This window comes from Pezoporus occidentalis, unplaced genomic scaffold (assembly GCF_034315485.1).
Source record: "Pezoporus occidentalis ecotype Australia unplaced genomic scaffold, CSIRO_AGI_Poc_V1 ctg16, whole genome shotgun sequence".
Lineage (NCBI taxonomy): Eukaryota > Metazoa > Chordata > Aves > Psittaciformes > Psittacidae > Pezoporus > Pezoporus occidentalis.
The window spans coordinates 8,108,212-8,396,569 of record NW_026913425.1 but is presented as its reverse complement, the minus strand read 5'-3'; the positions used below and the strand labels follow the sequence as shown (position 1 = coordinate 8,396,569).

The following is a 288,358-nucleotide window of genomic DNA, read 5'->3' as shown; positions in this document are numbered from 1 at the left end:
ATCGAATAATGATACTATATGTTTTCAGTTGGTGCTATAGATCCTCATTTCTCCATGATTTGGTGATTAAAGTAGGTATTATCTGGCTTCCAGGGCAGACCATTTCTACTAGAGGTCTGATTTGGAGCTTTTTGAGAAGAAGCTGTTCCTCAAATTGCTGCTGCCTCAACTGAGGCACCTCCAGGAAGCAACATGTTGTCCCGTGGACTGCCTTGTACAGACACCTTTAATGCGTTACTGTGCTGAAAGCCTGGTTCACGAATCTAAGTTCCCCCTCAGATGATTTCAAAGTGAAACTGTGGTCCTTAGTGTCAGACCCATCTCCCTTTGCTCCATCTCTGAACAAAGTACAGTAAAAAAGAAGTGGTAGTCTTAATCCTCTAGTAGCTATGCCAAGAGGACGCAATGAATGCAATGGTGCTTGTGTTCCTGTATCTTGTTTTTCCAAAGAAAAAGGATTGGATAGTTTTCTGGCAGTGTTTTTCTGCTGCTACTTTGTCCATGGTTGACTGCAGGTTCTGAGGCCAGCTGATTGTTCAGATTTATGGGACTATTTCCATGAGATGAAAGATAACCAATCATGGGTGTCCCTGCCCATGGCAGGGGGGTTGGAACTCGATGATCTTTCCAACCCTAACTATTCTATGGTTCTACGATTTTATGATTCTATGGGTGAGAACCTTTTGGATGCAGTTGGGCACTATCAAAGTGAGGCACAGCTATGACTTTCCTTGCATGTAATTTCAGGAGGCCATTCAAGAGAATGATGGCTCTTTCTGAAGCCTCACAGTCCTGTTTAGCCCATTGAGTATCTAACTGGTTTAGGGTCAGAAACTCCTTGCAGGTAAGCTGCTGATTTAGGTCTCTAAGGCAATCTCAGAAGCTTTTTGTTTGAAGAAACTGAATATAGGCAACACTGACTACATCATTAGCAGCTTGGAAAAAAAAAACAGCCCTTTGCAAATAATTCCTACAGCAATAGTCCAGTGAAACTCAACTAGGAATATTGCTGAAGTAAAAGCAGTCCCAAAATTAATGTGAACACTAAGACTTCTTTTATGATATTAAACAGATACATAGACATCAGCTGACGAGAGTGTCCGCATGATCAGTTCCATTTAGCAAAAAGGAATAAAAGAATGACTTTTTTTGTCTCCTTTCACAGTGTCACAGAAGCCTGTTCAGACTGGTGGGGACCTGGCAAATTAATACTAACACTAGGTGGTACTTCTGTGCTATTAAACAGATACACAGCCAGCAGTTGTACTTTGTCCCAGAGCACAGGCACAGCTGTGGAGCAGAGAGGAATATCACCTCCCTTAATCTGCTGTATGTTCCCCTGTTCACACAGCCCAGGATGCCGCCAGCCTTCTTTATGGACTGTGCCAGATGTCAGGGCATAGCAAAATACAGGGCTTGTAAATAATTCATGTAAAGAATTTTAACAGAAACTTGGAGGTGGAAGCTGCATCTATTAAACATCTCTCCATTTCTCCACCCTCCAACAATTCCCATTTCCTTTCACTTTAGAAAAATGAAGAGTTATTTTAAATTTTGGAACACTGCAGAAGACTGGAGAATAATACTTTCTAGAAGAATCTAAGTTTTTCAATTAACAAGATTGAAAAATGTTTTGTCAGAAATTTCAGGGCCTTGTTATAAGATTTTGCCCACCCAGTTGTGTCCCTTCCAACATGTGTTCCACAATCAAACCCTTACAGTTAGTTGACTTATTAGTGGTTCAGTAATTTTCCTGAAAGTTAAATTAAATTTTTGAAATAATTGATACTCTTATGAGACAAGAAAAAAATATTTTAGGTAAGTGAGTTACATTTAAATTTGACTTCACATGTTAAGTGTTTTAATGGTAAAAATTTCTGAAGTTCATAACTAAGGCAGCCATGGTATTTGTAATAGTTGCAAAGCTTTCAAGTGCTATGTTTTTTCCCTTTTACTGTTCTGTGTTGGTTTTTTTTTACAATATGACCTAACCCTTTCTCTCTTCTTCTACGTTTTCTCTTCCCCCTGGTAAAATAAAATGAACCAAAACACTGTGATTTGGATACATACTTTTTTGAATCTCATAAATTGCATATTTGCTCAGAGAGCCTCAGGATAGCGAAATGTGGGACTAAAGAGGATCTCAGGAAGTCATCTAGGCCATCCCACTGTTCTGAAGCACAACTGAATATATTTAGATTCTCTCCCATATCTTATCTATTTTCTAATACCTCTGTTTTCATATTCTCCCTATAGTCTGTTTCTATGCTTAACAGGTTACAGTGAAGATTTTTCCCCTATTACACAACTTTGCTTTGCTGTAAATTCTATCAATTACTAATTACCTTAACAAGGAAAGGAATTAACTTTGTCTTTTTTATCTCAATTTACTGTGGATTTGAAGGCTGTTCTCATGCTCAGTAAAACATTTGTCTTCTAAATCAGACAAACTTAATTTCTCACACTTTTTCTTTAGGCTGCTTCCTTAACCCTTCTCATTCTTATTCTGCTTAATTCTTTGCAACTTATATACCTCTTCAAGTTGAAGCCTGACAAGCACCATTATCTTCTCTATCTTACAATAACACAGGAAGACATTTACTGTTATTAATACAGGGTTGCATCTGGGATTCTTACTTGGTTTGAAGTCCACTGTAGCCTTATGTCTTCCTCTGTTTTTCATCAATCGTTCTCCATTTTATGCCTGTGTGTATTGTTTTTTAGTTCTGATATTTCTATTGTTCATGTAACTTTCCCCACTTATCAGGTTTACTTATTTTTCGGATTCCAGCTCTGCTCTGTAGAGTACCTGCCTTTAGCTCAAACATATTTTCATGTACTCTTGCTTTCACATCCAACTTGTTTACTGGAAGTACTGAACACTATTTCCCTACATTGAACATCTGTGATGATGACACCTCTTCCTATTTGATAGTTATGGCTGCAGTCTGTGTTTGGGGTTTCTACCTGCTGCATATATGTGTCATGTGTTCATTTAGACCACAGTTTCCCTAGTTTGCTTATCACAGCCCTGGGGGACTGTGTTGAAGACTTGTAGTCAGAATGCAACTCCAACATCAAAATAATATGCTAATGGTTACTGGTGTGGTTTCCTTATAAGCTAAATGATTTTCTTCCTCAGTTTCAAACATTCTGATCCAAAACTCCCATCATTTTATAAATCCTATTTATATTGAGTTCAGAGAAAATACTTCTGTATCTCCTGAAATGCTGTAAGATATCCAATACAGTCACACCACTACATCATGTTATTGATACCTTTTGGTTTGAAGTTTCAGGAGATGGAGGGTAGAATAGTGTAACATCGAGTTTTCTTGTTTAGTATTGGTCTGGGTCCCTTTTTCTTTTCTCTGTTGGAGCTGATCTAAAGTAACTAAAAACACAGCTGATAGGATAAGAGTTGCTCCTGCCATGTAGAAGCCTGCTCTATAATCTCCTGTCATGTCCACGATCAGACCTGAAAGAAACAAATAAGAGCAATATGGTTGATAGAAAGCAGGCTTATGTGAATTATCTCAGCAGTGTGAACACATCCTCTCACAAAGTGAGTATGCTGACTACATCAGCTTTCTACATCAGGAGTGCATGGAACATTACCCCATTATATCGTTTTTAAATCTGAACACAACTTACATCTCATTTACTTTGCATATGTGAACTGCTACAGAAATAAAACACTATACAGTTTGAAGCACTTTCCAACCTAAACCATGGCAGACAATAAAGGCAGAAAAAAACTAATCATGCAGCTTTGTGTCTGAGTAGCCCCATGTTCTGTGGTGTAGCTGCCACTGGTTGCTATAATTTGGAACCATAACAGTACAGCATGAGAGAGGTTAAAGAAGAAATGGAGAAGCATCTGCTGGAGACACAGTTGGAGAGGTTGCCTGAAGCGTTACGGGCTTTCCTGTTCATTATTTTACAAAGAGTCACAGATGTTAATAAAATAGTCTGGGGTTTAGGTAGTTTTAAGCCAACCAAAGTACTGAATGCAGTACTGCAGCAGTATATGTAGTAGAATTGAGTGCTCTGTGGGTATGATGGCAGGTTCATTTGTGGGCTCATGAGGGCTGCTTGCTTGGTCTTCCATTGGGAAGTTTGTCCACATTAAGTGTATTCCCTAGTCCCCATTCCCCATTTGCCTAACATCAGTCCTGTTAGGCAAAGGAGCTCTGGATCCAAATCTTTTCAATTTTACTTTTAACAAAGGGGAGGAGAGCTCAAGGAGCATTTATGATTCCATCCTCTTCCACACTTTCTTTTTAGCTTACTATATATACCCAAAGAGGTCACAAACTAGTGACCAGGCATTACATAAATGTCTTGTTACTTTTGTATTTTATTCAGATATTCCCAACGTACTTCTGGTATTGCTCTGATTCAAATTCTCTATAAATCTTCCTGGTTTTTATTTTTAAAAGTGACTTAAAATGTTCCAGCATTCAGTCTAACCCATTTTCAACCTATTAGTGGTGTCATTACCACAAAAGTTACTGTAGTGCATGAAAAGTGGTCTTTGGATTAGAACTCAGATCCTCATTTTACAAGTCACACTGGTAATTTTCCTGCCACATCATTTTGTAAAGTCTCTGCAGCTTGCAGCTTGTTTGTCTTGCTTTTTCCAAGATGATTTTGCTTCATTGCCAGCCCATAAATCCATGTGCTGTCTCATTGTCTGCTTTCTCTTCCCACTGTTTTTATGTGCTGCCTGCCCCATTCATTATATTGGTTAGCTCAAATGCTGCCTGAAAACAGCAGGCATCTTTGTAATATTTTCCTTGAGGCACACATAGCCTCATGTTTCAAGCTGTTCCACTTGACGCTCTGTAGAAACCCTCCCAACAATACCAGCATTTATGCAACATCATTAGTTTCAAATCTCAGTTTCTTCTCTGAAAATGTGGATCTGCTGCTTGTCCCAAGGTTACACTTTCATAGCAAGACAATGGGAGTCCACTAAATGGGATTCTGTGGGATTCAGAAAGCAGAAACACCACCATGTGAACTCTGCCATTTTTCCCTGCTTTATGTTGAACAGGTATCTCTAAAATCACAGATAAAAATGGGAGAAAGATATTTTGGAGAGGAGTTAAATTGACTGTTTTTATACACTTTTTGGTCCACATAGTCCTGAGGTATAAAAGGGGAAAATTCGGGTCCAGATACAGATTTTTTTCAGTTTGGGTCACCATTCCCCTTTCTTCTTGTAAACTGTATTTGGCAGAGTATCATCTTAACTTACCAACAAGAGGAGGTCCCACAAAACCTCCAGTGCTTCGAATGAGCATGAAAAGCCCTAGAGCACTGTCAAAATCTGGCATGCCTACAACATCTGCTAGCACTGTAATATGAATGGCGACTGTTGTACCAAAGAAGAATCCATAGAAGCCAGTGAATATTGCCAAGGACAGGTAACTGTTAGCCAGTGGCAACAGCATCAGGGAAGTGCTGATCAGTGTAACTGTCACTGTCAGCAAATGAACAGTTTTGGTAACGTGGAGATTGGCATACCAGCCGCAGAGCAGCCTGCCTGCAAAGTCCACTACAGCTAAAATGGATAGCAGTGATGCAGTCCATGAGTCGTCTATTCCGAGGCTGTAACTAAGTGGAACTAAAAATAAGGGAGGAACAAAAAAACTCATAGCAGCTAATATGCCAAAAATGGCGTAAAGTACAAACTCTGTTTGTCTCAGAAGCATCCAGTTGAAGGTTTTGTTTGCAGTAGGAGACTTATCTTCTTTGTCTATCCTAGATTCGCCATTGCCAGGTGGTCTCTCAGTTTCATAATGTCTAGCCTCAAGGAGGCAGCTGCTTGCCAGGGGTCGCATCAGTATTCCACAGACACAGATATTGAGTTGGATGCCACCTATGATCAAGAGGGCACCTTTCCATCCATACTGACTTATCAACCACTGGAAAAATGGCCCAAACATGAATGCAAAGACACATTCTCCAGCACTGGCAATAGCACTGGCCAAAGCTCTTTTCTTGGAGAAATAATGGCTCACAATGCTAATGGCTGGTATCCATGAAAAGGAAATCCCAAGTCCTGAAAAACACAAATACAAATAGCAGCAGTCAGACACTGTTGAGGTATTTTGTGAAGGTGGAAATTAAATCAAGCAATGCTCCTACATTTGCAAAGTTGAAAACTGGTAAAAGAAAAGCAACTTTACTCTTAGCAAGGGCATGAGCTCCATTGTACTATTTGTAAGAGTCTATTTGTGGTGTGTGTCCTATAAGAATACATTGTACATCCAAACAAAAAAGCAGGAGTATGAGGCGTACACTTCTATATTCTTATGAAAAAAACCCAAACAACATTAGTTTGACAGGTTTCCCACTGGGTGAGAAATCACATGGCTATGTCATTGAAACTAGATGGATCTCAGAGTGTCTGTGCTATCCTAATTAAGGCTGGTACTAGATCAGATCACTGGGTTAAGCTGAGCTGTATTTAGGGTAGAAAGTGAGGGAGGATGTGAAGGAAGTTGCTGTGTTACCTCTGTTTGCTCTTCATTTTCTTGCCTGACTGCTTTGACCATGCTTCAAACTTGCTCTAACTTATGGTGATTTTAATGGCTGCCTAGAAACTATTTGGCAGCCCAGGACTGCCAAAGGGCTCAAATTCCAGACATTTTCTCAGGCATCCAGCATGGAACTGGGAATGCTTTATTTTATTGCCTGCCAGCTTCACTTCCTGTTCCAGGAAAATCTGCTGGCTGTTGGAGACAACTTTCTGGCCTGTTTTTACCTATAGGAAAGAAGGGATTGGAATCAACTGAAAGCTTGGGGTGTGTACAAAACAGATTATTTGATAGAAAGCACAAAATCTGGAATCTTTATGTTTCCATGTACTTCACCACTCTTTATGTTCTTTAAAACTTCACAGAATTCTTGGCTCTAAGTGAAAAATAAAACACTTTCAATTTTCTGGTTGCATATAATATGCAGGTGAAATTTACTAACATTTGATTATTCACCTTTTTAGTCGTTGCAGGTTTATAGTGCAAATTCTTCTTTCCAGAGTGGGACATGAGAGAAATTACCTTTAAGGGGGGGATATTGGTTCTAGTCACTCATAAAATCAAAATAGAAATCAGATTTTCAAACTCCTACCATTAGTACCCTCAAATGAGATCTCTGAGCTGCTGGTGAAAGAAATTCATAAAGCCATAAAGTCATACCCTGTAGGAAGCCAGTTGTTGCATACATCCAGACCATGTTGAGTCCAAGAAATCCCAGTGTCATTCCTGAAAAAGCCAGGAGTCCTCCAGTGATCACAACTGCCCGATGTGTGTAGCGTGCACAGAGTGAGCTGGCAGCAGGGGCTGAATCAGCAGCAAAATAGGAGAAAGATAAATACGTTAGGAACATTAGGGTGACCAACAGGACTGAATAATCCAATAAAGCTTCTGGAGGAGACAGGGGACAGGGGTGGTCAATCAAGACTTTAATATTGGATTCTTGCTGGTAGCGGAATGACTGTTCCTGTGGCAGAGATTTTAAAACATATTCAAAGTATATGGGTGTTTTAAAGGGAAAGAGCATTTCAGTACCTTCATTGCAGAACAGTCCTTCTGAATTTCTGTAAGGACACAACTAACAACATGACAGCAGTTTGTGTAGTGTTTTAGCAGAAAGCAATACCCCGTCATAAGAATCTCCAAGTTAATTCATAAAACAAAATCGTTATTGATAGAGTATCAATGATATGGCTGGCATGAAATTTTCTGGAGAAAACTTTATCTTTTAGAGCTTTGAAAAATCATCTGTTCACAGAATTTCAAATGTTTTATAAAAGACAAAAATTGAGGTTTGTTTTTACTTTACTATTTCGTTTCTTAAATTTTTATTTCAGTGGTGGTTTCCCTGCACAGACTGCAGGAACACCTCAACATGAGGGCAAAGTTGCACCAGGTACAGATGTGATCTGGTACAGCAATTCCAAAGCACTGGTGCCTAGGCACTGTCTGGAAGCACCTGAAACGTTAAGGATATTTTTGCATAATTAAGGACCAGTTGTACTGCCTGGTATTTTGCATCAGTGAAACAAAACCAAGGCCATCACGGAAAGGCTCTCGGCTCTGCAGGGATAGTTTCAAACCCAAAGTATGGGATGTTTTCCATGGCCATTAGAGGGCTCTCAAGAGACACTCGACAGCACCAGTTCTCCGCAGGGTTTCGTGAGGCAGAGTCAGCTCCCTGTTGTTTGTTAATGTTATGGAAATTGGAGCTCGGGGATAAAATAAAATCCAGATAAAGAGGATCACGCTTATAAACTTAAGTAAGTGCGAAGACAATGAAGAAAAGGCCGTCAGAGTTTTTGTAGTCGTTTGTAGGGGCAAGTTGTTGTACATTCACCTGTGTTAAGATAAGCAGGAAGAGAATTTGGTAACTAGGACAAGTGAAACAAACCTGGCAGAGAGATTATTAACGTCTGCAAAATCTGCAGGATGTACATTGCCTGATAACAGCTATCTGGCAGAAGTTATACAAATCCCAAAAGTGTCTCGTCAGCATTTGCAGCTAAAATGCAGTGATTTGGTAAAGATATAAAAAGCATAGTGGAATTCAGTCATGGTCTGCAAGATTAAGTGGCAGGAATGAGCCAGGATAAAGCATGTACAGTTGGAGAAACATGCACCTATGATGAACAAAACGAAAGTAGACTCAGGAGAGATCGATGGAAGATCTAAAGACAAGGGAAAGATCTGTAGCTGGAGCAGAAATACTACCAAAAAGCAATTTTTAAAATACAGAATGAGGAGAAGAAATAGTCAGAAATTGAACATGGGATAGCAGGAGGAATAAAGAAGCTAGCCAATGAACTGGAAATTGAGAAGATAGGTAGGGTGCAGAGTCTGAATGTATTAAGGGCAATATACAGAAAACTTATAAAAAAATGGGAAGGAATGATAATCACAGTGCAAAGACAAAGGTGATGGGAGATGTACATCAACACCAAGAGAAGGCCTATGTGTGTGATGGGGAGAATCATTGCTGTGGTAAATTGATCAGCCTGTTGCAGGTGCAAACCCCAAAAGTAGAAGCATGTGCTCTCCTTCCACACAAGACACAGAACTGCTACTGAAAGGATCCAAATGGGAAAAATTAGTAATTCACTGGTCATCCTTGACTCTGAGTCAAATGACTCTGAAGGTTTCCCAGAGGACCATATTAGGAGAGACTAAGCCAGGCCAGGAAAGATGCTCAAAGAACTGGAGGTTCAGGTGATCTTCAGCAGAAAGTATTCTTATCCCTATAAATTAAGCAAAGGCAGGAGAAGATAAGGAAAATTAACTTACAACTTGCTAGGCAAATACAGTTTTGCTGGTTTATGGTTATTATTTCATATGCCTTATCCTTGATACATTCCTATGTATATGTATATGTAAACATATATTAAAACAAAACAGGACTTTGAGTTCTTTTATCCTTCTCTGTTGCCTTTTTTTTTCATGACGTTCATATGACAAAATAATATAACAGTAAGTCTGTGGTAAGTCTAATTTTTAAACCAAATTGATAGATTCCCATTTATTCATTTCTCTGTGAAAATTAATAAATCTGCAAAGTAGGTGAAAGATTAGGTTTTTCATGATTTGTGATGAATTATTTTTGTCAGGATGGATCAAGCTCTTATACTGCAAATTAAAGATACCAGTTTATGGAAATGACAATCTTTTCAAACCATGAGTTAATTTAGTTTATTACTTTGACTTTTAATTAACTGGTTTGCTCCTCTGAATACGTTTTTCAAAGAAAGATGAGTATCCCATGGTCTTTGGAAGTACTGAAATTACAAGCAATAATACTGATCGGTGTGAAATGAGTAGGATGCATGTAATTATAAAGTGTATATGCAATGAAGTGTCTTCACAAACAAAATTATTATAGCATTTATTATGTAAGGATACTTACCTATTACAAGTGTGTACCTACATGAAAGCATGTAGACCAGACTTCATGAATTCTGTACAGCTCATGCCTGCACACGTTTGGAATCCTCACCAAATGGTGAAGGACCCTGCGGTTTACAAGGGCACAAACAACTCTGTAAACAACTAAAACAAGAATCAAATGCAGTATGTTTGATATGTTTCCCTGCTTCATTTGGTGAGGGAATTCATACTGATCCCATTGCTCTTTGCCTTTGATGGGGATAGTTCACCCTCACTTCTTACTCTCTGCTTGCATGGTCTTGTCTTCCTTATGCCATGAATGAACTGATTTTTATATTTTTTTAGCTCGATGAGGTTTCTGTTAGATCAGTGACTCAGAATATTTGTAAGCAGGGGGAAAGGAGAGCCCGAACTGGTGGTTCTGGAAGGAAGCAGGATCTTGGTGAAGACAAAAAAGCGAAGAGTGGGAAAGCAGGACTGAGAGTCACCGTTTTGGTAACAAATGGCTTATCTGCTAGGCAGAGTCACAATCCTTACATCTTAAAACACTTTGAAAAAGTGACAGTTGCTGTGAGATCAGTGAACTTGCACAAACTGGTTTAAGAGCTTGATCCAACAAGCCTTGCATTTCTGAGGATTATCTCCAGTGAGTTTGATTCAATGCCTGTAGAAAATTGAGTCATGAGTCTATGTACATGAAGTTCTTTAAGGCAATCAGGTTCCTGTGTATAACCCATTTAATGTCTGAGGCATGAATACACTTTTATGAGAGGAAGCAAATGCCAATTTTCTGTAGAGGCAGAAGGAGGAAGTATTGGCCTTACATATTTTAATTTTGTGGGTTTTCTTAAGGAAGCTCTTCAAAATTTCTTGACATTAAAATAAAGTGCTAGAGGAGCATTTCTACCTACCTCCTAAATGAAAGACGGTAATAGTTACTGATGTGATCCAGGAAGTGGTACTTGCAAGTTCATCAAAGTGCTGCTGGATTTCAACAAACAACAGACCGAAAGTCTTGAGGACAGCAACAGTGAGGCCCATCACCGTGAAGGCTGATGCTACCACAACCCATCCATAGCCACCATCTGGTGGATTGCTGGTTTTGGCCTGCATCTTTACTAATTCTCAGATCTTCTCTCAGGATATTTTGCTGGGGTGAGGGTGGTGAGTGAGGATTTTTAAATCTGCAAATCAGTAGAAGAACCAGTGTAAAAGAAATCAATTACAAGATTCCAGGAATGGCTTGCACAAGTCATTACCAAGTGAAAATGCAATATGCACTTGTGTGATTTGACTGAAAATATTATGTGGGAAACATGCCCCAGGAGACAGAATGCAGATAGATAAGAAAAAAAATTAAAAAAGATGAAGGAAAAATATTCAGGTAGGGAGAGAAGAAAGAAAGAAGCATATAGACGTGGAAATAGGAGAGATGACAATGGGATAAGAGATTATGCAGACACTAAGATTTTCAAAACTAGTAACTTCAGGAACCTTATCCCACTCACTTTTCAAACCAATGTATTATTGTAAACAACTAGAAAATTAAATGCCTGATAGGATACCACACTTTGTAACATTTTCTGGACACTGCAATAAACTTTATGAACTTTAAGCCATCAAGGCAGTTGTTTGTACCCATTAGCATCTTGTCATAATTGTGTCCATTGGTAAAGAATAATTACATTCACTAAGTTGCTCCTATGCATGATATCACTAGTGTGAGAGAACAAGAGGTAGAAAAATAATATTCCTAACCTGAAAAGGGTGGGAAATCTGTCAGTTTCAGTCTTCCGAATATCCACATAAATGGAAATAAATGAAAGCTACTTCACTTATCTGGAAGTAAACCTAGTGGGCTTCCCATTCCTGAAATAGCAGCCTTTCAAAGAAAGATTTCGCTTTCCGTTTGGCAAATACCAAAATGATATTTAAAACCAGAAGAATTCAAGTTGAAGGTACTGACTAGGGGTTCCTCACAACCTTGGTACTCTAATCATTGCACAAGTTTCAGATATACTGCAAACCTGTTTTTTTCTGTTTGTGCTTGGTCTCTAAAATCCCAGGTGGCAATTCTGAATAGAGTGGGAATATATAAATGTAATACCAACTCTTGTTCCTGTAAGCCGTGCTCTATTTAGAACCAGGACAATAATTTCTTAGTAATTCCAGTGTGAATAGGATGTGTGTAATATAAAAAAAATTGTATTCTGCATGAAACTGAATGTTACCCTTGTCTCTGAGGTATGTATTAGAGAACTAGTATTAGACAGGTACTGGATATCTGAACACTAGATGTACGCTATGGAATTTTGGACCTCCCTGCCATGTAACACTATGGATACTAAAAGTTTACGTGGAAATTTTAGATAAATCTGTGATGTAAAAAACTACTGAGGATTACCAAATGGTTAAAATTGGTCCCTGGCTCAGGAAGTCTTCAAGCTGCAAGTAGTCAGAAACTGGGAAGTATCACTTTATGATTAGTCTAGTCTTAATCTTAAACATCCCCCTTTGGCCTGACCCAACATAGCCATTTTTATGAAGTAATTTGCAAGGAACGCTGCTTACAAATTTAGGGTCCTCAACATTTGAGAATTCACTTCCTTGGTTCCAACATTACAAAGCATTTTTACCGAAATGGGGCACATGCTTCCTCGTGAAGGCATCTAAATAGGCAAGCATATATTACTAAATGCAAAACTGAGAGTGTATTTCCCCTTAGAAGTTCTGTGACAAACTCAGAGTAATCATGCAGTACAGAGAAGATGTAGGATCTGGCTGAAGGAAGGAAACAATCCTACTCTTTTCTTGTTTCTTCATGGGCCTTAAATTCTGAACACACATGTTGTACAAAATGCAAAAGATAAAAAAAGACAGGAAGCAGTTTTGTTGTAAGAGGAAGAATGTGACCTGAAGATAGCTAAAGATGTACTATACTTAAAATTCCCTTTCCTGTAGGCAGGTGGGAAAAAGGGAGAATTAAGGGAATCCACAACATTAGAGATCATTCAGTACAAAGTAGCAGACACTAATCCCATGATTTGCTCCACTGGGGTACATGATCTCAGGAGGACTTAAAACACTACAGCACTGTGTGGGAAAGAAGCCATAAGAGCCCTGTAGGCATCAGAAGAAAGATAATTCTGCTGCTGTGTCTGGCTCAAACTCCAGACTAACATGTGGCACTGGACATATTTGCGCAAGAGACACAGCCAGACAGGTTTATCAGTTGCACAAGGTCTCAGACAACTTTCTGAAAATCTTGAAATTCAGCCGCAAGAGACAGACTGCCTTGTGGTTGATGTTCATATGGGGAAATCTGGTTTTTGTTCCTCCAGTTTCTGGGTGACTTTGAGAAAGTTGTTTGATCTCATTTGCCTCTGTTTTCTCAGTTGTCAAATGCAGCTAATACTTTCAAAATTCATTAATTTTGTGAGGCTGAAAACATTAATACTTGTATTAGTGCTCAGATACTATGAGAAAATACAGAAGCTAGATCAGGCATTATCCATATCATCTGATATTGCTGGGCTTAAGTGGCATGGTCATAATTTGCTTTGAAGCAATGAAGAACGTAAAAAAGAATGCAACGTTCAGGCTTAAAAAGCCTCCCTAGGCAGAGTGATACTGATACTACTACACTCTGCATGGACACGCCTGGGCAAAGGATTATGATTTCTGCCACAAGACAGATGATAGAAAAAATCCTGTTACTTACAAGGCAGCACCCAGACTAAACAGGCATGATAAAATCTGCTGTTCCCTGACACCACCCACCTCCCGTCATTAGACGAAATCTTCCCTAGTGGGAGTATAAATCAGGCCCTACCACTCACAAGACTTAAATGAGCAGTCTTTAACGACCACAAATAACATCTTTCATGTCACAGCTCAGAATTCAGCCTCTAGTCTCTTTTAATGATCACAGTACCAAAATTAAATTACTATCTTAGTTGTGTGATTAATTAATGAGGTTATCTCCCTGGAGCCCTACAGATTTGAAAGAAGTGCAGCTACGTTCTGTAGAGAAGAAAGCATAGATGTTGCAATGGGTGGATATGTTTCTCACACCATGCTCTGCCTTCTTCTGTCATTCACTTGCAAGTGAAAGTTTGCTACAAACATGTAATTAGGAAAAAAAAAAAAAACACAAAAAAAAACTAACCTGAAAAAACACCCAGGATCTCTTTTCGCTCTTGGCTAAGAATAGTAGCAAATGGTAAGGTTTTAGTATCTTTACCCTCTTGTCCCTGAAACCAACCTTTAAAAGAACGAAGGAAAAACCTGTAGGGATACTGGCCTTCCTTTTGTGCTTGACCACACACAAGATCCCTCGAAGAATGTAAAGCCATGCCTAGAGCCATTAGCATTCTGCCTAGCATCCCACTGCCTCCTACCTCTAAGCTTTCCCATGGCAGTTGGAATGAAGGTCCTTTGAGAGAGAGGTTTCAGCCAGAAAAGCCATAATGCTGTTATCTTTGCTTGGTGCGTGCATTAACAAGAGCAGACAGCTCTGCCAGCAGTATCACTCCCCTTATGGCAAAATTTGCCAGCAAGGACATGCAGGCAAAGTGCACCCTTTATCCTTGCGCTTTCTACACAAGCTGCAAAGGCACTTTCTGTGGCACTGGGGGTGTTCCTCTATCCATGCTTTCAAGTTCCCCAAGCTATTTCTGCTTTTATCCATTTCAACATTGCAAGTTTTACCAGACAATAATAAAAGTAAATTCTATGAAGCTTATCTGACAGCTTGTATTTTAGGGTGCTGTATAAACTTGTGAAGACTGGTACTTGTGTTACTTAGTTCTCTTATGTTCCATGATCCAGTTTGCTTTTTTACAGAAAAGCAAATGAGTTTTATACATTTGCTGCACACTGAAGAGCAACTTGGTGGTGGAATCAATAGAAGACTCATTACCATGAATCCGTGTCTTCTTGTTTTCATGCAACTCATACATAAGTCTTCCCAAATAACTCTCTCTTATAGGCTGAGTGGACTCCCTGTGAGCTGGTGATACTTAGCACTTTGAAGAAACAGTTTCCCCAAGAAGACAAACTCAAGCATTACGTTTTTTCATGTTAGGGGAAGAAAGGTGACTTGTTAGTGGGGGGGTGGTTTGGGTTTCCACTACAAGCATGGTACTTTACCTTGCAATTGGATTTATCGAGTCAAAAAAAAAAAAATAAAAAAAAAGAAAAATACACTTGATATGCACAAAGGCAAAAGGCTACCAAAGGCTGATAATGGAACAGGATCACCAACTAGACTACCTTGAAGTAGGAACCATGCAGCAAAATCAACTACATAAAACTAAACACAAAGCAGACCTTTAACAAATTTACAACAGATTAATTTAATTTTGGTTTAATTGTTGCATTAGAAGAAAGATGGAAAGAAACATGGAAATAAATTACAATTTATGCTGAAACTTCCTTTGCACATGTGCCTTGGTACATACCCATGGAACAGGTTTATTCCACCCAGGTATCTTCTGGTCTTCATCTAACACTCAGACTGACTCTGCTGATGCTCTCATGCTTCAGATACAAGAATTGTGCTAGTTAATGGTCTTCAGACACAAACTCAAGGAAGCTCCTAATAAAATTCTCCGTTCAAACTTCATCAACATCATTTAGTAAGAGCCAGTCTAATGAATATGATCTATAACACAATTTACTGACAAAGCATGTAAGGATGGAAATGAGGGGCTGAATGCTCAGAGCAACCAGTTTGAAGTAACAAAAATAAAGTATTGCATAAATAAATTACCTTATTCAGGTAACCCAGGCTTGTATGAGATATGAAGCTCTTCTTTCACCTTCCAGTTATATTTAATTGTGCAGCGAACCACCAGGTCATCTTACTCATTTTACCTTGTATACACAGTCTATCTGAACAAACCAATCTGTCTCAGTTAGGATGCGTAAGCTGTCAGATTTTATAAGATTCCTCTCCTTCCCTCCCCAAAAATCATTTGACTCCACCTACGTTCAGAAAAAGAAAGTTTGGTCCTGACTAGACATTAGAGAAAACAAAATCAGGGATGGGTGGGGGGAACAACAGAAGGAAGGAAAGTTTTATAATATACCTGCACTGTACTTGTACCAAATTTGGACTGCTGTTCACAGTTTTTATTGAACTCAACTGCTGGGTCAACCAGAAAGTTCAGATGTGTCAGCCAACCTTAAACTCCAGTGTTCCGGGGCAGTTACTGCCAATGTTTGTTCAAATATTAAATTCATTTGTGGCTTCTCTATGATAGTGCTGTTGGGCAGACGTTGCCACAGCTGAGCCGTCACATACACTTGCAGCAACTACAGAAATAATAGGAAGCTTGAATATGCATTCCAGGTCTCAAGCCTGGAACATGGATGGTCAGAACCTTTCACCAGACCAGAGAAGTTCCTTTGTCGTGTGATCATATTTTTAAGGGCCTCCAATCCCTTACATACCACTGGATCTTGTAAACTGGTAGTTAATTGTAACTGATTTTATGTTTCCTAACACTTTGCCTTGCACTAACATTGTGATGGCTATAGCTTGCTATTGTAACAGTAGGGGGGAAGGGTGGGTGGTTGCAGTAGTTTGTCACTTTCTTGTAATCTTTTTATTTTAATGCTTGTGATCTTACATGATGACTTGATCTGTAATCAATGCAGTTTGTGTGTGCTAAGGGGAAGTAGGAATGTATGGACTTGTAGTTGACTTGCATAACTAAGAAACAGATGTATTTCATATTTTTTGGCATTCCTGAAGGGCGAAGTCAGCAGGTTTGTGCGGTGACATTCTAATTTTCTTTCACTGGGAGGATTCTCTAGGACTGCTTTGTAGGGCTGGAGAAATAAAAGCATGGCAAAGAAAAATTATGGGGTAGTTTTTGAAGTGTATTTAAGTGTCCACTGCTGATAGAAAAGTTGCTGCCATCTTTTCCTCACCTTCCTGATACCGTGTGGGCTTTTATGCACCGAACAAGACGGGTAAACTGACCTAGCTGGGCAAACATTGTGCTGGGGGAGTTCCTCAGTTCAGAGAAATTCATTGTGTGCCTTCACAATGCAGAAGGCAAAAAACCAAAAATGTCCAGGAACAAAAGTTAGCAGATGGGGCTGCTTAATCCAGATGAGAAATACACACAACAATTGTAGCACAATTACTATATTCACACACCCTGTAGAACTGTGAGCCTAGAAACTCTGTCTTACAGGCAAGTAAACGTAGGTGACTAAGGTGGTGTCAAATGAGGAATGGTAACTGAATTGTGGACATACTTTAAGACAAAGGTTCAGAGTAACTCTTCAGCAGTGACACTGCTCATGTCTCCTTTCTTCCTTCCTCCTCATGCTGGAGGGAGTTCCGTGCTATATGCTGCACAGCTTCTGAGAAACCTGGGAGGCTGTGAATGGAAAGATGTCTCTATGCCAGATTTTCTTATACCCTGATGCACATAAACTGGATTGGTATGTCTGCTTCTTTTACAGGCTTGCTTTCCCTCCTTGCCCCGTAAGCCTTTGTTACCTTCTGCAGCCCCACTGTTAAAAAATTAAACTATGTAACAATTGTATGTGCACAGATGGAAGACACTAAGCTTTATTGTGCAAGACAGATGCATACGACAGCAACAGTGACAAATAAGACTACATTTCATACACAGAGTAGTAAACCAGATGGAGACAAACAGCAATCTAAATGGATTTTGTTGATCACAGCAGAGATGAAGCCTCTCCTGACAGCCTGCACCCGTGTTGTACCACTCTGTCATGGTTTAAGCCCAGCTGTAAATCAGAACCATGCAGTCTCTGTCTCACTCCCCCACTTCCCCACCCACCACCCCCCCACCCCACCGGCTCTCGGAGGGATGGGGAAGAGAATGGAAAGAATGCAACTCCCACAGGTTGAGATAAGAGCAGTCCAGTAACTAAGGTATAACACAAACCACTGCTGCTACCACCAGTGATAATAATGATAAGGGAAATAACAAGGGAGGAGAATACAACACCACCCACCGATACCCAGCCCGACCGAGCAGTGAGCTAGCCCTTCTGGGTAACTCTCAGTTACATCCTGGGCATGACGTGCTGTGGTATGGAATACCTCTTTGGTCAGTTTGGGTCAGGTGTCCTGTCTCTGCTTCCTCCTGGCTTCCCCTCCTCCCTGGCAGAGCATGAGGCTCACAAAGTCCTTGGTCAGACTAAACATTACTTAGCAGCAACTAAAAACATCAGTGTTAGTGCTGTTCCCAGGCTGAAAGTCAAAACCACAGCACTGCACCAGCTACTAAGAAGGAGAAAAATGACTGCTACTGTTGAACCCAGGACACACTCTTATTGTGGCTTCTTCCCCTAATATCTTATTTGAATTTTCCTTGCTGTGGCGTATGACTTTGTCCTTCTGTCATTTTCCTGTGACTCTCAATGGAAAGCAAAAGACAATTCTTCATAAGCCTTCTGCAGGCCTACAGAGGGTTCTGAAGACTGTATTCCCAGTTGCACTGAACTTCTGAAAATACTGCAGTGTAGAAAATGAGGTATAATGGTTAATGAGGGAAGAATAGTCGCTTATAACTGCCAATCCTAGGAGCTACTAAGTAAAGATATGCCATGTAATCAAAATTACAAGATTTCCATTAATAGTTCAGACCCATTTTTTTTTGTATTCATTTTAAATGCATGAGATGTGTTAGCATTTGGGAATCAGAAGTTACATCAGCAGTCAGTTGAGAAGAAGCCATCAGATGTTAACAATCTCAATGGCTTTTCTTGTGTCTGGTGAAATATATGGGACAAGAGCAGTATTCATTCTCATGAAGATCCCTGGAAAGACTTTGCTATTTTGAGTTTGTTACTCTTGAAGAATTTTTCATTCCACAAGTACTGTGTGGGACAACCAGTCAGACCATCAGATTAGGTTTTATTATTCTGAAATTATTGGAGATTATGTGCAAAGGAATAATGTTATGGCCTGTCATGACTGTGGCTTAAAAACAGAATGGTCTTATTGATAGTACATTGAATGTTCACTTTCTACAGTCCTTCCTAATACATATATTTAATCTTTAGTCATATTATTTAGTTTGGGTTATCCAGAACTACTGTAACGAGCTACCACTATAGCAGCTTTTGATTAGCTGATGAAGCTAAAATATTATTTTCACAATTTTCTGTCAAAGTACGTAATCTTTATGCTACACCTGCAGTTTTGTACAATACTTCTCCCTAATCATCTACCATTTTTCTCCACATTTTACATTTCAAAATTAATTCTAAGCCTCCCTCATTTTTCCTTAATAAGAAAACAAAAACCCAACAAACTGTAGACTACACTTTTGTGAATGTTACTTACATTATTTCCTGTTTTGTATTTAAGCATTTTAGAATACTCTTTAAGAGAGCTTTCCATTCATACATTGGAGAAAACAGTTTATTCCAGGTGGCAAGAAGAGTCACTTCTGTTCAGATTTAGTTTGTCAGCCCAGCTTTCACTAAGTGCACAGGCTAGCTTCAGCTGTAAGTGCTTGAGTAAGCACAAAATATGTTCATAAGTACACTGCTACATGAATTACTCGGTGTGAACGAAAATGAAAATCTGCCTGGAACATCTGTACTTCAGAGAATAACAGTGATTCATGATGAAGAAGAGATTATGCTTAAATTCCATCCAACCAAGTCATAAAGAATTATTTAACCATCCAGGAGCTAGATGTCTCTTGGCTTGCAGATCAAAATTGGCTATGTTTTAAACAGAGGCTGACTATACACGCTTTTTGAAATGTCTTTTTCTCAATAATCTCAAAACTGAAATTAGTGACTGTGTTCTCTGCTGCTGTAAATGGTTTCAAGTTATTTCAGCCTTTTCATCACCAGATAATTTTTCACTGATTTCTCAGTGCTTCTCAGGGCCTCTTTTGAGGAAGATACAATATAGCTACCTACTGGCTGTTTATTATTATTGTAGCATACATTAGTAGTCAAATGTTACTGTCCTTGAACAGGCAGGGGTCACCAGTATCGAGGCCATATTGCTGAAATCGCAGCTGCGCTGGGCAGGGCACGTCTCCAGGATAGAGGATCACCGCCTTCCTAAGATTGTGTTTTACGGTGAACTTGCCACCCGCTGCCGTAAGAGAAGTGCCCCAAAGAGGAGGTATAAGGACTCCCTGAAACAATACCTTAGCCTTGGCCATATTGACTACCATCAGTGATCCACCTTGTCCTCTAAACGGGAGACTTGGAGACACACCATACGTAACACTGTTGTCTCCTTTGAGAACACACACAGAATTAGTCTAGAGGAGAAAAGACAATGTAGAAAGAATCATGCCTCGTCTATACCACCAAAGGTGACCTTTCGCTGTGCTTTTTGCAACTGGATTTGCCTATCCCACAGTGGCCTTTTTAGTCATCAGTGAGCTTGTAGTAAGAGTGGGTAAAGCCCTTTCCAAACCTTCCCAAATCTTCGTTTCCAAAGTCAAACCATCATCAGTACATATAAGATGTGGGAAACAAGTTTCTGGAATTTAGTTCATAATTAAATAACTGCACAAATGTAAAAGACCAGACTGCCATAAAAAAAAAACACACAGAGCCTGGCAAAGTCCCGTAGCAGTCAGTTGTGCTCAGGCAAAAAGGTAGACAGCTTTCAAAACCGTGCCTCCTATACTCAACAGTCCCTGGTGGTGATCACGCTTGTCCCTCCACCTGGAACTACCAGCTCTTATCACATACACACTCCAAAGCTTTTTGAGAGCATTATACAAACAGATAGTAAGGCAAGATAAAATATTGCCAGATTACATTTCTCAACTAAGAGAATATTTATTAACATGACTAAATCAAAATTACTGTATCTTTGGTTTGTGGTGTTAAATGATTGCTGATGTAATATGGGTAGCCTGAATATTCATTGCTGACATGTACAGTGGGATTGAGTGCACCCTCAGCAAGTTTGCCGATGACACCAAGCTGTGTGGTTCGGTTGATACACTGGAGGGAAGGAATGCCATCCAGAGGGACGTCAACACGCTTCTGAGGTGGGCTGATGCCAACCTCATGAACTTTAACCACGCCAAGCGCAAGGTTCTATACCTGGGTCGGAGCAATCCCAGGCACAGCTACAGGTTGGGCAAAGAAGAGATTCAGAGCAGACCTGCGGAGAAGGACTTGGGGGTGTTGGTTGTTGAGAAAATGAACATGGGCCAGCAGTGTGTGCTTGCAGCCCAGAAAGCCAACCGTATCCTGGGCTGCATCAAAAGGAGCGTGACCAGCAGGTCAAAGAAGGTGATCCTGCCCCTCTACTCTGCTCTTGTGAGACCTCACCTGGAGTATTGTGTGCAGTTCTGGTGTCCTCAACATAAAAAGGACATGGAACTGTTGGAACAAGTCCAGAGAAGGGCCACGAGGATGATCAGGGGACTGGAGCACCTTCTGTATGAAGACAGGCTGATAAAGTTGGGGCTGTTCAGCCTGGAGAAGAGAAGGCTGCATGGAGACCTCATAGCAGCCTTCCAGTATCTGAAGGGGGCCTATAAGGATGCTGGGGAGGGACTCTTCATTAGAGACTGTAGTGATAGGACAAGGGGTAACGGGTTAAAACTTAAACAGGGGAAGTTTAAATTGGATATAAGGAGGAAATTCTTTCCTGTTAGGGTGGTGAGGCACTGGAATGGGTTGCCCAGGGAGGTTGTGAATGCTCCATCCCTGGCAGTGTTCAAGACCAGGTTGGACAAGGCCTTGAGTGATATGATTTAGCATGAGGTGTCCCTGCCCACGGCAGGGGGGTTGGAACTAGATGATCTTAAGGTGCTTTCCAACCCTAACTATTCTATGATTCTATGAAAGGACTGGGAGACTGTTATAGAAGACATAAACAGGCTGACATTACTGCCAAAACAGCTGACACATGATGTTAAACCAAACCAGGTATGAAATGTAGGTAAGTGTGGAGAGACTTGAGGTCTTCAAGGAGAAAAACTAGATTGATCTTGATGTGATTAAAGAAGAACCAGGGAGGTGGCTCAGTTGCATAACTTCGTTAGGCTGATGAAGGAGGTAATTGCTGTTCTTGCATTTTATGAAGATAGGATAGCTGGAGTGACAGCTGGCAGGCATCAGAAGGGCTAGAGAAGAGGTAGAAATCAAGTGACTGATTACAGTTTGGCCCAAGTTGTCAGTCTGTGCAAGGTGAGATACTTAATATATAAAGGAAGAATAAATAGCTTACATTTGTACTGGATTCCAGTTATCCTATTATCAGCTTAACAGATTAGTATAAGGTGGACTGAACCTTTCCAGGCTGGGCACAAAGGAACTAAAAACCCTCTGTCCTGAAATCACAGCAGATATCACTCCCCTCTCCTCTCTACAGAGCAACATCATGTCCTGGCCTCCCTTTAAAATCAAAGGGAATGCTGAGCCTGCACGGAAAAGAAAGTAAAGCATCCACAGGAAAGAGATGGATGCTCTTGAAGCTCCTGAAGACTGACTTGGCTGTGACAGGTGTGTACCTCTATCTGAAGAAAAGTTGTTTTGTTTTTTGACAATCGTCAATTAATTTTCTCCATGTAATTATTGGTTGTGATTACAGCTCCCATTACAAAATAACAGGGTAAGAAAGAGAAGGAGCACAGAAAATGAGTACTGCTACACAAGGAAGAGGGAAAAGCACTGCTTAAGCTTATCAGAACAAAAGGTGAATTACAGTGCTGATGCATGCAACCGTCTGTGCCTTATCAATCTAGAATCTGTGGGTGTTCTTCCACTTCTAGTTCTGAAATGAGTGATCAGAATTTAATCATTCTCCTTTAATTATCGGACAATGGTGGAAATGCCCAGTTCTTGGAGTGCTGATGTATTTTCTGTCCTTGTATCTTGAGGACTAAACAGATATATTTGGCTAAATGAGCCCTAAATGTCCTCTGGTTGATGTCTGGGAAAGATTTTTCCAAGGATTCTGCTGAGAGTACAGACATCAAGGGAGATAAGCTCATTAGATTGTCTGTGGCATTTTCTTAAACTGGACTACCACACACAATGCCATCCATGGCTAAGTGCTGTATTGTGGAGTTACATGATGATGTGAGACAGCAATGACCAAGAAGAAGAAATGCAAACTTCCTTGACAGCATGAAGAGTGCCTGTGTAGGAGCATTCTTAAAGTGAAGAGCTGCTTATACCTGAAATAAACACAGGCTATGCAAAACTGCTGTGTTTTTCTACAAGGGTAGATTCTTGCACTGAGTTCTTACAGTGTTCTTTCTGGTTTCATTTTTAAGACTATGACAGCTACAGGTAACAAAAAAGAACACTTGTTGGTTCAGGGCAATACTGAAAGCTTAACAAGTCTGCAAGGCAAACATTTTCAAGCTTGCAGTATATAGAATCAAAGGCAGGCCATAGTTAAAGGAATGGGGACTGGATTGTGAGTAGTAATGACAAAAACCAACCTTGAAGATGGGGTAAAAAATTGATTCAGTATGAGCTTCCAGTTACAACACTATAGCTATAGGAGTGAGGTAACTGGTAAGTTTATGATCCAACACTGACTTCAGTGCAGGGAAGCTAGATTTTTCCATTCCCACAGGTGTCACTAGGAAAGGTTGACACAATAGGCCCTGGAAACTCAGGATGTAAAATCTGATTTCTCCTCCTCACAGGCTTTCCTGCTCCCTGCTGAGTTTTAGTTTCCCTGAAAGTTGGTCTGGAAGATCCTGCCTCTGAGAGAAGCTATGGGACACTGAGTGGAGGGCTGGAACACACTGTAGTGACAGAAAAAGATTTACAAGACAGCTGGACAAAACTGACAGTTCACAACTGTGGCAGCGGGTTTATGTTAAAGCAAACAAACTGCTCTGCCTCCCTGCAGGGTAGTGATTATTTTACCTTTGTGTTTGGCACTGGTGTGGGCGCTGGAATACCACTTCTCCTTTTCATTCAGCAATGCAAGGAGTTACTAAAAAACTGGAAATCACCAGAGAACAGTTAGTAGGAGGATGAAAGGACTGGACAAGTAACAGTTTCTGAAGCTCAAGATTGAAAATGAATGTAAGAAAAGTCTTCATCGTGATGTATTAGTAACTTCAGTGGACCAAAAATCTTGTAACAAAGGGATTTTCAATTTATCAGTCAATGGTATAAGAGGATCCAATGGATGGAAAAGTGAAGCTAAGAAATGAGTACCACACATAAGTCACACTGAATGAGAAAGATGACCATGGGAACAGTTTACCGATCATTTGATGGATGCTTCATCATTGTTTATTTTTAATCAAAACTAAATACTTTTCTGAAGACAGTGTTCTAATCCTCTTACCCTGAATTACTGATAGTGACCTTAACCTATAAAACATTCCCACCTGTATTTATTTGTTAAGCAAGAATGTTATCCTGCTACCATTTAACTTGATTTTGCTACAAAGTTAGAAAACAAAGCAGGCCCATAGTCCCTGTAGATGGGTAATTGTTTTTTCACTTTTTCTGCATAAAAACTAGTTTACAAGTATCAGTCACGCTCAGTGAAGAAGGGATTTCCCTCCATGGTTAGATGACAGCGGATTAGACTAGCAGTGTGGATTGCAAGATACTAGGTTCAGAATCAGCCTTCTTCGCATAAAGTCAAACCATTCTATGCTGAATCATTTGTTTGGAAATTAGATCCAATTACTTTAAATCAGTCATTCCAGACTAAGAGAGCAATAAAGGGCACTGTATTTGTTGATGTATTTAACTCTGATGTTCCAGTCATGTCAAAATGTGTATATACTATACTTCCAGCAAAATCCACATCACGCAGCACCCTCCCAAATGTAGTGCACAGAACAGATGATAAAAGTGCTGTCAGTATTCCTAACATCAGAAGTCTTTCTGATCTAGAGCAGAAAATTACTTTTGAATTTTGAATTGACAGAATATTGACAATGGTTTTGACCAGTAGAGTGTGACTGTCACAAACAATCAGTGGTCAGTTTTTTCCTTAACTGAGGGGGTTTTAATGTTCACATGTTGCTCAAAGAATGAAAGGGAGAAGACCATTGAGGATTAAACTCTTTTGCAGTTGTAATAAGTTTAGTAGTATAATCCGGAGTTGTAAATTATAAACTTTAAGCAGTCATCTTGTCTGCACTGGGAGTGCAGTATAACAAATGAGAAAACTCACTAAGCCAGAATATGGAAATTTACTAAAACACCTGAGCTGCGCAGACAGCATAGTCATCACATTTTCACACACCACTCCTTCAGGCTTCTTCATGCCAAGGAGTATTGCGCTCCTGTTAGGAAGCTTTCATTTGGCAACAGAGAGGTAAGAAGAAGCAACGTCCCATGTTTATCTGTAAAACTGGGTATACTGAAACAGCCATTCCTCTGGATCGTGTCATCATGTATTTTGTTTCCAGGTTATGCTACAGAGCACAAGAAACAAGTATCTTTTAGGATATATTCAGGAGTAGCCAGGTACATTGCAAAGCAGCGTGGTAAAGATAGGAAAAATGACCATCAAATAGCTCGGTCCCATCACTCAAAGGCACCACAGGAGCGGGAAGAAGCACGTTCCAGCAGGGAGCAGCAAGTAGAGTGCCGCAGGAGCGATGGTCTGTGTCATAGCTCAGGACCCCACCCTTACGGGTTCTCTCCGTGTCAAGACTTCACTGGAGGCTGCTTTCACCGGCATGTCCAGGCAGGCGTTCCTGCACTTCACCCTCGGCTACCTCGGCTCCAGCCAGGGCAGCGCTACAGCTACCAAATGCCGAAATGCAGTGTGTGTAAAGAACAGCAACGCTCGCACACCGCTGGCGCCCTGACTTCATGTCAGCGCGGCTCCACCACCCTTCACCTATGGTGTGGTGGTTGTGGCGCTCCCTACTGCTCCCCCACTGACACCGTAGTTACTTGTGCACGCTTTCCCTTGTGCTTTAGTGTTAATAAAGAAAGCTTTAACAAAATGCCGTGAAACACGAAGGCCCCTACATCTTTGTGCGCTGCCCGCAAACTGGGGCTACCCTGGGCCAGGAGCAGGGTCAGGCCGCGGCTCGCCCCGGTGCTGTCCGCAGGAGGTCTCCACCGCTACTGGGCTGGCACCGTCCACCGACAACCGCCGCCGAGGGCCCGAAAGTCGAAAAGCGACCACCACCGACACCCCGGGCCCCGTGCACATCGCCCAATACACCCCAACCGCCGGCGGGAGGAGACGGGGACAGCGCCCCGCCCCCGTCCCGCCGTGCCCAGCCGAGGAGGAGCCCGGGCTGGTTTTGACCCTCGTCGGTGTCCGTACCTCCTGTCAGCCCGGCGGAGCTCGCGCCGGCAGCCTTGACTGAGCGTGTGGCGCATGGAGCGCGGCGCGGCGGCCAACGTGTGGCGGCTCCGCGCGACCGGCGGCCACCGCCACCGCCGCCACTCGCCACCGCGGGAGGACGGCGACCGCGACATGGTCGGGAAGAAGCGTGGAGGGCCGCGGCGGCTGGCGCTGTCCGAGGCGCGGGGGGCGTCGCTGGTGCTGCTGTACCTGCTGGCGCTGCGGGCGCTGGTGCACGTCTCGCACCGGCGGCTGCTGAGCCAGCCGCCCGCCACCGGACCCCGCGACTTCAGCGCCCCCCGCGCCAGGTATGGCGGGGGGGGGGGGGGGCGGTGCAGGTGCTCCGGGCGGGCGGCGGAGAGCCGGGCGGCTTCCCTGTGCCACGCCGACCGCGGGGCAGAGTCCGCCCAGGTTACCCCGAGGGCGGCCGGCGGTGGCTTCGGCTGCCGTTTGCTGTGCGCCGGCGGGAGGCTCTCAGCGGAAGCGGGCGCTGGCTCCGGGCGGCCGTACTGATCGGTCTGCAGCGACCCTACCGTGGTGTGGGGGCCGCGGGTGTGCGCTGTGGGGGTCCTGCGCGCCGGCCGAGCCAGTGCGGGCCTTTGCCGTCACTTGCCGGTCGTGTCCCTTGCGGAATGCTTGTGTCTTTCCCTGCTCTGACAAGAGGTTGGGCGCTTGTGTAAAGTAAGTAAAAATACTGCAAGTGTGCCAGCTGTCATATTGGCTGTCTCTTAAGGGTGCTATTTTAGGCCCGTCAAGCAATGCATCCTACATAGTTTAATTCTGGTACTGTTATAAAGTACTTGGTGTCTGGGAAAGCCTCTTTGCAGTTTTTTAGCTGGTGTAAATCTTGTTAAGAGTGTGCTTATTCAGACACCCAGGGAAGAGCAGGTATGCATACGCAGAACCTTGCTAAAGATAAAATCTTTAGCTTCTCCATTCACCCTTTTATTTCTTTTGAGGTTGATATGTACAAACCAGAAAACCAGTTTTTTGGTTTAATATCATGATAGGCAGGATGAGGTGCCCTCACTAAAGATCAGTACTATATGGCCATTGCCATAATGATCTTCAGCATCCTGACTGCCATTGCTAGTTGTTGTCTTTAGTCTCTTCCATATACAGTGAGTTTTGAAATAGAACTGTGTCCAAAAATGTTACAGTTAAGTCACATACTAAATGAATATGTTGATGCTGAATGTGTAATTTGTCTCTTCCAGGGGATATCTTGACAACATAACAGCAATTGGGCCCAGACCAGTTGGAAGTCCAGAAAATGAAGTTCTTGCAGTTAACTACCTCTTAGAACAAATTAGGGCAATAGAAAGAGAAAGCACAGGTGCTCACAAGATATCTGTAAACATACAGAGGCCCACAGGCTCCTTCAGCATTGACTTTTTAGGAGGCTTTACTAGTTACTATGCAAACATAACCAATGTTGTAGTGAAGCTGGAACCCCGAAATGGAGCTGAGCATGCAGTGTTATCCAATTGTCACTTTGATTCCGTACCAAATAGCCCAGGTAGGTCCATGTGTTCATTCTGCATTTCTCTATATTAAATGAGCCACAGAGCTTGGCTTGCTGTCTTTCTCTATCAAGTAGCCTTATAAACCACATGCTAGAATACTGCATGTGTCAGTCTGCTTGATATCAGTGAGATTCAGAATTTAGAGTGAGAGCTTGGTTCTGTTAACGTGAGGATTTCACTGTCGCTTTATGGGAGGCAGCAAATTACAGACTTGCAATCTAACTATATTTAGACTTATAGAAAGTTCGCTTATACCTACCTTTCTTATAATTCCTTGCTTATGCATGTAGTTCATGTGCTGCTTCCACCTGTTGTTCAGGTCTTTCGTATTTCCATAGTTGGGTACTGATTTAATCCTGGTTTTTCATTCATGGGATGCTTTGTGCCACAGGCTGTTCCCACCTTCACTAGTCAGACTGTATTTGCCCCTCCCTTTGCAGCTGTCATACTTTATCTCTTTATCTCAGATTTTTAGTGTGATAGCCTTAAGTTAAACCTTTTTTAATTTTTTTTTTTTTTTCAGTCAAAGTTTCTGTCTCAAAAGACTGTAGTGATCAAAGATTAAGGTTCTGTTGCCTTGGTGGTGTCTACATCTTGCCAGTACTTCCCTGTTGCAAACTCTCTTATACTTGTCCCTCTGCATTTTATAAATCTAATCATGTTATATAATGATTGCAACAAGAGTGTGATATATGGTTTTAAGAGTACCAGGAAGGTAGGGAACTGAGCACCACACGAAAATACCTGTTGTAACACTCAGCCACAGGTGTGTGCCTGTTATTGTTTAGTTCAGTCACTAACAGCACTGCTGGTACTGTAAGTTTCTTCATTTACACCTCACATGATGTCATTATTTTGACAGGTAAACCATTTGTTCTTCAGCACATGCAAGTAGTTTTTATTACTGAGAAAACAGTTATTAACTAAAGAAACAAACTCTGTGCCTTTTTTTCTGTCAACCAGTAGTATGCAGAACTCTTTCTCCTTGGTCATGTTTAGACTAGGTGAGTTTTCAAAGGAGGCTTAAGAACTGCATTGTTATTACACACACTCTAGGATTTATGAACCACAGAGATGCTAATTACTGTTATTTGTAGTCTAAATATGGCTGCCTAGAATTGGAAAGAATATTGCACAAGCATAATACAATGATTATTGAAACTGTCATTAAATTCATGCCCTATGTAAATTGTGCATCTGTTTCTGTGGGTTGTAACACAGGATTATGTCTACATCAATTAGTTTCTTTACAGTTACTCAGACAGTAAAATACTTCACCAACCTTGCACAGAGGTGCCAAAGAATATTAGTGTTTTCTGTAGGATTATACAGAAACCCATGGAGGAGCTAGAAATCAGCCTGTATGCTTGCCCCTAATCACAAATCAGACTCACCTTTCACCACAACAGTGAGGAACTGGTCTTTCATTTTCTTAGTGCACATAACATAAGCCAGAATGTTTTGTTTTCTGTTCTCCTGTATTTATGTAAGCTATTTGCCTACAGGTTTTTTTCACAAAAAAAAAAAAAAAAAAAGAGTTATTTAACCAGAATCAGCACGACTCAGTGATCAATGTATTTGAAAATCAGGTAGTAAAACATAATCTGCTGCTGATGCTTATGCATGTAAAATAGTAAAGATTTTGGGTTTGTATATTTATTCTAAAATACCTCCATACAATAAGCTAAGGCTAAGATTTGTGTTTGTATCAGGAACATGACCTTTTCGTTGAAGGGGCAGATATGTCTGAATCTTGCCAAGTTACAGTCTTTGGAAAAGCTCATTTTTTTAATGAGTAAATCAAAGAGTTAGCAGCTAATAAGTCTGCCCTAATAGCATGCTGCAGCCTGCCCACACTGTCATTGACATCTCAATGCATGTTGGCATTGTATGTGCACCTGGGCCTAAAGGAATGAAGTTAAATTTCTCTGTTTGCTCTCAGATTTTGTGGATTAGAGTGGTATAGGGAGATGGTACCTCTTGCAGCAAAACAAGGGAAATAGGGAGAACTTGGATAAAATATGGATGCTTAATTAAGATTAAAAAAATAGCAGGATATGGGAAGTGAGAGTAAGTCTAGAAAAGTGTTGCAAAAGAACTGTCGTGGTTTAAACCCTAGCCAGACAACTTGTTCACTCACTCCCAGTGAGTGGTGCCGGGTTGAGAGCAATTGAGGCCCCCCCCCCCCCGCCCAGGGCTCTTTGCTTCCCCACTCCCAGAGGAACAGGGAGGAGGATTGAAAGGGTGCAACTCCTATGGGTTGAGACAAGAACAGTCCAGCAACCAATGTACAACACAAATCACCACCGCTACTATCAACTACAACAATGATAAGAGAAAACAACAAGGGAAGAGAATACGATACCACCGGCCAAGAAACGAGTCCCACCCGGAAGCCCGTGTCCTTCTGGGTAACTCCCAGTTACCCCCCCACCCTGGCCATGACGTGCTGTGGTATGGAATACCTCCTTGGCTAGCCTGGGTCAGGCGCCCCATCTCTGCTTCCTCCTGGCTTCCCCTCCTCCCTGGCAGAGCATGAGCCTCACAAAGTCCTTGGTCAGGGTAAACATCACTTAGCAACAACTGAAAACATCGGTGTCACCAGCCCTGTTCCCAGGCTGGAAGTCAAAACAGCACTGCACCAGCTACCACGAAGGAGAAACATGACTGCTACTGCTGAACCCAGGACAATGAGGAACTTCGAACAGACCACTGAGCTCAGAGCAAAAGGTGTTTTCTGCAAAGAAAGAAGGGTGGTGGAAAGCATCTGATAGTGAAAATGCCATATTATAATGTATTACTTGCATTTTAAGAATGTTTTAAAGGTGTGAATTCAAAGCAAAGGTGTTTGCTTTATTTCACAATCTTGGCCTTACATTGCTCTGAGGTTTTGTCCACTTGGATGCTATAGTGGGATGCCTTGTGTGGGCATGTTTATTTTTTTTAAACTTGTGTATGCTGGAAGTGAAAACTGTGCCCTTGTTTATTTGTATTGTTCTTAGAAAAATAGCCAGCGATCACTTTGCTTGCTTAGTGACCTGGTTAGTCTGCTTTTCTGGAACAGTAGTACTAGATCTGCTCAACTTCTAACATCATTTTGCTCTCTGCTGTTGCTTTTAACTAGTATAAACATAGGTTACAAGCAGTAGCAGAAAATATACTAAAGCTTGACGTAACTGTATGTCAGATTAAGTCACTTAGAAAGCATAAAGCTTTTTTATACTCTTACTTTGTTGCAATTCTGTGTTTGTTGTAAGCCATATTATTCTGATTATTTTAAGGTGCCAGTGATGATGCTGTTAGCTGCGCAGTGATGCTTGAAATACTTAATACGCTTTCAAAATCATCAGAGCCCCTGCAACATGCTGTCATATTCTTATTCAATGGTGCAGAAGAAAATATTTTGCAGGTGAGAATATGCTGGAATTATAAAATATACATGAAAGCTGTGTATTAAGACTCTCACAAAGGAAAGAGTAACTGCAGGTATGGCTTGTATTTAATCTGTTGAAATATTAGTTAAACGCCAGTCTTAACATTCTGAGGAAAAGGCATTTGCTTTCAAAGGGAAAAATGTATTTAGATTAATATTGACCATCTTAGCCTAATTAGAGGACTTGGATTTTCTGCATCTGAGTTGTAAGTGACCTGTCTGCCTTCTCCAATCTTGAGTTATGACCGTACGTGATAGAAAATAGCACTTCAGCTCGTCTGAAAGATATTTGAACTGTATTTTTTAATTTTGTTTTCCCATCAAGGCTAGTCACGGCTTCATTACACAACATGAGTGGGCCAAGTCAATTAGAGCTTTTATTAACCTGGAGGCAGCAGGTGTAGGAGGAAGAGAACTTGTTTTTCAAACAGGTATGAGCTTGTGTTGTGTTCACTTTCTACACTGGGATAATTTGATAATAAATAATATAGAGTAGAGGGAGTATTAAAAGTGACTCATAAGCAAAAGATGGGAGAACCTCTGTGCCTCTTTCCCAACCCTGTGTAGCAGATAAGTTGCTCTCCATATTTAGATGTGCGTAGGCTGAAGCACTGCCACAGAAGTTGCCTAATTGGTGGGAAGCCTGTGTAGAACTGAATGACAGAAATTGTATTTCCCTTTCACATCTAGGTAACTAGGAGAAAAAGAGATTTTGATATCTTGTGTATCTTGTGTACACATGCTTTCATATGCTTTATTTAATTTCCGCAGCAGTTCTTTAAAGTTTTTGCAGGGAGGTGTTGGTATTAGAGCTCCATCTGCTGCCCAGGATGCAGCAGTACTTCTGTGTCTTGCAGGCTACATTTAAGTTCTGCTCCACCCTAATTGGACTGCAGACTTTCTTCTACTGCTGGGGCTGCTTAACTGTTTACTTGCCGGAGTGCTTTAGTGCAGAGACTTTTCTCTAAACAGTTTTGAGGTGTGATACATAGATGATAAACTGGAAACTCTGCTAAAGATTGTGACTTCTTCATACTGGGTCTTTTTTGAGAAACGGCTGATCTACTCTGCCACTGCACAGACAAGGCATCAGTGTTGGGTTGTTTGGCTTTTTTTCCCCCAGTATACCTAGTTATTTCTCCCAAGTTTGAGTAATTCAGCCAACACAAATTCACTTAGTATATCACCTGTGGGGCAACAGCATTTTGAAATTAGTGAGTTTGTTTGCATTACATACCTCTTACCATAAAGATACATATCTTAACTGAAGTTTGAAAAGTATCTGTTATGAACTTTCTGCTCATCTTTTGTTAGGACCTGAGAACCCTTGGTTGGTGCAAGCATACGTAGTTGCAGCCAAACATCCCTTTGCCTCTGTGGTAGCACAGGAAGTATTTCAGAGTGGTATTATCCCAGCAGATACAGACTTCCGTATCTACAGGGACTTTGGCAACATTCCAGGTATTTTACCAGAAGACATGTCAATGTGCATTGTGCAATCATTTATTTTAAGTTTATAACAAGGAGGCTGTTCTGCAGTTCATGTGAAGGTCCACAAACTTGATTCGTCTTTCAGTTTGGGAGCAAATTTTCCTGCTTATTTTCTAGGGCAAGAGCCTTTAGATTTATTTTGTTGTGCAGGTTGTTAAGAATCTTTTTTGGAGATTGTTGTTTTCCAGAAAGTTTCCTGAAAATCCCGGAATTAACAGTATGCCGTCAAACATTCTGTTTGTAAACATTTTGATAATGAAGCTAATAACCTGTTTGTGGGAATTAAATGTTTGTATATAATGGATAAACCAAACCCACTTTTTTTTAAAGATACTGACTTAGCAATGAGTGCATTTTCATAACTTTTATTTGGTCATAATCAAGCACAGGACAGCAGTTTTTTAGCTTTGCTAATCTGTTTTATAGTTTGCTGCCAATTCTGCAGAGAATTATCAGTGGAAGACAATATGGAGAACACAGTACAAACACAATTCAAGGGAATGTAAACTTCTGTAAATACTTGCTGTCTGGCACAGGTTGTTGATGTCTGTTGTCAGTGGTATCTCTGAAATGATTCTTAGAACAAAACTTGTTGCCATATTCTGTTCCAAAGAATATGCATGAACTGTTGGCATGAACTGTTCCAAAGTATGGTGTTAGCCTGAAAATAAAGTAACTGATTTTGTACAATGAGTTTTTGTTTGTTCAGAATCGTACCTGCATCATAAATGGTAAATGAATTCTCACTGACATCTGTTTTTTTTAAACAAATACAAATTAAGTTAGTGAGTTAAAGAGCTAGTTTATTCTTCTTTGTCTGCTGATAGTATTGAGGTCTGATTTATTAAACCTCTGCAAAGTTGTGAGGATTCAGATGGCAGACAGCAACCTTTTGCATATGCAGCTGAAGGCATATGTGTTTGGAATACACTGAATGTATAATTAATTTTGCAGAAAACCTATTTTGGTAATTTAATTTGAGAATTTTCAGACTGGCTGTTTGAAAATCTGCTTACAAATGGGAAATAAAAATAACACACGTGGTATTTTGAGAAGGTGTTTCTATAGCTCCACAGTGCTGCTTTTTATTACTTTTCAGTGTGTATCCCTATTGATGTTTTACTAGTAAATGTTTGGAATCACCTTGTTTCTCTTCCCTGAAGCTGAGATGATTAATAATGGTTTTGTTTCTCAGTAAAGATCAGTTTAATTTGCATGATATCGATAAACAGTACACTACAAAAGACATACTTTAAAATGCTTTTAAAGTGTACTTTTTTAAACACACACAGAATCCCAGTTAGTCTTCCTTCTGCAGACTATTTTGTCTATCTTTAGGGATAGCGAGTGGGCTGCAAAGTAGCACAACATTTTGTGTAAAGTATATCTGAGGCTTTCACGTTTGTTTTGAAGTTTTAGGTTACATAATTTCACATATGCTTTTTCTGTCTCTATAGGAATAGATTTGGCTTTTATTGAAAATGGCTACATTTATCATACAGAATATGACACATCAGACAGAATTTTAACAGATTCCATTCAAAGAGCAGGTTGGTATTTCAAGAATTTGGTCATTTACTAAACTTGCTGCTTTTTCATTTTGCTGTTAAGACTATCAGTGCAAGAAATTCGTAGTTTTAATTACACATTTAGCACATGCTAGACATGTTCTAGAAGAACAAAGAACTGAGTATTTGTGTCTTTAAAATACAAAGGTTATATGTTAGCTCAACTTAGGAAGATAAACTTTTTCAGCACCCAGTAATGTTGTTTTGAGAGTAACTGTGGAATCTAATTAAGGTTAAAATCTAGTTATTGATACCTGATTGTTCAGTGGTCTGCATTCCTTTTTTCTCAGTAAGTACCCTTACTGATTAATGTTCATCATGGGAAGCTTATGGTTAAGTTGGGGGCATAGGGACTTGATCTGCCAGCAGGGGGTTTTCTTTTAGAATGGATCTCAGTCAAACTTAAATGTAGCACATGGACTGTTGATAAATAGGACTTATTTTCTGCTAACAGGTCATGCTCAGAGCAGGCTATTTGACATACTGCAGTAAAGAAAATTACAGCAAGACCTCTAGTTTCTCAGGAAAACTAATGTGATTCTAAGTGCCTCTGGTATTTTGGCCATTTCCCTCTTTGAGCTTCCAAAGAAGTCAGCTTAGATCTCCAGCATGAGTAAGAGTTTTAAACACTTTCTTGAAGTGCAAGTTGCAGGACAGAAAGTAACATTTTTAAATTTCCTTTGAAAGATGATTTTACTGGTCATGGTGGTTACATATAGTATCTCTTGCTTAATGTTTCACAGCTGGGAAGAAAAAAAAAGAAACTTTTCAACTAATAAGCACTTTTCAGGTCAAATAGAAGCAAAATGAAAGTTAAGGAACACTGCTGTTTTCATTTAAATACGTGTGGTTTTGCTGTACTGTGGGGGGAAAAAAGTTGTTTGGTACCTCATTCGCTACAGCGGAAACCTCCTGGTCTCCTCTCTTACAGTCATCTAGGGAAATCAGGGCAGGTACTTGTCATTGAAACATGGGGGGGTTACTAATGGCAAGAAGAGGAGGAAGATTAGGAAATTATGAACTCCTCTGTGGGTTCACCATGAAGTCCAGTGTTTAATATCAGATCTCAAGAAAGCCAACCATATCCTGGGCTGCATCAGAAGGAGCATGACCAGCAGGTTGAAAGAGGTGATCCTGCCCCTCTACTCAGTTCATGTGAGACCCCACTTGGTGCATTGTGTACAGTTCTGGTGTCCTCAACATAAGGACATGGAGATGTTGGAGCAAGTCCAGAGGAGGGCACGAGGATCGTCAGGGGACTGGAGCACCTCTTATATGAAGATAGACTGAGAAAGTTAGGGCTGTTCAGCCTGGAAAAGAAAAGGCTGTGTAGAGACCTCATAGCAGCCTTCCAGTATCTGAAAGGAGGCTATAAGGATGCTGGGGAGAGACTCTTCATTAGGGACTATAGTGATAGGACAAGGGGTAAGGGGTTAAAACTTAAACAGGGGAAGTTTAGATTAGATATAAGGAGAAATTCTTTCCTGTTAGGGTGGTGAGGCACTGGAATGGGTTGCCCAGGGAGGTTGTGAATGCTCCATCCCTGGCAGTGTTCAAGGCCCGGTTGGACAGAGCCCTGGATGACGTAGTTTAGTAGGAAGTGTCCCTGCCCATAGCAGGGAGGTTGGAACTTGATCTTAAGGTCCTTTCCAACCGAAACTATTCTGTGATTCTATAACTTAAGGGCTGAAAGCTTCACTGCACCTTTCATTGCAACAGTGTTCAAATACATGGAGCTTCCCAAATACATTTATTTTCGTGACAGCTGTATAGGTGAATTCATGAAAATACAATGCTGTGTCTACCATTGAATACCTATTTCACAATAACCAGTTGTATACTCATGTCTTTGAGGATATTTCAGTACAGTTCTGGGTTTCTTTTTTCAAGAATGCTTGCATAAAAAAATTGTGTGTTCTGATATGTCACCCCAGATATAGTTATGTTGTGTATCTCCTTTTTTAATAGGTGACAATATTCTAGCTGTCCTGAAATACCTAGCAACATCAGATAAGTTGGCTAAATCCTTTGAGTATCGACATGGAAATGTTGTGTTCTTCGATGTACTTGGTTTATTTGTCCTGGCTTATCCTGCTCGTGTTGGCTCTATCATGAACTATATTACAGCAGTTATTGCTTCTCTTTATCTAAGCAAGAAAGTAATACAGCCCAAAACCAGAGGTAAGTGTAGTTCTTGGGGGAAAAAATATGAAAATCAATCACATTACTCTTTAATGAATAACATTTATTTGATTAAGAAGTGTTCAGGTGAACTTCAGAAATAAATTTCAGGTGTGCAGCATGCCATAGGAGTTGCTTTGTGTTTACATTTCTCAGCTGTGAATAATTATGAGTCTGTGATGTCTTATCACTTACAAATCATATCTCTTACCCTTTCATGAAGGTTAAAATAGAATCCTATGAAAGATCTGAAAATGACAAAATAAAAATTGATTACCTACAGAAATTCTGTTAGCGCAGGTATGGATGGCTTCAGAATCATGTTTCTTCAGGAGCAAATGAGAAAACAATAACTGGGGAAAAAGATAACAAAGCTTAATAAACGGTGTAAAACAACTGAAATCTTCCAGTTAGTCCTTTTGGGGTATGTGTAGAAACATACGTGCTAAAAAAAAAAAAATATCTTAACTGAAACAACCATCAGCCACCTCCCCACGAAATCCAGTAAACATTTTTGGAGTAAGAAAAAGTTACAACAAAAGCAACTCAGATTTAAATTTTTTTTTGACACTTTATAACTGTCAGAGTGGATCAGCTGGTTCCCCAGAGAAATTTTTACATTTGGGAACACGGTAATCCACATAATACACTGCTAGTCTGGGAATAAATCTTGCAGTGAGGAAAACTTAAAAAAGACCAGCACAGAAATAGGCTAAATGATTTAGACTGTTGTTGAGAAATCTTCAGCGTGAACAACTCATGCAGGTTTATTTTTGTCATTACAGCAATTATACCGTGGAGTAACTATAGTCTTGATGATAATCTTCAGTAGAATACATAACTGTTGAGACTTCTGTTTTCTTCTTCATAGCTATGCATAACCTGAAGAAATTCTTTACTGCATTTGGCTTAACACTGATAAGTTGGATCTGCACACTGGTGACAGTCCTTATAGTGGCAGTGTTTGTCTCTGTCATCGGACGGTCTCTTTCTTGGTACACCCACTTTTATGTTTCTGTGTTTCTGTACGGCACTGCAGCTGCAGCTAATCTCATCCTTGTGCATACACTAGCCAAGGAGTTCTTCTACAAGGTAGGCCTGACTTTGTTGTTAATGTTGAAAGGTAATATAGTGTGTAATCTGCGGAAGACTTAGTCTTTGAGTTGATTAAAAAAGATACAAAAGGTTTTCTGTATCGGGCAGAAATATTTAAAATGTTGCTGTAGTAACTGCTTCACCTAAGCATAGGGATTGTTCTACTGAAACACAGAGTTACGAGCTTCATGATTTAAGGCTTTCTCCTTGTTAATGATGTTTAGGAGCTGCTTCAGGAAAAAAAGGCAAAAGCCTGGTATAATCCATTATAAGGCACTGTTTCTTTCCTTACCTGCACCATCACTTCCTGCCATCATTTCAGTGATAAGAGAGCATAGCAACAGTTGGAGACCTTAGTTTTTTTGATACTTTTCAGTGTTCTAGTTTGTGACCAGCAGGTCAGGGGAGGTGATTCTGCCTGTTTACTCTGGCCTCTTAAGACCCTACTTGGAGTACTGCATCCAGCTCTGGGGCCCCAACACAAGATGGTACCCAACAGAAGAGAGTCTTCCAGAGCCGAAGTCAGATACTTGAGCATGTTAGGTTTAGGTTTTGGGCACAGTAATATTTAGTCAATTCTGCTTGCCATTACTTGTCTTCTTGACCACGTGTATAAGCTTTGGGCAAGGAAGTTGAGGAAAGCTGTCAGTCAAATACAGCTTAATGGAAGTATTTGTAGAAGTTTTAAGAAATTTACTGAAATTTGATTGTATTGTTGCTTCCAGGTGGATTGATCATGTCTTTATCTGGAAGTGGAGTTTTTTAATTGTTTGGGAAGGGGAGTGTTAACTTGTGTATGTAGGTTAACAAACATGTATGTGGTGTTGTCCTTTTGCAGAAAAGCTCAGCCATTTATGAAATAGATGGAATGGTACCATTTTCTAGTCTTTTGGAAGAGCTGATGGGAGAGTATACTTTTGCTAACTGTTCAATTGCTACAGACTCTGGATCTACTTCTTGCCTGCTAATTGTCTCATCAGCAGATCATCCAACTTGATATCATGAGTCTCTTTAATTTTCCTGGATGCTGTATCTTGCAGTACACTGCACACACGCTGCCTCTGTAATTTATATTATGCTTAAGAGTTGCGTAAAAAAATTTTGAAGCCAATCTCTTACTTGGCTATCACAAGCAATGCCTGGGTGTTTTCCGTCAGAGGCTCAAGAACTTGTGAATTAACAAGCTTTTTGTTTTGAAATAGGTTTGGCTTTAGTTATGTTCCCCACACCCCCAACCCCAAAACTGAACAACATGCTTTCCGATAGCTTGTCCATGCAAGCAGTTCTCTTTGCTGCTAGCAGAGTTCATAATAAAGAATCTGACACTGCAAACACTGAAGCATTTCCAATGAAACTTAGAAAAAAAAAAAATAATGAAAAAACCCAGAAACAACACCACAAAACCAAACCAGGTTTCTGACAGTTAAAATTCCTTCTGTTTTGAAAATGTATCTGGTATGATCTGATCCATGCACGTCTATTCTTCAAAACATGTATTTCAGAAGCAGATTTCGGAAGTGGTAGCTGTGGCATGACATATAAGGCACCACATACATATTTGTGCACTAAATAACAGTCCTTGTCTAAGAAGCGTATGAACAGCTGCAGTTAAAAATCAGGTTTAGAATCTGAGGAGATGTAGATACTTCTTTTCACAAATAAGTACTGCATAACTTTTCTATATTCTTCACAAATACTATTTTTTTTTTATAAAAAGGCCCTATTTCTTGTGTACCTGAAACATCAGCTTTCCATCTTACTGGTATTTTCAATTGTATGTTCCCTCCTGCCCCTACCTAGCCCATGCTCTTTTTCAAGGTATGCCAGAATAGATTTAAAAAAACACCCCATGCTGTCATGGATAACTCTGAGTGGTCAGAGAATGGCGAGATGGTGCTTGTCAAAATTACTTTATCCAAGGAAAACAGTTACATTGTTTTGGGGGGTTGTGTGTGGGGTTGTTCAGCCTGGAGAAGAGAAGGCTCTGGGGCAACCTTAGAGCAGCCTTCCAGTACCTAAAGGAGCCTACAAGAAATCTGGAGAGGGACATACAAGGGCCTGTAGTGACAGGGGAAGGGGAAATGGCTTTAAACTGACAGAGTGGAGATAAAAATCTTCACTATGAGGGTGGCAAGGCACTGGCACAGGTTGCCCAGAAAAGCTGTGGCTGCCCCATCCCTTGCAGTTTTCAAGGCCAGGTTGGAAAGGGCTTGGAGCAACCTGGTCTAGTGGAAGGTGGAGTTGGAACAAGATGATATTTAAGGTTCCTTCCAACCAAAACCATTCTGTGATTCTATGATATACAAGATACAAGGATTTTTGTATGTGTTTTCATGAGAGGTTATACATGGAATATGCTTAGTAATAAGTATTTGCTTTTTTTGTTACAGAATATGAATGAGCAGTACCTGGGAGATCTTTATTTTGACGCCTCTCTGATGATTTGGTCCATAGCATTGGCTGTGATTACTCAGATGGGCCTTTGTTCTGCGTTCATTTGTACATTATGGGTAGCATTTCCTTTACTTACAAAGCTGGTGATCCATAAAGAATTCAGCCAAAAAGGTATGAGTTTTGAGGGGAGGAGCTTGTATTTAAGGAATAGAAATCCTGAACTTGAATTTGAAGAGTAAAAGTAAGCATGTGATGTTTTTGGAACAAGAAGTGTTCTTGAACTAAAGACAGTTCTTTCTGAAAAATACACTGAAAAACATCCTCTCTCTCAGGCTAAAAAGAACAACTCTGTGTGGGGTTATTAATAAGTGATTGCATACTTTGAGGGACAGTAAAGATTGTTAGAAAATACTGTAATATTCAAATACTGGTTGGGACAGAACACCAGTTTATTTAGTTTGCTTTGGTTTTATATAATAATAGTTTTGTGGTGTTTCTGAAAGAGTTAACATTGGTACTGGCTATGCCAAAAGAGATCCTTTTCCCATATCCGTGTCAGGGAGGATGACCAGTGTTGTGCACTGGGCCTTGCAGCAGTGTATGTATAGGTATATTAGTAAAGCTGTGTGTTTATGTCCTTTTAAGCTTTGGTGGGTTCTTTGTCTTCTTTTTTTTTTCTTTTTCCTGTACTGTATAGGTGCCACAATGAAGTTTGTCACAATGTACATGCTCGGAATGTTTGTTCCCTATGTGTATATGATGTATCTAAGTTGGACTGTGTTTGAAATGTTTACACCTATCATGGGACGAAGTGGGTCAGAAATTCTACCAGATGTGGTGTTGGCAGGATTTATTGTGGTCATGACTATGATTCTATCATCCTATTTTGTAAGTAGAACTTGTAAATGTTGTTTGAAACTTTTACATTTTATCTAGAGTTTTTCTAAGTTAGCATTTGGAGTTAATTTGACAATATCTTAAATGTTACAGGAAACTTACAGAAAATATGTCAAACATTCCACGTTTTGTGTTAGTCAAAGAAAAGTCATTGAGGCAGGGGTTACAAAAATACATCTTCTCTATGGTAATGTAGTAAATATTGTTGTAAAACATGCAATTTAATGCATATTTAAGGCACTCATTTTATGTGAAGTTTAGTATGTGGCTGAACAATACTTTCACTACACTTAAAAAAAAATCTCAAGCTTTTTTTTTTATGCTGTGCTTGCCACAAACGTTCTATTTTTTTGGTGGCAGATGTTGTTAAAACCAGGAAACTTTTGAAAGCTCAGGGAAGTACTAAATTTACTCCTTTTGGTTGTCAATACTAAGGTTACAAAGAAGTGTCTTGTGTCAGGTAGTACTTGCAGTAATATCTTGTCAATGTTGTTTCAGTTCTGTAATTGGATTTTAGAGTTACAGAAATAGTGTCTTATTTCTTAAGTCTTGCAGTTTTATAACTGGGCTGTCTTTTTATTCTCTAGATTAACTTCATTTACCTTGTCAAAAGCACAAAAACGACGCTAGTAACTTTAACTGCCGTGTTTGTAGTCACTCTGATTCTCGTTTGTAGTGGAATCTTCTTTCCTTACAGTTCTGATGCAGCTAATCCAAGGCCTAAGCGTGTCTTTCTCCAGGTAAGAAAAGCACTGCATATCGTATTGCCTCTGTCAGTTGTGAATGTTTCCATCGTTCAATCTCTGTGTTCAGTTTATTTGTGTCAGAAGAGCAGGGCCTTTAAAAGGGGGTTTTAAGTGGGAGAGTTGAATAAGCAATGATAATTTAAAAAGCAGATTTTGTCAAGGTGAGCAAATACCTGCAGGCACAGTCATCTTCTGAATGTAGGTGGTTTATGCTATGTTTCTTTCATCTGAGTAGTTCTCTCTATATAACCATAAACACGCAGATACATGTCTTGTGCACACTGAAAATGCAGTAGACCTTAAGGATTGACACAGAAGAGTGTTCAGAATCACTTTTGACTCTTGAGAACTGCACATGCGCCATCACCTTTCTGGTTTTGCTTTTGGGTGTTTTTTTGTTTTTTTCTTCTAGCACATGAGCAGAAGATTTCATGATCTAGACGGAAATGTGGTTAAAAGTGACTCTGGTATATGGATTAATGGATTTGATTATAATGGAATGTCTCACATAACTCCCCATGTACCTGAAATCAATGACACCATTAGAACTCCATGTGAGGAGCAGGCACCTTTCTGTGGTTTTCCTTGGATTCTACCAGTGCATTTCATGTTCCGGTTGGTGTGACCACTGCATCACTTGAGCACTTACTGCCAAAGCACATTGGTCATTTATGCAGTCTCACTCATGTAAGGGAAGAAAAAGTAAGGCTAATCTTGGTATAAAGTAAATAATCATTCCACTTCAGAAGACAAACTTCTGTTTAGGTGCAGTGTCTTCTGCCAGAATCTCTTGCAAGATCGTTAGCGTGCTGCAGAAGCTGTAGAAGTTGACGTGGAAAATCAGTGTCAGCACGAGTGGAAAGAAAGGTGAAGGAGGAGCTTCTAAATGGCAGTTCAGAGTAGGCGTGTATATCTCTTTCCTTCTTCTTCCCCTACCTCAGCTGACTGCAGAGGAAGTTTAGAATAGCTGATCTCCACAGGAAAACTAGCTGCTGTGACTGTTTCTCATAGCCCAAGAATCTTGTGAAGAAAATGTAGCAGTATGAAGATGCAAATACTCTTTATTTTTGTTCTGTAAATTAAGGCATACAAAAGTAATGAACGAACACATTGGTGACTATTTTCCTATTAAGGTGCCTTTTCAGTATCTGCCTGCCACAAGCTGCTAAGTTTACCTGCCTTCTGCTAGAATCAGTAGCTTTTGAATATTTCATTTAGTAACAGCACAGTCAGCTATACTATGCAAAAACTTAACACTTTTCTTTTGAACACAGGAAAAACTGGTACCTTCCTGCTCCAGAAATTATTCTGAGAAGCCCAGTTCACTTCAAAGTTCTGTCCAGGGAGCTGATGCCCCAGAACTCCGTAAAGTTAACCTTTGAAGTATCTGGTAAGAGACTGAAGTTTCTGGTCTGTGATTTAATTTTTCATGACAGTAATAAATCTGGTTTTGAATCCAAGACTGCGGATTCTAGTGCCATTCCCAAGCTTTGTAAGATTAGCATGAATTAATGCAGTTTCATAACACACTAGAAGCTCTGGATGCTGTGTTGCAGTTGTTATAGGGGGCACTGATAACCTTGTCTATTTTGAGTAAGCCCTTGATCTTTTTACACCAAGTCTTAGTCGTTTATAGCTCTGTCCCTCTCCTATATGAATATCTCATTTATCTCACTGCTTATAAATAATTTAAGCTGCTTCTGTAGAGAAGACAGTTTTATCATGTTTTGGGAGACACTAGTAGTAATACACAGGTAACATGCTACTATGTAGGAAAGTAGATGGTTATTCTGCCTCTACCTGTTGATACATCTAGATACATACCCCTGTCTCTGCAGGTCCCAGTCACATGTCTCTGTATGTTCGGCCATACAAAGGCTCAACTCTCTCTACCTGGTCTTTGGGGGACGGTGTGCCAGTTGCCAGCTTAGGAGGAGACTACTTTGTGTTTTACTCTCATGGACTGCAGGCAACACCATGGCACTTTTGGGTGGAGCTGACGGTGAGTATGCTGCTCCTGGAAATCGGCGAGCCTCTGCTCTGCCCTGGTATCACCATTGCTTCATTCTTAGGTGAAAAATGGCATAATAACTGTCTTAAGCTGTGTTTGATAGATCCTATTTCTATAGCTTTCCTCATTTACTTTGTCCCTGAACTTTACGTATCAGCTCACACATATTTTTGATGCTTAGTCAATTAACTTGCCAAACAGCCGAAGGGAAAATATGTTCGTATCTCCATGGCCTTAGGTCAGAAGTTTGGATTTTTCTGATCTCAACCTCATAGTTCTTTATCTCTTACTGTTATTTCAGAGTTATTTCTCCTGTTGTGAGTAGTTTCTTTTCCGTGTATTTTGTTTGCTTGGTTTTGAGAAATTACAGGGAGTGCTTGGTGGGAAACTCACCTGTCTTGAAGCTGAAGAGTTTTAAAACCTTTGTTTTGTAGTTCCTTTCACATTATTTTCAGTTGCAAGCAAGGCTTCCAGCATTGCTGTTCCAGTGGCACGTATGATTAGTCCTCCCATCTCCCCCAGCCCTCCAGTGAAGACCTCTTCACAGTGCTGTATGATTCTTATTATAGGTTTAACAGGTCCTATTCCTTGAGTAAATATGACAGGAGTCTTTGAAAATTCAGAAAGTCCCTTGTTCTTTCCTGGAGCAGGCAGTCTAAATGCTTAACCAAGTAATACCGAGGGTACTCGATAAAGGCAGACAGGAATCTGCAGTGTGACAACCTATCCAAGACTGATAGTAGCAAAGCTAGGCAGAGAAGGCTTTTCATCCTAAGGATTCACAATAGAAGTATCGGTATATAGACAGTGTTGGAGTCCATATCTTGATTTGTCAGCAAAACCAATAGCTACAAATGTTGAAGGTAGATGTGGGAGAAACATAACATGTCAGAGGCAGTGTTACTTAAATACCTAGTTACAAGTCCAGTTCAAATTGAACTCATTCTGTAATCAGACTGTCATGTTTGAAGATGAGTGCTTTAACAGGACAAAGTGCTTTAACAGGACAAAGAGCTGCAGGATAAAGTCTGCTGCATAGATACAAAGCCTGTAGAAAAGTACATCTGTACTGATCCTGTGTTTAAAAGCCATAAATAATCATAAGGACTGTGTTGTTCTTTTCTCACTTTCAGGCCCCAGAAAAACATTCTGATGGAATAGTCTCCGTCGCCATAGCAGCCCATTACTTTTCTGGGGAAGATCAAAAGTCCCCTCAACTCCATGCCTTACTGGAGAGGTTTCCAAACTGGACGTTTCCTTCTGGTTGGTCCTGCACTTACGACCTGTTTGTCTTCTAATGTTGACAGTAACACAGCACTAATAGGGTAATCTCTCTGATGCAGAATGCTATTGCAGCAAACACTTTCTAAGAAGATGGCAGAGACTTTCACAAGAATTTAAAGTACTTTGGCGACAAATGGTGTTTCTTTGTCAGTTTGACTATTTGAAGACTACTGCTATCTTGGGGATATAGTGACACTTTGTGTCAATGTGAATACAGCTCACCTTGGTTCTTCCACTGAAATGGCAGTTGACGAGGTAATGTTAGCACAATATGGTGGCAATTGTAATGAATGAGCCTCATGGAATTATTTTGATGTTATGTAAAATATGCCATACTTCGCGCACATGTGGGGACTGTTACCTGCCAATCCTATCTGTCCCATTAAAGCAAGATCTTCAGCTGAAAGATGTTTGTCCACATGGGGTGGGGGCAGAGGTGGCAGTCCTAAACATTACTTTTGTCACTGGATGAAGTCACTGAAAGTTATGATGCTCGTGTAGACTGCATTTCCAGTCCCTAGCAAATACACAATGCCAGAGAATTGGTGTTACGATGAAATGTGGTCGTTATTTATCTAGATTATCTTTTCAAATAAGATAATTTTTAACCTTTCTGTTAAAAACCTAGCTCCTATCCTTTTGCCTCTCTGTTCAGTGTTAGAACCTGTGTAAGTTTGACCTAACTCTCATCTTATAGTTTTGTTCCTGTTGGGATCTTTCAGTATCAGCATAAAAGCGTGGGACTTGCTCTCTTGTATGTAAGAGTGCTAAGTCCCTGCACCTTTACATGGATGTCTTAATCTACTCTAAATTTCAAGTTACCTTCTAACTTATTACAATTGGCTAATTTTTGGTATCATCTCCTCTGAAGAGACTTTTGGTAAAGTAACAGACAGTACTGCACTTTGCTAATACATTTAACTGTTTCTTAAAATAAGGCTTGCTTTCCATAAGGAAAAATACCTAGAAGAGTCATCTTTAAAAAGATACCTAGTATCTTTGGTTTGCTCTTGCATTATTTCCACAGGATGGGTTTTATAAATGACTGATTTAGAGTCTCTGCTTTGTTTTTGTTAGGTTGGGTTTTTTTTTACTCCCAGGTCTTAGTTAATGTTAGTTCCTGAAATTCAATGAACTCTGTGTATCTGAAGAAATTTCTTCATGGTTTTTTCCAAACTATAAGAGACATCAATACTGCGCTAAAAATTACTCAGATCAGTATTTTGTTAATCTCATGAGTATTGCCAAATCGCACGCAAAGCCGATTTTGTGCATGCAGCATTTTGAGTAAAAGCATGCTAGTACTGGGAAGCTTGCAGGGCATGTGAAAGAAAATTGTGACACTAATTTGTGTGAGATTTGGTGGACAGCAGCTCCCTGATCAGGTATTTTCCTTCAAACTGTTCTGTAGTTGTGTGTGGTGGTGACAAGAACCAGTTTCATTTGTTGCAAGGTGCATTCACAAAGACTGTCAACTGACTCATGGACTAGGGTAAGAGGTTTGATTACTGTAATCATAATGAACTGGTCTCAGTATCTGAAAATCAGTGTGTCTTCCTACATTAACACTTGAGTTAATCATCACTCACTTGATTGTATCCAGTTTGTAACTACAATTCCTGTATTATACTTTGTTGCTTGAAAAACAGAGTTTTAGTTCATGACTCTTGTGTCTTGAATCTCAACAAATGTTTTGTACTGTACTCTAGCTGATGCACAGCTAGTTAACTAAAGTTGCACTGGTAATTACTGCCTTCCTCAGTTGTGAGTTTGGTGTTTTGCATCTGATTTAATGGAAAAACTGCTGTGTGAAGGAATCGTACTGCAAGCCAAAAATATAAAATGCCACGACAGCCTGTTAGCAATTTCTGAAACTTCAGTGAAGCAATAACTTCTGTTAACTCAGGATTTAACCCTTATTAAATAATTTAATGAGGAGTTTGTTGAAAATTTCTGTCTCCATAAATAAAAGTGAAACTTATTGAATGATGCTTGATTTTCAGTGGTACTAAAGGTATATTTGATTCAGTTTTATTCATTCCACTAATGTTTAAGCTTTGGGTAGAAATATTGTTAAATGATGCTTGATTTAGACGGCTAAGAGTTAGTGCTGTATGGAAATATGCATGACTGAAGAATGTAAAAATTATCTGAGAAAGGTCAGAGGACCTTAACTGCGGACACTGGCTGACTGCCTGGAGAGGAAGGTGGTTCTTGAAACTAGGTGTGGTATGGAACAGTTGCTGGTAGCAAAGCTAAGTATTCTTTGCAGAACTGATACTTGAGAGCAAATGTATTGGTTATCAAAGGTAGAAAAACAGGATGGAAGATTTTTCTGTTTCAGTGTCCATCTGCCTCCCTATTCACTACATGATTAGTCTTCAAGTACTGTGGTTCATATGTGTTGTACTCTGTGAAGCATAAAAACAACAAGCTGGTAGTTCTAAGGATAGAAGGGTATGGGAGTAAAGAATGTCTTTATTGTTACTGGGGACAGTAACCAGCTAGTTGACTGGAATTCCCCTACATTCATCCAAAACTGTCTACAGGCACAGCCTTTTCTAAATTCCTCTACTCTTCCCTAATGCTAGAGTTCTTCCCTGATGTTTGATGGGTTTGAGAATCTGTTACGTTCTGTACTAACATACAGAGTACTCTATTATGTATCTGTAGGTAAAAGGGCTTCAGAAATAAGCATTTTATCAATTCAGGCATGTGGTTGCAAAGAATACCTGAACATGTTGTGGTTATACAATTGAATGCAGCATTAGCATGTCACCATACCTTCACATTGCCTGTCAAGTAGAAGCATTCGAAGAAAGTGTTGGGAGAATTTCAGCTATTACAGTCAAGGTTACACACTGTTGAGCTCAGTGGAGCTGTTCTGTATTAGCAAGACCAGTCTGTTCAATCTAGGTTAGGCTGCAAGCCTGTTGGAAAAACACTAATCAAATAGACAAGATCTAACAAGTCCATACAGAGCCAGCTGTAGCATAGGGGACAGAGCTGCTGAAGGGTTTGCCTGCCTGGTAATGCTGTTCAATCCATTGTTGGTTTCTGTTGGGTTTTCTTTTTTCCCCTTAAGGGCTAGATTTACTTAATCTAGTTCTTGATAATAATCAGGAAGGAGGCTGCAGGATGACCCATCTTAGAACTTGATATGCAATCTTAATGAGGAATGGATAAAGAGCCATGGAAGATCAGTAACCCTGTCACAAAAGAGGGTAAGCAGACAATGTGAAGTTGCCTAAGTATGACTTCTGTTTTGAAGACAGAGCATGGATAAAACATGGATTCTCAGTCTTCACGGAAGTTTTTCAGTAGATGCTTATCTGTAGATGAAACCTATCATGGTAGGTTAACCTTTACTGGCTGCCAGGTGCTACCAAACTGCACTTCCAAACCCTCTCCTCAGCAGGCCAGCAGTAGAACATAAGGTGAAAAAGCTCATGGATTCAGTCAGGGAGATTAGTCACCTCTTACTGTAACTGTACTGGCCTTGGGGAAAATCTAATTTATTGTCAATTAAAAATAAAGGATAGCAACAAAGAAAGAAAAAACCCAACCCAACCTCAGCTTCACTCTTCTGCCTCCTCTTCCACAATGGTGCAGAGAGATCAGGGATGGTCAGCTGGGGGTAGGTCATGGTCAGTCCATGCCAGTTTCTTTGCTTCTCCTTCCTCTTCACACTGTTCCAAAGCTCCAGCATGGGGTCCCTCCCATGGGACATGGGAGTCTCTTGTGAACAGCTCCAGCATGGATCCTCCTTTGGATGAGGTAGTTCTTCAGGAACAGACTGCTCCAGTGTTGGTCCACCATAGGCCACAGCTGCTGCCCAAAGACCTGCTCCTGCATGGGCTCTCCCTGGGCTGCAGCTTCCTTCAGCTGCCCTAGTGTGGTGTCTACCAACAGGCTGCAGCGTGGCTATCTGCTCCAAGATGCTTCACCCTGGAATGCAGGCGACAGCCTGCTCGCATGGTCTAAGCAACAGTAGCAAGATACCAATACTAAAAATGTTACACGGCTCTTTACAAAACAATAGGTGGATATAAGTTCAAAGATGCACTAACAAGGAAATTTTTAACTTAGAAGCTTGTTACCTTGATGCTGTTAAACAGGCCATAGGGGTAGAGTGTGGCAAACTAAAATAAGCTTCATCAGGTAGTTTCTTTCAGAGCTTTGTTTCTCTGAGACAACATACTTGAATTCTGGTAACTTACTATCAATGGCTTGAAGTTAGAAATAGGTATTTGCCACAGGAGTAACTTCAAGTAAAGTTGAATACATCTGTCTTTTAATTACAGGTATAACAGCAGTGAAACTGAAATACAAAATTAGCACATTAAGATTGCATAGAGAATTACTACTAAAGAAGTACAACCTTCCAAAACTTCGCAAGGAAGATAACTGCTAAACAACAGTAGCACAGTAGTAAGATACTAATGTTAGTGTATCAGTTAATGTATCGTTTTACTTGTACAGATCCAAAACCTGAACAGCAGAAAGCTGGTCAGGATGGGCTTGGCTTACATCATTACCACAGAACCACAGAAAAATATTAACTTGAAGCACAGTTTTTATTTAACATAGTTTAAGCAGGTTTTTTTAATCATAAAAAAGTATTAAGTATCCCCTTAAAACAATAATGGATTTTTGATGTTTGTTCAAAACAGGTATGTAAGTATGATAGACATTATCTGTAACCAGTAGCTACAGTGCAGACTAAGCTTAATGCTGGGACTCTTGAACCAGATCTCTTCCCTATAACATCAGTATTAGTTCAACTCTTAAACGGAAATTCGGGCTATGCTCACTAAAATCTCCAGCGTTCCAAGTAATACTCGCAGTTATTGCACTTGTACTGGTTGTATCGGCTTAGTTAAGCCATTCTAAAGCCACATTTTAATATTTGTACATTTTAAAGCACTTGATCTTATCTACAAAAGAAATAAAACCACGATTTATTTTAAACTTAATTGTGAATATTCTTAATTTTCAAAGTTTAAATGGATGTGCATTTAGTAACTACACTAGAAAAGCAACAGATGCTGTAACTATTCTATGATGACTAGTTTGGTCCATGTCAGTAATCAGGTGATGTTATAAAAAATAAACTAGTTTATTTTGTATAAAATGAGTAATGTTGCATTTTTGTTCAGATTGCACAGTACAAACAAGCTAATATCTAAATTAATACTGTTACAGGTAGTTATTACATAGGGACAGCAGCTAGAAAAAATAAGTACCTCAAAGCAACAGACTTCTGCAGCCAGCTTTCCACACTGTATGAAAGTTAAATGTCTTAGTTACAAGTATGCATACTATAAAATGTTTGAAAAATGTTTAAGTATGAGCTGTTAAACTAAGTTCCATAGCAAGAGTATATGATGATTATTTACATTAAAAACCTCAATTTTTCAAAAAAGAATTTACAATTAAATAAATAACCTTCACCAATCCCTTAAATCCAACCACAAGATCTGTACGTTAGAGTAAAAACAGGAGAGCCACCTTGTGTCAATGTTAGGTCAGTAAAGTATGCCTCATCCAGAAAGAAGTGCAACTCTGCTTTAACTTTACTAGTCATCTAGAAACATGCACAGTACATATAGGTACCTTCAAATATGGTACAACCTTGAATATTTGTACAAGAGTATTCACAAAAACATACAATGTATTTTACAGTATTAATACAAAATATCAATATCAAACCGATCTGAACTGCATTGATCAGACATTTCTTAGGCAGGCAAGCTGCAAAGGATAAGAGTTTTTAAATTTAATTCCCTCTTTACCTTTTAAACTCAAGCAAGAGAGAAGCAGTTTCTCCAGAACATGTGTTGGTAATGTAAAGGTACTGAAGAATATTAGCTGAACCTGTCTCCATATGTATTTGCTATCTTTCAGCACTATTAAGTATCAAAACTTGAAGTTGCAGTCTGAAGATTACATTAAAAAAAAAATAAATCTTGACTTCTTTTGACATTATCAGATGAAACTGCTGCTGCGTTATCCCCACTGAAGATTTCAAAAGTTTAAAATACAGAAAAAAAAAAAAAGAAGAAAGTTCAAATCTAAAACATGGAAGCATGTCTAAGACCTGGTTTGCTTCCTTTCACCCCTGATGCTTGGGAAGTTGTTCATCTTCCATTTAAGACACAATACAGTCATAACTGCCTTCCTGGAATGAATCCTCAACCTCTGTTTTAGACTTGTCCTCTTCATGCCTGCTTGCACTGATGTTGCCAGCATCACTCTGAGGATTAGTGCTGTGGCTAGACAAAATCCTGCTTTCCTCAGCTCTGGGGTTCACTTGTTCAGTAACCTTAGAAGGATTCACTGGCTGAAAAGCTTCAGGCTGAACTTGCTCTTCTACTATTTCACTCAGTTTCTGGATCTGTGGTTTGATGATATTTAAAAATGGCTTGTACCCAGGGCTAGGAAAATAATGGTACAGAACACCATGAGTGATTTAAAAAAAAACAGTACTTCAGTCATATGCCTGAAAAGCAGCTTTTCTTGGGAGATGTTAGTAAAAATTGGTATCTTCTACAGTCCTACCTGTGCAGAAACTTTTTTTTTTTAATAATAGTAGGAAAAAGGTGACCATAACCAAGTAACAGAAGCTGGAGCAGTTGGTTGGTCTGGACTTGGTTGATTTTTTTTTGATTTTTTTTTTTATTCCAGTTTGTTCATAACCGTAATAAGTGACTACCCTGATATTTTTTTTTTGCAAAAGTGCATTTAAATAATTGTTTCAGATAGGGCTGAAATCATTAGTTACCTAAAAAAAAACAATTCTGAGTTATCTACAACTGGAATGAAAATGAAGGTGGAAAATAATACTTACCAATCTGTAGAAGCCCATTTGTCAACAGCACATAGGCCAGTCTTGATATTCTGGCAGATTTCTCCATCAATATCAGACGACTGAATTATACTGAAAACCTGGTTGATTACTGACGATTCTCTGAGGATAAGGCCTATGATAATACACCAATCCAGACATCCTGCTTCCATGAAGATATGTAGCAAGTACCTAGATGGGAAAACAGTCTACTTATTTCTTTTTCTACCTTGAATACAAAAATCCCAGTATGATTCTGTAGACAGTGCTTCTTTCTCCTAATGCTGCATACTAGTAGTTTTAAGTTTCAAAGGCAAAGATTACGTTACTTACCGCAGCTGGACCTGTGACTTGTGTGGCCCTTTACTAGCCAGTTCCAGAGAGAGATGTTCAAGCTCTGACTGAGTTAAACTTAGACCAGAGAAGTTTTCATCCACCATGGTCCAGTCACCATCCACCACAGAACTTGTTTCAGTCAGGTCCGTTGCTGAGCCAATGCTGCATTCATCACCTATCAAAGACACTCAGAAACATAAGGGAAAAAGAAACTACTCACTTTAGTAAGACCCAAAATTTCTAGCTATTTCCTACAGAAACCGACAAATCACACAGTAGTGCTTTGCTGTTCATCACAGTGCCAAGAAGTTTCTTCAGGCATACTGCCCATCACACTTCAGCATTCTCACAGTATGTGGTAGAACTATTATTGCAGGAATGCAGCAGTTTTTCTGAGTCTAAGCAGTAATTCAGAAGAATAGTACCAGTAAGGAATCCTAAAGATGTGTTGGCAACCACTGTAAGAACACAGTGACAGCCTCTTACAGCTTACAGTCCTAAAATTATGCTTTCCACAACAGCTCATGATCCCAGGTATAAGAAACCATGCAATGAAGGCAGTAGCCTGGCATGGCTTAGTAGTTGAGACCTGCTGGTTAAACAAAAGGGCAAGGAGAAAATGCACTGAGGCCTGTGGAAGGGATATCATCCAGATGGATTTAAACAAGCTTGAGAAGTGGGCTCATGCAAATATGAGGTTTAACAAGGCCAACTGCAGGGCCTTGCACCTGCGTCAAGGTAACCCCCAGTATTAATACAGGCTGGGGGATGAAGGGATTGAGGGTACCCCTGATGAGAAGGACTTAGGGGTCCTGGTGGGTGAAGAACTGTACATGACCCAGCAGTGTGCGCTTGCAGCCCAGAAGGCAAATTGTATCCTGGGCTGCATTCAAAGGTGTGTGGCATGAGGGCAAGGGAGGTGATTCTGCCCCTCCACTCCGCTCTGGTGAGATCCCTCCTGGAGTGCTGTGTCTAGCTCTGGAGTACTCAGTAAAGGAAAGACATGAACCTGTTGGAGAGGGTCCAGAGAAGGACACAGAAATGACCAGAGGGCTGGAGCTCCTCTCCTACATGGAAAGGCTGAGAGAGTTGGGGCTCTCAGACCTGAGAGCATCTTTCAGTACTTAAAAGGGGCCTACAAGAAAGATGGCGAGAGACTCTTTAGCAGGGCCTGCTGCGACAGGACAAGGGGTGATGGTTTTAAACTGAGGGAAATTCAGGCTGGACATGAGGAAGAAATTCTTTACAATGAGGGTGGTAAAACACTAGCACAGGTTGCCCAGAAAAGTGGTGGATGCACCATCCCTGGAGACATTCAAGGCCAGCCTGGATGGTTCTGGGCAACCTGATCTAATTCAAGATGTCCCTGCTCATTGCTACTTAGCTACTTAAATCTTTTTCCCAGTACAGTGGAAATCACATGACGCAGACACTGTTGAAAATACTGCTCTATGCTTGAGGACAAGTGGGAATAAAAAAAAAAAAAAAAAGAAAAGGAAAAGAGAGATGAGTGGTCAGACACACATTCAAACATTTCCTATATCTCTCTGTGGTCAGAAAAGATGCTCAGAGAATAAAATTTGCCTTTGTATTTTCACAAGCTGATCATACACTTGAGCTTTTAGAAAAACTGTTTAAAGCAAAAACATAGGAGAAAATAAAACTATATGGGACTGTAATTTCCTCAGCTTCCTCAATAAAGAGTGCATCTAGTATCTTTTTAAAGAAATACAAAAGCACTACTCTGAAGTTCATGCATTAGAATAGTGCCAACCTGCGCAAGAGACAAAGCTAAAAAACTTACAACACTCTTCCAAGACTGTAAAATTACTAAATTTCAAGTTACCACCACACACATGAACTTAAGCAAATACCAATTTTATATTCTACTTTAAGTGCTTAAAGATACATTTTCTTTCTGTTGTAAAAAAAACACAAAAACAAACAAACAAAAAAATCAGTTCACTTTTTTAACAAGACCTCTTCCCCCTCCCTTTGTCTCCCTCCACTCCCCTACCCCCGAAATTATGGTTATCAGCAGTTAAGAAGCAACAATACAGTGGTTGCATGCAAATGTCAAAATAAAACTATGCACTTTCAGGTGCATTTCTGAAATAAGCAGACAGCAGAGTGACTAACCTTTACTTAGCAAAGGAGAAAGGAATGCATCTTGCATGTGTGGTCCATGGGATGAAACAGTGTCAATCTCTCTCTGAGAGGAGCTTATAGCGCCAAGCCAGCTGCGACTCCGAGGTGTGTTTGAAACCCCTGTGTCTGTTTCCGTGTTTACAAAGGTGTCTACAGACTGAGATTTTAGCAGCTGCTCCCCCATAGCTAAAAAAAGAACCCACCAAAGAAAAGTCATGTAATCATCAAAAAGGAAATTTGGAAAGTTCTCTCCAGGTATTTCAGGAAGCTAAAACTTGTATTTAAGTCAATATTCAGTTAGTTTGCTGAGGGGTGACCAAAAGCAAATGAACACAGCAAGTAAGTATTTTAAGAATTTCTGATGAGCTTTTCTAGTCAGCAGTGGCATAAAAAAAATACCAGCTGATAAAGTGTTAGCATCAATAGAACTAAATAATGGTGCTGTTACTATCACAAAAAGAAAGGCTTGGCAGCTAGTATCAAGCCCTAAGAAGATAAGCTAGTGAACTGAGAGATTAATAATACAAAGGAGGTTTACAGCAAGTCCTCAAAATTCTCACCCATTAACATAAAGCAAATTTCAAATGTGAGAAACATTACTTTTTTTTTAAGAAGCTAATCAAAAAGTCATCTAGATACTATATAAGAATGTTGATATAAAAAGGGCAATATCCATGTTCAACTCAACATCTGCACATCTGAGAAAAGCAAGGAACCAAAATAGTAATTAGACTACGCAAGAGATGCTGTCTGTGCTGAACAGAATCCTTTCAAAAAACACACCCTGTGTGAGGAAACTGTGCATGTGGCAAGCCTCAGCCTCTTCTTTGCTTGGCTGAGGAACTAAGGACAGATTCAGACTGATGGGCACAGGACTGCAGGAGGGAAACCTAGTCTAAATCAATTCAGATTACAGCACCTGTCTTGTACTTTCCATTCTTGAAAGGTGAAGTAATGGATGAAGCTGGTATGACTGGCAATGGCCAGCGGAAATCCTTGTGGAGCTTTTTCAAAGCAAACACAAAATCCTCCACACGGGCAGCCCTGGCTCGTTCCTTGCACAGCCAGCCAATCAGCTCAAAGCCTAATTGAGCAGCAAAGCAACCAAGGTCTTTCAGCTTGATTTCTTCTAGCAGACGACGAGCATGCCGCCAGAGCATCATGTCAATATACATGTTCTCAGCACAGTCACTGTCTTTACTGCACCTGCAGACAGACCAGAGAGCAGTGACATTAAGACTGGTTAAACAGCGTTGTGGCTGCTGGCCACAACCACAGAACATCAAGTGACCAGAGTAACAGTGGGAGCTTTCTATATACCAACAAAACCAGTTTCCACGATTCCTTGCTATGTGTGCTCTCTGAAGAATCCCACTGCTTCAACAGGTAAGTGAAATAAGGGAAGGAAGTTACAACAGCAGCAGTGTCTCTAGAGTACTGAACTACTAGCAGTGCAGAAAAACAGTAAAGGAGTGAAAAAAGGTAGATGTCATTGCCAAGTAACGTCTGAGAAACCAGTTTAGAGAACAAGTCAAGTATTTGCCTAGAACTCTTCCTATCAAAACTTTTAAGGCAGTTTTTTTCTATGGAAAATTACTAAATAAAAGCATTTGAATTTGTACTAAGATTGTTCTGAAGGTCTTACATCCGGGAAAAAAGCCAAACCCAAGATAATAATGAATCCCAGCTCAGTGCTGCTTCTGAACATTAATAACACAATCAATAGGAATTAATGACATAATCAATAGGAATTTTGCATACAGCAGCTTAAAAGGGATTCACCCCAAGGTATAAAAGGCTCTATTTATGGCTTGGCAACACACTGCTAGATCAGGATATGCATGCTATCACAGTGCAGCATATACTATGATGGTGCAGTACTGTGAGCTCTTCAAGATGTATCTTTCAGCAAAACAGACCCTTCAAATATAAAGCATGCAGTCTTACTAGCAATCATAAATTACTACATGTTCATCCAGTGGATTTCAAGGCTTTTGGACAGCAATATCCATGTAAGCGTGCATGTGTATATACACATACAAACACACACACAGATAATTACATGTGTGAGAATATATTCTCCCAAGACTCAAAAGAGAGACACAGGTATTACAAGAGCTGGGAAAAGACAAATGCAGAAGGATGTGGAGGGAGGCTATGGCAAACCTATCATATAATGCACTTCTATAACTCAAATTAGTGAGAGAGTACAGTATCTAATGAAGTGGGTTAGAAGAGGACATTACCACCAATTTACCTTTTTCCAGATGGGCCAGAAGGCATACTCAGTGTTTTTGTCAAATTAAATTTGCTATGGAGATTCTCTGCAGACTGGGACAAACTAATGCTGCGATGTCTGAAGAACTCAAAGCCACTACTTGAACTAGGTTCCTAAAAATCAAGAAAAAACAAAGGAGCAAGCATGCTACACAAGATTAATCAAACAAGGCTTGATACTGGTATTTACTATTCTCCTCACAAACCTGAGTAGTTGGTGTTGCTGGTGGTGTCTCTGTTTCCCCAGAGCCAATGGCTTTAAGAAATCTGATCATATGACGACAAAGATCCCACTTTCCTTGCTCTAAGGCAGTATTAAACAGGAGAGTAGCATGTTGTCGGCTAACTGCTGGAACTTCCATATTCTGCAAGTAACAAAACATAATTCAGCCATTTGATTTTTGCCATCATGCAACAAAAGTCCTATTAAGTCAGGCCACACCATGTCACTTCCAAGTGTACCAGAGATTAGAAGCAGCAAATTTCATGCTATTCTTTTCCTTTTTATGACAGTAAACTAACTACTTACATTGCATGATACTCTCCTCCCCCCTTCATAACTGCACAATCTCAACAAAAAAATTGTTACATTAAAAATTTAACATGCATAATTTTGTTATGACAAATTTTTAAATACTATAACATTGGTAAATATCACCCCTTCTGCAATGTATGAGGTATCATTACCTGTAGAATAATAAGGTAAGAGGCAGCTGTGTCCAAGTCCTGGGCCATTAAGCACTCTTCAAATAAGTCCTTTGGATTCCCAACAGCAGCAAAAAGGTAATTCCACAGGGCATATTCCGTCTTCCTAGCACAATGAACAACTGTCTGCAGGAAGAGGGGGAACTCTGTAATGAACTTCGCCACAGTGGGAAGCAGAGGGTCGGGAATGGGTTCCCGCGAGGTAGCTTCTTCTTCCAGCACTTCATGAAGCATCAGCTCTAGTACATGAGGAAAGTACGGTAATGTGGCACAGGAGTGGGCCAAAAGCAAGGCTTGTTCACCGAGGTTCCTAACCAAAAGCTGGCGTAAGATGTGATGGAGGTAGATCTGAGAGGTCCTCTCAACAATGGAGAAAGGAAAGAGAACCTCTAAGTGTTCTCTAGCACTGGTTTGAGTGTATAAACAGTCATAGAGCACAGTGTCATTAACAGCACCAAGAACCAAGGCATCCTCAAACAAAACAGCCAGTGGGTATATGTTGATGTGGAAAGGCAGCATGATCCGTCTTGACAGAAAGGAATGCGGCTTTCGATGATCTCTGGGAAACAGGGGGAGCCAGACTTTCATACCTGATCCACCACAGCTGAGCCACAGAGCCTCCAGTAAGTGGCGCTTCTGCTTGTTGATCCTGGAAGTAGTCCACACATTTTCAACAGACTGGGCTAGGACAACTGGAGCACAAAAAGGCAGCTATGCAGGGGAGAGGGAAAAAAAAAATAAAAAAAACCTGTCAGAATTCATTATTCCTTCCCCCCCTCCTTTTTTTTTTTTTTCCCCAAAACATCTTACTAAGAACTCTTTTTTTTTTTTTTCAAGTAAGAACTGCTCTCTTCCAACAAGTTACTCCTAACTGCCCCCTAGCACCTGGGAAAACACCACTTATACTTGCATTAATTCAAAAGACAATTCTTTCTTTTTTTTAAAGCTCCTTATACTTAGCCAGGAAGCTGGAGGAGTGAGAATAAGGGTGGAAAATAAAAACCTACTCTCTGCTTCATCAGTTAGCTCAAGAGTTCAATCTAGAACTGACAAAAGTCCTACAAACACCAAATTAGCTACTGTTTGAGCTGCAAACAACTCTTCATTGAAACTTTTCCGTTTTTATTCCCACAAAGTACTTATTTAATGTAAAAGTGTTGCTCTTCAGCACAGAAAACTTGACAAATTCAGTCACTGATTTCTATTATTGTTGGTTTTAGGAATTTTGTAAACACACTCTGGAAAGAAATTTTTAGGTTCCATAAACATACAGAACAGCTTTAGATAGATTGGAGATTTTCTGTCATTACTGCATGTCAAATTTTGCACAGGACCTTTATGCTTAAAACTTGTACCTTTCGCTGCAATACAGGTAGTAAATACCTTAGTTTGACATCCACACAGTTAAGTACTCACATTTCAGATTCTTAGAGAAAAAAATAGATCACAGGAGTAGTGATTTACTTCCAGCCTCTAAATGCAAACTCTGCTTTGCATTATAGACCTCTCTTCCTCATGCCTGGACCACTCCTTCCTACAACTTCTTTACTGACTGACATCTTAGAAGCCATATGCAGTATCCCACAAACATTTACTCACATGCTTCCTTTGATTAGGATTATTATCCTTATCTCGTATCTGGGGTCCAGATCGATCCCTTTGCAACATGATTAGTTGTCCTGCTAAGTTCAGCATAATGCTTTCAGCCTCACAAGCCTAAAGATTAAAAAGTATTATGCAACTTAAGCTTTTTGAACACATCATTTCACACATAACCACAACACAAACCAGGAATAAGCAGAGTAAATTAACTGTACTGCCATACAGACATGACTACACCAAATTCAGTGCAGAGTGACTCAGAAAAAAACAAGAATTACCTACAGATTAATTTATGTAGTTATTGTGTAATAGAGTAAATAATAGAAGGTTTTACTGTTCACTAGACTCACTGAATGTGTTTATTAGACATGCACTTTTTATAACTATGTATCTTGGCATGGGCAAGCCATCAGCTTTTTAAGAAAAATAAAGCTCTGTATTCTTATCAGTATCACCACTATGATTGCCAGTATCTGACTTCAAAGACAAACACTGGTACAAAAGCCAAAAAGAGTTGAGTCAAAAAGAGTGTAGCCACATTTGTACAGCAACTAGAACTTTCAAGAATGAGAAGTATTCTTTTTAAAGATTTATCTCACAGTTGCTTCATGTTAATTTTAAACCAAGTCACTGGAGTTAATAGCATACTGTATTACGAAGTTTAGTTTTAAAACACCTAGAGGTAGAGGTAGGTAGAGCACCTGTATGGTAACTGCAGCACCAGGGGTTAAGATCACTGACAGGTAACAACACTGCAGACACATACACTTTGCTAAGTCAGACACATTGCTTTGTCTACAGTGCAGTGTCATATTGATTGTTAAAATTAATGCTTCTCTTTGATCAAATGGATTGACAAGGTTTGAAGATCCAGGTTCTTAGAAATAAAAGGGGTAGTATTTTTTTTCAGTCTGAAGCTTGAGTTTAAAATGCTACTGGTCCTCTAAAATGTTTCAGCTGCTTTTTCTCAAAATTTGGAAACACTATAGGGCAGGTAGTTCAGGAATAAGGACACTGTCTCACTGCAAGATGGACGAGAAAACCACAAGCATGCTGCCTTTTATGCACTTGTCTAAGATCCTCTGTGAGTTTCAGAAAATGTATTCAACACTGTGGAACACTAAATGAGAATGAATTCAAATAAGGAAGCACAAAACTTCAAATTTTACATCTGTGCTATTGCTTCCCTACCTGCCAGTGTTTTTAGTATGTGGAGAAAAAGATGCACCTTCAAATGTCTACAGGTCTGCCTCACAGACAATGCAACTTCCTAACTATCTTATGGTAGCTGCTCTAATAAAAAAAAAATACACACTCCATGCTGCAGTTGCTTAAATAGTTTGGCTTAATTTGTTTACACCATAGAGAGACAAAAAAAAAATACAAGTTGTCTTTGCACTGTGATTTCAGTGGCCTGAATAAATTTCGGAGTTTGGACAGGGCCTCACCTTCACACATTAGTCATTGTTTAGCTGTTGGCCTATCTCCTGAGTTACTAGTAACCAGTAACTAGTGGGAGAGATTTTCTCACTTAATTTTAGTGTAGCAAGAAATTGACTAGAAATAACCTTATATGGTCGTGGGTCTCCCCCCCTGTTTATTCTTGAGTAAGGGACCCTGTGCTGCAAGAAAGTCATACACTAATGCCATGGATTATTCTGGTGTTCAACTTTTGACACGTAACAGAGATACATAGCCTTGACACAGTTAAATTTTGTTTGTCCTACAAGATTTGAATCCACACTTTACAAGATGACAAAACAAGATATGAAATAGAAGTAAGAGTCTGGGGTTTATTTCTACACATCCCCACCCTCAATTCACACATAAGATGCCTATATACCAAGCAACAGAAAAAACACGTGCTGCATTTTACCACATGAAAGAACCACTGATCTATGATTCATTTACCAGTCAGGTAACCTTTGAGGATTAAGCTAAAAATTCCAGGCACCGATTCTCTTAATTTTGACCACTGTTACCTGCTGAGGCATCTTCAAGGTGATGCCAGTCTCTGTCCTCACTGATGTCAATGTAACAGACACTACAAGAAAAGGATGAGGAATATACCGAGACATAGACACTTCTTGAAGGACTTGGATACTGGCAGTAGGGTTAAGACTGAAAAAAAAGATTACTACACTTAGCAATTTTAACATAAAATTAGTATCTTGAAGTAAACCTAATGAAAATAAGCAACTTAACCTCAGCAAACAGTTTACTCTGCAGACCAAAATCACAGAATGGTTATGGTTGGAAAGGACCTTAATGTCATTTCATTCCAACCCCGTGCCGAGGTTGGAATGTGAGGGGTGCCTCACACTAGATCATGTCACCAAAGGCTCTGTTCAACCTAGCCTTGAACATTTTCAGGGATGGAGCAATGACCTTCCTCTAGCCAGGAATCCCACAGGCCCACATATGTACTATACATAGAATTACCAAATTAACCTAAGCTGGGCTACTCCATCTTGATAGTTCTGGGGAATATAGCCATGAGTGTTCAGACATTTCAGAGTAAGACATTTCAGTTTCAGGAAGTGGATTTTTGTGGAGTTTTCTTTGAAGAGCACTGAAAATATTTTACTCTGAAGTGGATAAACAGCTTGCTTTCTGATAAAAGAAAAGGTCCCTTCTTGCTGAAATCAATGCTGTAACTGCAGGAAAAATAACCTGCTTGGGCACTTCAAAAAACTATGCGGGAATCTCCTCCTTTAGTTCACTAACCTTAACTGTCTGAGTTGGCTCAGACAGTTGGCTCTTACATTGCTTCTGCTTTTGCCCCAAAATAGCTCCCCACAACCACATCACAAAATGAACTTCTCTATCTTTGCTACACCACCACCCCCCTCACCTGTTCAAACTTCTAATGTTATAAATACTTTTAATAAAAATTATTCAAATATGTGGGTGCCTTTTAGGAGCTTTTTACTTCTATTTACGTTCAGTTTTCAAGTTCCTAGAAGCTAGGACATATTTGTACAGACAGCTGGAAACATGCATACCTCAGTCACTGCCTCCAAAGCTAATGTGCATATCTGTAGGCATGCAAGTGACAACACTCATGAACTATCACTTCCGCGCACAGGTAACACTCAGCCCTCTGTATTTTAAAAATCTGACTCCACAAGTCATCAAACAACTTTGTATTATAAGAATTTACTCAGAACAGATTTACCAGTGATTTTAAAGCATTTTAGTACTGACACTCACCCTTCAGGCCTTCTCTCAATACTGTAAAGGCAAATGGAACAGTCTGCTCTGAACAATATTACCATGTCCCGGAAGACACTCAGTAGTAATGTGTCTGCTTGCACTTTGGTGATGTGCGCAAATGCATTGTCAAGATTGGATGTTCGCAGGTAGATTCTCAGCTACAAGAAAAAGGAGTAGTTTGAATACAGGTTCTGTCTACCCACAGACTAATAATAATTGCACATTCAATTACTTTCTTTTTCGCAGAATGGGTGTCAGGACACATTGTGTCAGCAAGACACATTATAGGGTTTTTGTCTCATCAAATGTTTTATCCATTGCATTATATTATTGCATCCAACGTGGTTAAAGAACAGCAGAGCCAAAACTGAAGTAATGAACAACAATCATAAGGAAGGAGTTTTATTCCTTAGTTTTAAAATGCAAAGAGTAAGTACAGCTCTTCTGCCCATCTAATTTAAAATCTTACAAAAGTGTCACAGAAACTGTAACTAGATACCTCAAACAGGTTTTGTGCTAACATGCAAAAATGTCACAAAGTTTTCAGAACAATGATTCATGGTAGGTAGTCAGCAGAGAATTATTTACATATGAATGAATAATTTCTGAAAATGACCAAAAGCCACCTATGTATCAATATTTCATATTTACAATACTACTACAGAACACATCTGATATTCTAAACATTATTATTTTACTTTGAAAAAAAATACTTACCTCTTCCTGACGATCATTTAAATTATAACATGCAAGAACAATGAAGTCATTCCACCATGCTAAGCCACCTGTTACCATCATATTTTGCTCCTGAAAAGAAAAAAGCACGCAAATTACATCTATCTATATTTATTTTTATATACTTATAGATGCACATTATACTTACAGATGTACATTCCATGGGTTATTTCCAAAAGCCATACATGAGCTATAGCTTTACCAATAACAGCAAGGCAATATATGTATATATGAAATTTTGTTATTTTAAAAAAACAAAGTACTGAAGAATAACATGTGAAGGACAAATATTATCTTACAAAACACAGAACCACAGTTCCTTATCCTACTGGCATCCATGAATCAAATTAGCTTTCTGCTTCTGCCCAGAATTTACAAGCTTGGCATGCAAAGCTGTGTCTCACACAAACAGGTAAGGCGCATGGGAGTGTCTGCCTAGATGCACTCAGATTCAGAAACCTTTTAATAATGAGACACATATTATTGTGCCAAAGCCACAACATGAGTGTTTCTGACATTTTACAAAACACACATGCAAAACCAGCATCCCTAATCCCAACTGTGCCTACAGGTTGTTTATGTGAAAAAATATATTTTTGAATTTTCTCCAAGAGTCACATTACAACTAAAACAACTTTATTCAAAGTACCGTAACCACTGACCTGCGTAATGTTTCCAAACAGCTTCCATTTTTTGGTGAGTAAAGAGTAATGTGCAAAACCAAACTTGCCAACAACAGCTACATTCTGTCCAAGCTTGTCAATCGCTGAAAACTATAGAAAGAGATGGAATTTATTTAGAATATATATTCCATCCAAGTATATCACTACAACGTAATATAATGTCAGAGTCAAAACCTGTAAAGTATGTGCCTGTTTTCTACTTTACTGCCCAAAACATATTCTTCTTTATGTAATTTAAAATAATGATTTCACCTTCCAGCACTCATCCAACCCTAAGGGACAGTTATAAAAACGCAGTACTTTTAAAGAACCAAGAACATATTCTTAAAATAACTCACCCTTATAGGCCAGTTGCTCTCTAGATACGTACTATGAATCTAAATAAATCAAAAAGAAAACAAAAGAAAATGAAAGCCACATAACTATACCATTAAAAGCATTAAATATATATATACCATAAGGACCGTTAAAGTAGTGATGACTTCTAATGTTCTAAAGTAATCTGTAAAACGTCCATGTTTTGCCAGAACACTGGCTTTGACATTTTTAATGTTGTGGTTTCTTTTTTAAATACAATTACTTCCCTCCTGCCCTTGGTCTGATACAGGGCAGAGAGGTGTTCTCATTACCCAGTCAGTGGCTGTTCTCATAGTTATGTTGGTCCCCACAGTCATTCCAATTGTTAGTTTTACTCCTACACAGAATGAGGATTTCCCCCTCCTATGATAGTTCCAGCTGTCAGGTCAGCTAAAGAGGAAATTCAACAGTATCTAGAACCTGACATACATGCCTAGAGTCAAATTCTATTTAATAACACTGACTCATTTACCATGTAAAACACAAAATCTTAGGACCTTTTGGAATCCTCTATTTAGAAAAATACATGCCAATTCAAGCATGGAGCACACACTAGAATTACAGATTAAAAGTTATTTAATTTTTCCTCTGTATTACAGAGAAGATAAAATCTGTCCCATTACTGCCCTTGAAAACACCATCTTCTCTGCAAGCTTGATAGTGTGGTGTTCTATCTACATGTTTAAACAGATGCCACCTAAGACTGCTTGAAAATACAGCCAAAGTCTTTATTTCTCAGTTGAATATTCTTAAAGCGATTTGTATAAACAGCAGAACAAATCCCTAAAGGATTTCTTGCATATTGTACTTATTCTCCCTTTCAAAGCACAGGAAAGTAATTTAACCACTTCCTGAAGTTAAAAAGACATTTAGAATTTTATTTTTTTTTAATAACTGGCTAGGTTACAAACTCCCTGCCACAAGGCTGAGATTCCTTTACCAATAACAAAAAGCTGTATCAGGAGAAACCCAAGAGGAAATAAAAAGACAATGACCTCATACTAAAGGAAACTGGTGACAGAGTGATGAGATCAGCTGCAAATTCCAGTCCTATAAACACTCGCAAGCAGAGAGCACATATGGGCAAGCAGCAACAATTACCTGTACAACATGCCAATGCCTATGTCCTAGTAAAGTGCTTAAACCCTGAGAATCTAAACTGCCATCTGAAAATGGGCCTCTTTCCCTGGTAGGCTTATGCTCAGAGTGTGAAGTATTTCTGGAACTCTGAGCCTGTGCTGCATCTCCACAGTTCAAATACAAGCGATCTTCTCCTTGAAGAAGGACTTGTTCCTGGTTACTCTACATTAAAACAAAACAAGAAAACAAAAGCAACCCTGAATTCCATGTACAGAAAACAAAGGAAAACACATGATAGAATAACAGGCTCTATATAAACACTATGAAAAATAAGCTTTAAGGCAGTTCTCAGTTTTTGTATCACTATGTACTAGTAGCTTTTATGTTACAGTATTGCATAGCAATATTTTCAAATCATGATTTTAAGATTCTATGATAAAAAATGAAGACCAGCCTAATGGCTGCAAAAGAGACTTAAAACCTGCTAAGAGAGAAATTCAGAAGTCACCTGAAAACTGCTCTAAAGTAAAGATATATTTATCAAAAACTTACCATACAAGGATTAACAGTGAGAGCACTCTTGATAAAATGAAACTGAAGAATACCAAATTGGCGGGCTTCGTTATATGTATCTCTTTCAGGCTTGATGTTTGAAGAAGAATTCCCATCAATAACCCACAGATGATACCCTTCTGATCCCCAAGTCTGAATATAAAAGAGTAACAATAATAAAAACCCAAACCAGCACCATATATTCTCAGAAAACAAGAATTACAGAAACTTACTGTAACTGATCTTGCGATAGACATGAGTCTGGTAAAAAAACACTTAGTGTTCTCAAAGGTATCAGAGGAATCACAAATAACCCATAGCAGTAAAATCCACTAACAATCCAGCTTATTTTTTTTATATTACAAGTATTTATTAAATTAAAGTAACTGGAAGACATCCACACAAGTAATTAAGACTGCTTAGTGTGCAGCTTAAGGAACTAAAAAAATCCATAATTCAGAATCAGGTATGAAAAGATCTTTATCCCCGAAGTCACATTGGTGGTTTATTCATTAAATTCAATAGTATCAGAATATCTGGGGTTTTAAATGGCACATTGTACTGTTCTTGCAAATATATATATAAATATATATATATATATATCAAATTGGGATTCCAGTTTAAAATTTATTATCTTCATAGCAAATAGGCTACACATTAAACAAAAAAAATCAAATGCTTTAAAATTATTGTAAATAATTAAGCATAATTTGTAAAAGAGGTCTTGAAGATTGTGCTTGATACTTATCACATCTTCTGATTTGACAGACTAGAAGGATTTCTCAGCAATTACTTTGTATTAAAACAGCAATTAAGTTTCTCTTGAATTCATATTCTGAGTTAAGCTACTTCAACGCCAAAGGTAAGCTAGTAATTTTGGGGAAGTAAGTAAGTTTACAGTTAGTGTTGTTCTCTGTCTCACTGTACTCTGAAATACAGCATGAAATTAAAAAAAAAAAACAAAGAAAAAAAAGAAAACAAAAAAGAGACAGAGAAAAGAAAACCAAGTGTTCACTGTTAGTAGCAAAAGCAAAACCAAGAAAATGCATGTCATGCACACTTTACAATCAGGCACATACATGGCAGAGGACATAGGGAAAAATCAGCTGTCCCTTTTTTCTTCTTCCTTCAATACAATATTTTTGTGAAAAAGTGTAGTAAAGGCATCTTACCCTTTGAAAGTAACAGAGCTAAAGAAAGCCAGTTTGATTTTCTGAAAGTGTTTTACTAAAAATAATTTAAAAATTATTAGCCATCCTATTACAGTATTTTTACATTCATAGTTACCATAGAACTGATCTTTAGAGGATCCTTTTTGGCACCATCAGACTGATACCTTAAAACCAGAACAGAACAAGTTTGAGTTTGGAAATAAATTAATCAAAATAAGAAATTACCTTCCTATCTTTATACTGTCAAATGGTTCAGTACTGAATCTCACCTGAAACTATAAAGCGTGTTTGATACATGACACTGCATAAAAGGCTATACTAGACACCTGACAATTGCATTAACTGTTTGAGTTGTGATCTCTGGACATCAGCACATTTTCAGCAAATATATACTAGCACTGAAGTAATTTTAGTATCTGCCTACTAAACCCTGTCTTTAGGGTAATCTGCTTTTATAGCCAAAAAGATGACTGCAAAAGAAAATAAATTTTTTTTATATTCAAATGATTCCCTCCTAAATATTATTCAATTATTCCAGTAACTAAGAAATTATAATGGAAAAGGATTTTAAAAAGCTAATTCAGTGAATTAGTTTCTAATTAGCAGACAGTGATTAAAAAAAATAAAAATAAAGGTTTCTAATAAAATATGTTACAATTTCATTAAAGATACTCACGCAAAATCACCTCCTAAAGTACAGATAAGTTGAGCACCAAAAACACTCCATAAGGACAAGCCTCCACATTCCCAGGTCACCATCACAACACAGCTATCAGGTGACCATCTGATTAGTTTAACAGGTCCTGTTTTATTCCAAATATCTGTTTAAAAAACAGACAAAAAATTACATATGAAAAAAATAAATGCTCTTGAACTGCTTTCACCGTAAGAGTAGAGACAAAAATACATGGAAGTATGTATTTCATTTTTCAATTAACTTTTTTGCTGGATTCATCAAACTGACCATCTCAAAATGAATAGGCAACAAATAAAGAATTCTTATTTCCTTTCCAATACATGTTTGGTTTCATAGGAAACTAAGAGTACATAAAAACAGACCAGAAATAAACTGTGCTATGACAAAACTACAGAAGTGTAATTCCAGTAAAATGATTTTTAGGACAAGAGAAGATTTTATATTCACTCTTGAAACCTCTTCCTTTGCCACTTAGCACAACTATAAAGCTCTGTTATTTACAAATTTGAATTTTCTGTTGAAACCTAACAGGCATATATATTTTCAGTTAAGGATGCAATTTACCCACTTCGTATGTTCCTCACTCAAAGCCTGCAATACTCATCACTATTGATGAAAAAATCCTACTGAGGTTTTGTTCTGCAGTTGAGGCAGGGATTCCTCAATTTTTTTCTGTACCCTACATGGCAATTGTTACAAGTTAATTCCAACCTCTATTATACTCATTATCAGTTTTGACAATAACCTCTCATTTTCTCAGATGAATAATGGAAATGTAATGTTAAGACTACATGTGGGAACTACTAAAATGTGCACCGTTTACAAACCAGAAGCAGCACTGCTTGTAAACTGCTAACTCTGATTCAAATCTAGAAAAAATAACAATCCCAAACCAAAACAAAAACCCAACCCCAGACCCTCACATATGGAACACATCCAAAAGTCAGTTAAATCCAGGCAGCTGAAAGAACAAGGGTGCATTACAGACATGCAGGAGTAAATACTAACTCCATTAGTGATAATGCAAACAACAAATAGTTGTTACCTAGCCAAGGATAAAAATATTTTTTAATACCCTAAGACCAGCTGGAAAATTCTAGCAATGAAAGTAACTCACCAGGATATTGTTTTGGTGTCAGCTCCAATTTATGAGAAAACTGCATGGCGCCAGTGGTGGTATCTACAGTATAAACCTGCACAGAGCCGCTGGAAGAGATTACACATGCTTTAGACAACAGCCCATTTAGATTTCTCATCAGTTTCAAGAGATTAATAAAACTTGCTTTTTTTCTCAACAATACCAAATTTATTTAGAACAGACACACTGTGTCAAGTAACACTCAAAAAACGCTATGAAGCAAAATTTTAAGATACTTCACAGAAAGCCGTGGAGGACCCAAAACACCAGCCCTAAAATAACCAATGCTCTAGGACTGTTTCATTCTCTGAAAATACAGATACACACACAATTCACATATATTTATGGCTTCCAACTGCAAGACAGTCAATGAGAAAAGTCAGTATTCGCTCAGTGCTAAAGTTTCATTAGGAGTGGACTAATGGATACTAAGAACAATGAATTACAGTAACTATTCTGTTTCAAACACCAACACACTATATTGTTACTACAACTATTTTGCAACCAAGAATACTACTTATTAAGAAGATAGTCAAAGACTAAACTACCCAGACCTTTTGAAATGCTCTAAAAAACCAAATTAAGACAATTAAAAACAAAACAAACAAACAAAAAAAAAAACACACAAAAAAAAAAACACCTGCACTCTAGACGAGCTAAAGCAGTATTATACAGGAGAAACTATCCTGAGTGCAATTAAAGGCACTTCTGCAACATTTAATTTCCAAATACAGTTATTCAAACAGGCAACATTTTTCCTGAGGAAACCAACACTTCACAGATCATTTTCTCAGTTGGGTGTGAAAGTGCTGATTCTTGCCCATTATTATTAACTGCTTAAAACCGAATTTATAATCCTGCTGTGAGATTAACTGGGACAGCAGCACTTCCCAACCCTCACCACTGGGCCATCCACCTTTTTATTTTTTCCCAAATGTCAACAGCAAGCGTCAGTTTCAATTGCAGTTCAAGTAAGCAATAATTTCTTTCCTTTCCCCTCCTACCTTCCTGACACATCAGATTATACAATCTCTAGAAAGGCTGATCATTTTCATCTTTGCAGCTCTTGCATTACAACTTCATAAAAAGACACTGGTATTTAAGCTTGACAATGAAATAATTTTTTCTCCCCATTGATCCAGACTTACAAAACTTACTTAGCACATCCAAATGCCATTAGCCTGTATTTGTTATTTACTGCTACGCAAGTTCCATCAATCACATCTTGTGCCCAAACACCATGAAGCTGCTGTAAAGAAAGGAATTCATAGGTTTTCTTGTGGGTTTTTTTTTTTTGGTTGGCTTTTTTTTTTTCTTAAACAATGCTTGGAAAAGGTTCATGTAAAACAAATCCTGAAGTATGCCTGTCATTATGAGAAAAAGTAGACTTGATTGTGGCTCAAAGGTAGAAATAGCTCCTATGATACTCTGCCATAGGGGAAAACACTTCTTACCACCTCACTTATAACTAGCAACACAGGCATTCTGTCACAGAAACAGTAAGAAGATCTAAGAACGACAGTAACATTTTGAAGCAATAACCGAAAATTAAATTTACTTTCATAGACAGGGACTAGCGCTAGAGCAATCTAGTTCAAAATTTGGTATTAAATATATAGTCTTGTTTTATGCTATCCTTAAGCAGCTGCTAAATTTTAGTTACCTTGCAGCTGAACAGAATTTAAAGCACAAAGCTAAGTGAAATGCAGAGACCAAGTAAAAACACATGTAATGCAGAGTACATGATAGAAATAGTAAAGGAAATATACCTCAGCAGTTAATCTACTTGACATTGGTGTAATGAAACCAACTCTGCCATCATTAAAAACGACCGCAAAACCATCAAGCGTAGCACAGTATTCCATATCTCTGATATAAACATCTTCAAAGCCCAAAAATGAACCTGCTGAGAAAATACCAGTAATTTAAAAAATTAAACACAGCAATATTGCAAACCCAGACTTTACAATTGTTTACTTATTACTTCACAGGAAAAAAATTTAAAAGGCTATTTTGTTCACATTTACAAAAGGCTTTTCTTATCCTGCTTGAGAACAGAGGTAGTATTTTATATTAGACAGTATTTCACTTATAGTTAACTACCGTAAGCAATAAAACCCTCCAAAACCTACCTCGAGAAGACTGCAGGTCCACAGAAAATGGAACTGTACACAGATTGATGGCCTTCCTCCCATTGGTCATACCATCCCAATGAACAAGATGGAGAAATCCATCAGCAGTAGCAACAAGGAGATCTTCTAACATGGACTGCAAACTAACAAACATATTTGTCATTCTCAAAAAACCTGCATATCCTACCAATACCACAGAAAAATCAATTAATGTAATAAACACCGTACTACTCCCTCCTGTATCAGCAACTCCATTAAGAAGTTACATCAAATAAGTTTCAAACTAAGTGCCTAAGTCCTCTAGACAGTAAAGGTACAAAGCTAACAAAATATGGTATGCACCTCTGTTTTTCTCCGGGAACCAAAATTCATGAACAGTTCTGTACTGTTGCAGTAATTGTTTAACTGGTATCTGAACTACTTTTGAAGAACATAAGACATTACTGGCAACAATTCACCTACAAAATTACTGATATTGCCTAGGTTGTAAACAATCCACAACACTTTCTTACCCATGGTCTAAGATCACTGATGAACCAAAAATTAGACTTTTCCTAACTCCTTCCCCAGACACCTCCAAAATTCTGAAAACTACTGTTAATCTACCTGTGTGCAGGTAAAAACCTGCAGCTTCTCAGGAAAGCTTTTTCCAGTATATACATTGATTTTCTCCTATGAGGCCTCTTCCCATACTGCACTGCGTTACTTTTCCACTCCACCCCAATGCTATAAGGTTTCACAAACTTTTCACACGCAACTACTTAGCATGTTCAAAGCTTACTTCAGGCAGAGAGTCACCACAAAAAAAAAAAAACAACAAAAACCAATAGGTAAAAAAAAGTTTTTTCAGGACAAATAGGACCCCTCTGCAGGCAGCTGGAGAAATGCTGAAATGCTACATACAGTTTTGCCCTTATGTCTCCATGAAATCTCTAATCCATACTTTGAGCCCAAGTACAAACACATTTATAGTAACATAATGAATACTTGTATATAGCACATATAAAATACCAGTACAGCCAAGCACAGACAGAATTCTTACACAGCAATTTACTTTCTCACCTCCTTACAATTACTATCAATAAGTATTTGTCCCTAGTATGAGCAGGTCTAAAAATTTACTAGAAGTTTACTCCATTCAATTTTCCCATCACTTTTTAACAAGTACCCTCTACATTCAAAAAAACTCTTAACATGTAACCAGGGAACATACCACGTGATAGAGGCTTGCAAGTCCAGCACTTTCTTCATTTCTAGACTTAATGAAGGAGCACATTGCTCTTCCTTATAGTGTGGGGTTCCCTTCAGATGTGGGCTTCCTCTAAAATAAAAAGAAAAATACTGCACTTGAAAAAAGATGTCCCTCAAAAAATACAAGAGTAACAGACTTGCATTCCCATGGTTCCCTGCCACACCCCCCCATATATATACATATATATATATATATACACACACACCCCCTAAACATTCATGCACAACCTGCCACAGGCAGCACTTGGTATCTAGGATATAGTTTTAGTGCAAAAAGTTTCGTCTGCCAATATCATCCTATATGCTATAAAGAGTATGTATACAAAATAAGATAATGAACAGAGAATGAACAAACCAATAGCTGTGTAGCCCATGTTAAGAAAATAAGTGATATGTATTCATGCAAATTCTGGTACAACAGAAATGGTATTCAACTGTTTCCGTTAATTAAATAGGTATTGAATTTTTAAGGATCTCCAATTAATTCTTTACCAAGGTACATTACAGATATTATAACCTGCAAAATGTTCATGTTCTTCAGTTCCTTTTGCCAGATCAATATTTATATTATTAATTTAGCATGCATAACCCAACAGGTACACATTTATTACAATAATTCTTAAGAATATATGTCCCTATAGCAAATTAACAATAAACCTAAGAATTGCTAAGAGATAATTGAGCACTGATTCTCTTCCTTCACATAGACCATAACACATTATCATTTTATAGCAAAACACAAATATAGTATCTGTTAATTCTTTGATATACACCTTATGCAGCAAGAACAAAGATATATATAGCTAAGGTAGTCCCAAGGCAACCTTTGACATTCTGCAGTTAGCAGATGGAAGTAGTACTATCTTTCCAGAACAAAGCCATGGTGACTATGCAGGATTGTAGAGAAAGATGAGAAAAAACAGTGTAAGGCTAGTTAATCTGGCATCCACAGAGGGGGTAACCTGTATAAACATTAAATTATTAAAATGTTTGGTAATTACAAAATATGGCTGTCTTGGGAAAGAACAGGCCTTCAAGTAAGCTCTTGTGGACTGACAGGAGGCCTGAAATAAAAAGGTGACTAATACTAGCACTGTGGGTTGTTTTGTTTGTTCGGTTGGGTTTTTTAACAGTAAATGAGGCTGCATTTCTTAAAGTTCACGAAGCCACATCCACCTGATTTGGCCTGATATTTTTTTAGAGTCAGGGATTTCAAAGGTAAAAAAGTATAAAAAAAAAATCATTCAGGATTAATTCCTTCACTATCTGCAAAGCAGTATCACATCCTAGGGACGAAACACCTGCAAAGCCCCAGGTGCTTGGAGACATGTCTTTCAAGCCATGTAGACATACAGGTCCTGACATTATGCTCCTACATAGTAGAGCAAGATGAAATGACTCTGGAATCAGTGATAAAACTGAATCCTGTAAGCAAACAATGAAAACTGAGAGTAAAGGGGTTGTTTAATGTCTGTGCACAAACAACCCACTATGTAACATGCCTGTTGTAACTGACTGAGATACATAACCAAACATAAACACAGTTTCTCCACAGCACAGCCTTTAAAGCCAGAATAGGAACAGCATGGTTTAAAAGATGTCTTTTTCTGGAAGAGAAATTTCAAGTCTCCATGTGAGCAGGCTTCTTTTTCTTTTGACATGCTTGATAAAAACAGTTTACAAGAGTAGTTGAATATCTGCAGTTTCATGAGCTAGGGGCAGCAATTTTTTTACCACCTGCAGAGCCACCACCATCATGATTGAAACTCCCAAAATATCAATATGTTAATTCACTGCTTGTGACTACATCAAACTCGTCAATTCAAAAAGAAACCCTTACTATGGGTGCGAATGAGGCACAAAAGTACATTCCATACACAGAGCTCACATCTGCATGAGTCAGCCTTACTAGTTAAGTTACTTTGACCTTTAAATGAAGAATGTACACTGCTGACAAAAGCAGGAAAGAATGTTTGGCCTGGGTTGCCACATCAGCATCTGCTACACTTGCAGCCAAACTTCAAATAACTCATTTTTGCACAAGAATTGAAAGAGACACATTCCAACAACCAACCAGCTGCATGTCAAAACAAATACAATCACTTCTATTCACACAGCATCTGTTACGGTAACTAAGACTGTGAATAAAAACTCCTAACACACAGCACTGAGAGTATCTCCCAGTGCATCTGCAATCCAAGAAAGCCCCAGTCATGGCAAGATTAGGAATGCCAGGCTGGTTTTTAAAGGTAGAATACAAGTGTTATGGGGAGGTTCCATACCTGACATTGAAGACCTAGGTGTACTTTTAGTATCACCAGTTCATTCTCTGTTCCCTATTTAGCATGTCATTACTGATAAGCTTGTTTGCATAAAACAGCGCACTATACAGTGCAACAAAATGTCTTTCATGTGTTGAAAGCCTACATAACTGTAACACATGAATCACCCTTTAAACATGGGTAATCAGGGATGGTAAATGTAAGTCTACCTGTCCTGGGTTCAGCAGTAGCAGTCATTTTTCTCCTTAGTAGCTGGTACAGTGCTGTGTTTTTGACTTTCAGCCTGCGAACAGCGCTGATAACACTGATGTTTTCAGTTGTTGCAAAGTCATGTTTGCTCTGACCAAGGACTTTGTGAGTCTCATGCTCTGCCAGGGAGCAGGGGAAGCCGGGAAGAAGCTGAGACAGGATACCTGACCCAAACTAGCCAAAGGGGTATTCCATACCACAGCATGTCATACTCAGTACATGAACTCGGGGGGAGTTACCCAGAAGGCCCAGATCGCAGCTCAGGTCAGGCTGAGTATTGGTTGGCAGGTAGTGAGCAGTTGTATTCTCTTCCCTTGATATTCCCCTTATCATTATTATTATTGCTGGTAGCAGCAGTGGTTTGTGTTATACCTTAGTTACTGGACTGTTCTTATCTCCACTCGTGGGAGTTACATTTTCGATTCTCCTTCCCATCCCTCTGGGAGCAGGGGAAGGAAGGGAAGGTAGGGGGTGAACAAGCGGCTGCATGGTTCTGAGTTACCAGCTGGGCTTAAACCACACTACCTTAAACAGCTTGCCCTCTTTCTCCGAACTCCCATTTGCTCAGTTTTCCTCGCATTATCCCTTTTCTGCTGTTCAGTTCTAACCTGATTTCACCAAAATGAAAGAGGAGCCTATAAATAAGTGAATTGTGAAAATTCTTAGCATGATTTTTTTTTTTTTTTTTAAATTCATTTGATCTTACAGGGAAAGATCTGGTTCTGGATGTAACTGATCCTGTTAGAAAAAACTGTAAGTTCAAACTATGATGCAAGATGCAACAATGAGAAAATGGAGAAGAGCATTTAAAAACCCCAATAAAAGAAAACAACCTAATAACAAAAAACCCCACACACGCTAACCCCCACTCTCACCAAACAATAAATCTAAATTCAAGTAAGACGTACCAGCATGCCAAAGCGCAGTCAGCTAACCTCTGCTATACAGATACGAAGAATTTCCTCTGAGTGTGTTATCCGGCATGGGAGAAGGTTGAGGGAGGAAACAGGACACCAGCCAGCTATTTTTTGTGGCAGAGTAGTACTGCACTCAGGTCCTTCACTACACGCACAGTGGTTAAGTGATACAGTATAATCCAGTCAAAACTCAGCCAGAAATATCATTACCAGACTTAGTCTTTGCTAACAGAAGCAACTAAGAAATACTTACAAAGTTAATTACAGCAGAATCTGAAAGGATGTATTTAAGGACTTCTTCATAATTTGTAATTAAAGTATTTAATCATTTAGTCTGTTCCAAGAAATTCAAAACAATGTTTTGGCTTTTCAAAATAATGCATGCTGTTTTCTGCTTATCACTGGAAAATTCTATTCAAGGATCACCTGCTACAAGCTCAGGAGTGTTGCATCCCAACCAGAAGGAAGTGCAGCAGGAGGGCCAGGAGACCTCCTTGGATGGATAAGGAGCTCCTGAGAAAAATTCAAATGAAAAAAGAGGCTTATAATAAGTGGAAGCAAGGACAGGTGGCATGGGAAGAGTACAGGGATGTTGTCCGGGAAGCTAGGGACCAGGTTAGGAAAGCTAAGGCTCAGTTAGAATTAAACTTAGCTAGAGGTATTAAAGACAACAGGAAGGGATTCTACAAGTACATAGCAAATAAAAAACAGACTAGGGAGAATGTAGGCCCCCTCAGGAAGCTCTCAGGAGAACTGGCTACACAGGATTTGGAGAAAGCTGAGGTTCTGAATGACTTCTTTGCCTCGGTCTTCACTGGCAAAGGCTCTGACCACACCACCCAAGTCTTGGAAGGCAGACGCAGGGACTGTGAGAACGAAGACCTTGGGACCACTGTAGGAGAGGAACTGGTTCGAGACCATCTTAAAAATCTGAATGTGCACAAGTCCATGGGTCCTGATGAGATCCATCCGCAGGTCCTGAAGGAGCTGGCAAATGAAGTTGCGAAGCCACTGGCCATCAGGTTTGAGAAATCGTGGCAGTTCCTGATGACTGGAAAAAGGGAAATATAACCCCCATTGTCAAGAAGGGGAAAATGGATGACCCAGGGAATTACAGACCAGTCAGTCTCACCTCTGTGCCTGGCAAAATCTTGGAGCAGATTCTCCTGGAAGGCATGCTAAGGCACATGAAAAACAGCAAGGTGCTTGGTGACAGCCAGCATGGCTTCACTAAGGGGAAATCCTGCCTGAACCAATTTGGTGGCCTTCTACGATGGGGCTACAGAACGGATGGACAGGGGTAGAGCAGTTGATGTCATCTACCTGGACTTGTGTAAAGCACTTGACACTGTCCCACACGACATCCTTGTCTCTAAATTGGAGGGACATCAATTTGATGGATGGACCACTCTGTGGATAAAGAACTGGCTGGATGGCCCCAAAGAGCTGTGGTCAATGGCTCAATGTCTGGCTGGAGACCAGTAACGAGTGGCGTCCCTCAGGGATCGGTGCTGGGACCGGTCTTGTTTAACATTGTCATCGCTGACATGGACAGTGAGATTGAGAGTGCCCTCAGCAAGTTTGCCGATGACACCAAGCTGTGTGGTTCGGTTGATACCCTGGAGGGAAGGAATGCCATCCAGAGGGACCCTGACACACTTGTGAGGTGGGCTGATGCCAACCTCATGAAGTTTAACCATAACAAGTGCAAGGTCCTACACCTGGGTCAGAGCAATCCCAGGCACAGTTACAGGTTGGGCAGAGAAGAGATTCAGAGCAGCTCTGCGGAGAACAACTTGGGGTGTTGGTTGATGAGAAAATGAACATGGGCCGGCAGTGTGCACTTGCAGCCCAGAAAGCCAACCGTATCCTGGGCTGCATCAAAAGGAGCGTGACCAGCAGGTCGAAGGAGGTGATCCTGCCCCTCTACTCTGCTCTCGTGAGACCTCACCTGGAGTATTGTGTGCAGTTCTGGTGTCCTCAGCATAAAAAGGACATGGAACTGTTGGAACAAGCCCAGAGAAGGGCCATGAGGATGATCAGGGGACTGGAGCATGTCCTGTATGAAGACAGGCTGAGGAAGTTGGGGCTGTTCAGCCTGGAGAAGAGAAGGCTGCATGGAGACCTCATAGCAGCCTTCCAGTATCTGAAGGGGGCCTATAGGGATGCTGGAGAGGGACTCTTCATTAGGGACTGTAGTGATAGGACAAGGAGTAACGGGTTAAAACTTAAACAGGGGAAGTTTAGATTGGATATAAGAAGGAAATTCTTTCCTGTTAGGGTGGTGAGACACTGGAATGGGTTGCCCAGGGAGGTTGTGAATGCTCCATCCCTGGCAGTGTTCAAGACCAGGCTGGACGAGGCCTTGGGTGATATGATTTAGCGTAAGGTGTCCCTGCCCACGGCAGGGGGGTTGGAACTAGATGATCTTAAGGTCCTTTCCAAACCTAACTATTCTATGATTCTAATATATATTCTTATATATACACATACATACACATACATACATACACACTGGAGAATTCTAAGAGATAAATCTTAATCTAATGCTATATTTAAGTTTCTACCCTAGGGTAATCATAGTAATACAGGGAGCTGTTATGGCTGTATAATAGTTTAGAAGAGTTCAGAGATCCTTTCACAGCCAACAAATACCTTTATAGCAAATACTTTACACAAACAAGGTAAAAATTTGTACATTACTCTGCAGCTACAATATTCCTAACTTTTGCTGCTGAAGTAGTTTCTTCAATAGTACCTTTTGGTAAAAAGGGCAAAAAATCCCAACACTTTGATGCTTCCACTATTAAGAGCGTTATATACGAGGAGAACTGGGCAAACAATTGTTTCTAATGAATTTACACCCCCAAGAACTCTGAGTTGCTTTCCTTGAAGGCACAAAAGCAAAAAGCTGACAGCTGCCATTGCTGTCGGATTAGAAAAATTACACAGTGTTTATCAACCATTTTAAAATAATTCCTGTGCAGACTTCAGTTTGTGAACTGCCTGTACATCGAAGGACTTTTAATACCTGATTCAAAGAGTCTCTAAACATGTGATTCTTCACAATTTCCTGCCCACCACGCTTTTAAGGAATGGTTCTTAAACAAGTAAAACAAGTTACAATATAAGCTTTGATTTCCATGCAACTAGCATTGTCTTCTCACTGCAAATATGCTGCAGGCAGTCACCAGCTGAAGATGAAATATGTCCAGTTGGATCCAGAGCTGTATGCACACAGATTGGCAAGAGCTGGGCAAATATTTAATGAGAGTATATGGAAACAACTATGAAGAATGAATAAGGGTTTAAAAAAGCAATTCTTAGTACAGCCTTTTCTACCCAATTGAGTAATAACAGGTTTCTGTTGTTTGAGAATGGAAATAACTAGCTAGCCTATTAATCAACTATTTATGAAAAAGATAAATGTTTTACTGAATTACTATTCCACTTGCAAAGATTTCTTGATGAGATTTTAAACCTACTGAGCCACAAGGGCTAGCAAGTGCCATAACGGTTTATAAATTCTACAACTGACCTAGTTTTAAAAATACATTTTCCAACAAATGCCAATTTACAGGGAAAACCACTGCTGAAGTTTAGCACAAGCTTAACTCCAAACAAAAATTATTCAGTAAGTTAATTAACTGTATACCTCATCAGTTACCCTTGCAAAGTTTGAAGTTCAAAACTTGTGTACACACTAATCTTAGGTCTGCTGAATCAGGAAAAAATCCTGATTACTGATGAGGTAATTTATGGCACCTATAAACCATGTTGCTATTGAAAAGGAAAAAGCTTTGAAAAGAGCCAGAAAGAGTAAGACATGAATACAGTAACCAGACATACAAGCAACAATTCAGCATTGTTAACCAGGATATATGTGCCCATACTGATCAGAGGAAAAAAACCCAACAAACCACCAAAAACCACCAAACGTGAAAAAAAGAAGCCACAGAAAAATTAAAGCATTTTCAGGTACTTAGCCTCCAGCACTGAGGTCTCATTCTAAATTTACACAACTTTCTTATCACTTCCCTGAACTCCACATCCCAAATAAAAGCTCCACTTGAGGATATGAAGAAAGCTGAGGCAAAAAAATCACCAATTACCACATTTAGCTTATCAACCATGTAAAGTTCTTCAGGTTTTGTCTTTCTTAAAGGCAAAAATATCCTCAGTATTAAGTTATCACATGATGTCTCTACAAGTGACAAATCTTAAGTTGCTTTCCTTGCCAAAGCTTTTAGACAGAAATAACGCCCAGTTTTGCACAGGGAATCCTCTACTGTGATGGCGTTTCACATCTCTTCACTGTGGAACAACGAAATACGTGTACAAATCCCTTCGGAAATTCCTCAAAAAATATTACCATACCTTGCCACAATTTACAAAGCTACAAACTTACTTGTATGCACTGCCACTTAAGTGTATCACAGATGGAGATTATTATTTTACCATTCTATTATCTTTCTATACATACATTTTCTTCATGTTTTACCTTGTAATGACTTTAGCAATATGGAGGTAAAGTTAGACTGAACTAATAGAAGCAGGACTTTGTACTTGTGCTCACTGCAGGAAAATATCCCAGGATGTGGGCTAATGGCCACTACTGATTCTCTTCCAAGTCTGCTCTGAAGTGGAGGAAAGTCTTAAGAGCTGAAACGAAGCTGCAGACTACTCTGTCTCAATTCAAAAAAAGGCACAGAACAAACAGAAAACAGAATTACTGCCTCTTTTCCTGTTTTTAGTATAAGAAATTAAGCAGGATAGTTTAGGCTTTCATTGAGCACGAACACCTGTTCACTCCAAGAACAGACTAGCAATTCCTGGCCAAGTATCAACAAAGCCATAAACATTTCCTCCAGTGGAACAACAACTCGACATTCCTGAAATACTACAGTTTTAACAAAAACTATTAATTGACTCCAGCAAAAATAAAAAAAAAACACAACAAAAATTTATAAATACTCAGAATTCATGACAGAATGCTGTGCTCATGATATGAGCACTTGTTTTATCACATGAATTTAACATATTTTACATTAAATGTGCATAATGCTGAACAGGTCAGTTCCACTAACCCTTATCATATCTACACAGGTATATTTTAAACTGATTACAACTCTGTAAGTATAAAATAACTCGCTTTGAGGTATTTTGTTCAACCTGTACCAGCAAAAAGCTTTTGCAAGTGCAATCACAGTTTATACAATAACTGTATGCTAGAATAGTTCTGTTAGCAGATCAAATACAGGCAAACTCTTTTAGATCGTCTTGCTCAACAGCCATATATAGTAACAAATCTGTGTAATTTCAACTATAACTGGAAGGACTGCACCTTTCCTCCACAAACAATTCTCATCTGGACAAATCAGAAGTGATTTTTATTTTCAGCAAGTTTTTTTGGTCTTTTTTACTCAAATCAAGGCTGAAACATTATCAAGCAAATTTTAAAGCAGTTACTTAAAAAATATAGGTAACACATAAAGCTGTAACTTTACTGCAGACATCAGTGTCCCAATCTGGAAGACTGCAACAATAACTGAGGTCAAGAAAGTGGCTGTCTCTCATACACCTTATTACCTACTTTTCTGACATGCTTTTTTCACTTACAGTAAAATACAAACTTTTCACTTAAATGACAGCTAGGCTGACAGGAGAATTTGAACACAACCTTTCTCAATGTTTTCACTTGTATGGGATCAAACCAAGCTGCAAGATTCAGGATACTGACTAAACTAGAAAATACTGCACCAGGATTTTCGTGGAGCTGAGAACATTACTGGTGTGTACTCCCAGTTGCACAACCCCCTCATTATGCTGACTTGCACTCTTAAGAATTCTGTTCAGACTGAAGTTGTAGTAAGGATTTTTATTTTTGTAGTCACTACATTGAAATGTTATGTTTCTGTTGCAACTGGACATTATGATTTAAAGAAAGAGTAGTAGAGAACAGGCCTCATTCTGCTTACAAAAAAGTCAGCAGATATGGGCAGTTCAACAACATTAAAAATTAGTCAATAATTTTGAAAAATAGAATAAGACTGGGTGTTTAGGAGCACTGACAGAAATGTGCTCACTAGCTATTAAAACCAAACCAACTCCCTAGCAAAACACAAATCCCACAGTTGATGATATTCTACATCTCTTAACTTTCTGAAATGCTGCGCAGGTGTCCAAGGAGAAGAACGGTAAATAAAAAATAAAAAAATCCTTTATCTCAAAAACAGTTTGGAGACCCACTTTTGAACCTGTTGCCCACCCACTTCATTATTTTTACTAATTTGTTTCGAGCTGCTGTCCCATCACACCACTAACTCAAGAACAGCCTTGTATCTTAACACTGCAAAAATCACCGCCCTCTCAGTCAGTTTGCCTAACACAGGTAAGTAAGCACATAAAAGAGAGCTGGACAAGTTGTAATTATTATCTGCATGAAAGTTAAAATGTTGTGAGGAACTGCTTTATCATGAACTATCACAGGAGAATTGTCACACAAGTATCACTGAGCAGTCACTCCATGTGTTTATATTTCCCAGTGCTTTTACTTGGTGCTACTTCAAAGTCACCATTTCCTAATGCCAGCCTTTTATTATATGACACCTTGCAAAGTAAGCTACTGGAATCCAAAGGAGGGAACAGGGAAGGGCAGGAGACAGGCATGTTTAGTTTCTTCATTGTGTTAGCAACCTTACTTAAAACACAGGTGCATAATTACTCCTGCCAACATAGAGGAAGGAGCCAAGAACACATTGTTATAGTGGAAGAAAACACTAATAAGTCTCCTTTCAAGCATAAGCGAAGTCACATATGGGACCTTTCACTGATTTTTTTTTAACGGCTTCAGAGTTAACATAATTTATTTGGTACTTTTCAGCCCAGCAGAAATGAAATCCAAGATTTCAGTGAAGTAATGTCTTTGGAAAATGAATACACGCCAGAAGAAACTTTTAAGTTTCAAGTCTGGGTATTTGGTTTAGTCTGTCTGTCTGTTTATTTTGGGTTGGTGGGGTTTTTTGTGTGGTTTGGTTTGTTGTTTGGGAATTTTCTGAATACTTGATCTACAAAGCATTAGTGTAACTGTCTAAAGTCAATACACTGTATTTGCACCAAAAGAGTTTATTATAGTAGCTTACGGAATAATTTAATATTTATCACAGCACGCATGTTTCACACACAGATGCTTGGGTCTTTCTTTTCATCATTTCATTTTTCAAACTTGAAGGCTAAATATGGAAAGACTAGGAAACCCAGTAAATTCAGTGAGAGCATTCATCTTCTTAAGTTAAGGACACGCATTAATCTTAGACTGTGAGCAGCCTAACATGAACACTCTAGGAACAAACACCTTGTTTAGTCATCCACAGAATCAGCATTATACCCTTTTAGGCTATACAAATATATCTTAAAATCCTGGCTATTCCACACACACCTAACAAAGACTTTTTCATGGTTGACAACACAAATTAATTACCAGTGTTTTATATAAAAGTTAGACTGGTTAGCCATTAACTGCCTAATAGATATTTTCAAACTTTCCTACAAGTGACATGTCTAAATTAACTTTCCAAAGCTTCTTTTTAATTAGTACTGTATATTTTCACATATTTCCATATATTTTCATTTTAAATAATAAAAAAACCCACAAACTTTCCAAACAGAACAAGAACATATCACAAACTATTGTTTATTCTTTTACATTATGTACAGCTAAAAATACAGTATGCCCCTTCTTTCAAGAGACTGAAGTAACAGCTTGAAAAATATTAGTCAGGTTTCAGAAAAGGCAAATAAATTTGTCTGCATTATTCTTAAATTCTTGGAAAACAGGCAAGTTGTAACAGTAGATTCCATTTAGTTCCAGAGCTTTGAGGGCTACCTCAGAGGCAAAAAGATGTATTATAGGAGTAACACAAAAAAATTTCCACTCAGTGAAGCAAGAATTCACTTTGAAGTCGTTTACCACCCACCGAGCCATTTCTTCCTGTACACACTTGTAAAAGAGTAGAAGTTGAAAATTTAAATACTCATGAAGATCGGATTTAATTTTTTTAAATGTTCATGGTTCAACAGTTCTACCTTAAAAAAAAAAAAAATCAAAATGTTTTCCTCTTACATGAGCTTACATCATAGGTTATCCAAAACTCCTCATACATGTCTACTTGAAAACACTTACCAATCAACTAACTCTTTTTATGAATATGAAAAAGCTTAAATTGACTAGCATTATCATACTGATGAAGGTATATATAAATAGATGAACTGAAAAAAACCAAGACAAATTCAGTTTCTAGCAATTAAGAAATCAAGAGTGTTTCATTATTCCTATGGACAAATTTGGTTCAACCCATGACTACAGATTCTGACTAAACACACGCAGACATGCATAAATACACCCCTCGATGTTTTAATTTGACCTAAATATTTCCCAATTCCACCAAATCCAAAGTCAACTAAGTCAACCACAAATACATCCAAAAGACAGTCACATTTTAACACATAAAATGTATTCTGACATTCACAATAAGATGATAATGACAACATAACACACTGCAGCTAAAATATTGTATATTCTTACCAAAAATTATTTGTATGCTTTCCAAAATATTGAGAATTTATTCCACATCTGTTTCAAAAATCTCTTAAGTTATTACAAAGTTGGGGGGCAGAGAGGAATCTTTTAAAAAATTGCACCCTAATAGTTCCTAAGAAACATGACTTATTCAATTGAGTTACTCAAAAGGTATTATACAAGCTTGTTAGAGATCATTAATTCAACAGACTACCTAAAATTATAAAATTAGACAATTTTAACCCTGCTACTTATGATTTTGAGAGCTTTTAAAATGGACCTAATGAATCTAATCAGTGGACAGCAAACCAATTAGACCAACTTCTCTGAACTAGCTCTAACTCATAGGAATGATGCTTCATGTACTCATGGATTTCAAAACATACATTTCTTTATTATAAAATTTGCTTAGGATTTCTCTAGTCTTTTTTTTCCACACCAGGGATGCAAATAAAGTTTAAAACACTTACTTGGGATACATGGGCTCATAAAGATACTTGTCTCTTGTTGATGGGATTTCGAAAAATAAGATGTATCCATTTGCAGTCTGAAAGAGAAAAACTTCTAAGACATTGCTAGTATATGTGCATGAGTAAAATCTATGAACTTTTACAATTTGTATGTATGTCTCACATATCATACACAAATAAATACTCATACCAAGTTTCAGATACATCAAAACCCTGTATGTTGAAATTTATTCTATGTAAAATCCATCCTAAGTCCACTGAATAGATCACTCGGTAGAATAATGGAAAAACACCACTGTTGCTGTATGCATCCTGCAGAAACCTTCCTCTAATTAATGTAAATACAATAAATCAGACAGATACATCAGATGTTTAGAACCTGGGCACCTAATTCCCACCAGCTAAGAGAATTAATACAGAAACCATGTAATAGAAGGTAGCAAGCCTTCAGAACAACACCTCCAGGTGCTTCAACACATATGGACACTACCGACTGCAAAGAAGCTAGGCACTGCCTTTCAGTGCTGGTCACCCCGGTAGTTTTCAAAAATCATTCTGTCATGCAGTGTTTTTAGATACCACATCACCTCTTCAAAATTTCCTACTATAATTCAATCCCAAGTCATTCTGTCATTCTGGAAGATTGACTTCCAACTATAAGACTATTCAGAGAACAAATATAAATCATTTAGTTATCAGATGTTCCAGTCATGGCTAGAAGCTGATCCAATGCTTGTATGAGCACAAGAGAGGCAGATGACCAGGTTAGTTGTTCAAAGAAGTATGATTTCTTTAAAGCACAAATTTATCCTTCAGGGAAATCATTAAATGAATGTTGGTTAAACAGTTTTCCATCCAATCATTTTACTGTGTGCTGGGCATGTACCCAAAGCACTATTACTGGAGGCAAGAAGTGCTGAAATGAATGGTTTCACATTGCTTTGCAAGGTTGGCTTCCTTTTCTTTGAATAAAGGAAAAAGTAAGACTCTTGTTAGCTTAGTTTATCAGTTCACTGATGCCGTGTTTTCCTATAGCCAAACATTTTGCTTTATGACTCGCCTTATCATTAAAAAAAAATTGTGTTTTGGCTTCAAAGTCTAAGAAAAGCAATTATTCTCGTTCAAAGTGAGTATCTTTCTTGTGCAAGAATAAAATCAAACCCTAACTGTGAGCTTCAGACAGGCTGAAATAAATGGAAGTTTTTCTATGTGCAGCAATATCATGTTCAGGTATTACGGTGTAAAGAAATGCACTCATTTCTAACATCTTTACAGGTTCTTTCCATTACATCATTAAATATTTAACCTGAAAGTTATCTTATCCTGGAAGGAAAGGTAAAACAATACTCTGAAGTATCTTTATACTGGTATTAAGGGACAAAGGGCCCTACTGAACACTATTCAAAGCACAAAGTTGCTATTATTACAGGTTCATTTTTAAATAGAACCTCAAATTCCATAGAGCTGGATGAAATGCAGAAGCATTCAACCAGATGCTTCCCACAAACTGATTGTATTAGTTCACTCAGGTTTCTACATTGCTTCGGAAATGTCTGTTTTGCATGAAACTTACTAAAGTAACCATAACTGTAATCCATTCCCTGATCATTCTCATCTCTGACAGTCAAAAGTGTAGAGTACCATGCAAGGGATTTCACTACATCGTTTCTCATATGCTATGGTGTTTAACAAAGCTCTGTCTCAGGTATGTGAATGCACACTGAAGAGCAGCCTGTATTGGAGGGCTGCCTGTAGCAGGGGAAGAACTAAAATGCCTTGTGTATTTCTGTATATTGAAGCATCTTGACCCAATTCACAAGTTTGTTTAACTATGAGAACTAGCTACTTTGGATGTATGTAGTAATACAGACAAGAAACAAGAAATATTTACCAGTAACACTGGAACAACTACAAATGCAGCACTATGAGAGAAGAAACTACAAAATATCAGGGAAAAAAAACAGATGATTAGTTTAAAAAAAAAAAAAGTTCTAAAACTTCAGCAATAGAGGGTACTAGTAGTAAAATAAGCTAGAATTGCTAGGGGATGATGACAGTGTGAGAACTGCTTAATTTTGCTTAACTGCATACTATTAAAGCTAACTGGGGTATTTTATAAAGCTTTATGTGCTACACCAAAGTTTGCCTTCAGTACAAATTTTATTTCCATGTGAGAGAAGTTTTTATCTTTACCTTTAAGACTCTTTAAGAGTTTGTATCATCTATCACTGCCCTTGTTTCTGTGTTTTCAGTGCCTTGCAATTTTTTTTATCACCAAAAGATACTGCACCTTAATAAAGCCACAGCTTCATTCTCTTATGATCCATCTTTCTGAAATATATGTATATCCTATTTATCAAGCTAAATATGTATACATCATCTAACTCTCAACTATTTCTTTCATTCACAGGTCTTTCAATTCCCTTATTCTTCATACCAGGTTACTGAAGTAGTGAGATGCTGGATCACCCCTCACCAATTCATCTAAATTTTATTTTAATACAAAGAACTGCAGTTCATTCTTCAGGGGAAAAATGAATGAAAACTACTAAAGAAAGCTTCTACCAAAAAACACCCCAACACTTAGTATTATTATATGTTTCCACAAGATAAATATCATCTAAGTGTTTATACAATTGAGTTTGTATAAGCACAAAAATTGGTAACAAAACACTTTATTTGCAATAGTTTAACCAGAGTAAGAAGTAAAACCCCTACTTACTGAAACAGCTATCATGGTGCTGTCAGGTCGCCATTCTGCTTGTTTATAATGTCCAAACTGAGAAGCTGCTTTTGATAGTTCCTTGTAGCTTACAATTAATACACTAGGCTGGAGGGAAAAAAAAAAAAAAAAAAAGGAAAAATTACATCTCGTCTCCAGAACGAATGGGATGTCTGCTATACTGCAACACTGCAAACAACTATGTACCCTTAACAGCAACAAGTTTCCCTTAAGAAGGGAGGTTAAAAAATAAGGGCATGTTTGACAATGCATCATCACACCATAGTGCTTTTAAAGGGAGTTTATGCAGAACTCCTGCTACACGATCATTCCTAATCTCACACTTTCAAACCCAGGATATTCAAATTTGCCCAGAAAGGAGAAACAACAGAATACAGAAGGAGTTTCAAGTTAGATGAAGGGTGACTGAAGCAACTCACACAGGCTCCTATAATGAAAACAACTGCCAAATTAACTACGATAAAATATTCTACAGAGTATTTGGTTCAATCCATTTCCTAAGATGCTACTAAATGGATGGGCCATTGGATTTAAGAGACTTATAATCAGGAAATCTGATTTGTATCTCTTCAAGAACATACTGCCAGAAATTGTACAGAAAATTCACCTCTACAGTTTGATGAAAAGATTTTTGCATATGATGAGATGCACTCAGCATCTTTCCTCCTAGGACTGAAGAAGAGCTTTAAGGTCATGAAGGTCAGAAAAAGCTACCATAGGCACTAAGCATTCATTCCCTTTCATAAAAGCAGTTGAAAACTGTGACACAAAAAAACCTAATGGAAAGTTACCCACCCCTTCCTTGCTCCAGTGCTTAGAATCATTCTTCCTCCTTAAATATATTTAAGAACTGTTTGTTCATTCTTGCTCTTTCAGCTTAGATAGGTATTGCCCCTTCTGCTACCCTCCACCACTGGGAGGTGGGGATGGAGAAATTTGTATATATATATTAGATGACAACTTTATTTCCTCAGCTTTCAGCTAAATTTAACCAACCACACTTTTCCTTCTAAGTAAAGGAAGTTTCTCCTCATCTTCATGACAGGTGCTCTCCCTAACTTTATGAGGGCCAGGTTTTCCTTTAAACTTGTAGCAGCAAACTGAGCACACTCCTCCAGTTCCTGGAAGTGAACCAAAAGGCTGAACAGGAATCACTCTTTTGACTGAAATCGTTAAACCATTTGGTAAAGCTTGTCATCCATCACTAGGACCACTCTGCATCCTGTAAACAGCACTTCTACCTAAATTTCACACCCACATAGAAATGAATTTCAAAAAAAAAAACAAAAGTATTTATATTGTAAGGTATAACAAGCAAACTAATCTTTAAGAACTATTTATAGACTCATAGAATAGGCAGGATCAGAAGGGACCTTCAAAGGCCATCTAGTTCCCCCTGCAATGAATAGGGGTAACTTTAATTAGGTCAGGTTGCCCAGAATCACATCCAGCCTGGCCTTGAATGTCTCCAGGGATAATGTATCCACCACCTCTCTGGGCAACCTTCTCTAGTATTTTACCACCCTCATTGTAAAGAATTTCTTCCTCACATCCAGTCTGAATCTCCCGGCTTTTTCAATTCATGTAGCTTCCTTTGCAGATATTTACAAGTCAAATTATCTAACATTAAGTAAGTAATTATTCTTAACAGAGTCTTACTGATTGTTCTCATGAACTACATAGCCTTTCACTACTTTGCTAGACCTACCTTAACTGCCTTAGGAAGAGGAAAAAGTGCCCTGTGACAGTACAATCTTGGTAATCTACATTGTTAGTTTTAGATTTGGAGAGTGATTGTAAGGCATTTCCATGCTTCAAACATTTTCACAGCAGGCAAAAAAACATTTCAAAAGCTCATTAATGAAAAACAATTTTTTTCCTATATTGTTGCTTTTACAGAACAAGATGACAGTATTTATACTACAAAGTTCTTGTGACATTTGTTCATAAGAAAGCCACTACTCATAGAATCATATCATAGAATCACAGAATCAAACTATTACACTTTAGAACCTGGAGGAACGTTATACATATACAGCAGATACAAAATTAATACAAATTGACTCCTTAAACTAATCTTATTTTGTGACTTACAGATGAGGACTACAAGCACTAAGACTGCAAGCAATCATTTTTACCTTTTTGCGGTTAAAGTAACTTCTTTCTGATTAGAAATCAGACCCACTTCTAAGTCAATAGGTCAAAGGTTACCTAGCTAATGGTTAAACCATAAATGTTTCACTGATAACAATTTATCTCCACATATCCCGCAACTCAAACGCGTTATTGCATATGTGAGGAAAACCTTAACATACAAACTTCATCCCCCTGTTTATAAGCTTCCCACTGAAGTGTGAAATGCTACGAGGGTAACAAAGCTAGAATGCCAACTCAATATCCTGCTCTGCTCATACAACAGAGGGAAATAGTAATTTTACATCTGAAGTCATTTATTACATCTGAAGTCACCAAAGATGTTTAATAGCACAGGAGTATGTTCTATAAACAGGGGTATATTGGCCTAATTTTAATTATTTCCCCAAGCAGAGCAAGGCATCACACACATGTTTTTACAAAAGAAAACACCTTCAGTTCTTAAGGAAGAGACAACAAAAGGCTAAGGAAGAAAGGTGAGTAAGCAAGCCTTCACTCAAATTGCAACTTAAAACTAGCAAAAGCTTACCAAAACAGATAAGAAGCTTATCTGGCATTTTACAGTCTGCTGCAGAGAAAATCTAGCATTTCAATATATTTTGATTTTGCCTCTCAGTAGGAATGTACAGTCAGACAAAACAGATGCAGAACAGCAGAGCTGGATGCTCACAAGATAACAACAATTGGGAGGAAAGAAAGATAACTTTAAAAATAATAGAGTTGTATCATTACCAAAGAGTAAACAAATCCTCCAGTGCTCTAGTGAATGGTACTGAAAAAACCCAAACAGACCTGCCTGATCCCACATTTCAATACACTTTATCTCCTTCCCTTCTTAGACATCATTCAACTACCTTGGCTTCACAAGAGCCCCGTCCACAGGAGCTCTTACGCAGAGTCTTCGTGCTTCAATAGAGGAATAGCGCTATTTATAAAACAGAAAGGTAGCAAGCTAGCTTCATGAACAAAGACACCTAACCAAAACTACTTTAAAACTCACTTTCATTTCTTTATCAATTGCTGTACATTAAGAATTCCTTTGGATGTTCCACTATGACAGATGAGCTACACATCACCATCAGGACAAAATACCTAAGCAAACAACCACAAAACAAAACAGGACACCAAACCCATGGTGGAAAAACTTGGAATTGATACTATTTTACTTAACACTACCTGATCAAATACAACATCTTCCCGATTTCCCTTTTCAAAGCAGCAACTATGAGCAGCATAAGTAGTCTCAGAACATTGAACCATACAAACTAGTTTTTATGAAGAAATCTATCAAGATACACAAACCCTGCAGCAAATTCTCTCAGCAAGCTTAGACATGAAATACTATCACTTCACTTCTCTAAACACATTCTACTACATTTGATGTAAAATGCAAATCAAGTAGACATTTAAATCCTAAAATAAGATGTGAATGTTGCTCTGAACAGGCCATTTTCAAGTGAGGCAAGCAGTACAGACTTGAACAGCAGCCCTCACATGAGCAAGTGTCCTAATTGGGATGTTTAAAGGGCTTTGAAGAAATGATACATTAACCAACTGGAGAGAGGTGTAACAATTGTTTGTTTGATAGAATATAAAATAATGAAAATTTGAGTTTTCCTTAGTTTGGATTCTGTGGTTTGACTGCTGCAGGTTAAGGATAAACATTTAGTTGATTTAACAAGTTAAGTAGGTCACCATATACAACGGAAAACTACTAGACGAAGTTTGAGAAGTAAACACCTAACAGCATGTATGCATCCAGACACTGAAACTTCTTAGCACTCCCTCATTTTCAGTTGCTCTCTTATCATTAATTCACTTGAACCTAGGAGGAAAGACAGCAAGACAGGAACACTGACATCTCTAGTCACCCAAAAAATTACTGAAAATACGAAGTAATACTTTTGCTCAGGTGTATTATTTAGTTAAGACACCAGCACACCCATGACTTTCATGCAAAACAAAACAGTTATTATATCTGCATTGAATATGAACAGCAAAAACATATCCTTGTCTGAATTCCAATAATGTTACATCAAGCAACTGATACAGTCACGTTCAAATTCTTACATAGTGCAAAAAGTTGATTTTTTTTTTAAAGACTTATAAAGTTGCACTGAATCTCACTATGCTCAAATAATATGCAAGAACACTGAGTTCTGAATGTTTTGCCTAGCTTATCCATAGCCAACATATTCAACTCCAAACTCTGGTTTCTGTTTTGCTCTTTTTATTGTAACTATAAATCTAACTTGAATTTTAAACCCAATTAAATTTCACAATCCTTAATACTTTCTTCTCTCTTTTAAAGGATTCTCATCTTTAACGTCACCAATTCACTATTAATAATTTACTTTCTAATGAATTTTTTACATTTAACTATGGCTTTCAGAGATTGGATATCTGGAAAACTGTCTTTCACAAGTATTATGTCCATGAAGAAGATTCTTGTATTTGCTGAGAGCAAGCAACAATATTAGCAGCTGACAGCATGGTATTATGTATGGGTTTGTTTTTTTTAATTTAAACAATACACAAAGCTGTATGGCTGTAGGAAAGTGTTAAAATCCAAATATTCTTATCCCCTAACAATTCAGTATTCTAGACATTAAAAATTGATCTCATTTAGAATCAAGAGTCAATTTCTTTCAAAAACACAAATGTTCTGTTTAGTTTCATGACAAATGCTTCAATGCTTCATTAGGCTGTAGGCACAAGACAAGACTCAAAAACACGCTGTTCTGATGAGCTTATGACCTAAGTGACAAAGGCTGAGAGAAAACAGAACAAAAGTCTGATGCACTTTATTTCATCATTAGATAGTCTGTCTTCCACTTAAAAAGCTGAAGCTTTATAGGTTTATAAACTAAAAAACAGAAAGGTTAGATGGAGAAAAGAAAAAACATGCATGCATAAGGAAGGGGAAAGCATATTTGTAAAGACCAGAAGAGGGGAGAAAAAAAAAAATAATAAAAATAAAAGAGTACCACAAAACCCCGTTTTGCCAGTAGCAGAGATACCAGATAGCACTGAAAGAATTTTTAACAGCAAGGTTAACTACAACAATGTAACATCTTTAATTCAGTTTTAAGGGCATATGGAAAGTTTAGAATCAGCAGAGAATCCATCCAACAGACGCAGCACATTTCCCAGTACAGTGGTCCACATAAACTACTGTGAAAAGAGTTCAAAAAAACCAAAGTGTGTAAGAATTGTCAATTAAACCTCTCGCATGTGAAAGTTTTCAGTTAATCTGCTGCTCAGAAACACCGCCAATAAGAAAGTCCATATTCTACAGATTATTGCTACTCATCAACCTCATGAATTGCTAAATGCTTAAATTTGGATTAAGTGGAATTGCATGTGATGAAGAACCTCTAACCTCATCTCTGGTCTCATACTGGCAAACAACTCTTATGTGCAACTAATCGGACAATCAAAACTCATTCTGAAGATGCCTTTCTCTTCATGCAAGTAATTCTGACAAGTCGTTCAGGGGTCATCTATTTTGTATTTACAGGAAACACCAAAAACCTGGCTCAGGCCTACTGAACACTGAATATTCCCATAAGAATTCTACATTCAAATGATAAATCCATCAGTCTAAGAGGTATTTCTCACTTCCCTAATTATGTAAGCACAAATTCATCTTTGCAACAGAAGCAACAGCACAACATTACTATTATTGATATATAAAAAGAAATGGCCTTCTCAGACAAATGTCTGATGGATATCAGTAAGAGGCTGTACCTCAGGGGTTAAATTACTAAGGAAAAAACACAGCAGAAGAGTCAAGACATCTCAGTTTGCACTGATGCTATCTGTGTTATATCATTCACAATACAAAACCATTTACGCCATTATCAAGTCTTCTGTTGCCCATTTTCCAATCAAATTCTATATAAAAATGCTATAGAGATTGTATCTAACCCTATCTAGAAAGAGGGCTATATAAAATAATTCAATAATTATTCTGCTTACAGTTCTGAGATGAAAGCATTATCCTGAATACATGGTGAAAACATTTCATTTTTTTAATGGCCTGCTTAAATACTGCTCTTTTTTGGTATATTTATTCATATATCCTATAACCATGAGCACTAGTGCCACAAGTAACTCCAGTTATATCATACCAAAATTCCAGGTTACAGAGATCACTTTCCTTATCAGAAGAACAGTCCCCTGTTTTTTTTTATTTAACTATCATGTATGCTTAAAGCATGAACCAAATCCAACAGCTAAAGACTGAAATGCATGCAAGAGTTATCACAGTATCACACACAGTATCACAGTATGCTAGAGATTGGAAGGGACCTCAAAAGATCATCTAGTCCAATTCCCCTGCCGGAGCAGGAACACCTAGATAATGTTACACAGGAATGTGTCCAGGCAGGATTTGAATGTCTCCAGGGAAGGAGACTCCACAACCTCCCTGGGCAGCCTGTTCCAGTGTTCCGTCACCCTCACTGAGAAGAAGTTTCTTCTCAAGTTTAAGTGGAACCTCTTGTGTTCCAGTTTGTACCCATTACCCCTTGTCCTATCATTGTTTGCCACTGAGTAGAGCCTGGCTCCATCCTCGTGACACTCCCCCTTTATATATTTATAGACACTAATAAGGTCACCCCTCAGTCTCCTCTTCTCTAAACTACAGAGACCCAGCTCCCTCAGTCTTTCCTCATAAGGGAGATGCTCCACTCCCTTAATCATCTTTGTTGCCCTGCACTGGACTCTCTCCAGCAGGTCCCTGTCCTTCTTGAACTGAGGGGCCCAGAACTGGACACAGTATTCCAGATGCGGTCTCACCAGGGCAGAGTAGAGGGGAAGGAGGACCTCTCTCGACCTACTAACCACCGCCCTTCTAATACACCCCAGGATGCCATTGGCCTTCTTGGTCACAAGGGCACAGTGTTGGCTCATGGTCATCCTGTCGTCCACTAGGACCCCCAGGTCCCTCTCCCCTACACTGCTCTCTAACAGGTCGTTTCCCAACCTATACTGGAACCTGGGGTTGTTCCTGCCCAGATGCAGGACTCTACACTTTCCCTTGTTATATTTCATCAAGTTATTCCCTGCCCAACTCTCCAGCCTGTCCAGGTCTCGCTGGATGGCAGCACAGCCTTCTGGCGTGTCAGCCACTCCTCCCAGCTTAGTGTCATCAGCAAACTTGCTGATAGTACACTCAATTCCCTCATCTAAATCGTTGATGAATATATTAAATAATACCGGTCCCAGTACTGACCCTTGAGGCACTCCACTAGTTACAGGCCTCCAACTAGACTCAGCCCCATAGACTACAACCCTCTGGCTTCTCTCCTTCAGCCAGTTCGCAGTCCACCTCACTACCTGATCATCCAGACCACACTTCCTCAATTTAGCTGTGAGGATGCTGTGGGAGACTGTGTCAAATGCTTTGCTGAAGTCAAGGCAGACCACATCCACCGCTCTGCCATCATCCATCCACCGTGTTATTTCCTCATAAAAGGCTAAGAGGTTGGTCAAACATGATTTCCCCCTGGTGAAGCCATGTTGACTGCCCCTCATAACCCTCTTATCCTTGATATGCCTTAAGATGGCACCAAGGATAAGGTGCTCCATCACTTTCCCAGGGATGGAGGTGAGGCTGACCGGCCTATAGTTACCTGGGTCCTCCTTCTTGCCCTTTTTGAAGACTGGAGTGACATTTGCTTTCCTCCAGTCCTCAGGCACCTCTCCCGTTTCCCAAGACTTGGTAAAGATGATGGAGAGTGGTCTAGCAATGACTTCCGCCAGTTCCCTCAGCACCCGCGGGTGCATCCCATCTGGACCCATGGATTTATGGATGTCCAGGTTGCTCAACTGATCTCTAACCCATTCCTCATCGACTAAGGCAAACCGCTCCATCGACCTGACTTCATCTAAGGTCTCAGGGGTACAGGGCTCTTCAGGACTGCCTGCAGCAGAGTAGACAACAGACAAAGAAGGCATTCAGTAACTCTGCCATCTCTGTATCTTCTCTCACCAGGGCACCCATCCCGTTCATCAGTGGGCCTACATTGCCTCTGGTGTTAGTTTTGTCTGCCATGTATTTTAAAAGGCTCTTTTTGCTGTCCTTGACAGCTTTGCTTCTATAGACTTATTCAGCATATAGAATGAACACAGAATATTTGACAATGTAATTTTCTGAAATGCATGCTTTTCCATAAGCTTATAGTTCATTTAGGTGATCTGATTCAGCATCAGATCATCATAAAAACAAAAAAAAAACAAAATACTACACAGGAAAGTTTAAAACCATGGATAAGTTTAGTGTAAATCATAACCTGATAAGCACTTAGGTAATTAAGAAATGCTCCTCAAAATGAATAGTTGAAGCGATCTTGGCTTCAAAGAACTTACAAAACAGGGTTTGACTGCAGAGTTGTAGCACATAGTCCAACAACCTCCAGGGGTTTTCATTAAATATTCAAGGCCTGTGATTATTCCTGTCATTGCCACAAGTTTTTTTAGGTTTGTCCTGGGTTCAGCAGTAGCAGTCATGTTTCTCCTTCTTGGTAGCTGGTGCAGTGCAGTGTTTTGACTTTTGGCCTGGGAACAGAGCTGATAGCGATGTTTTGGTTTGGCCAAGGACTTTGTGAGCCTCATGCTCTGCCAGGGAGGAGGCGAAGCCGGAAGGAAGCAGAGACAGGACACCTGACCCAAGCTAGCCAAAGAGGTATTCCATACCACAGCACGTCATGCCCAGGATGTAACTGGGAGTTAGCCGGAAGGGCTGGGAGACTGGGGTTGGAGGAGGTATAGGTCGGGGCTTGGTCAGGCTGGGGGGGGGGGCGAGTTATCGGTTGGCTGGTGGTAAGGTGATGTATTCTCTTCCCTTGTTATTTCCTGTATCATTATTATCATTGGTGGTAGCAGTAGTGGTTTGTGTTATACCTTAGTTACTAAACTGTTCTTATCTCCACCCGTGCGAGTTGCATTCTTTTCGATTCTCCTCTCTGTCCCTCTGGGAGTAGGGGGAGGGAAAGAAGGGGGGGGGGGGGGGGGGGGAGTGAGTGAACGAGTTAACTGACTGGGTTTAAACCACGACAGTTCTTTTTGGCTCCCAACATGGGGCACGAGGGGTTGAGATAACGACAGATCTGACCGGATTAATAGTCACTCGTCACAATGCTGATTTATTGGCTCTCAAGGTTGTTCCTCTTGATCCCCCAGTTTCAGTATATCAGTATATCGTATCTTACTTCCATCCGGTATTTGCTGTATTATTTTCAAGTGTGGGGCTTGGGCTAAGGTTTTTGTCCCATTGTACTTTATGGTAATGACTTGTAATACAATAGAATCATTGATCATGAAACTGATCTGGCTTATGTTCCCAGTGTGGTCACCACCTTTATACTTTGGGAGGTATATGATGGAAGTGCTTAGCAATTACACATCTTTTTTCTCCTTCTCAGGTGCTCAACCTGTGAAGGAGACATCCTTTTACCCACCCAGTCGTCCCCCCAGACCATTTACATTTGAGAGTTTTGAATTTTTTGAATGGCCTTTTAATGCTGTTGAGACCTGTTTGCTGATTGCGATGGGGATCACCATGCTAGCACGCATACAGAGTGTGTTTTGCCCACGACTGATTTCAAGAGCTAAGCAGAGTCAGGTTTGGGTCTTGTCTGGGGTCAAACGACGATGTAGGAGGACCAAGAGATTTTCCCTGAGGCTGGACAGCCATGAGTGGCAGGGTGTGTGGGACAGTATGGGCAAGTATCTAGGTCAGTGGGCCCCTCCAGTACTTTGGAATTTCACTACTGAAAAACTGCAAAATCCAGAAGAATTAGTAAAACACTTAAACGAGGTGTGTGGTCATTCTGGCCATACCAGAGATGGACAAATCATGGCAACGTGCTGGGGCTTGGCCTATGCTTACAGGGCCTTGTTCAACACTATCCAGCACCTTCAAAAGGAAAAGAATGTCGGTGGATCCGAGGGCAAAGCAACAGTCGCTACTCAAACTTTGGCTGCAGTGAACAGCGCAGCTACCCCAGCTGCAAGTACAGCAGCTGCTCAAACTTCGACTGCAACAGACAGCGCGGTTACCCCAGCTCCAAGCACAGCAGCTGCACCACCCCCAGCAACAAGTACAGTTGCTACTCAAACCTCAGCGATAATCACTGCAGCCAAACCAGAGGACCAATTCATACCAATATCGGTTGCCCCTGTACGCAAGAGAACAGGCAAGAAGGGTGAAGCGAGATGAAGAAACAATGAATTCACCACCTGGTCCAGAATCTGATCAGGAGTCATCATCACATGACGAAGAAGAAGAAGAAGAGGTAACTTCTCGACCTCGGACCTCAACCAAGCTACGGAATATGCGAAAAGATTTTACCCGTCAACCAGAGGAGCACATCATCACCTGGTTACTCCGACGCTGGGACAATGGGGCTGATGGTCACGAACTAGAAGGTACAGAAGCCAACCAGCTGGAATCACTTGCTAGAGAAGGGGGAACTGACAAAGCAATTGCAAGAGAGAAAAAGTCCCTCAGCCTTTGGAGGCGGCTCTTGGCAGCTGTGAAAGAAAGGTTTCCATACAAGGATGATGTTATGAGTCGTTCGGCCAAGTGGACTACTATAGACAAAGGCATCCAGTCTCTGAGGGAATCAGCCATCGTAGAGATGATCTATCACATCAAGCCGAATAACGGGGATACACCCATAGATCCAGATTAAGTTGAATGTACACGACCCCTGCGGCGAAAACTTACACGGAATGCACCGTCATCATATGCCCATTCATTGGCAACGCAGAGGTAAACCCATCTGGGTTGCTGCATTGTGGAAAGCTATTGCTGCCTGGGTGCAGAACCTGGTGGTGAAGGTACGTCATGTAGATGCCCATGTACCCAAGAGTCGGGCCACTGAGGAACACCAGAACAACCAACACATGGATAAAGCGGCTAAGATTGAAGTGGCTCAGATGGACTTAGATTGGCAACATAACGGTGAATTATTTTTGGCCTGGTGGGCCCATGGCACTTTAGGCCATCAGGGCAGAAATGCAACATAGAGATGGACTCATGATCGAGGGGTGGACTTAGCAATGGACACTACTGCCCAGGTTATTCATGGGTGTGAGCACTGCACACAGTCTCTCCTGCTCTGGAAGACTGTTACAAGAGACGGAGCCTGACATCATGGACCAGATGGACGCAGCAGCTTTATAGCTACTGGTCCATGCACTTAGATAAGAGTGATGGTATACTGAAAATGTGGGATCTGAGCGTGACGTGGATGGTATGGAATAAGGGGTGGATAATGTCCTGGGTTCAGCAGTAGCAGTCATGTTTCTCCTTCTTGGTAGCTGGTGCAGTGCAGTGTTTTGACTTTTGGCCTGGGAACAGAGCTGATAGCGATGTTTTGGTTTGGCCAAGGACTTTGTGAGCCTCATGCTCTGCCAGGGAGGAGGCGAAGCTGGAAGGAAGCAGAGACAGGACACCTGACCCAAGCTAGCCAAAGAGGTATTCCATACCACAGCACGTCATGCCCAGGATGTAACTGGGAGTTAGCCGGAAGGGCTGGGAGACTGTGGGGTTGGAGGAGGTATAGGTCGGGGCTTGGTCAGGCTGGGGGGGGGGTGTGAGTTATCGGTTGGCTGGTGGTGAGGTGATGCATTCTCTTCCCTTGTTATTTCCTTTATCATTATTATTATTGGTAGTAGCAGTAGTGGTTTGTGTTATACCTTAGTTACTAAACTGTTCTTATCTCAACCCATGGGAGTTGCATTCTTTTCGATTCTCCTCTCTGTCCCTCTGGGAGTAGGGGGAGGGAAAGAAAGGGGGGAGTGAGTGAACGAGTTACCTGACTGGGTTTAAACCACGACAAGGTTCGAGAAAGGAAATTATGAACTATATTTACACATACAATTACATCATCAGACCATTCTTGTTGCACACAATTCACTCTTCATCACTTACACAGGAAACTCCACTCATCTATCATACCTCCTTCCTTGGTTGCCTACATCTTCCTTTAATATCTAGAGACCTGTGGGTGAATATCTAGAAATCCCTGTACTGCCTCATGCTCTTATTTCATGAGATAACCAAACCAATTTAAAATTAAACACCAGTACTCTTAAAGGAGTAACAATTTCAACAAGCCAACTACAAAGCTCCTTTGATCCCTTCATGCGCAGAAAAAGCAGGCTTCTATTTGTTCAGCAAGCTGAACAACCCTGTGAAAACCACCACTTGTCCATCATGAGAACTGCTAAAACACAGGTGAAAGCAGGAAAGCTCACAGCTGCCTTGTGAAACTTCACCTTTAGTTCTCAAGTTAATCTATTAAACATCAATTATCTCATTCTAGCATTTCAGAAAGTTTCTTACAGGAACTGAAGTTTCTCATTTCAAACATCCAAGTACATAACATCACCATAATTAACAACATTGACTAACTTTCCAATGCTGTCAATGAGAACAGTTTCATTGGCTCTTAGCGTCAAAGACTCTTCTCAGATACCTGTGCCAAAATGTCTTCTGATTTAAGAGAAATACTTGGAACAGTAGTCTGCAAAGTGGGATGCATTGAAGACAATCTACTGGAGTGCAAGAAAATACTTTTTATACCATAAATAAATAAAGTAAAAATTAAAAAAGTGTTTGGTTTAGCCTTAACTTTTTTTTTAAATTAATTTTCAAATATTGGAAATAGCTTCCTAAAGAGGTGGTTGATGCCTGAGCCTGTCAGCATTTAAGGGACATTTGGACAATGCCTTTAATAATATGCTTTAATTTTCAGTCAGACCTAACTTGGTCAGGCAGCTGGGCTAGATGATCACAGTAGGTCCCTTTCAACTTAAACTATTCTATCCTACTCTATTTTTTCATTTTTATGTTGTGTATGCTTGATAATGTGCATATTAGTACAGTAGCATATGCATATATTTTATAAGTAAATGTACACATTCACCAATGGTACATGATCAGAAATATTCACCACTGTCTAACCGCAATCCAAAATAACATGTAAAATATTCAAGTACTTTTTTGCTCAAAACCATTGACAGAATTCTAGCTGTTCTTACCTACAGCATTTACCCCAGTTTCTAATCTTAATACCTATATTGTTTCCAAACCAGAAAACAATCTGCACTCTAGATAAACTTTGTTTAGGTCCATTAGTTCTTAGCACACAGTAAGTGAAGAGGAGCTTTAAACATCACCTGAAAAATACACACAAACTCACACACCTGGAAGTATTTCAAAGAGCTCCCTGTTTTAGAAAAATTCAAAACAGAACTTCAGCAGAGTCATGATCTCATTCTTACATGAAACTTCTTATACTGAGATAATAATAAGTCTAAAGAAGAACATTAGCCAGAAGGGTATTCTACTTAATGAAATTTAATTTGTTCAACCTGACCATATCTCAGCCTTATTCCAAGGATACTTCTGACAAACAAAAACATAGAATGCAATAATTTTAGTATGTTTTACAAAAGTTTCACATTCAAACTAAGCAAATATCAAAACCAAAAGGCAACAAACAAAAATTCCCCACCCAAAACCCCAGCTATAGGTATAAAAATAATGCAAGATACTGTCTTAAAAATGCTGTTAACAGAAACCTTTGCCTTAGAGGAATTTTCTATAGCTGGATGTCCACAGAGGTGGTGAGAATGTAACCTAATTTTTACTCTAAGATCAGGCAGTGAACAAGCCTGACAAAGTCAGCACGTTCCTCAAAAGCACTCCTTACATACTGAATTAAAATCATAGAATCATAGAATAGTTAGGGTTGAAAAGGACCTTAAGATCATCTTAAGTTCCAACCCCCCTGCCATGGGCAGGGACAGCTCACCCTAAACCATGTCATTCAGGGCTCTGTCCAAACTGGCCTTGAACACTGCCAGGGATGGAGCATTCACAACTTCCCTGGGCTACCCATTCCAGTGCCTCACCACCCTTACAGTAAAGAAATGTACTTTTTAAAAAAAAATGACCTGTAAGTTTGCTCAACCTTTCTGCATCACGTGCATTCTTTCCATGCTCTGTCTGTAGCCAGTTATACAACATTTAACACTTGAAAACAAGTCCAAGCATGTAAGTTAATGAACATCATCTTGAGGAACAGACCAGAAAGTAAATGACATTGTAGACAATAGGGCACATCTTTAGAAGTATTCTACAAGTCTGTTGTTTTTTTTATGTATTTTCCTGGAAAAGGTGAGCAGCTGTGCTCTGTTGATGGACTACACCCATGAGTTCAACAACTGGCAAAAGCCAGAAGAATACGCACTTTATCTACACTATGTGCCACAAACCTATGAAAACATAAGCCATGTGATGATGTTCCCGCAGCATAGTTGCTGGGCTGGTATGCCCTAGTTGGATACTTGCACAGGTTAAAAAACACAGCATCAGCACCCCACCCAAGAACTAGTGAACAGCCATGCAGAGCTCAAGATATTGTAAAGTGATGAAATCTCAGCATAACTTAGAACAAAAATTTAAGGCTATTACTGTCATTTGACACCTTCCAGTATCAGCTTTCTAAAACTGGACTGACAGTTTTCTCCTGTAATCGGAGATGAACTCTATAAATTCTCTGGAGTTGGAGACATTTATGGACAGATTTAGGGTCTAATCTAGCTGCTGTTTAAAAGGATCCAGCATCAAAATTTAAATTCAGAATCACAGCTGTTTCATTCACTGCACCAAATCAAACTGAGAAACAGCATTTCTGTTATCACATTAATTCAAAGTGAATTACAAGTAAGATATTTAATGTCAATTATTTAGTTAGTCTCAAAGTGGATTTTGCTAGCACAGCAACTTCCATGCAAAAGCTGTAACACTCTGTTTAGGACCACAACACTTTGCAGCTTTTCATGAAAAGTTTGTGAACTTCTGTGCTATACCATTACACAGAATGTTACAGTCTGTTCTGTCTTCCATAAAAAGTTTTATCTTCATGTTCTTTTACATAAAGCATACAACATACGAAGGCAGAAAGACAACATGAAACTTATTTGCAAAATAAACATTGCTACAAACACTCTTTATATTAAGCTTAAGCACTATTTAAAATCAAAATAATAAAAAAAATGGGTAGAATTCTCATTTTCAGGAATGATCAGTGTTAAGTCCAAGGTTGACTGATCTTTTTTCTTTACACTACATTGCTATGAGTAAACACTGTGGCTTAACCACTGTGATTCACAAATAATGAAGCATTCTCTAAGCTTCAGTCCCAAATTTTACAACCCTTTCTCACTTTACAGATAAGGGGGCTTTTCAGCTGGGAGAGCTGGGTCTGAAGATTAACAGGAGGATGAATACTTACTCTGCAGTACCAGACGCTTAGCTGAGATGGGGATAACACTGCGAAGAAAGCTCTCTGGGGATCCGTCTGGATGTGAAGAGGTTGCTCCAGGGACTCCAGAGGACACAGCAGCCTCTTGGGCCAGCCGCTGAGAAAATACATGGCTGCAGATCTCCCTTTTCCCGAGAAGCGGGTTCTCAGCTTTCTTTAGTCTAGGCGAGGGACACAGGGGACATCAGCCGAATGAAAGAAGTGCTCGCTAGCCGCTCGACGGCCTTCGCAGGAAGAGCTCTGACCAGGGGACCTGGGCCGACCATGCATAATCACCGGCTAAGCGACAGGACCCCTTGGCACACCACCACCGCCCCGGAGGGAGGCGACTAAGGCCTCCCCGCCTCTTGGGGCTATGGGCCGTCGCCCCTAGCAGCCGCCGGTGCGCCCTGCAGGCGTGGGGGCGGGTAGCGCCGCAGCCGCCGAGGGCAGACACGGAGGCAAGTCCGGAGTGGGGCGAGAGCCAAGCGTCCCACGGCCTGAGGGAGGCAGAGGGGGAAGCGGCCGGTCAGTGCTCCGAGCGGGCCCTCGGGAGCTGCAGCGGCTGCAGCGCAGGCTCCTCCCTCCTCCGAGTGCCTCGCCCACCCGTTCTTCGCGACGCTATCGCCGCCGAGGCCCCCGTCGCCATCTCCCTCCTCCTCCTCCCCCGCTACGGTGCCTGAGCTTCCCGACCCCGAGCGCGACGGCGGCCCCGCGGCGAACGACGGGGCTGGGCGGGGCCGGGCCGGGGCGGGGCCGCGCTCACAGGAGCCCATTGGCCCCGGCGGCAGGGCCGCTCGGAAGTGACGTCAGCAGCGCCAGAAATTCCCACCCCCGAGTGACTGTGTCAAGGTTCCGGGCGAAAAGACGCGCTGGCCCGCCGGAGGCGGGAGCGAGCGGCGGCAGCTCTTGCGCATGCGCAAAAGTGGAGACTCGAGGCTAGGGCTGTTCTCCGCATGCGCACAGGTATCCTTGCCGCCCTCGCTGGCGGTGTGGTGGCGATGTGCGCATGCGCGGGGGCCATGAGGCGGGGAGCCAGCCGTTCTTCTCGGCCGGCAGTGGGTGGGGATTGTGGCGATCCCAGCGGGAATAGGCTGTGAGGGGTCCGCATACTGTGTGCGGGCCGGCCCGTACGGCGGTGAAAGCCTGTTCCGAATAGACTGTGGCGCTTGGGTGAGGCTTGGCATCTAGCTCCCGCCGCCTGTTGGTGAGCTGCTCACGCCTCGCAGCGCTGCGAGACCACGGCCTGCTCCGCGGCTTGGTGATTAGGGGCCTGTCCACAAAATAAGTCCCTTTCGCATTCAGCCTGCTACCTCGGAGATGTAGAGGTGCCTTAGTGAGAGAAGGGTGCCGGGGAGGGCTGCTGAAGGTGGTGAAGGAGTGTATAAATGAGAGTCCAGTGAGTCGCCAACATGGGACGTTGTCGCTGTGGCTGTGTTGTGGGAATGAGGTGAGCGCAGGCGCAGGGAACAGTTGCACCTGCAGGCGGTTGCCCAGATGCTGTTATTTGCATATTAGGGAGCAGGAGCCTGAGCTGTGAAGGATGAAAAGAAGCTAAAGCTATCGCTTTGGAGGTGGTGAATGAGCTTTTTAGTCTCCTCTGGTAATTGAAAAATAGAAGGAAATGAAAGAGAACCAAAGGTAGATGCCTACACCATTGTGAGAGCGGTGCCTGTGTTGGAAAGGGCAGCTACTCGAAATAATCAGGAAAGCTTACTGAACCAGTCAGGCAGCACTGATTATTATTAGAGGAGTTTCTCTGGACCAAGCTGTCTTGCTGCATGCAGATGACCCAGTTCCCTTCAAATAACATGTTCTGCCCCCACTCCAAAGGCCTGCTGTCTCGCAGTATCTTTAGTAATAAATTGTTGTTACTGTATAAATACCACTTTCCCTCTGAAATATCTCCCATTTGAATGTAAACACTTAAGTGAGTTGTAAGAATGTGTATATTAGGCTCCATAAAAAACCATAATATGCCTTGGAAAAAAAATGTATAAAGGAGCAAGATACCAAGGTATTTTGTACCTAGACTTTTAAGTGAGCAACTTGGAAATGCCTTACCATCAAATTTCCTGCTTTCAGGTAGATGCCACTCAGTGCTTCTGCTACAAATACCCTCTTTACTATAGGTGCTTCTCTGAACCCTTTTGGCTTGCTTTTTTTTTTTTTTCTAGCTAGGCTTCTAAATTAGGAAATGGAAATAATGCTGAATGTGGTGCCATCTCATTAACTCCTTTTCCTGGTAGTACAAAATTAATGGCACAAAATACCGTTTGAAGAATAGGTATTACTTTTCGAATCATCCTTTCAGGTTAATTACATTTTGCCAAGTTCATCTTACTTGATGAAATTTTTCAGGAAAAAAAAACAGTAAGGGACCTGGGTGTCAATGCTACAGCATCTTAACACATGTGTAAGCATAAGAGACAAAAATGCTTCCAGCTCCTGCTGTTCCTGTGGAACAACGCCAGGTTATGTGCTGAGAGCAGCATTAATGAAGGAAACAGCTGCTCTGTTCATAGCAACTACATTGTAGGACTTTGTAAGTCTGCGTTGTGCAAAGTAAAGAGACTGACGTCTTTGCAATGTTTGTGTTGCTGCTGTTGTTGCTTTCTTAGTGAAGAGGAATGAGGCACATATTTAAAATTAGAAATCATGATGGTGCAGTGTTCTGTTAAAAGTGTGACTATCAAAATCCTCACATCAGTGATCTGAATATGATCTGAACTGTCATTTTTGATACCTTTTTGAGGGCTGAATTAAGAACATACTTAGGTGCCTAGAATGGTAATTTGGTAGTAATTGACCTTTTTAATCATGGGCTGTTTGTACTTGAGAAAATAACATAAGCATGTTTCTCAGTGTTTTCTCAAGTGTAGCTCGTAGTAGTACCCTAGGACTCAAAATTTGTGTAGAAATGAAATGTGTGCAGGGGACCAAGCTCACAGAGTTTCTTAACAGATCTGGCAATAGCTACCAAGGCTCAGTGACAGGACATAGCAGCGAGGCTATGATAACAAAGCTCAACAGAATTGTTAAAGCCCTTTGTGCACAGAGGTCCAGTTGTCAGTTGTCATCAAGTTCACCTAGCTGAAGATAAGGCTTGCTTGCAGCTGCCCGCTTGGTGACAGTCGTGTTGTTTTGAAAACTGCACTCTTAAGATAGCTGTGTCCTGGAAAGAAAGCTCATGCAAAGCCATGGAAACAGAACATCCAGGGACTATTGGAATATTGTAAACCTTGATAACTTAAGTCTTGATATTAGCAGGCTAGTGAAAGGAAGGAAGGAACGCTGCTGGTGGTGAAAGAAGATCCAGGATGAAAAGGTTGCAAGAGGGCAGATATTCTTCACAGTTGCCACTGTTAAGAGTCCTGGCATTGATTTGCAACTACTGTCATGAACTGTCATTTAGATTGTACAGCTAGCTCCCAATTGATGTTATACGGCAGCTGTTGCATGAACAAGTATGGAGGGTCAACCCTTTTATGTGAAATCCCAGTATTGTCACAACCAGCAGCATAGCTCAAAGCGAAAACAAAAATTTTACAGAAAGATTGTTAGTGAGGCATGGTCATAGTCAATGGCATGAAGTTGTTGCCATGCTGCTTACAAATGCAGGCAGTATGTCATATAAACCACAGCACACCTGTGACAATGCATAAGCATCTGTGTTACATACATCAAAACATTGAATCATCTTGACTTCTTAGAACTGGTTATGTAACAGCAGATTTCTACTGCTGAAGTGTGAAGATTACCACAGCTTAGCCTGTTGTAAAAAACTGTCTATTATACTTAGTCATCTTTTGACCAACCAAAAGAACAGAGCCACATAAACAGAACAAGACAGGGCAAGTGTTCAACTCAGTTTCCTATAGACCATCCAGAGGTGATTTCAGTGTGTGAATTTTAGCGGTTGTTACCATCCGTAAAGATGGACTCTAATGAAATATCAAAATAATATCAGAAATCAAAATTAAAAAGCAGTAGAAGTGATTTGCTATAATACCACAGGAAGATCTTACGTATTTGAAGAGGAAAAAAAACCAACCAAATAAACAAAAGGAAAAAAAACACAAAAAAACACCTCACCAAACAGATAGTGGATTAAATACTAAGGCTAGTCAGCTGCAAAGCCATGAGTTTTAATAAAGCACAGAGAAAAATCACTGGTTATTGCAGACATTTTCTTAGTTTAGCCAAGAGAGATGGAAGGAGTATCCCTGTGAAGAGACTGTTAAAAGAAAGGGGAAGGATAGTTTGTTCTATTGTTAGTGCAAAATCAAAGTCAGCATTCTGTGCTTATATACAGTGTATGACCCAAAATACTGTGACAGTACTTACTTCCAATAGGTACACTCTGTCATTTTACCACACAGAACAATCATTCTGGAATAGACAATATAATTCTTTTGGGTTAATCATTCCATATATACACACTTCCTGTCAATTATTTTTTTTGTTTTGTTTTGTATCCAGCTATGGTTAAGTAGAATAAAAAACTAATTCTGAGCAAAAAAAAAATCCTAGTAATAAAATTACTTGGATACATTCTACCTGGTTTTATTAGCAATCAACTATTCAGAGATGGACATAAAATCATTTGGCAACATTTTTTATTATTTGACAATTTATAAGTTCATGCAATTATAGTTACTGGCTTCAGATCATTCCTTTATTACCTGTGTATACTTATGATCTGTTTTATAGTGGTATGTTGTTTCACATAAGTCCCACATTATTTTTTTCAGTTTCTCACTGGACAATTTATGTAACTAACCAGTAGTGTTAGAACTCAAGTTTCCTGAGTTTTGCAGTAGTGTTTCTGTGGTTTTTTCAATGCATGAACTGAATAACTGTCACTTTTTTATTCTGAATTTTGGAAAAGTATATGTTATTCAGAAGTGGTTTTCCCTAAACATTAATAACACAGGCCTAAAATTTGCAAGTAAATCAGTAAATTTGCTAGTGAATTTTGCAGTGGAAATATACATGGGTACAAATATTACAATGAAGTTGTACTAATAGTTTAGTTAGGGTAGAAATCAAATAAATTTGGGCCAAAAATACTTTCTTATGTTTACTTTTCTCTGATAAAATAGAAAGGGAAAATAAAGCAGAGCTCTTATGCCAGATACAATCTGTAAAGCCAAATATGAAGGGAGAAAAAGATCTGAAAGTTCTGAAAGCAACCCGTATCACTTACTGGATCAATCATTGTCAGCGTCACTAAATACATGTGCCAAGAACATGGACTATCAGATTTAATATAGCTACTAGAACATTTGCAGAAGGTTTGGGTTCTTTGGAATGAAATTGGTAGAGAAACAACCCTGAGGACTCCAGTTTGTTTTTTGTAACTGCTGTGAATTCAGTAGGAGGTTAATCTTTTTTGAATTCTTCTACATCAGTGAAAATATCCTTAGAAATACATTATCTTCTTTCAGACTTTATCATCTGGAGTTCAGTAGCTGCTGAATATGCTCCTAGTTTTGTGAGTAGCCTATAACTGAAGTGTTTGCTTTGTGCACACAATGACTTTACTAAAACCCACTGTGGTTTCTCAATATGTTTAGAGAATTGCCTGCCTTGAAGGTGTTTGATATTTGATGCTAGGAAGCTGAAACATCCAGAATCACAGATCATTTTTAAAGTCTTGGCTTTTGGAAGTATGTTTATTCTTCTAGATTCTGGAACACACAGTGCAGCCACTTAAGCAAAGCACCAACATTATTAACTGCAGATCATTTAACTGGATTAGATCATCTCTGATTAATAAAGAGGGTATATATATCGCTTTCCAGGAAGAAACGGGGGTAGTAGAAGGAGCTAAATTACTCTTCCTAACATCTTATTCAGTATAAACTAGGGATGGAAAAACATTTTCTGTTTACTGTAAACAAACTGACCAAAGAACCATACAAGCTGCCATTAAGCTTTTTTGGGATGATGGCTGCATGTTTTCACCAGGTAACATGAAGGATGGTGTACACAGAACAGTTACACTTTATTAAGTGGATGTGGGAATTCTGTGCAAAACAGTTGGAGAGATAGGAGCTCTTGCATATGGAAGTATCAGTAGATAGGATGATGAAGTCTCATAGTATGTTATAAATATTTGGATTTACTGGGTGTTTCTAGGAATTTTGTGAACGTTTTGCATCATCTGGAACTTGCAAAAGTGGTGTTGAAGTGTATTGCCATACATATTACATTGATACATGTTGTGCATAACACAGGTGTTACGGATACAGTATTATCTGTAACAGATCACACCCTGACTCTTTTGTTTGAGGGAAGAAATGGACTATGCCCGATCCAATGTGAATCCAGCATAAGACCCTTTATTGTGACAAGCGCATATTTATATCATTCTGCTTCCTTTACATGGGATCACGCATTCTTTGATTGGTCGCCTCACACCCCTTTTATAGTCTACTAAGTGCTAAGCAGTAACTTTCCACTCTTTTACTCCCTTATCATCCTGATTTAGCAACACTACTAAGGTTTACAAATATTCACACTGTTTGGTCTGTCTTTGAGATGCACATCCTGCTTTATCTTGCAAACCCGCTGCTTTGTTTTGCTAACCCATCTTTACCCTTCATAGTTCTCTTTACAGTTCCCAAGGCTTAAGCCCCAGTAGGGCTTTAACACCTGGTGTTTTCTTCATGGTTCCCAAGGCTTGAACCCGTTCAAGGCAATAGCACCTGGTATTTTCTTTACCGTTCCCAAGGCGTAAGCTGGGCCAGGGCGATAATGCCTGAATCCATTTCATTAATCCATTTCATTTTTTTTTCTTTCTCTGCCACCCTGATGCTGCTTAGGTGACGGGTGGTAAAGCTTGTGGTTGCACTACCCCTCGTGCTTTTTCAGTTAGCAGTTCTTGTTTCAACCGATCTGCTCCTCCAAGTCTTGGATTCATCCCCAGGTTACTTCAAACACACTGAGCAAGGCTCCTACCATGCACCCACTGTGTTGCAAGCGCTCTTTAGGCTTTCTCTGTGGTGTCTCTACAAACTGCCTCAATACTTCAATAGATGGAGAGGTTTGGTTGGTTTGTTTTTTGGTTTGTTTTGTTTTTGTGTGTGTGTGGTTGTGTTTTGTTTTATTCTTTCTTCACTCCACAGCTCCAGTGTCCATTCCATCCTGGCCGTTCTACCAGTGGAGCACTGGGAGCTGAATCAGAGGGCAGCTTCTTTTGAACATGGGGACTGAACTCTTATTAAATAACTTTTTCCATTTGTGTGTTTGTTTTTTTTTTTTCCCAAAGTCGCTCACCCTATTTTGCACGGCTACAAACGCCAGCCTGCTCGGCAGCTGCTATAAATGCCTGCCTGCTCCGCAGCAGCTACAGCTGCCTGCCTGCTTTAGCAGCAACCATAAATGCCTGCCCGCAACCACACTTTTCCATTAACCCTTTCTTGCCCAAAATGATAAACTGCTACCCATTAAAAACTTCTACATGAACCTGACAACAAAAAAATACACAGAACACCGTCTGCCCTCAACATACACACACACACACACACACACACACACACACACACACACACACAAACATATGGGATCCCACAAGCACACTCCACACAACTACAATATTTGAAGCTCAAAATCCAGACAATCATTACTCCCACTACACAGTCCCACGTACAGAACATGGCACAAGGACCCTGTGAAGACTATCAGGAAACGAGCAGTGTGAGGTGGCAGGCTCAAACTTAGTGTGTGTCCCTGCAGAGGCTCTGCCTCCCCCACATCACATGAGGCTTGGGCTTTTGTACTGACCAAAATGCACACTTATACCAACATAGGTGACCAGCCTACGTCGGAAGTGGCCAGCAATATCTATAAAGGTCTCCAAGCATCAATAGAAAAATGAACATACTTGTATTTGCCAACTTCTAGTACATGAGTATCACAGAGAGACTGTATCAAATGAGTTGTATACGGGGTCCCAAGTCCACGGTCCACCGTAGTCTGCTCCATACCCCTGATAAGAGCATACGAGAGACCTTCCCACCACAGGTCTTGATCCAGCACATACATCACCAGGAAAGCACACAATATGTCTGCATCCCACACCCGTCTAGCTTCTCCCTCTACAGCTGCCCATTTATCATGAGGATCTGGGGGATATAAATCAGGCTGCTTTTTGGGATCAATAGGCTCTGGGTCAAAAGGACTATCCAGGTCAGCATCAGAATTATCAGTCATCAGAACCTCAGGAGCATTAACAGCAGCACTCCGATGAATGTGCACAGGCTCCTTCTCAGGGTCGATAGGGCCTGAGTCAAAAGGATCATCTTCATCTCTGTTCTCAGTCTTCGCAGCCTGGTGGCAACTGGCGGAGGTTGGGGGGGGGGGGGGGGGGGCAAGGGCACTGGGCTCCACAGTCTCATTTTTTGACTTTAATGTCTCCAAATGACTAACAAATTTTTCACAGTCTCATTGCCTTTTGTAACTGCAACCCACAGTTCCGTGCCAATCTTTTCCCAAGTCCCCACATCAAACGCTGTCTGGCTCCAGAGAATACCCTCTGTCCTTGCACAACAATAATAGGTGCTTTACAAGGTTTTCATTGACCTTAATGCCTGTCATAGAGAGAATCTTTAACAATAACTTGACTATGGCCTCTTCTTCTGCAGACACCGTCTGCCCCATAGGCACACCAACTGCTCACCTCACTGGGGGACTCCATTGCAACGTTTTCCTTTTTTTTTTTTTCCTGACTCTTCGGTCCAGCCGGTCTCCTCATTTCAGGTCCCCTCCTCTTCGTTGTGAAGTATCACGTCGCATCTGAAGGAAGAAATTGACTATGTCCAATCCAATATGAATCCAGCATAAGACCCTTTATTGTGACAAGCGCATATTTATATCATTCTACTTCCTTTGCACGGGATCACGCATTCTTTGATTGGTCGCCTCACACCCCTTTTATAGTCTACTAAGTGCTAAGCAGTAACTTTCCACTCTTTCACTCCCTTATCATCCCGATTTAGCAACACTACTAAGGTTTACAAATATTCACACTGTTTGGTCTGTCTTTGAGATACACATCCTGCTTTATCTTGCAAACCCGCTGCTTTGTTTTGCTAACCCATCTTTACCCTTCATAGTTCTCTTTACAGTTCCCAAGGCTTAAGCCCCAGTAGGGCTTTAACACCTGGTGTTTTCTTCATGGTTCCCAAGGCTTGAGCCCGTTCAAGTATTTTCTTTACCGTTCCCAAGGCGTAAGCTGGGCCAGTGCGATAATGCCTGAATCCATTTCATTAACTATTTCTGTCCGTCACCCACAGTTGTTGAATTTGAAAAAGAATGTTTTCAATCTGAAGATTAACAGTAAAGGAGAACATACATATTGGAGGTAAGAGTCTGATATGGTAGGGTGTTGAACATCATCTGCAGCATGGGACACCATCTCTATCCTGACTTAAAGGTGTTAAGATGCAAAACACATTTGCAAGTATATTCTTGAGCAGATACAAAGGACAAAATAAATAATAAAAAAAAAAATAAAAAAAAAAGGAGAAACTAGGGACTTTCTTAAATAAGATTAGTGGATATTAACCTTAGTTTAATCTTCTGTGTCTCTTCATTGTAGGCACTTGTCCGGACTGAAATCTCTTAATAACCTCTGACAGTGTGTTAGTGCCTATAGCATTAGAGCAGTGCCCTCTGCAGGCTTTTACGTGGTTACGGGGACGGAGCAGATCCAGGCTTTTTTTGATTACATATTTATAGTGGTTGCGCTAGTTATTTTTAAATATTTTGCTAAGAGAACATCATCCAAACTTTGTGATTTTATTCCCAAGCAGCTTGAAATGAACACGAAGTTCTGTAAGTGAGCATCCACAAAGTGCTATGCAAACACATGCTTGTTTCAAGAGCCTGATTTCCTATTAGTTTGTATGTTACAACCATACAGTATCTTGGGCAAAAGGAATTCCCAATGTCCATCTCTCTTCCCCGTAGGAGTTCATCTCTGTCTATTCTGACCTGCCTGTGTCTGAAAGAAATGGTGATCAATTCAGTTTTTAGTTCTTTGTGGTCAGTGACAAGACTGGTAAACTGTTTTATAAGGGCCCTGTGTCAGATTTAGCCAAGTTGATACTGTGGTAGAACTGTCCCAGATACAGCTAAAATACAGCTGCAAGTACAGCTGAAATTGTCGCTGTTAGAGAAAGCATCATATTTTGAGCTGTTTCCTGTTGAAGTCAAATGTAAAAGAAGTTATTTTCAAACTGGGTTTTGGGTTTTTTTTTCTGTTTGTGGTGATTTATCTGTTGTGCCTTAAAATAGCTTCCAGTTGCAGGATAAAGCTCGGAAACCATTTATTGCTTTGTAAATTACATGAAAACTGATTGCCCATCTGAAAACATCACATTCAATGCAAGAATGTCATCAGCATAAAGTGGAGCCTTTTCATTACTGTATTTATGGGCAAATTGCTCTTCCTCCTGCCTGTCTCCTGCACATCAAACAAAACATGTTTCCCAGTCAGGAGGCTCAGAGCAGTGAGGGCAGTTACATGCCAAGAGTTCTAACTGCTGGTCTGAAACCATGCAAGGAAATCTATATCATCTCTAGGATGCCACCTAAGTCTTTGTTGTTAAAATCTTTCTAATAATATGAGCCTCACCAAACCATTGTGTGTGTAAATTACTTAAGGAGACAAATTCCAAGTTGTTTGTCAAGCAGGAGTTTGTGTTTAGTTACTTCAGCTGAAGATTTGAAGGGGCAAAAGATGCAATGTCAGAACTAGCTGGCAATACATAAGCACACAAAAAGTGTGAATATTGTCTGTTACATTCTTAGATGGACCTCACAAATATTAAATAACATACCAGAAAAAAATAAAACCCTTAAAGGAGAATGCATTAGAAAAGTTACAGAGAGTTGGTTGACTATCCACATTTAGAAAAATCTTGGAACTATCGTGTGGCCTGTTTAGAGATTTGATGTTTGTGGTGGAGGGAGAAGATGGCTAGGTCCACTGAGGCTCCAGCATGGGCTAGATTTCCGGCTAGGGGTGGGTAGACTGTTCACCCTGTGCCGGCGCCTGCTAAGACAGACACTGGGTGGAGATGTAGAGCTTATTCTCCCGGAGATGTAAATTCGATATCATCAAAGCAGCAGAATAAAAGGGGAAGTGCTATATGAACTTCTCTTTTAGGTTACACTCCAGTAGTCACATTTTTTTGGTCACTGAACCATGACAACCATTTAGGAGTTCCTTGATAGAGTTAAATAGATCTCTTCTTATATGTAATCAAAGGACTTGGTTTCAGTGATAGGATCTTAATAAAAAAGAAGAGAAGCATTTCAGCTTTTTTAGATCATACCCACAAAACTACTGAGTAGAAAGCAATATGGCTGGAATGCTAGCAGAACAAAGTACAATTCTGTACCCTGACACGTTTGGTAAGCATGTTAAGTATCCCTGGATGCCAGTTTTCCAGCTTGGATACTACTTTATGACTTGGCTTAAAACTTATCATAAATAAAGGAAAATTAATGCAAAATAAGGATATGCTTAGGCAGAAATGGTTCCTTTAAACATCCTTTTGGAATTGTGTGATGAAACATAGCACCAATTGTTCTTAAACTGTCCTGGGAGACACAGGTCTCAGAGTGACTGACGTATTTACAGTGTTATTAAAAATGATTACTAGGTTTTGTTAAGAATACTTCCATATTAAGAATTATTTTTCCATTTATTTATGTAGGTCAACAAAAACTGCTGGCCAACCCTGAATATATTGAAATAACCTTTGTTGCTGAAACTGCACATGCCTGATACAGGACAGATGCAGGAAAATGTTTAGTCAGAAGACTCTAGTTTAGCAAGCATTTAGCAAGAAATGCCTCAGTGACTCACACTGGCTTCAATGGTAATTAAATCTATTAAACACTAGGGCTTTCAGTGTGCCCTACTGTAAAGATGAGAGGTTTTTATTCACACATTGAAAATTAACGAAGCATGTTTTTAATGCACTCCTAAACCAGGGCTACAATATTGACACTTTTTTAATCACTGATGGCCCTAACAAATGCCAGCACAGTATTACTTTACTGTAGTAAGAACAATATTTTATTTGTATGTGAGTTCAGGGTGTTCTTGTCACTTGAGCACTGTGGCTGTTCTCACTCTTTCACATCAAGAAGGGAACCAAAGGCAGCAAGAATGATCAAAGGCCTCTCAGGACTGCAGACTGCTGACTAGGACCTGACCCAGGGTTAAGCTCAGTGAACAGGATGTGTAAAATTACTATACATGACCTGAAAAGGATTGCAAATGTGAATGTACATGTAAGATATGTGAGTGAGTGCCACAGAAAGTGTATGGACTCAGTCAGAGATCAGTATGATCAGACAAAACCCATTTATTGCAAAGCCTTAACTCCTTATATACTATTTCTTACATGCACTTACAGTGATTTGGCATATTATGATTGGATACATGTCTTGAAGACCCTTAGTGGCTAACATATAATTGATTAAGCACAGGTGTGAGAACTTGACCTCGAAAGCTTGCCAACAGTCCACAGTTCTCATAACTCAGTGAATTCCAGCTTCTTCTTATCTTGCTTGCTTAAGCTTCCTCGGGCCTCTCATGGCCTTGCTGTATCTTTCAGGATTATTCAGAGTTCATGTACCAATTATCCATTGTCCTGTGAGAGCACTGTCTCCACAAGCGAGGTCATGCATATGTTTCGCTATTGATTTCAAGACTGACTAGCCAGAGGGGAGGAACTGCATCAGACCACCTCCATGTCTGTGCTTATATGAGTGTGGTTTGTGTATACATGGTAATCATGGAAAGAAGAGATGAGGGGGAAACACTGCAAAATCTATGAATCATGTGATACTCTTAGCCTTGTGAGACTTCTGTCTTGTGATCCTTAAGTTTTGTAACAGTCCTTGAAATACTGACATTTCATCCCTCCTTCCTTCATGCTCCCACTAAGGGCTGGATTTCAAAATATTATACAACTTCCTGAGACAGCAAAATAAGATGCTTGTGTTACAGACCGAGTCCTGTGCTGTGTTGCAAGGATGGCTGTAAAAGTGAAAATAGGAATTAAGAAGCTGAATTTGTGCCAGTAGAAGAATGCAAGAGGTGCAGAAATGCAGGAGGTACAGAAATAAAGGATTTTGCACCAAAACCAGGACAATATAATTTTGTTATTAACAAAAAAAGTGGAGCCACTTAGCAATGTGGTGTTTCAATACGTAAATGACAGGTAAGAATATAAGCTTCCATCATGTCAATAGCAGTGTTAGGTGCCATGGTTATGCATGTTTGACAAGGGCTAGGTCTAAGAACACTAGAGCTGGATTCCCACTCTCTCTGTTACAAAACGCATACATGATGCTAATGCAGAGCAAATCATTTTTGGGGGGGAAAAAATAGAAGAAAACATCTCTCAGTGGTATTTTTGTTTTTCCTCAATGTTTCCCACAAGAAGCAACTCGAGCTGTTGTTCTTGTGGCATTCAGAAACAACCCTCATACACCCCCAACATCCCTGGCCAGAGCACAGTGCTTTAGGCATCAGACAGCTTGTCTGATTGAATTTGTAGAGTTTGACTTGAAATGGCACCTTAGTCAAATAGCATAAAATACACCTCTGTCTTTGTAAAATAAAACCTTTGTAGACTTAGCAGCAAAAACGGATTACTGGGGACATCAGTCTGACAGTGGTACTCTGACTCAGTTGATGTTATGTAGGTAAAAATGTTAATAAATGTGTTGGTTTATTTTTGCTTTTTCTGTGGCTGTTGGCACATACAGCTCAAGAGGAGTTTGAAATATGAAATATGGAGAGGAGGGCATGGGCAATGGAGAAGAGCCAGTCAGAAAATAGGACTGAATATCATTACTCCAGCACACAAAGATACCTTTACCAATTTTTCTAACAAATTCCTGATTAGAGACCCCCATCGAAATCCTGTTTCTGTCTGAGACTCACGGTATGTCAGGGTTGTGTGCTCAACAGCCAGGACAGGGCTTAAATGACTGAACAGTTTGCTTAGCTATGAAACTATTCTCTTTTCACATCCTCAGGGCTGTATGGTAAAATATTCTTCAAATTTTTAGCAGCCTATTGCCTGTTTTGGGGGGGAAGGGGAGAAGTATCATAGTCACCACTTGTCTTTGTTTAATAGTACTTGTTTTGTTCTTGCATTTTGCCATGTATTTTGTGTTTTGTTGTTGTTTTGTGGTTTTTTTTCTGTAAATGATGGGATGTTGTGAGGTCTTGATTATAATTCCCTGTTACTGTGTTTGTTATTAGGCCTTTCTGTGCACTTGAGATGATGATTTATTCAACTGAAAATAACTTTGCTACATACCACGATACTTTGCATAATGCTCTCTTTAAGGTAAAAGGCCTTGCCTGAGCATGGTTGTTCAGTAAAGGCAGAACTAGCGCAAGGAAGGTCTCTGTCACTTGCTATTGCTTTATTAGCCTTACCAATCTTGTGGTCTGCTGTGCTGTGAGAAGTAGCAAAGTTTCAAAGTTGTGCTGCGAAGCTGTTGGAAGCAGCCCTGAGATGGCATCTTGTTAGATTTAACCAAGTTTGTTTTGAAAAAGAGAAAAGTGAACAGGTCACTAAAGCATGTAACCCATCTGACTTGAGATAAGCAGTGTTGTGGTCAGCTCAGTGAAGCTTAACTGTAGAGAAAGTGGACAACCTTTGTTTCCTGATTACTGTCGTATTTTCTGGGAGGAAAGTCCATTTGAGCATATGGAGATTGAGTTGATTGTATTTCTGCTCAGTTAGCATATCTCTGCTTGGAGCTCAAACTATCTCTGCTTTCCCAAGGAACAAAAATTGTGCTCCTGTGCTGTGGAGACAGTGTTCTCATGGGAGAATGCATAATTGGTACATAAACTCTGAATAATCCCGAAAGATACAGCAAGGCCATGAGAGGCCCGAGGAAGCTTAAGCAAGCAAGATAAGAAGAAGCCGGAATTCACTGAGTTAATGAGAACTGTGGACTGTTGGCAAGCTTTCGAGGTCAAGTTCTCACACCTGTGCTTAACCAATTATGTGTTAGCCACTAAGGGTCTTCAAGACATGTATCCAATCATAATATGCCAAATCACTGTAAGTGCATGTAAGAAATAGTATATAAGGAGTTAAGGCTTTGTAGTAAATTTGGCAATCGCTTGATCACATTGATCATCTCTGCGTTGTCCGTGACTCCCGCGTCAACACTGTGCAATGAAGAACAACTGGAAGTTAACTGACTTAAATCTTTTCTTAATAGACATTCATAGTTGATTATGATGTAATAGCTCTATGAATCTATGCTTCCCTATTGCAAAAAAAAAAAAAAAAAATCCTTTAGTGTTTAAAAATAGCAACATACCAGACTGTAGTTAAACACAACAGTTAAAGCAGAAGCATAGATACTGCAGAAGTATCTGCTCTAAGAACAGGAGTCACAGGAGATATCCTGCTCTTGTACAAAAATGATTGCTATTAGAAGTAGTAATAATGAACATGGGATATTTTACAGAAAGCAGCAGATTCCTCATTGCCAGGGGGTTGCGTGCAACAGTAGGCTTTAGCTGCCCTGGCCAGTCTTCTCAGTGACCAGCTGTCTGCTCATGGGCTCAGAAGCCCTATATGCTCATGTCCAGTCACCCAAGCCTTGCCTTAGCTGACCTGTAGGAAGGTCTGTGCCCAGCCGTGACCACTGATGTCCTGACTTAACTGCTTTTTCCTGGCTGGACTGTGGCCCCTGCTGTAGACTGTCCTCTCTCTAGGCCTGGTTGACTGTACCTAACCTGATACCATGTGTGGGTCTTGGACTTGACCCGTTAGCTTGGCTGGTGAGCTGTTTGAGAGGCTGTGCCACCACCCCTGCTCCTGCTTAGGCACCATGGGGCTGTGCCCAACTTGTGAGGGCGTAGTGCCGAGGTTGCTCTGGAACTCCTGGTTTGTAGCTCCTCATGGGGCAGCCCTGCACTTTCAGCTCACTGACACTTAGTGCCTTGCAGGGAGAGTAGAACTAGGTATATGGGGTTGGTGGTGAAACCTGAAGAGGTTTGGCTTTTATTCCTCGGATGTCCTTCAGTCTGTTTTTATTAAAGTACGTGATTGCCTTCTCCATTAATAAGATAGTATGATGGTGTTTAGACATGTTTGGAAAACACTCACTGACTCTCAGATAGGAGATAACCATGTTGATGCTTTGCTAGCTTACAAAACCATGAACTCAGCTAATTAAATCCCTTTCTTGGGAAATTCTGTGCTTTTTATGAAATAGATCAGATGACAAATAGCAAAATTCAGTACAAATAAGTAGTCACTATCATTAGTCTTCTTAAGTGAACTGATACCCAGGATAGAAAAAGGGGCCAAAATAGGCCACCTTGTTCCTTCTGAGAGAAGGTGTTGAAAGAAGCTGTCTAAGTTTGAAAGCAGTTACTGCTACTTTTTTTTTTCAGTTATCTTGCTGGTGCTTTTTACAGTAACTGTTTCCAAAGATACAGGTTCAAATAAATATGTGACTATAATGCTGGGGTCTATGGCCTGCTGTTTGGATAGACACCTTATGGAAGCAGTAGGTGCTTCCCTGCATGTAAGTGCGTTTGCTGTGGTACAGCCTGCTGTACTTCAGCAGGCTTGTGTAAACATATCACATCTGCTTGTACAAAGCAGTGCATCAGTGAGATCTTCAGTTACCAGGTTTTGGAGGAAAACAAGCACAACTTTATCCTGTGGTCTCAGGACAACAAAAAGCCAGTGGAGGAATATCTTTTCATGAACAAAAGTGGATTTTTAAAAGACAGTTAAAACACTCATAAAAAGAAAAGTTCAACTTAAATCTATCAAAGTGGAAAATTTCAAAGAAGTAGGCTGAAAATACAGTCTGGATTCCCTAACTCATTCCAGGTTTGTTTCTGTTAGCTCCCTGTGAGTTTTTTGATTTAATTAACCATCTAAATGACACTCAGGGATGTTCATAGTCACGAGGAGGGGTTTAAACCAGGTTGTGTCACTTTTGCCCCCACAGACTTGACTAGCATGATTAGATTCAATGCTTTTGTAGCTACTCTTCACAGAGCATATCTCAATGGCACAAAGCCCAGTTCTGCCAGAAGCCATGCCATGTTGTGCCTCTGTTAACTGGCCAGTGCCTGCAGAATGGGAGCAGCAGGCAGGGCAGTAACTTGTACCTGTGCCCTGTGCGAGTGCTCCCACTGTCAGACAGCTGTGAAGTGAAAAGCTTGCATGGAGCAAGCTTGAGCATCTACCTAGACATGCAAGGACTAGCTCACAGCAGTTACCAGATAGGACTGCAAAGTAGCTTATCTTGTTCCTTATGCCTGCTGTGAGGCTTTTGGTGTGTTAACCTGCCCCAGGCCCCTCTACTAGAGCATTTACTTCATGACACTGCAAGACGAGGGCAGTTTCTCACGACAAGTAAGGTTTTGATGTATATCAAAACAGAGCACATGTTGTGAAAACCCAGATTTTAACAAGTGTCTGGTCAGACACCAAGGGCAAAACTTTTTATTGAAACAGATTTTCTATATAAATACATATATATATATATATATATATATATACACCTAAGCAATTGAATCTCTGAGTAGGAGCTCAGTAGTGAATTGTTGTTACTTGTGTTTATTTTGTGGGGTTATAAAGGAAAATTAATATAGGCAACGCTTAAGGGGTGAGAAACATTGTCTCAAAAGTTGTAACTCCAGGAAAGCTGGTGTCCTCACATGTATAGACCTCATCATGTAGTTAAAAGGGTTTGTGAGATCTTTAAGACCGGAGTGCGGGATTGGAGAAGGTCTCATGATTTACCATGTCCAGAACCCTGATGTCAAAAGACCCAAGCCATAAATCCCCTCCATAAACTGATAGAGCTCTAGCTGTAAATAAATCTGCTTTTTTTCTCTACTACATTCACTAAAAAGCTGCTTCTGAACCTCCCTACCTTAAAACTCTCAGGAAGCCTAATCTCAACATTCCATTTAGCAGAGAGCCAATTAATTGTATACCTTTTTTTTCTATGCCACTATTGACATTTAAATAAGTCCTTTCCATCCTGGTGGACATTCCATTCCTTCAGTAACCTAAGAGAGATTGTTTTTCTTTACAGCAATACTGTCTTCCCTCTCAGGCAGGCAGGCAGGCAAAATCCAGGAGTAGTTAAATACTACAACTATGCAGGAAACAGGCTCAGAAAGCGTAACTATCTCAGTTAAGATCTTGTTCTGAAATAACACGTCAAGGAGCAAGTGATACGTGCAGCCCAGAGCTGGTGTTAAGTTGTGCTGCAGGAACTGACAGGTACTTGAGGCAGATCAGTTAAAGAATGAAGCTGAAAAATATGCAGATCAACAAAGGATGCACAACTTATTTTAAGACTTAGCACAGAGAAGATGCATAGGTTGATGACTTTTGAATTGAGAAGATGCTGGGCCCTCTCCTATGTGGGACTGTGAGTCCATCTGTCTATTTAATCTTGCAAATCCTTTCCTCACAGTGGAGGTGACTGGGGCTCTAATCTGTTCTCTTGCAGCCCCGGTCATACACGTTTTCAGCTTTGGAAAACTGAAGAGTTTTGTAGAGATGAGGTTTGAAGGTTGTTACAGAGAATCTGAAGAATGTGTCAGAAACTGTAACATAATGGCAATTAAAACAACTGATCCAGTGGTCTTGTCTGAAGTTGAACTATTGAATCTGTCGTCAGCAGAATGTATGGGAAGGTGGAAATAGTTTCCGTTCACAGTATATACTAGCCTTCACCCAGCTCTGTGAAATTTAGACTCACATGTAAGTAAGCTTCTCAGCTGAGAATTCACCAGATTCTCTAAGTTTGCTGAAGCAGATTCTCTTCCTGGCTTTGAGCATTTAACTAGTCCAGAAGCAGGCTTTATCTCTGACATCTTCCCCAGTATCTCAGAAGGTCTACATTCTGTGGTTTACATTTTACTTAATAACTCTTTAGGAGCATGAGTATGTGCACAGCAAACAGAGAAAATCAAAGCCTTTGTGTGGAGGTCTGAATATGTTGCCTTTGCTCAATAAATTTACAGCTGCTTTGCTGCCTGTTTTCTCACCAGTCTAAGATAGCTCTGTGGACTAGGACTGCAATATTTTGGAGATGTACAGAAACACCCCTAAGCAGTTCATGGCTTCTTCTATGAACCAGAAAATTCTTTGAGCTTGCAGTGCTTCATCTGACTTTAACAATTTTTATTTCAAGAGGGACCCAGAATTTTTGTGAGAATGGTAATCTTCTCCTGTTCACATTTGTCGTGGTTTAAACCCAGTCAGGTAGCTTGTTCACTCACTCCCAGTGAGTGGTGCCGAGCTGACAACAATCGAGGTCCGTGTCCGTCTCCCCCCCCTGCCTCCCCGCACCGGGGCTCTCCCCTTCCCCGCTCCCGGAGGAACGGGGAGGAGGATCGAGAGAGTGCAACTCCTACGGGTTGAGACAAAAACAGTCCAGCAACAAATCACCACCGCTACTATCAGCTACAACAATGATAAGGGAAAATAACAAGGGAAGAGAATACGATACCACCGGCCAAGAGAAACGAGCTCCACCCGGAAACCCCTGTCCTTCCGGGTCACTCCCAGTTACCCCTCACCCCGGGCATGACGTGCTGTGGTATGGAATACCTCCCCGGCTAGCCCGGGTCAGGCGCCCCGTCTCTGCTTCCTCACAGCCTCCCCTCCTCCCTGGCAGAGCATGAGCCTCACAGAGTCCTTGGTCAGGGTAAACATCACTTAGCAACAACCGAGAACATCGGCTTCACCAACACTGTTCTCAAACTGGAAGTCAAAACACAGCACTGTACCAGTTAACACAAAGGAAAAACATGACTGCTACTGCGGAACCCAGGACATTATCCACCCCTTATTCCATACCATTCACGTCGTGCTCAGATCCCACATTTTTCAATACACCATCACTCTCCCACATATATACATCCATATACATACAGACCAAGAGGAAAAATCATTTTCTTAGTGCATGGACCAATCCCTATAATGCTGCCGAGTCCATTCGGTCCATGATGTTCAAAGTTCATTCTCTGTTGGGATGATGGCTGGAGGGAAGTCAGGGCCAGTCGCTGGTGACCTGGAGACATCTAGTTGATGGGCTATAAAAGCATTACACAGCAGGCAACAGCATACAATTGAGTTCACTGGCTGTTTTCCCCTAAAATCAAATCCCCTTGAGGTATACATCGGACTTCCCCATCTTCCCGCATTACCCACCAAGTATATCCAGGTCCCTGAGCAAAAGCAATCCCACGAGTGGGTTTGCCTTTACCTGAAGCAGGAATTACCCAGACTGTCTTCCCCAGCAAATTCTTCATATGCACCACGGGAACTTTGTCCCCCTCTACAATATGTAACAGTTCTGACTGGGCTGGGCCAGCCCTGTTGGCAGATCCTCTGGTGTTGACCAACCAGGTGGCCTTTGGTAAGTGTGTATCCCAATGCTTGAAAGTTCCCCCACCCATTGCTCTCAGTGTAGTTTTTAACAGTCCATTGTACCGTTCGATTTTCCCAGAGGCTGGTGCATGGTAGGGGATGTGATATACCCACTCAATGCCATGCTCTTTGGCCCAAATATCTATAAGGTTATTCCGGAAATGAGTCCCATTGTCTGACTCAATTCTCTCTGGGGTGCCGTGTCGCCACAAAATTTGTTTCTCAAGGCCCAGGATGGTGTTCCGGGCAGTGGCATGGGGCACGGCGTATGTTTCCAGCCACCCGGTGGTTGCTTCCACCATGGTAAGCACATGGCGCTTGCCTTGGCGGGTTGGTGGCAGTGTGATATAGTCAATCTGCCAGGCCTCCCCATATTTATACTTCAACCATCGTCCTCCATACCAAAGAGGCTTTAACCGCTTGGCTTGTTTAATTGCAGCACATGTTTCACACTCATGAATAACCTGGGCAATAGTGTCCATTGTTAAGTCCACCCCTCGGTCACGGGCCCATCTATATGTTGCATCTCTGCCCTGATGGCCTGAAGTGTCATGGGCCCACCGGGCCAAAAATAATTCACCTTTACGTTGCCAATCTAAGTCCATCTGAGCCACTTCAATCTTAGCCGCTTTATCCACTTGTTGGTTGTTCTGGTGTTCCTCAGTGGCCCGACTCTTGGGTACATGGGCATCTACATGACGTACCTTCACCACCAGGTTCTGCACCCTGGCAGCAATATCTTTCCACAGTGCAGCAGCCCAGATGGGTTTACCTCTGCGTTGCCAGTTGCTCTGCTTCCACTGCTTCAACCACCCCCACAGGGCATTTGCCACCATCCATGAGTCAGTATAGAGATAAAGTACTGGCCACTTTTCTCGTTCAGCAATGTCCAGGGCCAGCTGGATGGCTTTCACCTCGGCAAACTGACTCGATTCACCCTCTCCGTCAGCAGTTTCTGCAACTTGTCGTCCAGGACTCCATACAGCTGCCTTCCATCTCCGATGTTTTCCCACAATACGGCAAGAGCCATCAGTAAACAAGGCATACTGCTTTTCACTTTCTGACAGTTTATTATATGGTGGGGCCTCTTCAGCGCGCATCACCTCCTCCTCTGGTGACATTCCGAAATCTTTGCCCTCTGGCCAGTCCATGATGACTTCTAGAATGCCTGGACGACTGGGATTTCCTATTCGAGTTCGTTGTGTAATTAGTGCAGCCCATTTACTCCATGTAGCATCGGTTGCATGATGTGTAGAGGAGACCCTGCCTTTGAACATCCAGCCCAGCACGGGCAGCCGGGGTGCCAGAAGGAGCTGTGCTTCAGTGCCAATCACTTCCGAAGCAGCTCGAACCCCTTCATAGGCTGCCAGTATTTCTTTCTCAGTTGGGGTATAGCTGGCCTCAGATCCTTTATATCCCCGACTCCAAAAGCCGAGGGGTCGACCTCGAGTCTCCCCTGGAGCTTTCTGCCAGAGGCTCCAGGTAGGACCGTTCTCCCCAGCTGCAGTGTACAGTACATTTTTTACATCTGGTCCGGTCCGGACTGGTCCAAGGGCTACTGCATGAACTATCTCGCGTTTAATTTGCTCAAAGGCTTGTTGCTGCTCAGGGCCCCATTTAAAATCATTCTTCTTCCGGGTCACATGATAGAGAGGGCTTACAATCGAACTGTAATTTGGGATGTGCATTCTCCAGAACCCCACTGCACCCAAGAAAGCTTGCGTTTCTTTCTTATTAGTTGGCGGAGACATTGCTGTTATCTTGTTGATCACATCTGTGGGGATCTGTCTACGTCCATCTTGCCATTTTATTCCCAAAAATTGAATCTCCTGTGCAGGTCCCTTGACCTTACTCCGTTTTATGGCAAAACCGGCTTTCAGCAGGATTTGGATTATTTTCCTCCCTTTCTCAAAGACTTCTTCCGCTGTATCGCCCCACACAATAATGTCATCAATGTATTGCAGGTGTTCTGGAGCTTGCCCCTGTTCCAGTGCAGTCTGGATCAGTCCATGGCAGATGGTAGGGCTGTGTTTCCACCCCTGGGGCAGTCGGTTCCAAGTGAACTGGACACCCCTCCAAGTAAAAGCAAACTGTGGCCTGCACTCTGCTGCCAAAGGGATTGAGAAAAATGCATTGGCAATATCAATCGTGGCATACCACTTGGCTGCCTTTGACTCTAGTTCATACTGAAGTTCTAGCATGTCCGGTACGGCAGCACTCAATGGTGGTGTGACTTCATTCAGGCCACGATAGTCTACTGTTAGTCTCCATTCTCCATTAGACTTTCGCACTGGCCATATGGGGCTATTGAAGGGTGAGCGGGTCCTGCTGATCACCCCCTGACTCTCCAGTCTACGGATCAGCTGATGGATGGGAATCAGGGAGTCTCGGTTGGTGCGATATTGCCGCCGGTGCACTGTTGTGGTCGCAATTGGCACTTGTTGTTCTTCAACTTTCAGCAACCCCACAGCAGAGGGATCTTCTGAGAGACCAGGCAAGGTGGACAGCTGCTCAATTTCCTCAGTCTCCAAAGCAGCAATACCAAAAGCCCACCGGTACCCTTTTGGGTCTTTGAAGTACCCTCTCTTGAGGTAGTCTATGCCGAGAATGCATGGAGCCTCTGGACCAGTCACAATAGGGTGCTTTTGCCATTCCCTCCCAGTCAGGCTGATTTCAGCCTCCAGCACAGTCAACTCTTGGGATCCTCCTGTTACTCCAGAAATATAGATGGGTTCCACCCCTTGACAGCTTGATGGCATCAGGGTACACTGTGCACCGGTATCTACTAGAGCCTTATACTTCTGTGGGACTGATGTGCCAGGCCATCTGATCCACACAGTCCAGTAAATCCGATTGTCCCCTACCTCCACCTGGCTGGAGGCAGGGCCCCTCTAACAGTCGTCACAGCATTGGACACTTAAGTCGTGTTGAAAGGGATTATTCTTCTTTATCACAGGAGCTGGAGTAAAATCAGCTCTTCCACTCCATCTGGGAAACTGATCACCAGAGACTGAAGCCGTAGCTCTCATGGGACGATCAGTCTTGGCCCTTGCTCCCCTCTTCAGTTCACTCACCCGTTCCTCCAAAGCTGAAGTAGGTTTTCCATCCCACTTTGTCATGTCTTCTCCGTGATCCAGCAGGTAAAACCATAGGGTACCCCGTGGCGTATACCTCCTGTATCTCCTCTCTTGAACAATAGGACGCCTTTTGTTAATAGCTGAGACGTGTGTTGGTACACGTGAGGAGCTGGATAAATCAGATAGATTGTCCTTCAATTGTTCGATGTCCTGGGACAGTTTTTTCACAGCTGAGATGATGGAAGGGGTGAGATTGTCTTCGAACTCTCGGAGTTTATGAACCATTTCATCCACTGTTAGTGGTACTATGTCATTCCAGGTTACTGTTGCCAATGAATGGGCATATGATGACGGTGCATTCCGTGTAAGTTTTCGCCACATGGGTCGTGTACATTCAACTTCATCTGGATCTATAGGTGTATCCCCGTTATTCGGCTTGATGTGATAGATCATCTCTACGATGGCCGATTCCCTCAGAGACTGGATGCCTTTGTCTATAGTATTCCACTTGGCCGAACGACTCGTAACATCGTCCTTGTACGGAAACCTTTCTTTCACAGCTGCCAAGAGCCTCCTCCAAAGGCTGAGGGACTTTTTCTCTCTTGCAATTGCTTTGTCAATTCCCCCTTCTCTAGCAAGTGATCCCAGCTGCTTGGCTTCTGTACCTTCTAGTTCGTGACCATCAGCCCCATTGTCCCAGCATCGGAGTAACCAGGTGATGATGTGCTCCCCTGGTTGACGGGTAAAATCTTTTCGCATATTCCGCAGCTCGGTTGAGGTCCGAGGTCGAGAAGTTACCTCTTCTTCTTCTTCTTCGTCATGTGATGATGACTCCTGATCAGATTCTGGACCGGGTGGTGAATTCATTGGTTCTTCATCTCGCTTCACCCTTTTTGCCTCCTTTTTGCTTGTTCTCTTGCGTACAGGGGCAACTGATATTGGTACGAATTGGTCCTCTGGTTTGGCTGCAGTGATTATCACTGTGGTTTGAGTAGCAACTGTACTTGTTACTGGGGGTGGTGTAGCTACTGTGCTTGGAGCTGGGGTAACCGCGCTGTCTGTTGCAGTTGAAGTTTGAGCAGCTGCTGTACTTGCCACTGGGACAGCTGTGCTGTTCATTGCAGCCAAAGTTTGAGTAGCGACTGTTGCTTTGCCCTCAGATCCGCCGACATTCTTTTCCTTTTGAAGGTGCTGGATAGTGTTGAACAAGGCCCTGTAAGCATAGGCCAAGCCCCAGCACGTTGCCATGATTTGTCCATCTCTGGTATGGCCAGAATGACCACACACCTCATTTAAGTGTTTTACTAATTCTTCTGGATTTTGCAGTTGTTCAGTAGTAAAATTCCAAAGTACTGGAGGGGCCCACTGACCTAGATACTTGCCCATACTATCCCACACACCCTGCCACTCATGGCTGTCCAGCCTCAGGGAAAATCTCTCGGTCCTCCTACATCGTCGTTTGACCCCAGACAAGACCCAAACCTGAATCTGCTTAACTCTTGAAATCAGTAGTGGGTAAAACACACTCTGTATGCGTGTTAGCATGGTGATTCCCATCACCATCAGCAAACAAGTCTCAACAGCATTAAAAGGCCATTCAAAAAATTCAAAACTCTCAAATGTAAATGGTCTGGGGGGACGACTAGGAGGGTAAAAGGATGTCTCCTTCCCAGGTTGAGCACCTGAGAAGGAGAAAAAAGATGTGTAATTGCTAAGCACCTCCATCATATACCTCCCAAAGTATAAAGGTGGTGACCACACTGGGAACATAAGCCAGATCAATTTCATGATCAATGATTCTATTGTATTACAAGTCATTACCATAAAGTACAATGGGATAAAAACCTTAGCCCAAGCCCCATACTTGAAAAACACTAATACAGCAAGTACCGGATGGACGTAAGATATCATATACTGAAACTGTGAGATCAAGAGGAACAACCTTGAGAGCCAATAAATCAGCATTGTGACGAGTGACTATCAATCCAGTCAGATCTGTTCTTATCTCAACCCTTCGTGCCCCACGTTGGGCGCCAAAAAAGAACTGTCGTGGTTTAAACCCAGTCAGGTAGCTTGTTCACTCACTCCCAGTGAGTGGTGCCGAGCTGACAACAATCGAGGTCCGTGTCCGTCTCCCCCCTGCCTCCCCGCACCGGGGCTCTCCCCTTCCCCGCTCCCGGAGGAACGGGGAGGAGGATCGAGAGAGTGCAACTCCTACGGGTTGAGACAAAAACAGTCCAGCAACAAATCACCACCGCTACTATCAGCTACAACAATGATAAGGGAAAATAACAAGGGAAGAGAATACGATACCACCGGCCAAGAGAAACGAGCTCCACCCGGAAACCCCTGTCCTTCCGGGTCACTCCCAGTTACCCCTCACCCCGGGCATGACGTGCTGTGGTATGGAATACCTCCCCGGCTAGCCCGGGTCAGGCGCCCCGTCTCTGCTTCCTCACAGCCTCCCCTCCTCCCTGGCAGAGCATGAGCCTCACAGAGTCCTTGGTCAGGGTAAACATCACTTAGCAACAACCGAGAACATCGGCTTCACCAACACTGTTCTCAAACTGGAAGTCAAAACACAGCACTGTACCAGTTAACACAAAGGAAAAACATGACTGCTACTGCGGAACCCAGGACAACATTTCCCACTGAAAGCATCTCCGTTCTCAGTGACATTGTCACGTCTGTATGTCTTTTCTCTGATATCTGTCTTCTTTTTTCTGCCAGGTTTCCCTTTACCACTCAGAGAATACAAGGTGGAATAAGTTATTTCACCATTTGTCACCTTTAAATTTTGGTATAACTGTTAGCCAGCTGGAGCATTGTTGGGACAACAGCTGTGTATTTTAGATCTCAGAAGAGTATGTTCATCATCTCACCTGAGAAAAGGTTGGATTTCATACGCAAATGCAGTCATCCAGTAGCACAACATGCTGGCAACATATACCTTGCATTTAGAACTCAAAAATTCTGACTAGAGAGATTCTGCCCCTCACCACAGAAGGCCCTGTCTTCACTAGCTGGTACTCATGTAATCAATCAACTTGCCTCACTAATTGAAAAATATATGTGTAAGGAATGCACTTAAACCCACGCTTCAAATTTCTACTGCATATTGGTTGTTTTATTTCCTTATGTAAATACACACTTTGCATGAAAGACATTTCACTTCTCACTTGGAAAAGCCCATTGAGGAAAGAGGGTTGTGAGTAAACAAGCTAACTTTAACTGAATCCATACCTTTATAAAGTACGTCAACAGGCTATTGCTTGTGATATTCTTCTAACTGGGACAAACACATGGAGATGAATAGAGGAAGTACATGTCAGAAAAGATCATAGACATGCAAGGTATCCACCATACCACCCTAAAATGACAATTGAGAGTGTGAGTTTTAAAGTCAATCCCTACAGACTAATCTTTATATTACATCTAAAAGTGTTTAATATTTTATGATCTAACAATATCAGTGTTTGACTTACTGTAGGATTCAAAACTGTTAAAAAAAAAAAAACAGCCAAACCCTTCAGATATTTTACAGACAATTTATCTGTATCTGAAACTCTTATTTCAGCTGTTTCAAGATAACAGCATATAAACCAGTAGCTGAAGCAGAAAGAAGAGAGACTCATAATATCACTCCTCTATCATACACTCAATGGTTTACAGTAAAGAATAACTCATGCATGATTTCACAGACACATGGAGACTGGCCAAGGTGCTGACAAGCTTAACTTTTGCATACTAAGATGTCACAATCGTCCTGATTTATTTTAATGGTAGTTTAGAAGTGATAGGTGGTAAAAATAGAAACTTGCAAACCAAGATACATTTCTGGGTACTGTTATGGTTGTTACAGTAAATAGTCCTATTGTTCCTTTCATACAAAATGGAGTGGGTAGGGCATGGGATTATTGTGCAAAGCTGAGCTGTCTCTGCCTGCCATGTGAAAACTTTCAGGGTACATATCATTAAGAGGGAAAGCAAAGTAGTGTTTTCTATGCCTATAAAATGGGCAGGAAGTACTGCCCATGCCTGTTCTTCCCTGCCCACGCCAAGGCAACATTTACTCAGCAGCATAAGATAAGGATGACTTTCAGTTCAGTAAGGAACAGTGATAACTACCATTATCTGATTTTGAAGGCTGTTAGGTCCTATTTGTGCTCATCCATACAAATTCAGTTTTAATTACTCCTGTTTCATGATTACATGAAAAAAAAGTAGAAAAATGCAAAATTAAGTCCTTCCAGGAGCACAGTAGGATTTTTCACCATGGCTGATAGGAGGGACTCATAGCTGTCAGTGAAGTACAAATCTGGCATGGGGAGAAATTGCTAGACCTTATGCACTGACCTTTAAGTATTGCTAGATGGTGCAAGCCAGGGCAGACCCCAAGCTGCTATTGCATCTGAAGCTAAACAATGCCTCAAGAAGCTGCTTCTGATTATCTGATATCTACCTGATTTGCCATGTCAGCAAGGACATAGCAAGTCGGGTGCAGCTTTGTCTCAGCTGAATCCAGTGACTATAAATGCATATTTAAAGGTTCAATACATAGGTATTAAAGTAGAGGTGATGACAGAGGTTTTTCTCTTCCACAATTAAAATCAACAGCAGCCCTGCTATTTAAAATAGGCTCTCCGGGTGAAAAAGTAGAGGGTGTAAATGCTGTTTTTCTGGTCTCATAGCAGTGCTGTAGGTCCAAATTGCTGCAGTGTGACACTGCAAAAGCAGCTCCCATCTAAATCCAGAGTAAGTGCTATAAAGAAAACCTTAACATTGCTGACAGGATATTTTTCTGTGAAACAGATAGCACTCTTCTGAGAGCAAGATAATGACAAAAGTAGTTTCCATGTGAACACCTTTCTTCAATCTTGTTACCTCTATCATGGGAGAAAACACAGCTGACCACGGCCAGTGTTCTTTGAAAACAATAATACAAATCCTACCTATTGTCCTTGACATGATGAATATCTGTGATGCAAGGTTGTTTCCTGTTTGTTGTTTTTTGAAATCTGGTACTGTAGAAGCTACGCGCAGCACACAAGCATATCTGGAGTTGAATGAGCCATTTTAGGCATTCCAGTAACAGGAAGTAAACCAGATGAGTGCCTGGCATGGAAAAGACTCATCTTTTCCTCTGAAAAAAAGTTAAAAATACTGTTGAAAAATAAACGGTGGCTGAGCTTCATTTTCACTTTCGCTTCCAAATTCCTTCTGAAGAAAATTCTGTTGAGTAATCAGTTCAAATGTAGCATAGCATCATAGTTTATGGCTTTTTACCTGACTTATTTAATGGGGATTTACATAGAGTGTGCATTAAAATGCTTTTCTGTGACATAATATTCAAGAATCACCTCCTCCAAGCTCAGGAGTAGTGTATCCCAACAAAAAGGAAGTCAGGCAGGAGCACCAAGAGGCCTATGTGGATAAAAGGAAGACCTGGAAACTACAGGCCAGTCAGTCGCCCAGCAACATCATGGAGCAGATCCTTCTGGAAACTATGCTGAAGCACCTGGACAATAAGAGGGGTGAGTGATGACAGCCAACATGGCTTCACTAAGGGCAAATTGCACCTTACAAATTTGGTGGCCTTCTGTGAAGGGGCCATGGCACAGATAGATAAGGGAAGAACAGCTGATACCTTCTACCTGAACTCATGCAAAGCATTTGATACTGTCCCACACAGCATCCTTGTCTTTTTAAACTGGAGCAGTATAGGTGTGATGCGTGGACCACTCGGTGGATGAGGAATTGGATAGATGGTTGCACTTAAAGTGCAACTTAAAGAGTGGAGGTCAGTGACAAGTGGTGTCCCTCAGGGATTGGTGTTGGGACCGGTCTTGTTCAACATCTTTGTCAGTGACATGGACAGTGGGACTGAGTGCACCCTCAGCAAGTCTGCCAATGACACCAAGCTGTGTTTTGTGGTCAACACACTGGAGGGAAGGGCTGCCATTCAGAGGGACCTGGACAGGCTGGAGAGGTAGACCAGTGCCAGCCTCATTAAGTTCAACAAGACCAAGTGCAAGGTCCTGCACCAGGGTCAGGGCAATCCCAGGCACAGCTACAGGTTGGGCAGAGACTGGATTGGGAGCAGCCCTGAGGGGAAGGACTTGGGGGTGTTGGTTGGTGAGAAAATGAACATGACCCCGCGGTGTGCACTTGAGCCCAGAAACCAACTGTGTGCTGGGCTGCCTCAAGAGGAGTGTGACCAGCAGGTTGAGGGAGGTGATCCTGCCCCTCTGCTCTGCTCTCGTGAGACCCCACCTGCAGTTTTGCATCCTACTCTGGGGCCCCCAAAACAAGAGGTATGTGGACCTGCCCAAGCGAGTCCAGAGGAGGCCATGAAGATGATCAGAGGGCTGGGGAACCTCTGCTATGGAGACAGGCTGAGAGAATTGGGCTTGTTCAACCTGGAGAAGGCTCAGGGGAAACCTTGGAGCAGCTTCCAGTGCCTGAAGAGGACAATAATAATTCTGGAGAGCGACTTTTTACAAGGGAGTGCAGTGACAGGACAAGGGGGAATGGCTTTAAACTGAAAGAGGGGAGGTTTAGATTAGATATTTGGTAGAAATTCTATACTGTGAACTGGCACAGGTTGCCCAGAGAAGTTGTGGCTGCTCCATCCCTGGCAGTGTTCAAGGCCAGGTTTGACGGGGCTTGGAGCAACCTGGTTTAGTGGACAGTGTCCCTGCCCATGGCAGGGAGATTGGAGCTGATCTTTAAGGTCACTTCCAACCTGTAACATTCTATCATTCTATGATTCTGTAATGTTGATCTACTCTGTTGGTTTTGGGATTTTTTTATTTTTTATTTTTTTTTGTCAATCCTTTGATTTAACTTCAGCTTCTAATTGCTTTTGTGATAGGAAATATCTTCCATATATTGCCATGCTGGTGGGTACTTGTGGTAATTTCCAGTTTAATGTGTTGGAAAGTTTGGAAGTCAGATACAGACATGTAATGATGGCTGCACCTGAAAGATGACTGTTTAGACCTAAGGTATCAGGTATAGCTTTTGTTCAAATTCCCACAAGATGTTTGAATCCAAGCACCATTCCTGAGACTGGAACATGTAATAAAGACATTCTTAAACATAAATCCCTTGAGCAACAATAAGCTCAAAAGCAAAGTGTATCAGAGGCACTCAGATAACCTCTGCACAGTGGTAAACCACATTTCATGACAGCATAATTCTCAGTAACTTCAAGATCTGCAGAGACATCCATTGCTGCAGTGCCAATAAATCCCCATGAGTTCACTGTTCATCATAAGGCTAAAATGCTGTAACTTTCCTTTGAGGTCCCCAAAAACAGATAAAAAGTAAAAATTATGGCATATGAGATGAAGAAATTTCAAGGACTCACACTCCCACTGTCTCTTGAGGCTTTGACAGTTGGCAAGTATAAAGCCTCAGTCTGAGAGTTCAAATCATCTCCTTAAAGAAAGAAAATTGAATAGTATTATTTTAAAAATAAATTAAGCAAATAAATAGCCTGATTTTAATGACTGAGTTGTAAAGAATGAAAGCCCTGTTTTCAGTTTATGCAAGCTTTTCTGGGCCATGCTGGTTACAATGGCTCCTTAACACTGCCAGTAATTACAGACATGCTCCTCCAACCTCTTCAGAGGGAAGAATTCTCTCTCTGTCTAATCTGTGGTCCAAATTCTGAATTTTGTATTGCATCAAAGCTATCACTATCAGCTGTGTAAATGAGACAACAAAACTGAAATCTGGTTAGATACATCCACGGAAATGCTTGTCAGTAAAATCTGTGCATCTATATGAAAGTTTGCAGAAGTGGGACTTCAGTGATGAGGTCAAATGTCCTGCCTTTCCAGTGCTGATACATCTTGAGCTGTAAGTTAAAATGATAACATGAACAATCCTTGTTCCTGTAACCAGGGTCATGTGGGTCATTTCCAAGGCTCTCTGGTAAAATATCTGTGGCTTTTTATGTTCAACTGCCTACTCATCATGGAAAAAAGGTTCTTTCCAGTGTTTCTTAAAACTGTATGATGCTGAGAAATAGAAGTGTTTGTCATGTGACTTACTACATGTTGCTTCTTTACACAACATAAAGAAGCAACATGCAGTAAGTTCATTTTCGATCATTAAAATGAAGAAGTAAAACAAAACCACAAAAAGCAGTTACCTCTCCTCTAATTTCTAAATTTCAGTAACTGCACAGAGGAGGCTAGGGCCTGCAAAGTGAAAAAATTCTCCAACAGTAGTACAAGAAGCCATGGGAAGGCACACTGAGCTCACACAAGTAGCACTGGAATTATGTCCAGGCATGCACAAGCACTGTCATCCAGATTACTGACTGCTTTGGGCTTTTGTTCATTTGCACATGGCGCATTTCCACTGATGTTTCATAACATCTTGTGAAAACAAGAAGGGAACTTTAATTGCAGCAAGGGCTGATATCTGAAAGGTGAAAGTGTTCTTATGAAAGTGTCATTTTGACTGTAACATTTTCTGATGGCAGCGGATTGGACAGCTACAGGTAAGACAAAACCACTACATTCTGAGCTGCTATTGAAATCAGTGAATTCATGCACTCTCCATCCAATCCCTAGTTTTCATTTCACCCATGGAAGTTATGTTTTAAGCTGGCGACTTCCTGGTGGTGGTTTTTTTTTTTTAGCAGAGAGAAACACAGGTGGCTTCTCAAGCAAATCCTGTCCTTGGAAAAGGCCAAAGCTGCCTATGTGTCCAGAAACTGCTGTGTGTTTCTTTAGGCCGCTCAGTCAGCTGCATCACAGTTTTGCTACAGTTTTGTTCCTTAGGGAAGAATCTTTCATATTCCTAGAGCACATCAGGCAGCCTTGGGGCTGGCCTCAATGCAGTGGGTAAGGGTCTGCCTGACAGCTGAAAGTAATAATGGGGCCCAGCCTCTCTCCTGACAATACATTAACCTATCAGACCTTTATTTATATGTAACAAAACTGATTTATATATGTAGGTATTTTAGGAGCTTTGTTATCAAATTGCATTTTAGTTTTCCATGGTGCTTTCTTTTTTCAGTTCAGTTTTAGAACAGGACAGTTGTATGTATCTGATGCTTTTCTAGGCATTACCTTCTCTCTGCAATGTAAAAATTCTCGGATGTCTAGGAAAGTCACGTACTCATGAGATGAGAAGGGGCCCAGTGGGTGATATAATAATCCAGATTAATGAGGTGTCATTTTATTTGTTGTCAAAAACTGTGGCCTGAGCCAAAAGAATACGGACTATTGCCACAAAAACAACCAGCTTTCTGTGTGTATCCTATTCAGCTGAGGCTACTAGAACTGCAGTTAGTGTACAGGGGTGTATACCAAGCTATGTATGCAAACTATCTCTACCTCAGTGAAAGGGAACAAACATTTATAAATTTTTACATCACCTGTAAGAAAATCCTAACATTAGATACTGCATTTTTAGAAAAATGAAGAAAATTCTTATATAAATCCAAAACTAGCCTCTGTAGTGATGTACCATTATTTAACTTGCCATCTACAGAGTTACAAAGATTTTAGCTGTAAGACAGAAAAAGCTGCAAGTATAAATATAGAAAACCCTATAACTTATTGTCTTTCAGGTTAGTGTTCAGTTTTCTTTTCACATCTGTTAAAAGTAAATATTTACAAATTTAGCTTAAACATTTCTAGATTTGAAAAAAAAAAACTTAGATAAAAATTAACTTTGAGCACATGTAAAGTCTATTATTAACTCACACCAACTTCTGTACAGTTCTTTTACAGACTTCGAATCAAATTCTGAAGTCATTAATAGTAAGACTTTCATTTCATGCCAATAAATAAAATTGTCTGAGTTTATTGGAACCTATTCATATGTAAGAAAAGACTATAATAATAGCCTGTTTTCTTTATTACTTTTCCACCAATGCACTTGCAAACAAGGAAAGAAACGCTGTTTGTAATAGCCCGGTGCAGCATACCGTTTTAGTTATACAGCCTTAATGGAGAGCAGAAATCAAAGTTCTCTATCATATGCTGTAGCTACAATGTCCTTGTAGCCGTGAAGAAAACCACCATACAAACTGTGGTTTTTCAGCCCTCCTTACTGAAGCCGAAGCTTGTTTGTGTTCTTTACAGAATAGTAACAGGTCACATTAAAAAAATGTATCTTCCCATATACCTTGTCTTACATAAGTAGCAAGCTGAGGAAAATAAAACCCAACTCAAATGATCCAAGATGTCATTTTAGACAGAGTGCATTTAGAAATAAAGTATGACCCAAGTCACACAAGGGTGCCTAAAGTTACTAAAGTTTCCAAAAGGTTGTTCACAGGAAAAGCAAAGAATAACTGAAAAGATCCACTATCTGAAATAAAATGTACCTTTTGGGAGTTGCCTATTCTTGAATGGTTTTCTCTTTTGAAATATTATTAGTGCAGAGGGAAAGACAGCTACCATCACACACGTGGGGATGATAAATAAGATCAGGGATGTTTGTCTGCTATATTGTGGACTCACTAAATCTGTCAAAAAACATGACAAGAAAGTAAATTTATAACTCACAAAACAGGCATCATTTATGTTCTCATTCTCCAGAGTTTTGCTCTGACTGAACAGAAGATTCTTAAAATTTATCAGCAGTGTTTTACACTCATTTTATGAATACTTTATTCTGCAATATTACTGTAAGAAGCTTTACAGAAAATGAGTCAAATCTCACATTCCTATGGCATTTGAGTGAACACTACTGCAATTTATCTGTATCCCATTAGAAGAACAATTAACTAGGAGTCTAGGTAAGGGAAGACACCTATGCAGGTTGAAGCATTTCCTCTGTACTGGCAGCCAAATAGTGGAGCTACACTAAAATTAAAATATATAGAAAAATGATAGACTGGCTTGTTAGAGTGCAAGCTAGCTGAGGCTTCAAGGCATAAATAATACTGACTTGCTTCTTTTCCAAGGCATCAGTAATATGCTGTTTTCTAGAACTGATTTCCAGGGATGGGTCCTAGGGCATGATATACATTCAAACACTCCCTGTCTTGTGCAAGTTCAAGGGGGTATGAACCTGAAGTGGAAATGTGAGCTGAAGTTTCTCCAGTCAGTTCTTTGTTCCAGAATAGTTCTCACTCATATTTGGCGTGAATGTCAGGATGCTGGTGACATCATAGAGGCTGTCTGCAGTTGGCGTATAGATGGTGTTTTTCAGAAACACTGAGATTGAAGTTCTTCTCATTTTGCCAGAAAACATCTGCCAGAGGAAAGGCTTCTGATAAAAAAAGTTGTCTTCATCTGTTTTTTTTTTCATTAAGTGAGTGATCATTCTGTTGTAGGATGGCTGCATATGAAGAAGTGACAGGGTGAGAGAGCTGGGCTTGTTCAGCCTGGAGAAGAGGAGACCAGAGAGACCTTAAAGCAGCTTCCAGTGCCTAAAGGAGACCTATAAAAAATCTGGAGAGGGACTTTTTACAGGGGCCTGTAGTGACAGGACAAGGGGGAATGGCTTTAAACTGAAAGAGGGGAGGTTTAGATTAGATGTTAGGAAGAAATTCTTCACAATGAGGGTGCTGAGGCACTAGTACAGGTTGCCCAGAGAAGCTGCGGCTGCTCCATCCCTGGCAGTGTTCAAGGCCAGGCTGGATGGGGCTTTGAGCTACCTGGTTTAGTGGACCATGGCAGGGGGTTGTAACTAGTGATCTTTAGGGTCCCTTCCAACCTAAACCATTCTACAATGATTCTATGAAGTTGAGTGAAATTGCTTTATACAATGATAAACTTCCCCACTTCACTGTCCCTCCTACCCTTTAGTGCCATATATTGTCTATGACTATATCAGAGGTACACTTACTTGAAATGATGAAGGATGTTTTGCAGAACAATTTAGTATTCATTATTCAATTCTTCTTATGCCTACAGTGACAGAACTTGATACTTTATAGAAGGCAGCAGTTAACACTGAATTTGTTATTTATCTATGCAGAGGAAACAAGTGAAATCTTATGGACTCCATTTTCACTTTTTGAATAAGCTACTTCATGATGGTTTTGATGCTTTTTTTTTTACCATACCTTATAAACAAGTGTGACATTTCCATCATATTATAACAAAATGAACTTAGAATTTCTGTGAGGACAGTTCAGGGGAACCAGCGTGGGTCTTAAAAATGGCTGGATCCATTTTTGCATTTAACAAAGCTCATTATTTAAGTGCCTGGGTAGGAAATGAGTCATGCACAGGAGAATACACATGGGTTTACTTTGCCTCACACTGCGGTTGTCCTTCTTTACAACTGGCTTAGGTTGATCTTGTCATCCTCCCTCTCACAGTGATGCCTGCTGATGCTGAGCACCCCAGCTGTCAACACACTATGCTTTAAAGAAGTGGAAAGTGATGGACCCCTGTCCTGTGGTCAGTTAGCACACGCTGCCTTCTGTAAGATGTTGCAGAGCAGAGGCTCCAGACATCACTGGCTGTTCAAGCAAGTGTCACTGGAGGTGCTGAAGCCCACATATTGAGGGTGTAGTGGTATTTCCTGCACTGTTTCTGGTGGTGGAATTGAAAGGCAGTTTCTCTCTCACCTGAAACCATGGAGAGCTGTGTTTTCAGGAGCATCACTGTATGTGGATCATTTTCTCAGGTGGAACTGAAACACAAGTAGGATTGCATCAGAACTTCCAACAGCTGCCTTCTTCTGCTGAGGTGGATTAGAGCCTGGCTCTAATTTTCACAGGTGCTACATTTCTCTGACTTCTTCCACCTTTGGGCTCTCAGTACCTCAAAAAATCAGGCACAAGCTTTAGCAAAGTTAGCCGCCAAAATTGCAGGACTTTTCACAGACATTTACCTTTTTGATGTCATAGCTGAAGATGATCTTTACGACACCATAAAGATGGATATGCAAACTACAGTAAGCAGACTTGTTACATGTAAGTGAAAAATAATTACTTTTATCGGAGAACTGAGTTGCCACTTCTTAATGGGTGACAAATTGCAATTACTATAGCTGTATGAGAAAGGAACTAATAAACAATATCAGCATCAGTATCTCCATTTCCTGGATGCAGAAACAAAGATCCAGCACTGCCCTTACAGCTGGGTTAAATTTCACTCATTAGGTAGCCACCACAGTGTTTCACAGTTAATGCTGTAAAGAAATCTGCCTTCCACAATCTCATGCTACGATCACTTCTCCACATAGCCTACCTAGAAGCAGATGGACATAGAGGAGAGAACTGAACAACGAATGGAACAGTATCTCACATCAACATTTAGATCTCTGGATCAGCCTAATGAGATCTACTCTCTTTTTATAGCTCAGAGCACTCCTCACATAATGTACAGAATGGGGCTTTTTAAAATATGCCTATTACTCAGAGGAATATGATAGAGCAAAAAGAAGGGGAAACATAATCAAAGCCCCAGCAGATAGCGATCATAATTACTAAATATCAAATAAGAGTAAATCTTTCCTGACCAAATGGTTTAGTCTTAGAAGAGCATTACACACATCATAAATACGTAGAAAAACCCAAACAGAGAAACATTTTTGCCTGTGATGCTTAATGCAGAGTCATGGAATGCTTGTGGGGATCAGCAAGGATCTGAATTAGAATGATCAAGCATCTATCTGCAAGGATCTGTACTAGAAACCGTCCTTCTTTATTTCCATGATCTTACTAGTGGACAAGTTGCACAACCTTGGTGTAATCAATGTGTGCAGCTTAATCATGTGGCTTTGACAATGAGGAAGAAGCATGACATTTCAACAGCAATTCAGATCTTGTCAGTAAATAAATTTCCCAGATCAACCTGCAGGAGAGCAAAGCAAGTTTTTACACAGTGCTGTGTGATTATGAAAATGAAGCTGAACAAATCTTTGAGGGTGGAGGTGATGAAAGCTGTAAGGTCAGACATCTAAAAAACATCATGGCTTTTCATGAGTTAGAATAGTTCCAATGAGGATGCAGAGACAAGACTGAAAACCTGAATGGGAACAATGAAAACAAAGGCATGGCAATATGAATGGAAAGAGAGGAATGTAACTTGCTCCTTTTATACAGATTTTTTTACTGAAAGTACTAAGTTGATACCCATATTTGACTTTCTCTGGCACTAAAGGAACATATTCTGATAAGGTTTCTTAGTGAATGCAGAGTAAAATCCAGAGAGCAATAATAATAAATTACTAAAATTCCTCCAAAGGTCAAAACTACACTATGGAGTTTCCTCCCTTTGATTCAGTTGATCACATCTATGACTTCGGTCCTGGCCCCAGCTCACATACCCACACTCATCTTCAAAAACAAGAAAAATAATTTTTGGCCAGTGGAATACCCACTTCACATGAAATCTCAAGTGGTTGCCCAAAATTCCCCTGCTAAGCACTGACAAGGATGTTTCTTGTTCTCTTAAAAACTTTAGACTCAGCATTCCCTTTTCAAATGGCACAAGCTATATGCTCCAGGCCACAATATTGTTTTCAGCATAGTATTCAATTTTCAATATGAAGTATAGACTTCATTCAGTTCTACAGACAGAAATTAAGAGGTGCTTGTCTTAATGAAGCTGTGTGTTATAAGGATGCTCTATGGAGGCAAAAGTAGTGGCAAAGGGGGAGCATCAAACTCTCCTATATGCTTAAACCACGGAGCTCTTGAGCAAAAGCTGGGATGCTTCTTTTAAGCAGCTGTGCTTTGTACAGGTCTCTTTTACATGTATTTATTGTTATGGCTGCTGGATCTTATTTTCAGGAAACATCCATGTTGTGAACCACAATGAGTTGATGAGGTAGGCTGGCACTAAGCTAGTCAGAAGTGTTAGGACTGATTTGACTTTGGTTAGTGACAACTACCACAATGTTGTCAATATTGAAGAGTTTGCAAGAAGCTTTGTAAGCAAAGGAAAATGGAAATCACAGAATATTTTTCAATCTATTTCTGGGTAATGAAGGTTGAAACCGTGTCTGAATAATGTGAATTGTAAATTCAATTCCGTTCCTTTCATCCATGTATCTGAAAGATCATGCTGCTTTTCTTAAACAAAAGGAGCAACTTAGTACGAGAGCTTAGCACAAAACCCTCTGGCACCACCTTCGATTAGTAGCCTAGCTATAATTGCCCTGCTTATTGCCCTTTAAAGGTTTCTTCCAAACCAAACCATTCTATGATTGCTGCCAACAAAGTATAACAAAGCATCCTGTCCCAGATGAATCTTCTTTATGCTGTCCATAAACGAGCACAACTAGATTCCAGGGCCTGATACTCCAACAAATCATACATAAACCTTTCCTGGAAACATTGGTTCATCTCTTAACATATTTGTATTCCAGTTCCTGGATGATTAAGAACAGTAAGCGCATTACAATTTACCCTTACACAAATTAGTATTTGCCTCTATTACAAACGCCCATGGTATGGGGAATAAACAAGAGGAATTAGAAATGTGTGCATGTCTGTGGGTGTATGACATAATTGGTATCACAGAAACATGGTGGGATGGCTCCTATGACTGGAGTGTTGGAATGGAAGGTTACAGGCTCTTTAGAAAAGACAGGCCTGGCAGGTGGGGAGGGGGAGTTGATATTTGTGTCAGTGATAGACTGGAGAGCATGGAATTTTCTGGGGGTACAGGTGTGATCAGTCCACAGAGAGTTTGTGGGTCAGGCTCAAAGGGAGAACAGCTATGAGGGACATTAGTGTGGGGATCTTGTTACAGACCGCCTGATCAAGAGGACTCTGTGGATGGAGCACTCTATAGACAGATAGGAACAGCCTCACACTCACAGGCCCTTGTTCTCATGGGTGACTTCAACCACCCTGACATCTGTTGGAATGACGGTACGGCCCGGCACAAGCAATCCAGGAGGTTCCTCGATTGTGTGGAAGACAACTTCCTTCTGCAAGTAATAGAGGAGCCGACAAGGAGAGGTGCTGTGCTTGACCTCGTGCTCACCAACAGGGAAGGGCTCATTGGAAATGTGATGCTCCAGGGCAGCCTTGGATGCAGAGATCATGAGATGGTCGAATTTGAGATCCTCAGGACAGTGAGAAGAGCGTGCAGCAAGCTCACTGCCCTGGACTTCAAGAGAGCAGACTTTGGCCTCTTCAGGAACCTGCTTAGTAAGGTTCCATGGGATACAGCCCTAGAGGGCAGGGGGGCCCAAGACTGTTGGTTGATAGTCAAGGATCACCTGCTACAAGCTCAGGAGTGTTGTCCCCCAAGAAGGAAATGGGGCAAAAGGGCCAGGAGGCCTCCATGGATGGATTAGGAACTAACAAGAAAACTTAGAAGGAGAAAAGAAGGTGGCAACAAAAAAGGCTTACAGAAGGTGGCAGTGAGGACAGACAGCCTGGGAAGAATACAGGAACATTGTCTGGGAAGCTAGGGACCAGATTAGGAAAGCTAAGACTCAGTTAGAATTGAGTCTAACCACATATGTCAGAGATAACAGGAAGGGATTCTATAGCGATGTTGCTAACAAAAGACAGACTAGGGATAATGTGGGCCCTCTCTGGAAGGAAATGGGAGAACTGGCTACCCTGGATGTGGAGAAGGCTGAGGTTCCCAATGACTTCTTTGACTCAATCTTCACTGGCAAATGCTCTGACCACACCACCCAAGTTTTGGAAGGCAGATGCAGGGACTGTGAGAATGAAGACCTTAGGCCCACTGTAGGAGAGGATCAAGCCTGAGGTCATCTTAGGAACCTGAACATGCACAAGTCCATGGGACCTGATGAAATCCATTTGCTGGTCCTGAAGGAGCTGGCAAATGAAGTTGCTAAGCCACTGTCCATCGTATCTGAAAAGTCATGACAGTCAGGTGAAGTTCCCAATGACTGGAAAAAGGGAAATATAACCCCCATTTTCAAGAAGGGGAAAATGGATGACCCAGGGAATTACAGACCAGTCAGTCTCACCTCTGTGCCTGGCAAAATCTTGGAGCAGATTCTCCTGGAAGGCATGCTAAGGTACATGAAAATCAACAAGGTGCTTGGTGACAGCCAGCATGGCTTCACTAAGGGGAAATCCTGCCTGACCAATTTGGTGGCCTTCTACGATGGGGCTACAGAACGGATGGACGGGGTAGAGCAGTTGATGTCATCTACCTGGACTTGTGTAAAGCGTTCGACACTGTCCCACACGACATCCTTGTCTCTAAATTGGAGAGACATCAATTTGATAGGTGGACCACTTGGTGGGTAAAGAACTGGCTGGATGGCTGCATGCATCTTAGCTGTGCATGCATATTAGCATTTGTTGAAGTCTGTTTCTCAGGCGTACCTCAGTATGTTTTGTGAACTTCTACTCTCATTCTCCACAACCCACCTCACCCTCATACCCTTTCGCCGGCTGTTCTTTCTCTGCTGCTGCATCCTTATGCAGTCACTTGTTGTCCACCTTTCTATATGGTCCATGGCTTTATAACAGATGTTGCCTGTGACAGGCTATTTGCATCATTTTAGCTTGCTCTCCATCTCACTTCAGCTTTAAGGTGAAGAAATATTGTTTATCATTTCTTTGCTCACCCCTGCTGTGACTTTACACTTCCCTGCATTGTTTGTTACCTGTTACACCTTTTTCGCTGTCTTTGTTGTTGTTGTTGTTGAATGTCAAATCCAATAATTTTATAATAATTTGGATATTTTTTCCATATATGTTAGGGTAAGGTTGGGTTGAAATTCTGTTATAGAAAATGCATTTAAAATGCAGCTATGTATTCTACAGATAACATGCCTTTCCGCTCTTAGCAAGAGCACTGAACAAAGCAAGCTAACATGTTGGCTTGATACACTGCAAATTTTCTTTCACACTTCCAGCTTTTACAGCAGGAGAGGTTTTTCAGAGAAGCACAAAAAACTCTCCTCTTCCTAGCCTGTGCTCCTCCTGCAAATGCAGAAGGTGAAAGTCCCGTGACTTGCTGTGCAACCAAAACAACCTACCATCTGCAGGTAGGTAAGTGGGAACATATGGATACAAATATATACAGATTTTTTTTCTGTACGCAACTCTTCCTTGAATTTCAGAATGAAAAAACTATAAACAGCAACATCCCACTGCATAAGCCAAAGAGGCTTGCTACCACCATTCCTCTCTGCCTTTGCCTGTGACAAGTAACAGTTGCAAGATAGGTTCAGTTTCTAAAACTCTTTATTTATTATGTGAAGTTACATTGACCTGTGTTTTAGGATGTAGGACTTACTCAATCTCTCAGTCAGAATCAGAGTCCATTCCTTACAAATCACTTGAAAATAAACTTATTTTAGGCAAATCTTAAGAATATAGGAAAAAAATCTGCAATCCATCAGGCAGAAATACAGTAAATCCTGAATTGCATTTTAGCAGCGTTATATTCACATCAGATCTTTCTGTAGTTATCGAAACAGGTTCATACAGCAGCCAAGATTTTCAAAGTTTTTCAAAGTAGCTGTATCCTATTTGCATGGTAGCAGAAAGTATGCAACTCTTACGATCAGTTTAAACCATGAACTGATAGCACAGCTTGTAGGCTGACCTTTTCAGGCTTTATGTCACAAAACAACTGTCTCAAAAGGAAATCACCAAGTTACTCAGAAATTTTTGAGCAGTTCCAGTTTCATTTTGATGTTTCATGCTGAATGTACTCTTGAGTTCAGGCTCTGCATTCCTGAGAATGTGCATCCAAACAAGTTTATTCAAAGCATTCTGTAAAACTTACATGCTCTGAATTCAGCTGTCAGAAGTCAATGGTTTGGATGACTAAACACTTGAAGGGGAGAGAAAAGCCCATAGGGCCAGAGTTGAGCTTGGTATATGATTTACAATTAAAATCCTAACACTTTCAGTAAAAGCAAAGGGGAGAACATGGCAGGAAATCTATGGTTCTATGATCAGTGCTCTTTTTGTAAGGACATGAAAGTGGGGAAATTGAATCTTCCTAAGATGCTTCTTCCTGACTGATTCTTATGCCTACTTTTTCTCTTAACTCCATCTTCACCCTTCACCTGCCACCAGCCCTCAAAGGCCTTGCCTGCTTTGTGGCCTTCCACGCTAAGACAAATAGCCTATTTAGGGAAGAGTATTTATGCAAACCCACCTTGCAATTAATGACATTTTTTAAAAGATTTGTTGATGGTGAAATAAAGAAAAAGGCAGAAAAATGTGTAAGTCATGCAGAGCCCATAGGCATTTTGAAGTGGGAAAGGCAGTAGATAACCCACTACCAGAGACATTGTAAAAGATGGATGTCCCAGATGGAGTCATGGTGATTCCCAGCAAATGTCTTTGCAGAATACCAGTGTCCTACCAAGGGGGACTCTCCACCTGCATAAAGTCCTGAGGGAAGCCTTGTTTTGTTGATTGCTATGTTCTTCTCTTCTGATTAGCTCTTTTTTCGCCTGACCCCATCCACAACTTCCTCACCTGTTTGTAGAGGAATCTCTGCCTCCCCTGCACCTAGGGGGAGTTAGTTTCCCTGCATGTAGACTTCTGGAAAGAAAATGAAGAGTGTTCCTAGATCACATCCCACCTGAGAGAAAAGGTACCCCAAAGCTACTTCACCATCACCATCTTCTAATCATTCTGAGCCAGCTCTGGCTACAGCAAGTTTTCTTTATATGCTTCTATTTTGCGGCATGGAGGCAGAAAGCTCAGTGCAATCACTCAAGAGCCAGTGATCTGCTTTGGGCATCTCATGAACCCTGACAGGTACCTGTGTGGGACAATCCCCTAGATGGCAGGACCGGAGAAATATGTAGAAGGAAACAGGGAACTGGGGAGAAGGTGCTGCAAAACCAGAAGTCCCACATCTGCAAAAGCAGCAATTCCACTGTTGACATCTCTGCCATTTTGCTGGTTAGCCCATGCTTGGATGATGCACCATTAGTACATGTCCATCAAAAACACTGAAGTTACTTTTTTGGCCAAAAGGGAAAAGTATCCTGCATGCTGCTCCATGAAAAGCCCTGCAGGTCAATAGCAATGATTCTGTACTTCTTGTTATTCTTCAATGTAATTTTATTTAGTAATAGAATTCATGTCTACAAAATTAAATGCCACATCACAAAATAGGCCACCAGACTGGTTTACAGCTACAGTTTTCAAACAAGTGAGTCCTGAACTCAAATACCAAGAAGCCAATTTAGATTGTGCACATGAACCAGACTTTTCTGAGTACTTTCTGGCATCTAACAGTGCTTGGCCATTAAGAAGCAAAATGCACCCTGCTGAAGCAGTCTGTGCTAGTTTCCTGCTGGATTTCATTTTCTAGATATCCAGAAACACTGAAGTAGCATATAAAAATTGTTAACTGAAGGAAATAATCTTATTAGAAATCTGGTGGTAACTACATTTTTTTATGTTAAGGTAGAAAGGATTTCCTTTTACCTAGTTCTCATTATCTAAACATGTCATATTTTCAGTTAGGTGTGTATTCTCCCTCTGTTGTAAGTGGAAAGTAATTGCGCAAAACAACTCATGGCACTAGAGGAAGAGTGTGTGAGCCTGTCAGCCTGTATTCATAAAAATGAAGGCTGGAGATATAGCTTATTCTAAAAGCCTAATTTGTAAAATTAGATTAGACAAATTTTGGTTTGCATATCAGAGAAATATGAAGTAGAGCTTTTGATATCATGTTATCCATCACACATCCCGCTTGTCTAAAGAAGTAGCAAAATTCCAAGCTTCCTATCAACTACTCAGGAATCCAAGCACTGGCATTTTGGATGGTAAGGTTCAGATAGGGAATTTAAAAAAAATATTTACATTGCTTTATTTCATTACCTTACTCATCTGATATACAGCACTGTCACAGAAACTTACCTTTCCTCCTGCTGGGAAAATATAAATGTAACAGTTCCCGCTGTCCAGTGGAGCTTGTTGAAGACATCAGCTTTCATTCCATGGAACTAAGCATGCACTAGTAACATTGGCTTGCAAAGGCTGATAATAATTAAAAGGAGCAGACTTTTCACTTTTACTTTAATATGCAAATAGCTGTTGCAGTCTCAAAGAGGAAGTAGAAAATGAAGAGGTTGTCTGGAAGGGGAATTGCGTGATGATATGAAACTACGTTTGTGTATTGCTGAGAGTCAGTGGTTTTTTCACAAATGGCCCTTATATTTCCAAAGCCATTCTTGCACTCCAGGAATAAATAAAAATTGGCCATCTCCTTCAGTGGCACTCAGACTGTGGCCTCAAAAAGCATGTTGGGAAGCAGGGGTAAGGGGGAGGGAGGGGGGAACAAAACAAAACAAACAAACCAAAAAAACCCAGAAGATGCCCTATTCAAGAAGTAAATATGAAATTCATTATGATCATAAAGTGCTTTATCTTAGAGATATTTTTTACTAAAAGTGCATAAATTTAAGAAAGCAGAAACTCCAAGGACTTTTCACATTATAACAATTGCAGTTTTTTCTGAGTTACAACATGAAAGAATATTGCCATTACAGAATAAAACAAAAAAAAATGAATATCCCCCTTAATAGACAGGACACAGGACATCTGAGCTGTCAAACTTTCACCAGAGAGGAAAAGATCTTCCCCTACTTTCTTTAGGTCTTCTCAATTTGTATATCTGTAAAAGGAAGAATTGTATGAAAAATAGCAAACTACATGCTATTGGATTTACAAATTACAATAGTAAATGAAATCACAGAACATTTCGTGGTGTTGGGGACGATTTCCTGGAGTTTGGAAGTACTAAAAAATTTTCTTTCATTGTCAAAATTAAAGATCTAAAATTAAATTAATTAAAAGGTCAAATAGAAAAAGTATATGATCATGGTAGTAAACAAAGTGCTAGTTCAAACACACTGGTTGGAAATGCTCTCTAGGAAATTGAGTGAAATTGCTGTGTCTTAGGTCCCCTGTTGTTTTAAAATCTTCAAGTTTTCCAGGTACATTCAGGGCTCTATCTGTCTGTTGGTATCCATAGCAGCATATCCTTGGGCCCTAAGTCTTTGACTTGGAGATCTATACCTGCGGGACCAGCAGGCTTACCTTTGTGTATATTTACTACAGTAAAACGTAGCAGGGAAGGATTCAGGATGTAATTAATGTAAGTGCTTTAGGAGTCAGCAAGTACATGAAAGAAAAACCTCAATAACTTCACCCTTAGTATACCCTTAATAACTTCACCATACTGTGGTTCCATACCACAGTATGTTTAAGAGATTTCACAGATTTGGTCATTTATCTCGCTCATGCTTTGCTAAGACAGAATCTCATGGCTTGAGACTTGCGTAAGTGGCCATGATGGGTTAAGTTCTCCCTCCCTATTGCTGTCAGTGCTGCTTCAGTTATGCTGGCACAACTGTTTCTGTAGCAAAAGTGTGAGCTAGAGAAAAGACTAATTTGGATTGTTATGTATCTCCACACCACATTTTCCTTCACATAGCTTTTCTTTTTAAAATTAGTTATCTGATATAAGTCCCAGTACACAATGAATTAGGATAGTGATTTTGTACGAAAGAGAATAAGAGGCTGTAATTCTCTTGAAGGCTCTATCTGTTGAAACAAGGGACTAAACAAAATAGCCATGAATCAAGGCTCTGATGACCATGGATGATATATGCTGTGTGCAATTTACTATTATTTTCCCCTTTATTATTTATACTTACATTTCAGCTCTTTGCCTTCAAAAGAAGCATCTCTGTAGTCATGTGTATCTGTATCTTTTGACAGCTCTTTAAACAAAAGACATACATATGGATAACAGTCAGTGTAGCTTAAAGTTTTTGTGTAGTAATAAATCTTAGTTAACAGCTGCTGTCTCAGGCCATCCAGGAACTACGTGACTTAAATACAGATCAGGAGAAGAGACTAACACTAGATGTTGTGTCCATTTGGGGCAAGTATTCTTAAGAGAGGTTTTCTTAGGAAAACCCCCAACTGCCAGTATGAGCTAAGTTTCACACAGCAGTTTAATTTGAAGTGGTCTCCCAATAAAACCATAAAACAAATTTAAAACAAACAAAACAAACAACCAACCCCCAAAAATAACAACCAACCAAACGACATCCCCCCAAAATAACCCAACAAAATAACCCCAACCAGGCAAGAGCCATCATTAGAGAAACCTGAATGATTTTGTTCTCTTCTCCCCCCTGTAAATATTAACTCTCTGCACCCTTTCCTCTATTTCTCACTGTCATGGTGGTAGTGGCCATTCACTGAGCTTTGCTTTTAGCAAGTAGCATCGGTACCTCAACATGAGGAAAAGTAAACTGTTAAGGAAGCTAAAGCTTCTTCCTGCGTTTCAACATAACCAAATGCACTGTCCTCAGTGTTGCGACAAACACCCCCCAAATGTATACCATGATACATAGTGTGAAAACATAGGATGATGCCACTGTGGCTCAAACTGCAGCATAGAATCTGCACACCAGGATGTGCTGCCATCCTGCAGTACATATTCCAGGTAGCATGTCCCATACTATCACAGACAAAACACAGCACACCACTCTGTCCTTTTCTTGTGCACATCAGAACTGCATCTACTCCTGGAACAAGTATGCTTTCATCTCACTTTTTCCTTTCAAGAGGTTAACATAGTAATGAAAAGCCATTCTTCAACTGTAACTTATTGTTGAATTTATAGTTACGAATTGAAAGTAGAAAGCAAAGTGAAAGTTGAATGTAAATTGCATTTGGTTGACACCATTTACAAAGTCAATTCTCAAGCAATTATTTCCACAAGAATCACAGTCAGTTGGGTTTATGCCATATGAACATACCTGCTGTTGCTGAATTAGCCACAGGTGCTCTGTGGTCCTTATTTACTCTAGCTGAAAGAAAATAAGAATTATCAAAATGAAAACAAAATACTTATTTTCGATCTAATGGGGGTTTAACCACACTGGTGGGAAGGGCACATTTAGCTTAGTATAATCACTGGTTCTCAAAAGACTCAATTTTCTCAAAGACTAACATATATTCTTCAGTGCCCCCAGCTTATCAGTTTCCTTTCCAATTTCCTTTCCTTGTTCCTAAGTCAGAACTCCATTGATACACTAACATCACTGGAAAATATTTGTTCAAATGGTTTCCCATGGTATATATTCACCCAGAATTTGAATGGATTGGGCAACAGGAAACAAGAATGGGATCACCTTCTCGGTGCTTTCTGAGTGAGGAAAAAGCCTGTTTTTCAGGGAGGTTCTGTTCCTAAAAAGTCACTTGTCCAGTCATATAGGACAGCCTGGGTTTTAAAATAAAAACCTGTTACTACTACTTTAGCTTCTGAATCAACTAGCCATTTGACATGCACAGATATATAACATAACCATGATAATCATATACATCATGACATGTATATACATACTCATGTCTGTATACACACCAACAATAAATATTACTCAAGCAATGTAGGAAACTTCTGACCCTCACTGAAATCCCCAGTGGGAATCTTCTGAGAAGTCAACAATTCTGCTGTCCTTTCTTCCACTTTCATGTTCTGCTCCTATTCCTATCATGATCTTAGGACAAGTATATTCTTATACATGCAGGGTTATCTACAGGCCTTCTGCAGCCTGCTAATATCACCTGCAAGCCTATTAAACTTACAAGCATTTTGCACAGGACACATTTCCATAGCACCAAGAGAGGAGATGAGTTGGAACAAACAAAACCAAAAAAAACCAAAACCAACCCACACACAAAAAAACACTCTAGTGCCCTGTCTGCTCCATCAAAAGGAGCGTGACCAACAGGTGGAAGAAGGTGAGTCTTCTCTACTCTGCTCTCGTGGGACCCCACCTGCAGTGCTGTGTACAGTTTTGGGGGCCCTAACACAAGAGGAATGTGGACCTGCTAAAGTGAGGCCAGAGGAGGCCATGAAGATGATCGGAGGGCTGGAGCATCTCTCCTATGGAGACAGGATGAGAGAGCTGGGCTTGTTCAGCCTGGAGAAGAAAAGGCTCCAGGGAGACATTTGAGCAGCCCTCCAGTACCTAAAGGAGGCCTAAAGAAATCTGGAGAGAGCATGTAGTGGAGGGGAGATTTAGATTAGACATTAGGAAAACATTCTTCACTATTAGGGCAGTGAGACACTGGCACAGGTTGCCCAGAGAAGTGGAGGATGCCTCATTCCTGGAAGTGTTCAAGGTGAGGTTGGATGGGGCTTGGAGCAACCTAGTCTAGTGGAAGGTGTCCCTGCCTATGGCAGGGCAGGTGGAACTAGATGATCTCTAAGGTCCCTTCCAACCCAAACCATTCTATGATTGTGTGAAACTTCCATTTCCAGCATGAGCATAAGCTATACTTTGATGTTTGAATAGACTAGACACTGATCTTATTATTCTACATCATTACTCATAACAAAAATTAATAGAGATGCATGGGTAAGTGGTTTGTGAGGAGGTGACAACCTCGTCCACTCTGCTAATTTAACAAAGTATTTAACAAAGTAAGATAAAGAAATAAACAATGTGGTAAAAAAAAAGTCTAGTGTTTTCAGGATGAAGACCTAAGGAAGACTTGTATTATCTCATCCCACCTTTGCAAGGATGAATTAACAGATTTATGATAGCTGAGGGACACTAAATGAATAATTTTAATACCTTTTCTTATGCAGAGCATAAATAGAGGCACTGATCCAGAGAAGGCAGTCACAACGAGAAATGCCCCAACAAATCGTCTGCTCTCAGGCCACAGAACAGCATCAGCTGAATCTTTGAGAAAAACAAGTGGGGGAATATATTACATACTTCCATAAACTTCTCCCTTTTCCTTTTATTTTCACCATATTATTTTTACTATAAGCAGTCTGGACACGATAACAACACTTTACATTGTGTCTAAGGTGAGATGTGACAGTACACTTGATCATATTTCATCCCAATCAAGATAAAAACAGTCAGAACATATTAATATTAACCTTTGTTTCCTGCATTCTATGCGATAGTGCCTTTGATTCCCATTAGGAATCCTGTATGTCACCAAGGCACAAAATGTTATATCCAGCTTAGTTTCCTGTCAGTACTGCAGGAAGGAGCTGACTGAGAAAGAGAACAGAGAGTCTCTTTCATGTGGTAAAGCTCTTAATACAAAGTGTAAGTGGTCTCCTTGAATCCCAGAGGCATTTCTTGTTAAAACCAAACTTGCCTGCTCACCATTTATTGAAAGGGTGACTTGGCTTTCTCACTGTCAGCTGCCAGTTTCCACCCCTTTCCAGTCCCAGAAAGTGTGCCAGCAGAAGCATCTTTAAAACTTCATGTGAACAGGACCAGGGAAATGAATTTACCAAGTTACAGTCTGATAAAAAGAAACACTGTTTTTCAGTTGGATTGGGTTTCCTGCCTGGTTGAAAGCCTGTGCAAGCAGATCAGGGTAGACTGAAGATACTAAAAGACTAACCAAAAGCAAAAGTAGTAGGGGTGGTACCCAGTTAAAAAGTCTAGTGAGAAATTCTATTGGTCATCTCCATTCATGCATCTTCCTTCAATCCAGACTTTATGAGGGGAAAAAAAAAAGAAAGAAAAGTCTATGTACAGTTTGTGAAATGTAAGTATGCTTGAAACAAAGGTTGTGGTTGCAGGAAAAGACCATACTGTTCAAATTAATTTGAGTTAGCAGCAAAACAGAACATTCTTGGAAGGAGTGTTTAATTTATATGGGAGGGTTTCAAGGCTCTAAGCTATATGCTTCTCAAATAATAGACCTTTTTTAACACTCAGACTCAATTTTCACAAAAGATCACGCAAAATTCCTCTCCCTGAACTCTTTCCACACATGCATGATTAGTGTGTTACTATAGTGTAAGTGTACACTAGTAGGAAAACTTAATAACATAGGTATTTCTTTTTAGCGTTTGAAAATTAGGTAGGACAGAGAAACTAGTCATGGCTGATTTAACTGGGACAAAATGATATGAAGTGTATTACCACAAATGAAATCTAGAAATGTTACCTGTTATGTGTAAAATGGCAGATGTATTTTCTTGCAGCTCTTTATTCCAGAATATACAGTAAAAAATCTCATCAGTTCTACTTTCGATGGTAAGGGTGCTTGTCACACGATACAGCTGGTCACTTCCAGTTTCATAACTCGTGTTTGCCTTGTCAGTCAAATCTTCGTATTCTCTGTTTTGCCATATCACTTCAGCTTGTGGGTGTCCTTCTGACTGGCATGTCAACTTCCATTTGTTGTCTCCTGTGCTCACCACTCTTTGAGTTATAGTCCTATAGGGAGCTAAACAAATGGAAGACAATGATTACTAGTAGGAAGCTAGAAGAACAGCATGTGTTAGAAAGACACCTTTTCTTTATCCTCAGCCCCTGGGTCAAGTTTCTGTACATCAGCTTGGATTTTGTAAATAATACCCAACAGGAAAAGCAAATATCACTACTATGTGTCTCCATAGTAACTGGAGGTACAGGATGTATTACAATTTTAACACTGTTTAGAAAATTGTATCAGCTTTCTGGTCTTTGTCCTGTCTAAATGGTTTTGCAACACCATTCCTCTTATGTCATTACGGAAAACAAAGGACAAAACATGGATTCAACTTAGACAGAAACACAAGCTATACAGAATATGGATTCAACCTAGATAAACCTACAAAGTTATACAGCTGCACAAGGGCTATGAGGTGGCTCCTGTCTCTGACAAAGTTTCTTTAAATGCTAAGCCAGACTTGTCTTACTTCAGGGATTCTTCTGAAATATTTTAACCATATCAGTAGCATTGAACCTCCTGCAGTAGCACACTCACCCTTTACTTTCAGATTGATTGTCTTGTAGTCAGCTCCCCCGTAGCCAATAACACACTGGTAAAACCCTGCATCTCTGAGCTTCACATCAGTGATCTGAAGGAGAGACTGTCCCAGTTTCAGATTCTCTTTCAACAATCTTATTCTTCCCTTAAAGTCACTGTGCTGACTTCTGAAGTCTTCCTCTCCTTTGAGAAGTACGTAAACCTGCTTCTTTAACTCATCTTTCTTTTCCCAGCTGACACTTAAATCTCTAAACTTTAACTTCCCATTCACTGGAAATGTGCATTCCATGGTCACATTGTTCCCATGTTCCACAATGTAGAGTGACTGGGGAGCTTCAACTGTGAATAAAGCTTAAAAACAAAATTTGGAACAAAACATATTTTTTCAGTTACAGGCCTAATCTTCTAAGTCATGTCTTTCTATACACATGGACATTTTAAGGACCAAAAGTATCTGCCCTGTTCAGAAAAGTTAAACATTTTTGCATGCACTTGCCCCAAGACTGGTACAGCCTATAAATAGGCTATTTATACCTGCAGACACCTGCTTTGCACGCAAAGCACTGAGATCCTGTACTAAAAGTAGGTGACAGTGCCTGCACAGCCCCTCAGCTGTTGTTTTCAGGACACTGTAACAGCCAGTTGCTAGTGCCTCCAATGGGAATGTTCTGGTCATATAAATGTCAACTGTTTTTACACATAATGTTAAAAAACACATGACAATTTTCAGGTTTGAAAGTGCCAATAAAACCTTTGTGTAATGCAAATGGTACCCTGCCAGAAATAGTGTCTATGCGAAGTACCAACAGGAATTTCAACCAGGCCCTGTACCAAAGCACATGTATTAAGCACACATACTTAGTTTATTGTAAAAGCACGCTAAGACCTTCTTATTTTAAACATTAAGAAAAAAATAAATAAATGCTGGTGCCTGAAGGAAAACTGAAGAATTAAAATTTCTGTGCTTATACATGGAAAAGAAACAAAGAGTTCTACAGCTTCTTATGGCTCAACCTCTTACCATTTAGGAAATGCCAGTAGAATAAAAATATATACAGAAGCATAAGCTTTTCCATGATGTAGGTAGAACCTAAAATGATAAAATAATAGACAAATATAAGTATCTGCTCATTTTGTAGCTTGCACTGCAAAACACACTTTTCAGTCATTCCACACAAGGAGCTGGACAAAAGGCACCGAATTCCAGCTGAAAATATGACTAAATTGCACTTTTAACTACAGCAGATTACCAGGCAGAAAGTTTCCTGTGTGGGTACATGCAGGAAGAACAACTAATTTTATGCACTTGGTTGTGACAAAATACATGCATCTGTCAGTAAGTAAGTACTCACAAATGTCCAGTCATTCCCCTAAACTAGCAGGGAGTATTGCTCCTGCTAGGAGGAGAATGGAGGAGTTTTCTGCACGCATTCAATGGAAGAAATACAACTTAATTCTTCCCCGTCTGTTTGCCTCAGTTTAACATGTCAATACGTTTCATAACTCCTGGTCCCCTAGTACTTATCACAGGGCTCATGAAGTCATGTGTTGTGAACAGAATTCATGTGGTAATGAGTATTTACACAATACTTAATACATTAATACTTAATGAGTATTTACACAATAGTGCCTTTGTAAAACAGTGACAAAGTCAGCCTAGAAACAAAATCTGTTTTCTTGAATTCCTGCTGCTTTACCTCTGAATATGTAAATTATTTCAGTTTTCTGTCAGAAGTTTTTCCCCTCTTTATTGACACATTATTTTATACTCCTACACAATACTTTAACACTGTAAAACACTGACTCATGTCAATTCATACAGTTAACCTTCACAGGCCCGCCCACTGCACTTGCTAAGTGTGTATTTAAAGTCACAACAATACTAGTATCAAACACTGCCATCATTTTTCAATTTACTGTCAAGAAAAATTCAAACTTGCTGTAATGAAAGTCTTCCGTGACAGGCAACTTTATCTACATGAAGTCCTCATCTTGGGTACCCAAACAACCACAACAATAAGGAAACATTGCCTTCAACTGTTTTCTAGTCATAGTTTCAGCATTGCATATGAAATTAGGCAACTGTAATAACAGTTATACTTCCTAACTGATAAAATTCTTTCTGGACTGTGACTCTTACCATTTTTTGTACAACATTTTCTCTTTCTTTCTCTGATTGTCAACTTCAAGATTATAATAAAGTAACAATATGGTCCTGAATCATAAGACATATGTACCTTTGTACTGTTGTGGTTTAAGGGAATTGGACTCCGCATAAGAATTTGATTCAAGCTACTTTTACCCTCAGATTGCTGCTGCCTGATCCCAGTAGGTTTGCAGAAGGCAGTACAAAGAGCTAAGAAAGGGAGTAAATCTAATACAGGTTTTTATGCAGGCATGAGCAATTAAAAAAAGGTGTTCTGCTAATAGGGACAGAAAAATGCAAATAAGATCCTCACAATGAAAGATTTGTTTCATTGATAAATAAATCACAGGCTTCTTAATGTGGTTAGCTACCCAATTCACCCCTTAGTCACAAGTGATGTTTTTAAAAGCACTAGCAAGCTGCTACCTAATCCTCTGGTTACCTGAGGGTTTCCAGAGATACGCACACGAGAGTGCCTCCATCATGATTCCAGTCTGAGTAACAAGCAGTCCACAGCACCAACCAAGCACCAAAGTAAAACTTCTCAAACAAAGCAGAGGCATACTTATCTCACAAATGTGTTCTCATCATCCTTACTCTAGAAGCAAGCCTGCAGAAAAGCAAGCCACTGAAACTAATGGGTATAGGTGCATACTTCCCTGTGCTCCCCACAAAAGAAAGATCAGAGTTGTAGCATGCTGAGGCCCAAAATACTAGTTTTTTTGAAGTAGAAGCTGTAGCTGAGAGACTGCTCAGAGCAAATAGCCTGTGCACTACAATCACAGGAAGATACCCACAACCATGCATGCAACCCCTACACTTTTTTTGTCAGGAAATCTGAATGTCGGTATGAACTCCAAGAGAGGTTCTGATTAACTCCTGGAAGATACATGACAACAAGTAAGGTTTTACAGTTCTAAGACCCATGCTTGTATCCTACAATTGCTGAACTGTAATTTGCGTGCTTTCTTCCACTGTAGAGAAAAACATGCCTTACTACACACAAAAGAAGCATGGCTATTACTTACAAAATTTCTCAAGACTGAGAAAATCGGCTGCTGTACTCAATTTTTCACTTTCAGAGAGAAAAATAGTAGGTCCAGGTCAAATCCAGACGCACATGAAGAAACCTGCTGCAATAACCATTACAGACCCTTCTGTTTCACCCTGAGCAGAAGGATTCCTTGTCTGGATTGGTTGAAGCAGGTCAAGATGTAGATGCCAATCAAAAACCTTTTCCAAAGCTGCAATCGTCTCATCATTTTTTATATCGATCCTACCTCAACGTCCCTTCTCTTCTGCCAGCTTCTGACATCTATGGCAAACACAGTTCTATAAAAGCAAAAAGATATTCACTGGGAAAAAATATTTTTCAGTATCGCTCTTGTATGTTTACCTTACAATAAAATGAAGAAGGCAGGAAAACAAGAACTATTTGCCCCAAAACTTCTTGTGACAGAATTTAAATGTTGATATAACTCCACCCACTTCTTTAGGACACTTCCCCATTACTGGAAAATTCCCCATGACGGAAAATTCTTTATTGCTAACAGTGGTTTGCTTTAACCAGAGACAGAAATGTTGGGAAAATCAGTATATAAAATGTCACAGGCATTTTAAGAAACATGTCATCTGATCAAAGATATATGTGAGCAACAGTCCTTGGAACACCAGTAGCAAGAAGTCACCCACCTACACAAACTCAGGTTCCCTGCAGTATTAATCTAAGCCAGTGACAAACAGGTGCTAACAATGACTAAAAATATCTACACAATTGACTCACATCTGCAAAGGCCATAAGTAGGAATAATGGCAAGAGTATTACCCACCCTTCTACAGTAAGAATGACATTATCTCCTCAAGATTTTAGCACAACGAAAGCCCCTTGCCCTGCTGCTGCGTAGTGTGAGCGCAGTTGTTAAGCCTATGCATTAGCTTACCAAAAATAAAGAGCACTCTTTTTCTTGATTCTAGAAGCCATTCCAGAATACAGGAAAAAAAACAAAACAACCGCACCCAAATATTAGAAGCCAAAGGATATACTTACATTAACTTCAGAACCGCAGTGGCATAACCTAGTCAACAGCACAAAATACAACTTTACGTTTCAGTGTAAGTTCACCTACTTACATTGTCTTCGTGTATCTCAAAAAAGAATTGACATTCTCGGAAGAGCTGAAATACTGTGAAATGACCACTTAAAAGTGTTCAGGAAGTAATTTCTTCTTTGCACTTAGCAGCCCACTCACAGTACCTGTCATGGAAGCAAAAACACGTAATGCACAAAATTGGTAAGAGTTAACCTTTTTGCTCAGTATGTGGGAGTAATATGGAGACAGTGGTGTATGAAGTTGCTGAATGTAGCATTTAGGTTCTAATAATCTGAAACTACCTTAGCAGGTTGAGGGGGTGGATTTCTGCAATAGGCAACACTGAAGAAACGTTAATTTCTGCTGATTTCTTCTGTGCTTAAAAACAGGTTTAGTGATATTTTCCTCAGAAAAAAAAAAAAAAGAAAAAGAAAACTGAAATAAATTTGTAAAAGTGACTGTGAGACCACAGAAGCCACTGACGTAGCTAGCTTTCCATGCCACGAACTGAGTTTCCTCTTTTTAATTGCTTGGCCGAGGTCACAGGGTTACTCTTTACATGTAAGCATTCAGTAGAAAATAAAAGACCAGGACAGATTATTGGTTTGGATGGTTTTCTTCTGTTCTTGGGGGGCTTTTTTATGTGCACACACACACGTCTGTGCACACGTTTTGTTTTACCTCTTCTGCAAGAGATTTCCCAGCCAAAAACGTCGGCACCGCCTGCTCTTAAGCAAAATGCTTGGAGCCGCGCTCAGAGAGCAGGCTCCCGGAGGGCCTCCGGCAGCTGCCTGAGCCGCGGGCCCTCACGGCCGAAGGAACTGCGTGCGGAACCGCGACAGCCTCCTGTCGCCCGCAGCACCTCGCCAGGTGAGCCCGGGGCCGGTCGCCTCCCCGTCACAGGGGGGGAAGCACTCGCTCCCGGAGACGGGGACTCGGGGAGTGGTGGGGAGAGAACGTCCCCGCTGGCCCCCAGCCCGCCTCCCCCCTACCTGGCGGACCCCCGCGGCGCTGCGTACCGCTGCTCCTCGCGGCTGCTCCCAGGGGCGGCCCCCGGCGGCTGCCGATGGAGCCCTGTGGAGCAGCGGCCCCGCAGCAGCTCGCTCCGCCGCCTCCGTTGACCCGGTGCGGTGGACGCCGAGCAGGGCTTTCCGCCACCGTCCCCTCTGCGGATCTGTAGGCTGCTGCAGCGCCGGGAACTGCTGCGGCGCCCTGCTCCCGGCCTCGCGTTCACCGACGGTTGAGCCCAGTGGGGCGGGCAGCTCTCCCGGGACACTACTCCCGAAAGACGCTGGCTTTCGGGAAACAAAACCAAACCCTAATGGCTGCTTTCCTTCTCAGGAGTTTTTGTTTCACTTTTGCTTTTTAAAGAAAGTTTGTGTCATGTGTGAAAACATATCCTACCCTTGCCTTGCATGGTGAGATCTACTTTTAGTGGAGGAAGATGTGTGTCAGAAGACTGGAAATCTGAGATGCTTAGGGGAGGAACCAAAGGTTCCAAAGGGAAAGAAAGAGACAGATCTAAGTGATTTTGGGAGGAGCAAGTTTGAGACAATAGAGGGATAAGTGGATTAGAAGGACCAGTTGCAGATAAATAGTTGCTGGTAGATGCACTTGGCCATGCCCTGTGCCCAGTTAGTGCAATCTATCCTCTCATCTTGTTAAATTGCTTTCTGACTGTTTTCATGGGTGAGTGACTCTTTTTTCTTCTTTTATTGTTTTGGGGGAGGTATACTGGCGTCTGCCAGAAGCTGGGGTTAAGCCATGGGTCACAGGACCCATTTGTCCATGGTGCAGCAACTAGACACTGAAGTGAGTGGACTTAAGTGCCAGCAACTGGAGCAAAACATCAGCTGTAGAAGCCCCTGTGTCTGCGGTGGCAGCAGCTGGAGTGGGAGCACAGGCCAGAGGGACCCAGTGCCTGATGCTGGCAGCTGTGGAGGCCTGGGTGACACCAAGCACCAGCCCCTGGCATGTGGAACATGGGGATCAAAGGCCTTTATTCTCAAAGTCTGGATCAAGAGGGTATGTGAGTGTGAGCAGAGGTCCAGCTGGATGGGCTGGTACATGTGTGTGGTGGCCTGGGATATATAGCTGGTACATATGGTGATGGTGGTCTCTGTAGGCAAGAGCACAAGAGGAGATGGAACCCTATTGCGTAGACCAAGGGAGTCACAGGCAGCTGCTGGAGAGATCATGGGGACTGGGGAGTCTCTAGGGAAGAGACCCCTTGGAGCTGTGGGTGTGCATATTCTCTAAGGCAAAGACCATGAGGGTTTGGTACCTGGGAAGCAAGAGAGTTTTGGTGGAGGAGGGGATGTTTATGCACACAAGGCAGGTGTGAGTACAGCAACTGGAGAGGGGCTGCAGATCTCATGGCCTCATGTGTCTGTAAGCTGGGCTAGGAGACTGAGATCCAGGTGCAGCTACTGTGCAATCTGAATGGCTGAGCACAGTGGCAGGAGGAATCCACCGTGTACCTAGGTAAATACATTGCCACCAGCAGAATTCTGTCCTGCTCAGCCAGAGGGATGAAGCTGTTGATGCTGTTTGGGCAAGTACTCCATGTGTCTGTCTGTGTCATCTGTTTGGTTGGCCTTATATATATATGTATGTATGCAATGAGATGTATACATGAGTTCTGTATGTGTGTATGCCTAAGGGGAATACATGCTCAGCTTATACTTGCTGGATCTGTGGGCAAGAGGCTGTGGCAGCCTCACTTCCCTTGGGCTTTCAAATCTGCCTGATGCCCTTGATATACAGAACAGAATGGAGCACCATTCAGTCAGAATGACAGCACCAACTGCTATTCCAATTCTCTGAGTGCTGGGTACCTTTCAAAACAAAAGACAGAGCTAAATTTGGAATGCAGTAGCTGGAATGCTTTACTGTGTTCTGCTATATGATCTGAACATTATTTATGCACTTACCTGCAAATTTACTACTGAATTTATGCATGTGAAAACTACTAGTTGTAGTTGAAAATTATGTATCATTTTCTCTGCAGAAATTCATCTTCTCACCTGTCGTGGTTTAAACCCAGTCAGGTAATTCGTTCGCTCACTTCCCCCCCTTTTCTTGCCCTCCCCCTGCTCTCGGAGGGACGGAGAGGAAAATCGAAAAGAATGCAACTCCCACGGGTTGAGATAAGAACAGTTTCGTAACTAAGGTATAACACAGATCACTACTGCTACCACCAGTGATAATAATGATAAAAGAAATAACAAGGGAAGAGAATACAACACCTCATCACCAGCTGACCGATAACTAGCCCCCCAAGCCCGACCAAGAACCGACAGATACCTCCTCCAACCCTGCCGTCTCCCAGCCCTTCCGGCTCACTCCCAGTTACATCCTGGGCATGACGTGCTGTGGTATGGAATACCTCTTTGGTCAGTTTGGGTCAGGTGTCCTGTCTCTGCTTCCTCCTGGCTCCCCCTCCTCCCTGGCAGAGCATGAGGCTCATAAAGTCCTTGGCCAAACCAAAATATCCTTGTTATCAGCTCTGTTCCCGAGCTGAAAGTCAAAACACTGCACTGCACCAGCTACCACGAAGGGGAAAAATGACTGCTACTGCTGAACCCAGGACACACCTTTGTTCCTGTTGTTGGCCTGCTGACTTCATGAATGATGTCTATATCAACCTTAATACACACCCTGCTCTGTTACTGGTGTAGAGTTTTAGTTGCTTAGTTCCCCCATAGCTCAGCTTATGAAGAACACAGGTACAATCTTGGCCAGCCCAGTCAGAACTTTTACATATTGTAGAGGGGGACAAAGTTCCCATGGTGCATATGAAGAATTTGCTGGGGAAGATAGTCTGGGTTATTCCTGCTTCAGGTAAAGGCAAACCCACTCGTGGGATTGCTTTTGCTCAGGGACCTGGATATACTTGGATGGGAAAATAATCCAAATCCTGCTACTGCTGAACCCAGGACAACTTTATTGCTGAATCTGACGTTAGAGACAAGTCTGAGTGGCTGCAATGCGTGACTTACTGACACTAGTTCCATTTTCCATATGGAAATGGAATATGGAAACATTTTCCGTATTGGAAACTAAATGCAGCTTGCAACATAGTACAACTGCATCCTTCCTGAGGCTTCTGGAGCACAGCAAAGCAGCTTTGGATAGCCATATCTGACTTTGCCACACATCTCACCTGTTTTTAAACAAGTACCTCAACAGAACTGTATAAATAGGTGCGTTTACCCTCAGTATGCTGAAGGAGAAATTAAACTATGCTTAATGACATATACACTTAAAGTGCTGTTTATGGCCAAAGGGGAAACAGAGCTTATATATAAAACTAAGAATTTTTTGCTGTCAATCATAACAAGCCTGCATGTGTCTACACCACATAATTGTGTTAATCATAAAATCATAGAATGGTTTAGGTTGGGAGGGACCTTAAAGATCACCCAGTTCCAGCCCCTCTGCCACAGGCAGGGGACATCTTCCATAGACCAGGTTGCTCTGAGCCTCATGAAAAGGTAACAGAAGTAAAAGAAAAGAGCCATAGAAAACATCACTTAGCAAAACTGTTGCCAGAGACAAGTCAAATAACACCAGGCTGCAGGCAGGTCAAGAAAAGTTCAAATAGAGCAAGCTGAAAAAACTCAGCCCTGAGGCCTTGCAAACTCAGTACAAAGCTTGTGGCCTGCTACTCTGACCGGAGACATAACATTACAGGGCTGTATGGTAACAACAGTACCCTGGGACTAAAAGGCTTAGTTTTGTAGTTACATTGTACTGTAGCATACCTACTATATGTAGTTTGTGAATTGGTCACATTTGGTATTTAATCTGCCCTATTACATATGTGTAAAATCATTCTGTGGATCTAAAGACTGCAGACCAAACAGCATATCAGTGACTACAGTTAACCTGAAGCTGCCTTCATCACCAGAAGGGCTAAGAGGTGTAGCCAACTGATAACCTACTATACCATGCCTCAGTGCATATCTGATTCTCTGGAAGTCACAGTATCACACACAGTATCACAGTGTGCTAGAGATTGGAAGGGACCTCAAAAGATCATCTAGTCCAATCCCCCTGCCGGAGCAGGAACACCTAGATAAGGTTACACAGGAATGTGTCCAGGCGGGTTTTGAATGTCTCCAGGGAAGGAGACTCCACAACCTCCCTGGGCAGCCTGTTCCAGTGTTCCATCACCCTCACTGAGAAGAAGTTTCTTCTCAAGTTTAAGTGGAACCTCTTGTGTTCCAGTTTGTACCCATTACCCCTTGTCCTATCATTGTTTGCCACTGAGTAGAGCCTGGCTTCATCCTCGTGACACTCCCCCTTTATATACTTATAGACACTAATAAGGTCACCCCTCAGTCTCCTCTTCTCTAAACTACAGAGACCCAGCTCCCTCAGTCTTTCCCCATAAGGGAGATGCTCCACTCCCTTAATCATCTTTGTTGCCCTGCACTGGACTCTCTCCAGCAGGTCCCTGTCCTTCTTGAACTGAGGGGCCCAGAACTGGACACAATATTCCAGATGCGGTCTCACTAGGGCAGAGTAGAGGGGAAGGAGGACCTCTCTCGACCTACTAACCACCCCCCTTCTAATACACCCCAGGATGCCATTGGCCTTCTTAGCCACAAGGGCACAGTGTTGGCTCATGGTCATCCTGTCGTCCACTAGGACCCCCAGGTCCCTCTCCCCTACACTGCTCTCTAGCAAGTCGTTCCCCAACCTATACTGGAACCTGGGGTTGTTCCTGCCCAGATGCAGGACTCTACACTTTCCCTTGTTAAGTCCTCCTGACATTTACGGGGACTGCCATAGACCATAATCAGAGCCCACTGCAACACCAGCAGCAGTGTCTGTGACCTCTGGTTATATCATAGAGGAGGGGGCAGCAACCTCTATGAACTCCATAACAACAATCCAAAAGCACTAGGGAACCTCTCTAAAGGCATCAAGCATGATCAGATACTGAAGGGCTCTGTTAAAACTAAAAAAATCTGACAACATGAAAAGGACAGTACAAACAAAAAATTAAATGTTCAACATTCTCTATTCTTATCACAGTGAAGAAAATGCTTTCTACTAAACTCTAAATCAAATCCCTTTCCTAAGAAGAAGAGATCATGGGAATGATTGTGAGGCAAGAATCCTTTCCAGTTAGAGAACCACAGTGAGGAAATATGAACTTAGCAGTCATTATTCCTGGGACTTATTAAGCAGTGGCACATAATTTTAGTAACTTCCTTACTTTGAAGTCATAGTGTGAAAAAAAATCTCCTCTCCAGTTGCAGATTTCACCACCTAAATTAACAATGGAATTTGGATTTTCATTTTTAAAAAATCAGGAATTTGATGAGTAGGGATCAAAATTACCCATCCAGTTTTGTCCTTGTAGTTCAGAAAAGAGGCACACAGGTCATGGGAACTGGTGCCAGACATGAAGGTAACTAGTCCTATTAATTCAGCTCATATTTTCAAAAGCTTTATATTATTTATTAATACACATGCCATTTATAAATGGTAAATTTACTTATTCAGCTAGGTAGTACACACAAAAATAAAGCTATAAAACAGTCACAAAACCAAAAAAAAAAAACCACTCATAAAACCAATTTCAGAATTCTCTTTCCAGTAAGAACAACAAACAACTATTAAAGCATTCCCAGAATGAAGAGGAAGCTTCTAGTTTATAATAAACGCTTTAGTATCTGAGAGGATTAGATAACATCGGGACTTGCCTTACTGCAAACAAAAGAGACTGTGTCAAAGCTGAAGATTTGTGTTTGCTCTGTGTATGTGCTTGGGTTTTGTCCTGGGTTCAGCAGTAGCAGTCATGTTTCTCCTTCGTGGTAGCTGGTGCAGTGCAGTGTTTTGACTTTCAGCTCAGGAACAGAGCTGATAGCGATGTTTTGGTTTGGCCAAGGACTTTGTGAGCCTCATGCTCTGCCAGGGAGGAAGGGGAGCCAGGAGGAAGCAGAGACAGGACAGCTGACCCAAACTGACCAAAGAGGTATTCCATACCACAGCACGTCATGCCCAGGATGTAACTGGGAGTTAGCTGGAAGGGCTGCGAGACTGCAGGGTTGGAGGAGGTATGGGTCGGTGCTTGGTCGGGCCTGAGGAGTGAGTTATCGGTTGGCTGGTGGTGAGGTGATGTATTCTCTTCCCTTGTTATTTCCTTTATCATTATTATCATTGGTGGTAGCAGTAGTGATTTGTGTTATACCTTAGTTACTAAACTGTTCTTATCTCAACCCGTGGGAGTTGCATTCTTTTTGACTCTCCTCTCCATCCCTCCGGGAGCAGGGGGAGGGCAAGAAGAGGGGGGGAAGTGAGTGAACGAATTGCCTGACTGGGTTTAAACCACGACAGTTTTCAAAGCACACTAATACGGGCACACACTTCCTTTTTTCAAAAGTCAAATAGCAAGAGGAAAAGAGAAACCAAAAATCTTCATGGTCAAATCAACCGAAAATGACTTTTTGTCATTAATGTAAGATAGTAGAAATATGATTTTTGCTGAACATTCACTGTGAAAATGAAATTAAACAATTTTCACAAATCAGATAATTATCATGGGATTGAAAAAGTCTTACAGTCATTCATGTTTAGTCAGTACACTATTTCAATTCTCCTCCCTAAGCCATCCAGGGTGGGGGGAAAGGGTAAGCAACAGCTGTGTAGTGCTGAATTACCAGCTGGGCTTAAAACACAGCATGTACTCACATAAATATGCTATAATAAAACAGGGAAATCGGTTTGATAGATATTGAGAATTTACGGCATTGATTTTTATCTCTTTCAATCTATTTAACTACTTTGATCCAGCAGCTTTAATATTATAAGGTATTAAATAAGTGTTTGCTGATCCATTTTGGAAAATATGGATAGATTTTAGAATTTAATTTTGCAGGTAATCTTTCCAGTTGAATGGAATCAATCAGGCAGACTGATACAGATATAACCTGCTTTCCAAATATTAATTCTACAGGCTATCTCTAACATGATTTGCGTCCTTCTTAATATGAATTACGAAACTTAAGTGGATAATGAATTGGTTTATACCCAAATTTTACCAAGTTATGGTAAAATTCAAACTGATTCATCAAAATGCACTAGATACAAAGATAAGAGGAAGAATGCTCGTTTTCTCTCAAACATTCCTTCTGTTTGTTTTTCTACACTCCTTTTTTTTTTCTTGTCTTGTAAAAATCACATTTAACTTATTCAATAAATATCTGCATTGACACCATGCAATATACAATGTGTTCTAATATTCTTGTGTTAACTCCGTATCATGACCTCGCAGGTTGGTGGTCAACAGGCCATGGCCTGGAGTACTGGAACAAGAGCCTGTGCCTAAGCCCAGATTTTATACTGCTGTAAGCCACAGGGCAATGTTGATGTGCCAGCTCATCATAAATAGGGCACTGTACTGCAGTGGATTTGGCAAGACCTCTTAATCCAGCTCTTTTTCTTCATTATGCATTTGAAACACAGGTGTAGCAAGACACTGATGGAGGGGTAAGAAATAAACCATGTACCAATCAGCCAAGCAGGACAGAGATTTTGGACTTGTTTGTGGCTCTTCTGAGGTGTTTCTGATTTCCTGTGGCAGCTACTCAGATGAAGAGCAGCAATGGGAGCATGGGAACTGGAACAGGACAGGCAATATCCCACAGTGTGGTGCTATGAATATTCACAGTATCAGTGAAATCAGACTGCTCAGCTCATGCGTGGAGCCACAAGCAGGTAACAGCAAAGAAAGGCAATAGCTGCAGCCACTGTTGCAGACGGGCTCCTTCCCAGTGTCTGCATCTGGTGTAGCTCAAACCAGCCTCCCCTCCACATGCACAAACCACAGTGGCTCTTTACACCGAGTGAAACTAGCCTCCATTCTCTCTGCTCATCTTAGATCCTTAATCCTTTCTACATAAACTAGTCCAATTTCCCTAGAAATCAGCCGGTTCCAACCCCCCTGTTCTCTATGCTTATAATATTGAAATCTGCTACCCCATCCTATTAGCCCCTCCACAGACACCAGACCTGTGCAATAGAGTAGTCTACTGCACCTGCAATAACTTTCTGCTCAAGGAAAGAAGAAATTTGGACAGACCAGAATAGTTTTCTTGGCTGCAAGCGCTCGGTGGGCGGGGTGAACGACACCTTTGGTAACCTGCTTTGAAGGAAAATTAGATTCTTTCAAATTTACCTGTGAGAGACCCATCAGTCACAATTTTCTCCGGTGAAACCTAACGACAGGCTTGCCTGTTAGTGACTGCTGGTGCAGCACTGCCATCTTACGGGGCGCTGGAGTATAGCAGGAAATTTCCGCGACCTCTGCGGCACCAGTGCAAGACCTCAGGGCGCTGAGAGCCGCCTTTGCGTTCATCACAAGCCACTGCCCCAGCGCATTTGGAAGATGGATTCTGCCCACGTGTGATCAGGCCTGTTATCTGCAGTGTGTCGTTTCATCTATCAGCTATAATTTTTTCTGTCCTCCCCTGCCTTCTCACTCCCTGACCCTTTCTTGCAGTATTTGCTCTTCCTCCTTCACCTTTTATTACTTTACTTTTTCCCCAGGTCTTTCCCACAATTATGTGATTCTGCATTTTTCATAACATTTTTACACAACCACCCATCAGTTGTGTATCTAACATACTCCATGTATTTATCCTGCCACAAAACCTTACTACCGTCTTGGACTGCAAGCAATTAGAATTAAGTACACAGTCCAATGCATCCTCCAGTTGTCTACACAGGACTGTCATTTTGTGAGTCAGCTCCCTTGTTTCCCCCTCCCTTGATTGTTGCTGTCAGTCACTGTGTCTTTACGACACATAGTGTTTTGACCCTAGGTACAACCTTATGCACAACTTCCTGAGATGTTCGACAAAACAGGGCTTTTCAATGTCCTTTTGCTATGGTTGACAGCTGGGTATTCTAGAGAAACCAAAATTTACATAAGGATTTTTATTCAAGTGAGCAATATATATACCTTCAGCAGAACTGAAGGGCAAAATATGCTTTCACAGGTGCGTACAGAATCTTGAGCCAGATGTCTTCATCCTTGTAAGTGCTTACGTCTATAAGCAGTTAAATCAACATTTACTTTATACTGTAAATTGACAATACAAGTTTGACATAGAACATTCTATCAAACCTCTGGAGCTGAAAACGCATCCTATATCAATATATCAGTACAACTACATCATGTGTTTGAAGTCTGTATCTCCTTACAAACTAAAACTGTGGTCAAGAGATTAAACACTTTTAAGAGTCACAAGCATTTTCAAAATGTCACAAAGAATAAAAAAATCAAGGTCCTGAAAAGCCATGAAGTAAGAATGTTAACCAGTTATCCACCATGGAAAAAAAAAAAAAAAAAAAAAAAAAAGGTGATTTTCCCTTTATTTTTCTCCTAATTGTTCTGCACCAGTAACAAAAAGGCAAATAGGAAAAAATGGGAAGATATCTTTCTCAGGCTTCTTTTCCCCAAAACCTTTGCAAGAACATTTGCATTTGCATTTAACAAGAAGAATCCCTTGCAGGCCAAGACATGAGCAGAGACAAGGACTTGAAATGACACTCACAACATCTGAACTTTTGGCTGTAAGGCTTTTTCTGGAAAAAGGTTAATAATTCTAATTTTAAGGTGAGATGACAAGTTCCACTATGAGGTGTTATTTGACATGATATTGTCATGGACTGGAGTTGAAAATTTAATGAGATACTCTTCAGTCTCAAAAGGATCCTGGGAATCCTATCCAGCATTTGTATCATTGTTTTTAAAAAGACAAAGCATAATTTTTGTGTCAATGCTCTTTCAATTATGAAAATTTAATTTCTTTGGATTTCAAGATCAGCCTTTCATTATGGATGATGGTGCCAGGAAAATATTTTAACACGTGATGAAAGGCAAAGTAAGACAAAAAGCCTAAGTGTCAAAGGCATTTCATTCCTTTATTTGCCAATTTCTACCGGGTGCCTGGTTGCATCATGCCCAAGTTGTGAACCTGTGTATGCATTTAATGTGGAGAGGAGTTCCTGAACATTTCTTGAGATGGTTTCTGTAGGAAAAGCGAAGGGCGATGAAGCTGACGCACATCCTACTGCAGCACTGGCACTTTCCATCCTTGTTCATTGTTAATACCCACCCAAGCTGCAAGAACCAGCAGGAAACCCATCACTTCTTCGCAGAACGTTTACATTCTTAAGCCGCCTGAAACCCTTCCCCGGTTACAAACACAGGTGGCAGCAGTGCCACTTGGGGTGCAACAGCACTGCTTCCAGACTACTGCAGGGGTCCTCAAACAGAGAACAAAGGAGCAGCCTGTACTCAGGCACACACAGACCCGCTCCCGTCTCACGGGGCACGGGCAGGAGAGAAGGGCACAGCCACATCCCTCCCACAGGAAGCACACGAACTCCACGGTCCCGCAGCATCAGACATCGGCCGCCGCGCGGCCGGGTCCTTAAACCCCACCTCCTCCGCCGGCGCCGGCCAATCGGGCGCTGCCCTGTGCCCGGGGTGAAGGGGCGGTCCTCGCAGCCGAGCCGGCATCAGTACAGGCTCCGCCCCGGGGCGGGCGGACGGGCCCTGTCGCGGTGATGTCGGTGCTGCGCTCCCGAGCGGCACGGGGCTCCTCTACCCGACGCGGGTGAACGGCAGTGTGAGAGCGCGGCAGGAGCTGACGGTGGGCTCGCGGTTCAGGTAACGCGCTGTCCGGCGGTGGCTTGGAGGAGCGTCACCCCGCCCGCCCCTGCCCAGAGCCGCTTGAGGTCTCAGCTGCTGAGGTGTGCTCCCCTCCCGGGAGAACGCTGGCGTGGCCCGCTGGCACAGCTGGTGCGGCTGTGTGGAGCACCTCTCCTCCGGATAGAGCGACTTCCGCAGAACTCTCTGGTAACGAGTTGTAGGCGTGGAAACTACCCATTAGTGTTATCCTGTATTGTCCAAACTGTTATGGTAGCCAACTCTAAAAATACAGTTGTGGAAACTCGCCTTGAACAGTCCACCGAAGCACAGCTGGGCTGCTCCAGTGTTAAGCAACATGTATATGTTGATGTGAATCAATAATAGCATGGTTACCAAAACATGGATGCTGTTGTCGTAAAATGTATGACTTAAACATGTTTCAGCTTTCTCACTACACAAAATCTTAAGAGTCAACTCTTGCTTTAGGTTCAGTTACATAACTGCAGTTATTCCACATTACCAGGAAGGCAGTACACAGCTGCCCATTGCTGTGGGAGTCTCAAACTAAATAGGGCATAGGGGATTGCTTGTTCCCTCTCATAAATCACAGAATGGCAGCAGAGAAAGAGAAGGAAAACCAGTTGGACTAAGGTTCAGAAATCTGTGCTGAACAGAGCTTGCAGTGTAGTACTAATTACAGCTTTCTGATTTCTTAGGGGTCTTACGATCTGTAACTTGTTTATATACTAAATGCTGGAATACAATCTCAAGGACTCAGCTGGAGTTTGTCCCTTTAGTTTTGCAGTTAAATTGAATCCAGGTGAATTTAAAGTAATGATGGATGAACCACCAATTTATTAAATTGCCAGTAGATGGCAATATTCTAGTTTTCAAAGCAGTGTGCAGATGGTAGCGGGGATAAACTGAACTCTGGAGGTAACCCTGGAAGAAGGAAAATAGCATGAGGGAAGATGATACAATAAAATACTGGATAGCTCTTTTTTTTTTTTTTGAAAAACAACTTTTTCAAGTTTTTAAAAACTTTTTTTTTGTCTGTGCAAGGTTATATGTTCCTCAGATGCAACCGCAAGGTTTGTGTGCAGTTAATTTGTATTTATTTTTTTCCCCTATACAGATGGGCTCCTTCCGCCCCCAAATTTTTGAAAATCCAAATGATGGGAAGATTTTCAGTTTGAGAGAATGATAATGAAATTAAAATGAAGGCTTCCATCATGATCTGCTTCTCTGCTGTGCAGGATGAAAGAGTTGAGGAGAGATCTTGAATTCAGACTAGCATTTGTAGCCATAGGCTTTGAATGGCAAACATCTTGACCCCAGATGCCTAACAACTCTAGTTCTAGCTCAAATGCTCAGGATAATATAAAAAATAAACTTCTTCGAGGACAGTTACAAAAAAGCCCTGTCAAGATTGCATACAAGATTTTTGCAAGTTGCTCTTAGGACTCTCCCTGTGTTGTATCTCTTCTGTCAATAATCAACATAATAGGTTTTTTCCTAACACTACAAATGCCTGGTCGTATCTGATTTATATTACATTTACAGACATACCAACCATGTTAGAAAACCTGCATCTGTTTAACATGCATAAAGTATGTGCTTGTGTCAGATGTAGTGGGTGAAAGGGGAGGACTAAATTTTGTGACATAAGGCAGTGGAAGAAAATGGCTGTGCTCTGAGGAGAAGTGTAGGGAAGAGGAAAAGGCTGTCAGTTGTCTTTTTCCATATACGAGTAAAACCTGTGATGTGTCTGGAGCCTAGTGTTAGAAAAACTACTTTAAGGCTATTTGTGGAAAATAGTGTAGCCTGATTTATTTGCTTTTAGACAGAAATTGTAGCTAGAAGTACCTGGAGAAGTTAGGTCATACTAGGGACAGAATGAAATAGCTTTATTTAAAGCATCAGATACTCTCATATAGAATCATAGAATAGTTAGGGTTGGAAAGCACCTTAAGATCATCTAGTTCCAACCCCCCTGCCATGGGCAGGGACACCTTACGCTAAATCATATCACCCAAGGCCAACCTGGTCTTGAAGACTGCTAGGGATGGAGCATTCACAACCTCCCTGGGCAACCCATTCCAGTGCCTCACCACCCTAACAGGAAAGAATTTCCTCCTTATATCCAATCTAAACTTCCCCTGTTTAAGTTTTAACCCGTTACCCCTTGTCCTGTCACTACAGTTTCTAACATTAGAGTCCCTCTCCAGCATCCCTATAGGCCCCCTTCAGATAGTGGAAGGCTTCTATGACGTCTCCACGTAGCCTTCTCTTCCTCAGCCTGTCTTCATACAGGAGGTGCTCCAGTCCCCTGATCATCCTCGTGGCCCTTCTCTGGACTTGTTCCAACAGTTCCATGTCCTTTTTATGTTGAGGACACCAGAACTGCACACAATACTCCAGGTGAGGTCTCACGAGAGCAGAGTAGAGGGGCAGGATCACCTCCTTCGACCTGCTGGTCACGCTCCTTTTGATGCAGCCCAGGATACGGTTGGCTTTCTGGGCTGCAGGCACACACTGCCGGCCCATGTTCATTTTCTCATCAACCAACACCCCAAGTCCTTCTCTGCAGGGCTGCTCTGAATCTCTTCTCTGCCCAACCTGTAGCTGTGCCAGAGATTGCTCCGACCCAGGTGTAGGACCTTGCACTTGGCATGGTTAAACTTCATGAGGTTGGCATCAGCCTAACTCACAAGTGTGTCAGCGTCCCCCTGGATGGCATTTCTTCCCTCCAGTGTATCAACTGAACCACACATCTTGGTGTCATCGGCAAACTTGCTGAGGGCGCACTCAATCCCACTGTCCATGTCACCGACAAAGATGTTAAACAAGACTGGTCCCAACACCAATCCCTGCGGGACGCCACTCGTTACTGGTCTCCAGCCAGACATTGAGCCATTGACCACAACTCTTTGTGTGCGGCCATCCAGCCAGTTCTTTATCCACCGAGTGGTCCATCCATCAAATTGATGTCTCTCCAATTTAGAGACAAGGATGTCGTGTGGGACAGTGTCGAATGCTTTACACAAGTCCAGGTAGATGACATCAACTGCTCTACCCCTGCCCATCAGTTCTGTAGCCCCATCATAGAAGGCCACCAAATTGGTCAGGCAGGATTTCCCCTTAGTGAAGCCATGCTGGCTGTCACCAAGCACCTTGTTGTTTTTCATGTACCTTAGCATGCCTTCCAGGAGAATCTGCTCCAAGATTTTGCCAGGCACAGAGGTGAGACTGACTGGTCTGTAATTCCCTGGGTCATCCATTTTCCCCTTCTTGAAAATGGGGGTTATATTTCCCTTTTTCCAGTCATCAGGAACTTCACCTGACTGCCATGATTTCTCAAATATGGTGGCCAGCAGCTTCGCAACTTCATTCACCAGCTCCTTCAGGACCTGCGGATGGATCTCATCAGGACCCATGGACTTGTGCTCATTCAGATTTTTAAGATGGTCTCGAACCAGTTCCTCTCCTACAGTGGGCCCAAGGTCTTCATTCTCACAGTCCCTGCATCTGCCTTCCAAGACTTGGGTGGTGTGGTCAGAGCCTTTGCCAGTGAAGACCGAGGCAAAGAAGTCATTCAGAACCTCAGCCTTCTCCAAATCCAGGGTAGCCAGTTCTCCTGAGAGCTTCCTGAGGGGGCCTACATTCTCCCTAGTCTGTTTTTTTATTTGCTATGTACTTGTAGAATCCCTTCCTGTTATCTTTAATACCTCTAGCTAAGTTTAATTCTAACGGGGTCTTAGCTTTCCTAACCTGGTCCCTAGCTTCCCGGACAGCATCCCTGTACTCTTCCCATGCCACTTGTCCTTGTTTCCACACTTTATAAGCCTCTTTTTCATTTGATTTTTCCTCAGCAGCTCTTTATCCATCCAAGGAGGTCTCCTGGCCCTCCTGCTGCACTTCCTTCTGGTTGGGATGCAACACTCCGGAGCTTGTAGCAGGTGATCCTTGAATATCAACCAACAGTCTTGGGCCCCTCTGCCCTCTAGGGCTGTATCCCATGGAACCTTAATAAGCAGGTTCCTGAAGAGGCCAAAGTCTGCCCTTTTGAAGTCCAGGGCAGTGAGCTTGCTGCACGCTCTTCTCACTGTCCTGAGGATCTCAAATTCGAGCATCTCATGATCGCTACATCCAAGGCTGCCCTGGAGCGTCACATTTCCAACGAGCCCTTCCCTGTTGGTGAGCACGAGGTCAAGCAAGGCACCTCTCCTTGTCGGCTCCTCTATTACTTGCAGAAGGAAGTTGTCTTCCACACAATCGAGGAACCTCCTGGATTGCTTGTGCCGGGCCGTACCATCCTTCCAACAGATGTCAGGGTGGTTGAGGTCACCCATGAGATGGTGAGATAGTGAGATGTGCATGCTATCAATTCTTCCATCTTCCTGTGAAAACTGTCATATTTATTGCTAAAATACAAGCTTCCACTTCAAGCAGTATGATGTATTTCTAGGAGAGTCAAAACTACTTGTTTGGTTTAGATGTATCCCAAAACTTGGGATTGAAACCTCTTGGAACATTTCATAGCTTCTGAATGTATTTTGGAGTGCCTCATGGTAACAATTGAGGGGATGGGTACTGTTGTTACTCCAAGCCAAATGGTGCCAAGACCAAGAAAATTGTTTCTCTTAGTATGTCCTCTTTGCTAGCAATGATGGTGTTTGTTTGCTCAAAAACAAACTAGTAAGTAAGCCTAAATGAAGCCTTGGGTAACATGGTTTAGTGGGAGGTGTCCCTGCCCATGGCAGGGGGGGTTGGAACTAGATGATCTTAAGGTCCTTTCCAACCCTAACTATTCTATGATTCTAAGTCTTTGGTTGATCTGGAACAAAACACAGCAGGTGTTGGTGACATAGTCAGAATCTGTGAAGGCTTCTCCTGAGAAGTCATAAAGTTCCTATAGTTTGGAACAGAATTTTTGTGCTGTCAGTTTACAGGACAGACCACTTGCCTCCTGTCCCACCCCCACACACTCCCCCATCTTGAAAAAAAAAAAAGGGGTATAGGTTGTCCTCTCAATGGGGAAACAATGCATAGCTATTCAGTTATTGACTTTGCTCCGTGAAACGTGGGAGTTTGGAAGGAGACCATTCCAAAAATAGGAAGGTGAAAGGAAGTGAGTAACATGGCAGAAGTTGGTAAAGACCCCTCTAGGTCACAAGCCTTGGTGCATGCTGAACCTGTCAGTTTGAGTTACTGTGATGTGTGCTATGCACCCGAACTAGCTTGACTACTTCAGAATAAGAGAATGTTAAAAGATATTGTGAAGTTGTGTGCATGTTTTTTTCTCTCTAGCCTTTGGATAACTCTGAGAAGATAGGATTGTGGCCTTGCAGATTGTATCTTAATGCTGTTTGGAAAAATAATAAAAACTCAACTGTCAGTTTGCCCTGATGTTGAAGGACTTGCCAGTTGTTTGTATTGTCTTGGTGTGGCTCCAGAACGAAATACCAGTCAGTATCAAGTGCAGACTGTTTATGGTAGAAGTTTGTTGAGGCTTCATTTTTATCATGAAACTGCTTCTCAAAGTGTAACTTGCAAAATGCTTTCCAAACACTTAGTATATCAGATCTACAGCTCATGCCTAGCATATGGCCTTGTTAAGTGCTTTTAGCATGGCTGAATGAGTAAGAGGAGGTTCCAGAGCATTTGTAGCAGATTTATTTATAGCTCATTTATTTCATGAGCTACATAGGTGCTCTTAATAAAATTAAAAGCAATAATTTAATGTATTTTTTGTTGAAGTGCTATGTTCTTTTGTACTTTCTATTCTGGTTAGACCTTCCTACCTTGCCATTTTTTTTGAACAACCCAAATGTATACCTTGAAAAAGCTATTTCAGTGACTATTTACTAAGAAAGCCAGTTCAAGATGTACAAAACAACCTAGAAAATGGTACACCTTTTGAAACTGGCAACTATGAATGCAGCAATATTTGTGGCTCATCGTTCATTCGTAAGTATGGATTAGAACATTTTAAATATAACTTTCTTATACTTGCTATTTCTAGACAGTGACATTCCTTTGACCAACAGGTAATTCTCTTCATAGGAAACTGACTAAATTCAGTTTCAAAGAATATTTTTGAACTTGCTAAAGACTTTACTGTGATGAGACAGCTGAAGTATGATTAGTGCATAATATAACGTCATCTTAAATAATAAGATATTAAAACACTGTATATACTTAGTGTTATTTAGGGTGCTAAGCAAAATCATGGTAGAAGGTCATGGCACACTAAAGACTACAATTTTAAATTCAGTTTTTTGCTGTTAGTGAATTTGATTCTAGGAACAGACAGAATAAAGCTTACTGAATTTACTTTGTACTACAGAAGAATAGTTCTGTGCTTTACAGAAATGCAGTACATAACTGTTTCATACAATATGTGCTGAATGAGTCATCTAGAGCTCCAGTGCACCTGCATTTGTTACTTACAAACAGGGGAGAACTGATTTGGGGATCTAATATCAGGGGCAGTCTCAGTTGTGGTGGAAAGATAGGGTCCTGAGGGGACTGAGAAGGGCACATAGCACAGTGCAGACCCTGGACATCAGAAGAGCAGATTTTGTCTTATTCAGAGAGAACTGGTAGGTGTGATGTCATAGGAGGCAATTTTGAAGAGTTAAGGAGTTGAGAAAAGCTGCCATGGTTAAGGACAACCTCCTTCTAGTGCCCCTGGCAAGACAGAGCTCCTGGCAAGAGTGCAAGCTGAGGGCTGACAGCTGGGGAACAACTCTGCAAAGAATGGGGGCAGGCCCTGGAAGACAGCAACCAGAGCATAAACCAGCAGTGTGCCCATGGCAAAAGGACCAGCAATGATGGCTTTATACTACAGCCAGTAGTTGAGGAAAATGACTCTCACCTTGTGTTCAGTGCTTTGTTAAATGCATTTAAACACTGTTGCTGGGTTTTGGCCCCATTCTCCCTCACCCCGAGAAAAATGCAGATGAAAAGCAGCATGTTTAGCAGTGGAACATAAAGATGGTCAAGGGTTGGAGCACTTCTAGAGCGGAGGCCAGATAAGCTGGACTTACTCAGCCTGGAGAGGGGTGCCTTCTGGGAGGGCAGGATTCAACAGCAGACCCCCAGGAACTGTGAGGGGTTTGTCAAGAAAGTAGAGCCAGAATACTGACAGTGGTGGATTGCAGGGGGTTGAGAAACAGGTTGAAACAGGGTGGAGGAAGAAACTTTTTCTCCCACAAGGATAGACAAGCAGTGGAGCAGGGGCCCAGTGAAGCTGTGGAACCTGGTCTGACCATATAGCTGACCCTGTTTTGAGGAGGGCCTGCTGAGGTCTCATCTAACCTCTAACCTGAGTTATTGTGTGGTGTTCTGATCACCGTGGAAGCAGTGACAGACTGGCCCACTGTATTTTGTGGATCCTATAAGCTAAAATTTCCTCAAATATGTTTCTTCCTAGATTGAGAATTACAAGAAGTTACCACTTGACATTTGTACGCCTTTTGAGCACTATAGGCACAGCAGCAATCTATTGAAAGAAGCTGTGACTTGCTCTTTAACTAACAGTTGTTAGATAGACCTCAGGTATCTATAAATGATACTGATACGGAAGTAACATCACAAGGAAGGGAATTCAGAATTAAACTCTCAATGTGCCCTGCATATCGGATGGCAAAAACTAAGGAAAACTCTGGTTGTCTGTAGGAGTAATTTACTAGAAAAAGTATTGTACATACCGTACAACTGAACAGTTGAGTTTTGGGTATTTTTCCCCAGCAAGAGAATTCCTTATCAGACACAAGGTAGTCTTTTCTGTGGGAAGGCATAATTGCATTCAGGAGTCAGAGATAATCCTCCAAATTAATCTTTGATGGGAGCCACATAATGTTTGAGAAAATAAACAGGCTAGAGAAATAATATACTTCTGACAAATCTTCTATTACCCATAATAAAAATGTTTTGATTATAACCTCCTGTCTGCAATATGAATCTCTGGATAGTCTCACTCCCCTTCTCCTGCCATCCCTTCTCTTTCCCTGTTTTATTATGTCAGACTGTAAAGTGCATTCTTCTCCCCAGGTAATATCGGATAGCCAGGAAACAGCCATAGATCTGCTTTCACAGTAGGTAGTCTTGGAAGTTTATAGACTTGCTCCCTGTATGTTTCCTCTGTGGTCGTGGGAAAGGTTCCATACTCCTTGGTGAAAAAAAAATGCCAGTATAAAGTAAAGCTGGAAAAGTAAGGGGTTGATTTTTCTATTCTGACAACACAGCACAATTACATCTTCTTTTCTGAAAACCCATGCCAGCCTCTTTTTGCTTTTCAAACCTTTCCTCTCAGCTTCATATAGATTTTGAGCCATGGGCCCACCACATTATCCTGTTCTAATGAGGGCCCGACTGTGGTATTGAAGCTGCTCTGCACAGCTGTACCTAATTGGATAACGTTTATGATGCATTCATCTCTTTGCACCCTCCCATGCCCTGCTGCCCCTTGGTGATACGTTTTGGGTTGTTTGGGGATTTTGTTGTGTTGGCTTGGTTCCCCCTAACCTTCCCCCCACCCCCTCTTTAACAGCTCTTTTTGAAGCTTTAGCAGTGATGCAACATAATAAGGGAAATAAAAACTAGAGGCATTTTTTCCCCCAGTTAGTAAAAATTGATAAGTTGAATAGATGGATAGATTATATAAAACATTGCTAGGTAAACTCATCCTCCAGTGCAGTCATGCTTACCCTGACTGTTAAAAGGTAAAAAAATAACACAGCAGTTTCTTCTGTAAGACAAAAGTTCTTTTAGACACAGCACAGGAATGGCAAAACCATACTTGACTCTTGCAGATTCTGTACCTCTAGAAATAAAATACTTAATTGATCCAAATTACAAACCACAACATTTCTACTTCTGAAAATGCCTTTTAGGAGTTATGTGCTTTCATCTGTTCTTTCAGCTCTTACTGCAATTACACAAAAGAATAAAATTACTCAATTTGCACTACTGATGACTTTACTGGGAAAAAATACTTTGATGCTTCTTCTAATAAGCAGACAAGCTGTGAGAAGTTCAGAGCATGGTAGTAAGAATAATAAAGGCAGAACCTATGAGGAAAGGATGAAAAAATTGTGTTTTTCATGCTGTAAACATGTCTGTTAGTAAGTTTGTGTGTGTTGGTGGTTTTTTAATCCACTCACTTTTCTTGCACATTCTCCTAGAGTTATTAAGCCTTTTCCATTGCGAAAGCAAGCAAGAATTGGAATAAATATTAGTTCCTAACTGTTATTATATGTGCAATGAAATCTGTCACTGGTGGTCTTGATTGGGATAAATAAATGTGTATTAATGCTCCCTGCTTTCAGGCTAACTTTAAAGGACCTCTGAATATACTTTCTAGCCTTATCCTCATGATTACGCAAACACAGAAGCTGAAGTACCTGAACAGAATGCAGGTCCATTTAACCGAGGACTGACTAATATGCAATGACTCTTCTAGGTTTATTTTATATGTAATACTGTTTCTTCCTTAGCAACATCTCTTTTCCAGCCTTACAATTTCTAAGCAGCTAAAACACATAAGAAAACATGACTTCTTTTTCTTTTTTTAAATACAGAAATTGCCTGTTTTTCAGGACTTAACCCTGATTTTTTTGTGTATGCTGTTATGTTACCAGTGAGATTTTTGTCTAGCAAAGATTGCAAGATGTTGTAACTTCTGTTTATGCAGCTTTTTTGATTGGTGTTTGGTTTTCACCTCAATGTAGGTAACAACTGTAAGTTTTATGTAAGTAAGAAAGAACTTAAAGCCTTTCAGTGGGAGTTTTGTTTCTTACTGAGACGTATCTGATACCATATCTAGTTATCCTCTTAGTGGTTTTTGAAGCTCTTCTCAAGAAACAGAAGTTTCTGTGGTAATATATGTAGGAGGATATAATGAAAGAGAGAGCTGAAGCATTTGAAACATTTGTTCAAATGAAAAATGAGATTACTCAGCATAAATAAAAGTACAAGCAGTATTTTTACCTGTGTAGTTAAGAAGATACATGTTCTTTATATAAATATGTACACTTTCCTTAGATTACTCTTATTGAGAGATTTGAATTGGATAATAGATTGTACTGTCCTTAAGATACATTAGTGCATAACATTTTGCTGAACTTCCTTCATTACTGCAAATGCTGAGAATTTTGTGAGGGAGAGATGAGGACTTACTTATCAGGCAGTTTGATAGTTGCCTCTGCCCTCCTTTCCTCAGATAGTTTTAAACTGGGAAAGAATTTAAATTTGAGGTGAAGGTTTTATATGCATAGATTTTATTTCAATTAAATTAAAATTGTATTAAGAATGTAAAGATGCTATTACAAGATAGGTCATTAGGAGTTTTATGAGAAGCTAGACATTGGGCCACATTCTGTTTTAGTAATTCGACTTAAAGACAAAACACAAAATGTTAATGAAAACCAGAGGAGAAGAAAACAAAATTTTTGAAAGGAGAAAATGTTAGTAGACTTAAGAGTATTCTGGCTTACACAGGTAAGATAAATTGACGTAATAAGCCTCTCCTTTTGTTCTCGGTAGGGACCTGATCTTTTACATGTTCCTGTCCTTATCCCAAGATGCTTTTTGAGTAATGAGCTAAAATTAGTAATGGAAAAAAGAGTATAAGAAAGTATAAGTAAGGGTAGGGGGAGGTGATCTCTGTTTTATTTGAAGCTGAAGTATATTTGCAAACAGTGTTGTGGGATTCTGTGGGGTGGGTTTCTAAATAAATTCAGTTAACTTATTAGTCTGTATACTATTGATGATTTATCAGTTGATCATAAAATGAGGTGGGTGTTGAAAGGCATATGTGTACTGTGTGTTGGCTCTTGGCAGGAAGAATAGCTAATTGTAAAATGCCAATGAATTTCTGAACAATAAAGCTTCTTTATGTGCTTTATCACTTTCATTGATCAAAAAAGAAAGAGAACTGGCACATGCTTTTGCATAGGCTGCTTTCTATAGAGTCCTTCCTGTGCCTAGTAAAACTTTGTGTGATGACATTCTTTCCATCTATAGATTTTTCCAGTTTATCTTTGTTAGTAAAAGATGAGCCTCCTCCATGATGTACCTGAAAAATTTAATTTTTCCGAATGTCTTAGACACTGAGTAACTTTCTAAGTCCTTAACCTTTTCCTCTCAAAAGTTTTCACTGAGACTTAGTCAAAAGCATTTCTTTTTTTTTATGTTCTATAACACTGAAAACAGTTGTTCCCTTTCTTTTATGTGAAGTAAAATGTAAGCAAGCTTTCCCTCTCTTGACTACTACCATCCTTTTTCCTTTGGGGTGGGAAACAGCTAGATTTGTTTTTATTGACAAGATGCTAGTAGTGCTTACGGCATCTCTGATGCATTTGTCTTGAAGCATTAGAAAAATTGTTTTGCCCCTTAGGTGATCTGGGCTTAATTCAGGAAATAAATGCTCTCTGGTAACAATTCTATATCCTTATTAGTTTGCGTGAGTCGAATGGAACAGAAGAAGATGAATGATACCTGTACTGAGGGAGATTAGAACAATCTGTCTTGCAGGAAAGAAGCCAGTTTGGTTGATATTAGCTGAGAGGTTGTGTACAATGCCTGACCACTGTAAAGAAGTAAATGCAGTGGTTTATGAAGACCAGATTTTAATAGCTATTTCTAACGTGCAAGAACTACCAGCAAAAGATGCAAACCAGACTGATTACTCCACCAGTAATGTGACAAATGTAAATCGAATCTGTTCAGTGGAATCAATTCTATCAGTCTTTCTGCTGGTGAATATGTGTGAGTAGTATGTATCATTGTGAATGCAGCTTGCTTAGGTAAAACTTTCGTCTTGCTTGGAAGTGCACCTACGGCTAATCCTTACATGTGTAGATGTAGTTTGCTGGAGGGATTTAACTTACCTCAGAGAAAAAAAAATGCCTTCAGAAGCTGCCTCCTTTCATGCTATGACTTTTCCATAGTTCCTTCCTTCTTAGTAGAGCAAATCTACCATTATAGTTTTCTGCTGTTAAGTCCACTGAACTAAAATCTGGCTTTTTACTTGTTTTCTATGAAATACTATTTCTTGAATGCTAAATTAAAAAAAAAAAAAAAAAAAAGGAGGAAGGGAAGGAGCCTGTGTAGAGAAGAACTCATAAGAGCCCAGAAAGAGATCTTAAAGAGAATAAAAAGGTATTTTAATTCCATGAGAAAAGTTATGTAAAGAGAGCCACAGTAATCTTGCAAGTCAGAATCTGAAATGGAAAGGAAGAATCATCATATTTGCAGGTTTTGTTGGTATTATAAAATCCTTTCATACTGCAGTGTTTTACAGCCAGTTCTTCTGGTCTTTGTGATTCAATGTTCTGAGTATTTCTTTTCTAAAAACAGGTTTATGAGGCACACAAGGCACATATCTAGAGGCATTATTGGGGGACAGAAATAACGAATAGTACTTATGCAGTTATTAGTCAGATCTCAAAATTACTTGATACTGGAATGTCAGCTCTTCATCTTACATGGCCTGATCTATTTTACTGTTCCTACAGCTTGGATACCAGTTTTTTACATCACTGACTATCAAATGACATGGTTGGTATGTCTTTATAGAGCTTGTATAAAAATCCTGAGAATTTTAAACACTGGTAATAGTACCTTAAAACTTTTCTTACTCTGTTGTTAAGATTATTAAATGCAGATCTTCACTCTGCTTCATGTGGGTTGCTCAAAGGCTACATGGCAGAAGCATGGAAAAGCAAGTCTGCTGCCAAGAAATCTTACTTTCGTATTACAGTGCATTGGGTTGAGCATCTCCTTTGCACAGCTTAAAATGTAAAATGGATTTAGGTGGTTTTGGCATTATTTTCCTTTTAAATGGCATGTAATTCCAGTAACTTATTGAAAACAGGAATATAAAGGGTTTTTATGGTTTTTCAGTGCAGTTTACCTCCAGGCTTGTAGCAGATACTGTGTGATCCCTTCCTTTCAGTGATAGCTCTTAGCCTGTAAATATTTTGTAATGTGTCTTTGCAGTTGGAAGCATTAAAAATTGAGGTTTTGTTTTAGGGAGTGTAGTTTCTTGCAGTTCTAATAATTTTAATTGCTCTGTGTACTTGATGTAAAAAATATTTGGAAACAAGCTTTGAAGCAGCAGGATAAAACATTTAAGTCTGATTTATTTTAACTGTTTAATCTAGAGGCCCATTATGTGACACTTTTGTGTACATATTGGTCATAGAACCAAGCAGGCACTTGTAATTATTACAAGTTATCATCTCTGTATTGCACTCTGGTGGCTTACAAGGGAGGTGTAAACGTAGGTATCACTATTCTACTTTCCATTTATTTTTGCTAAACCACCATTTCCAACAGCTTCTGGTTTTGCACATAGATTAGGAAGGACGACATCGAGGACAAGTCACATAAACCTTTAATCTTTCATCAGCTTATGAAATGCCAGGTACATTCTACTGCAAGGTGTTTGTTACTTAGCTATATTACCTGCACACCAACTTTTGTATGTGTTTTGTGATTTGCAGTTTTGTGTGTGTGACTTACATATTTTAAAAATTAAGCCTTCTTTTCATTGTGCCTCTGAGTACTCAGAAGTCACTATTTGTTCAAGAGTCTGATCCCTAAAAAACTGTAAGTGAAAATAAACTTATATTACAGGTACAGTAGCCATGACCTGTTAACAAATGTGCAAAAGATTAACCTGTGACAAAACTGGAGGTTCTTTTAACATGAGTCTAAGGATTTGCCATCAGATTAATTTAAATACAGTCACAGGATCACAGGATGGTCTGGGTTGGAAAGGACCTTAAGATCATCAAGTTCCAACCGCTAGGCTGGGGGTCTCCCCCTAGGCTACGTTGCTGCAAGCCGCTTCCAGCCTGGCCTTGAACACTGCCAGGGATAGGGCAACCACAGCTTCTCTAGGCAACCCGTGCCAGCACCTCACCACTCTCACAGTAAAGAACTTCTTCCTTATATCTAACCTGAACTTCCCCTGTTTAAGTTTAAATCCATTATCCCTTGTCCTGTCACTGCAGTCCCTGATGAAGAGACCCTCTCTGGTGTCCTTGTAGGCCCCCTTCAGATATTGGAAGGCTGCTATGAGGTTTCTTGATGTTTCTCTTAGATTTAGTGAGTTTCAGAACTTAAGCAGAGATGATGTATGTTTATCTGACTGGTAGTTCCTTCTGAGATAAATTAATTCCTTTTCTGTCTGAATATCTGTTTACCAGGCTATCAGCATAATTGTCTTAATGATAGTAACATGAAATACAGTTCTCTAAATAGGTTTACTGCTACAACTACTCTCAAGCTAGTTTTTTTTCTCTTGTCCACCAGTTCAGAGGGGTTGGAGAAAACAGCATTATCTGCCTGGAGAGCCATTAAATATACTAGGTTAAAAATAGAGGCTTTATCCGGAGGTGATTACTATGTCTTCCAGTTCCCAGATACATCTTGACCTGCACAAAAAGAAATTGTATTTAATACACATGGACAGTGAAGAGAGAGCATTTTGCTCTGCTTTTCATTTTTGTTGAGCCTTTGTACACCACCTTGCATCCCACTTGTTTTGCTTTGTTCCTTACCTTAATAGAAAACCAAAGTAGCATCTGTTCCTTCCTACAGCATCTGAACATGAAACAAAAAGGTAGAAAGAAAGAAAATAAGCTAAAAGTACTAGAAATTTCCAGTCTGTCTACCAGTGCTGATGTGGCTTGTAATCCAGAGAGGACTGTTCATTTTTTTTGCAAGTTACCGAAGTTGATTAAATTATTTCAGATGAGAATTTTCTCCCACTGGATGTTAATCAATGAAATGATGGTATAAATGCTCTTTTCTGTGGTTTGACATCATTGTGACAGCCTGAAGATTAATCAATAGAAATGATAAGGATAGTTACCACTGACTAGTTTATTAGCATTATCAGTTTCACAGTAACTGACCTTTTCCCTCTCCATCTCACCTCTCTTCATCTGTCATGTTTCATTTTGTCAGATTGATTTCCTTTTACTATAGCAGTTCCTGTGTGTCAGACTTCAAATGCTAATCAGCCCTTACGGTTTCTCATACAGTCCTGAGAAACTACTAACTGTATTTAAAAAAAAATGGGAAAGTTATTTCTGATTGAATCCTCCTGAAAATGTTATAAAATAGAAAATGTTACTTGCTGCTAGTACCCTTTTTATTTTGAAAAACTAAATGTAATTTAAAATTATGCAATCAGTATTTATTACCAGTAAAGAAGTTGCTTCTGTTCATTATAGAATTAAAATCACAGAAATTCACATTGGTTTGATTAGGGTTTTTTAGAATACTATATTAAGTGTACTTTCATATGTGTCTTGAATACATGGTCTCGTTGTAGATGTATTTTCTTAGTAACAGAAAAGTATGCTCGGATGTGTACCCGTGCATCCACATCACAGCTTCAGCTTTTTGATGCCACACACAGCAACCTGGCTGGGAAAACTACAGCATCACCCTTCCTCCCATGGTAAATGTGCAGTTGTGACCCTTTATCTGTAATTTTTATGCAAGCACAGTCATGTAAACAGTCCCTAGCTTTTATGAGTATGTAGACCAGAGGCTTATGTACTTGAAATGAATTTATTCCCTAAAACATGACAGAAAATGAATTCATTCCCTAAAACATGGCACTTGGATGATGAACTTTTGTTCACCTGATACGTATGATGTGCATCTGTGGCTTGTCTCCTCAATAATATGCTTGTCCTATCAGTGAGATTATTCTAAATAAACTACAGCATGTCTCTGCTAAGTTTGGATGATGCACATTTGTGTTCTGTTATCACCTAGAAAGTCCTGTGTGTGAAGCTACTGTTTGCAGTCAGACGTATGCTGTTCTTAATTCTTGCTTCTGATACGCCATAATGGGAAGTCATCTTAATTGTCATTGCAAAGTCCCAAAGGAGCAGGACTTGGCCTTTGTCATAAAATCTGCATGTTAACAGGTCAAAGTGTCCTCCACCCTTTCGATATCCCAGTCTGGCTGCCATTTTCAACGGAACACATGTGGAGGCAAGTAAGACACAATTACTAAGAAATTAACAGTTGAAAATGGGATATTGATTTGAACTACAGTCAAACATCATCTGGTTTTCTATCTTTCATCTAATTTGGAATAATCTTTTGTGGTGGACTCTTGAGTCCTTCTCTATATAGATCTGCTTTCAAATCCTGACTTGCTTTAGGTTAATGTAATCTTAATATAATAGTTTCGCCTTATGATCTACCAATAATTGTGGTGTAAAGTCAGCATATCCAAGTACTCTGGTCGTTCAAAATGATTGGAGCTCAAGATGTTCAATTCAGATTGGCATGTTAAGTGGGTAAGAACAAGGATATTGCCTCTGAATTTTTATAAATTCTGAAAGATTGAGGTTTGTAGGAGTTGCTTGACTCCCCATGTAGGTGCTTAATTTTGCAACTTAAGAGCATCCAAAATCCATTTAAATGCAGATACTCTTCTAGCATCAAACATGGCTTATAAAACTATTTAGCTGATCAGATGTTAGGTCTGGACATTTTAAATCTGTCTTTGATGACACAGGGTAGATAGGTGCCCTGCCTTATGTCTGCTTAGTCATAGTCTGCCAGAGGTGTGTTCTCTACTGCACTGAAGAGACACCTTGATGGAGCCAACACATGGAACGTGATGGCAATATTGACCCACGTCACTCAGCAGCACAGTGACTCTCAGAAGAGAGCTCAGGCATACTCCAAACTCCTTTTCCTACAATTATTCCAGTAAGTTTAAGTCGTGTGTTGAAACATCATGTTCTGGAACGACTTTGGCCATAATGGTTGCTCAGTTTTCTCTTTTTCTTAAGGAAAGCTTGAAATCCGGTAAAGTCAGTATGGAATTGCCTTCGAAAATTTTAAGTAAATGTCTTTGTTCTGCAGATTCCCCTTGCAGTCCTACTGCTACAGCACTACAGTCTTTTGTTTGGCAAGATGAAACTATGCCAAGTGACAAAACTGATCTTGGAAATGGAAGGCAAGAATTAAGATCTTTTCAGAACTAAAGAGAACAGAACAGAGGTAATTTCTGATGTTAGGGACAAGTATTTCTGGGTTTGGCATAAGATTGCATAGGTTCAGAGATACTTTGGAGCACATTTAGTGATATTTGTATGTTGTTATTAGATTTTCTCTGTATAACCTATGTATAAATAAAATTAAAATTAAAAACAAAAGTCTGCAGCAGTACTGTAGATTACTTAGCATTGTGGTGCTTTCTTGGTGCTACATTGTAAGTTTATGGACAAAATACATCTTGTATAGTAAACTGGTCATTGTAACATCATGCAACTTCAGAAACGGCAAGAATGACTCTTAGCTAAATGTCTCTAGATACACTTTTTACTGCCTTCTGTGAATCTGAAACCTTTTCATCTTGGCTATGCTGTGTTTCCCTATATACACATAAAATGCTTATCTCTAAGATTAATCAGTCTAAAGCTTCCCTCCAACACATATTTTTTAATAAATACAGTATTGTGTTTCATCTAGGTAAGATATTGCAACCACATTGCAGAATTTTGCTATGAGGAAAGGAATAATGAGCATTTTTCTCTGTGTGCATGTGTGTGCGTCCCTTATTTTTGAGTTACCATGTAGAAAGTTGAAGGTTGTTTAACTGGAAGAAAAAAGCAAGATCCTTCAGGTTAGAAAAGAGTATGAAAAATTGATTAGGTTGTCTGGTTGCTGTTTATAATATACATAAGATGTTGTTTTCATTCATACTTATATAAACTACTTGTAGATGTACATGTAAGTATCCTTGGGCTTCTGAAATTTGATATGAGAGGCTCATACAGAAAGCAGTTTGTTTGACATCAGTGTCTGTGACTTAGTAATAATACGTTTTTCTTTTAGTACTTGGGTTTTAAAGAGCTGTAAAAGTATAGTTTATCTGAGGGGAATTTCTGTTTGTTTTTTTTTTCTTTTGTTGTTATTTTTAAAAATATCAGATTAGGATCCTTTAGTTTTCTTTTGTAGATTTAAACTTACAGTTTATTCCATGCTTCTTTTTACACTCTATGCACATTAAACTGTCTGGTTTACTTCTTCTCCATTAAGTTTTCTTTCAGCAAGACCTATATTTCATCAGCACATCCTTGTCCCACTTCCTCCCCATGTACTTCTTCAAATTGAAGCTCATTTAGGGTAATACTATGCCTCTTGCAAGGTAGGCTCCTTATTTGTGCTGACAGGCAAACAAAAGATCCCGTAATACTTTTCACACATGTGCGAACTACATACATAATCCAATTGAACAGGAAAATAGAGGTCATTAAATTGATATTACATGTCATTATTTTATCTTGTCACGTCAACCCTCAGCAATTTACCAGGCTTAGGATATTGGGGGCCACAATGGGGCTAATTTACTTTAGAAATGGGGCTTGTTTACTTTAGAATTTCCAAGTGTCTCATAGGTGACAAAATAAAATCTAATTATTTTGATATTTTATTAACTGGCTTGTCAGCCATTATGTAATTACTTCATCTGAAAAAATAGATCTGAAAATTATGGATATCAAGAAGGTAGAGCCTGTTGATATTTTTTTTCTTTTTGTGAGAACAACTATTGCAATATAAGTCTTGAGAGTGAAACAGATGAAAAAGTATTGTGAGACTACAGTGAATGTTGTTTTTCCTGTTGTGTACAATTACAAGTAATTAGATCTGTCCTTTTTTTATTATGCTGTCTAAAAAATTAATTCTGCCTATCTAGGTACTGAATGAGCTTGTAAATAAGATAGCAAGATCAACATAGTCTGAAGAAATAATTAGTAACAATTTAACAGAAATTGTTCTGTTCAGGCTAAATCAGTAATAACGGAGATGAATAAATGGGTGGAAACCTTAAGTAATTACAAATCCTTTAAATTATTCTTGAATTAGAAAGCAGGAAAAAAAGAACAGATTTAATTACTTTTATAGATGCATGAGAAGAGAACTTTATGAATTTGCTCTTTGTTCTTTCTTTTCTAGAATATCCATTTTTTAGGCAGCTGGTATTCTGTTTCCACTGCCTTGTTGGATTTCATATGCAGATCGATTAGTGAGGCTAGACATACCAACTCAGGTACCCTGTTTTTTTCCCCCAGAATAAGTTACAAACATTAATGGGAAGAAATAGACTTCTTATTGTGTTAACTAACTTCTGTACTTTGGTTTCAGACTACTCATTTTTAGCACAATTCTTTTTTTTTGCATCACTCTAAGGAGGAAAGACCATTGTTCTTTTTGGTGTTCTATAGAAAGGAGCTTCTAAGAAATACCAAATCTGCCTTTACTTAATGGAAATGTACCAGTATGTTTAGATGAGGAATGTAATTAAAAAAAAAATAAAAATCTAATAGTCTGTTTTTTATTGTGACACAACATAGAAAGTTCTACATTGATGTGTGACTATACAGTCTAGATTGTACTTTTTAAATTATTGTTTTCAAGTCTAGTTACAGAAGTATTTTTTCATGGATTTTTGATATGTATTCCAGTATCTCCAAAAGATATCATATCTTCACAGCATTTTTTGTAAACTATGGTGTTTCGAAAGAGTCCTCAAAGGGCAAAGAAATGTGAAGATTGACTGTAACATTATCAGCTAAATTAAAATGAAACAAAATAAATTGGAAAGCAGCTAGATGGTACTCTTTGAATCACCATGGAAATGCAGAGGTAGGAGAACCTTAACCTAGGGAGTGCTACTGAGGCTTGGGGAGCTCTCAAAACCTAACACTGGTATTTTGGTTTTCTTGATCTTGTAAAACAGCGTTAGAATGATTCTTTATTAAGGCATTTGCTAATTGACTTAAATGCTTTCTTGGTATAAACTATTCTGAGTTATTACTGAAAAAGACCATTTTCAATCAAAAGCTATGAATAGCTGAAGTAAAAGAACAAAAAAACCCAACTTTCTCAGCCTTTTGGATTTATAGGCTAATGAGAGCTTGATACAGTCTTTAAAATAAATGGATAACTTAATTTTGTTCAACCTCTCTCCCTTCTTTAGCTGTAAAGGCAACTACTGTTGCAGAACCAGATGGGAAAGAGACAAGCAGTCGTGCAGATTGCTTGGACACAGGAATTTTCCAAATATCTGGGGACATTTTTTGGACTTGCTGCTGTAGGTTTAATAGCTGGGTATGAAGTTAATTTCCTAACAAAAAATATAAATACATTACATTTATACTTCTATACTGCTGAATCTTCATTTTGCATTGTAACAGGTAGGTACTTTTGAGTAACTGCTCAGAGGTTGATCACATGACGAAGTGACTGATTTTTGTCTGCTTCCGTATGTGTTTTGGTTATGTCTGTGCTGTGGACTTACATAAAAGCAGGGACATGAGCTGACAATAAAATTATGCAGCTGAATTACCAAAAGTTTAGTGTAAAATAAAAGTTGTGTGTGGAATATGAGGGATTGCTTAAAAGCCATGCTGTATTCCTGTCTGTATTGTGATTTTTAATGAACTGTTAATGAGGAACAAGCCCATCACCTGGGTTTTTTAATATGTCAGTGAATAATTGGACATATTCTGAAATCTGTTCACTTAAAATTTGAATCAGGAAACTCGCCCAGAGGGAAAAGCCTGGCTAATAAAGATGTATTGCATGGGGAAGAATTTGTCTTACAGGACTTAAGTTTGGTAGCATGCTTTTCTTGTACTATAATATGATTAGATGGAATGTAGGAAATATTTGTGGCTTGTGTACGTAAATGCATCTTACTCGTTTTGCTTTTTTTGTGGACTCAGATGCATTTGGAACTAAACTTATCTTGATTGCTACATGTTGCATGTGGCTGGATTGATGTATGAATGCATGCATGCTACACAGGTTGGATAATCCCATTTTGTTGAGTATGTTCAAAACTCACTTGAAGCAATTTTTTTTCATACCCTTGAGTGGAGAGTTGAGCAAGAAGGCAACCAGAAAATAAATGCTTCTGAGAAAATTAAGACCTGTTCTTCTTTGATTAGAGATTGTAGAAGGATACACAAGTTCTAGACAGTCAAGGTCAACCAAAACTAACTGCTGATGTGCTGAATGTTCTAAATATTTTTTTTTTTTTTAACAGAGCAATAAAAAAGAAGAACCCAGGAACTTTGCTGCCAACAGCTTCTTCAAGCTTTATATCTGCCTTATGATATTTGTATGGGCTATGGGACACTGTTGAAAAGGATAAAACTATATGTGTATAAGTCAGTCTGGTTCACACATGGGACCAAGCTGAATATTTCAGATAACCTGTTCAGATAACCTGATAAACCTCTGTTTAGAATGTCTGCAAGAAAACTTGCAATAGATTTCCTCACCTCGATTTTGACAAAGTCGTATTATTTTTCTTCTCTGTTACGATCAGATACTTTCCCAGTCAAAGAGTACTCACTCTACTTCCATGGCCTTTCCTCCAGATAAGACTGTTAATTTCTGCTCTCTTGTTTCAAAATACATGAATTATAAGGTTATAAATACAGCTAAGGTAAGTACTGTGTATTTGGGGAAATGACAGTTAGTGATTTCCTTCAGTATTCTACTCCGATGCTGCTGTTTTGGCAAGGGGTAGGGATGATAAGAGCAGACAGGAATACAGACAGAAATCATACCCTTACACCATCCTGACCAAACACGGTCGTCAACTGATCATCTTGCCACAGCGCCCTGCTAAGATGGAAAAAAAGAAAGGTGAGACGTAGAAGGTGGTGTCTTGCCTCACAGTGGCAGATCTCATTAAGTGGTGGGTATTGAGGATTATGGGGATGCATTTATGTCAGTTTTGATGCGTAGTGAAGGAGACATGCTAAGAGAGTGTTAGCTTTAAGTGAAGACAGCATTGGGCCATGGCTTGTCACCTTCACAAGTCATCTTAGCTTAATTTTCCTGTCTGCCACTGACACAAACATACTAAAACAAAATCAAAATTTGTTTCATTTCTTGGTCTGAGCCACCAGATCTAAGAAATTAATTGAAAATGATGGTAGCTTAATTACACAAGCTGAGATACCTCCTGATGCATACAGGTGCAAATATATTTAGGTGATGCAGCAATATGTATCTCTGAACATTTCCTAAACCCCACTAAATACATAAAGCACACGGAATAAAACCAGGTGAATCTTGGAAATCAGAGTGTTGAAAAGGAGATTAGTACATACAATGCAGAAGGAAATCATAGAATTTAGGGTTTGTTGATGTTTTAAGTGAGGTCATTTTTATTACAGAAAGAGTGAGCGTATCTTAATGCAAACCCCATAGCAAGAGTATGTAGGATGTTTAATGAGGGTCAGCCTCTATAGTTTGAAGGGGGCAATGTGTATCCTACTGATTTCCAAATATGGAAGATTATCTTTGTGACTTCAGAGCCACTAGGGCAACTTCAGCAAAGGCTTGTGAAAATGTTTTGGAGATAAGAAGCTATGGAGCCAAATGGCCAATAAAATAAAATATGCTAAGCTAACTCTGTCTTTTCCAGGAAAATCATTTCTCTTTCCGAAAGAAATGTGGTAGATCTACTATAAACTCATGAAAGCAGTTATTGTGGCATCATATGAATATTAAGTTAGCATGAGAGACATGGAAATTAGTAGACATGTAAACACTGGAGTGAAGAGAAGATGTCAGAGGTTTGTGTTCAGACAGGAAGGCTTGGCTTTAGCAGGGTTTGGTCTGGATCTGCTTTGGTCTGTATTTGAAATTGAGTAGGTTATACTAATGAAATCTGTGGGTGGCAGACTTGATTGGTGTCATCAGCAGAGAAGAAACAAACTGTAGTACAAGAACTGATGACCTGAAGAACTGAGATAACAAAATAGGATTCAATTCGATAAAAAGGTCAGTGAGAAGCTAAAGACTTAACAGGGATTTCTGCTATCAGAGCTCTCCAGATGGAAATGACAGAAAAAGGGGACAAAAATTATGTATTAGGTGATTACAGAATGAGTATAATCCAGTATTGTGATGAAATTGTGGAAGCCAAGCAAAGTCTAGAAAAATCAAGTGAGATTTCTTAGTATCATGGCATGGTTGAGGTTGGAAGGGATCTCGGGAGGTTGTCTGGTCAACCCACCTGTTCTAGCAGGATCACCCAGAGCAAATTGCCCACGAAAATGTCCAGACAGCTTTTGAATATCTCCAGGGATGGATATTCCACAACCTTAGTACAAATACAGATTACAGGTAGGAAGGTCTTGATGCAGGAAAATGGTAATACATTCCTTGGAAGTTTATACATAATTCGGATCATTTCTATATAAAGAATCTAAAATTACTGAAGAGCTAAAATTATGAGAGAATGCCAGGCTCCCTTGCAAGAGAAGACAAAGTGATTAGTTGGTTTAGCCGTGTAAAAAGACATGAGGTATTTGGGTCTACAGGTCCTACTTACAGGATAGGATAAAGGAAAGTAAGAGAAGGAAGTTAAACTGATTACTAATGTCAGCAGTAGAATAAAATGAAGTGAACTAGCCTGGATGAATCTCAGCTGGAAATCTGAAGAATGATTATAATTTATTAGGAAATTAGGTTCAGGAGTTCATTTGTATTTTAAGATTAAAAATAAGTAGTTGAAGAGAAGGTTTTATGATACAATTGACCTGCAGCCACAATGCTTGTTCTTACTACTTACCTGATCATTGTGTCCATTCCCATACTGCTTTCTCAGCCACTTCTCTGCTTGCCCATGTATTCTCTTGGTGCAAGCCATGCTTCATCTCTGGGTGAAATAATGAATGTATGCACCATTCCCTTTATTATTCCTTTTCAAATGGTCTCTTTCCTCCAGGATATGCCTATCTTCAGCCTTATAGTCAACTGCTTCGCCTGAACTAATTCCGTGCTGCACAGTCTTCCCTGTATCTGAACCACCTTGATCAAACAACCTTGCATCTGCTGTCCTCCATTCTTTGGAATCAGTTTAAATTGGAAAGTTTCTGTATTTCTCTTTCATTAGGCACTTTATATCTGATCTTGCTTACAATTATTTTTTTATTCTGTCTTTAGCCTACATATCCAAACATTTTCTCATGATTTGCTTATTCTCCCCCGCTGAAATTGGAGGAGGTTTTTTCCTTCTTTATAGCTTGGGCTAATTAAAGCAAAAACTGAGCGCATGAGGGGAAATACCTGTTTTGAGTTCTGCTTTTGCTGTTGAAAATCTGTTAAGTGTGCCAGGGTCATGTATCAGAACTGAGTCTTTTCAGGATTACAGGGTTACAGAGCAGCCCCCAGGTGCACTACCTTTTCTGAATGGCTGAGGACACTGAGAAACGGTATGGACCTGTGTTCTTGGCCTTGCTGTTCTTTTCCTCCTAGCCCAAGTACATACAGCTGGTGTTATTCAGATAAATGATTAGAGGAGGGGACAATTGTTTAGCCAGCCTGCAACTGCACAGAACTTTTTCATTCACCAATGAGACTGTAGCTACCTTTTCCAGGATTTAGGTAGCTCACATCCTGTATCCTGAGCCATGTGAGAAGGATGGTGACTGCACCATCTGCTCTAGCACATGGGTGACAGGCATTGAGATTTGACTATCTGTAACATCTCTGTCACCTAAGATCTCTTGCTATTCCATAATCAGATGCCACATACAACTCACTAACATTGTGTTATTATCTGTTACTGGGAGTGGTAATCTGTATCATCCCACTGAGTATTACTGGTGTGTGGAGATCCCAAGCACTGCAATATGACAAAAATTGCAGTTAGAGATTTCAGCATTCAGACCTGGTTTAAAGAATGTCTTCACTGTGTTACAATATTCAGTCAGGTTTATTGCACACAAATGCAGCTTCAAATCACTGTTGTAATGATCATAAAACTAGGAGTTAAGGCATAGCTAAACAAGATTGTTGGTATTACACCAAATAGTATCAGCCAAAACAAGCACATTCTTTGCCTAATCTTCGTCCTTTCTTGTACCACAGTCAGAAGACCACAACTTATGTGTGATGTTCAGCCTGTATCTTTGTTTTTTGTATTCTCTGTCCCAGATGTTTTCATTCCAGCCTTACCCAGAGCATTCTGCACCCTACAGTTTTTGTGTGCTATGCTGTTAAGACTGCATATTTAGGTAACTGCCTTAGCAGATCTTTTAGTGAGCCGTATTCTTTGACAAATGCTTCTTCAAGTCCTGTGCTACCTACTTTCTGCCTTTAGCCTGCTGTCTTTTAGCCTAGGACTAAGACAAGAGGAAAAATTGTGCCCAAATATGGCGTGTCTAAGATACTTGTTAAAGCTTATGCGTGTTTTCATGTGTATGTCTGATCCACCCTCTTCTCAGATTCCTAATTGGGCAAATGCAGTATGGTATTGGTATAAAGTACATGGTGATGCAAAGTCGTTGCTGTACCTCATGCTTCCACTCCAATGCACATGTATAATAAATCATAGAATCATAGAATATTTAGAGTTGGAAAGGACCTTAGAGATCATCTAACTCCAACCCCCTGCCATGGGCAGGGACACCTCATACTAAACCATGCCACCCAAGACTCTGTCCAGCCTGGCCTTGAACACTGCCAGGGCTGCAGAATGCACAGCAGCTCATTCCAGGGCAACCCATTCCAGTGCCTCACTGCACTCACAGTAAAGAATTTCCTCCTTATATCCAATCTAAACTTCCCCTGTTTAAGTTTTAACCCATTACCCCTTGTCCTGTAGCTGCAGTCGCTGATGAAGAGTCCCTCTCCATCATCCTTGTAGGCCCCCTTCAGATACTGGAAGGCTGCTATGAGGTCTCCATGCAGCCTTCTCTTCTCCAGGCTGAACAGCCCCAACTTTCTCAGCCTGTCTTCCTATAGGAGGTGCTCCAGCCTCCTGATCATCCTCATGGCCCTCCTCCGTAAACCTCCTCTGCTATAACTCACTGTGCTTTTTAGAAGAAAGGGGCTACAGGAACAGCGACAATAACAGCACATTTGGGTTTTTTTGGCTGAACTACTTTGAGACAAATACAGCCTAAGGCAGGTACTTGAGTCAGACCGAACACTTCCATGTGCAGTTATCCAACTTCTTTGAAGACAACTTTAACGCTACACTGGCATCAGCTTATTTGTAATAAATAATACATAGCTGTGATTTTTTGTTGTTGTTGTTACTTCCACTGCTTTCTCACAGTGAAGGAATTTCTCTTTTTTTAAGGTAAGGCATAGAATGTTGGGCACACAGAGCACTGCTGACTTACAAAGAACTGGAGAAAATCAGAAGATCTGATACTGGTTTTGGACATAAATCATTAGATCATTAAAATTATGAGAAAATTATGAGCTTTTATGAAGTCAAAATATGTATTTTTTTAATCAGTGCTTTCTAAAGCAGTTACTTTCATATTGTGTGTATCTCTTGAAAATATCCGTTGTTGCTGTAGTATATTTTTCTTGTTTAGAATGAAATAATTGAATTTACGATGTCTATTTAGAGTCTGAAAATAACTTTCACCTGTAGTAGAAATGTCTGGTACTGACCAAACTCACTATAATCAACAAAAATAAGTTAATTGGAAGTTACAAATTTCTGTATCTATGACCATAATTTTCAAATGTATTTAAGGATACACAGCTCAATTTGAAGACAAGAATAGACAGTCAACTTCTCTGACAAATAAGACACTTTTTATTAGCTGTTCTTTAGGCAGTAAACTACCACCTGTCCTTCGAATTCTGGAATAAATAACCTTTATCAGAAGTAGATTCAGAAGTAAACACATCATTTGCTAACTGTGTGTTTTCCTCTTAGAAAAAAATTATATTGAAGTATGACCAGAGATAATTTCTCAAAAAGAGAAAAAAAAATGTGTAGCTATTTCCTCAATCTTTTTCATGCTTTTTTGACATTTTGAAACTCAGGATAATTTGTTCGCATAAAATCAAGCATTTCACTACTAAGATGAATATTAACTTAAGCTAACAGCAAGCAAAATTATTGATCTGTGTTCTTGTAATGGGTAGATCCAAGAAGCCTTACAAGTAATGAAATCTGAGGCATTTTTTGCAAGCCTTTAGAATGGTGTATACTGAGAATATAATTTTAGTATATTTGAATGTTCTTATGTCACACTTGGCAAAAATGCATTTTTTCTGTATTGGAAATCTTGTTTAAAAACAGTTGATTTTGTGTTTCAGATGGAAACTCTTCTAGCATTAGCCTAACGGTGGAATGAAACACAAATGCTCAAAAAGCATCCAGTAATGAATTAAGCTTAAGACTGTATTAACAGTTTCTAGAGTTAAAAATTAAATTCCAGATGGAGTTAATGACCTGATTCTGGTTTTGAAAACTAGTTGACTAAAATCAGAATATTGTTACAGAAAGACAAGTGAATAGATAATGAGTCAAAAGCTTCTAAACATAGAAGAAATTAATAGCACAGTTTCCGTAGCTGTGTAAGATTGATTTCTGAAAGAACCCTCACTTCTGCATTCAGTAATTGGTTCTGTCATCTGCATGTGAATGACGCAACAAAAAAATCTGTAACAGATTGCAAATGTGATGTATTTTAATGTGCAGAGTGATAAAATGGGTTATTACAGCTTGTGTGGTTATAGTAGCTTGGTCTGCACTTTGGCTGTTCAGGATTTAAGGCAGTGATTTTAATTGTCTTGGAAGGCGTGCCTCAACTCAGCCTATGGTGCTCCTCATGTTCCCTGAGCTCACAAAATGCAGCGCAGGACCACCTCACATTTTCTGCCTATTTTATAACATAATCCATCACTACTTGGTGCTACCTTATGTACTACTCCTGGGACATACGTATCCCTGCTTTGGTTTGCTTTGAATAACAGATCATTGACTACCTCTCCTCAAAGTTCTGAAGTCTACCTTGCTTCAATTTTGAAGAAGTTATGACAGCCTTTTATGTTTGATGTCTGTCATCTATTGATACTCTTTCTTCCAATAAAGAAAAACGAGTAAACCAGCTTGTTTTGCTATTTGTATGTCTCCACCTGTGCCTTTTAACCCTCCTTTTAATCTTATAAAAGAAATTTTTACAAGAGAGCAGTTTTAATAGTCTGTACAGCTGTTTTATTTACCAATCCCAGGAAATACCCTAATCCTATCTACTGTGAATTCAGAATTAATATCTGAGTGTTTGTGATTGATTGCTGACTATGGTGTTGAATCAAAAAGTGGTGTTAAAGGATGCAAGCAGGCTAAGCCGAATATGACCCAGACAGCAGTTTTAGGAGATAATAGGAGAGCTGTTTATTAGTCCATCCTAGCTGAATTTGAAACTTTTTTCTCCCAAAGGTTAAATGTCAATCAATAATGTTAATCCATTGCAAGACTCCACACTAAAAAGTGGCAGAAATGGAGCAAGTTTATTTCAGTGTTACACAGTCAGTATCAATGAAAGTTACCAAATCTGTAAGTGAAAAGCAACAGGTTTTAAGTAGGACAATCTAATGTCAAGCCCAGAAGTGGATTTGAACAAGCTACATAGAATATGCCAAAGATCAAGAAGCTAACAGTTAGTTGTCTTTACTGTCTATTTTTTACTGTTAGCTCTGCTTTTTCCTCGATAGACACATACTTTTGTTTTGAAGATGCTTGGTCTTTGTTATGCAGTATTTATTTTACTGCCAGTGCACTGAAATGCTTGCATGTGCCAAGCTTGGCCATATCTGATAATCAGGCTACAGTGTGGTTGAACTGTATGATTTCCTTCAGAGAACAGGGAAAGAAAGCAGGAAAGCTTACCTATAACAGAGTCTATTTCAGGGAAATCAATGTTTACAACACAAATTACCTGTAACAATCATAGCCATTGTACTGATAGAAATAATAAAACACCTAAAACAGCCGGCTCCCTCCTGTCATTGAAGCCTAACTGGCTTCAGCTCTAAGACTTACTGTCTTTGTTTTTATGAATCATGGGGGAAGAGATGGAGAATAACTGCAGGGGAAACTTGTTTTGACCTGAGGGCACTACTCTTGCCATCATAATCCTGTTGGGTTTTCTGGTCGTAGTATCTGATAGCCATGTATCCTGAATCAGTGTCAAGTCAGAGCAGGACTCTTCCAGGAAAGTGAGAAGTCATGATGAAGATGTCAGAATTAATCTCTCTGTGTTCTTGTTATGGATATGTCTTACTGAATCCAAGAAAGTGCATGCTACTTGTGAACCACAGCTGCCCATCCCACACCTCTCTTGTTAATCTGGTTTTGATAGGATACATGAGTGTTGTTGAGAAACAAGAAAGGTCTCTTTTGGCGGGGGAGGGGAGGGGGGGGGGATCCAATTTGGGTCCTTCCTTCATTCCTTGGCTGAATTATATAACTTTTCTGAACCATTCAATTACAGTAGGGAAAGCTGGATATTAACAGACCCTGCTTAAATGTTTTGAAGTTACTTAATGACTGCATATCACTGCTTTTAAAAGTAGAAGAGGAAAGCACTCATCTGGACATAGCATTACGGAATCAATGGGTAGGGTTGGAAAGGACCTTAGGATCATGTAGTTCCAACAAGATTATTTCTGCATTATTATTTAATTGCTTAACCAGTCTTGGAATTCATTATGTAAAAATACTAGGATTTCTTCATTTTTTTATTTATAAACTTTCTGAAGTTGAATTGCTTCCTAAAACCCATTGTCATGTGAAGCAGATAGTCGGATAACATTGGTAGTTGGTCACCAACTGCATACATGAAATGGTATTTCACATTTCTTGCAGAATCCTGTCTGGTACAATACAAACTTAAGAAATATTTTAAATTCATGTTTGGGAAGCTTTTAAAAACTAAATCGTTCTTGCAGCAGTGAATTGCATGAATTTGAAATGAAGTCTTTGAGAAAAAAAAAGACAAGTCTGTTCATTTCTGTTCTACGTCTGATCTTCCTTGTAGATTGTCTGACATTTAACGTGTGAGTAAGCCTTTCATTGAAGGAATTCAAGGCTATCAAGTTGCTGTTAAAGGGTATCTACTTAGCCACCTGTTTTCATGAAACATCTTGTACTTTCTATAAACTTTCACTGCTATTGGCCAACAGATGCAAAATTAAGTGCAAGGGGGAGAATCATCTTTACAGTCATTCTTGCCTTATTTTAGGAAACTAAAAACTTTGAAATACTTACCTTGAGACAGTACTATGGATGTACCCATAGAATCACAGAATGGTTTGGGTTGGAAAGGACCTTAGCTATCGCCTAGTTCCAGCCTTCCTGCCATGGGCAGGGACACTTTCCGCTAGACTAGGCTGCTCAAAGCGCCATCCAACCTGGCCTTGAACACTGCCAAGGATGGGGCAGCCCCAGCTTCTCAGGGTAACCTGTGCCAGTGTCTCACCATCTTCATAGTAAAGAATTTCTGCCTCCTATCTAATCTAAATCTCTCATCCTTCAGTTTAAAGCCATTCCCCCTTGTGCTGTCACTACAGGCCCTTTTAAAAAGACCCTCTTCACATTTCTCATAGGCCCCTTTAGGCACTGGAAGCTGCTTCAGGGTCTCCCCAGAGCCTTCTCCAGGCTGAACAAGCCCAATTCTCTCAGCCTGTCTCCATAGCAGAGGTGCTCCAGCCCTTGGATCACCTTTGTGGCCTCCTCTAGAATCACTCAAGCAGGTCCACGTCCCTCTTGTGTTGGGCGCCCCAGAGCTGCATGCAGCACTGCAGGTGGGGTCTCACAAGAGCAGAGCAGAGGGGCAGGATCACCTCCATCGACCTGCTGGTCACGCTCCTCTTGATGCAGCCCAGCACACAGTTGGTTCCTGAGCTGTGAGCGCACACTGCGGGGTCATGTTGAGCTTCCCATCAATCAACACTCCCAAGTCCTTCTCCTCAGGGCTGCTCTCAATCCAGACTCTGCCCAACCTGTAGTTGTGCATGGGATTGCCCTGACCCTAGTGCAGGACCTTGCACTTGGCCTTGTTGAACTTCATGAGGTTTGCACTGTCCCACCTCTTCAGCTTGTCCAGGTCCCTCTGGATGACATCCCTTCCCTCCAGTGTGTCAAACACACCACACACCTTGGTGTCTTTGGCAAACCTGCTGACGGTGCATCAATCCCATTGTCCATGTCGCCGACAAAGATGTTGAATGTGCCAGTCCCAACACTGACCCCTGAGAAACACCACACCATACTGGAAGATCCTACAGATGATAAATGAAATTTCATTTCTTTGCTCTGCTGTTGTCTGTTTTTTATAATACAAAGAGTAAAAGGTGTACGTTTACTTTGAATTATTTAAAAGTAATTAAATTGTTTAGAAGTATAATTTAAAAGTATTTAAATTATTTTCTTCTGCATGCATTTTTTTATAGAAGTATTTTTTCTAGCTATGAGGAACAGATAAACAAACCTAGCCTGTGGCTTGATTTAAATTCACCGCAAATTACCGAGAGATTGACACTTAGGCTTTTCTGTATAATGCCTTGTATGATTTAAAGTTATATGACCGACATAGTTTCTTTATGACATATCACAGTAGATGTAGTTGAAAGCCCTAGATGCAAAGGCAGTGTTACTAAAATACAGCTGAAGAAAAAATACTGAGCAATACACCCTACTAGTGAAACCGCATTAAGCATAGTAACATTAAGCAATGTCAAGCTACTGCCAGCTCATTCAGATATGATCGTTAATAAAACTCATAAACTCACTGCCTGTTGCTGCAGTCTTATATCAATGTAGCATTCATAGCTGATGCTTTTCAGCAAGAAGAGTGATGAAGAGTGCTGCGTTGTGGGCTTCCCTGAGGAATGAGAAATGTCTTGAGAAGGGATTCCCTCTGAGGCCTCTTTGACAACTTGTGCTCTATCAGCTACTGACAAGCATAATGGGCATCACAGGAAGTCTTGTCTTCCACATTCAGTAGCCCTGATGAAGAAGCAGGGGAGGCCAGAAAAAACAGTTTGAACTATTTGTTTTCCAGTGTCTTAACGGCTTGTATTTAGCAGCTGTAGTCAGAAGTTATGTGCTTCCGACAGCTGAAAAATCAGGATCTTATAAAAAAGCCCTAAAGGTGGCCATCATAATGTCTGTCTTTGCTTAGGGAGAGTTAGATGTGATGCCACAGTAACTGGTGATCCAGTTAAAATTGAAACTAAAGCATGAGGATAGTCAAGAGTTTCCCTGCTAGACTGACAAATCATCTTCCTACCTGGGGACCTCTCTAAAATCTCTGGTAAAAACTCTGAGAAGGACATATCCAACATTTTGCTACTTTCAAAGACTGGATCCAATATTGGGCATTGGCACCAAAGGAGAGTACGAAATAAATTATATTAGTTTACAACCTAGGTAACTCACCAGATCAGTCACTCCCTGACTCAGGAACCAGCTTCCTTTGCCCTGAAAGTCCTGGTAGTGTTCTCACACATGACTAGAGACCTCGCACCACTGGAAACAATTCTCTTGCCTAGAAGACTACTTGCAGTCCATGAGTAGGTTCACCTGATGTGATGGGTGTTTTCAGAAAAAGCCCATGACACCAAGATCAAGCAGCTGCTCTCATTAAAACTGCAAGTTGTGGTTAACCCTGAACAGCTTGTCTGTAACAGAGCACCAGTTAAAACTTCAGCTGAGGGAGAAGCAGATCGAGGTTTTGTTCTTCAGGAATTTCAGATTAGCAGCACGCACTTCTGAGGACTACTGACAGCCTGGGTGATGGTTACTATCACTGTCTACTGTTGAAGTGATACCACTGCCTGAAACATGTAAGACCGGACCAAAAAGAAAGCCCAAGCGTAAACAGCTTTGCAAGTTGCTCACTATTTTAGCCCTCCATGGCTTGTTTCTAGATTCAGCTCAGTGTTAAACACCCAAGTCCTCCTTAAGAAAGTAACCGGAGTCTACATCTTCTCTGCCCACTTAGGCAAATCACTCGGTTGTGGACTCGTGTCTTCTTTGTGCTCTCCCTCTAGACTGGGTTTTGAGGGCAGACACTGACAGTACTCAGGAGATGGAAAGCACAGCCCTCATGCAGAAGGATGTACAGACATGAGCTTCACTGAATTTTTAGGTAGATGAACTTCCCTGGTTTTCATGGTCCGACAGTTTATGAAAGAGGAGAGCAGCCGGTTCTTGTCCTGTTGTGCTGAAAAAAAAGCCAAACAAAGCCAAACCGAAACACAGCCAAAGTATTCTTTGGGAGGCAGCACAGCTGTTTGGTGAGACTGACGAATGCCACCCTTGTCCGTGAGCGCCTGCTGGGGGCTACTGATAAAACATACAGGCGTGGTGCTCCACAACCCAGCACGTGTGCCACTGAGCATGGGTCTCGAGAGCGACAAGCCTAAGAGGAATTCAGGCTTTTTAAATCCCACCTCAGCCGTCCACAGCTTAAACAGTGGAAGAGAGTTTATGTCACTTTACTTGCCCTGTCTTTTTGCTTCAAGGAAGCTGGATGTAGGAGTAGTTGTGCAGGTTCTGCATAGGGAAAACACTGATGAGCACGAGTTTTTCCCATTTTAAGGGCCATTGGGGAGGGCACCGGCAACTGGTACTTGACCACAGAAGAGTAAACCCGGGACGGAGCCGGAGCGCCGGGGATGAAGCACGTCCCGGACAGAGCCGCTCCGAGCCGGGAGGCTGCGGGCGAGGCTCAGCTCCGCCGCGGCAGCACGCAGCGCGTCGGCGGCGCCACGGGACCTGCCGGGGGCCGACCCCAGGCCGGTTCCGAGCGCAAGTCCCGCCCGGCGGGAGCGGGGCGAGGGCGGGGGCGCCGGTGCGGCGGGGCCGGGCCGGGCCGGGCGGTGACTCAGCGCCTCCCTCAGCCTATAAAAGGCGGGAGGCGGGCTGGCAGCAGCAGCGCGCCCGGCACGCGGGGAAGGCAGCTGTTAGGCGCGAGGCCGCGGGCGCTGGGCGAGCAGGCAGGGCAGGGAGCGGAGCCATGCGGGCCAAGCTGCAGCTGCTGTGCGCTGTGGCGGCGCTGCTCTGCGCCGCGGCACCGGGTCCGCACCGCGCTCGGGGCGCGGCGCCCGCCGTGCCCCCTGCGGGCGAGGGCGATGGGTACGGGATGAAGCTGTGCGGAAGGGAGTTCATCCGCGCCGTCATCTTCACCTGCGGCGGGTCCCGCTGGAAGCGCCTCTCCGCGCTGGCCATGGAGCCGACGGCCGCGGCCGGTGAGTATCCGAGGAGCGGGCAGGGCGAGGTTAGCGGCCGCGACAGGCGGACGGCGGCGCGGCAGCCCCTCGGACAGAGGTAGCTCTCGGGGCTCCTCGGTCGGGGGAGGCTCCGTGAGGAGGCACGGGACAATGGGACAGAGCGGACAAAGGCTAGCGCCTCGGGGCGCTCCGCGCTCCTCCCGCCCCAGCCGCGGTCGGAGCGTCCTCGGCGCTCCCGCTCCCGGCGCTGCTCGGCGGTTCCCGCGACTTAGGAAAGGAGCCCCCAGATGTAGAGGAGGAGACAGGGCACTCACTGGTGTGGTATTAGTTGGGATAACTCGCGAAGTTTGGGTCTGTTCAAGGACCTCGCTGTGCACGGGGATGAGCACCCCTGCCGGCGGCAGAGTCTCCCTGGGCGCTCTTTACTTAAAAAAGCCAAACGCACGCAATAGATAGCACATGTAGGTAAGTGTGATGCGCCCCAGGAAGCGGTAGGGAGTGCTTCTCGCTGTGGCTTCGCTCCCTTACCGAAGCTTGTAACTCTCCGGTCCGGGGAGACCTGTCTCGATCTCCCCTCCCTGGCAGGAGCTGTAAGCGGTGCGCCTCGCCCTCCAGAGGTGTGCGAGGGGCGCTGCTGGACGTGGGGTCCTGTGCTTTTACCTGTCACTTGTGCTGCTCTGTACAGAAGAGTTGGCACGTTGGAGGGTGGATAGGACTCTAGTGCTTCAGTTTAAACGGCAAGAACTGCTTCAGGAATCTGTGGTGGAACAGATAATGGGTAAAATGTGCCTCAGGTAACTTCACAGTCTCATGGTCCAAGTCAAATATATTAAGAAAATGTAAGCAGATGGGGTTTGGGCAGTGTTCTGAAATTACAGAGTGTAACAGGGTAATTTTAAACCTCATTGATACTGATATTTTGAATAGTGACTATAACATTTTTAAGAAAACTGGAACTGTGGCTAAACTGCGCCACAGAAGAGCTTTTTTCCTACTTGAGTATAGTGTTAATGAAATAACACTGGACCTCAGACAGTTAATGCAGCCAGCATTTTGGGTGTCTTGGGAATGTTTTACTTGGGTTTTGGGTTTTTGTTTGTTTGGTTTTTTGTTTGTTTGGTTTTGCATTTGTTTTTTTCTTTTTCCAGTGGAGTAAAAGATAAAATTTACCTTTGTAATTACAAGTTACATATATGCAGCCTCTACTGAGGTTGTGTTCTTTCCCAGCGAACTTTGTTCTTATTAACAGTAGCTTCTGAGAGCAGCAGTCAGTAAGGAGCCTGCACTGTGCTGCATGCTGTCTAAGTCATCCCTGCCCCAAAAGATTACTAAATAGCAGTTACCATCTAACTGGTAAAGAAGCTACAGCCACTTTTTTTGTACATATTCAGGCAGCTATTCTATCTGAAAGTTAGCTTCCACATATTAATTAGTAGCATTAATGTAAATATAACATTCTCTGGGTGTTCTCATATTCTTTTAGCTTTCTGAAACAAAAAAAAAACATACTGACAGTGTTAAGACCACAAGACAAACACTTTGGATTTTCTTTTTCACTTAAATGAAAGAGCTGCTTTTCTTCGTATTGGCTGAAGTAAGCAATGCCGCTTGCATTGCAGAAGTAAGGCCAAGAGAAACAGTATGAAGTGAAAGGAAGTAGAGCTGGATTTTTGAGAACACTTCAGTCAGTGAGACAAAGTGTGTTTCTGAGTAAATTCTGCAAGCCTCTGCCCTTGATAAATGAATGAGTGGAAAGCATAGGCTGAAAATAGCTATGGAAAAACACAATCTATAAGAAGCAGTTTACATACTTCATCCAATATTTAGTCCTCCCTACATCTGTTCTTCATATGATGCAAGTTTGTGCAGTTGTACATGGTACAGGAGTGGTCTAATCTAATTTATGGGCCACATGACATAGTACTGTGTGGTTTCTGGGCACAGGTCTTTACCAAAAAAATTAGCTTCTATAGAAGTATTGAGACTTCTAGTCAGTAACACTGAAGTTGAAAAGATAATTGTACCTCATGCATGGCTCTAGCTGTGCACTCTCTGTGTCTACCAGGCAGCATAGTCTTTAAAATGTAAGATTCCCATAAAAGTAAGCTGTAAGTAAATCATGGAGTGGAGACTCTGCAATCCTGACAAGTGTCCTAGATAACAGTACTTTGCTTGTTATTAATGGAAGGGGTTTTATTGCTGTTTTAGGGCTACATGCTCCTTTTGGTACTCCTACAGTCTGAACTGAAAAAAATAATCTTCTCTTTAAACAGATTCTGTGAGAACAGCAAGTAACAAACTACTGGGAAACTTGAAGCTGCAGTCAGTTTCGGGTCCTGAAGTGGAGCAGCCACGGAGAAGCAGCCAATCTTTTGGATGGGAGATGATTAATGACTTGTATAATTTGAATGACAATAATGAGTATGTACCTGGGGCAGATGACTTTAAAGAACTTGTTCGAAAGGTAGAGGAGGCTGTTAAGAAGGAGAGGGGGGGAACAGGAATTGCAAACCCCATGGGGTCAAACAATTACCTTTGGGCCAAGTATCCCAGAAGAAAACGTGACTCTCTGGGGTTGGCAGGAATTTGTTGCAAATGGGGCTGTACAAAAGCTGAAATAAGTGCCATATGCAGAGTTTAAAATCCTCTCCGCGTTTACGCATGAAATCAATGTTTGTTGCAGTGCTACTTTATTGAATAATATACAAAGAAAGCTCTTGCTGTATTTTATTTGTGTTTGTGTCTGTGTGCCTGTTAATACTGCTGATTGTCTTTAAAAGTAATAAAAAAAATTTAAGTGTAATTGTAGTGACTTTGGTTTGCTGCAGTAACTTTCAATCTGTTTTTTACTAAGCCTTTTCATTTTAAGGTTGAGCCTTTAACTTACTACAAGTGTATTATATATTTGTAGCCTTTTAGGAAGAACTTCAATATTTCATAAAAGGGCAATTACACTAAGTGTTACAAAAGTTTTCCTTCTCTGTCAACTGAAGGAACATCCAGATATGTTCTTGAAATGCACTGTGCAAAGCTGTACAGAAAGAATATTTCACCAGTTGAAATTCCACTCAATTCTTACTGAGTTTACTGATTACTTTTGAACATACTTTTCTAATTCCCTTGTAATTGCAGAATCATTTTATGCAATATTGTCTTTCTAGAAACTTTACCACAATACAACACTTGCAGCCAAAGAATTTCTTCTCCCACTCACAAATGGGCTTAGCAGGTGAATTATTAACACAATTATTCCTGTGTATCTTACTTCCTGTTTTCTTCCCTACCACTGCAGAGCAAGAGCATTGGGTGTGCTTAAAGTAATTTGTTCTACAGACACTCAGACATCTTCCTGTGTCTTCTTATGGTGTGCTAGTCTGCTCTGCTTTAGATGTATTTCTAAGTTGCTAATAGCACAGTTGTTACCTTTGGAAAAGGCAACCTGAAGAATTAAGCCATACTCTTCTTTGATTGAAATACTGCTTAGTGAAATTATTGCATCACTTTATTCCTTTTCCTAAGACACTACTATTTTCCAATAACCAGGCATCTAACAATCCTTTTCTTTTTAAATTAAAAAAACAGGGCAGAGTGAGTGTTCACTATCATAGAATCACAGAATGGTTTGGGTTGGAAGGGACCTTAAAGCTCATCCAGTTCCAACCCCCTTGCCATGTGCAGGGACACCTTCCACCGGGCCAGGTTGCTCAAAGCCCCATCCAACCTCACCTTGAACACTATGCTCTCATCTTCCAGCTAAACAGCTGCAAAACATTCCTGTCCTGCTCAAATGTCTTGGTCTTGGAGTCTTTCAGTAATGTAAGTAAGAGGCTGGTGTGTTTTATGAGTTGATGACAGCAAGGACGCATTGCTGGTTTGGGGGGGTGGGAAGATACATGCTTCAGATCCTTCTAGGCCTGATACCAGGAACAATGTGTGCCAAGTTACCTGAACAACCACTCTTCTCAACCTCTTGGGGTTTGTAGCAGTGCTGCTCCACTTCTGTTTCAGAGAAGTCTGGTACTTTCCATACCTTGTCAGACTTCCTACATTACCAAATTTATCTTACATGTCCCAGCACTAGGTCTCCTGGGTCTCTTCCACACTTGCTGAATGCTGCACGAGAGAGGGAGAACCATGTGTGTGTATCTCTTTTGCATAAGGTTGATGAGCCTGCAAAATATAAACCAAGGTTTAAAGAGAAGCATTCGCAGCTTTGCATTTGAAAACTTTCAGCCCAGCACTGAAGAGTGTATAGATACAACTTCCTCTGTATCCCTCAGTTCTTTGTCTGTGTTGCCTCTTGGAGGTGTGGAACAGAGAAACACCTTCAAAGAGGTACACTCATCCTGGAAAGGACTTTTTATTCATTGAAACCTCATTGTTTAATGTCTACATGTCTACTTTTCAAGGGTTTTTTTAGACTACCCTACAATTCCTGGGAATCTTTCAAAAATTTATAGGAGGAAGCACAGGTTCCACTTTCTTGCTGTCCCCCTCAGACTCTCCTTTTGGCAGACCCTTAGCAGATACAGCTTTGTCAGTCTGTGTTCAAGCACACACAAGCTTTTTCTCTTATTGTGGTTCCATGCTTGGCCAAAACTTTACTCGGGCGACAGCAACCATCTCAAGATTTGTCGGTGAGCTGGGTTTGAGCTTGCACAGGGTCCCAGGCCACATAGGCCATATTTGAAGCTAAAAGTCATTATCAGTCAGGAGAGAGTATGGTAAAATATTGACTCCAGCTATGGTCACAGCCGCGTACCTATTCTAAATTCAAAGCTTGCTTATCACAGTGACTTGGGCTTGAAAAAAGCACCTGTCCCGCTCATAGCATAATCCTTTTGCATGGAAGTATACATAAGTGAACATTCACCAGTGTTCCCAACTTGGCTTAACAAGTCTTTCTTTCAGACTTGAAGCATCTAAAAATCTCTAGAATTTTTCCTTTGAGCCTATATTTAACCATAAACTTAGAGCACAGCTAAACTAAATTAGTTGACCTGAATAGGTAACTGAAGGATCAATGCCCCATGACACAGCCCCCTGCTATCTATGAAGAGATCATCAAGGAGGCAGGCTTTTCACAGCATTACATAGGAAGAGGATGAGAAATAAAGGTGATTGATAGGTGGGACACCAAAGGCTCAGGCAGGAGATACGAAGAAGCCTTTTGGTCACAAGGGCAACCCAACAATGGGGCCAGAACACAGGGAAGTTGTGCTGCCTCCAGCCTTGGGGAGCTTTATTTTCTTGATGTGGTATTGAGACAGGTAAGCAGAAGCATTTTAGTTTATTATATGCAAATATATATTCATTATATGCTAATTTTGTTGATTATATACTGAACATATATACTGAACATTATATACTATCATATATATATACACACATACACACTGTAACTATTTTTTTACACAGGTGCAAGAAGATAGGAAACAGGAATGGCTAGATGTCTCAAATCATACTCGAAATAATGTCTTAATTGGCATGAGAGGGGTTTGGTTGGGTAGTTCATACAGACAAGTATGGTCTGTTCAGGAAAGATAGCTAAGACCAAAAGGTTATTTCAAGGATGTGCATGTTTATTCTTAGTCCAGAAGGGCTATCAGATGCTAGAGTGACTAAACATTTCTCAGTAAAAGCAATATTGATGTCATGAAGGGGACTATTGTAGGCTGTAAATTAAGAAGATAATAGAGATTAGTCTTTCTCTGGGTGACTAAAGGACTTATCAAAAGCATGAGAACTTCATACTAATGGGAAATTTCAATTATCATTTTGATGATAAAGCAGTACAGAAGGGCACAGACTACCCAGAAAATTCTGGAAATGCCTTGAAGCACTCTGAAGAAGATGGAGAAAAGAGCTGGAGGCAAATGTACTATTTAATTATAACTACTAGAAAAGATCTGACTAAGAATGTGGGCACAGTGGGCATCATAAGAAAGAATGACCATGTTATAATCATTTTTAGAAAAGAAAGGAGCATTAAGACAAATCATGACATAAAGAAACAAAACCAGTGTATCTATCTACCTAATGTCTCTCCCCATTCTCCAGCATTTACTGAAATTACTAAGTGCCATTGACTAGCCCAACTGCACCAGTCATCTAGCACTGAGAACTGAGACTAGGCTAATGTTGTAGATGAGTGGAATGCAAGGTATTTCCAGAGGTAACAGGCAAGAACCTGCATGTGTATGATGTCTGTAAGCTCCACACTGCCCATGCAGAAGCTGTTGTGCATGGACTAGATGGACTGGATGTTAAATTTGATTTAACTTTTTAATTGATATATCAGTATTTCTGAGGAGAAGCCACTTTCAACAGTGACCTGACTAAGAGGTTTTAATGACTAAGGTAGAAAAGCCCATGGATCTGATTAGAGCTCAGTCAGCTGTAGCTCAGGCAACACATCTAGCATCCACATTTAACAGTTCTTTTCAACTCCTCTTGGTGTAATTGTTTAGCTTTCATTTTTTCATTGTTCAAGTTAGATATACTCAATCATACCCTAAATGATTGCTAACTGGAGTTCTTGGTGGGGGGAAATACACTTGAGATATATACTCAGTTTAACTAATTTAAATCTCTGATTTGTTAATATTTGATTTCTTAATAAAGATTTACAAAAGCTCTGTAATAATTGTTATACATATATATAAAAAGTAAAGTTGAAATGAGCTGTCTAGGTTCAGTAGAACTGTAGATAAGATTACAGAAGCAAACCAAGAACAGTAATAGCAACTACTTTTGCAGGACTCTTTTTCTTTCTTTCTAAGAAAACAGTAATAAGATAGCAGCTGTATTACAGAGGGAATGAAATATGGTGTTAATTTTCTCCCACCATGCAGGATCAATCAGTCACACAGCACCCAGCTAAAATTGATCAGATGTGCTTAAAATATGTACTGACCACACAATTTGATCTTGAACAAGATTTTCCTTGTTTAGATGGTCTGATTTGCATCAATTCTGCTATAACTGTACAATAATACTCTTTTCTCTCCTGGCATACTTAATCCATCTTTGGGCTCTTCTCACATTTCCAGTTCTTCTGTGAATCTTTTACAAGGTGGCGGGTGTATCTTTAGAAGTTATCTGACATAATTTCGTTCTTATTATTGCTTATTATTACAAAGAAACAAATTCTTTGAGACGTCTTGTCTTTAACATCAGATTTATCTCCACAGAGGCGCTAGTTCGAGATCCAAGATTGACAGAAAATTTTGTTTTCCATTCCATCATTTGTGATGCAAGCAGGGTATGTTCGACATCTCCCTCTCTGTTCAGCCACCAATTTGAAGATCTGATACTACAGACAAAGGAAAGCATGGTAAAGATGATAATTTGCATAAACAGGTGTTTTGGAGAGTTCCAAACTTTTTGCTTAAGGGAAAGGTATTTATAAAATACCATTAGGCTTTCATTATAAACTTAAAATCCTTAAAATTGGATCTTGAATCTGAAGTTTAAAACCAACTCAGTTTCATAGACATTCTTACTTCTAAAGGGCCTATGGCTTTTGTTGCTGCCCAAACCTATTTGTTTGTGAGAGGCTTGCTGGCAATTTCAGATTACAAAGCCCAATTCAATGCCAGGAGTGTTTTCCTACATAGCATCTGATAGGCCTGCCTTAGTAGGCCCTCATTCTGGTGACTGAGGTTAGTAATGGAAAACACACACCAAAATAACAGGACATTTCTATTCAGTGTCAAGCCACTTGACATTGCTAAGCTTGACGTATTAAGCAAACCAAGTATAGAACAGGCATTTGACTCAGAGCCATCTCAACCACCTATGATCACCTGAGACCAGCCCCAGTTTATCATTCCCAGCTAAAAGCAGAGTTAAGCCCAGAGGACTACCCCACTTCTCTCCTGCCTCACTGTAAGGTTTCTAAGGGGCAGCTCAGTTTTAACATAGAACAGCTCCACCTCAGCCACATCCTGCCCTTGTGTGGTGCTGGACCTGGATTGGCATGTTCTCTTTCATATGCCCCTGGACTGGATCACAGCACAGGGTGCTCCTACACTGCTCCCCTCCTATCCTAAAGCAAGGCTCCACCTTTGCCAGCACGGTCACAATGCTAATCGGCCTGCTCCAAATGTCTGTAAGCTCACCAACTGAGTGGGAGATGCTGACTGCCCATCTCTGAAGCCACATGTCCCAAAGGGCCCAACAGTCCCATACAGGGGGCTACAGTTTCTCCAGGGCAGTTTCTTTTCTCCATATCGTATTGTTCCTGTAACAGCATGGTTGTCCAGACACTTGCAACATGGGATGTCCCAAAAACCTTCATAGAGAGGCTGTGATGATAGCCCCATATCAATTCCATTTTAGCCTTTGAATTATAGACTGTACAGCAAGGTAATAAAATTTTGCTTAGTCCTGGGAAATGAAGGGCATATCTAGTACCTTGTAAGTATTCTTCATTTAGATCTTCTCCACAGATTTGAAATGTAAGTTGTATCTATCTTGTAGAGACCATTCAGTATTAGACACTATTCTGCTTTCCATTTAACATTCATTTCTTCTGCTAAGAGAAGACTATTAGTCAAGAGCATGGATGCAAAAAGCAGGGGATTCATTTATAAAACTGTGTGTTCATATTCTAAATACAACCTCAAAGTCCTGACGTTTAGTTCATGCTCCAGTCATCTAGTTTGGGGTTAGAAGATCAGCTATGCTTTTCATAGCTTTTGCTGATGTTTCCTAGGAAGCATGATTTAGCTCACATTAGTTCATTTTCTTAATGACAGCATTACTCAAAATGAATTATTTGACACCTGCCATAATCTTCACTGCAGCCACTGTGCAAAAGGTTGAACTCCAGAAAGGTGAGCCCAGGGCTTGCAAAGGCCTCACAGAAAGGCCCCCACACAACTCCCTCCCAGATCCCCTTGAAGCACACAGCTTTTGGTTTTGGCTGCTGTGACTACCAGCACTTCTGCCCCATAGAGCGCAACCTGCCAGCTCTTGCGCAGAGGAAGGGCAGGGGCACAGATCCTGGGCACCATCCTCCCTGCCCTGCTGCAGCAGGCACCTGGGAACAACCAGGCAGTGCCAGCAAGCACTGAACTGCCAGACCACTGTTGCTCATGTTTCTTCTGTGCAGTGCTGTATAGCTTCTGAGTTAGCACTACTTCAAATATAGCTGAAACACTTTCTTTGAAGGCCTTTCAGTAGCACTACAGCCTTACAGGTACTCTAGGGAGGAGGAGTTAAAAAACCAACTTGTTTATGTCTAGTCACATCTTTCAGATATTACTGCTTACTGCAACATTCTCCAGATATTATTCTTCCAGTCCATTTCTTTTGACTTGTTCACATCACCAGCATCTGGCTCTATGAATTGCATGCATGGGGTTATTAAACACCTGGATTTCCCCCAGTTTTACCATTTAGACCAATTTCATTCTGCTTTAATCTGAGAAATTTTGCTTCTTTGGCTGCTCTTTGCCCTCAAATTCCTATTTTCTAGAGTTAATGCTGCGTAGCGTATCACACGCTTCACACGAGTGCATGTCAGATGTGCAGTGCAGTCAGTCACAGATGGGTTGCACGGCTTTCTGAGAGCAGCTACCTCCTCTTACAAACACAGGAACCAGCACAGGCAGAAATCACTTGCCCCTCTAGCACCAACCTCGGTACTCACGTGCTACGCAGTCCCTTTATACATTTCAGATGAGGCACTCTGGAAAATACATGGCAACTCAGTGTGTGCAGACACACAGCAGTAGTAATGTTTCTTAGTTGCAGAGATGCTATGTGACTTTTAGTAAGCTTACATGGATGTGAACTTCTTTTTTGTAAGTTCTCTAACAGTTTCAAATCTTTGTAACATAACAGGAAAGGTAAGTGGCATATGGTTGTTTTTATACTAGTTGTTTTGGGTTTTCTGATCTACATTCCTCAATGAGCTGATGTTTAGCACAGCTCCACATGGAAAATGCAACTGGATGCACAGAAATACAAGTACACAGCAAATGTCCCACAGAAGATTAAGGTAATAGCTCAATTTAATACGTTATTCCATCTTTCTCATTCCCTGAAACAAAAACCATGGAACCCAAGCCCAAGTTCAAACCCAACACAATACAGTTCATCAGAATTCAATACTTGCTGTGCTACAGTATTCATTCAGCTAAAAATTCTTGAACTCCCCGTTTCTGGACATTTCTGCATTGCCTAAAATAATTAACCACAGAAAACTTGACGCATTTTAGTTTTACCTTGTTCTTCTGCTTATATTAGTATTACTTGGCTATAACATTAATATTTAATGTTTCTGCTCTTGGTCCCAGTGATTTGCATTATGAGAGTATCTACACATGTGTCTGCATTTCTGGGGCAGATAAATATCTGAACTAGTCTCTGCTGCCTTGGTTGCTTTATACAATTAACATAATTATATCCCACTTGTTTTTTCTTTTAATGCCTCCCTAACCTAACAGTTTGGGGTAATCTTTGCAAACACTGGACAGTTTTATTTCTTTATTACTACCCACACAGAACGTTTCATTTGGTCTGACTGCAGTTTGACAGGTTTCTAAACCTGAATTTCAGAATTCATTAAAACCACTCTGAGTATTTATTTACAGAAGTACAAGAAGACCACCACACCATTGCATACCATGAGAATGCGCTGAAGGCTCCATTGTCCTGCACTTTATGATACCGGGACAACATCCTTCATGACATTATTACACCCCCTGCGGTATTTTCATCTTCAAACTTCCTCCCTTTCCCAGACATTTGTTCTCTAGAACAATTAAAAATCCCAAATCATGTCAGGATAATGGGATTAGGAGGAGAAGCAGAACACTACCTATAATAACCATTAAACTTCGTTGGGATGGGATTTTGTCACACAAAATAATCTTCAGACAACATACTCTGAGAATTAGTTGCCTTTCATGTGTGGGAAGTGGAGAAAACAGTAGCTTAATTTTTATTGCCACCACAGTACAGTAACTTAAGTATGTATTTGCATGATTGTATTTATATGCATATTTTCCATTTTACCATCGTACTTCTCAAAATTCAGTGACACCATTCAACTCTGCTCAAGGTAAGTGGTGATAATTTTCATGTAAAGTTACAGGGAAGTCACATAAAAAGACAATTAAGGAACGCAAATCAAAAATTGGTTTCATAAGTTTGTGTTAGAAATGCTCAAGAACCGTAGTCTGGTAACAGGTGATCTGCTAGTGGTCCCCGTCTTACAGACCTGATACTCTCTAAATACTGACAGTAAAAGGACATGCTTCTTCTTTCCAAAGTAATTGTCTTAAAGAAAAAGACAAAAATCAGAAATACCCAGTCCTACTGTTGTATGTCGTGTATTCTACCCTTTTAAACACACCAGCTGTCTTCAGTAGAGATTTAAACACCAGTAACTATTTTTAGGTATGATATAAAAGAACATTTTGGCAGGCATTTGCCATTCATCGCATTTAGTTATTTTATTTTCACTATCCAAACTCAAAACAAACGCACAATTAAGTTTCAGGTATCAATACACAGTTTCCTAAAAAAAAACACCCCTTTCATGTTCTCTTCCATAAAAGATGTGCTCAGACTTTTGCAGTGTAACCATAAGTAGAAGGTTTCTTCTTTCCCCTCACCCCCTCCCTAAAAGTACTTTTCCTACTTTAATATAATGTATTGCAAATGTCTTAATCAAAAAGAAAAATTCAGAAGAACACTTCTTAGCCAAACATCTTTTCAGAATTGCTGTCTGGCATGGCACAACCTTAAGCAGTTTCTTTTGGTATAGTAATTCTTGTATTTTTCACTTCGGTTAGGTCTCTGTGAGCATTTTATGTTTAAGGCAGACAATACACAATTCAGAAATACGTTAGTGCATATTTTTCATGGTATGGCATTTCCAGTAGACATCAGTTTTTCGTAATTCACTGTGCATTTTACATTCCAGAAAGCTCTTCAGTGTTGAACATCAGCTTTTTTCCATCATTCTTCTTGTTCTTCTATGCTTCTACTTTTGCTCTCAGAACACTTATCCTGCAGGTACCTGTGATCACACATTCCTTAGAATCTTGCCTTCTTTACACAAGAGTTACATTTGTTAATACTTCATACAGTACCACTTCTTCCCATACATTTCAAGGCAGGTGGTCAACATCTCAAGTAAATGCAACAACTAAAAACTTAAATTTCGGGGCGGGGGGAGGGAGTGAGGGAGGAGAACCCTGTATTTTTACAGTTATATTCATCTGTACATTTAGTAACAATTATCTCAAGTGGAAACTTTTAATCAATACTAGGACTTGACAACAAGAATGTGAGATTCTCTTCCTGAAAATTCATTGTCTGGCTTATCACATGACAGTTGCAAGATTGTACAATCTATTTTAAAACACATTTTGAAGCTTCACGTATTTATATTGATACAGAACAAACCAATGTTACACTAAACAATACTTGTTTGCAGATATTCTGTGAGATCTAGAATAATATGCGATATATTGTACACTTAAGAGAAAAATTCTTTCACTTCAAATGCAAGTGCAAAGCAGTAGTTCATATTTTAATTCTATATCATAGCAGCAGCCATGTATGCATAAACCAGCACTTTTTATATCAAAAAAAAAACCAAAACAAACATCACAGCGTTTGAGTAGCATGATTACACTAAAGTATGACAAATGCAATGCCAACTGAAGAAAGTATTTAAAACAAAGAACTGAGTCTGTTAATACAAAGACTATATAAAGATGGCATTACTCAACACTACTGTAGATCTGAGGGCTTTCAAAATGCAGTGCTTTTTGGTGGTGTGGGGTTTCTTTGGGTTGGACTTTTTGTTTGTTTTTTAACAAGGGTTACTACTGTTTGCAATAGCAAATTCAGCAAAATCACTGCATTTACATCCCAAAGAGTTTTTTGAGAACACCATTTTGTCTCCTCCAGGACCTAAAATTGACCCTGCAGATGATCACACATCTCCTCAGTGTCCTACGCACTACTTGGTCCTACTCACCCAGCTAAAAATACCATACCAAATGATCAAGCCCTTTGCACAAACAGGCTTGTAATAAAAGTCTGTATGTTCCTGACCAACAGCACAAAATTATAATGCAGTGTGAAGATATGGCTTTCTCTAAAAAATATAAAGTATTAAAGCAAAAAAAAAAAAAATCCACAAAACACTTTAAAATGATCCTTGAGTTCATCACTATGTTTATACAATCAAATAAACTATGTAATCAGTCTTACTAGAGTAGAACAAGAAAAAGACTTTTTATTCACTTCAAAAATAGCAGACTGGAAGATTTCTTCATTGGATTACATGAGCTTCCCTGAGATTTTTACATAAATTATATTTAGTCTACTATATATTGGAAACCAGTTAGCTACTGAGTGTCATACACTGCAAATTTTACATAATTCCTGCATGTGTTATCCAGCTAAAATGCTGTTTCAATGCTTTAAAGCTTTATCTTCTTTTGTTACAAAAAACACGTACATACAACTGAGACTACAAATGCAAAGACATTTTTTGCACAAAATTTAAAATCCTCAAAGCAATATATAGAAATGGAGAAAACAGATGTTACACTGAATAAAGCACTTCAAAGTTCTTCGCAGCTTAAAAACTGATCATGACATTAGTTTTTAAAATTGTCTATGAAGTGCTTGACGGCAAGAAAATGAACAGAAATATTGTTAAACGCAATGGGCAGCATTCTGTATTTAGCAATCTCCCATATTACAAAATAGTAATTTTGTACGAGTAACTGTGGGAGAGAAACATCATAGTGGTACAAAACATTGCTATACTGGCACTGTGTTACACTAAGTATGGATTTTTGTTTTTTTTTAAAATTGAGGTACTTAAATTTCTGACAAGATGGATGCAGTTAATCACACACCTTAAGGAGGACCCACAGTGAAAGTAACTATGTTTCACTGACTTAACTGCCACAAATTGTGTAAGTGAACACTTTATTTTTAAATACAAATCTAGATATCAGGTCAGTTTGCTAAGCTGCATATCCCCTTAATTGAACTGCTTTCAGCAAAAGTCCAAGAAAAACAAGCATTGTACTTTGCAAACAATTATGCTTAAGTAAAACCAACAACAACAACAACGAGATTACTTGAATTAAACAAAACCTGCAACTTCACTGCTCTGAGATATGAGATTATCCCCAAGTTTTATGCCTGGAGGCAAAACCAAACACTTGTCCAGAAATTTTTGTCAGACTTATTTCAAAAGCTGTATTTTACAGCGTTAAGTAATCTGTTCAAGGTAGCTCTGATCTCCTTCCAGTTCTCACTAACTGGGCTCATGTCCTTGCCTTCCACCGAGTGTGAAGAAATTGCACTTGTAATTCTTCCTTTCAAATACTCGCATTTTGGGTATTACCAGGGAAAGAAAAAGGAGGTGACTTGGGCCACTTCATTACAAAACAGACTTGATGTGGTTGTGACTGGCCGTTCAGATACTGAGCCTTAAGCGTTCTGGTTTTTTGTACTGGAGGGAAGGTGTGACTATCTAACAGCAAAGTGAGGAACTGTGAAATTGAGGGCATTTTCTAGATTTTTCATTCTGCTGTAAAAAAGGTCCCAATTTACAGATACATTTACAACTGCATGAAAATTACAAGAATGGGAAGAATGAAACAGCAGCATTTTAAAACAGTATCTTTAGCTTTTCCAGAAACAAACTGAAGATACTGCCTTGTATAAAATGGCTTAATTTCTAGTTGTCATCACTGTATATTCAATTTTACAGAGGGAATCTAATACTCAACTGAGGAAAAGAAGACTAAGAAAAACTGGATGTTTGGTTTTTTTTCATTTTAAATTAAAATTTTCATATGGGTGAGCAGGATTTCTGGCTCTCCAAATTAGGAACAATTTATTCCCTTCCCCTCAAAATACTTACAGTACATCACCCAGCCTAGTATACCTCTTTGCATATATTGCTGGCTGATAACTGATTCAGGCATGCACATTGAAAGTTTGTGGGTTACACAACCACTTCTGTTTTATTATACAGAGAAGCCATTTCTGCATCAACAATGAAAAAAATGATAAAACTGTATTAACAAATGCAAGACCTTGTGCAACACACAAAACAGGGTACCAAATCACTACACATCCAGTCTGAAAAGACTTTACTAGAAGTCTTTTCTGTGCATCTCCATTTCAACAAGGAAATACACTGGGCTTTTCACCTTGTAATCTCACCATATTTTAAGTCACCCCTTTTTTTTCATTGCCAAGTAAGGCAAATAATGGTATTTTAGACTGACCATATATTAGAATCTTTTACTTAGAAAAATAATTCCTCTCTCCCCATTGAGAATTTCAACATATTCTCACAGTAACATCCCGATAAAGAAAACCAGCAGGATTCCTCACTATGCAGATTAAGATAGGAACTTTGCCACACAGATTTTACATTCAGCTAAGATGAGATACACGTCATGCATACGCCAATTATACACAGCAGACCAAATATGTTTTGTTCTGCATTCCAACATATCATCTGAAGGAGGGACAGTCTTCTCATCCACCCATGTTGTCCCTTATGTGATCCACTCGTTGAGCAAGATCCCTAAAGGTGGGTCGCTGGGTAACATTGTTGTTCCAGCATTCTTTCATGATAGCATAGATCTGGAGAAGAAACAAAGAAAATCAGTAGTAGGCAAACAGATGCTACAAACAGTTTTTATCCTGAACTGGTCCAAAGACCATCCAACTTAACTTTATGCTTTCAAGCAACAGTGTAGTGCAAGAGTGTGCCTGAAGTCTTGCTATACCTCTCGGTTTACCTGCTTGATCCCAATGACAGCAAGAAGTGAGGATAGCAAGCTCTGCAAAAGCCTTTATTGTAACAGGAGATTTAAAAAAAAAAAAATAGTATAGAAATTCACTCAGCTAGATTCTAAAATTTTTAAGACATTTGTTATTTTGCTGAGTTTTTATCTTCTTGCTTGCTCTTATTTTTTTGAAAGCTCAAGAATGTTTAAAATTACAAATACTTTAACAGTCTGACCAAAATCAGATTAACAAAGACAGCAGTTAGAAGTTAAGCTTCCCCTGCAACATTAACATACACTTCTCTGAATCAGGATATTTAATTCTCCATTACTCTTCATGTATAATTGGAAAGAAGGCAGAAAACTTCTCATATTTCCAACAACTTTTTAGATGTTGCTTAAGAGCAATCTGCACAGCTCACAGGAAAAAAAGGTAGTATCAGTTCCTTTTTTTTTTTCCCCAGCAGATCTGAAACTCCTGCATCGATCAAGCTGCTTTAGATACAAGTCTCAAGCAGCTTGTAAACTACAGACATCTGGAAGATTTAGTATCTGTGATGTCTGGCCTTTCAGAATGAATTTGGAAGAGCAGTTTCTAACAAAAGAGAAACTTTTCCATCTTGCTTTGGTATCTGAAGAAATGTCAGATATTGGAACCTTTGCATTAGTTTGCATAGTTTCCGTAACACAGATTATGTATTATCTTTTATATATGACATTCAGGTTATCTACAAAAAGCCAGACCTTTACAGTTCAACAACTCTGGTACTCATAATGCAAGAAAGGTTACTTCAGAGACTTCTTCCCCTGTGGCTTCCCTGCTTCATCTGTACTACTCTCTTCGCTGCTAGCCCACTTGCCCTCGATCTCTCCTCTGTTTCTAGTTTTGCATGGGTTATTTCTTTACAAGCGCTTGATTCCAAAGGGATGCAAGCAATAGATCTCAGCTGGAAGTTGCACATGTTAAAAAGCATAACTATTTTAATTGCATTCTTTCCCTACTGATTCACCTGCCCAGCCCTAAAAGGTTTGACTCAAGCTGAAGTGCACCTGTTCTGACTTAGAAGTAGCATGAAAAGTGTTTTTTAAAACATTTGGAGTGATAGCAAAACCAAAAGAACACTGAATTCATTTGTGTGCTCTGAGGATGGCTTTGCATACATATACACTTCTGTATCTGTGAAGAACATGAATACAAATCTGAAGGCCCTGAACATAGAAAATCTGATTTCATTGCTCTTGGCTGAGAATGCTTGCCAGTGTGTAAGACACAGGATAAACATAGATATTCCTGTGCTTGAGGAAGGAAGAGCAAGAGAACAAAAGTAATCAAGATAAGGAGTTATTTAAGTCTTGGAATTAAACATGGAGAAACTTCTGTAGATATTAAGATACTTCTGGTAAATGTTACAGACTTCTGCAGAATCCATAGTTCACAGCTTTGAGCAAGAACTTAATGGAACAAGCTCTGTAGACTAATCTCATTGCCTCAATAAATTAGTATTTTTAAAATAAAAGCCCAAGTGCTTCAGTACAGCAGTCAGTCATAACAGTCCTACTTCATATATTTAGATAGACTACATTCTAGGCTCCTGAGGGAATGCAATCTGAAGGATCAGGAGAAAAATGTAATTATAGTAATCGTGCAACTGATAAAGTAACAGCACAGTCATTCTGCTTGCATAAATACTTCAGTAATCTAAGCAGAGCTAACAACAGAGTTTGCACTTTTGGGGTACTCACCCTGACTGAACACCTTTCAGGCTATCATAACATATTAATACAGTAATACTTCACCTCATCAGGGCATCCATCTGGTCTTGGTAGTCGTCCATTATTCTTCAAAAGCTCTATCAAATGAAATACAATCATCTGCCCTTGTTTATCATTGCCAATCATGCGCATGAATTCCTGAAACACAAGGTGTCATAAATAATTTTTAAGGAAAAAAAAAAGATGCTGCAATACTCTTACCAAGCAAAAATTCTTTATAACAAGAGTTTATGATAATGGAGTAGTATAAAGCAATGACAAAATTTGGGATTTCAAGTCAAGAGAATGTATTTTTTGTGCGTGTGGATAAAAATAGGATGATACATATACAGTTTGAAGCTCTAAGTAAAAAATTTTCAAGAATGTTGATCATCACCAGATGATTAACCAGTTTTAAAAGGATAAACCTCACAGCTAATTCTGAAGAGCTTCCTGAAGTATTAAAACAAGATCTTGATGCTTGGAAAAATCACAGTGAAACAGAAAACAAGTCATACCATACTGATGTATTAAAAAAGATTAACCACTAACTAGAGGCCAGAAACAGTAGCGTAATTAAAACATAGATAAAATTTTGCTATTCAAAAATCAACATAACCCAAAAGGCAGATTAAAATCTCAGACTGTCAGACATTAGAAGTACTATTAACTGAAAATAATTTCTAAGCAGGACACACAGGAATTATTTTTCTTCCAATGCTAAATAAATGTCTTTAATGATCCTTTGCATGAAAATATGAAACAAGTGTCGTTAGAATGTGCAAATGGCTAAAGCTGGGGAAACATTATGAAGACTACAAAAGCTAAGAGAATGTCACGGCTAATTGGCAGAATTCATTTTTCTTGATACATACCACCAGGATAACCAACTTGATGAAGTGGTGGATGCACATGCAGAATTGATTTATTCGAAGTATATTCCACCCAAGCCCATGACTTACTCTACTACTTTTTTTGCCATTTTACCACTTCAGGTGTCTGCAGTGTTTACATTATTATGCAGGAAGAGCTGCCCCTACCTTGGGAATTCTTCCTGCATAGCTTAGTTATTGTACTGAATTACTAAGAGGTCCAGTGAGGTCAATGAAAAGATCTTCCAAATGTATTTTTGCCTGTCATCAGTGTTCAGCTCTCAAAACTATACTTGCCAGGACTGAGACACTGGCCAAGGGTAAGGACAGCTCAAGCACATATACAAGGCTCAACAGTCCTCTGTTGTGTCTGCCAGATACAAGATTGTGAATCTGGTTTCCAATCTGGAGAATTGCTGTTTGGTGTACAAGTAGCATTTTTCTCCATCGACTGCAAATTTGTCTTTAAAGGTGCCTGCCAACAGATTGCAAAAAGCCACTCTCTTTCTTGAACTTCAGTAACTTGCTAACTTTGGGTTCTGGTAACAAAACAGAACAACTTTAAGTTACCTTATTTAAATCACCTTAATGTTTACATATTTGTTTGGCTTAGCCTTAGGTTTGGAGTAGCATTGGGAATACATGACATGTTGCAATGAAACAGCTGCATCTGAGACTGCTCTCCACAAAAAATAAGAACAGTCTATAAAGAGAAATTTTTTTTTTTTCAAACAGTTAGCATTTACAGAGTGGATAAGATCTGCACAGATTATCAGATAATTTTCAATCTCCTTTCCCTCTTATGGCTTGATATTAATATGTTTTAGCATGTTGCTGCTTCTGGTTGGATGCTGCCTCATAAACACTAAGGTATCTCCAGAAAATTATCAGTAAATATCAACTTGTTTAGGTATAGGAACAATCTTTATATTTTTAAAAAACTAAATAAACAGACAAAAAACTTCTGAGAACCATTAACTAGGTACTTACAGCTGGTGGGCTCTTGCTCTTGTCAATGTACGTGAAGAGTTCATACAAGACGACACCAAAACTCCACACATCTGAGGCCACAGAAAATTTGCTTTCTGTCAGAGATTCTGGAGCATACCTATAACACATGGAAATATTGACTGTTCTATGCAACAAAGCTCGGTTTTGAAGGTACTTCTTTTAATAAGACTTTTTTTTTTATGAATAACTGTTCTCTGTTCACAGACATTAGCGCATTCTCATTTTCTTCCATTACCTTCATAAGTAACTGTTCTTTTAATAATAGTTAATTGGTATTGAAAACATAAACCGCCTTAAACACACACAGTTAGTGATAACTATATCCGAGTCTGCTTTTCTTCCAACAAAGCTGTGAATATTTTTCTTATCTATAGTGCGAGTAAACAAGATTTTGATGTGATAAGGCCTGGAAAGAAAGTCAGTTACAGCCAGTAAGTATCCTTTCATCATTTTCAGAAGCTATGCAAAATGTTCTTCTTTTCCAAGCAAAGCAGAGCTCATTGCAGCATTACTGCATTTTGGAGTAACTCAGGCCTTCTCTGGAAGCTTCACACCCAAATACAGACATCTACCTGAATATTCAACCCAGCATCTTGTCCTTGCTAATTACAGTCTGTGGGATTGTCCTGTTGTAGCAGTTATTTTTATGCCTAATAGCTGGTGCAGTGTTGTGGTTTGGCTTTAGTCAGAGTACAATGCTGATAACACACTGATGTTTCAGTTGTGCTCAGTAGCACTTACCCTGATCAAGGACTTTTCAGCCTCTCATGCTCTGCCAGTAAGGAGGGGCACAAGAAGCCGGGAGAAAGCAGAGACAGGACACCTGACCCAGACTAGCCAAAGGGGTATTCCATACCACAGCATGTTATGCCCAGTATATAAACTGGGGGGAGTTACCTGGAAGGGCTAGATCACTGCTCAGGTCGGGCTGGGTATCAGTTGGTGGGGGATGAGCAATTGTATTGCACTTCACTTGTGTTTTCTGAGCTTTCATTTCTTCTCTTGTTGTTTCCTATTATTATGATTGGTATTCTTTCTATTATCACTATATTTTACTTTATTTCAGGTATTGGACTGTTCTTACCTCAACCTGTGGGGTTTATATTCTTCTGATTCCCCCCCCATTCTGCCCTGGGGAAGAGGGGAAGGGGGAGTGTGAGCAAGTGGCTGCATCTTGCTGAGTTACTGGCTGAGTCTAAACCACTTTAACTCCACTTGGTCAACAGAGGCCCTACCCAACAGATCTCAGCTAGAGGATATGTATGGCTAGTGTTTAGGGAACCAAAAGGTCCATAATTTTAAAGCATCCTGGGAAACAAGCCCTTTAAGATTTCCTTTATCTTTGAATACTTTTCATGTTGCATCTACTTCTTTTCAACATTCCGGTAATTTTTTGGTTGGCTTGTTTGTTTGTTTTAAGTATGTTGAAAAGTCCCATGCAAGTGACTTTCACAACACTGGGCAACTGGCCTGAGTTTGTACTTAAAAATTCCACAATATGCAAAACAATTTCGCTGATGCACTGGTAAAGATCTGTAATGATGCTGCCAGGAAAAAGTGGCAGGTCGTAGTAGTAGGGGACTCTACTCTGAAGGGGACAGAAGCACTCATCTGTCGGCCTGACCCAGTCTCAAGGGAGGTGTGTTGCCTACCAGGGGCAAGGATCAGGGATGTGGCAGAGAGGCTGCCTGCTCTAGTAAGTCCCACGGACTATTACCCACTCCTGGTGATACATGTGGGTGCGAGGGATATAGATAGTAGTAGCCTGGGGAACATAAAGAAGGACTACAGAGCCCTGGGAGAGGTGCTTAGGAACTCTCGAGCTCAGATGATAGTCTTTTCGTCAATTCTCCAGGATGCAGGGGAGGACCTAAAAAAAGCTAGGAGGATCAGCCAGGTTAGTAACTGGTTAAAAGGGTGGTGTCATAGTCAGGGGTTTGGGTGTCTTGAACATGGGACCCAAGGTTGTAGGCCAGGTCCAGTGGGGGCTGGTGGAGCTGGTCTGATAAAGAAGGGAAAGAGCAGTTTTGGTAGGAGGCTTGCCAGACTGGTCAAGGAGGCTTTAAACTAGATGTGTTGGGGGAGAGGGGAGCATCATTCCATCCCAACACTCCCAGCCAGTTGCCAGAACCTATAATAAATGCTTGGAGCAACGTAGAGATATCCCAGCTGCTCCAGCCAATGAGCCGGCTTCATTTGGAGCTCGGCTCAGATGCCTCTATACAAATGTCCGTAGCATGGGGAACAAACAAGAGGAATTAGAGATGTGTGCATGTCTACGGGGGTATGATATAATAGGCATCACAGAAACATGGTGGGATGGCTCCTGTGACTGGAGTGTTGGAATGGAAGGTTACAGGCTCTTTAGAAAAGACAGGCCTGGCAGGCAGGGAGGGGGAGCTGCCCTTTATGTTAGGGATAGGCTGGAGAGTTTGGAACTCTGTCTGGGGACAGGTGAGCAGTGAACAGAGAGTTTGTGGGTCAGGGTTAAAGGGAATATAGCTATGGGAGACATTACCATGGGGATCTGTTACAGACCACCTGATCAAGGAGAACCTGCGGATGAAGCACTCCACAGATAGATAGGAAAAGCCTCACGCTCACAGGCCCTTGTTCTCATGGGTGACCTCAACCACCCTGACATCTGTTGGAAGGACGCTACGGCCCGGCACAAGCAATCCAGGAGGTTCCTCGATTGTGTGGAAGACAACTTCCTTCTGCAAGTAGTAGAGGAGCCGACAAGGAGAGGTGCCATGCTTGACCTTGTGCTTACCAACAGGGAAGGGCTCGTTGGAAATGTGACGCTCCAGGGCAGCCTTGGATGCAGCGATCATGAGATGCTCGAATTTGAGATCCTCAGGACAGTGAGAAGAGCGTGCAGCAAGCTCACTGCCCTGGACTTCAAAAGGGCAGACTTTGGCCTCTTCAGGAACCTGCTTAGTATGGTTCAATGGGATATAGCCTTAGAGGGCAGGGGGGCCCAAGACTCTTGGTTCATATTCAAGGATCACCTGCTACAAGCTCAGGAGTGCTGCATCCCAACCAGAAGGAAGTGCAGCAGGAGGGCCAGGAGACCTCCTTGGATGGATAAGGAGCTCCTGAGGAAAATTAAAAGGAAAAAAAAGAGGCTCATAAAATGTGGAAGCAAGGACAGGCAGCCTGGGAAGAATACAGGCATGCTGTCTGGGAAGCTAGGGACCAGGTTAGGAAAGCTAAGGCCCAGTTAGAATTAAACTTGGCTAGGGATGTGAAAGATAACATGAAAGGATTCTGTAGGTACACTGAAAATAAAAGACAGACTAAGGACAACGTAGGCCCCCTCAGGAAGCTCTCAGGAGAACTGGCTACACAGGATTTGGAGAAGGCTGAGGTTCTGAATGACTTCTTTGCCTCGGTCTTCACTGCCAAAGGCTCTGGCCACACCACCCAAGTCTTGGAAGGCAAATGCAGGGACTGTGAGAATGAAGACCTTGGGACCACTGTAGGAGAGGAACTGGTTCGAGACCATCTTAAAAATCTGAATGTGCACAAGTCCATGGGTCCTGATGAGATCCATCCGCAGGTCCTGAAGGAGCTGGCAAATGAAGTTGCGAAGCCACTGGCCATCATATTTGAGAAATCACGGCAGTCAGGTGAAGTTCCCGATAACTGGAAAAAGGGAAATATAACCCCCATTTTCAAGAAGGGGAAAATGGATGACCCAGGGAATTACAGACCAGTCAGTCTCACCTCTGTGCCTGGCAAAATCTTGGAGCAGATTCTCCTGGAAGGCATGCTTAGGTACATGAAAAACAACAAGGTACTTGGTGACAGCCAGCATGGCTTCACTAAGGGGAAATCCTGCCTGACCAACTTGGTGGCCTTCTATGATGGGGCTACAGAATGGATGGACAGGGGTAGAGCAGTTGATGTCATCTACCTGGACTTGTGTAAAGCGTTCGACACTGTCCCACATGACATCCTTGTCTCTAAACTGGAGAGACATCAATTGGATGGATGGACCACTTGGTGGTTAAAGAACTGGCTGGATGGCCGCACACAAAGAGTTGTGGTCAATGGCTCAATGTCTGTCTGGAGACCAGTAACGAGTGGCGTCCCTCAGGGATCGATGTTGGGACCGGTCTTGTTCGACATCTTTGTCGCTAACATGGACAGTGGGATTGAGTGCGCCCTCAGCAAGTTTGCCAATGACACCAAGCTGTGTGGTTCGGTTGATATACTGGAGGGAAGGAATGCCATCCAAAGGGACCTTGACACGCTTGTGAGGTGGGCTCATGAAGTTTAACCATGCCAAGTGCAAGGTCCTACACCTGGATCTTAGCAATCCCAGGCACAGCTACAGGTTGGGCAGAGAAGAGATTCAGAGCAGCCCTGTGGAGAAGGACTTGGGGGTGTTGGTCGATAAGAAAATGAACATGGGCCGGCTTCAGTGTGCGCTTGCAGCCCAGAAAGCCAATGGTATCCTGGGCTGCATCAAAAGGAGCATGACCTCAAACGAGGTGATCCTGCCCCTCTACTCTGCTCTTGTGAGACCTCACCTGGAGTACTGTGTGCAGTTCTGGTGTCCTCAACATAAAAAGGACATGAAACTGTTGGAACAAGTCCAGAGAAGGGCCATGAGGATGATCAGGGGACTGGAGCACCTCTTGTATGAAGACAGGCTGAGGAAGTTGGGGCTGTTCAGCCTGGAGAAGAGAAGGCTGCATGGAGACCTCATAGCAGCCTTCCAGTATCTGAAGGGGGCCTATAGGGATGCTGGGGAGGGACTCTTCATTAGGGACTGTAGTGACAGGACAAGGAGTAATGGGTTAAAACTTAAACAGGGGAAGCTTAGATTGGATATAGGGAGGAAATTCTTTCCTGTTAGGGTGGTGAGGCACTGGAATGTGTCACCAAAGGAGGTTGTGAATGCTCCATCCCGGGCAGTGTTCACGACCAGGCTGGACGAAGCCTTGGGTGGCATGGTTTAGTGTGAGGTGTCCCTGCCCATGTCAGGGGGGTTGGAACTAGATGATCTAAACGTCCTTTCCAACCCTAGCCATTCTATGATTCTATGAAATTGTAAAAACTGAAAACATGTCACAATTTCGTACATCAAAACAAGACTTACCAAAATATAGGGCTTTCACCAGGTTCCTTTACTTTGTAGTATTCTTTGTCTTGTGGCAAGACTTTTGTCAATCCAAAATCTCCAATTTTAACTCTGTTCTCATTTTCCACTAAGATATTCCTTGTTGCTAAATCCCGGTGAACATATCTTTTTGTGCCCAGATACTCCATGCCCTAGACAGAAAGTTCACAAACACAACAGAAAGTTACTTTTACCATTACGTAGTTGCACTTTCCTTTAAGGGGCGAATTAAATTCAAAGTTTAAGTCATTTGGTAATGACTGTTACCAAAATTGGTATGCTTGGACATTTGTCTTCTCTGAGGAGTTACTTTTTCCAAGTGCAGGGATTTCTCTTACCTGAAAGAAGATAGACTAAACATGTGCCAGAGGCAAGTGCTTTTTCATTACATAACTGGACAGCTGTTACAGCTCCCTTCTGTGGCCAAATGCAGTTCGCTGGTGATAGAAGGAAAACCAAAATTTGGGCTAAACTACACAATCCAGGGCAGACGCGAAGACTGTCCTATTTACACATTTCATTTAATCTTTTCTTCAGTTTGTACTTCTGCTTTCTGAAACTTTACATTATGATTACCCTAATTTGGAAACTATTCTCTGACAGATTTCCCACCTGTGTGTTTCTCTTCCATGTGGACCATTATTCACCAGCAAAGTTATGCTTATTGTTGTATTTCCATGGGTTGCTGTAACAAAGCATTAGCCTGAAGCCATGTCTTCTCTTGCTGCTGCTGATCCCTTTTTACCAATGTACGCAATCCTTTTTGATAACAATGAAACGCAGCAGAAGCCAGTGTGTGTAGTGGCATTACTACAAATCAGAACGTCTTCCTTACAGAGCAATAAATGGTGCACAGAAGTAGACCCTGCACAGTGCTGAGAGACCCAAATCATATGAAAAAGGAAATACAAAGCAAGCTGTCAGTTTCAGAAGAAAGTATCTCACTGTGACAACACAACTGAAAAAGTAATAAATTAAACTAAGAGTATTGTTGAACTGAAATTTACGAACATTAACGTTATACTATTAATACTTAAAGATTTATTTTTCTCTCTCTCTCTTTTCTTTAAAGTGAGAAGCCTCAGAAATCGTTGACTTCGAAGCCTGACCTTCCCCTCAGGGTCTCGCTACCTCCTTGCGCCGCTAGGTGGCATTGCTGACTACTCACACCCAATTCCAAACTCGTTCAAAAATGACGCTAATTTTTCATTACCTGCCTATCCACTGCTATCCTGAAAAACACCACACCCAGGTTTTTCAAAGTGACACCCCTGGGTTTCTGATACAACCGGTCTATATAAATGATGTAACTTTTTCTTGCTACTACATGCTGTACTTAAAACAAACAGTCCTAAAATTCCTTCAATGACAGTAATCTTTCTGTTTGCCTGAAAATACCTGATCTAAGAGAGGTATAAAATTGAAAACATGCAAATTCTAAGTGGAGATCATAATCCCGTGGCACTAATCTAACAATGGAATTGAGTTTAACTGTGATTTCAAATGCTTCATTAAAGTTGGACTCTGCAGCAGGAACACATGAAGCAGTTTAAACACTAAGAGATGGAAAAGTGTCTTTTTTTCTTCTTGATTACGGATTTTTTTCTTAATTCCTATCTTCTCCTATCAGCCAGCACAAACAAAATGCAGGACCAAAAGATAAAAAAAGAATATCCAAAAACTAGGTGCATGGAGAAGTTAACTGCCTATTAAAGGCGTAACGGGTTTGGCAGTGAAGTGCCTCTTGACTGTAACAGGAACTCTCACATGGCTAAGGAGAGAGGCACTGATCGTACCAGGGACTCCTGTTCCCTGTCTGAGGTGAGAAGCAAGAATGGGGATAATGAGTCATCCCCCTGAAAGCCTTGGAACACTCCTTCCCCTGAGCACAGCCTGAAGTTTTGATAGGCAGTTAACTGCCAGATGCACAAAGAAGTAACTTGCCATTCTATTGTCAAGATTCTTTGAAGTTAAGGACAGAGTCCAATTGCTTGCCACCAGACAAGCTGTACTAGTGGCACAAGCTGCACCAGGTCGCAGCTGCACTGATTTATACCTACAGAAACATCACCACTAGCAAATGCTGTTTATGAAAATGCTGCTTTTCACACTACAAGATACGCACACAAAAAATTACACCTTTAAGTCAAGAACCTTTTCCCGGTATAGTAGCAAGGAACTAAAATACAGCAAGCAAGCAAACACATCTTAACCCTCATGTATTTTCTCTCATACATTTGAGAGAAAAGCTGCAAGGCAGAAGGAGAAAGATTTTTGATTTAATAACCCAAAATAACAGAGTGACAGAAATGCACAGCAGAAAGAAGAAATATGAGATGCTGAAAGAGCAAACATTGCAGGAGAAGCAAAAACAGCTAAAGGAAAGGGAGAAATATGATCAACTAAAAGAAGAAGGAAAAACATTTATATCCCATTTTCATAATATTAGGTACTCATGTTTTTAATTGTTTTGAAATAACAGAATACTACACATTGCTTTGCAGGTTGTACAGCAACAACGCAAAACAAGACATAAACGCTGTAATTCTTAGACTGCTTCCATTAGAAGTGAAGATGCTTCTTTAAGATCAAGTCCATTATGGACTTCCCACATTTCCACACTGTGTACCCATGCTTTGCACTTGAAAGCAGGGTGTCTTCCCACTTACGTATTTTCAGAAGGTGTATTCTATCTTTCTCTTGACTGGTGCTTGGTACTTACGAAACAGTCATTTCAACTGCTATTTTGATTTTTCATTATCATTCTTAAGTCTACTAATATTTGGATGCTTCTTTTATATGTGTGTAGGTGCGCACATACATTAAAAACTTTTTCTTTGTACCTTTTATATTCAGGTCCTTTGCCATGGTTTCCTGTCATCCTTGCACTGCCTGCAAAAGCGAAAATCCACCTTCCAGCCCTCCTATCAGATACCTCTGTCTCATAGACCAGGGTCCAGAGACACATTGCCACTGCTGTTCCTTCAGTCTTCTGAATGGGCCTGAAGACTTACATTTGCAAGCTTCACAGATTATTATGACAGCGAAAAGTGCAGGCACCTTACAACCCTTCAGGTCACAGAATGAAACAGGTAAGCGGCTGACTTTGTGTGTTCAAAAACCACTGTTGCATCTTTATTCTATGATCTGTCATCCTAGTTGGTGTTGTTTGCTTAAAGGAAAATTGTTTTCAGTGACTTACCAGCACTGATAGTAACAGCTATTTTGTTGCAGAAGTAGTACTGAGAATTCCTTATGTCTGTTACTGGAGAATGACTTTGAGACACACGTTAGAGGATCTTTTAATCCTCTGAGTAGGTGGTCACATGTTCAATCCTTCCTCTCTGTTTAAAGACTGACACTTGTCACAGACTTGTTAACAACATTTTCTGTTTCCCAACCTCATGCGCTGGTGCATCTCCCCGTCCACCCTCTGGGCTGCTCTACAACCTCAGGAATCCTCATGGCTTTTGTGTAATCAGTTGGGCAGTGAAGTGCCTCTTGACCGTAACAGGAACTCTTGAATGGCTAAGAAGGGAGGCACTGATGGTACCAGGGACTCCAGTTCCCTGGCTAAGGTGAGAAGAGAGACTGGGGATAATTAGTCATCCTCCTTACAGCCTTGGAACACTCCTTCCTTTGTTCACAGCCTGAGCAGAATGGTAGCACTGTTACTGAAGTTACTGACCCATGTTGTATCCAGGTCAGAAATTTACTAATGCCTAAAGTGAATCATCTTGCAACCCTATGAACAGCAGGCATAAGTGAGCACCCCTGAGCTCTCCCGGACTGCAGCAGGCTGCAACCAGCATCTCCTTCTGGATGGCACATATCTCAGAGCTCATGAACTCTCCACATTCGCAATAATCAGAGACTGTCATCAAAAGCTGACAAACGCATCTGGGCTGAAGTCCCCCCACTCCTCGAGGCTCAACCCTTACCTGCTGAGGAATGTCAAGACATTTGATATGAACATTTAACTGACTTCTAGGGCAGTTTTTAACCAGTATCCTTATATGTCTTTGTGACTGTAAGTGCATGCATGTGTATATAAACTGACATAGCAAGTGCAGTAAATCCTATTTACTGTCTTCATAAATGTTAAGATCCACCCTGAAACTGCAGATTGCTGCTAGTAAAAGCCATCTGTGGTGAATTAATTCACTTGTAACCTTGTCTGCGACTAAGAGTAGACCCAGCCGCACCTTGGCTCCATCACTTTAGAAAGCAAGCAAGTCTACTCTGAGCTTCATGATGCCACAGGAGGATTTCTTTATTCCCTGTATTTGTTCCATCAGACATAAACCATTGCCCAAGTCTGAAACTAAGATTGGACTCAGTTGCACCTAAGCTCCATAAGGACTGTGGAAAGCAAGAGGATCTACTCTGAACCTCATGACTTAATGGGAGGGTCTCCCTTACCTTTTGTGCCTTCACTGTCTCTTATCAATCAATTTCAGTTTGATTTTAGTTCAATTTTTCTTTGTATGCGTCATTCATGTAAAATGTAACAGAGTGAACCTTGCCACTGAATTTTGTTTTTGGTTTATAAATTTGTATTAAAACTGCTCTTGCCAATTAACTTTGATGATCATTCTTTGAGCAACCCTAAATCACACCTTTCACAACACTGCACACTGCTTGCCCATCAAGGAGTTTTTGCTGAAGACTACCCATCCAGCTTTGCTTCAGTGAAACACATGAACAGGTGAGATTAGCTGCTGCTGAAGGTGCCTGTGGCATCCTTCTGCACATGCCCCAGGTTCAGTAGCCAAAACGTTTACTGGATCAGTCCAGTTTCAAGCAGGGAATTACCAAGCTCTGTTCACTTCAAAGGAAGTCTGAATTCCTGGAGAAGATCTCAGCTCTGGCAAAGACACTGCTGCCTGATTCTTGTCAGGCCTTCTCTAAAGATCTGCAGAAGGAAAGCTTCTGCTCCAAATGTCGCATAGCAGAATTACCAGACATTAGAATATCTATGGGCTACACACACTGAAAAATACTCTTTAGTCAGCTACTGTCTCCATGTCTTTGATGTGGGGACTGGGGAAAGGAATTTAAAAATATTTCTGGTACATGCCTTAAGGGTGTGGATGTCTTTCCCCTGCTGCCTTTTCTCTCTTCCCCCTGCTTCCCCACTTTCTGTTTTTCTTTTCCCAAACAACTGAACATGGAATGAAATCTAAAGTGTCTGTAGCTTCTTGTATCTAAAGAAAAATAACAGAGTAATACTAGGATGGTCATTAAGTCTTCTTTCTGAGGAAATAAGATACCACAATAAAGATCAGGTGTTTGCCCACCTCTTCACAATTTTAAGGATCTTCAGTACCAACCAATGGGACTAGCAAATAATTTATTACAGCTCTGAGCACTTCAATGGCCTCTCTTTCTTCATACAGAAATCATGTATCTTTGCTCTTTCTGCTAAATAAGCAAATATTTACAGTTTAGACAAAATTCCTTAAACATATGCTGTTATAGTAGTTTTACAGCTGAATGTCCAAGTTCTGAAAAATCAGTTATACTATGTCATGAAGAGTTTGCCTGGATGAGTGCATTAACTCCTGCAAAACTTTATTTCAACTCTCGCTAGGGAGAAAACAGGCTTTAATTCTTTGGGACAAAATATAAGCTAAGCAAACGATGAAATAAACAGAAATAAATTCAGTATATTCTTCCTTAGTCAGCAGATAGGCCAAGTCTTGGCATCCTGTATTAAGAAGTTTGTCCGGTTTTTGAGTACAGGAATATATACTGCTACTTTTTTTAGGGTTATGTGGTACTAGTAGCCCAACGACATAAAAGATACACCAAGGTTGTTTTGAGACAAATGAGACAAGGCCAAAACCACAAATTTCTTGAAAAATGTGAGTCATCTGAAATTTCCTACCTTGCATATCTGAGATGCATACAGTAAAAGCTTCTTGTGGTCCAGCCTCTCCTTATGTTTCTGCAGATAATCTCGTAAACTTCCATATGGTAAATATTCCATGATTAATCTTAGATTCCTACGACCTTTTATAACAACAACAAAAAATACACTTTATTTTCCTGGCATTTTCCAATGACAAATTTTGAAATATATTTACTAATGTCCATGAATAAAATAGAAAATAGTCTAAATACAAAAAAATAATTTATTATATGTACATCACGATGCAATCTTTCATGTATTAGTTAACTGTATTTGTTCAGGAAATGACAGTTACTTAAACACAATAATTGGGATATGCTTGATATACACCACGTCACTAATCAAGATCGTTTAATCAATACTTTAGCTACTACTGCTAAGGCAAAGCAGAAGTGCCCCGTGTGTGTATCTGTGTTTATGTAATTCCTCCTCATTGCTGAGATGAAACTCAGAATGGCAACTGACATCAACTGGTCAGCAATTATACCATCTTTAAAGACTTAGTCTGATTCTTAACTCAGGATTTTAATTTTTACATTAAGAGCCTGGGCAGAACCCATGCTTTCATTCATCAACAGCATCAACAATTTACTCAAACACATCTGCTTCTAAAACTTTTTGTCTAGTCTTTTATCATATAGGCCGTAGAAGAATTGGTAATATCCACTCCAGGACATTACATGGAGTAAAAAACAAGAACAGTTACAAAATGGTTGCATTTTCCCCACTTCACCTTAAATTATTTTCTAGGACAACTTTCACTCTAAGATAAAGAAACGGGGTAATTAGTCAAAATGGTACTTTCTCTAAATCAATCAAATAATGCAATGAGCTGACTGAATAAGATGCCCACCTTGTACTGAGTAGTAGTACACAGCAGTCACTACTTTGATTTGTGCTCTCTAAGTCTTGGTAAAGTTATGACAAGTCAGTGACTTCCATAAACACTTGCCTCTCTGAACTCAGTATGGATACTTAAGTGTAGACATGAAGGTGTATTTAATATAGCACATACCTGCACTGTAGCATACTCCTTTGTATTTAACAATGTTATCATGTTGCAGAGATTTAAGAATTTCAATTTCTCTTTCAAAGTCCCTAAGATGCTCTTCTGTGCTGTGTTGCAGCTTCTTCACAGCCACCACCTCTCCGGTATTATCCTGCAGTGGGTCGTAGCGGCACATCTCAACACTGCCGAAATTTCCCTAGATCACAAATGGAAATACAACTAAAAACAAGTCCACTTTCTTAGTCTTTCTTAGCTGCCTCAGTGCTCACTGGATGAGCATTCAGGTGACCACAATTAATTATGTGAAATGTCATAAAACCTCCCTGAGAGAAAAGAATACAGATCATCTGTTAAGAAATACGTTCAATGAAAGGAAGTGAATAGCACAGAAGGAATCAAGGGGTTGAGGTCCATCTATTCCTCCCCCCCCCCTTCACAGATTTCCATTTGCACTTCCAAATTGTTAGCTGGCACACTACTTCTGCAGCACCTCCAAAAATCCCTTCATTTAGGTTCCTCTCAGCTATTAACTCTCCCCCAGTTCTTGGTGGCTCTTCCCTCATTTGTTTCAATGTTCTACCTTTTTCCTTTTCTTTGTTTATGTCAGTCAGGGGGTGATTGGTGACAGCCAACATGTCTTCACTAATGGCAAATCATGCTTGACAAATTTGGTGGCCTTCTATGATGAGGAAATGGCATTAGTGGATAAGGGAAGAATGACTGATGTCACCTACCTGGACTTGTGCATTTGATGTCCCTCACAACATCCTTCTCTCTAAATTGGAGAGGCATGGATTTGACAGATTGACTTGGTGGATAAGGAACTGGCTGGATGGTCGCACTCAAAGAGTGCAAGTGGAGACTGGTAAAAAGTGGTGCTCCTCAAGGGTCAGTACTGGGACTGGTGCTGTTCAACATCTTTGTTGGCACCACAGACAGTGGGACTGATGAACCCTCAGCAAATTTGCTGATGATACCAAGCTGTGTGGAGCAGTCAACATGTTGAAGGGAAGGGATGTCATCCAGAGGGACCCTGACAGGCTGGAGAGGTGGCCAGTGCCAACCTCATGAAGTTCAACAAAGCCAAGTGCAAGGTCCTGAATGTGGGTCAGAGCAATCCCAGGCACAACTATGGGCTGGGCAGAAACTGGACTGAGAGCAGCTCCGAGGAGAAGGACTTGGGGGTGTTTGTTGATGGGAAGCTTAGTGTGCACCTGCAGCCCAGAAAGCCAACCATATGCTGGGCTGAATCAAAAGGAGCGGCTAACACAAGAAGCATGTGGACCTACTCAAGTGAGTCCAGAGGAGACCAGAAAGATGATCGGGGCTGGAGCACCTCTGCTATGAAGACAGGCTGATAGTCTTTCAGTACCTAAAGGGGACCTACAAGAAAGCTGGAGAGGGACTTGTATTTACAAGGGCCTGTAGTGACAGGACAAGGGTGAATGGCTTTAAACTGAAAGAAGAAAGATTTAGATTAGGCACTAGGAAGAAGCTCTTCACTATAAGGATGGTGCAACACTGGAACAAGTTGCCCAGAGAAGTTGTGGCTGCTTCATCCCTGGAAGTGTTCAAGGCCAGGCTGTATGAGTCTTTGAGCAACCTGGTCCAATGGAAGCAACCCCCCCCCCCCCCCGCCCAGGGCAGGGCGGCTGGAACAAGATGATCATAAGGTCTCTTCCAACCCAAACTATTCTATGATGATTCTGTGTTTTTTTCCATCTTCCTTTGTGCAGTCATCACCTACCACTCTGTTCCTCTCCCTATGCTACACTACTGTTTACAGTTAGAACCAAACCATCTGCAAACACAAGTAGTTCTGCCATTTCGCCTTCATGCTTGCTTTCACTAGTAGCTGGAGTCAAAGGAATATATAGCTATCACGGCAATAAAAACCATAAACCAGGAAGGTGCCACTCTGAGAAAATGGTACTTGGTGAAGATCTACCACCTGCACCTGGTCATCTCTCTAGGCATCACACAGGCAGGCTGCAGTGACTTGCAGAAGTAGTAACCAAATGCAGATTTCTAACACCTAAAAGATTCAAGGCCTAGATGTATCTCAAAAACATTACTGAATTTAGGGACTGCGTATTCAGACTTCCCTGAATACGGATGCATAAAAACCCCCAAACTCCACCAGTTCTATGGAAGACTGTTCTGGAGCCTTTTAAAATGAATACCATGTATTTTAAAAAGAAACAAAAATCCGTCTCATGCAGCTCTGCATTACTGAAAAAGATTTTAGCCTTTCAGTATGACTTGATTCACTGTAGACACCATCTATCCTTATTCTAGCTAATGATATTGTGAAAAAGATCTAAAAGGAATCGTAAAATCAGCTAGGCTGGAAGACTTTCAAGACCTTCAGTATTATCAAGATCAACCATTACACCAAGACTGCCAAGACCAACACTAAACTGCCAAGACCAACGCCACATATACATGGTTTTTGAACACTTCCAGGGACTCTGATTCCACCCCTTCCCTGGGCATCCTGTTCCAATGCCTGATTACCGTCTCTGTGAAGAAATTTTTCCTACTATCCAATCTAAACCTTCCCTGGTGCAGCTTGAGGCTGTTACCTCTTGTCCTATTACCTATTGCTTGGGAGTGGAGACCGACACCCACCTCACTACAACCTCCTTTCAGGAACTTCACATTGTGGTCAGATGTGACTGAAATTACTGATTTCTGTAGCAAAAGTTTCAATGTAAATAATATATATGGGGTCATGGTAAAAAGACAGTTCTTTCCTAGGCAATTAGAGAATTTCAAAATATCCTACCTTTCCAAGTTGCTGTAAAAACTTAAGATGTCTCTCTTCAAATTGTGTTGGGTCACGATCTTCAAAAGCACCAGAAAATCCAAGTGCTCCAATTCTCATATTTGGCAACATATCACTTTCTGTTAAAAGCTCATAATCTGAATGATAGGAGGAAGAAGAGAAGAGAGAATGGGAATAGGAGGGACAGAGAAATTAATAGGAGATGAAGAAACATTATAATCTTTTCATGTTATACCTTTGCCTGGCATACCCCAAGCTCAGCAGAGTATTAATAACAAATGTCTCCATAGTAATTTGCAGTCAAAGATGAATTACAAAGAAGCCAAATGACTTGTCCTAACTCACAGCAAGTCTTGCTTTAATTTCCCAATTTTCTCTTTTTACAGGCCTATTACATTTCAAATTTAGCAACTATTATGCAACAATTCCACTGCTGCAGAGGGCAGAAATGAGCTTGTAATAACATGCATCTTCCATTTGAAAAAAAAAAAAAAAAAGTATTTATTTTATTAAGAGAAAAAAGACACTTAAGAAGCATAATAAACTTGGTTTAAAGACTAAAATGTTTGGGACAGGCAATAATCAAACCAGAAAACTGCTTTGAATGATAATGCTGACTTTTAATGTGTTCACCTTTAGAAAAAAATAAAAAAGTTCAGAGTGTCTAAACACAGTGTTTAAAACAGTCACACAGTGTCCTTACAAACTCAGATTTCTGGGGGTGCTCTGGAGAGTGGTTGTGGATCAAAATACCAAAAAGGAGGGCACCAACCAATGGGAATCAGGGTCTTTTTGTCTAGCGTATTCTTCTTGTAGCACAGACTCACCTGGAGTGAACAAACTATTCAAGTCACGTATAATTGCTCTAAATGAAGGCCTGAAATCTGGCTCATAATCCATACAGTTGTTTATAAGGTTTGCTAGTTCTGTCCAGTTGGGAGCAGGAAGCTGGTGCCTATCTTCATAAAACTGTAGTTTCTGGAATTAAAAAGGTAAAAGGCAAAAGATACAGCTCTCAACCTAGACTTGTTATCTCATTAAATGTACATCTGACCAATTTATGTGAAAAGCCAAGGATGACAATACAGCAATGCTGGCATAATTTAGAGTAATTAGTTCAGAAATTCCAAGTCAGTTACTGGTGGAAGATAAGAAAATAGAGAATGATACTGAGAAAGATGATGTCTCCTTTACTGGTGATTTCATAAAACCTCAATGGGATAGATCCGTTAGAAAATTCTATCCACCTGTGAGCTTGCTAAGTTCCTCCAGCTGTAAAAGGCTTTCTGAGTATTATTAAAGAATGTGTATTAGTAGAGCAGAGGAGGGCAACTTCTGAAATACCTAGTTATCTATAAACTAAGTCTAGGTAGACATTGGAGCTTATTGTAAGAGCTGATTACAACACCTGAGAAATCAGAACAGGCTTTGTGAGAAGGTAACAGCCATTTTAAATGTAATACTACAAACCTTTTTGTAGTGTAGTAAAGGCAATAATCTTTTTTTTTTAATTGAGGAAGCAAGTATGTAAGAAAGAATATTTTTATGGAATGTGTTTCCCCTCCATGCCCTGCCCCTAGTTTAAACAGTCAACATTTCTGGTTTAGCTAAAACAGTAGAATTTTCTGCAACACACACAGTGTTAAATACTCTAAGATATTCAATTATTAGAACAATGCTAATTAAAATCTATGTATATTGTTAAGAATACTTTTTGTCTGAAGTCATACGCTGCTGCAACAAAGCAACAGAAACATGAACAAGGTAATACTGGCAATACTGTACTTTGTCCCAATGAAAAAAAAAACAAACAGCATAAAAACAAACCTCAATCATCACTTCTGATGATAAACTAGCAGTAAGTGTTCTTTTCCTATTGTGGTAAAACACTTTACAAGCTGACACAGTTACAGCAACAGATGTCTTAAATTAGAAGTGTTCAAAGAACTGTTATGACTGCAGACTCAGTAATGCTTACTCTTGAAGAATCCAATGCACTCAGAGGTTTATCTCCTCCACTACAGATTTCCCACAAAGTAGTACCAAAGCTCCATTTGTCTGTGGCCAGGCTTAATTGTTTGGGATTCTCAATACATTCAGGTGGCACCCATGGTATCCTCTCAAGAAGAACTGTGCAATCATGCAAAGGAAACATCATGTTAAGATGAATAATACAACCAGAAAATTCTCTAACACATTTGATTTCTTTAAAATGACTTCAGAATACTTAGGTATATCGTTCTGTAATGTGCTTCTAAGAGCTTCACAAGTTTTTGTTTCTGCCTAAAATACCTCAAACTACAGAATACCTACAAAAATGATATTTATGAATGAGAGTGGAAGACCACTAGTTTTATTGTAAAATAAGCCTAATGTTATGAAACTGCTTTAACATCATTTCCATTATTTTTGATTCAACTTCTGCATTTCCCCCAGTATTACTGAGACCTACTAGCTACTGCGAAGAAACTAGATGGCAAAGAGTAAAAAGTACTCTGCTAGAGGTTGGCACATTATGGCACAGAAAAGACTCCGTAACAAGGAATTGTTTCTCTTTACTTTCAGCTCTGAAAGCTTCATTGTCCTGGGTTCAGCAGTAGCAGTCATTTTACTCCTTAGTAGCTGGTGCAGCGCTGTGCTTTAGACTCCAGTCTGAGAATGATGCTGGTAACATCGATGTTTTCAGTTGTTGCTAAGGAATGCTTAACGATGCTCCGATCAAGGACTTTTCAGTCTCATACTCTGCCTGTGAGGAGGAGCATGGGATGCCAGAAGGTAGCAGAGACAGGACACCTGACCCAAACTAGCCAAAAGGGTATTCCATTCCACAACACATCATATCAGTATAAAAACTGGGGGGAGTTACCTCAAAGGCCCAGATCACTGCTTGGGTAGGGCTGGGTATCGGTCGGTGGGTGGTGAATGGTTGTACTGTGCATTACTTGTGTTTATTGTTTTATTTTCCTTTTCCTTTTTTAGTTTTATATTCTCTCACCTTGTTACTTCCCTTATCATCATTATTATTGGTGGTAGCAGTAGTAGTTTTGTGTTATACCTTAGTTACTGGACTGTTCTTATCTCAACCCGTGGGGTCTACATTCTTTCAATTCCCCTCCCCATCCCTCCGGGAGCAGGGGGAGGAATCGGGGGGAGTGAGTGAGCGGCTGTGTGGTTACCAGTTGGGCTTAAACCATGACATTCACCAAGCTATAAAATACAACAATTTAATCTTGATCAATAACAGGATACTAACCCCAGCAGCTACCTGCAGACACAAAAGACTTACTCATGGTACCTTACAGCATCCTGATAGTACTAACAGTGGGAAAAAAAAAGTTGAAAATGAGAACAGTAAGGAAGAAACCTCACACAATGGAGAACTGTGGCTTTATTTCCTGTAGCTATCTGATGATAAAGAAGATACACTCAAAACTGCTGACTAAGACTGAAGAGCTTACTTCAAAAAGACATATGGAAGAAGGAACTTTTTGTAACAGAAGTACCTGAGATGGTGGTCAGAAAAATAAACCCACCCCAAACCTATTTTTCAAGTCAAAAGCATTAAACAAGAAAGCTGACACGAAGACTTACTATCTCTTGGCAAGACTGTAATACTGATGCCAGGATCACTTAGTTTTATAAATGGAAGATTTCCAGACTTCCTGTCTTCTTCTCTGATAAGTAAGATGTTTTTTGCACAGACATTCCCATGAACAAGGCCTTTATCCTCCTATGAACAGAAAAGCATCTTTTACATACTTAGAAAAATTTTATGGTTGAAGAGGTATTTGAACCAGTACTTTACAGCATGAGGGAAACATCAGGAAATAAAACAATGACCATAGATTAAGTTGATCAAATCTCAGACATTTCATCAATTTCTCTCAGTTACAGTTTCTAGCTAATTTTCACTGGTTTTAATTATCTACCTGAAGTTTCTGGTTTAAAACTATTTAATGTATAGTAACTCAGAAGGATACTGATCCATCAGTATGATCCATTTAAAATAAATCTAAGAACTAATAAATCTAAGAACTAATAAATTTAAATTGGGGTTGTTCAGCGTGGAGAAGAGAAGGCTGCGTGGAGACCTCATAGCAGCCTTCCAGTATCTGAAGGGGGGCTACAAGGATGCTGAGGAGGGACTCTCCATTAGAGACTGTAGTGATAGGACAAGGGGTAATGGGTTAACACTTAAAACAGAGGAACACTTAAAACAGATATAGATTGGATATAAGGAGGAAATTCTTTCCTGTTAGGGTGGTGAGGCACTGGAATGGGTTGCCCAGGGAGGTTGTGAATGCTCCATCCTTGGCAGTGTTCAAGGCCAGGTTGGATGAAGCCTTGGGTGAGATGGTTTAGTGGGAGGTGTCCCTGCCCATGGCAGGCGGATCGGAACTTGATGATCTTAAGGTCCTTTCCAACCCTAACTATTCTATGATTCTAACTTAAGATTTAAACTCTATTAAAGGGAAGATTCATCTAACCACATATTCTGTCTTGAATAATGGCTTTTTTTGTTGAACTAAACCGACTGTAAGGTTGGGACCTAATGCACAAAAAAGATGTACTAGCAGTCTGAACAGCACAATGTTTTCCCCACCCAGTGGTTAACTACTAACACTACCAGGAAACAGTTATGGTTCAACATCATGAGCTGAGGTGGGAAAAGCAGGAAGGACTGATTCCTGGAAAAAAGAAAAAGACTTTTTACTGGAAATGTGTTTTTATTTCATACTACACCATTAAAAATTAATGGGAAATTCAATCACACTCTGTGCAAGATAAGAAGGATCTGTCCTTGGCTATATGGTATACAGCCAGCCTGTTTTAAAATACCCTCCAGAGTTTCAAGAAGTAGGGCAATAGCTCAGCTATTCTATACTTATTAGCCTGAAACATTTGAATTCAGACATTAACAAAACTGAAGAATAAATTACTTACCAGAAAATGCATGGCTAATGCCAACTGTTTGGCTACTTCCAGCTTCCACAAGATATTGATAACATTTTTGTTCTTTTTCAAGTAAGTGTCCAAGGATCCAAACTTTACATATTCTTGTACAAGGATGTCTGATTTAAAATAGTAAAAAGAGTAACAATTAAAACCAAGAATAAATAAAGGAATTTCAGGATAGATTCATTACTCTAGTATTATCCACCTTTTTCTTTGATACCTCGTTAGTTAACTAACTATAAATTAGAAGCTATATGACATCTGAGAATTGCCACAAACATCCACTTTATAGAATGCAAACTTTTTATAATTATGTGAAGCAATTTTCATCAAATCTGTACACGAAGTGTGTAAGCCACAGAAAAAATAACAGTAAGCCTCTCTTTCTATTTCTTAGTAACTGTGTCTTGCCAAACTAACAAATCTCTTGCCTTCACAAACAGAACAGTCTGTAGAGGTCAGCTGTAATACAGGGAGAAATAAGTAACCATATACGTCTTTAGATATATTTTTTAATTATATACTTATCTACCTGAAATTTTACATGCAGTCCCTGTGCATGGTACAATAAACAAACTAGAGAAAACACTCAAGGGCTTTTCTGCAAAGAAACTGGTGTAGTAAATACTTAGCCAAAACTTCCAAAATGGAGATTTTCAGATGGAACAGATATGACTGTGAGTAATTTACACAGCTTACTATTCACACAGATTGTATTTACACAGTTTCTCGGTTTTCTTTATCACTGTATTAATTAGTTCTGACACCAAGACTAATAATGCAATGTGAACATGTATTGGGTATCCAGCTGGTGTGGCAAGTTGTTTTGTTTCTTTTCCCCTGCTTATACCCCAAATCAATGGCAAAGTCTGATGCCAGCTGTATAAAATTAATACAAAAAAGAATTAATTTTTACTTACTCTCTTCTCCACATACGCAGACTCCATAGTTTAACACCAAATGTTTGTAAGAAAGCTGGCTCATCATACTTGCTGCCTCAAAAAAGGACTTTGAGGAAGGAGAGAGATTTAGAGAGAATAAATATCACTGGAAACACCCCCACCAGAAATTGCATAATTTCTAGTAGTTTATTAAAGCCATACGCATTTTTTTAAACATTTTATCTTCCATCTCACTGCAAAGACCCTGTGTAATATATTTTATGTTTGCGGTTGGTTTAGGGTTGTCTATTTTTTTTTTTTTCAATAACTGATAATCCACATTTCAGAGAGGTTAGCAATCTCTTTTTCTGCAAGCAGGTATATATCAACATTTTAAAAGGAATCTTTTCTTCCATTTCAGTTAACCAAGTAAACTGTAGACAAATTCATGACACGCTATTCAATTTCCAATTCATTCTTTCATAATGCACTATGCAGTTTCCAATTTATTTCTTCATAGCACCTTATTAAGCTCATCCACTACTACCAGACCTTACCTAACCCTTCAGAAAGGTTTTGAAGCTTTTATTTCTTTAGCCATTTTTTTAACTCTCCTTAGTGCCATCTCCAACTGCATTTGCTTGTGTACTGATTATTCACCCAAAAAAACCAACAACAAAATTAGCACATTTTCCTTCAGGAAATATATTTGCATTTCTGCACTCCTGCTCTTTTTAACAACTGTTTTTCACTTACCTTTAGAATATATTACCCAGCTTATTAAAATTAAAACGCATTGTAGTTTATTTATTGTTTTCAACTGTCCAGAGTGTATGTCTACACTGCTTGGTTCAACATATAACCCTCTACCATATAAAAAATACTCACTTATCGTAACAGCAGTAATGCTTAGCACAGCCTGCACACACATTACACAGCAGCCAACAATCACACCAACCTCAGAGTAGTTTCTATGCACTTTATCCAGAACCTTTAAAAGAACTTCAGTTTGATGGAGCTGGCCATAGTCTCCCACTTCTTTCCTTACACCTTTGAAAATCTTCGTAAACGTTCCCTGTCCAAGACTCTCCTCCTAAAAGAAAGGTAGAAACCAGATGGGGAAAAAATCAGGAATTTCTGCCTGTTTTGCAGAAGACCTCTTAACCAAACACCCTAAATAACGTATATGCCAATCTTCACAGCTAGCACACCTCTAGATTCAAACTGAGAGGACAAGGAAGCAAGTACATGAGAAATGGCTTAAATCTTTGCTTATTTTTTACTGACAACAATGACCTCAGGAAATAACTTGTTGCAAGAATCAGAGAGGAAGAAGTTCTGTTAAAGACATATTTAGACATCCCTATAAGTAAAGAAAACTAATGTAGAATTAAAGGGAGGGAAAAAAAAAACAACTTTTCTCTCACAATTTTAACTAAGGGAAGATTACAGTAAAATCTCCTCGCTCAGTAAATCTTCTAGCTCAGATAAGGCTCTTTTAAACTTACAGTGAGTTTTTTAAAACTTAGTGTGCATTAAATCTACCAGTGGAAGAAGTAACTAATGGACTTACAAATATCAAGTCCTCATTCCGGATTTTGTGAAAGACCATCTGGTTGACATTATTGTGTCTCTGTAGTGTAGGTGATGAAGGTACATCAGCAACACTATTGCTTCTGAAGACTAGGAGATTTGACTTATCTGTGAGAAGAGGGTGAGGAGAAAGAAACCAAAGTAAATTTATAAAACATAAAACGAAACCAACATTATTTCAGAAGGTTTATTAATGAGAAGCTGTTAATGCAACAAAACAGGTATCACACTGGAATCAGTTTATTCAAAAAGCCACACCGTATTTCATTAAACAAATTTAAAGTCCAATTTTTTCTAGTCAGCAAAAGCATGTAGGTTCATGCAGCTATTTTAAGTTTCTTAAATACTCCTACTTTTGACAAACATTCTGAAATCATTCCTGCTTCCTTTCATATTTCAACCTCTGCTGTATTTGTAATAACAATATGGGACAGAAAAAGGGGAGGTAAGTCACCTTCTTTTATATTACAAAGTTTCGGATGTGCCTATCTTTCTGATGCTTCTTAAAGCTTTTACATATTTTTGCCCTGGGAGTACTTTATTGATTCTCATTGCCTTATGCCTGGCAGAGTAATTATTCTTTGAGTGATCTTGAAAAAAAGACTCTCCATGAAGTAAAGCAAGTCTGTTAGTAAACTAAAGCCAACAGATACATATTTGTGGGTATATGTGCGCATGCACGTGCAATCATATTTATGCAATAATTTAAAATTCTGATGCATATACACTTTTGGTTTTGATGGAAATATGGTTGCACTATTATCCCCTGTAATGTGCATATGTATTTACTTGTCAAATCTTTTCTAAGCTTTTTAATCTATTTGCTAATTTCAATCAAATTTGAGAGAGAGAAAAGTGGTATCAAATAGTCTGTTCTCTCACGTTTTTCATTAATAAGAACTTGGATAGAGACAAAGACTACATTAACGTAAACAGTACTGCTAATAATAAGCAAAAAAAGGCAGATGTTACCAAATTCATAAATAAAGACACTATGAAAATCAAAGCTAGTCGAAAATCTTTTATTTGCATTAAAGCAAAATCCACTACTAAAACAGGGCCTCTAGCCCATACGTAATTTTCAGTGTTAAAAAGAAGTTGAAATCGCAGTGCAGCCTTTGTATAATTCACCTATCAACAAGAAAATCACTGGCATTGTTGGTTCCACTGCTTATAAACTGTCCTCAGAAAGAAATTATACATTAGGTAGGTCTTTCCTTCTCAAGGCATGAAAACACATAACTAAAGAAGAAATGCTGCTATACACAATCCACTGCAATTAAGACACCAGTTTTCCTTCTAATTAATGAAACTGGCTACCCTGATTCTTTCTGGAATACCGTCTTATAACAAAGTAAAATCTGGCAGACAACAGAACTGAAAACTATGATGAATAAATAGGTCAGCAAAATTTTAAAAAACCCATACAAACCTATCTATCTACCCACCTGAGAATCATTTAGTTTTAATTTATTTTTAAATCTTAGAAAATGCTTACAAATGATCTCTTACCTTTTGGTTTTGGAGGACAGCATTTGACAAACTGGAAAATTATACTGTCTGAACGGACAGTTTCTGTCTGGTAACAGGTCAACAGATCTTTAAGATTACTGAAACTTCTCTTGGTTCCACTAAGATTATATTCTCCATTCTCATTCTTCGTAATTAAGCAGTGCTTATAATCAGTGGTATTCTCTCGCTGCAGAGATTATTTCCATTAAAAATAAAATCAATCAATATTCAGTATTTGAAAGCTTATTTAAATGTATAGTACTCTGCTAAGTAAAGAAAGAATGCTTCAGGAAAATATTACTATAATTTGTTATTTTGTTCTCACTACATAATACTGATTCTGAGAAAACATGATTCTACTCCCATCACTGGAATTAGTATACTGATGTTAAGAAAAACAAATGTTACGAAATGTGCAAAGATGGGGCTGAGAAAACAGATAACAAATCCTAGGAAAAATCCTTCAGAGCTACCAATGACAGCTTCTTCACCCTTACATGAGGTAATATCAAAACAAAATTTTGTTGGAAGTAACAGCCCAGATATTCATACTGTATGTCTTTCTGGCAAGCATTTCTAGACCTCAGATGTATTTCTTGTTTTCTGTCATCTAAGCAATTTGTTTCCAACACATATTTTCAATATGCACTGAATTATTTTTACAATGAGCCTTGAAAACATATCACTGAACATTTTTAAACAAGAGAAGCTCTTAACAGTGCTTCCAACAAATTCTGAATATCAGAAGCCTGCTAAAAGCTTGCCAGAAAGACCCAGAACAAGAGGAAAAAACCAAACAAACTAACATGGCTAGGTCATTTAATTGTAGGTTTAACTCACAAGCTTGACATGCAAGACTCTTGAAGTCTGTTCAGGGACTGATCTCTCAGCCTAAAAAATTCACTACCAAACACACTTCACTGACTGGACATAAAGATTTTGTGACACTGATCTTAAAATGGCTGTTTACTTCTGCATCCACACATCAAGGTTATTTTATCATTTTCAGAGATGTACATACTTCTGACAGTATTTAGTGACCTTGCTAGCTTGCCATATATCAGAAGAAAAGCTCATGTATTACCTCTATTACTTTAGCTCTATTACTTTAATTAAAGACAAGCACATCCTTTGAACAAGATAATGTAATTATGTAACAGTAATATTAAGGTACTGTATTATTGCTAAGTGCAATCTCAGAGAAGAGGTACTTCTGGTTCTTCAGCTGCATGAAAATTGCAGGCATCTCAAGGGTGGCTGCCACTCTGGCTAACACAAGATACCCAGCAGGAGATCTGTGTTTACATAAAAGCTGCAAAAATCCAGCTGGCCTAGCACTGAGGACAGGGAAAGGACCGAAACCCAGAAGAACCTGTGAAGGAGAGAGACTCTCACATCACCACAGGCTGTATACTCAGTCTATCTAAGCCTTATTCAGAAAATGAAAAAAGAAAGGGTCAGTGGAAATCCTAGTGAAAAAAAAAAAAATCACTAAAAAGCCCCAAACTTTAAAAAACAAAACAAAACCCAACAAACTGCTCTACCACCTAAACAAGTACTACATTTCCAAGAGCTATGTCACCATTTCCAGGACTCTCAAGCTCTCCCCTCCACCTGTCTTACTCTCCTAAGCACATGCTATGTGTCATTAGCAATTACTTACCGTACATGTATTTTGATGTTTCTCACAAGACCCTGAAACCTGGCCAATCTGACCAAAGTAGCTATAGAATATACACGTTCTGAAGAGAAAATTCAGAACCATCCACTTAACATCCTCAGCTTATTCTTATAACACAAAAAGATGATACAGGTACTATGCAAGGCAGAATACAAACCTCTATAGCAAAGGTGAGGAAGTATTTTTTAAAATCTTTAGGACTGCAACGAAGAACGTAGAAGCCAGTCTGATTACCCGCTTTCTTCAGTTTACTGATTGCAAAGTCCATGCTACAGTAAAAAGAAAATGTTTAATATTGCATAATTTCAAAATAGAGGAACATCAGAGATTGGCCAATAAGCACTACTATGAGATACCTAATACAACAGCAATTCAAACTCTTCATTTTTTACAGCTTCAAATAATCTTTTTGTCCCTTTGCTTTCCAATATTCAGAGACATATATACAGATGTAAAGGGCAGTATATTAATTTTTTTTAACACTGAAAACATTGCAATTATTTCTTTGATGAGAAATCTTACAGTCTAAAAAATATGTATCTCATGTCTTATGATATGATTTTCAACATCATATTGTTATTATGGAAGAAGTTGTAATAAAGCTGGCTAATAAATACCAAATATTTGCCTAGGTGAAAAAGGTGGGTTTAACTTGGAAAGGACTAATGCGAAAGAGAAGCTGAAATAGAACATAATTTATTACTACAAGAATAATTCCCCTTAAGCCTTGCTAACTGACTATTTCTACCCATCTTATGAAGAATAAAATGGCTTGGAAAGATCTAGAATCATGGCACATCCTTATAAACACCCTAAATAAATACATAGCAATAGTCACTGGTGCAAGAAAAGTGGTTAGAACTGTATAGGTCTCTATGCCTCTCTTCCATCTCTTCTGAAGGTTACAGCATCTATCCTCTTTCTGCCACTGGGAAATTTACAAACTATTCTGTATTAGCCAAGTAGACAGTGCTAGTTTCATGTAACATATCCTGTATATATCAGTTTAAAGCTTTCTGTAGCTAAAGCAAACACACACTTTATTCTGCAAAACAAAACATTTCTAAGCTCCCATGTGTGTTTATGTGAACAACAATACTACATGAACTATTAACTTGCTCGAATATTGAGGAAAATGTTATCTGAATTTGCCTTTTTCCCTTGGTAAATCAGAAAATAAAACTGCAAGAGGCTGCAGTGAAAACATGAGATCCTCTGTCTATGACACTGTATGCTGCTGCCAGGGTAGGAACTATAATTCCGTAAACTCAGCATCATGACTTTCCTGACTGTATCACTTGAAGATAAAATGAATTCTAATGGAAAAAAAAATAAAACCAGAATCTTTCTATTTACTTTTAATACATGAAGAAAATATTGTATTTTTCAAAGTGAAAACTAAGAGGAAAAAATGTAAAGCATTTTATGTTACATAAATTTAGTAAGTACACATTTCAAGGTGTCCATCATAGTTCACAGTCAACTGAAGTTCACCTTTCAAAAATAATATCACCTTGTTTCATTGCTAAAAATTGCTTACAAAATTGGTCCATGGCAGTTGCTTTGGATATTTTCAAGAACTGATGGTGGTGCTACTTCTTTACAGAGATAATGGTGGGCATCTGCAGTTAATCTGTAATATCCATCAATTAATGATACAAAGGAGAGAGCTTCTCTTAATGACTGGAATTCAGCCTCCTGTTAAGTTGCCAGGGGAGAATGAAGGGCAGAGAGAATGAGAGAGACAGAAGAGGGAGAGAGACAGAAGAGGGAGAGAGACAGAAGAGGGAGAGAGACAGAAGAGGGAGAGAGACAGAAGAGGGAGAGAGACAGAAGAGGGAGAGAGACAGAAGAGGGAGAGAGGGAGAGAGAGAAAGAGACATTCAATTTTAAATAGGCAACACAAAATTCCTGGACACAGTAATGGTTTAAAAGACACAATAAAGATATAAAAGTAGTTTTTAACTACTGTTCATATAGTTGTACTTTCCCAGTGCCACCCAAAGCTTGTTAGCAATCTTCAGTGTTCAAAATAAACCGCAAAACAATCTGCCGTAACAAAACCCTTACTCTATATATGAAACAGCAGAGGAATGGTAACAAGAGGGAATATCTGAAAGGGAAAAACTGAGTAGATACAACTCAGCATGGCAGACACCTACCACACTGGCAACATGGTGTTGGTTTTTTTTTTTTTCCTAAAAGAAAGGCTTTTCTTATCAAAGGGGCTGCCTTCAAGTAGCAAATTAAAATCTCTAGAAAGGTACCTGCCTGAAAATTGAACTACTAGTAAGCAGAAACTGGATTCCTGAGCTAGATCACTATAGAAGCTGACTGTTAACTTCTATGAAGAGAGGTACAATGGATGGAAGCCAGGGGAAGAATTACCTAAAGAAAAACAGGGTGTGGAAAAGGTCTACACAGAATACATTGAACTGGTAAGAGCAGGGCAAAATTAAATCCATCTGCAACGATATATTTATTACTGCCAATAAGGGAAAATAGGGTCCATTTTAATACAATTATCTCTATTATCTTAACACATTGACAGTTGTACGAGAGCATTAAAGGCTGTCTCTACTTCAACAGAGAAGTGTTACCCTACCACCTACAGAGCCATGCTGGATTTCATTCAGTAGCATAGCCCAAAAGAACAGGCTTTAGTACATGCTGTACAAGTTTGCCCATGACACTGGAGACACAGTGGCTGAACACAATTCCTTGGCAAGATCTTTGCTCAACAGCAATAAAAAGCTAGTGCTCTTGATCATATGCCAAGAATTGTTTTATTGAAAGAGGACTTGGAAACAACTATCTTTCCATTTTTTATACAATCAGAAAACCCAGACAAACAACACCCTAGAAATCCAGTCATTTTAATGAATCCATACATTCTAAAATTGTGTAAATACATTTCGGTAATGAATTCTATTAGCTTTGTAACAGGTTAAACTAAATTCACAAATTTTAATTTACATCAGCTAGTTTTGGTATGTAAAGTGTCCACTCAAAAATCATTAGCAAAAGAGCAGCTACTCCACTTTTCCTGCTCTGCCTTCCTCTTCACTAGCCTTTTTAGACAAGCTCTTAGTCACTTTTACCCTCACAAGCATATGCAGTCAATTACCACTACTGAGAATTTTTAAAGAAAATCTTAATGGCTCAAGGGAGCCTCTTCTGTGTGAAAAGCTATTAAGCTCTCAGCAGCACAGATATTTCAGCTACTCTTCTGTTTCAACAAAAAGCCTTGCAATATTTCAAATTCTTAACATGCTAATTCTGTGCCATTAATCCAGGAAATTAATGTGAATCGTAATTCTACTATAAATGAAAGCAAACCATATGCTTTTCTTTTTAAAAAAGCAACACCAGAGAGACAATAAAACTAGTTAATTCTTACTGAAGTATTTTCTGAATTTTAAAAATACGTTTTTACAGAGAATAGTACGTAAGTTGTACAAAGGTTTTTTCACAAACACAGGAGAGAAGGAAGATCTCTAGTAACATAAATGCCAAGATGGGGAGACCTGAAAACCACGTATCAGTCACAGAAATAAAAGAAACAGCTTGTACTGGGTTTGAATGGCAAGGTTTTGGTGTGGGGGAGGTACAGCCGTGGCTTCTGTCAGAAGCTGCTAGAACCTTTCCTGTGTCCAACACAGCCAATGCCAGCCAGCTCCAAAACAGACCCACTGCGGCCAAGGCTGAACCCATCAAGGATGATAGTACCACCTCTGTGATAACCATTTAAGAAGCAGGGAAAAAACTGCTGTGCAACAGCAGCCAAAGAACAGAGTAAGAATATTTGAGAGGAACAACTCTCTGTACACCTAGGTCAGTGAAGGAGGGCAGGAAGTGCTCCAATCACAGGAGCAGAGATTCCCCTGCAGCCCATGGTGCAGCCAGGGGTGAGGCAGCTGTGCCCCTGCAGCCCATGCAGCCCCACGGTGGAGCCGATTCCACCTGCAGTCTGGGGATGATCCCACACTGGAGCAGGAGGATGCCTGAAGGAGACTGTGACCCTGTGGAGAGTCCACGCTGGAGCAGGTTTGTGAAGAACTGCAGCCTACGGGAACAACATGCACTGTAGAAGTTTGTGGATGACTGTGCCCCTTGGAAAAGATTCCATGCAGGAGCAGGGTGAAAATGTGAGGAGAAAGAACATCAGAGACAATGCGTGATGAACTGATGTCAACCTGCATTCCTTGTTCCACTGTGCTGCTCAGGAAGAGGAGGCAGAGAAACTCAGGAGTAAAGCTGAGCCTGGGAAGAAGGGAGGGGTGGAGGAAAACGTCTGAAAGATTTGGTTTTAACTCTTCAACCTACACTGATTTGCCTGAGTCTATTTTGCTTGCGAGGGTCACAGAGAAGGCAGGGATACTCAATGCTTTCTTTGCTTCAACCTAAATGAATTAAATGCTTAAATCTAAGGTCAGCCCTCAAGAATCCTTGACCATGAGATCAGGGAGAAGGTCTGGAGAAAAGAATTATTTCCCTTGGTTGAAGAAGACTGGGCTAGAGATTAATGAGACACACTTGACATCACAAGTCCATGGGCCCTCACAGGATGCTTCCATGAACAGCGAGGGAGCTGGCAGGTGTCCTTGCTAGGGCACTCTTGATCACCTTTGAAAACTCACTGCAATCAAGAGAGGTGCCTGAGAACTTGAAGAAAACAAATGTCACCCCAGTTTTCAAATGGGCAAGAAGGAGAACCCTTTGAACCACTGGCCAGTCAGCCTCACCTCCATCCCTAGAAAGACAATACAAATCTGGGAAGAGAGGCTCACGCCCCAGAGTGCTGTGCTGTCATTCAGAAGGATCTGGACAGGCTGGAGAGGCAAGGAGAGAGAAACCTTTGGAAATTCAACACATGCAAGTGCAGGGTCCTGCATCTGGGCAGGAATAACCCCATGCACCAGTACAGGCTGGGGGCTGACCTGCTGGGAAGTAGCTGGGGGTCCTGGTGGACAACCAGCTGTCCATGAGCATGCAATGTCTCCTTGTGGCCAAGGCAGCCGGTGGTATCCTGGGCTGCATCAGGAAGAGCACTGCCAGCAGCTCGAGGGAGCCAACCCTCCCTCTCTGCTCAGCTCTGATGAGGCCTCACATGGAGAACTGTGTCCAGTTCTGGACTCCACAGTACAAGAGAGACATGGAATCCTAGAGCAAGTCCAACAAAGGGCTACTAGAATGATTAAGGGTCTGGAGCACCTCTCATATGAGGAAAGGCTGACAGGCCTATTCAGCCCAAAGAAGAAAAGGCTCAGGGGGAATCTGGTCAATTTATGTAAGTGTCTGAAGGGAGGCTGTCAAGAGGATGGGCCAGAATCTTCTCTGTGGTACCAGACAATAGGACAAGAGGCAATAAACAAACTAAAGCACAGGAAATTCCATTTTAAACATGAGGAAGAACTTCTTTACTGTGAGGGTGTCTGAGCATTGCAATACATTGCCCAAAGATGTGGAGTCTCCTTCCCTGGAGATATTCAAGAGCCATCTGGACATAACCCTGAGCAACGTGCTCCAGATGACCCTGCTTCAGCTGGGAGGTTGGACCAGATGATGTATGGTGGTGCCTTCCAACCATCTATGATTCCATGATTCTTTAAAGAATTTAAACAGTAAAAATGTCATTTATTTGGTTTCCATGCTCATTGTCTGTGTATCATCATTCCTTGAGAGCACTTCAAAGCCTTCTTCAATGTGTTGGCACACAGCTTACCCTGACAGCATGGAAGCAGCATATTTGATATGAAAACCCAGACTTGGGTTTAAGACTTCAATAAAGAACCAATCTGTGTATCGGAAATTACCCTCACCTAAAAACATCTAATTCTGTATCATTCAAAAGAGCTTTGAAAGCAAATGACCTCTGGTCTTCTGATAAACCTCTTAATGCTGCCTGAAATCCATCCAGTTTTACATCATGGTAATTGATTATACAGTACTATAAACACCAGTGCCTACAAGAAATTTGAAGAGGACCTTTTTATAAGGGCATATAGGAATAGGACAAGGGTGAATGGCTTTAAACTGAAAATAGGGTAGATTTAGATTAGTATTAGCAAGAAGGGTGGTGTAAGGGTGCTGTAAGGGTGGTGAGGCACAGGAGCAGGTTGCTCAGAAAAGCTGTGGCTGCCCCATCCCTGGCAGTGTTCAAGGTCAGGCTGGACAGGGCTTTGAGCAACCAGGACTAGTGGAAGGTGTCCCTGTCTGTGGCAGGAGAGCTGGAACTAAAGGATATTTAAAGGTCCCTTCCAGCCCAAAACATTCTATGATTCTATGATGACAAATATCACAGCAACCATACAGCCTACTCAAAGCAACATCTATTTGAAAAAACAGCAAGCAAAGAAAACTGACCAGATTCTTGCTGTCTTGTTTGTGAATAGTGACAATTCTTCTCTCACTGGAGCCTTCTTGGCTTGCTTGTTTAATGCTGACATCAATAATATCAGGAAAATCACAGTATGTTTGTAAATCCTGCAATGAATATTCATTATATGTCAGTCGTAACATGAATAGCAACAAAAAATCCCACCTATTTTCAGCAAATTCTTACATCTCTGAACTTGTAAGCTTCCAACAAAGAATGATAAATCCTTAAATATGCTGTTACAGATAAAGAAAAGCAGTTTTTTGTTCCCAAGACCATAACTAGGAGCATCAGTTAAAAAATGCACTAAGATCCAGGAACTGTTAATGGAAATATCCATGTACGAGTGGGTTTATTTCGCTTGGGTGTTGGGTTTTTTGTTTGTTTGGTTTTGTTTGTTTGTGCTTTGGTTTGTTTGCGGTTTGGTTTGTTTGCGGTTTTTTAACTGTAGATATTTCTATTTGCTCTGTAGTATTTTGTGAGGATTAACAATTGAAACTGAGAACCCATTATTAGCATCCTTATTAAAGAGGTTTAGAAAGCCTATTAACAATCCAAAAACGTCACGTCTTTGTTCAGAGCAATAAAAGCTGCAAAATCTGCTACCAAAGAGATGGATGTCGTATGAATGAAGAAAGCATATAGCCATGATCATCATTGACTCGGTAACTTGAAGCACTGATCCTAGTTTTATGTTTTTCTCTGATTGATAGCAAGTTCAGGTAGTGTTTTATACTCTACTATTCTGTACTACTTCCTTCAGTCTTTCACAAGTCAAATTACAATGTCATACAAACCATACTTTGTTTTGCTTTCAGTAGTACTTCATATGATAAGTAACATTCTTAAATAAAGGCAGATATATCTATTTAAAACTATTTTCCAAAGTACATATATTTTATTCAAGTCAGAATACCCCATTTATATGGCTGCAAGCATATCCTAATAAACAGGTGTAACAACCAAGGCTTTAAGACTAAGTGGGTATCATCTAAAATAAATCAGCTCAAACACACTGACGTCCCTGAAGCACTGTTTTTTCATCTGGTGGTTGGAAATGTCAACTGGCAAAACAAGTATATAATCTAACCCCACATATGTCATTCCAGCTCTCAACCCCCCCCCTCCAAAATTTGTTTCAATTCAGTACCTTAATAAAGATTCACCAGTAGAGTTTGCTGAAACAAGAGTTATTACACTTACAGACATTTATTAAGTTTTCATAACCGATTTTATAAACCATTTCCGTAGCAGTGAAAATATATGCAGCCTACACTGTGTCTCTGTCAGTAAGTAGGATAATATTACTATGAAAATATAATTTGGCAATCTTTATAGGAAATATGATCAGTTTAAGCACTACAATAGGCTTCAACGCAAGGCCCAAAAAGTACAATGTGCACAAATTTTGTACACCTAACCCAGAAATTGAAAAATCTTCTTATGTTAGCTCCTGCCAGAGCAACTGGCATGCTGACTAGGAAAGGCAGAGGGCTGACGGGTGACAATTATGAATGAGGTAACTACATCTAATGTAAATCTACAAATACTCTAAGAACACACTTAAAATCAGGGCATGGAACCACATTTTTTTGTTAGGTGTTAAAAAAAAAAAAAAGGAGTTTTACAAATTATTATAGCACACTGTAAAAATACAACATTTTGTAGATTGGTCTTGACTGCTATGTATTATGCATCAAAACTAACAACCTAATGAATGCAGTTACTTTGGAAAACTGACGTGCTCCACTTCGCCTTTAATTCAACTTCTGGAAAGTCCCACATTCTCAGTGTATACTGCTATAAGTTTGTATCAGATTCTGGTAAATCTGACAAAACTAAGAGTTATGCTGGGAAATCACACAGAGGAGAAATAATACAGATAAATAAAAATGCAACAGCACATGCTTACGAGCACTTATTGGAACAATTTGTGTCTAATTCCTGAACAAAGAGTACATGACTCTGCAGTCACAGAAATGTCACTTAAAATTTGCTAGCTCCAACACTGATAGGAGTCTGATTATAGAAAAATCTACCTGGTTTTGGAGTCCTTAGAACACTGCAAAGAGAATCGGCGGAATTTGTACATTTTACCTACAACTGGAAGTGGGGTCATTACTTTTCCACACTGATTTTTTTACAGTAAAGAAGGTCTAACACAGAATCTCTCATTTCTCAAACACAGAGGTATTACATGTTCAAGTACGGGCTTTCTTCTAATACTTCAACAGAAACATAATTTAAGAATTCTAAACTGTTTAAGTCAATACATTTCTGTGAGCCTCAGCTATACAGAAATTATTTGAACACTGTGAAGTAAAATTTACCTAGCAAATTTACCTGGGGTAAATCAGAACTTCTAACATAAGATAATCACTGTTACATGATAAACTGCACAATTATTAAAATAATAAGAGAAATTACCTGCTCTGCCAGTGTCTCACAGTCTTTAAGTTTTCCTCTTGAGCACTGAATTCCACCATTTCCAGTTATTACAATGGTTGCAAAACTTTCCTCTCCAGAAGGATCTCCACCAGGTTCCTTTACTTCAAAAACCTCTGAATAGAAGGCAGTCTGAAGGGTTTCCAGATTTATAAGATACTTAAGTTTCAAGTTTCTGGCAGTAGCTTTGCATTGCCCAAACTGTTGTATAAATTTGCGGAACCTGTACCTTATTCTTTTCCGCGTCAAAATGTGGTAGTCTTGGATTTTTGCTCGCACACATTTAGGCAAAAACATTTTGTAGCTGTGAATAAATAACCAGCAAAAAATCTACTCATTTTATCCATTAAATCCATTAAAGCAATGATGATTAGTTCCGTGCTAAACAACTCATCATGAAAATAATTTTTCCTCGAAATGTATAACCTTAATCCTCTAAATAACCTTATTTTTTAAACTGTAGGATAACAAGGATCCTTTCTTCAATCTGTAGTATCTTATTTCAAATACAGCCCTGTCTCTTCTTCAATTTTCCGTATTTCCCCCCTCACTCAGTTCAACATATATTACATAATGCATTTTCCATAAATGCTGACTGTTCTAGTCACTACTGAAGTTTTGAGCTAAGGCAGCAAAAGTTAAACAGCTGCTTTGTTTGGTGTAGAAGTTGGAAAGAGGATACTGCACAGACAGAGGCAACTGCATTGATAAAGAACAACTTTCCCGGCTGAAATTGTTAAATGGTAAAATACAATGTTGTGGTTGGTTCTCACTGAAGTTCCTATATCTCAGTCCATATTCTTTATCAAAGAGCAAAAGAGTAGTTTGTCACCTGCACTAAGCTGGATGATTTGTTGTCTCATTCCCTTTTTTACTCCTTCTGCTAGGTTTCATTAAAAGACAAACATTAAGCATTAAGTACTAAGCAAGGACAGAATTAGCTGAGTAGAAACCAATTAGGTTGATAAACCAATACGAACTGATAAACTCATGCAAGTTTAGCAGAGATCAGCCCAAGATGCTTAAGAGCCTGCAGGGCATGACATGACAAAAGAGGCATAAGAGAGCTTGGTTTGCTCATCATGGAGAAAAGAAGGCTCAAGTAAAGTATTCGACTAACTGTCTTCAACTAACGGATATGGAATGGTTTGAATTAGACTTCTCAGACATGCATAGTGAAAGGACAGAGGGTAACTGGTATCACAGAGAAGACTGATTAGATACAGAGGAAATCCTCCTCAGTGAGGGTGATGGTACACAGGACAAAGTTACGCAGAGACATGGTGGAATCTCCATCCCTGGACATTTTCAGAACTTGACTGGACAACATCCGGAGTAACTTTACCTAACTTTGAAGTTGGTCCTGATCTGAACAAGGGGCTGGATCTAGACCATAGGTCTCTCCCAACAAAAATTTTTCCCATCCTTTCCCACGTAAGTAGCTGCTGCCTTACCTCTCATTACAAGAGCCAAATCCATCTACTCAAAACCACAAATGGCCACTGTGATACAATCTTTCTAATAATTTCTAGTTTACACTATAGCTAAGTTTACAGAATCAGTATGCTAGAATAGATCAGTTGCCAACAGCTGAACACCTCCTCACAGATGCTAATGTGCAAAAACTTTGGTTTTAGATATCAGATAGGTGTGACACAATTATGAAGTATGGAGTCACCTGACTGAATTGTAAATAGCCAGTGGAGTTTGGTCCTTTTCTTTGGCCACTCTCATCATATCCAGAACAGCCATTCCAAGGCATTCTTCTTGTGTTTCGTGAGTAACAGGCATCTGTACCCATCCGTCCAAAAAATCAGCTCGCCACTGAGAAAGAAGAATGCAGGAATGAAAGTTAAAACTGTAGCACTGCTGTTCGTCAATAAAAAGGGGGGTTGGAGTGTAGTTTTGTTTTGTTTGTGGGTTTTTTCGTTGGTTGGTTGGTGTTTTGGAGAGTTTGTTTTTTTTTTTTTTAATACTACACTCTCCTCAATGAACCCCTTCATCCACAAAAAGCTGCGCGTGTTCATAATGGATACCATGCTTAGAAAGACTGTTTTCAAAGCCTTGTCAAGTGTCGAGAAGGTCAGTGTGGAGATGATGCTTTTCTACACTGTGTCAGTCCAAAATGAAAATGGAAATCACACTGAAAAACTTGACAGTGGCACAAGAAAGGTGCTATACACTCTCACTGCTCTCACCACAACTCCCATTAGAACTTCATCTCTTCAAATATTCAATATGACAAGGAATTTTTCATTTTGAGAGGGCTTCAAGCTGTCGAAACAGCAACATGTTTACTAGAAGAATACATGAAAGAGAATAAATACTAAAAACATTTACCATCCTGCATTAAAAAAATAATCAACCAAATCATACCTGTGCAAATAGGTAAGACATGACAAGATCATCAAGAACAGGGCTTTCTGCACCTCGAAGAATGCCATACCGATATGCTCTGCTGCTGCCATTGCAATACCAGTGGGGAAAATAAAACCTGTTATGAAATATTTATGCGAACATCAATAACCAGATACTCCTGCTTACCAACAGCAGACATTATCGCTTTCACAGAAACGCAATTGGTGCTGGTGGGTTTGGAGGACCAATATGAAATCCCAGCTAGTCAATGGAAGGGTTTGGATCCAAGTTTTGGTGTCTTAGAGTACCACAGCATTTAAGTAGGGTGATAAGCTGCACTGGTAGGAACAAGGAGCTCTGCAAAGCTATGGTCACTAATCTGAACATAGAGAATTTTGTGTTACTGTCTCCTAATTTCCTTTGAGACAGCTCCTAAAGAAACAGTGAAGGCCAGACTATGCTATGTCAAGTAAACAAAATCTTTTACATAAGGACAACTGTGTCTGTAGCTTCAGATGTTAAAGAGAAGAGAAAAATTATTTGATTGCAGACATCTGCCTGATTACACAGGATAATTGCTCTGTATTGCAGAATTTCTAACAGGCAAGCACAGAGGAGATGAAATGTAACATTAAGAAAAATACTATTTTTACTTTTGCTTTTTTTTTATTTTATTTTTTTCAACCTGACATGGCAAACATATGGTATATATATAATTAAATATGTTATTCAAAACTACTCTGACAATTTTGAGTCTCTTTCTCTTATCCAACACTCCCACCAACAATCTCACCAATAATCTGTCCGTAACTTCTTGGAGAAATTATGGTTCAACTAAATATCTTATTGGTTGTGTTTTCTCACACAGTCTTGTTTACCATGAAAAGTGGGAAGCCAATTTTGAGTTGATCAAAATTCAATTTTGATTACCTTATACGGTAAATTAGGGTGAGCCTGGTTGCTTCATCTACATGGAAGATGTGATTTGGAGGATACCACATTCTCTCTGTTTCACACATGAGTGCAAACATGTTATGATACACTGGCATGATACCTAAACAGAAAAGCAAACATAAGAAACTCTCTTCAAAAACAATCAACTTTATTAAAAAAAAAAATATATATATATACACATATACATATATATATATATATATATATATATATATAGTGGGTTAAAACAGCAGATTGGCACATGTTCTCCAACTACTCATTGCACTAGTCCATCATTGTCAACAGCATTGTAATCATCATCCAATTACCTGCAGACTGTTTTTGCTGGTTTACTTTCTCATTATTCCTTTATGTTCTCTGACTGCGGACTGTTCACCTGTTATCCTATGCCTCATTGTTAGGTTACAAGATTTTCTCTATATGGCATCTAATACAATGGCTTCCCTGCCTCACAGATTAGTCAGCTAAGAACAGTACATTACCTTTTTCCTAAACCTGATCTAGGCACTGATTTTAAGATTTTAGACTGATGAAAAATTAGAAATAAGAAAATACAAAAACAGTCACTGTGACTAAGACAACCACTTTCCATTTGTGTTTTAGTAGCTCAGTAGAGGCCAAAACCAAACATATATTGTTAATTAAACAAAATTCAAAAATATCTTTTTTTCCATCTCAACAACTCAGGATTGTTTTAACGAGGATCCTATTAATCACAAACTAATGGAAATCAGTTGAGAATTGACTCTTCAGCACCACCAGAATTTTAATTTGGCTTTTTTGGCTCCCAGCTGAAACTACAGCCTACCGTAAGGCAAATGCTGCAGCACTGTACTATGCAATGCTTTTGCTATGATTTGGAAAACCATTTAAATACCTGAAAACTCATAGCACAAAAGGATGACTTCAACCACTGACAAACATTTTGAAGACATGAAGATATACAGGTCTAGAGGTCAGAGAGTAGGATGAAAATTGCAGTGTGAAAGTCACAGTAGGTCAAAAGGAAAGAAAACCATGTTTACATTGCGGCAAGACACTTCGGGGAAAGCAGACAGAAAATACTGAAAAAGAAACCCCAATCCAGACAAAGACAACAAAAGTAACTTACAAGACATTAAGAGACATAGGTGTCCCTGCCCATGGCAGGGGGTTGGAATTAGATGATCTTAAGGTCCTTTCCAACCCTAACTATCCTGAGTCTATGACTCTAAAACGATTCTGGGAAGAGGCAAAGTACCCACGACCCTGCCCAAAGACTCAGACTGAAATCATAGAAATTCACACAAGAAACCAGGAAGGGAAAAAAAAACCATGACACTCAGCCTTATTTCTTTATTTCTGTTCTGAGCACCTACTAAAAGGGGCAGACCCAAATTTCTTTCATCACATCTGAAGTGCACGTAAGACAGTTAGTTAGAAACAACTACTCAATTCCACATACAGCATAAGCTTGTAGAACAGAAAGTAATCCAGTCTTGAATAACAACTAGCTTAAATTCTTTACAAAAGTGATTTGGCTCTGTAGGGGGCCATTAAGAGGGCTAAGAACAAGAGGTCTACTGTGCAGATGTCAGGTTAAACTGCTGAAATCTACAAACTATTCATCTGACACTTGTTTAAGCTAAAGATTGCCAAAATATTCCAGAATTACAGGTCCTAACACATGACCTTCTATGAAAAGGAGTCAGACTACAGGAAACTACAGAAATGGAAAAGATTAAAGTAACCAAAGAGAAACCAAAACTAAACAAACCCCCGCAAAGGAATAACCCTGAGGGGATTAAGTAATTGAAGCTGTAAATGTAGATGTTGCAAAGTTATGGTGCAGTAGAGCATATCTGATCCATCAGAGCTTGGAGACATACTAAATTAACTCAATTTTATGGAGTTAAAAAGAAATCTATACCATGCAACCAATCATGGTTCTCATTTGATGTGTGATCATATCTAGATCAACTAGATTACATTAAAGATCAGTTTTTTTGTCTATAAAGCAATGACAACTGACTTTGCAGACTTAAGGCTGTATGGTTTCTGCACCCCAAATAATTTCAGATCAGTTACAGAGTAATGCATGTGAATCACCAGCCTATTTCAGGATTCTAGCCAGATGCTAAACACCATTGGAGACAACGCTGAATATTTTCCTAGTCTTATTAACTCATTTCCCCTAGCTATTAACAATCCCACATAAGCATACTGAAGAACAAATTTCCAAGTCATATGCTTATATTCAAATGTTAAGCTGCCATATTTCGCAAAATACATTACAGATAAAGCCACCCAACCTCTAAAAAAAACTGAGCAAAACCAAAGAAACCCAGAGATTTTTCAATCCAGATCATATCATTGCCATTCTGAAACTTCAACTAAGTGAAGAGCCTGACTTTGGAATTCCCCCTGCAAATCAGAAATTTTGGCATTAAAAAAAGAAAAGTAAAAAAAAATCCGCATCACTGTCTTCTTATGTGTGAAGAGTAAACTGTGCACTCATCCATCCCTCACACTTTAAAATTTATTATTCTGAATGGTGACTTGTACTTTTCATTGCCAGTGCTCAGTGGTGCATAGATTACATGTTTTTCAAGAAAAGTAGCACATTTTCATTCTTCTCTTTTTCTCCCCCTTAAGAATTGTGCATTTGTGCCAGAATATTCCTGCACTTGAAAAAGTTTGAAGATTATACAAGTAAAGCAAACCACCTTATTGGAGTCTTGAAAGTGGTCCACAAAAATCTGACAAAAGCGGAGGGACTAGAAATTCTTATTTCATGTAAATCTTGCCAGTATTATTAATGGCAGGGACTTTTCAAGCAAATGGTAATCTCGGTATTCAAATGTTTTTTCCAGAAACAATGGGGGTGGAGGCGGGGAATCAAAGTCTTCTGATGAAGCCCAGACATGTCAACAATAGTGAAAAGTTCTGAGAAATGTATTTTTAACACTAGCCATCCTATCAAATCAATCAGTGATCAATTAGGAGAGAAGACAGTGACTCAGACATAATAAAGCAGAATTGTTCTCCACTTCTCCAGCAAGGGCTATTAAATAAATTTTCCGGACTTTTGCAAAGACATAAACATGATTATCTCTTGGCAAGTACTTTATTTTGTATACAAGGTGAAGGAGCCTCATGATACTATACAGTCTGTAAAGTAACATCGTGCAAGGCTGCAACACAGCAGAATTTTATTCCTCAAACTTCTCCTCTAAACCTAAAACCAGAATTATTTGCATAGTAGTTTCTTCCTTTCCTCATTATGATTTTAGATCTCCACATTCAGACAAGTCACACTACTTCATTTACCAGGGTAAGTAGCTAGTGAAATAAAGTTTTTCTCTATTTCCTCCTTTGTTGGCATTAGGTACCCTTTCACCCACACAGTACGTTTTCATTAGGCACTATCCTTCTGTAAAGAAAAATTAAAGCCCAGAAACTGTGAATCACAAAAGCCATGACATCACTACAAAATGTGGAAGCAATGTGCAGTCTACAGCAGAAATACTTCTTATGAAACTGTCAATTCAAGCATATAGTTAAGTCACTAGACACATACAGATGAAAGCAATTAGCTGCATGGAATTAATGAGTAAAGACAATTCTAAAAAAGTCTGTTTTCAAAGTCCAATACAAACAGCAGTCAGTTCGCACACAACTGTCCAGTAAACTATCTAAGACTTAGAAAGTCTTGTACATAGCAGATGGAAAATTGCTTAGCTTTTCTTATATAAAAATAGTATCTTGCCCTCATCTGTCATGTAAACTGGAGGCTTACCAAACCGGCACCACATTCACTGTCTCTATCATGTCAGAAAAATCTTTTCTGAACAGTTAATTGAAGGACAGATTTCCTTTCTTGGCAAAGCAGAGTTTCCTTTCCCGACTCAGAGTTCTGACTAATTCATTCCTCACCTTGGGAGGCTGGAGCACAGGAAGGTGCAGGTATTGTGTTGTGTGACTGAAGATTTTCAATGAAGGCTATCACTTCAGAAAAAACAAAACAACCCCACTCACACCCCACAAATCCCAAAACCAAAAGACCCCCAAAACCCACAACGGGCAGTTGTAATCACAGATAACTCTGAGATTTGTGAATTTGCAAAATTCAGAATGTTAAGGAAAAATATGGTTAAAATTCTGTAGCTACTAATAAGCAATCTCAGGTACTGAGCCATAAAAGCAAGAAGTACTGCACACCATCACGTTATGTAACAGTCACTCCCTTGCGTTTAACTGAATGCAGACACTGACAGTGTTTATTCATATTAAATGTTTTCCAACAGTATTTTTACTTCAGCAGAATCAAAGATTCTCTGCTATCTTAAGGGGTTCCAGAAAGCACCAGCAGTTTTCAAGGAAGTACCATGGAACTTCCAATCTCTTTGCAACTTAGACGGGTGAGAATTAAAAGGTTCCTAGGTGGAATTTCAGGATATCAACATTAAAACCAAAATAAAACAAACCAAACAAAATCAAACACAGAAGTCTAGAAATTCAAGGGGTTTTTAACTGTCAGCTGCTTGTAATTTAGCAACCCAGTCAGGATTATCAAACTGGTTCCCTCTTGGGATTCCAGTTCCTCTAAAGTTAATATCTCAAGGGTTTAACGATCCTAACAGAAGGGGAAATCAGAACAAATAAATTCAGATGTACCCTACAGAAATTTAGGGTTCATATACACCAGCAGGACAGGCCATGGCAGAAATGCAATATGCTAACCAAAACTATGCTCCTTTAACTTTGTTAAAACATTTTAAGGCTTGCTATTTAAATGTTAGTTAAAGTCACTAGCTCTGCATACTTTGATACTAATTTATAAGATTTTCAAGAATATGGCATAAATTTAAACCTGCAGCCTTTTCAGCCTTTTCCACCAATTTAGAAAGAAATATAGCTACAAATTCCATTGAGAAAAAAGTTGTATAATATTGCCATAGTAGCTGCTGGGCAGAAATCACTCTTCAGAGGACTCTGTCAACCTCAGCTCTACAAAGATAAAGGCTCAACATGATATTTCATATATACAAGCAAGTATAAATCACTAGTTGTATACTTTAGAAACTCTGATGAAGAATGATGAAACAATAGAAAAATACAAAACCAACTTGTACTATTCACACAAATTATTTTTAACATTTGTACTACCTATACCAACAAAACATTAACTGGTACCCCACAAAGCTAGAAGTCTTGAGAAGCACTTGTGAGGTCCTACAAAACAAGCAATATAGTATGAAGTATTCAGATGATCTCCTGGGAAGCAGGACTAACTGGATTTGTGGATTAGCAAGAATTGGGTTTTGCATGTTTGTGATGTGGGTGAGAAGAATATCATACATGGCTCAGGCCCTTTTTCTTTTCTTCAGCTGGAGGAAAGAGACTATAGAACCTTGGGAATACAGTGGAAGGTATCGGAAAGATCTTCATTTGAATCACCATCAAAAAGATACCTTAACTCTAGGTCAAGCTGTAAAACTCAGACCTATAAGGTCTGAATCAAGAGTGGTGAATTCTCATTAAGCTAAAACTTCTGAATACCACACTACTTCCTCATGATCTCCCAGAATGAATCCTGGGCAGCGCTTCTGCTGAATTCACTGTTTTGCTTATCTGTTACATGAACAGCAACTCTACAAACTCAGATCTTAGTCGGACTCTGCCAGGGCTGAAGATCCCCAAAGAACAAAGAACAATGGGGCTTCAACCCAGGATAATCTTTGTCAAACTACCTACTCACAGCATGAAACTCAACAGCACGGAAAAAAACTGACAGATCCATCCCAAAAATAGTCATTTAAAGCATATTTAAAAACATCATACCAAAAGAAGCCCCAAAATCACAAAAGTGTAAGGTGTTTCAAGATAATAAAATATACAGACTCAGCAGCTTTGTATCTGTAACCCAGTATAAAAGAAAGATTTGGAATTACAAGCCTTTCTTTCAAATTCATTTGCACCTGAAATGTGGTACATGGAAAGTTAAAAGACACATCTAGTCTTGTACCACTGACAGCCCAAAAGAAGATACGAAGATGCATGTACATTTATGTGTTCACATTTGCATGAGAAGCAAGAAGACAGTCACTTTAATATCCAAAGTTTATTGGAATTATTTTTTTAATTCACAAATTCAAAATCAAGAAAGATGCATGCACAAAATGCATGCCTGAAGTATTTTTGCTCTGTGTCTCAGCACATGACAATGTTAAACTCTGAGTATATGTAACAATTCAAAGGCATTCTTACATATAAACATGATTATTTCAAATACATTCTCCTGTCATTTACTCACTTTATTTTCACAATATTACACACAAGTAGTCATCTCTAACAGAACAGTTTCCATCTGCAAAGTGATTAAACATGTATAACAGCCAATATATGCATAACTTCCAGGGCCAATCAGTTTTGTATGGTTGCATCAGAAAGCAATTCAAGTTATTTCCAGCTCCTGCTGTGATTTAGCTATCCAAACTATATGTCAGTTCAGTGAAAGAGGACTTCAAGGTAACGTATACCCTCAAATTATTTTAAAGATGGCAGTTACCCAATTATAATCCCAGTTTCACAAGCTCTCTAACAGGAACAGTTTTGCAGCCTGGTGCTAACTACTTCAGAAAGAACAAAGAGGTTAGCATTTCAGTTAAAATGCCACCACTTTGACGGGCTCTGGATTATTAAAAATTTTCTTGCATTAAGCTGAATTTCACTCCCTCATTAGGAAAACTGTTATGTATGTACTTACCACAGGCTTTACAGGCAACAGCACAGATCTCTTCTGCAACATATTCTCCAGCTGGAAATTGAAGGTAATCTCCTCCTGTCTTCCCAGGAGAATGATAAAGGTATACTTGAAGCAATGGTTCTGTCTGCCTGGGTGCGTTGCTGTTGCCATGGATGTCACCATTCTGATGGACAGTAGAAGTTTCTGTACCTTCCATATTTGTCATTGTAAGACAGGCCATTGTTCGGTTTGGTTCTGTTCAGAGCATGTGCCTAAAAGAAATGTAACGTGTAGTTCTTGACTAACTGTATTTGGTTTTGCTTATAATACTCCTATTTCATGACATTACCGTTCTGACACAGGAAAAACATTAACAGCTAAGAGAATGACTTAGAAGGTTTACTAAAGTTTCTCCTTGATTTACTATGTAGCTCTAGTTTGAAAAACAAAAGACACTATGACAGGAAAACCAAAGATATTAACTGGGAGTCCCACTAGAGGATTTATTACCTCTCACTGGATTTTAGACACTGTATGCTTACCTGTCCAGTTGAAACATGCTAGCTAAATCTGAAAACTAAAGTAATCCCTACAATGACATACGTACAACTCGTTATATTCCCTGTTTAAATACAAAGACTGCATTGGTAACTTACAAGACAATTAGCTAGGTTATTAGCTGGCACTGATGAAGAGAAGGGCAGTAACAGCACCTTTTGGCTGAGTTTTAATCTTAAGTAGACACGTAAAAGAAAACGCACTAAGTGAGGTGAGACTCTTAGTCAGAAGACTTGGTTTGTATATATGAATCAGAGGACTCCCAACATCGCCTTCTTTCAGGCTAATAATCGGAATTTCATTTGTAAGGAATTCAAGCTAAAAATCTTCTTTGATAAATATAATCAAAGAAAATAAGAGACTAATAACTCAATATATAACCACATATATAACTATATATATAATAATTGTTTGTTTGTTTTTTAAAGTGAGTGACCGCATATTCTGAAAGCCAGATGAAGAATGTCTTTGCTCTTCTTCAACTCTTTAGGGCTCAGTGTTGGGACTGGCACATTCAACATCTTTGTCAGCAACATGGACAGTGGGATTGATGCACCGTCAGCAAGTTTACAGAAGACACCAAGCTATGCGATGTGTTTGACACACTGGAGGGAAGGGATGTCATCCAGAGGGACCTGGACACGCTGGAAAGGTGGGACAGTGCAAACCTCATGAAGTTCAACAAGGCCAAGTGCAAGGTCCTGCACTAGGGTCAGGGCAATCGCAGGCACAACTACAGGCTGGGCAGAGACTTGGGAGAAGAAGAAGGACTTGGGGGGTGTTGATTGGTAGGAAGCTCAATGTGACCCTGCAGTGTGCGTGCACAGCCCAGGAACCAACCATCTGCTAGGCTGCATCAAGAGGAGCGTGACCAGCAGGTCGAGGGAGGTGATCCTGCCCCCCTACCTTCATGAGACCCCCCCTGCAGTGCTGCATCCAGCTCTGGGGTGCCCAACACAAGAGGGACACGGACCTGCTCAAGTGAGTCTAGAGGAGGCCACAAAGATGATCAGAGGGCTGGGGCACCTCTGCTATGGAGACAGGCTGAGAGAATTGGGCTTCTTCAGCCTGGAGAAGAAAGGCTCCAGGGAAACCTTGGACCAGCTTTCAATACCTAAAGGGGGCCTACAGGAAAGCTGGAAAGGGACTTTTTACAAGGGCATATAGTGACAGGACAAGGGGGAATGGCTTTAAACTGGAAGAGGAGAAATTTAGATTAAGAAGTTCTTTACTATGAGGGTGGTGAGACACTGGCACAAGTTGCCCAAAGAAGCGGCTGTTCCATCTGTTGCAGTGTTCAAGGCCAGGCTGGATGGGGCTTTAAGCAATCTGCTCTAGTGGAAGGTGTCCCTGCCCATGGCACGGGGTTGGAACAAGATGATCTTTACGGTCCCTCCCAACCCAAACCATTCAATGATTCTGTAACTAAATCGTAATTTTAATCAGTCTAATCCATGTTCATGATAAAAGCTTTGACCACAGTGTGTAAGGCTCGCTTGTATTAAAATTGATATTAAGCAGCTACCACCTGGAATTCAGCATTTCATATTTTCAAAATGCACAATAGGTCTAAACAAGACATCAGTTATAAGGATTTGTTTTTTTTTTATAATCACTGAATGTTTTGGACCACTATAAAGTCTCCTGAGGGCTTTTTCTTCTCCAGGCTGAACAACCTCAACTCTCTCAGGCTTTCTTAATGAGAGAGGTGTTCCAGCCCTCTGATCATTTTTGTGGCCCTCCCCTGGATTTGCTTTAACTTGCTTTCATGTCTTCACACAGCTGGACACAGGATTCCAAGTAAGGCCTCACAAGACCAGAGCAGAGGAGGAGAATCCCATCCCTTAAACTGTTTTTTTTTTTTTTTTTTATATAATACAAATGGCTTTCTGGGCTGCAGGTGCCCATTGCCAGCTCATGTCTCATTTTTCATCTACCAGGATCCCTGAGTCCCTATTTGTAGGGCTGCTCTCAACCCCATTTGTACCCCAGTCTGATACTGAGGCTTACTCCAACCCAGGTGCAAGAAGAGCTTATGAATCTCATGAGGCTCACATGGGCCCACTTCTCAAGCCTGACCAGGTCTCTCCAGGTGGCATCCCTTCCCTCAAGCCCATCAGCTAGCTGACTACTCAGCTTAGTGTCACCTCCATACTTCCTGAGAGTGCACTCAATCCCACTGTATATTGCTGATGAAAATACTGAACAGTTAATACAGATATTCAACATTAAAATGTTACTGTTTCACTTAAAATATGTTTAATGTTTTGGATAGGTAGATGGGTGTTACATTCCTAAATGTGCAATTTTCAACAGCTTTTGTTTATATTGAACTATGTTGCTGTATCATAACTGTTTACAACATGATTTTTTAAAATTTTCTGCTCCCAACTATAATTACTGAGGGAAGGATGAGTGTACAAATACATATTTATGGGGGTGAAAGATGACTTGTGCTACAGAAATGGACTGCAATGGTTAAGTCAGCAGAAACACCAGGCTGAAAACTTTTAAGGAGGAAAACATTCACTTCATGCTCTATGTGACAGACAAAAATACTAAATTACACAATGCAGGAAGATAAAATTATTCTATTATGATGGTAATTCTAGGGGAAAGAAAAAAATAACAAAAAATAACAGAGGAAAAAAAAGAAAAAAGAGACACCATCATCAAGATAATGCGTTCAACACTGTCCCACACGACATCCTTGTCTCTAAATTGGAAAGACATCAACTTGATGGATGGACCACTCTGTGGATAAAGAACTGGCTGGATGGACGCACACAAAGAGTTGTGGTCAATGGCTCAATGTCCAGCTGGAGACCAGTAACGAGTGGTGTCCCTCAGGGATCAGTGTTGGGACCAGTCTTGTTCAACATCTTTGTCGCTGACATGGACAGTGGGATTGAGTGTGCCCTCAGCAAGTTTGCCGATGACACCAAGCTGTGTGGTTCGGTTGATACCCTGGAGGGAAGGAATGCCATCCAAAGGGACCCTGACACGCTTGTGAGGTGGGCTGATGCCAGCCTCATGAAGTTTAACCATGACAAGTGCAAGGTCCTACACCTGGGTCAGAGCAATTCCAGGCACAGCTACAGGTTGGGCAGAGAAGAGATTCAGAGCAGCCCTGCGGAGAAGGACTTGGGGGTGTTGGTTGATGAGAAAATGAACATGGGCTGGCAGTGTGCGCTCACAGCCCAGAAAGCCAACCATATCCTGGGCTGCATCAAAAGGAGCGTGACCAGCAGGTCGAAGGAGGTGATCCTGCCCCTCTACTCTGCTCTCGTGAGGCCTCACTTGGAGTATTGTGTGTAGTTCTGGTGTCCTCAACATAAAAAGGACATGGAACTGTTGGAACAAGTCCAGAGAAGGGCCACGAGGATGATCAGGGGACTGGAGCACCTCCCCTATGAAGACAGGCTGAGGAAGCTGGGGCTGTTCAGCCTGGAGAAGAGAAGGCTGCATGGGGACCTCATAGCAGCCTTCCAGTATCCGAAGGGGGCCTACAGGGATGCTGGGGAGGGACTCTGCATTAGGGACTGTAGTGATAGGACAAGGGGTAACGGGTTAAAACTTCAACAGGGGAAGTTTAGATAGGATATAAGGAGGAAATTCTTTCCTGTTAGGGTGGTGAGGCACTGGAATAGGTTGCCAAGGGAGGTTGTGAATGCTCCATCCCTGGCAGTGCTCAAGACCAGGTTGGACAAAGCCTTGGGTGAGATGGTTTAGTGTGAGGGGTCCCTGCCCATGGCAGGGGGGATTGGAACTAGATGATCTAAAGGTTCTTTCCAGCCCTAACCATTCTATGATTCTAAGAGAAAAGTGCGTAATTTTATTTCCCAAACAAAGCAACACAAAGAGCCACTGTACCGCATACATATTAAATCTGAATTTCTCAGTGCAAGTGTCACTCACTACATTCCTTGGACCCGGATCTAAGGTGGGCATACAGAAACACAGTCTGGTTTGTGTTGGAAGGGACCTTCAAATGTCATCTAGTCCAAGCCCCCTGCAATAAGCAACGACATCTTGAACTAGATCAGGTTGCCCAGAACCATCCAGGTTGGCCTTGAACGTCTTCAGGGATAGCACATCTCTGACCTCTCTGGACAACCTGTGCCAGTGTTTTACCACCCTCATTGCAAAGAATTTCCTCCTTGTGTCTAGCCTGAACCCTCGTTCACACAGCCAGCAACCTCTAAATGTAAGAGACTTGTGCTTTCAGTGGTAAAGGCAGCACACAGGTAACAAGAAAGTGCTGAATTAAGAAAAAAAATGCATTTATGTTAACCCATCAGGGAATTCACATTTCTTATGTATGTAAGTCAACAGTATGCAATGTAATGTTTGTGCTCTACCATTTGCTTATATAAAACATTCACAGATTTTATCTCCAGAGAAAGGCTTATTTAATTAGCACAGAAATTTTTCTAAAACACCCCAATAATAACTCTGTTGAATATAAACCTTCACCTGAACTGGCAGATTCTTTTCATTTAGATCATGTGGTATTATGTCTACCCAGCACTGAAGGGAAATACTGTTTATAGAACTGAAAACCTGGCAAATTTCCAATGTGAACTAAACAGACTTGTTTGCGCTGAGCCCTCCTTCATAAAGTTTGTGCATTTAGAAACACACTTGCCATTTCAAAAAAAAAACAAAAACAAACCCTCATCATTCCCTGTTTCTATATAAAAATCTCCATAACTAATAAGAGAATTTTGCTTGATCATACATAAGTATGTGAAATAACAATAAAATACAGGAAAAAATGTAAAGTAAATATACAAAGTAAATACAACATGCAAAATAGTCTACTCCTCCCTTTGAATGCACCCAGAATGAGACTTTTTCAGGTAAGCTACATTACCACAGATTTATCTGTTTGCCAAAAAGGAGCTATGTCCACACATATCTGGAAGCGGGTATCTGACATAAGACTCAGCTGAAGAGAAAAATGTCCTGTCCATTTATCCATGTAACAACAATGTGTAACAGAATCTGGATGGAACATAAACATCTTGATTTGGAGATCAAGTCTACTAACTATAAAAGACCTGACTCTGGTACTGATGAACAGAGGATTTGATTTAATAGGATTATTTTAATGTTCCTATTCTGGATAATATTTCAAGTCACAGCTTCTAAAGAATGAGATTAATCCTTCCCTGTCTTGCTCTAACTGCCATCACCAGTATCCACAACACATTTATATGCCGCCCTCTGTTGCTGTCTGTACCTCTAGTTCATCTGAGGATTAATTTTACCAGCCACACCGGACTGCACTGATTCATACAGCTCTTTCTTAAGTCAATCAGAAAGAAACTGATGAGACTGAAACCCAGTATTTATGCAAGAAATTTCATTATAATGAGGACAATATCCTCATTATCATGAGGACATACATAGTCCTCATGATGCAATAATATGGAGCGTTCATGGACCTGTTCACAACAACATTTATTATTTCTTTATTTGAACCATGGGGTGTACAGTTTTACAAAATCTAAACTCTTTCATGCAAGTAATTCTCCCCCCTGCAGCTTACATTTTTAGGGGGGTTTTCTGTGGGTTTCTAGAGAAACCTGCAGGGTTAGGATCTTAACTATACCACTTCAAACACCTAAATTTTAAATTAAACACCTAATTTTAAAACTAAATTTGGGAGGTTCAAATATCAGAGCAATCTCGCACTACAGATAAATCCCCAACTGTTAATTACCTTTTATCACCTGAGAAATCTCTGAATGAAACATGAGAGTGATGGAGCTCTTTCAATAAATATGTAATAAGTCACTCACTCACTGCTGGTATCCACAGGAGGTCAGACAAAGCAGGCGCACAAGCAGTGGTGGAACATAATGTCTCTGCAGTAAAAACACATATTTACTATTAGAAAAGTTAATGGCTATGAAGAATACAAAACACACTGTTGTTTAGGAATTCATATCTGTGTTAAGGTACAGAGTGATCCACTCCATCTCATTTGCCCAAATTCCCATCTTCTTTGCCAAGATATTTTTAAATCTAGGGTTTTTTAAATACAAGCTTTAAAAAAAAACCAACGTTGGTTTAAAATGCATTTTTGGTACTGAGACTGCTCCTCAGTTCTAGCAAGAAATTGGTATATGAAATCCAACTTGAAATACAGTTACCAATTCATTTTTTTCTTCAGTCACCATGTTTTCCTTTTCTGTGAATACAGCATCCATTTAAGAAAACTGTTGATGTCATTACATGAAGAAAAGAGAAATGGAAAAGTAATTACAAAAGGAGACATGGTGTGTTCACTTTCTGTAGCAGCACTCCCTTTAGCCAGAACAATTCATTCTATTTAAAAACCACTCATTTCAATTCATGTGGAAGTCAGCACCAACTGTCTTGTAGCAGGAAGGACAGGGCACGCCCCCCTTGCTCTCCTTGCACAACATTTCCGTGGTTTCAAGAAACACCGCTTGAAAGCACTTAAACATAACAGCAACTTCCTGGACCAGTGAAAAAAATGATACATTCCCTGTTGGGACCCTCCCAGTGTAGAAGAGGGCCTGACAGAGAAGCAAAAATGCATTTAAAAAGTAAATAAAAGGGGAAAAACTACAGTTAAAAGTTCAAAGGGGCAGAATTCCAACTGGGAGAATGTCAAGTTTTGTATTTGATGACTCTTCAAACAGAAATCTCCATGGACAGGACACAGGAGAAGGAAATCAACACAATTTTCTTAGCACCACACTGTGTCTACTGAGTCTACCATCAGTGCCCTAAGAAAAAGGAACATATCTCAACAAGCAGTAAATTCAGCTTCTCTCAGAAGTTAGGCTGTTATGGCAACAATCAGCTTTTCTCCGTGGCAATGCTGGCTCTGGAGATAAGCAGTTCTGCCGTGTTTGGGCAGCTGTGTATTTTGTATACACCTCCAGAGATTTTCCTTCAAATGCTGTCTAGCCAGCCAATTAAGATCTGATCCAAAGTCCAGTACAATCATTGCAGATTTTCCAGACCTGTATTAAAGTGCCAGAGGGAGAAAGAGGGGTTGTCTGCGGCAGAGCAGTCTATTACTGACCTACTGAGCACACATTCCATGCACACTGATCTGAGAGCTTGAGATCAAACAAAGCACAGAGCCACCATCTGCTCGTGCAGGTTTCAGATCAAGAGGTATTGCTGTGTACTGCAAAGTGTTTTCTACTTTTGAAGTACTGTTGCATGTTCACAACTGCCTTGCATTCATCATTCCCAAACAGGTTCTTGACTCTCAGTAAAGCTGCATGAAGATTTACCTCACTGCAGTTAATTATGCAGTTTTTCCAAAAACTGATCAGATCAGTTGCATAGCATCACTGGCTGTATGAGACAGCCACTGATGAACCGATGGAACAAATCAGGTTAAGAACTCAAGGCACTTGTACTCTCTGCCTAGCATTTTGAATAAGCTTAGCGATATTGCAGCTTACATTTTCAAGCATAAAAATTGGACAGAGCAGCCTAATACCAAGTCTATTCTTCTTCACATGACAAACATGAAAAATGGTCACTTGCTTATGAATGAGCAGCGCACAGGTCTGGTCAAAAAGCATGGAAACTTGGGAGACTAAAAACTCAAGCCAAACAAGCTCACTATGGTTATTCTGACATTCTTTTTCTAAAGACATACCTATTTACAGGATTGGCACCAAGACCTTATAAAACTATTCAGTTTATATACTTTCAGACTAAGTCTTACCTGACACAACCTGGTCTTCTAAAAGCAGAGTTGCAAAGAATGTTACCTGGAACATACCTGGATGCCCAATTCCAAAACGAAACGAACTAGAGTCTAATGAAACGCAGACAAAATAAATTTTTCACTTCTAAACCAAGATTATACTAAGAAGAAAAGTCAGCTTCCCACTTGTAATTGTTTTTGTTAGTTTGGTTGGTTTGCACTTAATATAGAACACCGAATCATAGAATAGTTTGGCTGGAAGGGAGCTTCAAAACTCACCTAACAAAACACCCCCTGCAATGAGCAAGGACATCTTGAACTAGATCAGGTTGCCCAGAACCATCCAGCCTGGTCTTCAATGTCTCCAGGGATGGTGCATCCACCACCTCTCTGGGCAACCGGTAGCAGTGTTTTACCCCTCTCACTGCAAAGAATTTCTTCCTCACGTCCAGCCTGAATTTCCCCTTTCAGTTTAAAACCATCACCCTTTGTCCTGTCGCAGCAGGCCCTGCCAAAAGTCTCTCCCCATCTTTCCTATAGGCAGCCTTTTTAAGTACTGGAAGATGCCCTAAGATCTCCCCTGACCCTTCCCATCTCCAGGCTGAACAACCCCAACTCTCAGCCCTTCCACACAGGAGAGGTGCTCCAGCCCTCTGGTCCTTCTCTGGGACCCTCTCCAGCAGGTCCATGTCTTTGCTATGTTGAGGACTTCAAAGCTGGATGCAGCACTACAGGTGGGGTCTCACCAGAGAAGCAGAGGGGCAGAATCACCTCCCTTGACCTGCTGCCACACTCCTTTGGATGCAGCCCAGGATACAACTGGCCTTCTGGGCTATGAGCACACATTGCTGGATCATGTACAGTTCTTCACCCTCCAGTACCTCCAAGTCCTTCTCCTCAGCGGTACTCTCCATCCTTTCATCCCTCAGCCTGTATTGATACCAGAGGCTGCCCCGACCCAGGTGCAGTACCCTGCACTTGGCCTTGTTGAATTTCACAAGGTTCGTATGGGCCCACCTCTTGAGACTGTCCAAGTCCTTCTGGATGGCATTCAGTCCCTCAGGGATGTCAAAGTGCATCACTCAGTGGTACACTTAATATTTAATTATAGTCTTCCCGGTTCAGTTTGAATAGAGACAAATGGACCACAACTAAATTTTCTCATAACGTACACCCAGCAGACCTGTTATGCTTTGAAAAGTTTAAAATCTTAAAAAGGTAACAACAGTGTTTATATTCTGCATGTAACAGGCAGTATTCCTTGCAAATCTGGTCTGGTGATTTCCTTTATGTATGTAGTTTTGGTAAGTTTTGGGGTTGTTTTTTAAACACAGAAATACACTAAATTCAAGGAACCAAACGCACATGCTGCTGTGACAGGCAGTAAAGTACTGTATTTTAAAAACATCAGCACGTACAGAAATGCCACTGCTCCTTAGCGGAGCCAACGAGAAATTCTGAAGTCTTTGTTCAGTCAGAACATTCTACATCAGCCAGTATTTCACAAAAAATTTACAGCAACAGATTCACATCTTCCTACCACATATTTATGAGAAAACATTCTTCTGATTAACTTTATCAGAGTATTCAACAATCACTTTAAAAATATTAGGCAATCTGGAAAATCTGATAACCTTTTCCATGCTTAGACAACAGATGCCAAGTTTAAATCACAGATTAACTTTGTATGTAAGTGCACCATCTTCTGCACTAAGAAAACTCTTTGTCTTTTCCCATGTAATATTTATACTGACTTTAAAAATAGCTTTCACAAAAATATTAGATACTATCTTAAAGCATATTTCAAGATGTTTTGTAATTAAAAAAAAAGTATGTCTCCAGATCTCATGATCTTTTTCCAACATGCTTTGCCTATTGGGGGATCTAAAAGTTGCCCTGCCACGAGGTAAAGCCTCATAGAATCATAGAAGAACAGTTACGATGGGAAAGGACCTTAGGATCATCTTGTTCCAACCACCCTGCCACAGGCAGGGATTCCTTCCACTAGATCAAGTTGCTCAAGCCCTTTAACACTGCCAAGGATGGAGCATTCACAACTTCATTCCAATGCCTCACCACTCTCATACTGAAGAATTTCTTCCTTATATCTTCCCTGTTTCAGTTTAAACCCATTACCTTTTGTCCTATCACTACAGTCCCTGATGAAGAGTCCTTCCTTGGCATCCCTGTAGGCCCCCTTTAGATAACGGAAGACTGCTATAAGGACGCTTCTCCTGTCTTCATATGGGAGGTGCTCCAGGCCCTTTATCATCCTTCTGGCCCTCCTCTGGACTTGCTCCAACAGCTCCATGTCCTTCTTATGTTGAGGACACAAGAACTATAAGCAGTATTCCAAGTAGGGTCTCATGAAAGCAGAGTAGAGGGGTAGAATCACTTCCTTTGACCTCATCACGTTTATGATGTGGTCCAGAACAACGACAGAACAACTGCTTATAAAAGAAACAACTGCACAAAGTGACTCCAAATGAATTTTCCTGTTTTATCAGCTGTACATTAATATCACACAAGGATTTTTAATGTTACAAGATTTGAATGCACATGGTAGCAAACAGAAAAAGAAGGAAGATGACAGACAACCTAACGTACCAATGACAAAACTTATACTAAAAAAAATGCAGAGAAGCAAAAATAACATTTGCTTACAGTTTTCACTTGGCAAACCAGTGCATGTATCAGCAATTCAGCAAGAGCCCATGAACTTTTGCACAAGGAAAGAGTAATGATACTGGTTTGATCTGCCTGCATGACACACAGGGACCAAGTGGACAGAAGCTGTTAGTATGAGGATTTTAATCTTTTCATTCTGGTTAGGAATTAAGACAAATAATCATGATTTTTAAGTTCTTTACAACATAATGAAGTCCTTGCCCTAGCTTATCTCACAAAGAAAGCTATGTGGGGTGCTGTTAAGAAAAGCAGAACGAACAATACACTCAAGAAGCAATAGATCAATAGAACAATACCCCAGCATCACAGTAACCTGCCAAGTAGGTGAGTTACCAGAAAAGCAATCAAATCAAAGACCTGCCCACAAGCAACAGCTCTGCTTGGTTTTCATAAGAACTTTGGCAGAAGTCAGTCTATATCTGCAAAACATTTCAGTTTCACCATGATAATAAATATCAGCAAAAGGCTATTTCATCATCAAATTTCCAAGCAATTCAAATGGTTGCCTAATTGTTTTGGCAAAGATTACCTCCCAAGACTCATTTGTGGATCCTTAGTCCACTAAGTGCCACTATTACCTGCACAGCTTTATATGCACATAGGAAAAGTAACCACAGTAGGTCAGAAAGACCTTCTATATGAAGGATGTGGAAAATGTCTCCAATTTCCTATGATTCTCTTACATATATCTAAAATTCTTCTTAAGTGGTACAATAAATGCTGATGACAGCAAAATTAGGACTGATACTTTCACAAGTATGCCACAATATCCTATACTTTTTTTGTGAGCTATACTAAAAACTGAATTCTGTTTAATAGCTCAGACCACGAAATAAGGGTTCATTAGTACAGCACAGGTCTTCCTTAATTGATTCTTTGACATCTTTCAAAAAGACAGAAAAAAAGGAATTGCCAGTGCTCCTGTGTGCATGAAGCAAATTAACTCAGAGTAAAAAGTGTCTCTGAGGATTGCTCACTACTAGTCTCATTCTGCTTAGTGGCTTTTGGTTACAAAAGAAATGCAGAACACTGTCGTACATCGATGCCAGTGCTTTGAATATTTAATGTAAAAACAACTACCAGCAAATTACCAAGAAATTAGGAGACAATAAAGAAATAATAAAAAAAAAAAATCACATTTCAAAGTGGAAAAAATATTCTGACTCACCACTGAAACAGAAAAAAGTATTTTTCTATTAAAAGGCATTTTTATTGAAAACACTGTCTAGGGGAAAAACACTTCAATGCTAGAGAACACATATGACAGTTACAGCTAAAATCACAAGTTAAATATTGAAAGTAGAAAGAAAAGCAAAAAGTACAGCAGTAGCAGCAAAGTAGTTTGTCAGATTGCTTGGCCTTCTTAAAACACTGCAAGAGTGAAACAGCAGGGCCGTTATGCTAGAAGACACTGTTGAAGAAAGCAAGCTTTCCTCTTCATAACTGAAGAAGGATTTATCAAAATACGAACGAAGTTATTGCTGCAGTACTGTGCAGACAAAGAACAGCATCAACAGTTGCAAAAGAGATGCCAGTTTAGCAGATGCTGTCAAGAATCAAGCAGGCTGCACTAAGCTTGCCATTTCACGTTGCTGGCAGAGTGCAGAACAGCGGCAAAGCAGACACTAGCCATCTCACAATGGAAAAGGTTTCAAAACTGCTACTCTTCTCTCAGCCACCAAAGACCTGTCCTTTTTCCTGTGGCAGGCAGGGATTTCTCATGTGAAGGTCTGCTCTCAACAGCTGCACTGTGGAAGAAAGAGAACAGCAAAGACCCACCACTTGCTGTAATTTGGTACTTCTGAAGGACATCAGACCTCCAACAAAGTTCTTTGGCCTCTCCAACCGTGGGAGTGCTCTGGAGCTCTGAGTCTTTACAAAAAAGGTATCTTCTAGGCAAATAAAAATGAAACAGTTTCATCAAACAGATCTATATCTGGTAGAAAATACAAGGTTCTTTTCCTTCACAGAAAATAAAGGGTTTCTCACAGCAAACATTTCTTTGAGGAAAACCAGACATAACGCTTTCCAGTTGCCACTGGCTATTAGGATAAACTGCCCAGCTTAGAGTTGGTCAGGAAGCCTTTCTCAAGACCTGGATTTTAACAAGTTAAAGCCTTTTGGACTGTCATCTCCCTTTTCTTGTGCTCTTATCTTACTTCCCCAGTCTGGCAACTTCCCTCCTCAGAGGTTAGTAAAGCTACTGCCTCTACAGTAACTGTCATGTATGTTTACACTTTTCAGAAAGTCTTGAGGGCTGCAGAGCTAGAATTTTCTTCCTGTGAACCAAGAACAGAAGATTATGTGGCAGGGGGAAGGGCAGTGACACCAGCCATCTCCTGCAAGCGAGTAGGAGGTACGCAGAAGGAGGAAGAGCCAAAGTAAATACAAAAAGTGTCAAAACAATGTTTAAAAACCTTCTTTGCCCTCCATGAGTTAAGCCACTTATTTTATGTTTCACTCTCTTCCAACAGAGCTTGAATTTAATAGCATCAAAAGAAAAAAAAAAGGGGGGGTGTGGGGGTGAAGTATAAAAAGATCCTGATTACTGGCCAAGTATCACAATAGCATTAAGAAAAAACTGTGACTCAAACCTCAAAGACTGATTGTGAAAATTTGCAGTCACTTTATGTACAGTGAGAAATAATGACACACATATGAGTACCACCATGCCTCTTTGCTATATTGCTATAGATTAAAAGGTGTCTCCAGTTTCAGTAACCAGAATATCAGGATTGAAACTGCTCTTCTCTGTCAAACTTCTAAATCTCTACCTTTAGAGATCAGAAGTACACCTTCACACTTTACCATACATGGCAAAGTTCCATGTAAAATATAACCATAACCCCAGCCACCTTTTCTGCCTACAAAAATAGAAAACAAAGATATACGCTATGTTCTTCACTATATCATAAGATGTACCCCCTGCTCCAGCATTTGTGGGTTCCTTGGTTTCTTTCCTCTCCCAGTTTTCACCACCTGACAAAAGCAGAGGGTAAATAAAGTGGTCCTGGACAATAAAATTGCATAATATGCTACATAATAAAACATGCATGACCTTGTTTCCTGTAACATTTTTCAGTGAAACATGTGGGGGAGGGAAAGACTCTCCCTCAGATTTACCAGTCATCAAAAATACGAAAACATCTGGATCAACTAAGCTATCCCCTTACGCATATCTCAGCTTCTACACTATCTGAACAGAATCTGAACACATGTGCTTCAACAAATTAGCCCTTTACAGAAAAAACTGACATCATGTAAACAGGATAACATTTAAGTCAGAATGAATCAGCAATCTCTACCAAACAGGCAAGAGCAGAAGATGCCAGTGTCTGGTTTGGACACTCCGGAAAGATCCCCTTCATCTTCAGGCTCCGCTGCTTTCTCAGCTTTAGTTTAGAAATTGTCTTATCAGTAGGCCAGACCTGATGTAAATCTCATTTAGAAATTCCCTCCTCAAGGTGCAGGATTTTCTAAGGGATTTTGGTGGTTTTTACACACACGAACACACACACACAGAGGCATGCACCTCCCCTTGGAAAAGCATACAGTTATGCAGAGGAAACGAAGCTAGCTCTTTATAATGACACATCAGTTAAAGAAACCTGGAATACTAATACTATTCGGAAGTGCTTAACTTTGCATTACCTGTTTGTAGAAAATGTAAATCCATGCAATGCAATGTATATAAGATACCCTGCATTTTCATTCAAGTCTGCTTTAGTATTGCAGAAGCAGCTAAAAATCTAGGCAAGATTACACCATGAAGTTCTAAAACAGGTAATAATAAACCTGCCTTAAAAACCGAAACAAATGCAAAAAAAAACCAAACAAGCCAAAACCTAAACAAACCCCAAAACAACCCAACAACAAAAAACAAAAGCACAGCACCTGCCTCCTTGCCTCCAACTTAGATCCTATGCAGATTCAACAAAGCTACAATGGGCATTGTGCATGAACTAAATCACATTTACAAATCCTTACAGAATTAAGGCCTGGCCATATAAATGCAAAACAATAAAATATGAGTAAGACCCTCTGAGATATCCAAGCAACAATCTTGTGAGACAGTGCCACAAAAATATCTGAAATCAAGTTATGTCTGTAAATTAATGTTTAATTAAAATACTAACACTCTAACTCAAAACTACAGAAGTGTATTCACAACCCTATCAAAAAATGATCTGGAGTTCAGTTATCATATTGATATTGCAGTTTCTGTTATTCTTTGATAGAAGGGTTGAATAAATTATTGCTGAATAATTTATGAGAGCAATGTTGACACTTTATGATTTGTAAAAATGTACTTACTTGATAGTTACTTTATGCTTCCTTAATCACCAATGGCCTGAGAGCTCTCCACTTGCTCCCTATCTGAAATACCAGCCATCTTTTTGCAAAGATATAGCACTACATGCTTTGCCAAGATCACGTTATCTCTATAAACAGAGATTGTCAGAAAAAAAAATGAAAGCAAAAAAAACCCAGGGCTCTGAAAGTAAACAAAGGTTTGTCATAAAAAGTACCATTAGCAGAGATTCTGCAGAACTCTAATGATAATGACAGGGAAAAAAACAAGTTTCATTAAGAAGAGACACATCTATTCACAAGGCAACATTTCCAATTGCTTTCTCTTGTACTTCTTTTTTTTCCTTTTTTGGGTTTTTTTTTTGTTTTGTTTTTTTTTTGAGAGAGAAAATGAGAGACTGGTGCTTCTACCCCACTGGAAAAGAGTCAAATTATCATTGTGTCCAGTACTCAGAGAACTCTGGGTTTAGTATGATTATGCAATTCAATTGTATGCTTTATTTTAAAGATAAAGAAAATACTCCCAATTAAGATACACTTACAAAGATCTCCCTGCATTCATACTACATATTTCCCTAAGTGTTGAGCAAAGCTTTTTTTCATGATTCTTGGTATTATATCCTGAAAAAGCGTAAGGAAACTGCAGAAAGCAAGAGCACATGAATTGTGACCCAACAGATCAAAAAGCTCCAGCAGACTGCGGATTTAAGAAAAAAAGCATAATAGAAAAGCAAACGATAGCAGATATAATGACTGTAGAATAAATACCTATTTGAAATGCAGCATTTTCTCTTTCAGAAACAAGAACATAACACTGCTGGAACAAAGAGTAAAGAAAGCAGTAGATTCTGTATTTCTTGATTTTTTAGATACACTGATGCAAAATACATTTCAGGTAAACCTGTGTTACTGAATTTGGTGGTGGATGAGAAGAAGAAATATAACTGGTCTATGATAAATAGAAGACCAAGTAAAAGATACAGTGTTCCTTTTTGGATTTCAAAATCTGCTGCTATAGACTGTATTATTATCAGTTCCTTCATGAGGAAGCATTAGAAAGTAAAGATTAAACATTTATAGCATGATGCATTTTTTAACCAATAAGTTGTTTATAGGAAAGTTGCATTACAAATTTCCAACTGAACAAGTATTCAACTGTTCTTAAAAGTTTGCTGACAGAAAACTAGAAAAAATTTAAAACGTTCAAGTCTCTCAGTAAATAAGTCAATTCCAACACAAGCTTTGCTGCTGAGCCCCTAAATCTAGCGCTTTAATCTACATGTCAATTTTGGATGAGTTCCCACTACTCAGTTTGCAGTTTGCATCTACTAGTTTGCATCTACTCAGTAATGCAAACCAAGACACATCAGTTCATCCTGCTAGACGCCACTCCTGGTCAGAAGTCTTTCTGTTTCTATGCTGCCTAAAGGTGGTATTTTCCTACCCACTTTTCAACGGAAAACTCAAACCTACCCAAGACGATCTGTTAAAAATTTAGGCTCCTCTGTTCTCTAAACAATAGAACAAGACAGGCTTTTTCCTCGATCGATCTCAAACTCACAAACCACTTCAGTTTTCTACAGAACTGTTCAGCATATTATATGTCCTTATTTGCAGCTTCACCTCAGCCAAACTAAGAATCTCAGGCCTCTCTGCCAGCGCTTGGACCAAGCTGCAACAAAGAGGTAGACTTCTGTGGACCTTGAGAACCAGTCCCCAAGGCAAACCACAAAAAGACCAAGTATTCCACACTACTTAGTATGTTGTTAGAGGTGACAAAAACCAAGCTAAAACAATGATGCAATGAAAAACCCAGCTAGCTCCCCCAAAAAAGGCCTGTTAAAGACTCTTTGACACTTGTATTTCATTTAATTAGGTAAGCTGGAGCTAAGTCTAGAATACAAGGGAAATGGAGTGCATTACAGGCAAATTTTTTTTAGCTTGCAAGCTACACCAAATGTCTCCAGCTGAACTAGTCACTCTACAAGGTTTTGCACATACATTTTCAGGTATAAGACTAATTGCTGAGACCCACCAAAGTAAGTTTAAAACCAACCCTAGTCTCTTCTGCTATGCGTGCTTTGAGCTCTTGAAAATATACCCTAACAAATTATTATAAATGCTATTAGTTACTGGATTTGTTAAATGTATATTCCAATTAGCAAACTAAATCCAATTTAAAATCCTAAGCAGTAATTAAAAATGTCTGAATGTAACAATTCTGACCAGGCATTCAGTAACTATAAATGGATACCCTGTACCACCAGCTGCCCTTAAAGCATTCATCACATTTTACTGCTCACCTACCAGTAAATGATTTTTTAAATAGATTTTATTTTTTTTAATTGGTCCATAATAAGGACTTTGACCACCAGTACCTGAACAGTCCACCCACACCAAGATCCAAACTAAACATCACAGTATTTGTCTGCCAATTCATCAAATAATAACTGAATTGAGTTTCATTTTGCTAAAGCAAATAAGGTCACAGTACAATTACATCCCTCTGACAGGCACACAGACAAGAAGTAAAAAAAAAAAAAAAAAAACAAACCCACCCAAATATCAGGAGAAGCCAGACTCTGGCCTTAATTTTTTTAGGCCACTGATAACATTCTTTGCTATCAAACATATTTAAAAACTAAACCCCAAAATACAGCTTTGCTGCAGAAAGCAGAGCATACTTCTGTCAGCAAAGAACTTGGCCTCAGTGTCATCAGATTACTTCCACTATTACAGACAAGTCTTTAACTATGCACAGTAATCTCCATTCCATTTATGTTGGACTTCAGTACCAGGGTGCTTTACATAAAACGCTGTCACCTTTCTTACTTTCCAGATGTAAAACAAGTACAAGGATCTAAAGTGCCTGCCCACGTTCACACCGTGAGCCACTGGCAGATCTAATATAAACACAATTCTTTGTTTCACAAAATATTTAACAAAACTAATTTAACTGTAAAGAATGACATAATAATTCCTTCAACAAAGGCAAGTACTTGAAAAATTAAGTAGCACTATAAAGGAAGTGCTATTGAAATCTCCAAACTGCTCAAACACCGCAAAATAAAATCCATTTTAAAGTTCAACCCTTACCGTAACTCTACATGCACAATAGTGCTTCAGTTTCATTTCTCAGTTCTAGTATACTGAGGAAACCCCAGGCAGGGGAAAGAAAAAGAAACTCTCCTGAGCACAAGAAGTTCAACACAAAGGGCATGCATAAGGAGAAAAACAAACCGTACCAAGGGGGAAAACAAAAAAAACAACAAAAGGAGAGGAGAACGGGAAGGAAAAGGCATTAAGAGTGAAAGCCATAACTGCAATATATTTAACGTCTTGAAGTAACACAACACAATGATTCTGAAAACTGTTTAAGATTTCCATTCTCAATTACTCTTTAGAATTTGGTAAAAAGAGAATTATGTAATAGATATGACACTACTGCGAACATCGCTACCAAAGCCAGTGGGTGTATTGTGCACCTCATAGGTGATCAAAATATCCCTCATGCCTTCAACAGAAACAGGATTCTTTGTGGCTCTATTGTATTGAGCCAGTCTAAATGCCATTACAAAGCAGACTTAATGCCTCTGCACTATTCCAAGCAGTAAATAAAACAAGTTCATAGACATGGGCTCTTGTTATTCTTCCATCCTCATTCAAGACTCATGAGTTCTAAGAGAAGTGAAGTTTATCTCATGCAGCAGATGCTTCCCCTCCCACTTCCCCGTAAAACTGTTCATAGACAGTATCACCATTTAACTCTTGACCTCATCTACCTACTGGTATAAGCAGCATACATCACCATGACCGCATGTGAGGATAGTATAAGCTGGGACAGATCCTGCGAGTCACTTCAGACAGACACAGTCAGAACTGCAAGAAGTGGAAACTGCAAGAAAGCAGTTTCTTCTTGAGAAAAGTTAAGGTAGTTTGAGATGACTCTCGTAATCAATAAAGGATGTTAGAGACCTCCTAAAACTAAAATAACGCTAAGTGGCAGAGCATAACAGTCTTCCTTTGCACTTCCTTTTACCAGTCACATGCTCTTGTTGACAGCAAGACTGGGTAATGGGAGGATTCACCCTCTGGTGAAGGATTCCATCGCACCTGATGTGGAAACATCCTAAAGCCAAATTATTCCTCTCTCAGACTATGTCCTGTCAAGCAATATACGATCTGACTAAGCAACGTACGCACAGCAACCGAGTCACATCTGAAGACTTCAGCTCTTTTTACATGTCACACAGAGTCTCTGCCAGAAATAAGAAAAAGAGTGGGCAACAGGAAAAAAACTGCAAATCACTGGGGGGGGGGAAGAGAAAGGAAGTCAGGATGACAGACATCAGAAACTTACAGTTACAACACAATGTGAGATCTCTGTAGGAAGATAGCCTTGTAGAAAATTTGAGAATCCCTTACTGTACAGCCTGGATGTTGCTTGAACAGTCCTCAAATATAGAATGCATTATTAGGTCAAAAGCACATATTAGTATGCCAAGCCTGAGCCCAAATGTCTCAGCTGCTTTCCTTCTTTCCCTATTCCCATTCCCACTGCCCATCTTGCTTCTCTAATAGAGAAATTCTCTTTACTCTCACCTCCCAGCCACAACTGGGAACAGAATCAGGTTCAAATTGTAACTCAAATAACCTCAGTCACTTAGCATGTACTCCACCTCATTTAAAAATAAAGACTAATTAAGATAGTTTATAACTAATTAGAAGTCTGTGGACTGTTAGGCAGGCATAACCTTAATACAGGCAAGATGAAGGAGATGATTGTGTATAGGCAAATGAAAAAAAAATAGCATGTTGTACCTGCTTGATATCAGTAGGTATAGTAAAATAAATAGTAACTACTAAACATGACCAGAAATCTGGACGCCACTTAATTACTAGAAAAATCCATAAGGAGGAAGGAGATGAAGGCATCCTGCCAAAGCATTCTGTTTTAAGCTATGGAAATGTAATTGAATACAAATGAAAATTCGGGAAGAAGTTTGAACTACTCCCGAGAAGAAAATTCCTTTTCACAGCATTATCTGCTGGAAGGCAGTGACAGACACCAGAAACATGAGATACTACATGATGGGAAAGGAATGATGTAAAAGCAGAAGCCTCACTTCAAATGGAAGATCCAGACAATGTACTGAGTCATATGTGGGCTAGAAATCAAGAAAAATAGGGTGGGAAAAAGGTAGTTACCTGCTCTAGTTTATCTCTTGCATGTCTCGATTCTTGTCTTGTAAGAAAAAGTACACAAGACTATTTCTTTCATTTCCCCTCCCATCTCTGGCAGATGTGGTCTCTCCAAATCAGGTCCCAGACTCACCCATAAATCAATTTTATGTGACTCCCCATCAAAGACTCTCACAGTTCCCACAGGTTCTGTGAGTCTGCCCAGCATCCCTGGGCTACAAAATCAGATACTGTATAGCATATGGTAGGCATCACATCCCACACTACAGGATAACAAATTCATTAATTTTTCCATTCCTATGGTGTCCAACATAGCTACATGTAAGCAGAAATAAGCACAAATAGCTGCTGCTAAAAATATACTATAGGTGGCTGGTTGGGTTCCATTCTCCCCTCCTTTCTGCAAAGAAGGAGATACTATTTTT

The 288,358-nt window shown here is 40.1% G+C and overlaps 6 protein-coding genes across 19 annotated transcripts; 2 read left to right on the top strand and 4 right to left on the bottom strand.

The window, feature by feature from the left end:
• Positions 1 to 1,976: 1,976 nt before the first annotated feature.
• On the bottom strand, positions 1,977 to 11,193 carry LOC134160468 (monocarboxylate transporter 13-like). The gene is made up of 4 exons (XM_062612500.1): positions 10,838 to 11,193; positions 7,209 to 7,352; positions 5,264 to 6,070; positions 1,977 to 3,478 (listed from the first exon to the last, which is right to left on the bottom strand). Exons 1-4 carry the CDS (start codon positions 11,037 to 11,039, stop codon positions 3,270 to 3,272), a joined length of 1,362 nt encoding a protein of 453 aa, XP_062468484.1. The 5' UTR covers positions 11,040 to 11,193; the 3' UTR covers positions 1,977 to 3,269.
• A 15,026-nt stretch (positions 11,194 to 26,219) lies between these two features.
• Positions 26,220 to 45,080, top strand: ERMP1 (endoplasmic reticulum metallopeptidase 1). Its single transcript, XM_062612538.1, has 15 exons — positions 26,220 to 26,519; positions 27,429 to 27,730; positions 31,019 to 31,146; positions 31,496 to 31,601; positions 32,485 to 32,631; positions 34,119 to 34,211; positions 36,198 to 36,410; positions 37,282 to 37,502; positions 39,896 to 40,070; positions 40,597 to 40,787; positions 41,384 to 41,536; positions 41,955 to 42,157; positions 42,817 to 42,932; positions 43,381 to 43,544; positions 44,687 to 45,080. Exons 1-15 carry the CDS (start codon positions 26,245 to 26,247, stop codon positions 44,849 to 44,851), a joined length of 2,652 nt encoding a protein of 883 aa, XP_062468522.1. The 5' UTR covers positions 26,220 to 26,244; the 3' UTR covers positions 44,852 to 45,080.
• Positions 45,081 to 49,109: 4,029 nt separating this feature from the next.
• RIC1 (RIC1 homolog, RAB6A GEF complex partner 1) lies at positions 49,110 to 103,208 on the bottom strand. Of its 7 annotated transcripts, none has more exons than XM_062612525.1 (27): positions 102,753 to 103,203; positions 102,478 to 102,668; positions 86,984 to 87,091; positions 84,262 to 84,338; positions 71,728 to 71,835; positions 70,515 to 70,657; positions 70,152 to 70,288; positions 69,540 to 69,631; positions 68,362 to 68,450; positions 67,224 to 67,368; positions 66,663 to 66,711; positions 65,376 to 65,528; positions 64,845 to 65,045; positions 63,725 to 63,763; positions 63,366 to 63,476; positions 62,686 to 62,775; positions 61,966 to 62,126; positions 60,735 to 60,873; positions 58,750 to 58,866; positions 57,133 to 57,861; positions 56,652 to 56,810; positions 56,426 to 56,559; positions 55,088 to 55,374; positions 54,160 to 54,354; positions 52,018 to 52,195; positions 51,688 to 51,876; positions 49,110 to 51,274 (listed from the first exon to the last, which is right to left on the bottom strand). In XM_062612525.1, the coding sequence occupies exons 2-27, from the start codon at positions 102,616 to 102,618 to the stop codon at positions 50,989 to 50,991; spliced, it is 4,257 nt and encodes a 1,418-aa protein (XP_062468509.1). In that variant the 5' UTR covers positions 102,619 to 102,668; positions 102,753 to 103,203; the 3' UTR covers positions 49,110 to 50,988. The 7 variants fall into 7 exon arrangements, with proteins under 7 accessions (XP_062468509.1, XP_062468510.1, XP_062468506.1 ...); XM_062612526.1 differs by having other exon boundaries at positions 103,093 to 103,165; XM_062612522.1 differs by having other exon boundaries at positions 102,478 to 103,203.
• A 43,740-nt stretch (positions 103,209 to 146,948) lies between these two features.
• LOC134160488 (programmed cell death 1 ligand 1-like) lies at positions 146,949 to 235,945 on the bottom strand. Of its 3 annotated transcripts, XM_062612559.1 has the most exons (9): positions 157,146 to 157,316; positions 156,894 to 156,940; positions 154,741 to 154,809; positions 153,717 to 154,070; positions 152,913 to 153,194; positions 151,565 to 151,675; positions 149,741 to 149,791; positions 148,625 to 148,690; positions 146,949 to 147,579 (listed from the first exon to the last, which is right to left on the bottom strand). In XM_062612559.1, the coding sequence occupies exons 1-9, from the start codon at positions 157,178 to 157,180 to the stop codon at positions 147,557 to 147,559; spliced, it is 1,038 nt and encodes a 345-aa protein (XP_062468543.1). In that variant the 5' UTR covers positions 157,181 to 157,316; the 3' UTR covers positions 146,949 to 147,556. The 3 variants fall into 3 exon arrangements, with proteins under 3 accessions (XP_062468543.1, XP_062468545.1, XP_062468544.1); XM_062612561.1 differs by lacking the exons at positions 156,894 to 156,940; positions 157,146 to 157,316 and adding an exon at positions 235,942 to 235,945 and having other exon boundaries at positions 154,741 to 154,811; XM_062612560.1 differs by lacking the exon at positions 156,894 to 156,940 and having other exon boundaries at positions 157,146 to 157,315.
• LOC134160354 (relaxin-3-like) lies at positions 203,475 to 207,261 on the top strand. The gene is made up of 2 exons (XM_062612280.1): positions 203,475 to 203,724; positions 205,980 to 207,261. Exons 1-2 carry the CDS (start codon positions 203,493 to 203,495, stop codon positions 206,345 to 206,347), a joined length of 600 nt encoding a protein of 199 aa, XP_062468264.1. The 5' UTR covers positions 203,475 to 203,492; the 3' UTR covers positions 206,348 to 207,261.
• JAK2 (Janus kinase 2) lies at positions 216,533 to 282,898 on the bottom strand. Of its 6 annotated transcripts, none has more exons than XM_062612533.1 (26): positions 282,735 to 282,898; positions 274,186 to 274,251; positions 273,832 to 273,897; positions 267,488 to 267,738; positions 260,716 to 260,839; positions 259,804 to 259,921; positions 259,106 to 259,251; positions 257,410 to 257,731; positions 254,970 to 255,089; positions 250,144 to 250,301; positions 248,761 to 248,872; positions 246,923 to 247,109; positions 245,391 to 245,518; positions 244,776 to 244,910; positions 243,857 to 243,944; positions 242,925 to 243,052; positions 241,572 to 241,710; positions 239,959 to 240,110; positions 238,808 to 238,958; positions 237,981 to 238,117; positions 235,199 to 235,388; positions 234,160 to 234,284; positions 228,249 to 228,421; positions 223,118 to 223,235; positions 221,301 to 221,414; positions 216,533 to 219,357 (listed from the first exon to the last, which is right to left on the bottom strand). In XM_062612533.1, the coding sequence occupies exons 4-26, from the start codon at positions 267,705 to 267,707 to the stop codon at positions 219,250 to 219,252; spliced, it is 3,393 nt and encodes a 1,130-aa protein (XP_062468517.1). In that variant the 5' UTR covers positions 267,708 to 267,738; positions 273,832 to 273,897; positions 274,186 to 274,251; positions 282,735 to 282,898; the 3' UTR covers positions 216,533 to 219,249. The 6 variants fall into 6 exon arrangements, with proteins under 6 accessions (XP_062468517.1, XP_062468515.1, XP_062468516.1 ...); XM_062612531.1 differs by having other exon boundaries at positions 273,753 to 273,897; positions 282,735 to 282,897; XM_062612532.1 differs by lacking the exon at positions 274,186 to 274,251 and having other exon boundaries at positions 273,753 to 273,897; positions 282,735 to 282,897.
• Positions 282,899 to 288,358: the final 5,460 nt, after the last annotated feature.

What these genes read in the sequence shown, in the direction of transcription:
- LOC134160468 (XM_062612500.1), bottom strand. Translation starts at nt 11,039, where the DNA reads ATGCAGGCCAAAACCAGCAATCCACCAGATGGTGGCTATGGATGGGTT. An exon ending in TACCGTCTTTCATTTAGGAG is followed by an intron (nt 7,353 to 10,837) that starts GTAGGTAGAAAT and finishes CTGCTGATTCAG; the next exon opens with CCCCTGCTGCCAGCTCACTC. An exon ending in TGTGGGACCTCCTCTTGTTG is followed by an intron (nt 3,479 to 5,263) that starts GTAAGTTAAGAT and finishes TGTTTCTTTCAG; the next exon opens with GTCTGATCGTGGACATGACA.
- ERMP1 (XM_062612538.1), top strand. Translation starts at nt 26,245, where the DNA reads ATGGAGCGCGGCGCGGCGGCCAACGTGTGGCGGCTCCGCGCGACCGGC. An exon ending in AGATTCCATTCAAAGAGCAG is followed by an intron (nt 34,212 to 36,197) that starts GTTGGTATTTCA and finishes CTTTTTTAATAG; the next exon opens with GTGACAATATTCTAGCTGTC. An exon ending in ACTTTTGGGTGGAGCTGACG is followed by an intron (nt 43,545 to 44,686) that starts GTGAGTATGCTG and finishes TCTCACTTTCAG; the next exon opens with GCCCCAGAAAAACATTCTGA.
- RIC1 (XM_062612522.1), bottom strand. Translation starts at nt 102,618, where the DNA reads ATGTATTTTCTCAGCGGCTGGCCCAAGAGGCTGCTGTGTCCTCTGGAG. An exon ending in TATGAGCCCATGTATCCCAA is followed by an intron (nt 71,836 to 84,261) that starts GTAAGTGTTTTA and finishes TTTTTATTTTAG; the next exon opens with AGGAAGCCCACATCTGAAGG. An exon ending in CCTTGAAGATGCCTCAGCAG is followed by an intron (nt 58,867 to 60,734) that starts GTAACAGTGGTC and finishes TTTAATCTTTAG; the next exon opens with GCTTGTGAGGCTGAAAGCAT.
- LOC134160488 (XM_062612559.1), bottom strand. Translation starts at nt 157,180, where the DNA reads ATGTCAGAAGCTGGCAGAAGAGAAGGGACGTTGAG. An exon ending in AGAAGAGAAGGGACGTTGAG is followed by an intron (nt 156,941 to 157,145) that starts GTAGGATCGATA and finishes TCTCTCTGAAAG; the next exon opens with TGAAAAATTGAGTACAGCAG. An exon ending in GGCTAATTCAGCAACAGCAG is followed by an intron (nt 148,691 to 149,740) that starts GTATGTTCATAT and finishes TTTTGTTTAAAG; the next exon opens with AGCTGTCAAAAGATACAGAT.
- LOC134160354 (XM_062612280.1), top strand. Translation starts at nt 203,493, where the DNA reads ATGCGGGCCAAGCTGCAGCTGCTGTGCGCTGTGGCGGCGCTGCTCTGC. An exon ending in GGAGCCGACGGCCGCGGCCG is followed by an intron (nt 203,725 to 205,979) that starts GTGAGTATCCGA and finishes CTCTTTAAACAG; the next exon opens with ATTCTGTGAGAACAGCAAGT.
- JAK2 (XM_062612533.1), bottom strand. Translation starts at nt 267,707, where the DNA reads ATGGCCTGTCTTACAATGACAAATATGGAAGGTACAGAAACTTCTACT. An exon ending in AACAAGACAGCAAGAATCTG is followed by an intron (nt 250,302 to 254,969) that starts GTCAGTTTTCTT and finishes GCAACTTAACAG; the next exon opens with GAGGCTGAATTCCAGTCATT. An exon ending in CTGTCCTCCAAAACCAAAAG is followed by an intron (nt 245,519 to 246,922) that starts GTAAGAGATCAT and finishes CTCTTCTCACAG; the next exon opens with ATAAGTCAAATCTCCTAGTC.